The sequence below is a fragment of the Microcaecilia unicolor genome, chromosome 5 (genome assembly GCF_901765095.1).
Source record: "Microcaecilia unicolor chromosome 5, aMicUni1.1, whole genome shotgun sequence".
NCBI lineage: Eukaryota > Metazoa > Chordata > Amphibia > Gymnophiona > Siphonopidae > Microcaecilia > Microcaecilia unicolor.
The window spans coordinates 54,844,199-55,110,199 of record NC_044035.1 but is presented as its reverse complement, the minus strand read 5'-3'; the positions used below and the strand labels follow the sequence as shown (position 1 = coordinate 55,110,199).

General features: G+C 42.7%; 2 protein-coding genes across 4 annotated transcripts; both read left to right on the top strand.

The window, feature by feature from the left end:
• Positions 1-20,699: 20,699 nt before the first annotated feature.
• LOC115471068 (stress-induced-phosphoprotein 1-like) lies at positions 20,700-75,630 on the top strand. The gene is made up of 12 exons (XM_030204737.1): positions 20,700-20,834; positions 21,409-21,537; positions 24,684-24,729; positions 33,789-33,879; positions 34,865-35,006; positions 47,884-47,988; positions 56,427-56,517; positions 61,500-61,575; positions 63,718-63,795; positions 65,474-65,576; positions 72,943-73,055; positions 73,937-75,630. The coding sequence occupies exons 1-12, from the start codon at positions 20,700-20,702 to the stop codon at positions 74,070-74,072; spliced, it is 1,245 nt and encodes a 414-aa protein (XP_030060597.1). The 3' UTR covers positions 74,073-75,630.
• Positions 75,631-140,089: 64,459 nt separating this feature from the next.
• On the top strand, positions 140,090-265,692 carry LOXL4 (lysyl oxidase like 4). Of its 3 annotated transcripts, none has more exons than XM_030202909.1 (15): positions 140,090-140,226; positions 143,306-143,643; positions 151,632-151,810; positions 167,952-168,160; positions 185,971-186,009; positions 186,209-186,422; positions 186,730-186,913; positions 196,849-197,003; positions 203,858-204,025; positions 211,768-211,930; positions 216,830-217,073; positions 240,244-240,359; positions 257,103-257,239; positions 258,296-258,407; positions 261,787-265,692. In XM_030202909.1, the coding sequence occupies exons 2-15, from the start codon at positions 143,355-143,357 to the stop codon at positions 261,852-261,854; spliced, it is 2,277 nt and encodes a 758-aa protein (XP_030058769.1). In that variant the 5' UTR covers positions 140,090-140,226; positions 143,306-143,354; the 3' UTR covers positions 261,855-265,692. The 3 variants fall into 3 exon arrangements, with proteins under 3 accessions (XP_030058769.1, XP_030058768.1, XP_030058770.1); XM_030202908.1 differs by having other exon boundaries at positions 143,293-143,643; XM_030202910.1 differs by lacking the exons at positions 240,244-240,359; positions 257,103-257,239; positions 258,296-258,407; positions 261,787-265,692 and adding an exon at positions 237,087-237,284 and having other exon boundaries at positions 143,293-143,643.
• The last annotated feature ends 309 nt before the right edge of the window (positions 265,693-266,001 follow it).

Here is a 266,001-nt window from a genome sequence, read left to right as displayed (position 1 = left end):
CGTCGTGTCTTCAGTGTCTGGGGGCTGGGCACCGCCCGCAAGCCTGTAGTCTTTGCGCCCTTTTACAGAAAAGGACTCAGGTAGCGAGATTGGCCCAGTGGAACGTGTTGTTCTTGGGCTGTTCGTCGGCAGCAGCACCGGGGGTATCGAGTGCATCGACAGCGTCAAGACCTCCGACCTCGGCATCGACTGCATCGAGGCATCGATCCTCTGCATCGTCGGTACCGAAACATCGGAAGGCTGCGTCGGTGGTACCGGGATCTCCACTAGTGCTGATGTCGTCGGACGGTGGTGCTTCGACCGGAGTGCAGGTGAGGGCTGTCCATTCCCCTGCTGGTGGCGGTGAGCCTTCGGGTGGGTCTCCCCCTACCCTGAGGGCTCCTGCGGTACAGCCCCCCCCCCCCCCCCCCCCCCGAGACCGACCTTCTTCGGCCTCGGCCCCGAGGAAGCGACGGCTGGATTCTACGTCCTCCTCGTCGATACCGGGAAGTTCCGGTGACATGCTTTGTTTGAAAAAGTCAAAGAAGCATCGACACCGGTCTCCTTCCCACATCGGTACCGAGAGCTCTGGGTCGCCGAGGGAGTCGGCACCCAGTAGGCATCGGCACCAGGAGGACTGCTCACCCTCTGTTCAGGAGGTGTCGATGCGCTCCACCTTGGACAGCCCGGAACAGCCTCTGACCTCGACACCTGCATCGGCTTCTATGTCTTTCTCCACAGCCGCCCTGCACGAGAGTCTCCGGGCCGTTCTTCCAGAGATCCTGGGAGAGCTGTTGCGCCCTTCCCCTCCGGTACCAGGGGTGCTTGCGCCACCGGTACCGTTGAGTGAGGCGCCGGCTGGCCCCTTGCCCGGGGTGAGGTCTCCGACATCGGTGCCGCGGTCGCCTCCCAGGAAGGCTCCCCGACGACGTCGGCGGAGGGAGCTTCGCCGGTGCTTGCGAGGGAGTCTACCTCTCGATGCTCACACCGTGGCCATGTTTCCACGGAGTCGAGCCGGGCACGGCTTCAGACACAGGTTCATGAACTTGTGTCTGATACCGATGGTGAGGCCTCGTGGGAGGAGGAGGAGGACATCAGATATTTCTCTGACGAGGAGTCTGATGGCCTTCCTTCTGATCCCACTCCCTCCCCTGAAAGGCAGTTTTCTCCTCCTGAGAGTCTGTCTTTCGCTTCCTTTGTCCGGGAGATGTCTACGGCCATCCCCTTCCCGGTGGTTGTGGAGGACGAGCCCAGGGCTGAAATGTTTGAGCTTCTGGACTATCCTTCTCCACCTAAGGAAGCGTCCACAGTACCCATGCATCATGTCCTAAAAAAGACATTGCTGGCGAACTGGACCAAGCCTCTAAGTAATCCCCACATTCCCAAGAAGATCGAGTCCCAGTACCGGATCCATGGGGACCCAGAGCTGATGCACACTCAGTTGCCTCACGACTCTGGTGTTGTGGATCTGGCCCTAAAGAAGGCTAAGAGTTCTAGGGAGCATGCTTCGGCACCCCCGGGCAAAGACTCTAGAACCTTAGACTCCTTTGGGAGGAAGGCCTACCATTCTTCTATGCTCGTGGCCAAAATCCAGTCTTACCAGCTCTACACGAGCATACACATGCGGAACAATGTGCGGCAGTTGGCGGGCTTGGTGGACAAGCTCCCTCCTGAGCAAGCCAAGCCATTTCAGGAGGTGGTCAGGCAGCTGAAGGCGTGCAGAAAATTCCTGGCCAGAGGGGTGTATGACACCTTTGATGTTGCGTCCAGGGCCGCTGCTCAAGGTGTGGTGATGCGCAGACTCTCATGGCTGCGTGCCTCCGACCTGAAGAATAGACTCCAGCAGCGGATTGCGGACTCGCCTTGCCGAGCGGACAATATTTTTGGAGAGAAAGTCGAACAGGTGGTAGAGCAGCTCCACCAGCGGGATACCGCATTCGACAAGTTCTCCCGCCGGCAGCCTTCAGCTTCTACCTCCACAGGTAGACGTTTTTATGGGGGAAGGAAGACTGTTCCCTACTCTTCTGGTAAGCGTAGGTACAATCCTCCTTCTCGACAGCCTGCGGCCCAGGCTAAGCCCCAGCGCACTCGCTCTCGTCAGCAGCGTGCACCTCAGCAAGGCCCCTCGGCTCCCCAGCAAAAGCAAGGGGCGAGCTTTTGACTGGCTCCAGCAGAGCATAGCCGACATCAACGTGTCAGTGCCTGGCGATCTGCCGGTTGGGGGGAGGTTGAAAGTTTTTCACCAAAGGTGGCCTCTCATAACCTCCGACCAGTGGGTTCTCCAAATAGTCCGGCAAGGATACACCCTCAATTTGGCCTCCAAACCTCCAAATTGCCCACCGGGAGCTCAGTCTTACAGCTTCCAGCACAAGCAGGTACTTGCAGAGGAACTCTCCACCCTTCTCAGCGCCAATGCGGTCGAGCCCATGCCATCCGGGCAAGAAGGGCTGGGATTCTATTCCAGGTACTTCCTTGTGGAAAAGAAAACAGGGGGGATGCGTCCCATCCTAGACCTAAGGGCCCTGAACAAATATCTGGTCAAGGAAAAGTTCAGGATGCTTTCCCTGGGCACCCTTCTTCCCATGATTCAGGAAAACGATTGGCTATGCTCTCTGGACTTGAAGGACGCCTACACGCACATCTCGATACTGCCAGCTCACAGACAGTATCTGCAATTTCAGCTGGGCACACGTCACTTCCAGTACTGTGTGCTACCCTTTGGGCTCGCCTCTGTGCCCAGAGTGTTCATGAAGTGCTTGGCTGTAGTAGCAGCGGCGCTTCGCAGGCTGGGAGTGCACGTGTTCTCCTATCTCGACGATTGGCTGGTAAAGAACACATCCGAGGCGGGAGCTCTGCAGTCCATGCAGATGACTATTCGCCTCCTGGACCTACTAGGGTTTGTGATAAATTATCCAAAGTCCCATCTTCTCCCAGCGCAGAGACTCGAATTCATAGGAGCTCTGCTGGACTCTCGGACGGCTCGGACCTATCTCCCAGAGGCGAGAGCCAACAACTTGTTGTTCCTCGTCTCGCGGGTGCGAGCGTCCCAGCAGATCACAGCTCGGCAGATGTTGAGATTGTTGGGCCACATGGCCTCCACAGTTCATGTGACTCCCATGGCCCGCCTTCACATGCGATCTGCTCAATGGACCCTAGCTTCCCAGTGGTTTCAGGCTGCTGGGGATCTAGAAGACGTGATCCACCTGTCCACGAGTTTTCTCAACTCCCTGTATTGGTGGACGATTTGGTCCAATTTGACTCTGGGACGTCCTTTCCAAATTCCTCAGCCACAAAAAGTGCTGACTACGGATGCGTCTCTCCTGGGGTGGGGAGCTCATGTCGATGGGCTTCACACCCAAGGAAGCTGGTCCCTCCAGGAACGCGATCTGCAGATCAATCTCCTGGAGTTACGAGCGGTCTGGAACGCTCTGAAGGCTTTCAGAGATCGGCTGTCCCACCAAATTATCCAAATTCAGACAGACAACCAGGTTGCCATGTATTACATCAACAAGCAGGGGGGCACCGGATCCGCCCCCTGTGTCAGGAAGCCGTCAGCATGTGGCTCTGGGCTCGCCGTCACGGCATGGTGCTCCAAGCCACATATCTGGCAGGCGTAAACAACAGTCTGGCCGACAGGTTGAGCAGGATTATGCAACCTCACGAGTGGTCGCTCAATTCCCGAGTAGTGCGCCAGATCTTCCAGGTGTGGGGCACCCCCTTGGTAGATCTCTTTGCATCTCGAGCCAACCCCCTCAGTTCTGTTCCAGACTTCAGGCCCCCGGCAGACTGGCATCGGATGCCTTCCTCCTGGACTGGGGGGAAGGTCTGCTGTATGCTTATCCTCCCATACCTCTGGTGGGGAAGACTTTGTTGAAACTCAAGCAAGACCGAGACACCATGATTCTGATTGCTCCTTTTTGGCCGTGTCAGATCTGGTTCCCTCTTCTTCTGGAGTTGTCCTCCGAAGAACCGTGGAGATTGGAGTGTTTCCCGACCCTCATCACACAGGACGAAGGGGCGCTTCTGCATCCCAACCTCCGGTCTCTGGCTCTCACGGCCTGGATGTTGAGAGCGTAGACTTTGCCTCTTTGGGTCTGTCAGAGGGTGTCTCCCGCATCTTGCTTGCTTCCAGGAAAGATTCCACTAAGAGGAGTTACTTCTTTCTATGGAGGAGGTTTGCCGTCTGGTGTGACAGCAAGGCCCTAGATCCTCGCTCTTGTCCTACACAGACCCTGCTTGAATACCTTCTGCACTTGTCTGAGTCTGGTCTCAAGACCAACTCTGTAAGGGTTCACCTTAGCGCAATCAGTGCATACCATTACCATGTGGAAGGTAAGCCGATCTTGGGACAGCCTTTAGTTCGCTTCATGAGAGGTTTGCTTTTGTCAAAGCCCCCCGTCAAACCTCCTATAGTGTCATGGGATCTCAATGTCGTTCTCACCCAGCTGATGAAACCTCCTTTTGAGCCACTGAACTCCTGCCATCTGAAGTACTTGACCTGGAAGGTCATTTTCTTGGTGGCAGTTACTTCAGCTCGTAGAGTCAGTGAGCTTCAGGCCCTGGTAGCCCAGGCCCCTTACACCAAATTTCATCATAACAGAGTAGTCCTCCGCACTCACCCTAAGTTCTTGCCAAAGGTTGTGTCGGAGTTCCATCTGAACCAGTCAATTGTCTTGCCAACATTCTTTCCCCATCCTCATTCCTGCCTGCTGAACGTCAGCTGCACACATTGGACTGCAAAAGAGCATTGGCCTTCTATCTGGAGCGGACACAGCCCAACAGACAGTCCGCCCAATTGTTTGTTTCTTTTGATCCCAACAGGAGGGGAGTGGCTGTGGGGAAACGCACCATATCCAATTGGCTAGCAGATTGCATTTCCTTCACTTACGCCCAGGCTGGGCTGGCTCTTGAGGGTCATGTCACGGCTCACAATGTCAGAGCCATGGCTGCGTCAGTGGCCCACTTGAAGTCAGCCACTATTGAAGAGATCTGCAAAGCTGCGACGTGGTCATCTTTCCACACATTCACATCTCATTACTGCCTGCAACAGGATACCCAATTCGACAGTCGGTTCGGGCAGTCAGTGCTTCAGAATCTGTTCGGGGTTTAGAATCCAACTCCACCCCCCTAGGCCCATGTTTATTCTGTTCCAGGCTACACTCTCAGTTAGTTGGATACATTGTTAGGTCAATCTCAGTTATGTCCTCGCCATTGCGAGGCCCAATTGACCATGGTGGTTGTTTTGAGTGAGCCTGGGGGCTAGGGTTACCCCATCAGTGAGAACAAGCAGCCTGCTTGTCCTCGGAGAAAACGAATGCTACATACCTGTAGAAGGTATTCTCCGAGGACAGCAGGCTGATTGTTCTCACAAACCCGCCCGCCTCCCCTTTGGAGTTGTGTCTTCCCTTGTCTTTGTCTTGCTACTTATGGGACTGACGAACACGAGCCGGTTCGGGCGGGAAGATGGCCGCACATGCGCGGTGCGCATTGGCGCGCGAGGACTAGCAAAGGCCTTTGCTAGTGAAGTTTCCGATTGGAGGGGCTGCCGTGGACGTCACCCATCAGTGAGAACAATCAGCCTGCTGTCCTCGGAGAATACCTTCTACAGGTATGTAGCATTCGCTTTAACAAAGGGAATACTCATTTACAGTATGGGGACTTTTTCCCATGTTGGCATTTACACTCTGAAAGGCATGTATAGGTTTTAAAAAGTGCTTGTTTCGGCCAGGGCTTTTCATAAGAAATTAAGGGAGTCATTCTCAGTAATCCCACATAGTTCATGTCCATCTCCAAAGTGAAACTCAAGTTAAAATTGCAGCATCACTAAATTTGACATGTAGATTTGTATGGAAGTGGTGAAATAGCTACTTACACATGTAGGTACTGAAACCTTCACGTGAAAGCTGCTTTGTCCATGTCATTCACTTTTCTCAACTTGTATTTTTGTGAAATGGCTTCTCTCACTGCATGCGGCAGCATATACGTTTGCATTTTCACTGGTATTTCAGAAAAGGCATTGTGTTTTCAAATCCTTTTGTAAAATACCACCAGAACTACCATCAGCTCTATGGAATTCCCCACTTTTGTGACTGATTTGTCTTGCTTGTCTTGCTTGTGAACAGAGTAAAAAGCTGCTTTTCTGTAATGGGGATTCTCATTAGATAGTAGAATAAATCAGACACATACTCATCACTTCTTGGAGAGTTGACTCTTAAGCACTGCATTAAACTGAAGGGACGCATGAGGTAGTGGTTGCATAGGAAATTCCACACATTCAGACATAGTTTCTTGACTTGTCTGATCTGAGTGAGCTGTGTCAGCACCATCAGAAGACATCACAAAGGAATCCTGTTTAGAAGGAACGGATCTACAGAATCTTAGCTGAGATTGTGTGGGAACTTCGGTAATTGGAGAGTAAAACCAATGCTGGGTGGACTTCTACGGTCTGCGCCCTGATCGTGGCTTAATAGATAAGGATGGGCAGGAATGTAAATTTTAAGGGGCTTTGACATTAGCTTCAGAACTTTTAGTGCAGGAACAGTGCTGGGCAGACGTTTATGGTCTGTGCCCTGAGAAAGGCAGGGACAAATCAAACTCTGGTGTATGTATACATACCATGTAAAATGAGTTTATCTTGTTGGGCAGACTGGATGGGACCATTCAGGTCTTTATCTGCCATCATTTACTATGTTACTTGCAGAGCCAGTGTTTAGATGTGCAGGGACCCAGGGCAAAAACTAGTGAGGGGCCTATGCTTCCTTCAGCTTGAGGCAGGCTTGGGAACCTCTGTAACATGGAGGCCCAGGGCAAATGACCCTGGTTGCCAGCCCTAATGCCGACCCTGTCTACTTGTGTGTATGATCTATCCTACTGTCTGTAGAGAATCCCCATACAGGTAAGCAACTTTGCCAAAATGAGATGGGATTATACTTATACCAAAATGCTGAGGTTCACATTTCAGCTTTCTCTCCAGTATATGGAGGGTAAATAAGACTCTCATGCCCCATCAAAATCTGAAAAAAAGAACATCAACCAGGCTTCTGTCTCCGAAAACGTTGTTACAGGCAAACAAATGATGATGGTTGATTTAAAGAGACTAAGGTGCTAATGCACAGAAGTCCCTGTAAAGCACCGCATACTATTTCCACTTTGGTTAAAATTACCGAGCTAAAAATAGAGGGTGATGCTTTAAAAAAAAATGTAAATGAGCTGTTCGTAAAAACAGCAAGCAGCTCAGTAAAGGGGCAAGGTAGTCGCTAAGGTACACAGGGCAGTTAATTGCTAAACGCGGCTGCTCTGTGCATGTCTGTTCAATATGTGCTACACACGGCTTTTATGCATGCATACAAACTGCGTGTATGAAAGCCTTGTGTAGCTTTCCTCTTCCCCCCCCCCCCCCCCCCCCCCCCCCCCCCTCCAACTTCCTCCCCTCCCAAACACCGCCACAGCTGAAGACAACTGTCCTGGCTGCCCGGTGCACTGCAATAAGGGGAAAGAGCTGGGAAGAAATCCTGCCAAGAGTTCGGAGCTCTAGCAGCTGTAGCTTGGAGTGACAGATCTCCAGACCAGGCGGTGCAGTTCCAGTCAGGGATCCCAGGGCCCAGCGTTGTGACTCTGGAGAAGGGTTCTGAATTTGGGAGGTGCGGCTCCAGTGAGAGATCTTTCCTGATGGTGCAAGCCTGGACTTTTTGGGCAGAAGCTAGACGGGCAAGATTTGTAGCTGCAAAGAAGGCTCACTCTCTTGGGCAATAGCAGGGGTCAGATCTTACTGCCCCGTACCTAGGGAGCCATGTGATTTTTTTTTTTTTTTTTTTTAACTGGAAATCCAGTTCAAAGGTGGAGGAAACCTGTGTGCAAACACAGCAGACTGCTCCGCCAAGAAGCTGTCATGCTACGGCTGCTCCAGACCTCCCATTAATTTTCTGTCGCTAAAGAGAGGTAGTCCTCTCTGTGTATAGCTCGGAATGCACATTTTGAATACTGAAAAACAGTTCATCTACATATATTAGCTTATGATTCCTGGTGTCTGCCGCAGTGAACGGTAAAAAGTCCACAGAGCCCCTTTGTGCATTCATCGTTGGATTACCTGCTCTCTAAACCAGCATGAACTGGTCAAATGCTCACGTTGCTGGCTCAGTAAGTTTTTTTTTGCATCTCTCCCTAAATCAGAAAGCTAACCATCACACTCTGTTATAGAAGTTCTCTGAGGACAAGCAGGCTGCTTGTTCTCACATGTGGGTCGACGTCCGCGTTGGCCCAGGAATTGGCATTTTGCAAGCAAAATATTTAAAAAGTTTTGCCAGAGTCTTCTGGCGCACGTGCAGCGCACACTGTGCATGCGCGGACTGATTTCCCACCTGTCACGTGAGCACTTCTCAGTTTTTCTTTCTCCGCGTTGAGCTGCAGCAGCGTTCGTTTTCTGCTCCTTTCAGGCCCAGGAAGAGTCTTCTTCGTTTGCAATGTTGTTCGCTTCTGTTTTTTGCTTTTTCTTCACAAGATTAAAAAAATAATAAGGTTCCCGTAGTTTTCCCTTTAGTTTTTTTCCCCATTTCAAGTTTTCTTTCTTTTTCATCGTGGCCTGGTTCTCCCCTTTTCTCTTTTGTGCCTTTTTCTGATTTTTTTTAGGCACAATCGCGTCTTTTGATTTCGCCAAAGCCGTTTTTCCTTCCATGTCATGGAAGACTCCCAGCGGCTTCAAGCATTGTACGTGGTGTATCTGGACTATCTTAGGTATCGATACCCACACCTGGTGTATTCAGTGCCTTGGGCCCGTCCATAGCCCAGCTGCTTGCAGTCTGTGTCTTCGTATGAAGAAATGAACCCAAGCGTCTTGAGAGGCCCGACATAAAAAACTGTTTGGGGCTCAGTCCTGTACATCGGTACCGAGGTCAGCGGTGTCTACATCGAAGGGAGCATCAACGTCGGGCAGAGAGGTAATGGCTGCTTTGAGACCAACTCGTGCTGGGAGCAGTGAGGCGTCGAGTGGGTCTCTACCTGCCTTGAGGCCTCCTGTTATGCAGACCCACCCGGGACTGACCTTTGTCGGACCTGGCCCCGAGGAAGCATGAGGATTCTGCTTCTACATACCAACCTCCAGTCTCTGGCTCTCACGGCCTAGATGTTGAGAGCTTAGAATTTGCCTCCTTGGGTCTTTCAGAGGGCGCCTTCCGAATCTTGCTTGCTTCTAGGAAAGATTTCACAAAGAGGTCTTACTCTTTTAAATGGAAGATGTTTGCCGTCTGGTGTGACAGCAAGGCCCTAGATCCTCTTTCTTGCCCTAAACAGACCCTGCTTGAATACCTTGCACTTATCAGTGTCTGGTCTCAAGACCAACTCCATAAGAGTTCACCTTAGTGCGATTAGTGCTTATCATCGCCGTGTAGAAGGTAAGCCTATCTCTGGACAGCCTTTAGTTGTTCGCTTTATGAGAGGTTTGCTTTCGTCAAAGCCCCTGGTCAAACCTCCACCGGTGTCATGGAATCTCAACGTCGTTCTCACCCAGCTGATGAAAGCTCCTTTTGAGCCACTGAATTCCTGCCATCTGAAGTACTTGAACTGGGAGGTCATTTTCTTGGTGGCTGTTACTTCAGGTCGTAGGGTCAGTGAGCTTCAGGCCTTGGTAGTGCATGCACCTTATGTCAAGTTTCATCATAACAGAGTAGTCCTCCGCACGCACCCTAAGTTCCTGCCGAAGGTGGTGTCAGAGTTCCATCTGAACCAGTCAATTGTCTTGCCAACCTTTTTTCCCCGTCCTCATACCCGCCCTGGCGAAAGCAGTTTACATACCTTGCACTGCAAGAGAGCATTGTCCTTCATACAGTCCGCCCAGTTGTTTATTTCTTTCGATCCCAACAGGAGGGGAGTCGCCATCGGAAAACGCACAATTTCCAATTGGCTAGCAGATTGCATTTCCTTCACTTATGCCCAAGCTGGGCTGACTCTAGAGGGCCATGTCACCACGGCTCATAATGTTAGAGCCATGGCTGCGTCAGTGGCTTACTTGAAGTCAGCCTCCATTGAAGAGATTTGCAAGGCTGCAACATGGTCATCAGTCTACATTTTCACATCTCACTACTGCCTTCAGCAGGACACCTGACATGACAGTCGGTTTGGGCAGTCGGTGCTGCAAAATCTGTTCGGGGTTTAGGATCCAACTTCATTTCCCATGACCCATTTTTGTTCTATTCCATGCTGTTATGTCCTCGCCGTTGCGAGGCCCAATTGACCAGTGTTCATTGTTTTGAGTGAGCCTGGGTGCTAGGGATACCCCACATGTGAGAACAAGCAGCATGCTTGTCCTCTGAGAAAGCGAAGATACTTACCTGTAGCAGGTATTCTCCGAGGACAGCAGGCTGATTGTTCTCACAAACCCGCCCACCTCCCCTTTGGAGTTATTTATTTCTCTGTATGCTTTTGGATTTAACTGAGGAGAAGTGCTCACGTGACGGGCGGGAAATCAGTCCGTGCATGCGCATTGCACACTGCACGCGCGCCAGAATACTCTGGCAGAATTTTTTAAATATTTTGCTTGCAAAATGCCAATTCCTGGGCCGATGCGGACGTTGACCCACATGCGAGAACAATCAGCCTGCTGTCCTCGGAGAATAGCTGCTACAGGTAAGTATCTTCGCTTTCCCCCCCCCCCTCAACCCAAAAAAAAAGCACTACCTGCCCATTTTCTGCTTCTGAATGAATGTGCAGTACTTTAAAACAATGGAGTCGGGGTTGCTGTCTAACTTAGGTTGAGCCAGAGAGACTGATCAGTCCTGGTTTTATGTCTGTTCATCTGTGGGCTTGTATATAGTTCTTCATTTCCTAGGAAATCAGAACATGACGCCACAGATAATGAGTCAAAACCAGGACTGAATAAGCCTCTCAAGGTTTATGTGACCCAGATGACTGACTCAGTCTATTCCTTTATGACATGGTGCTTTCTGTCTTGTTAAGCACTGCTCATTGATCCTAATATAATTGTCAGAATAGCTGGATTTTTACATTTAAATGAAAACTTAGTCATGTATTTAAATTACTTCCTTTCCCAAATGGTTTTCCAATCTAAGTTGTACTTGAAGCAGTGAAAGGTTGTTATTTGCCCAAGGTCACAAAGAGCTACAGTGGGAGAAGCAGGATTTGAACTCTAGCTTCTAGTTCTCAACCTGCTGCTGCTTTAACCACTGGCATGTGCCTCTACTGCACCAGTCTTCCAGTTTTCAGCGGGATGTCTAGGAAATAATTTGAAATATCTAATTTGTCTGGTGCAATTTGTTTTTAATTTAAATGTTCATACATTGTAATAATAATGCAATGCAAATGCCAGAAATAACATAATAAAAATCAAATAAGAAAAATAAACTAGCACATTAAGGACCAAATTCTATAAATACTGCCAAAATATAACACTCTAAGTGCTATTCTGTAAATGGCGCTGAAAGGGCTTCTTGTATAAAGTCACGCTAGTGATTCCTGTTCGGCAAATGAGAGGAAGCCCATTCAGTTCCTGTGAATTTCCTCTCATTTGCCACACAGGAATTGCTAGTACGGCTTTGTAGAAGAAGCCCAAAGTTAGGTACCATTTATAGAGTACTCCTTAGCCCCAACTTTAGATTTGAGGATTTACACCAAGTAAACCCTGGTTTAAATCCTCATATATACATTAGGCACAGATCCCCTTATTCTATATCAGCACACATAAATTCTCACAATGCCCCTGATCTGCTAATGACTCTCCCCATGGCTGCGCCCCCTTTTCGGAGCTGCTCGTAAAATTTACGTGTGGATCCATGCGACTAAAAATGTGTGTGTAAATTTAATTTAAGTCCATTAGTGCCAATAATTGATTAGCTCCCAATTATCGGTGCTAGTTGACTCGTTATTCAATTGAATTGCCTGCACAAATTGGGTGCGTGTCCAAATTTTCATGCATAATTTTAAATACCATTTATAGAGGGTCTGTCAGATAAGCCAGATGGTGGGATTAGTAAAGGTTGGATAATCGAGATTGTACTGTGGTACTTTCTCCGAGGACAAGTAGTACATTATCTTCTCACATGTGGATGTCATCTGCAGAGCCCTGGTTCATACGCTGCCCAGCGTTTCATTGTTTCCAGAAGCCTTTGGCAGGCAGTCACCATGCATGCGTGACTACCTTCCCTCCTGCCTGTCTCTTGCCTTACCCACATCTTTTATCCACCGATCAGTTGCAACTGTTTTTATCTTTACGGAGTTTCTCTGCCTTCATGCTCTTTTTGCATAAGTAGCGTTGGAGCACTTTACTCATTAATTTCAGTGCTTCCCTTTTTCTTTCAGTCTTATTGGCTTTATTAAAGTTTCTTTTGGTTTTTCATAGCTAGCTCCTGGCTGGTTCTTGTTTTGATTTTAGATTTTTTTTTTTTTAAACACAACCCAAACCTTTTACAATTGAGCTGATTTTGCTGCAACTATTTTCCCCGTGATATCCCAGAAACCTGCCAGTGCGTTTAATCAGTATACAAACTGTACTAGGACAATGTCTATGACCCATGTGATGTGTGCCTAACCTGTCTGGGCTCTGATCATAAGTCCTCTCATTGTTCTGTTTGTGCTAAAATGCAGAAGAGAACACATTGGAAAAATATGGGGTACAAATGTAAAAATAAATAAAAGTAGAGAGGCCAATGGAAGAGACTTTTTGTCATATTCATAAAATCCAGAGTGTGTGCAAACAGTTTTCGGATATACAATATACAGGTAGAACTTTATACCAAAACCCAACACAAGCCGTGTTTTGGCAATAGTATGCCTTTATCAGGGGCTCTCATTAAAATAAGAATGACAAAAGTAAATGGTACATAATCGCATGTATTAAGCAATATTAATATATAGAAGTAAAGGGAAAGAAAGATATATGAGACCATAAGAGGATATGACGGAACCAAAAACAGGTGAGGTGAAACCATGATAAAAAAACTAAACTAAACAGAACTCCGGAAATGTGCATCAAGTATAAGAGATCAACGTGTGTTCATATGACTACCAAAAAAACATAAGCACATGTGGCTAGGGAGTGTGTGTGTGTGTGTGTGTGTGTGTATATGTGTACGTAAACCTAAAGCAAAAAATCTGTGTGTGTGTGTGTATATGTGTACGTAAACCTAAAGCAAAAAATCTGTGTGCAGTGGAACTCCTAACCGTTGTATCCTAACGAGTGGTGCATTGTTTGCCCACATTGTTAATCACCAGGATATGACGGGTAGCAGGAGTTCCGTTGCGCACAGATGTGTACAGTGCTGCGTAACCCTAGTAGCGCTCTAGAAATTTGAAGTAGTAGTAGTTTTTGCTTTAGGTTTATGTACGCACATGGTTCAGACAGCCGTGATGGATTTGCACATGCACCTAATACTAAACCACAGCTTTCACCCTTTATAACAATCTCATTATACCTTCAAATACTTTGTTAAAAAAAAAAAAAAGCTACATTTTTAAACGATGATGGAACATCACATAATTTGTTATATTTCTCAAATCTCCTGGAAGAGAGTTACATTCCCTTTACCCACCAATTGTCGAACATTTCTCGAAGGCCTATTAGTTTCAAATCATTGATAATTCGTAAGTTTCTGTGAGGGGTGGCCTAGTGGTTAGAGCACCGGTCTTGTAATCCAGAGGTGGCCAGTTCAAATCCGGCTGCTGCTCCTTCTGATCTTGGGTAAGTCACTTAACCCTCCATTGCCTCAGGTGCAAACTTAGATTGTGAGCCTTCCTGGGACAGAGAAATATCCAGTGTACCTGAATGTAACTCACCTTGAGCTACTATTGAAAATGGTGTGAGCAAAATCTAAATAAATATTGCCACAAAAGCATTTAGATAGCTAGAACTTGAACCATAAAGAATTTAAACAAATAAAAATTAGAACTTTTAAATATAATTCTAGCCAGCAGTGGCAACCAGTGAAATTGAATCAGATAAGGGGTCACATGGTCGTATTTCCTTCTCCCCAAAATCAACTTGGGTGCTGCATTCTGAACGTCCTGCAATCTATCAAGTTGCTTTTGAGGAAAACCCATAAAAATTGCGTTGCAATAATGTAGTGTAGTAATCCCCAGCCCGGGCTGACCCCCTGCACCCGATACCTTCGCTCCTGCACCCGATCGGCTGAACGCCTATGGAGGAAATCTCGCACCCATACTGATTTCATTCACTACAAATTCATGCTATCCTCCTTCCAGTCCTCCCTATTCCTCGCCAAACAGGACTATTACACCTAATTGACCAATTCCCTCAGCTCTAACCCTTGTTGTCTTTTCGCCACCCTCAATTCCCTCCTCAAAGTGCCCTCCACCCCACCCCCCCACCCTCACTCTCTCCTCAATCACTGGCTGACTACTTCCATGACAAGGTCCAGAAGATCAACCTTGAATTCACCACTAAACCTTCTCCTCCTCTTCATCCTATAACGCACTCCCTCAACCATCCAACCCAGGCCTCCTTCTCCTCTTTTCCTGATATCACCGAAGAGGAAACCGCCCATCTCCTCCTCAAAATGCACCACCTGTTCCTCAGACCCCGTCCCCACCAACTTACTTAACACCATCTCTCCTACTATCACCCCCCCTATCTGTCATATCCTCAACCTCTCTCTTTCCACTGCAACTGTCCCGGACACCTTCAAGCATGCCGTAGTCACACCTCTCCTCAAAAAACCATCACTTGACCCTACCTGTCCCTCCAACTACCGCCCCATTTCCCTCCTACCTTTCCTCTCCAAGATACTTGAACGCGCGCCGTTCACAGCCGTTGCCTCGATTTTCTCTCCTCTCATGCCATCCTCGATCCGCTTCAAACCGGCTTTCGTCCCCTGCACTCGACAGAAACGGCATTATCTAAAGTCTGCAATGACCTGTTCCTCGCCAAATCCAAAGGTCACTACTCCATCCTCATCCTCCTCGACCTATCCGCCGCATTTGACACTGTCAATCATAACTTACTTCTTGACATACTGTCCTCTATTGGATTCCAGGACTCTGTCCTCTCCTGGTTCTCCTCTTATCTCTCCCATCGTACCTTCAGAGTACACTCTCATGGTTCGTCCTCCACCCCTATCCCGCTCTCTGTTGGAGTCCCTCAGGGATCTGTCCTTGGACCCCTTCTTTTTTCAATCTACACCTCTTCCCTGGGATCCCTGATCTCATCTCATGGCTTCCACTATCATCTTTATGCTGACGACACCCAGCTTTATCTCTCCACACCTGACATCACTGCGGAAATACAGGCCAAAGTATCGGCCTGCTTATCCGACATTGCTGCCTGAATGTCCAACCGCCACCTGAAACTGAACATGGCCAAGACCGAACTTCTTGTCTTCCCACCCAAACCCACTTCTCCTCTCCCTCCACTCTGTATCTCAGTTGATAACACCCTCATCGTCCCCGTCTCATCTGCCTGCAACCTCGGTGTCATCTTCGACTCCTCCCTCTCCTTCTCTGCGCATATCCAGCAGATAGCCAAGACCTGTCGCTTCCTCCTCTATAACATTAGCAAAATTCGCCCTTTCCTCTCTGAGCACACCACCCGAATTCTCATCCACTCTCTCATTACCTCTCGCCTTGACTACTGCAACCTACTCCTCACTGGCCTCCCACTCAGCCATCTATCCCCCCTTCAGTCCATTCAGAACTCTGCTGCACGTCTTATCTTCTGCCTGGACAGATATACTCACATCACTCCTCTCCTCAAGTCACTTCACTGGCTTCCGATCAGGTACCGCATACAGTTCAAGCTTCTCCTACTAACCTACAAATGCACTCGATCCACAGCCCCTCCTTACCTCTCTACCCTCATCTCCCCTTACATTCCTACCCGTAACCTCCGCTCTCAAGACAAATCCCTCCTTTCATACCCTTCTCCACCACCGCCAACTCTAGGCTCCGCCCTTTCTGCCTCGCCTCACCCCATGCGTGGAACAAACTTCCTGAGCCCATACGCCAGGCCCCCTCCCTGCCCATCTTCAAATCATTGCTCAAAGCCCACCTCTTCAATGTCGCCTTCGGCACCTAACCACCACACCTCTACTCAAGAAATCTAGACTGCATCAACTTGACATTTCGTCCTTTAGATTGTAAGCTCCTCTGAGCAGGGACCGTCCTTCTTTGTTGATTTGTACAGCGCTGCGTAACCCTAGTAGCGCTCTAGAAATGTTAAGTAGTAGTAGTAAGAATCAGTGATTGAATTATCAGTTGAAAATTATTCACCCGAGTACCTTCTTATTCTTATCTGAGTCTGGTTTGAAACTCAATTCTGTACAAGTTCACCTTGGTGCAATTAGCTCTTATCGTCACCATATTAATCTACACTTGTAGTTTAACCCCTGACGACACTTAGCAAAATGTGGTGACTGTGTTGGGTTCACGAAGAAGGGAGTGACTGCTTAACGAGGAAATCGGTGTGGAAGGAGTATAGCAAAGACGTTGGGAACAATAAACAGATAAGATCATATTGAGACGATAAGGTTCACTCGAACAAGTGATGGAAGAAGCAGTTTTATGCTATAACAGTGCCTTCGTCAGCTGGATTTTACCAGAAAGCTGTATGGACACGTTGAACTATTGTTTATAAGTGGTTGGTGTTACTGTGGGAGGTCTATTGGCCAGAATCATTGTGTACATAATTAAGGCCTTATATTTTAGGACATACGAGAAGCTGTCTCCTATAACGGGATTTATGGAACGCATAATAAGGCTTTATAAGGAAATATTACAAATACTTACTAAACTCGGATTGTGAAATTCTAGGTGATAGAGGGATAATTGGTAAATTATTTTATTGTTAGGTTGGCATGAATGTGAGGAGTGCCTGTTTGGTATTGTGGGGAGAGATTTTTTTTATGTATGTTTGAGATATTGAGTAAAGAGATTTTGAAGATTAAAATTGAGAATAATAGTTACTATATTGAGGAATATTAGGTGTAAGTAGAGAAATATATAATACACAGACACACACACACACACCTTAAGTGCAAGGGTCTGGGAGCAAAGAAATACATGCAGTTAACCGGAGAGTGCACTTAACTATTGTGGCCCAAAGAATCTTGACATCTCATAAACATATGTACAGTACACAATCTCCATTAACTGATGTTAGGCTTACTTGAAGTAATCAGTCATAGTCCTCTGTACACTATTGTCTGTGAGTTCCATAGACTACGTCTGCCAGATGGTAAAAACTGTCATAGCACTGACATCCAGTGGCCTCCAGATAGGCCCGCATGGTGTTGACTCGCCATCCCTCTTGCAAAAGTGACCGGAGGTTGTTGAATTTCGTCAGCATGTGCCTCGCTGCTCATTTCATCCTCTGTTTCATCATCAGCTGTTGTTGCCTGCGTGTAGGCGCATATCTGGACATCAGTGCTGTCGTCAGCTGTTTGTAGATCGTAATCAACAGCTACATAGTGATGAAACTCCTCTTCAGTAACACTGGCTGGGATGTCAATAACCTATTCATCTGACGCGTTTACAACAGCTGCATCTGTTTCGTCCTTAAAGCTTGCCTGCTTGTAGCAGTTCACAATGGTTGCCTGTGTAACATGATTCGAGGCTTCTTTCTGCCTATGTAGGGAATCCAACAGTGATAGATTATGAGCCAGTTCAACAGCACGTTTATCCTTGCCAATCTGGTAATCCATAATTCTCATCAGACGACGTAGCACAAGAGCCCAATAATGTTGTTTGAAATTGGCTATTATGCCCTGATCCATAGGTTGGTTCAGAGAGGTAGTGTTTGGTGGCAGGAAGACCACCTTGACATTAGACAGCCTGACATCAACCCTGTGTGCAGCACAATTATCACAAAGCAGCAAAGTCTGACGCTTTTATGCCCGCATTCTAGTGTCTAACTTCTTCAGCCACTGCTTCCAAATTTCCCCAGTCATCCATGAATTTGCGTTAGCCTCATATGATACAGGAAGTCGCTTAACTTTCTTGAAGCAACGGGGCTGTTTGCTCTTTCCAATGACGAGAGGTCCAACTTCTCACTCCCATCGATATTGCAGCAAAGGAGGATTGTCAGTCGGTCCTTCGATGTTTTACCTCCAGTAGTTTCGGCATGTTTGAATGCAAGTGTTCCATCAGGAATCGCTCGACAGTAGAGACCATTTTCGTCAGCATTGAAAATGTCCCGAGGTGCAAACTTGTTCAAGATGGTAGGAAGAACTGAAACAACCCAATTTTCAGCACCAAAGTCATCAGCGTCTTGTTTCTCACCATGCTGTTTCTTGAATTTTATACTGTTCCTCGCCTTCCATCTTACCAACCATCCAACAATGGCTTTGAATTCAGTTAGTCCAAGACTTTCAGCTAGCTGGTTAGCTTTCTCCATAAGCAGTGGACCACTGACAAGAAACTGTCTGCTCCTGACTCGAGAAAACCACCGAAGAAGAGCATCTTCTACCTCCTCAGCGTTTCCCACCCGTTTTCGTTTCCGTTGTGGATTTGTATTGTTTTGCCAGTCTTCCAGAAGCTGGTCTTTCTGCTTCAAGACACGTGAAATTTGACTGGGATTGGCACCATATTCTTTAGCAATAGATGCTTGACTTTGTTTTCTAATTTTTTAAGAACTTCTATTCGTTCAGCCAGTGTTAGTCTTACAGTTCCGCCGTGATGACAACGACGATCCCGGTGCACGCGCTTAACAGCATTCTTTCGCTTGTTCTGCCTGTGGCAGTTAAAGAGGCAGTAAATTTGAAATCTTGTTGGATGTCATGCGCAATTGGCTTCCATATTCCATGCACGCGCTTATGCGGAGTCTTTCTTGCATAGGAGCGGTCTTGAACCATGCATATAAGCGAATCTTGCACTTTTCAGTGGTGCGCTAAACCAAAGTTTGGCCCCATAGAAATTGATGGTGTCAAAAACGGGACCAAATTACGGCATACAGTTAAACAGAGCATGCGCTTATCCAACGTGCACTGATATATATCTATATCTATCTATCTATCTATATATATATCTATATATATATATATATATATATATATATATATATATAGATATATGTATATATAAAATAAAAAGCACCTCCAGCATTCTGAAGCTGACTCCGTGAAAGTGAAGCCTTGAAGCATTCATGCTCCTACTGTATCCATCTCCTGAACTGACGTCACGTACTTCCGGGTTCGTCACAAACAGCAGTGATCAATCACTGGAAGGGAACGCTGCAGAGTTGCCAGGCCACGGAACGTGATGTCACACGCATGAGGGTGTCAACGTCCCTCCCTTCCTCCCTCTCTCCCTCCCTCCCCTTCCAGTTCCAGGCCCCCCTCCCTCCAAATTTTAAATCATCTTCACTTACCAAGTCGGGTTTACGGTGGCCAGCAGCAGCGGTAAAAGACGTGCAGGTTCGACCCTTCTCTCTCTCTCTCTCAGCTCTGGTCCCGCTCTTGCGGAAACAGGAAATGAGGGCAGGTCCAGAGCTGAGAGAGAGAAGGGCTGAGCCTGCACGCCTTTTACCGTTGCTGCCAGCCGCCGTAAACCCGACTTGGTAAGTGAAGATGACTTTTAAAATTTGGAGGGAGGGGGCTTGGAACTGGGAGGGAGGGGGAAACCTGAAATTCAGTCCCCTGGAACTCGGCGGGAGGGGACGACCCTGGAACTCAGAGGGAGGGAGGGGACGACCCTGGAACTCGGATGGAGGGGGGAATGACCTTGGAACTCGGAGGGAGGGAGGGTGGGGAGGGGTGACCCTGGAACTCGCAGGGAGGGAGGGGACGACCAACCCTGGAACTCGGAGGGAGGGGGGACCCTGGAGCGGGGGGGGGGGCAATGGCACACACTCTCATTCTCACACACACAGTCTCTCTCTCACATACACACTCACACCCAGTCTCTCTCTGTCACACACACACACTCACACAGTCACTCTCACACACACAACTAGAGCAGGGATGTCCAACCTCAGCCCTCGATGCTATTTGTTAAACAGTCTTGGAGAACACAGCCTGAGTTCCTTCCTAAGGTAGTGGGTGAATTCCATCTTAAGTCAGTTGTTTTCCCAACATTTTTTCCTAAACCTTATGCCCATCCTGGCAAAAGCACACCGTACACCTTAGCTTTCTATCTGTTGTGGACTGAAGCCCATAGATAGCCCAAACAGGATGGGGGCAGCAGACTGCAGTGGGCTAACAAACTGCATCTGTTTCACTTTTTGCCAAAGCTGGATGACCCTGTAGGGTCTTGTCAGAGCCATGGTGGCATTGATTGCTCACGAGCTCAGCCTCACTTGAGAAGATTTGCAGAGCTACAACGTGATCTTCAGTCTATACGTTCATATCACGCTACTGTCTTGAGTAGAATAGCCAACGCGATAGCTGGTTCTGAAGAATTTGTTTGGAGTCTAGAATCCAATGCCACTCTCCTAGGCCCATTCTTTTCTGTTCCAGGCTGTTCTTTCACAACAGGCTTATTTATATTGTTAGTGTTATTGGTTCCTGTTGGCCTTGCCATTGCAAGTCCCTATTAACTGTTGTTTATTGTTTTTGATGAGCCTGGTAGCTAGGGATTTCCACATGTGAGAAAATTAATTTTCTCCTTGTCCTTGGAGAAAACAGTTACTCGTAGCAGGTGTTCACTGAAGACAGCAGAACATACATTTTCTCATACCCTCCCATCTCCCCTAGGAGTTGCATTCTCTGTGCTTATTTTATCTAATTGTGGGGTCCATGCAAGTCAGGTAGGTGGGAAGGCACTCGCATATGCACATTGGGGGTCTGCCGAAGTCTTCTAGAAATGATGGAATGCTGAGCAGCATCCGTACTGGGGCTACATGGATGTTGTTGCCCACATGTGAGAATGTATGTCTTGCTGTCTTCGGAGAGTACTTGCTACAGGTGAGTAACTTTGCTTTTAATATTGGTCCATTGTATTCCTTTGAAAACTATCCTAATTGTATTAGATTTTTTTTTCTCCTCTCCATGGCAAACTAGGCAAAATGAATTGATAGGTCTTTAGGGCAGCAAATTTCATTGTTCCTTCAGATTAGGGGTGTTCAAGCTCAGGCCTAGAGGGTTGCAAACAGGTTGTTTGTTTGTTTGTTTTTTTTTGGATACTCATGATAAATGTATTCATGACTTAGATTTGCATGCATACTACTCCCACAGTATGCAAATCTATCTCATACATTTTCGTTAGGCATATTCTGAAAACCTTACCTGTTTGTGGTCCTTGAGAAATGAACTTGAATATCCCTGTGGGTTTCTGCTTTACCTGCAGAAATCATTTTAAAATTATTCTCTAAACCTGTAACTGATAACCCAAGGAATAGCTTGGGATCAGATGTATGCTCAGAACTGTAGTTTTTAACCGATGTTAGTTAATGGGTAGACTCTAGAAAGTATTTTGTAATGTAATAATTAGAATGCTGTTTTTCTTCTATTCTGTGGGCTCGTCATTCACACTCTGCAGCAGGAACCTGAGTGGGATGTAACTAGTGCATTTGTTGCCAATGCTGCCAGTCACATGAAACCAAAATCTAGAACCAAGTTGGACAAAAACTACAGAGAAAATAAAGAGAATGAGAGAAGGATTCACGAGGTAAGAGGCACAGATTTGGAAGCAGAGGGAAGGGTACATGTGTTAGAGTCCAAATGGTTTAAACTGCACAGTTCATTTCTTGGCAAGAAAAAAAAAATGTAAGCAGGCCCTGAATATGAAAATGCATGAGAACTCTGCTTTTTTTATTTTTCATTTTCTCATTATTTCTCTCCTTTTTCTGTTTCAGCTCTATCCCCCTCTTTTCTTCATCTGCATTAGCTCTACCTCTTTCCTTCTCATTTTCCTCCGCAATGGCACAAGAACAGTGTAATTGATTGCTGTTAGTAGTATATGACCTTCAAAAAGTGAAGGTAAAAGAACAGTGGGAAGTGGATGATGGGTTTCCATGGATAAACCCAAAAGACTTCAAAAGTTCCAAGGAGCAATTGATGAAGGAAGACTCAACACAGCACTTGTGTTTTGGCCAAGAGGCCTGCCTTAGGTGTCTTGATGCTGAATCTGGAGAATCAGTGAGTGAATCTACCAATCAAGCATATAAACGGCGAGTGACCGTACTCACTCACAAATGCGCAGTAGAGACTTCCCTCTTTGTCCCGCCCCCGCGTCAATACGTGATGACGGGGGCGGGACAGAGAGGGAAACTGCGCTCCCCCCCCCCCCCCCCCCGAGGTCGCTGCCACCGGGGGGGGGGGGGCACCGGCAGCGGTGAACTCGGGGGGGGGGGGGGAGGGGACAGCGGCGACCCACCAGCCTGTTTTAACGGGCTCAACGGCTAGTAGGTTAATATATCAAACGATGTTGGAAAAAGTGGTCTTGAGAAAGACCTTTGGATAATCCTATGCGAGCGCAGTGGGGCTCTCCAAGCAGTGGCAAAATACTATTTGATGTACTAACCTATTGGTAGATTCATTCTTCGGATGTTTTGGTTCTCCTGAGGCAGGCCACTTGGCTGAAACATAGTGTTATGTGGAATCTTCTATCACCAATAAACATTACTCAGAACTTTTGAAGTTTTTGGGTTTGTCTGTGGAGAGCCATCGTCTACTTCCCACTGTTCTTTTACCTTCCTGCTTCTTGTAGGATTCCGGTTTCCTCCTCTATGGTGAACCCATCAGTTCTCACCCATATTTTCTGAGAAACACTGAACTAAAGGCCTGTCTTCAGGATGCTAGAGGTCCCTGAGGCAGTTAGCTCATATGACCTCTTTGGTGGAAGATTTCTTTACATTATTATTATTATTTATTTATTGCATTTGTATCCCACCTTATCCCACCTATTTGCAGGCTCAAAGTGGCTTACATAGTATTGTTAACATAGTTATTCCAGTATATCAAGTATAGTTAGTATTGTGTGGAGATTAATTAAGGAAAGAAAGAAGAAGGAAGGAATTTAATAGGGTATTTACTTGCAAATATGTTTTTGCTCAGACTTGCAGCACTGTAGTCTGTGGGTTCCCTTGTGAGCAGATTTTGAGTTTTAGGGAGCCAAAAACTGGTACCTTGTACTCTACCAAGAGGTAAGCCTAGGGAACCTCTTTACTTTATTAAACATTTATAGTTATTCCAGGAAAGTACAATGATGGGCTAGTTTGTAAAATATGTTGAGCAAAGGTTTAAAGAAATCTTCACTGTACTGGGGCTAGGAGCTCTTCTAGTTTCCCTATTCCACTCTCCACAGGCTGTGTGTCTGGGTGACTCAAGTCTCCTTGCTTGCTGGAGGTCAAAGTTCAGTACATTTTTGAACACCAATGGGAAGCACCTCTTATATAGCATCATCCCCTCAGAGCCTGAGCCTTTCATTTTTAGGACATGCGAACTCTGATTTTCAGCATGTAACACTGTGGCTTAACTGACAGGGTTACGAGTACTACTCTTTAACCTTTTTATAGCTCTGCTTGAGATATACAGTGCTGTATAGACATGCAAGAGACAGTAACAGGCTTATTTTCGAAAGAGAAGGGCGCCCATCTTTCGACACAAATTGGGAGATGGGCGTCCTTCTCCCAGGGTCGCCCAAATCGGCATAATCAAAAGCCGATTTTGGGCGTCCTCAACTGCTTTTTGTCGTGGTGACAACCAAAGTTTACGGGGGCTTGTCGGACGATAATGGAAAAAAAGAAGGGCGTCCCTGATGAATACTTAGCCGACTTTACTTGGTCCTTTATTTTTTTACGACCGAACCACAGAAATGTGCCCCAGATGACCACCGAAGGGAATTGGGGATGACCTCCCCCTACTCCCCCAGGGGTCACTAACTCCCTCCCACCCTAAAAAACAAAAAATAATATTTTTGCAGCCTCTGTGCCAGCCTCAAATATCATACCCAGCTCCATGACAGCAGTATGCAGGTCCCTGGAGCAGTTTTAGTGGGTACTGCAGTGCACTTCAGGCGGGCAGACCCAGGCCCGCACCCCCCCCCCCCCCACTGTTAAACTTGTGGTGGTAAATGTGAGCCCTCCAAAACCCATTGTACCCACATGTAGGTGCCCCACTTCATCTCTAAGGGCTATGGTAGTGGTGTACAGTTGTGGGTAGTGGGTTTTGGGGGGGGGGGGGTTGGGGGGCTCAGCGCACAAGGTAAGGGAGCTATGCACCTGGGAGCAATTTCTGAAGTCCACTGCAGTGCCCCCTAGGGTGCCCAGTTGGTGTCCTGGCATGTCAGGGGGACCAGTGCACTACGAATGCTGGCTTATCCCACGACCAAATGGCTTGGATTTAGTCGTTTCTGAGATGGGCATCCTCGGTTTTCATTATCGCCTAAAATTGTGGATGACCATCTCTAGGGGCGACCATCTCTAAGGTCAACCTAAATGTTGAGATTTGGGCGTCCCCAACCGTATATCGAAATGAAAGATGGCCTCCCATCTTGTTTTGATAATACAGGTTTCCCCGCCCCTTCGCGGGGACGTCCTGCGAGGACGCCCTCAGGAAAACTTGGGTGCCCCATTCGATTATGCCCCTCTAAATGTAGGTAAAACTGAAGGGAGAGAAAGTCAGGGTTTAAAATATAAAAGCAGTTTTGATAAGGTCAATATTTAGCAAGGATATAAATATGAGCTAGCCATATACACTCCACTTTTGATAGAATAACATTCTTGGCACCAATAGAAGGTATTTACTTTCTGTCTTAAAAAATCTTTTTTCTGCCTCTGAGAGCAAAAATGCACCTTTTTCCATTGTCTCTAGGAGGATAGCAACAATTCCATTGTCCAGAGAAGCAGACAGCATGCGGGTGAGTCCAGTAGTCTTGCATACTGTCTGATCTGGTTTATGTGTAAAAACAATTGGTGGAAGCTGTACTAGCCCTTTGTAGATGAAAGTACCTTCTTTCCACTTGTGGTCACAGAAGTGCTATAAGGCATGGCCTCTGGGGAACATACTTTTCTCTCAGTCTGGTATTAGTACACTATCTCCAGTATTAATATCCATATTGAGGGAGCAAGAAGGAAGAGGAGTTAACGCAATGAATGTGCAGAGCATCAAACTGCTGCCAAATTTGAGTGGTAAAAAAATCAGCCAGTTACTGTTTTGCTAAACCTAGCACTTTTTCCAAAATAGCCATGTCTTCATGACAAGAATGTTGTTACCCAGATGTTAGTAGAAGAAATATTACTGCTCATGGAATGGTTTTTGCTGGAGCAGGCCCTCTTCCCTATTATTGCACAGCCATCTATGAAAGGGAAGAAAAGGGGGCATGGTTTACATCTTGCACTCAGATTATTTTAAACAGCTTTCCATTTATAGAGCAAACCGCTCCTAGTTGATTTAAACTATATATGTGTAAAATGTCTCCTTTCTAAGAGCTTACAGTCTAAGTACTTGAAGTAATAGGAGATTAGTGACTCACCCAAGTTCACAGGTAGTGCTGGTAGGTGAAGGAAGATTTGAACCTAGTTCTGCAGGATTCTGGCCCAGTACTGTAACTATTAAGCTACATCCTCTCACAAAACTGGGAACATTTACAAACGGAAGTGGATATAAAATGTGTGCAGTCTCCTCCCATGATAATAGAGAACTTAGCAAATTCAATTGAGTTAACACAGAATTCTTCTTGTGAGATACATGTATTCAATGTAATATTCACTGGAATACTTTCACTTCAGGAAAACCAATTCAACAGTTAGTTCAGCTGAAGTGTCCTGAAACTGTGTTGCAGCTAATTGCAGATCTTCATAGCTTAATTCTCAGTATTGCTAAAGGAATCTAAAGCAAGCACAAATCTTCCACAGAGTCTCAAATCTGGGAGCAAGACCAGAATTGATGGAGTCAATTATAACAAAGAACATATTGGTTTTGTACTGGTTCTTAGCATCTGACTGAGTAGCGAAGCTGCCACTAATAGAAAATTCAGGAGGAAGTGACATCACACTCAACTAGATGGCAGCTTGTGTCCTTCGCTCCTGTCTCCTCCATCTACAGTCACCCTCCAGCCAACCTGATCCATTGCTGACTGGGACCTGGACTGTCAAAATACCTTCTACCTGGTTGGTCTCTATGAATAAGTCACAGAATTTGGTGGGCAAGAAGGTGGAGAAATTTTCCATGAAGATGCCTCGGTGGCATGTTGCTTTGGCTCCAGACTCTGACTCGTCCCTACCAGTCGCAGGATTGCTGGGAGACGCGAGAGGCACATCCTGTAGCACTCGGCAGCTAAAGCAATGTTTGTCTGAAATTAAGGCCTCCAGGGAATTTATTTTTATTTATTTTATTTTTGTTACATTTGTACCCCGCGCTTTCCCATTCATGGCAGGCTCAATGCGGCTTACATGGGGCAATGGAGGGTTAAGTGACTTGCCCAGAGTCACAAGGAGCTGCCTGTGCCTGAAGTGGGAATCGAACTCAGTTCCCCAGGACCAAAGTCCACCACCCTAACCACTAGGCCACTCCTCCACGAAGACATCGTGGAGCACATTGATAACTTGAGTGCTGACCTGAGGGATGTGGGGAGCCATGTGGCAGAACTGGAAGCCAAGGTCAAGGATCATGACGAGCAATTGAGCTTGTCTTAGCAGTGTGTTACTCATATTTTGGAACACCAGGAGGAGATGCTATATAAACTGTACGATTTGGAAAACCATGGCAGACAAAAGAACTTATGGTTTAGGGGGAGTTCCCGAGGGGAGGGAGGCACAGAGGATGTCCTGGTGATTTGTGCAGACCTTGTGCCACCAGTTAACTAGCTTCTGAAGGAGACCTGTGCCTTTTGAATGGGTTAATCGTGATTTGGGGAAAGTTTCGAGATAACCTCCCTTGGGACAGTCGCACGTTTTCTGTGAATATTTTGATATTAACCTGGACTTGGGGCCGGCTTTAGGTACAGTACGGTATGCTTTTAAGGCTGTGGCTCGGGGCTTTTTCCTTCAAACAGCTAATATTCGCATTAAACATCAGAGGGCTTACTTGGCTCAATGTTTGTCACAGCTGGGGCTTCTGGAGGCTCAGCATAAGTCCTCTGGGGCTGTGGCCGACCTTCGAGAGCTCCAGTCAGTTAAGCTAGAATTGGCTTCTATTTATGATGAACAATTGCAATTTCTTGCTGCCTGTTTGAAGCACACTCATTATGAATGTAATAATAAACCTGGATGACTTTTAGCTATGAAGCTGAGGCAGATGAGAGCTGATGGGGCATGTCTTGCATGTTAAGGATGCTAAAGGGACTCTTGAGTAAATCTTTCCAAATTCAAGTGCATTTTCAGCTATTTTACGAACTTACATACTGCAGATCCTAACGTTAGTCCCGCTTCTGTAGACGCCTACTTGCAAACAAGGTAGCTCCTTTTTTTTTTGTCCCCAGAGTAGGTTGTGGCTTTGGAAGCTCCCATCACAGTCCAGAATGGTTTGCAAGTGATTAAGAATCTACCAACTGGCAAGGCTCCTGGACTTGATGGTTTCACTGACAAGTTTTACAAGGCAAATATTTGCTGGGAAGCTTGCTCCACTCTTGGCACTGATTTTGAACTTGATTCAGAAGGGGGCTTCTTTGCCTCCCTCTATGATGGAGGCCCGAGTGGTGGTTATCCCAAAGTCTGAGAAGGATAGGACAAATTGTGCTTCTTACCATCCCATTTCCATTTTAAACTATGATGTTAAGATTTTGGCCCATCGGCTGGCTGTGGTCCTTCCTGACTTGGTTCACAAATTGCTTGTATGTGTATTTTCCTTCCAATTGTATCAAAAAGCTAAAAGCGTATTACTTTAAAAATAGAAATTTTTTTTTAAATTTATTTATAATTTTTCATTTTACAAGGGTCACTTGCAAACAGTAATACAGAGATGACTGTACATTAATACAATATTAGAGGAAAACAATCTCAACTAGATAAATGGATTATATACAATCTTTCTCTTTCTTAGACCACAAAATAAATAGGGAGAGTGAAACAAGACAAGGAGATCAATTAAACAACAGTAAACAGAAAACGTGGTATTAACCTGATTATTCCCAGTTATTATTTATCTGAATCATTATTCCACATTGATCGTCTGGTTGGCTTCTTCAAACCCAAGACGGTGTATAGTCAATTAATTTCGTTGGAAACATACTTATTCTCCAGTATTAGTGGAAATAATATACCTGATTTCATTGTTTTCTCTTTTAAAACCAGAAATTATTTAACAATACAAAGACTAATCCAATTCCCACTGATTAAGCTAATCCCAGTTTCACAGGCTTCACTCCTTTTGAATTAATATACTAAGATGAATCATTTCAGAGGAAAAAACTTCAGGAGTCATACCCGGAACTCTGGGAAAACAACAATCTCTATATTAATCATCTGTAATAATATTCATTTTGTTCAAATTTAAACTTTTTGTTTTTTATAACTTAGTTTTAAGGCTAGTTGCAAACATCAGGACCACCATTGTGTTTATCTATACAGATAAAAAGTAGAAGGAAAAAAGATTAAGAAATTCATTGGATACAATGTAATTTTGAAATACTGCACTGAAATATGTCATATTGAAAGTATGTGTGGCGCTGGGTTCTATTTGTTCTGTTAGATGGTTTAAAATTGCCCCTGTCTGGTGAAGTACAACTTAATTTTTATAATTGGCCTTTTCATTTTGATTCTTTGTATAAGTCGTCACAGTCAACCTCAACAAGCTTCAGCATGTAGTTTCCACAGCTGGAGAAAATAGCTTTTATTGTGTTCTAAAAACTGCTTATATTCTCCTATACTTCCCAGACATATTGGATCTATTGTCATAGGCTTGGACAATGCAGAATAGAAAATCTAACTCTTTAATGGCATCAAGATCTCTAGTAGTAGGTTTTTTTTTCCTTTTTTTTTTTTTGGTGAAATTATCAAGCAAAAAGCATTTTTCAGTTAACACTTTTAAACTGTCTGCAGTTTTTAGATAACAAATGAGTAAGGTTGTCTGCTCCTTATGAGAATAATCTGGAGCTGCATCAAGAATAATTGAAAGGTGTTTTGCATTTCATATGTCATTTAGATTTGTTTGTACAAGTGTACCCTGTAAGTCAGTTATAATGTGGGATCTTCATGAATAGAAATTCTGTGTGTGAAGGTAAAGAGAATAATGCTGGGGATATCCTACCATCTGCCTGGCCAGAATGAAGAAATAGATGATGAAATGTTAGCAGAAATTAGGGAAACCAACAAATGTGGCAACACAATAATAATGGGTGATTTCAATGACCATACAGCAAACCACTCCACCCCCCAAAAAAACAAACCTCGTCTAAATAAACAGGAAGAGGGAGTCACAACATAGAATCTCATTATAGTATCCATGTAAAACATATGCTAATAATGGAGAAAAAGACATTTTAAAAAACCTCACACTGTCACTGACCACAAAACTTCTAAGAGTCCACTTTCAATCATAGATCTAAAAACAGGGGACCCCCGTTTTGCTAGGACTGCTTCTTCAGGGGAAGTTGAAATCACAGTGGCAGGCATCCAAGATGAATTACCCCTCCTCACAGAGGGTAATATTTGATTCAATACAAGACAGTGGGAATCCTCAAAATCTTTTCTTACCTTGGAGGACTTCTGCTGTCTTGTATTGGATCATTTGGCAATAGTGCTCATAACTAGGGCAGCACCTTTAATGCACTAACCCGATTAATGCATTAAAGTTTTAACTCGCGTTCAATTTATTTTAAGCGATTAACACCTGGGCTGCCTGCTTCTTTTCCCTCACATCTCTCTCTCCTCTTGCATATGCTCAAGAGTGTGTTTAGCACACAACTCTTGAACACATGCACCAGACACCGTCCTCCCCATAACATCTAAACAACTCCCTAATGCTCAATGCTATGAGTGCACCTATATTTGCAACTCATTAGCGTTGAGCATTAGGTGGTGTTCAGATGCGTTGTTCGGTGCTGTTCAGTACAGCGCCAGAATTTTGATCATCTGGGCCTAAAAGAGAAACAGAGAACACACTGCTAAAGAAATATGTTTTAGAGATTTGTATGTATTTTCATTTAAGAAGTGTTCTGACACAGCTGTGCAAAGTTGAAAGAATATCTTACCTGAAGCTTATCAGTTTCAATAATATTTGTTGCACAGTAAAGAAGGTTGTGGTTGATATTTGTTTATTGTAAAGCTTCTTTCCCCAAGTCTATAAAGAAAATGGTATTTGGGTTAGTTTTCTGCTGTCCTAATACTATTTGTTTACCCACCCACAATCATTCTGAAGCAACATTGCTAACATCAATTCTGGCATCACTTTGGCTTTAATTGGGGAAACTGCAATCTTGCCTAGCAATTTCGTGGCCTGGTACAGGAGGATGGTGAGTGCAGTGGGTAGAAGTGTAGTAATGGGGGAATGGGTGAAAGAGAAGGGAATGGGAAGCTAGGGAAGGAGTGAGACAAGAGAGCTAAAGGGTGAGAGGAGGGGATGGAAAGTTGATAGGTAAGTGAAATATAGGTGTAGGACTGAAGAGTGTGAAGATAAAACTTGAGTTGGCAGACACAAAAAAGAGAGAGGAAATATGTCAGAGGTGGATGAAGTGAGGGAATGGAAGAAGGAAGTAGAAATGTGGAGAACGGACAATTGGCACCCACTCGATAGAGTAGAAGACAGGAAAGCAGAAAAGAAAAACTAGGACTAACATGTTTGGAAAAATAAAATGTCCACACAATAAAGGTAGGAAAAAAGTGTTTTTTATTTTGAATTTCTTAGGTGAAATATTTTAGCTTTGAATGCATCAGATATGTTTGTATTTTGTTCAGTACAAGAGGAATTGCATTTGTTTTTATTTCTCTTTTATGTTGTACCTGCTTAGTTTTACTTCTTAGGGTTCCCAGTTCAATTTTTGTCTCTGTTTCTAATTTGTGATCCCTTGTTCTGTATTTGGTGAGAGTTTGTTTTGCATGTGACTGAGGTGTAGTATTTTGTTTGCATGTAATTTGTGTGGAACTTTGTGGTGAACCCACTTGTTCTGTTTTACAAATTGTTGGTGTATTGTTGTTCTAGGACCCTGTGTAATATTTGTAGTGCTGTGTGTTCTTAGGGTTCATGTTTGAATCATAGGAATTAGTGCTACTGTTGAATAGTAGGTTTGCTACATATATTTTGAGTTAGGATCTTTTCAGAGTTTGTACTTCAATAATGTGCCTACTAGTGGAGAGATTGATGTTGCTATTAGTCAAATGACATAAGAATCAGAATATTTTTTCTATGGTAATTTCCATGGAGAAGATTTGCTAGTTATGATCTGCACCTGTTGTTGAGGGGAGATGAGATAGGGTTTTTGTGGATGTGGCATATGTTTACATTTAATTCATAAGTACTGCTATACTGTATCAGACCGAAGGTCCGTGAGGACCGTGTATGCAGTGTGTCACGTATGCGAACATCCGTCAGGTGAATCCTGACTGAAAAAAGGTTGAGAACCACTGATCTGCCTGTAGGTATTATAGTAGAAAATACAGTGAAATCTTCTGAGTGTCCAGCTGTGCTCAACAAAGCAAACAATGTTAGGAATTATTAGGAAAGAAATGGAGAATAAAACATAAAATATCATTATACCTCTGTATGACTCAGTGATCCTTCTGTGTAACCATACAGGAAACATTCTGCATCAGCTCCTGTTTAAGTCCCTAGCCAAATGACTGCTACCCCCACCCCTTCCCCTCCCCCGCAGCTTGTTATGCTGTTTTACTATGTTACACAGTATTAGTAAACTGATGGAAGGAATTCTCACACAATTACATTTAAAAAAGATCATCATGAAATTAACGTGCACATCATATGGGGGGAAGGGAGAGTTGCTACTCAGTCTGATTTATCCTGTGTTTTTTCCTATTCTCTTCATAAGAGAAGGTCAATGATTAATGTGCTCCACTGTGTGTAAGTACTTGGGTGTCTGGAAGAGATTATTTTTGAAATTGACTGTGTGATTATGTAGTTGGTTGGGGGCATCTCTTTGTGTGAGATGGTGCTGCCAGAGGATCTTGGAATGTGAGACAAATGTAAGGTATTCTGTGCTTTAGAGGTCTCTCAGAGGCAGCATTCTGCCAATTGGAAAGATGTCTTCGTCTTATATTCACTTATTAGGCAATAGAACACTGTGAGTAATGAAAGCATATGTCTTCTAAAATAACTGCATTAATAAAAAGACAAAAGTATTTTCAAAACTTTTACTTTCATGTTTAAACAGATTCCTAAAGTCCATGATTGTATACAGGTGTTGTGCATTTCTTTTGAAAGGACCTTGTATATGTGAGAATTTTTTTCTGTGACCACTTGTGAAAAAGGTATGTTTGATTTCATTTTTAGTGAGTTTTGTAGTTCAGTGGGCTTCTAATCAGTGCATCAGCATCACAAGCATCTCAACTAAAACAGGGCTTCCCAAACCTGTCTTGGTGAATCCACAGACATTTGGGTTTTCAGGTCTCCATTATGAATATTCTGGAGATAAACAATCACTGGATCTCAAATGTATTCATTTATCATATCCTTAAACCCTCAATTACTACTACTACTACTATTTAGCATTTCTATAGCGCTACAAGGCGTACGCAGCGCTGTACAAACATAGAAGAAAGACAGTCCCTGCTCAAAGAGCTTACAATCTAATAGAGAAAAAATAAAGTAATCAAATCAATTAATGTGTACAGGAATTAATCTGTGCTGTGAGGTCCCAAGAAGAGGATGGCAAGCTTTGGTCTGTGTTACTGAACACAAAAGGTGATGGACTATTTTGGATGGTATCAGTGCTGGCATTCTAGACAATAGCCTAGAGTCAACAACTGAAAAGCAGAGATAATACATTTATAAAAGGGAAATGAAACATGTCTGGGATGCTTGGTTCATAATGTGCTCCTAAGCAGCCAATGATTCATTTCACTCTTGGGTTGATGTTCCCCTCTAAAAGAACCAATCAGACACACGATATCTACATATGCAAAGATAGGTGTTTAACGGAGGAAAAAGCCTCAAACGAACCACTAAGGCACTCGTTATATTAACAAATCAACTTTAGGGAGACCTGCGGACTCATCACTGGCAAAAAACCTCATGGCTACTTTTTTTTACAGCTCTTCAAATCACTTTAAACACTTTAATGTAATCACAATAAACTTAGCTTTCCGTGGGTAGTTGAAAGAGCTGCAACGAGTGATTGGACAGCTGGAAAGCTAAGTTTACTGTGATTATATTAAAGTGTTTAAAGTGATTTGAAGAGCTGTAAAAAAAAAAGTAGCCAGGAGGTTTCTTGCCAGTGATGAGTCCGCAGGTCTCCCTAAAGTTGATTTGTTAACATAAGGAGTGCCTTAGCAGTTCGTTTGAGGCTTTTTCCTCCGTTAAACACCTATCTTTGCATATGTAGCTATCGTGTGTCTGGTTATTATAGCAAAACTGATATTCTACAAGCTTCACTAAGATAGTTAGCTTTAACCCCTCTAAAAGAAAACATCTATAAGCATTAGATGATGACTTTTTAATGATAAAACTGTATAAGCTGTCTTTGCTTAAAATATGGGGTGTGTGGAGTTTTTAGACCTGAGGAAAGCTTTGGCAGTCTGCTGTTCTTTCGTAATGTAATTCAAGGATTGTGTTAGAGCTGTCGTATGAGTGTAGGTGAGTCAGATTTGTATTCTTCTCCAAGCCACTACTTAAGATCAACCCCAGAGCTGAAGGAGCATTTTCAGAGAATCTGATCATTCAGACCATGTAAAAGAGGCAATTGCGTAGTAGGAATGGGATGATAAATGGAGACCGGCCTTTGACTTACAGTACAAACCCTATATTTTCTATAGGTGGAGAGATCCCTTTGATCACATCTGAGTAATATGATTCTTTTTTTATTTACAGAAAGAGGGATTGAGCTGGTGGAAAGGGGGAAATACTCCCAGGCTGTTGAATTGTTTAGTGAAGCTATTAAATTAGACCCCGAGGATCACAGGTAAATATCTACTCTCTTGCCGACCTGAACTATGCCTCTTAAAGGTCAGCACAGCAGAGGCTTTGTAGATTTTTCTTGAAAGACTTGATGGGGTCTCCTTGACTTGTAAGCTTAATACAGCAATTGACATATATGAATTACTCATCATTTGGGGGTTCCTTTGCATACTTAATCTTTTTATTTTTTTCCTCAAACCCCCAAGTTAATGTTGCATGTATCCTGATCTATTGTCCACTTCTGGTTTCCCAAGTGAATTCTTCTAGGAGGAAGCTAAGCTTCTCTTCCTTTTAAACCACTGCCCTATTTCACCTTTGTCTGATTTCTTTTGATAAATGCATGCACTTAATATTTCTTTTTCTAATCTTTCATATGTTAGCATTATTGTTAATATAATGTATTTTCTTTTACTCAGAGACTGAAATCTTACCTAGGTAGATGAACAGAAGATAAAGATCAAATTGACCCATCCAGTGTGCCTACATGAGATTTTAGAATTTAATTTAATTGGACACTTATTAGCCACAACATTAACAATATAAATCCAATCCATATAAATCAGACATAATACACTACAGGCAATATTATATCAAATAAAAGAAGCCTAACTCAAAATCCAAGAACAAATATTCCTCAGAAAAAGCAATGAATAATTGAAACAAAATGATATTCTTAATTCCTTCATGCTCCCAGTTCCTAGGCAGTATCCCCCCCCCCCCCAAAAAAAAAAAAAAAAAAATCTTATTTATTGGAATTTATTTATCGTCTTTATGAAGAGATTCATCCAAGGCTTTTACCTGACTTCTCAACCCTTTTCCCACTACTGCCTTCCAAGCAGAGTCCTTGTGTAGATTTGTGAGAATGTGTACACTAAGTTGATTGCGGGGTGGTGGTAGCACTTATGTGTTTTTTTATTTTTATTTGGAACAATCCATCTAGTGACCATACATATTACTTCTCTTGGTTTTTTTTATTTTTTGGCTGGTAGGTATTTTGGAAACCGCTCCTATTGCTATGAGCAGTTGAAGCGCTACCAAGAGGCTCTTTTAGATGCAGAGACAGCCATACTGCTCTCTGCCAACTGGCCCAAAGGCTATTTCCGCAAAGGCAGAGCTTTGCTGGGGATTAAGGTGAGAATTATTCCTGAAGTAATGTATTAAGACTTTTTCAACCTTTTAGTTCATGAGCAGCATTATGAGCCTGATGGAGTGAAGTGTGATTTAAATAAAAATGTGATGAAGTTTAGCACATTATTTCTTTTCCTGATGTTAAGCTCACATATGATGCAGTAAACTCATAGTATGCAAATACAGTGGGAGTTTTCTTTTTTAATATATATAAAATGCAAGAATTTGACTATATAGGTGCATTCAGCTACTAACTTCAACAGTTAGAGATGACTTGCACCTCAGCCATCTAATTTTAAAAAAGGAGGACCGCTATGAAACTCAAACCAAAGGAACCTTGCCTCAGGACTCTCAAGTGAGAGACCACCTCTGCTGAGACCATAGAGCCCCCAACAGCTCAGCTAACTATTCTGTACCTACTGATTAGCTGTTGAGCCCCTCACTAACCCCTCAAGCACAGCTGAGTTAACTAAGCCAAGCAAGGTAAAGTACAAGGAGACCTGTAGGATGGGTATGGGGAGATAAATAGGTTAGTGGTTGGCCAGTCCAGACTGTTGGTTTATGTTCCCCTACCAGCAAATTTAGGCCAAGAACCCGAGCTTTCCAGTGACATCACAGTATAAGGAGTGGTCCATCCTGCCAGTATTTCTCTACTTCTAGCAGATGATACAGATCAGACTGTTGCAGCAGGACTTCCTGTTTGGAGGCCTGATTACCTGGGGCATGTCTGCAGCCTGTTGTCCCATGGTTGAGTTCTTGGCCATTAGGAGCTTTCAGGGTTCTGTCTACAGATCTTTGTCCTGGTTGAGCTTTGGGGGGGGGGGGGGGGGGTTCTCCACAGGCCCATCCTTGGCCCACAGGTTTCAGCTTGGTGTGACTTTGCTGGCAGTAGTCCTACAGGACTGCCTTCAGTAGGGATGAGTAATGGCCTGTCCCTTCCTATCTCCTTGTACTGTTTGCCCCTGCAAGAGAAAAAAAGAGTGGGGTAGATTTATAGGGCTTGAACTGGTCAAAGCAATAAAGTTGTTTACAAAGAGGAAAAAGAAAAGGTGCAGAGATGCAGAAGGCAAGCAAGGGCAGCATGAAAAGGAATTTCCTGAGGCTGGCAGTTCCAGGTTATGTGGGGCACAGTGGTTGAACGTGGACCAAGACAGAGGTGATCATGTCTGGCAGCTGATGCTGCAGGGTCTGCAGGAGCTGGCATATAAGCATCTAGATAGGATTTTAGATAGTGCTAGGGAGGAGCCAGCTGTCTTGGTACATGTGGGTACCAATGACATAGGAAAATGTGGGAGAGAGGTTCTGGAAGCCAAATTTAGTCTCTTAGGTAGAAAACTCAAAACCAGAACCTCTAGGGTACCATTTTTTGAAGTGCTACCCATTGCACGTGCAGGGCCCAAGAGACAGGCAGAGCTCCGGAGTCTCAATGCATGGATTAGACGATGGTGCAGGCAGGAGGTTTTTTTAGATTTGTTAGGAACTGGGCAACATTCTGGGGAAGGGGGGGGGCCTATTCCGAAAGGATGGGGGCTCCACCTTAACCAGGGTGGGACCAGGCTGCTGGCATCGTCATTTAAAAAGGAGATAGAGCAGATTTTAAAGTAGAAACGGGGGGGGGGGGGGGGGGGGGGGGGGGGAAGGCCGATAGTCGCTCAAAAGCGCATGGTTCGGAATAAGGTATCTTTCAAAGATATCACCAAAACAGGGAAGATAGGGTATCCCGATAGTGAGGTTGCAAAAGAGACCATAGTAGATCAGGTGTCCTTAAATAAAAATAAAAATCAGACAAAAGATTGCAAATTAATACTGTCAAGTATGAGCGTGATGTAAATAGGAACAACAAACATAGTTTGAAATGTCTGTATGCAAATGCCAGAAGCCTAAGAAATAAATAAGATGGGAGCATTAGAATATATTGCACTAAATGAAAAATTAGATATAATAAGCATCTCTGAGACCTGGTGGAAGGAGGATAACCAGTCTGACGCTGTCATACCGGGGTACAAATTTTATCGTAGTGGGAAAGAGGAACCCAAACTATAGCTACGTCATGCAGGGTTCAGCGTTAGGAGTCATGGACCAAGAAAGGGATCTAGGTGTCATTGTTGATGATACATTGAAACCTTCTGCTCAATGTGCTGCTGCGGCTAGGAAAGCAAATAGAATGTTGGGTACTATTAGGAAAGGGATGGAAAACAAAAATGAGGATATTATTCTGCCATTGTATCGCTCCATGGTGCGATCGCACCTCGAGTATTGTGTGCAATTCTGGTCACTGCACCTCAAAAAAGATATAGTGGAATTAGAAAAGGTGCAGAGAAGGGCGACAAAGATGATACAGGGAATGGGACGACTTCCCTATGAGGAAAGGCTGAAGAGGCTGGGGCTCTTCAGCTTGGAGAAAGGGCGGCTGAGGGGAGATATGATAGAGGTCTATAAGATAATGAGTGGAATGGAAAGGGTCGATGTGGAGCATCTGTTTACGCTTTCCAAAAATACTAGGACAAGGGGGCATGCGATGAAGCTGCAGTGCAGTAAATTTAGAACGAATCTGAGGAAATTTTTCTTCTCTCAATGCTTAGTTAGACTGTGGAATTCGTTGCTGGAAAAAGTGGTTAAGGCGGTTGACTTAGCAGAATTTAAAAAAGGGTTGGTGGTTTCCTGGAGGAAAAGGCCATAAAATGTTATTGAATGGACGTGGAAAAAATCCACTATTTCTGGGATGAGCGGGACAAATTGTTCTTTTGGCCGCTGTCGGAGACAGGGTGCTGGGCTCGATGGACCCTTGGTCTGTCCCAGCATGGCGATGCTTATGTACTTATGTACATATGAATTGGTAGAGGGGTAGCATTGTATGTTAAGGAGGGCCTTGAATCAAATAGATTGAAAATTCTGCAGTAAACAAAACACATCTTGGAATCCCTATGGATTGAAATTCCATGTGTAATGGGGAAAAGGATAGTGATAGGAGTGTACTACCGTCCGCTTGGCCAGGATGAACAGACGGATGTAGAAATGTTATCGGAAATTAGGGAGGCTAACTAACTGATACAATTACTCTGATATTGACTGGGTAAATGTAATGGCATGCTAGGGAGGTAAAATTCCTTGATGAAATCAAGGCCTGCTTTATGGAGCAGGTGGTACAGGAGCCGACAAAAGAAGGAAAAATTCTAGACCTAGTCCTTAGTGGAGCGCATGATCTGGTGCGGGAAGTAATTGTGAGGGCCGCTTGATAACAGTGATCATAATATGATCAGATTTAATATTAGCTTTGGTGTAAGTATACACAGGAAATCAAATACATTAGCGTTTAACTTTCAAAAAGAAGACTGTGATAAAATGAGGAGAATGGTGAAAAAAACTTAGAAGAGCAGCTGCGAGGGTCAAAAATTTACATCAGGCATGGATGCTGTTCAAAAATACCATCTGGGAAACCTAGGCCAAATATATTCCATGTATTAAAAAAGGAGGTAGGAAGACCAAACAGCCTGCATGGTTAAAAAGCGAGGTGAAAGAAGCTATTAGAGCTAAAAGAAAGTTGTTCAGAAAATGGAAGAAGGAACCGACTGAAAATAAGAAACAGCATAAGAAATGTCAAGTCAAATGCAAAGTGCTGATAAGGAAGGCAAAGAGGGACTTTGGGGGGAAAAAAGATTGCGTTGGAGGCAAAAATGCATAGTAAATTTTTTTTTAGGTATATTAAAAGCAAGAAGCTGGCAAAAGAATCGGTTGAACTGCTAGATGACCGAGGGGTAAAAGGGGTAATCAGGAAAGACAAAGCCATAGCAGAGAGATTAAATGAATTCTTTGCTTCAGTCTTCACTGAGGAAGATTTGGAGAGATACCGGTGTCAGAAATGGTATTCAAAGCTGATGAGTCAGAGAAACTGAATGAAATCTCTATAAACCTAGAGGATGTAATGGGGCAATTTGACAAATTGAAGAGTAGCAAATCTCCTGCACCGGATGGTATTCATCCCAGAGTACTGATAGAATTGAAAAATGTACTTGCTGAACTATTGTTAGTAATATGTAATTTATCTATAAAATCGAGCATGGCTCCGGAAGATCTGGGGGTGGCCAATTGGAGGGGCTCCTGGAAATTATAGACCGGTGAGCCTGACGTCGGTGCTAGGCAAAAAGGTAGAGACTATTATAAAGAACAAAATTACAGAGCATATTCAAAAGCATGGATTAATGAGACAAAGCCAACATGCATTCAGTGAAGGGAAATCTTGCCTTACCAATCTTATTACATTTCTTTGAAGGGGTGAACAAACATGTGGATAAAGATGAGCTGGTTCATATTGTGTATCTGGATTTTCAAAAGGTATTTGACAAAGTACCTCATGAAAGACTCCAGAAGAAATTGGAGAGTCATGGGATAGGAGGTAGTGTCCTATTGTGGACTAAAAACTGGTTAAAGGATAAAAGAGTAAGATTAAATGGTCAGTATTCTCAATGGACAAGGGTAGATAGTAGGGTTCCCCAGGGGTCTGTGCTCGGACTGCTGCTTTTTAACATATTTATAAATGATCTAGAGATGGGAGTAACTAGTGAGGTAATTAAATTTGCTGATGATATAAAGTTATTCAAAGTTGTTAAATCACAAGAGGATTGTGAAAAATTTCAAGAGGACCTTACGAGACTGGGAGACTGGGTGTCTAAATGGCAGATGGCATTTAATATGAGCAAGTGCAAACTGAATGCATGTGGGAAAGGGGAACCCAAACTTATAGCTACATAATGCAAGGTTTCACGGTAGAAGTCACCGTCCAAGAAGGGAATCTCGTTGTCTTCGTTGATGATACGTTGAAATCCTCTACTCAGTGTGCTGCAACGGCTAAGAAAGCAAATAGAATGCTAGGTATTATTAGTAAAGGAATGGAAAACAAAAGTGAGGACATTATAATGCCTTTGTATCGCACCATGGTACGATCGCACCTCAAATACTGTGTTCAATTCTGGTCACCGCATCTCAAAAAAGATATAGTGGAATTAGAAAAAGTACAGAGAAGGGCGACGAAAATGATAAAGGAGATGGGATGACTTCCCTATGAGGAAAGGCTGAAGCGTCTATGGCTCTTAAGCTTGGAAAAAAGATGGCTGAGGGGAGATATGACAGAGGTCTATAAAATAATGTGTGGAGTAGAACGGGTAGGCGTGAATTGTTTTACTCTTTCCAAAAATAGTAGGACTAGGGGACATGCGTTGAAGCTACAAAGCAGTAAATTTAAAAACGAATCGGAGAAAATTAAAAAAAAGGTCTGGACAGCTTCCTAAAGGAAAAGTCCATAGACCATTATTAAATTGACTTGGGAAAATCCACTGCTTATTTCTGGGATAAGCAGCATAAAATGTATTGAACTTTTTCGGGATCTTGTCAGGTATTTGTGATCTGGATTGGCCACTGTTGGAAACAGGATGCTGGGCTTGATGGTCCTTTGGCCTGTTCTAGTGTGGCAATACTTATGTATTTATTAAGCAGTGTGGCTGGCTTTATCTGCCCCTTATTAGTTGTGTGTGGCCTAAGGACTGTTATGAGAGGAGTAGCCTAATGGTTAGTGCAGAGGCCTGAGAACCTGCAGAACTGGGTTAGATTCGTACTGCAGCTCCTTGTGACTCTGGGCAAGTCACTTAACCCTCCATTGCCTCCAGGTACAAAATAAGTACCGTATTTTTCAGACTATAAGACGCACCTAGGTTTTAGAGGAGGGAAATAGGAAAAAAAAATTTTCCTTTTTCCCTCCTCTAAAACCTAGGTGCTCCGGTGCGTCTTGTCCGAGTTTTGGATCGCCCTCCCCTACTTACGTGACGCGATGTTCCCTGGTGGTCTAGTGACGTCGGGGCAGGAAAGAGCCCCCTCTTTCCTGCCCAGCGCGCTGCTCTCCGTGCTCCTGACTGCTTCCTGACGGTCTCGGCGAGATTCAAAATGGCCATTTTGAATCTCGCCGAGACCGTCAGGAAGCAGTCAGGAGCACGGAGAGCAGCGCGCTGGGCAGGAAAGAGGGGGCTCTTTCCTGCTCCGACGTCACTAGACCACCAGGGAACATCGCGTCACGTAAGTAGGGGAGGGTGATCCAAAACTCGCTACCTTCGGACTATAAGACGCACCCCCCATTTTCCTCCCAAATTTTGGGGGGAAAAAGTGCGTCTTATAGTCCGAAAAATACGGTACCTGTGTATAATATGTAAACTGCTTTGATTGTAACCACAGAAAGGTGATATATCAAATCCCATCCCCTTTCCTTTCCTTAGAGGAACAGAGAAAGGGTCCTACTCCATCTACTTTGTAGTTCCAAAAAAAGGGGGAATGTTATTTCCCATTTTGGATATCAAAGGAATCGGGGTACCTCATTTTCACATGGAAACCTTGCAGTCCATGATATCATTGTCAAGGGAGTTTGATCAAGGTTGAGCATAAGAACTTCCTGTGGTTCTGTCTTCTGTGTCCTGGCCATGCATTTTCAATTCAGGGCACTGAAACAGCCCTTAGGACCTTCTCTAAGGTCATGATAGTGGTGGTAGCCTTGCTCAATAGAGAAGGTGTGTAAGGGTTCACCCTTATTTGGTTGATTGGTTGATTTGGTCCTTAGAGGAGTGTTATTCAGCCATATCCTGGAAAATTGGCTTGCTGGTAAACCTCGGCTGGGTTGTCAAATACTAAGTCATCTCACTCCTTCAGTTGTTCGCATACCTGGGCGTTCAGTTAAACAAATACGTAAGCATGGCCTTTGTAACTCCGGAGCGTGTGAGCAATCTACAGGCCAAATGGTTGGCATCTGTACTCACTGGGCCCCAGAAGCTTGGGATTATCTTCAGCTTTTGAGCATGATGGCACAACTTTAGAATTAGGTCTCTGAGTGTAGTCACCTATGCGGCCCCTTCAACATGACCTTTTTTCTTGGTGGTTGCCCTTGTCTCAGAAGATTGAGGTCCATCTTCTGCTGTTGGTATCTCTCAAGAGGCACCTGGAGTGGTGAGGATCCTTATAGAACCTGTATAAAGAGATTTCATTGGATCTGTCCAACTTGGATGATCATGACCGCAAATATCAGACTGATGAACTGGGAGGCCCACTGTGTAGTTCAGATGGTACATGGTCAGTAGTCAAAACTAGGGCTGCAGTTCGATTAAAATGTTTGTGATTAATTGTACAATTAAACATACCTTATTTATTTTCCACTGTAGCTCCATGTGACTCTGGGCAAGTCACTTAACCCTCCATTGCCCCAGGTACAAAATAAGTACCTGTATATAATACGTAAACCACTTTGATTGTAACCATAGAAAGGTGGTAAATCAGATCCTATCCCCCTTCCCTTCCCTAAAGGACTGATAATCTCCCTCCCTCCCATCCCCAGATCCAACATCTCTCCCTTTCTCTTCCTTCCATCCCTTCCTCTTCCCCCAGGTCCATTATCTTTCTTTCTTTTTCTGGGGTCCATTATCTCTCCCTTCCCTTTCTCTCTCCTATTGTCCACCACCTCTCCCTCCCTCCCTTCCACTCCCATGAGGAGCAACACAAACTTGGTGCTGAGCAGCACCCAGTGTTGTATGTATAGTAACTAAGTCAATGTAGCTAGCTACTATATTTAAGTAAAAGTTTTTTGTTATTTTTGCTTGTAAAGAAGTACAGGATAGGTGAAATTATTTCTTCAGTAAAAGTAAAAAAAAAAATGCTATTTTTACTACTTCTATGCAGTTACGTATGATGTTAGCAGTTAAAAGTAAAAGCAGGAGCAAGATATAAATGACGATTCCACAGTAAACCAAATGAAACAGCAAAACAGGGAACAGGATTTTACTATTGCAAATCTTGTTACTTAAACAGTGGATCACTTCATTTTAAATTTTGCTCTACAGTGAATATAACCAATAAGAGCAGTGGAGTTGCCTGTGTGTTTAATTGGTTACTGGTCTCCAGCCAAACAGAACAGTGATGAGTTGGGTCACTTTAAAGTGGAGATGAAGCTGAAGCTTTTAGCAATTCTTAGTGAACAGACACTTGTCTCTAAAACAGACTGCTGGTCATCCCATGGAAAATTTTATATTGGGGTGACTGTCCATTGGATTTATAGAATCATTAGAGAGGACATTCCCACACATTTTGACATTCTTGCATCAGTTCTCAAAGATATTCAAACAGAGTTTGCCATAAGATGAAAAATTTTAAAAGAACAACAATAGATAATGATTCCAACTTTGTGAAAGCCTTCTTTGTAATTGGACAGCATGGCAATGATAACGAAGATGAAGGTGAAGATGCAAATGATGAATTATACAGCACTACTTCTAATGCAAATGATAATGACAATTATGATGATAAAGAATTCTTTGCTATGCGGAAGTCAAGTGTTTCAGAGATTCTGCAGACCCAGTAAGAAGACATTGGTAATATGCAACCTGGCTTGATTTGAAGGAATTTTTTATCAGACTGAATAATCCACTTTCTGCTAGTCCGGTTGTTGAAAGCCTTTTCAACTGTTCTGGATTAATGACTCACAAGCCAAAGCAAAGTTGTAGGGCAATAAAGTTGTTGGGCTAAAATTGTTAACAATAGTTCCATTCATTGTAGTTGCTGTACTTTTACGTTTTTTTTTTTGTTTTTTTTTTAATTATCTTTATTAGCATCAGTGCAGTACAACCATGTGGAACCGGTGCCGTATCGCTGCTGGTTGAACAAAATATTAGAATTGGCACAGCATGAGAATTTATTATATAAACACTCACCACTCACAGATAAGAGGCAATACGCACAATTGTGGCAGAAACTTGAAGAATTGATATTACACAATGCTTCAGGGGGGGACTAATTTCACTTGCAGACGGGTAGGGAGGGAGGAAGGGAAGGGGGGGGTTTGGAGGGGTGGACAGGGGAGAAGGGACATATTTGGATGCTACTTTTACGTTTTACTCAAAAAGTATTATATTATGCAGTAACGCTTTTTTTTCTTTTTACTTTCACTTAAAATACATTTTTAATGTGTTCTTCACTGTATTTTTACTTTTATTTAAGTATTAAAATATACATTTATTTTTGCTCTTAAGTACTTTGACCTAGTATTTTGAACAATACTGGCAGCTCTTTTCGTGGCTGCTGTAGCTCACTGCCTTGGCCATAGCTTCCACCAGGGACCCTTCCAGTTCTGCTCACTGGTCTGCCGCTCACTGCTATCTCTTCCCCCCCCCCCCCCCCACCGATTTACCATAAAGGTGATCTTCTGTAGGTCCCAGGCAAGGGCAGCGTTACACAAGTTTGCTCCAAAGCTTTCCCTCTGAGCCATCCCACCCATGCAAAAACAGGTAGTAATGTCAGAAGAGGTACGATGGGCTAGAGAGAAAGCTTTGGAGCAAACTTGTGTAACAGGTCACAGGTAGCATATGTGCAATGCTGCCGCTGCTAGGGACTGATAGAACATAGTAACATAGTAGATGCATGAGAAAGACCTGTACGGTCCATCCAGTCTGCCCACCAGATAAACTCATATGTGCTACTTTATGTGTATACCTGACCTTGATTTGTATATGCCATTTTCAGGGCACAGACCGTAGAAGTCTGCCCAGCACTAGCCCCGCCTCCCACCACTGGCTCTGCCTTCATCTCCACCACCTCCCACGGGGGGGGGGGGGGGGGGGGAGGCATTCCAAGCATCCACCACTCTCTCCGTGAAAAAATAGTTCCTTCCCATCTACGGAAAAGGTTCGTTTGCGGATTAATACCTTTCAAATATTTGAACGTCTGTATCATATCACCCCTGTTTCTTCTTTCCTCCAGGGTATACATGTTCAGGTCAGCAAGTCTCTCCTCATACGTCTTCTAATGCAAATCCCATACCATTTTTGTAGCTTTTCTTTGCACCGCTTCAATTCTTTTTACATCCTTAGCAAGATATGGCCTCCAAAACTGAACTCAATACTCCAGGTGGGGCCTCACCAACGACTTATACAGGGGCATCAGCACCTCCTTTCTTCTGCTGAACACACCTCTCTCTATACAACCTAGCAACCTTTTTTTTTTTTGTTATATTTGTACCCCGCACTTTCCCATTCATGGCAGGCTTAGTGCGGCTTACATATTATATACAGGTACTTATTTGTACCTGGGGCAATGGAGGGTTAAGTGACTTGCCCAGATCACAAGGAGCTGCCTGTGCCTGAAGTGGAAATGGAACTCAGTTCCTCAGTTCCCCAGGACCAGAGTCCACCACCCTAACCACTAGGCCACTCCTCATTCTAGCTATGGCCACCGCCTTGTCACACTGTTTCGTCGCTCTCAGATACTATCACCCCAAGATCCCTCTCCCCGTCTGTACATATCAGACTCTCACCGCCTAACACATAGTCTCCCGTGGATTTCTACTCCCTAAGTGCATCACTTTGCATTTCTTGAGGGGATTATGTTAAAAGATGCTGGATCACGCCAAGGACTGGGGTTGGGGAAGAGAGCAGAAAAGATGTTTGGAGGAGACTGGAGATGCTGCAACTCAATTCATTAAAAAAAAAAAAATCTTGATTAATAAATAATGTATTAATTGCAGCATTAACTGTAAAGATTAACTTGCAGCCCTGGTCAGAAAAGGTGATGTCTTGGCTCCTCATTCTTTCCCCTGGTGAAAGGAAGAGCAGTTTGAGTGATGTCGCTGTAGTTGCATACATCAACAAGTAAGGGAGCATCAAGAGCATGGCTGTGGTGTAGGAGATCAACTGGCTATGTGCTGAATGAAGTGTTCTCAGCAGCCCATATAGCAGGGGTAGACAATATCTAGGTAGACTTCCTTAGAATATAGTAGATATGAGTGTGTGGGTGCTATGTGCTTCAGTCTTCCAGTTGGAGGTGAGTAAGTGGGGAATCCTATTCTTCGATCTGATAGTGACTCATCTGTGCCCTAAAGCTCCTCAGTTCTTCAGTCACAGGAAAGAAGGCAGCTCAGCAAAGAGTGGCCCTCTGTTGCAACAGTGGCCAGAGGGGGGGGTCTTCTGTATGTCTTTTCCCAGTTGTCCCTAATCAGTCAGTTACTTGGGGGAATTGTCGAGAATCTTGGGTAATTCTGTTGGCCCCAGACTGACCCCACAGGCCATGGTACACAGACCTTATTTGTCTGTTAGATTGCTTCCTGCTGCAATTTATGAGGGGGCTAATTAATATGGAAGATCCGGACCCTTTTTGGCTTACAGCTTGGCCCTTGAGAGGGTTTGCTTGAAGTGCTAGAGGTATTTCTCTTTGGTCATTGCTAAGCAGCTCAGAATTTGAAGGAGTTCTATTGTATGTGTGGGCCTGGTGTGTGTTTTGAGCTATGGTGTGAAGAGCAAGGTTTGTCTGCCTGGTGGGGAAATGTCCCTTCCATCTTGGCCTAAACTACAAGATGGGCTTGGCCCTCAGCTCTCTCAAGTACCAGATGGCAGCCCAGTCTTGTTTTAGAAGTGAGGCGAGAGGTATCTCCCTGACGGCACACACTGATCTCTCGATTTCTACAGTGAGTTCAGGATATCTGTTTCCCTGTGTGTCCATAGTAGGATTTTAATCCAGAACTAAGTGCATTAGTGGAGTCTTCTCTTTAACTGTTGTGACATGATCATTGAAAAACCTAACCTTGAAAATAGTGTTTTTGGTTGTTATATGCTTAGCTTGGCGAATATTGAAATCACAGGGATCCATATTTGTTCACTGTGGGCTTGGCATCTTTTCACTCAGTTCATCTTTCTTGCCTAAAGTGGTTTCACCCTTCTGTCTCATTCAGTCCATCTCTCTGCTTGCCTTTTTTCTAGGACAGAGAAGGTTGGGTCAGTGAAGACTCTGTGTAAGCTGGATATTGCAGGGTTCTCCTTTGCTAATTGGAGGTTAGAAATTTTATTCAGATCAGGCTATTTGTGTTGTTTAGTGGACTGTGCAAGGGTGAGGCAGCTTCAAAATCATCTACAGAGATCTCAGGACCAGGAGGGAGCCTTGTCTTTTCCCAGCATAATGGATAACCCTAGCAATCTGGACTGGTCTAGCAGGTTAATAAGGAAGGTAAAAATTGTTCCCACCTGCTAAATTCCTTTCCCTTATTTTTGCTGCAACAATCCAGGTCCCACCCAGGAGGACTGTAAGTTTCAGGGGCTGTCCCAGTGTTTGCCTTGTGTATGGTCTCTCGCTATACACATTTTAGTTCCCTTTTGCAGAGGGTTTCCTTTGGGGGCTCTTGTGTGTGAGTATAATTTTTAGACCAGCTTTGGCAGCATACTGGAAAGTTCCAGGCTGCACCACGTCTTATATTGGTGATGTTACCTGAAAGCTCAGGTTCTCTATCGCCATCTGCTGGCAGGAGTGCATAAACCTAGCAGTCTGGATTGTTCTTATAGGAATCAAGGAAAGGAAATTAGCAGGTAAGAACAAATTTCAATTTAAGTACTATAAAAGTAAATGGAAGCTAGAACTGTAGTTCATTCTCTGGGGCTTTAGTTTAAAAAAACAGTCAGTGATAAGTGAAGTAAACAAGTAATTTTAGTGCATTTCCCTGCGTCATAAGTAATTCCATATGTAGGTCATTTTCATCTATTAGCATGGAAAGTGCACTAAATTAAAGCACTTTTTTACCATATGGTTTTTGTGCACTAAAATCCTTCCTGCATCAGAGGTGAGTTTAGTGCATAAAATGTGTTAAATTGGTAGTAGTAAAGTACACTAACCTTAGCACTGCTTGCTACATTCATCTTTATGTGAGCAGTCTGTATTTGATGCTGGAGCTGTTTGGGGATAGATATCTATAGACACTATCCATTTATTGCTGAGTTTTCTGAAACCCGGAATCTTATTGCACTTGCTTGGATTATACTGGTGATCTGCAGGATTGGTCATTGTCTTTTTTTTTTTTTTTTTCTTTCCCTTGGTATAGAAATACATAGAAGCTGAGGCAGCCTTTGAAATGGTTCTGCACTTAGACACGCACTGCCAAGAGGCTTTGAAGGAAATCTTGGCCTGCCGAGTGTGTCGGCTGATGGTAGGTTGCCAAGGCTTTCTCTCTTTTAGGATTAGTTCTTAATGTGTTTGAAATGTTCCAGAACTTTCCTTATTAATTCCTGGGTTAGGTCTTTGAAATGGCCTTTCTCAGAGGACAAGCAGGCCTATTTATTCTCAAGCATTGGTAATATGATGTCGTGTTGCATGGTCTGGAGCTTATGACAAGCTTTTAAGAGCTTTGTGGAATGTGAGAAACGCTCTGCTGCTCATAGGAGTACCTTCCCGCCTTTCGTGAGAGCACGGTTACCGCAGTTCTTTTTCTACGTGGGTGAAGAGTGGTTGATTTATTTTTTTTTGTACTGCTCTTCATAACTTGGTCCAAAGAGCTTTTTTGAGTGCCTTTCGGTGTGTTTTTTTTTTATGCTGCCCTTTTTCTGTTTTCCCTGTTTGGGTGACTCCTTTTCCTTCCCTTTTTTTTTTTTTTTGTTACATTTGTACCCCACGCTTTCCCACTCATGGCAGGCTCAATGCGGTTTACAGGTATTTATTTGTACCTGGGGCAATGGAGGGTTAATTGACTTGCCCAGAGTCACAAGGAGCTGCCTGTGCCTGAAGTGGGAATCAAACTCAGTTCCTCAGTTCCCCAGGACCAGAGTCCACCACCCTAACCACTAGACTTTTTTTTTCCCGCTTCTGTTTTATTTTTTTTCCACGTCACTGGACCATTTTTAGGCCTTGATTTCGGCTTTGCTTTCTCTTTCTTTTTCTCTTTTTTACCCCTTTTTGTGGCACCATTGAGTTGCTTGATTTGGCTGTGGAGGTTTTTCCTTCCATTTCCATTCAAGTTTCCAGTGGCTTTAAGCACTGTACCCGGTGCAGTCAGACCATCTCTGTCAAGGACATCCATTCTTGGTGTCTTGGACCTGACCATAGTTCTTCTAGCTGTGTCCTCTGTATGACGAAAAAGACCCAGTTGCTCAGAGATGCTCAGCGGAAGCTGATTTTTGGAGCCAAGTCCGAAGCATCGACATCGGGTCTTGCATTGCCTTTGGGAGCATCAATACATATAGCTGCTAGACCTGTGGACATTGGGAGCAGTTGTGCATCGAATGGGTCTCCACCTGCCTCGATGTCGACTGCTGTGCAGGGTCTCCGGGACCGGCCTGCGTCGGACTCAACCCTAAGGCGACGTGAGGATTCAACGTCATTCTTGTCGGCACCAAGGAACCTCAGTGATCGGCTTCGGACAAAGGCCAAGGAACATTGGCATCAATCCCCCTTGACACATGGTGCCAGGAGCTCCGGTGCATCGGGGATTTGGCACTCGAGAAGCGTCTATACTGGGAGGAAAACTCCCCCTCCATACAAGAGGTGCTGGTGTGGAGGTCTTCAAGCAGCGAGGACGAGCCTCTAGTCTTGACTGTGTAGACAGTCTCTGAGCCAGCGCCACAGCCTTTTCTGGTGTCAGCCCCAAATGAACGCATCCCCAGGCCTTGCTCCCTGAACTGCTGGCTGGCTTCCTGCAAGAGTGCGTCTGCATCGGGGGTGCTTGCGCCTACTATGCCTCTAGTTGTGGCCCCGCTTGGCCCTCAGCCTGCAGTGCAGCCTCCAACTCTGGTGTCACGTGTGATCCCGATGTTGACTGCCACCCAAGCCGGTACCCTTCTCAATGTCAGTGTAGGAAGCTTTGCTAGAGTGGAGGCGAGAACAGAGACTCCTCAGTGCCCCTCTCGAGGACATGGTTCCTCTAAGTCAAGGTGGGTTCAGTCTCAGCCCTCTCATGAGAAGGTTTTGACTGTGAGTCTGAGGAGGATCCACGGTACGGAGGATGAGTCCTATGGCATCTCCTCTGACCCCCACCCCCACCCTTCCACAGGAAAAGAGAAAGTCTCCTTTTGAAAGCCAAGCCTTTCCTTTCCCTCTTTTGTCAAAGAAATGGTGTCTGCTATTACGTTTCCTTTGGAAGTAGAAGACGAGCCCATGGCTAAGATGCTCGAGGTCCTGGACTACGAGTATCCTGCTAGAGAGGCTGTGAGTGTACCACTGAATGAGATCTTGTAGGACCTTCTCATGCAGAACTGGGAACCCCCTCTGTCTGTCCTAGTACTGCCCAGGAAGATGGATGCCATATATCGGATTCACAGTACACAGGAGTTTGATAAGCCTCAGTTGCCTCATCATTCCCTTGTGGTTGAATCCACCGTCAAAAGGGCCAAGAGTTCTAGGGACTAAGTTTTGGTGCCCTAGGCAGAGAAGCTAGAAACTTGGACTCTTTTGAGAGGAAGATGTTTCAGGCCTCTATGCTCGATACAATCATACCAGCTCATCACAAGCATTTGCTTGCGGGACTCGGTGTGCAAATTGCTAGATTTGGCTGACACTCTTTCACCAGAGCAGTCCGAGTCACTTCGCAATTTGGCCACACAGCAGAAGGTGTGTCATAAGGTTTTGTCCAGACGCACCTATGACACTTGATGTGGCATCCAGGATCTCTGCCAAAGTATAGCGATGTGCAGACTCTCATGGCTGCGTGTCTGACTTGGAACCAGCGGTTCAGCAGAGGTTGGTTCATGCCCTATGCCAGGGGATAACCTTTTTGGAGAGGTTGAAGAGGTTACTGACCAGATCAAGAAATACACTGATACCATCTCTTCTGGCAAGTCAAGAAGGGTGCCTACTACTTGCATAGGTGTAGGTTTGCTGCTGCTTCTTCTCATCCACCTTCTCAGGCTCAGCCCCAGCATGCTCGTTCTTGTCAATAGTATGTTCCTAAGGCTCCTGCTGCTCCCCAGTTAAAGCAAGGGGTGAGCTTTTGACTGCTCTAGCAGAGCATAACTGCTGTCCAATTGCCCATGCCAGATGACTTGCCCGTTGGGGGGGAGGCTGAAGAACCGGTGGGTTCTTCAAATAGTCCATCTCTGATACGCTGTCAGTTGGCGTCAGAAACCTCCAAATTGTGAACTGAGAGCTCTCAGCATGAGCAGGTTCTTGCAGAGGAACACTCGACCCTTCTAAAGGCCCATGTGGTCAAGCCCATTCCATCAGGGAAGGAGGGGTGAGGATTCTATTCCAGGTACTACTTGTGCAAAAGAGGACAGGAGGGATGCGTCCCATCCTAGACTTAAGGGCCTTGAATAAATCCCTGGTCAAAGAAAAGTTCAGGATGGTTTCCCAGGGCACCCTTCCACCCATGATTCAGGAAAACGATTTGCTATGTTCTCTGACTTGAAGGATACATAGATGCATACCGATACTTCCAGTCCACCAGAAGTATCTATGATTTCGGCTGGGAACACAGCACTTCCAGTACTTTGTGTTGTCACGTCAGCTCCCAGAATATTTACCAAAAGTCTAGTGGATTCGGCACCCGAGAAGCGTCTGCGCTGGGAGGACTGGGAGTCCATGTGTTCCCTTATCTCGACGATAGGCTGGTGAAGAGCATGTTGGAGGGCAGTGCTCAGGAGTCCATACTGCAGACTATTCGGGTGCTCGAGCTACTAGGGTTAATTTTAAACTACCCTAAGTCCCATCTACACCCTGCCCAGCAATTGGAGTTCATTGGAGCCCAGCTCGATATGCAGACAGTTTGAGCTTTCCTCCTGGGGCCGAGAGTGGACACTCTAGTCGCGCTGGCTTCTTGGGTTTGAGCCTCTCACAGGACATGGCTTGGCAGATGGTGTGTTGGTTGGGACACAAGGTTTCCACAGTTTGTGATGCCCATGACATGTCTTCACATGAGAACTGCCCAGTGGACCCTAGCTTCTCAGTGGTGCCAAGCCACAAGGAACCTGGAAGATGTCATCCGAAGGTTCCAGGAGCTTGCTCACTCGATGTTGCGGTGGACATTCGATCCAATTTGACTCTTTGCAGCTGAGGAATTTGGAATGGAAGGCCCAAAGTGCTGATGACTGATGCAGCTCGCCTTGGTTGGGGAGCCCATGTAGACTGTCTTCACACTTAAGGTGCTTGGTCTGCCCAGGAAACAGATCTTCAGATCAATCTCCTGGAGCTTCCGGCTATATGGAATGCTCTAAAGACGTTTAGAGATCAGCTGCATCATCAAATTATACTCATTCAAATGGACAATCAGGTTGCAATGTATTATACCAACAAGCAGGGGGACACCAAATCACACCCTCTGTTTCAGGAGCCATTCGAATGTGGCATTGGGCTCTCCGGCATGGTATGCTGCTTTTGTGCCACTTATATGGCGGGCAAAAACAACAGCCTGGCCAACAGATTGAGCAGGGTCATGCAACCGCTTAAGTGGTCTCTCAACATGGGCATTGCCTGTGAGATCTTCCAAGCGTGGGGCACCCCCTCTGGATCTCACTTCAATCACAAGGTCCCTCAGTTCTGTTCCAAGCTTCAGGACCATGACAGACTAGCATTGGATGCCTTCCTCCTTCATTGGGGGACAAGTCTTCTGTATGGATATCCTCCTATACCTCTTGTGGGGAAGACTTCGTTGAATATCAAGCAAGACCGTGGGACCATGATACTGATTGCTGCTTACTGGCCTCGACAGATTTGGTTTCCTCTTCTTCTGGAGTTATCTTCTGAAGAACCGTGGAGATGAATGTTTTCTGACCCACTTCACGCAGTACATGTGGTCTCTTCTTCATCCCAATTTCCAATCTCTGGATTTTCTGAGCCTAGAAGTTGCTTCCTTGGGTCTGCCAGAGGGCATCTCCAGGTTCTTGCTGGCTTCCAGTGGAGGACGTTTGCCGTCTGGTGTGAGGGCAAGGCCCTAGATCTCATGTCCTACATACATCCTGCTTGAATACCAACTCCGTAAGGGTTCACCTCTGTGCAATTAGTGCTTATCAATGTATAGAGGGTAAGCCCATCTCTGGACATCCTGTAGTTTGCTTCATGAGAGGTTTGCTGTTGACAGAGCCCCCTGTCAAGCGTCCACCTGTATCATGGGACCTTAACGTCATTCTCACCCAGCTGATGAAAGCTCCTTTCAAGCCACTGAATTCCTGTCATCTGAAGTACTTGACCTGAAAGGTCATTTTCTTGTTGGCTGTCACTTCAGCTTGCAGAGTCAGTGAGCTTTAGACCTTCGTATTGGATGCACCTTACACTGTTTCATCACATCAGAGTAGTCCTCCGCACACACCCTAAGTTCCTGCCTAAGGTGGTGTCAGAGTTCCATCTGAACCAGTCGATTCGCTTGACAACATTCTTTCTCCGATCTCATACCCATCTTGGTGAGAGCACCTTGCACACCTTGAACTGCAAGCAACATTGGCCTATTTGCATGGAGCGGACTAAGCCCACTCTTTATTTCTTTCAATCCCAACAGGATGGGGGGTCACCATTGGGTAATGCATAATCTGTAATTGGCTGGCAGATTGCACTTCTTTCATTTATGCTTAGGCTGGGCTGACCCTGGAGTGTCATGTCAAGGCTTAAAAGGTCAGAGCCATGGCTGTGACGGTAGCCCACTTGCGATCAGCCTCCATTGAAGAAATTTGCAAAGCTGCAACATGGTCTTCAGTCCACACATTCACATCTCACTACTGCCTTGAGCAGGATACCCAAGTCGATAGTCGGTTTGGACAGACAGTACTGCAGAATCTGTTTGAGCCTGCTAGCTAGGGATTCCCCATATATGAGAATAAATAGGCTTGATTGTCCCCGAAGAAAGCAAAGATACTTACCTGTAGCAGGTATTCTCTAAGGACAGCAGGCCGTATATTTTCACAACCCTCCCACTTCCCCCTGAAGTTGTCTCCTTTTTTTTGTTTTATGTTTATGCTGTAGTAGTGTACTACGGTAACCGTGCTCTCGTGGCGGGCAGGAAGGCACGCGTGCATGCAGAATGGACCACGTCTCGTGCTCCACAAAGCTCTTAATAGCTTGTCATAAGCTCCAGACTGGACAGTGCGGGATCACCTTGCGTTACCCATACGTGAGACTATAAGGCCTGCTGTCTTCGGAGAATACCTGCTACAGGTAAGTATCTTCGCTTTTAAAACTGTAGGTTTTCTTAGAGGCTTACAGTCTATTTCTCAGCTGTGCAACCAGAGACACTAATGTGCAGTCTTTGTAGCAGCTCACAGACATGTCTGATTGTTGGAAGGATGGAAGCTGGTTTGTGAAATCTCTTTGCATTTTACAGTATATATTTGTTCCAGCTATATTCAGGCACATTTGTCACAAGTTGTCATTGGTATGTTCCTCTGTCCATATGCATTTGGGAGCAGCAGGATTGGTGTGGCCTGTGCATGTGTGGTGTTCAATTAAAAAAAAAAAAAAACAACAACCTGTAGGTATCAACTACTACTACTTATCCTATATAATAAAACGCACCTCCAACATTCTGAAGCTGACTACATGGCTGAGGCATTCCTGCTCTCTGTATCCATCTCCTGAATTGACATCACGTACTTCCGGGTTCGTCACAAGCAGAAGTGACCAGCCGCACGAGGTTTCTCGGCTTCAGAATGTTGGAGGTGCATTCTATTAAATAGGATTGGTCAGTTGCTTGAAGCACAGCCAGAGCTCAGCGTCCTGCACAGTAACGCTCAGACACCAGAGAGAGAGGGGGGGGGGCCTGACACCAGAGGGAGGGAGGGGGGCCTGACAGCAGAGGGGAGGGGGGAGGTATCTCTGGTCACACACACACACTCTGTCTCACACAGTCAATGTCTTTCTGTCACACACTCTCACACTGTATCACATTCACTCTCTGTCACACAGTCACTCACACACTCTCTTGGTCTCATACACTCAGTCTCACAGAGAGTCTGTGTTTCACTCTCTCTCTCTCTCTCTCTCACAAACACTGTGTGAAATACACTCTCTCTCTCACACTGTGTCTCTCATACGCACTTGCACACACTCTCATTCTCACAGACACACTTGCACCCAGACTCACTCTCTCTCTCTCACACACACACTCGCACATTCATTCTCTCTCACACACACAGTCACTCTCACGTACACTCTCTCAAACATACACACTCCGAGGAAAACCTTGCTTCGCCCGTTTCATTTGTGTCAGAAACGGGCCTTTTTTACTAGTCATTTCTAAAGCACTACTAAACGTACGCAGCGCTGTACACTTGAACATGAAGAGACAGTCCCTGCTCGACAGAGCTTACAATCTAATTAGGACAGACAAACAGGACAAATAAGAGATAAGGGAATATTAAAGTGACGATGGTAAAATAAGGGTTCTGAAAAAGTGAATAAGGGTTAGGAGTTAAAAGCAGCATCAAAAAGGTGGGCTTTTAGCTTAGATTTGAAGACGACCAGAGATATAGCTTGACGTACCGGCTCAGGAAGTCTATTCCTGGCCTATGGTGCAGCAAGATAAAAGGAACTGAGTCTGGAGTTAGCAGTGGAGGAGAAGGGTGCAGATAAGAGATTTACCCAGTGAACGGAGTTCCCAGGGAGGAATGTAGGAAGAGATGAGTGGAGAGGTACTGAGGAGCTGCAGAGTGAATGCACTTATAGGTCAATAAGAGGAGTTTGAACTATATGCGGAAACGGATAGGAAGCCAGTGAAGTGACTTGAGGAGAGGGCTAATATGAGCATAACAACACTGGTGGAATATTAGTCGTGCATCAGAATTTTGAACAGATTGAAGAGGAGAGAGATGGCTAAGTGAGAGATCTGTGAGAAGCAAGTTGCAATAGTCTAAGCGAGAGGTGATAAGAGCGTGGATGAGGGTTCTGGTAGTGTGCTCAGAAAGGAAAGGGCAAATTTTAGTGATATTATAGAGAAAAATGACAGGTTTTAGCAGTCTGCTGAATATGTGCAGAGAAGGAGAGGGAAGAGTCGAAGATGACCCCAAGGTTATGAGCTGATGAGACAGGAAGGATGAAAGTGTTATCCACAGAAATAGAGAATGGGGGAGGAGGAGCGGTTGTGTGGCAGATAGAGAGCTCAGGGTTGGGAATGGAACAGCATGGTTTTAGATCAGTAAGGGAAGAAAGTGGAAGCCTAGGCCCTCTTTGGTGAAGAAGCGGAGGAAACTGTTACAGGTTGTGTTACAAGGAGGGAGAAGGGAAAAGAGTAGGACTGGTTGCAATAAGGGAGTGGAGTAGGAGTGACAGAGGGTAAAGTATCAGGAAGAGACTGGGAAATGAGAGCCAAAGATAATTGCAAATGGGCAATATGACAGGGAAAGTGTGCTCCCCCCCCCCCCCCCCCCCCCCGCCTCATCAGACTATCTGACCACTCACACCTGCATCTTATCCACTCAACTTACAGACACTGACCACAGCAACTCAGGCACATACTGTACCCCAGAGCCCTTACACAGACCTCATGATCTGACCTCCCAGGGGCTGTCAAGGCCTGGAACTGCCTACCCCTGGACTAGGGGGTCCAGAGGGCAGGAGTGATGCCCATTCTAACTGAAAATGCCACGCTGGCAGAGAGAAATTGAGCAAGTTCCAGCTCAGAATGTTCTGGAAATGTCATCTTGCAAGAGCTCACTGCTATTCTTCTCTTTATAGGAACTGGGTTTCACACAGACACAAAGTATAAGTCTCTTAGAAGAATTTAAAACTGTCCCTGCTGTCTTAGAAGCTCCAATCTCTGCTAAAGGTGAGTGGCTATCTTGCAGCCCCCAAATATGCAGGAAAGCATTGCCATTTTTCAGAGGGTGCATGTAAAGAGGCATGAGTGGAAACTGAACAGCTCTTATTCCTTCAGAAGTGTTTGCCCTTCCAAGAAAGTAATATGAGAGCCTCTGATTAACTGTAGTCTGTATCCTCAGAACTGTAAGTGGTGAAATCTAACTAAGCAAAGGATTCCTTCCCTACTAAAGTAGGATCTAAAGATTAACATATAAAGTGTGAGTCAGTAATTCACTTGGAATGGGGCTCTTCTGTATGCCAAACGCTGCAGCAAGTAAGACAAATATATACATTTTATGATAGACTTTAAAGGGCTTTATGCGGGCATGAGAGGCTCCTACCTGCTTAAACCTCTGATAAGCTGTTCGTGCCTGGATATAATATTCAGTGGCACTTAAGTGCACACTTGCACTTAATACCCCTTCTGACTGCCTTGGCACTGTGCAATTAGTGTCAGGAGGGAGCTGGCAGTTACGTGGGCACTGGCAATATTCAATGCTTGTGCCTGCATACAGTAGCAAATTGGTGGGCCAATGTTCAGAACCTAACACTGGCTCTAGAGCCAATTAATGCTGAACCAGTGCCGTCGTTAATCTGCGCAGAATGTTCAGAGGGCTCTTGTGCAGGAAACAACATGCACCAAAGATTAGCACAAATAGTATTTAAATGTAGTCAAAGGGATGTTGATGAGGCCAATGCTCAGTGAACAGTGCACAAAAAAAAAAAAAAGCTTCCCTTATCACTGGAAACCTAACTCCAGCTTGGAACTGGCGTTTGAAGAGAGGATTTCCCATGATTGTTTTTCCTTAAATTCTGACGGTTTTGATTGAATTTGGAAGCACAACGAAGCTCCTGCAAGCTTCTAAGCACTGGGAGTTAAACACAAGTCCAAGTAAAGCTGAAAATGAAAGCACACGTTGGCACCTGTTTTCTGCACTTAAAAAAAAATTGAAAGGCATATATTTAAAGGCACAGGGGAATGGCGCCAATGTATGCTTCACTTCCAAGTTTGCCAGAGGATATGCACAAGAGCTGTGCTAACCTCCCTTTTTTTTCCAATCCAGCCTTACTTTCTGCCTCAGATTTTGCATCCTACTTTCTTTTCTACCTGTCTCCTCTCACCCCCTCCCCCCACTCCAAATCTACATGTTTACTTTCTCACTCTTAGATTCAGTTCATTATGCCGTCCCTGATTTCTTTCGATGAAGCATTACATGCATCAGAGACCACATGTTTTCTGGGTCCGATTTCCCTCTGCATGGATAGAGCTCCACTCCCATGACTGGCTTCTCTTGCCATAGCCATGGTCTTGTCATTGGGTGAGGTACCCCCAGATTGGAAGTCTGCTGCAGTCAAGCCAATTTTGAAGAAGACCACAATTGATCCTAATCTCTCTAACTATAGACCAGTTTCAAATCTGCCTATTCTCTCCAAACTGACTGAGAGATTGGTCCTTCAGCAACTGTCCCAATATATTGAAGCTACACACATTCTCCATCCTTTCCAGGCAGGCTTTTGAGCTGACTATTCTGCTGAAACTCTTATTGCTTCTCTTCAGTAATATGCATTTTGCACTGGATCATGGTGATGCTACCTAGCTTGTTTCTATTGATCTCACTTCAGCATTTGATTTGGTCAGGCTTCTCTTTAGACTTCTTTCTATTGGTATTTCAGGCATGGTGTTTAACTGGTTTTCTTCCTTCCTCAGTGTCTCTCCCTTATCCCATTGTGATCATTATTGTAACCAGGTACCTCTTAGTGCAGCCAAGGATAGAACAATCTCCTCCAGCCACAGGCTCCTGGTACGGTCAAGAAATAAATGTCCACCATCAACTTCACTCTTAAGGACTTTATTCCATGCAGGTTTCTAGTAGACCTGATACACAGTTCCAACAGCAGCATTCACCTTCAATCTTAAGCACATGTAAGCCACCTGAAAGTGTGTGGCAAATAGTCCCCTTTAAGCAGCAGGCTATCAGCACATACCAGGATTCAATACGGGCTCACATTCAGCTCCAGTCTGGGCTCTTTATCCAGTGCACAATAAACAGTAGTTCAATTCCAAATAGAAGCAGTTCATTCAATTCATCACAGTTAAATCACAAAGCAGCAGTTTCTACTTTCTACTCTCTCTACCTTCAGGAGAGTTCAATACTTTAGGGACTCCTCATACCCAAGGGATTTCACCCTGCATCAGCCTCACTGGTAAATTCAATACTTTAGGGACCTCCCTTACCCAAGGTTTTTCAGCCTGCAACTGCTTCTCTCCCCTGGGACTCCTTCCCACCTGCCTAATCAATCCCTGGCTTCTGCTCTCACAACCAATCATTCTCTTTCCATTAGCTTCCCCCACACCCATACCAGCTGAGTGGAGCATTAGGCTAATGATGAGCTCCTGCACACAGGGTTTCCTATCTCTTTCCGCCTAGTGGTAGCCAATCTACACGTCGTGCCAGCTTATACCCATGTCTTCCCCTATTGCAGCTAGGAGTCCAGTCCGGGTTCTTCATCTCACCTCCTGGCTCCTTGCCTGCAATGCCTTCTGGGACTTGTATTTCAGACTGAAACTGCCTTAACCCAACTATCCTGGATGTGACTTTATCACATTATCCACTTGGCTGTGGTGTTCCTCAAGGGTCTGTTCTGTTACAAGTTTCTCTTTAATATATTTCTTATTCTGTTACTAACTTTAATCTAGAGCTTCTGTACGATCAAATTGTATGTTTATGCAGACAATATTTTGTTGGTCTCAGGTAAGATCTTAAAATCCTGATCTTTCCTCCTTGCAAGCCTGTCTAGATTCCATGGATACTTGGTTAACTTCACATTGCCTTTTGTTGAATCCCTCTAAAACTGTACCTTTATGGGTGACAGGGAGGCCTTCTTTTTCTGAAATAGCTCCTTAAATTTGAAACTCTCCTGTGGTTTTAGTAGACATTTAAGTATTTAGATGTGTACAGCGCTGCGTACATCTAGTAGCGCTATAGAAATGATTAGTAGTAGTAGATTTTGGATTCCAAACGTTTTTTAGTTCTCATACCTCTTCTGTAGCGGAGCGGAGGAGTGGCCTAGTGGTTAGGGTGGTGGACTTTGGTCCTGAGGAACTGAGTTCAATTCCCACCTCAGGCACAGGCAGCTCCTTGTGACTCTGGGCAAGTCACTTAACCCTCCATTGCCCCATGTAAGCCGCATTGAGCCTGCCATGAGTGGGAAAGTGCGGGGTACAAATGTAACAAAAAAAAAAAAGTCTTGTTTCCATTTTCTTTAACTTATTCGCTCGTTGTGTCGTTCTCTTGATGAAACCTCTTGTGCTACTCTTTTTTTGTTCCCTTGTATCTTCCCGGCCTGACTACTGTAACATCCTGTTATCTGGTCTTCCTAAGACTTTTGTTAGGCACTTAAAAACAATACAAAACATTTCTGTTCATCTTTTAGGCTCACAGGTCAGATCATGTTACTCCACTCCTAGCTCATCATTGGTTACCTGTTCCTTAATGCATTCACTTCAAGATACTTAGCTCATAAGGTTCTCCACCAGGGGCGTAGCCAGACTTCAACGGTAGGGGGGTCCAGAGCTGAGGTGAGGGGGCACATTCTAGCCCCACCCCCCACCCCCGCCCACCATTGTCAACACCTCCAACAACTTTGACCCCCGCCCGCCGTCGCCTACCACCTTTGCTGGCGGGGGACCCCAACCCCTGCCAGCCGAAGTCTTCTTCCTTCGTTTGGTTTCTGACTGAGTCTGACGTGCAGGACGTCAGACTCAGAAACCAAATGAAGGAAGAAGACTTCGGCTGGCAGGGGTTGGGGTCCCCGCCAGTAAAGGTAGTTGGCGGCGGGAGGGGCGGGTTGAGAGGGTCGCCGGCAGGGGAGTCCAGGGCCAAATCTACGGGGGCACAGGCCCCCATGGCCCCATAGCAGCTACGCCCCTGTTCTCCACACTGGTATCCCTGCTTACCTTTCCACAATTATTAGTCCCTGTACTCCATCCTGTTTGTTATGTTCAGTTTTTGCCCACCATTTTTCGCTTCCTTTAGTCTATTTTTCTTGCCTAGAATCCACCAGTCATTCAGCATTTTTTTATATATTGTTTCCACACTTTGGAATTCCCTTCCCCTTTCACTGTGTTCACAACCTTCCAATGTTCAATTTAAGGCCTTATTAAAATTTGTTCTCTATGGCTTTCCCTGGGGATGGGTCTACAAGCAATGTGCAGTCCTTAGCAGGGGGGTGGGGGGAGGTTGTTTTTAAGATAACTAGGTCTTAGTCTCCTTTCTTTTTCTCTTTCCTGTTGATTTTAATGGAGTTCTTTTTCCCTTGTTTTAGTTTTATTGTGAACCACTTTGATTGTGTGGAATGGTGGTACGTCAAGTTTTGAATAAATTAAACTAAACTACTTTCGGTCTCAAAGACTACATATTATTTGCATGCAATTAGTGTTGAGGATTGGGTAGCTATTTTTCTGTGCTGTTCTGTGCTATTTCCTGGACGCTGTTGCTATAACACTGGAGTTCTGAGCATCGGCCTATGACAAAGTTGGACCGCAAAAAAGGAAGTCCTTTGCCTGGTTAGCTATGTGGGAGACCGTACTAAACATAGGCCAAAACCGATAACTTCCATGTTCACAGCTGACCTGAATATTCAGTGCTGGTGCCCAGATATGGCCTGGCCTCAAATATTTTGGTCATCAGAAAAATGTATGTAATAATCAGCAGTGTATGTATAGGTCAAAACTAAGAGAAGTTGAGGAAGCAGCATTGCAGTTTAAAGATATTTTATTACATAGCAGAGGTTTTAGGAGAGAATGAAATGTGATTTGGGGCAGATTTACCTGCACACACCTTGTTGAAGAAAAAGTTGCAGCTGCCAGCATATGTTCTTTTTACAGACTCTCTCTCCCCTCCCCACCCCACCCCCATTTTTGCTTCTTCTGCACTTCTATTGGAACAGTTCTGCTGAGAAACGCCAGCTCCTGTTTTGAAGAGCCAGTAGAGGATGACTTTGTTTTATTAACGGACCAATCAGAGTACGTATTGACAATTGCTCATAGATTTGCCAAATCCTGTGTAGATCAGAGTGTGTGGTAGAGACACCACATCTGGTATAATCTTGTTTTTCTCCTGATGACTTCCATAAAATCCTAGTACTTCCTGCCCCTGGTGTGTGAGTAATTAGTTGCTCTGAACATTACTGTTTCTGGGATTACAGAGTGGGCCTCAGATTACCTGAAGAGAAAAGGTTCCTGTTGCAACTAGGCATCAGTGCGAGTGCTTTTCTGTAGCATCCATGAAAGGTATATAAAATGGAGGCAGGACCTTTTGGAGGAAAAGTGTAAGCAGTGAAAAACACAATAACTTTATCAGAGATGGTAGAAAACTGGCTGTTACTGGAAGGACAAGATAGGAGAAAGTTTAAAAAGGCACTCAGATATATAGGTTTATGCTTCCCATTTTGAGGTTAAAGTGGGCATCACTTCTTCCCTTAGGATCCCCTAGACCAGGGGTAGGCAGTTCTAGGCCTCGATAGCCCCTGGGAGGTCAGATTTTTAGGATATCCACAATGAACATGCAGGAAAAAGATTTGCATGCACTGCTTTCTTGGTATGCAAATCTAGCTTTTGCATATTCATTGTGGATATCCTGAAAACCTGACCTGTCTAAGGCTCTCAAGGATCAAAATTGCCTACTCCTGCCCTAGATCACCAGAGCTATCAAAGGTAGACCCCGGAGGGGGGGTGGGGGAGCTGCTGTTGTATTCAGGTGGGGGAGGGAGGGAGGGGCTTCAGCAGATATTCAATGCCAGTGCCCAGATAGCTAACCGGGCAAAGATAGTCCTGTCAGTCTGGTTAGCTCTGCATGCACTAGCAGTGAATATTGCCAGCACCTGCATAACTGCCAACTTCACCCCTTTAACAGTCCTCAACTTCCCGGTTTCAGATTGGCTGTGTTTTAGTGCCGAAATTCAGCAGCACTGTCTGGTTAAGTGCCGCTGAATATCAGTGGTTGACCCACTGAGTGCAATCTAAGTGGACAGGAGCCTCTCCTGTGTTTCGGCACTACTGCCTGCAAGAAAGTGAAATTTAAAACAGACATCAAAATACATAGAGAATATACAGCAATGTAAGATAAAAATAATGTAATAAAATAGACATTTATGAAAACAAAAGCAAAAAATTCAGTATATAGCAAAAGCCAAAGTATTGAATGTTCTTAATCACAAAATCAATGTCATATAGAATGCCAGCCAGTAAATTAAATCTAAAATATTAACAACAAATGAACATACCTGAGATGATATAGGAAGCGAAGTGAATAAAGAACTGTACTATTCAAAATCAACAGATTCCCTCAAAATCACTGAGCACTTAAAATACCTATTTACCCAAAGAAACCTGTCAATTCTATCCCCTCGATCATAAAACTATGCTATGCAGTAAAACTGTAACGAAGATTATATATCCCTGGTTTTCCTGTATAGTATCCTTTTCCATTTTCCGAATTACTTTGTCCCTAAAGCGATCATGCAACTTTCATTCCATAGCTGTTTTATCTATCTTCTTCCCCTTTTACGTTTTGATTATTAACATTCCCCAAAAAGAAATTCTGACATGAATTCATGGTTTCACCATCATTTTGCAGGGTATAATGCTCCATGCTTAATGCTGTGTCCTCATTATTCAGACAGGTTTCCAGATAAAAGTAGCCACTAACCAGACAAATGCCCTAGGTGTGACCTATGCATGGCTTTTCAGTAACACTATACAGGCTTGGTACTATCTAGATAGTGCTGGGGCAGCGCGTGGGCATTTTACCCACCTATATTGAGTCCCCTACTTGTATGGCACACTGAATATCACCGCTCTCCGGGTAGTGGAGGCGTTGAACGTTCTATAAGTATATTCAGTGACACTCGCTATTCAGATAGTGGCACTATTAAACTTTGCGGCTGGCGTTTTAAACAAACGTCAACTGTGTTGTTTAAATATTGACCCAACTGTATTTTTGAGTTTTTATAATAACTGAGTTGTAATGTTGTCTTACTGGATAGATAATTTGACCCAAAATGAAATGTCCCAAGGTGAAAAGAGTTTTTGTCCACAAAGAGGAAGTGATTATCTCTTTTTGTTTTGTTTTTTTCCCCTTGATCTTTCTTCCTCCTCCTTGTGAAGGACACTCTGTGCCTCCCTATGGGTAGGAAATATCACCATCCAGATAAAGGAGAAGCAGCTGAGAGACCTCTTTAAGAAGTAAGTTCATATGTCTTTGGCATGTTGGAGTAGCCTAGTGAAAACAGTGGCCTGAGAACCAGGGTAGCCAGTGATTTCAAACCTACTGCTACCACTAGCACTCGTGGTGAATTTAGGCAACTTACTTAACCCTTCATTCCCTCAGGTACACAACTTTATTTATTTATTAGGATTTATTTTCCGCCTTTTTGAAGGAATTCACTCAAGGCGGTGTACAGTAAGAATAGATCAAACATGAGTAATAGGCAATTACAGCAGTAAAAATAAAAACAATACAAAGTATGGCATGGTATACTGCTTACAGTGTCAACGCAATACGTAATAGAGCATTATAATTGATAGTGAAGGGTAAAAAAAGATGTAACATATAGATAAGAAAGTAGGAAGAATTAGAAAGTAAGGTGATTGATTTATAGAAAGTTGCACATGAGGTTGGAGAAATGGTTAAATATTATCTCAGGGTAGGAGTGGATAAACATGTCCTGCTGCAGTATATTGTAAGCCCTCTTGAGCTCTTGTACCTCTCTCTGTACAGCTTGGATTTGGAAAAGTAAACAATCAAATCTAAAATCCAAATCCAACATCACCTGCCCCTGTGGACCTCAGAGCTATGAGAAAGCTGCAGAGGGATCCGGGTTGAGTGGGAGGTGAGAGGGCGGGATGTGGTGGCTGCGACGGGGTTACTTTAGGAGTGGAACTTACTCGCAGCCCTCAGCTATGTTTATACTTGTGGAAGGATGGGGGGAGAACTTGGTACTTCACACTGCCCCTATAAGTCCACCAGTGATTGGATTGAAAGATCCTTCTTAAAGACTTGTTGCCCTGATTTTGCCAGGTATTTGTGACCTGGATTGGCCACTATTGGAAACAGGATGCTGGGCTTGATGGACCTTTGGTCTGTCCCAGTTTGGCAATACTTATGTACTTATGAGATATGGAGGGCCATTACGTGTTGCAACCACTCATACCAGTTAACTGTGTCTCAGTTTGACTGCACACCTCTCTCTGCCTTGGACCTGCACATGTTTTAGTATTTTAAAAATGTACATTAGCGTTTGAATCGCTGAATTGTGAAAGACTGTATGACACCAGTGTAAGTAATACTGGCTAGTGCCATTCCCTCTGCTGTTACGGTTTGTCAGTCCTCATGATTTAGCCCATTAGAGTTGGCACTTATGTATCAGTGTCCAGTAAGTGTAACTTTCTTTTCTGGACAATGAAATAGTTTTCAGAAGGTTCTAGTTGGCTAAGTGAGGAATTAGATAGCTAGATCTATCACAGTAACAATTGTCTCTCACTGGATACCTGACTATAACTACTTAGCTTAACTGCTGTTAAGCAGGTGTTCCAAAGGGTTTGTTGGGATCAGGGAGCAAACTACACACACTGAAGAAAAAAAAAAAGTTTCAAAAATGCATTAAAACCAATATTGACACAGAAATACTGTGTGTCTTGCTCCTAAATAACTTACTGAAATTTTCCCAAGTATCATTTTTGCTGAAGCTTTATTATGTTGGTTTACCCATACCAGTAGTTCTTCTGCCTTACTGATTTTTTTTTCCCCAGACCAGCATCCTTATTTGTATGGGGATATTTTCTGTTCAGCTTTTAAGTGGGTATTAAAATTCTGATCAGTTTTTCCCACATTGGTTAAAAGTTTGTGGCCTTTTCTTTTTAGTTACGGTGAGATCGACAGCATTCGGCTTCTGTGTGAACGATTCTGTGCATTTGTCAACTTTAAATGTCCCTCAGCTGCAGCCAGAGCTTTGGATGAATTGCAGGTAAATTTGCATTGGTGTGGGAGAAAGGAAACGTGATACAGGTCACTGTTTCAACTGTTTGTTTATTTCCTAATGATACATGAGCTCAAAAAGTGAAACTGGTGAAAATTACATGGTAAAATACTGATGGCATCAATTAAGTATTGTTTGGTTCACCCATTCTGACCTGTCTTTGCTATTCAAGTTCAGTGCCCTTTGCTCTTACTACCACTGTCCTGGAGGAACTCTTCCAACACTGTAGCCCTGTAAGTTTGACAGGCGGCAGGAGGTCACTTTTTTATCATTAACCGGGGACTGTAGCCCAGCCTTTTACCACATTGCTGTAGGTCAATGCTTTCATAACCAAAACCTTGATACTGTTCTGTGCTGGTTGACTTGGTCACCTTTTTGCTGAGAGCTTGATACAGCCTTATTACTTGATACAAGTCAGCTTTTTCTGCCTACCGTTCTGGGTTAAATGTTCACTTGTGTTTGTATATTAGGCCCCCATTTTTTACCCTCCTCCCCTTCTGTTGCCCTTACCATCACCATGTGTAGCATGCTTGAATTTTGTTATGGTTTTAGTGATTAGTGAAAGTCTATTCCAGGTATTTGCTACCCTTTCAGTAAAGAGGGCTTTTTTTCTCATTTCTTCTTCCTCCTTGACCTCCCTCTGCCTCCATCCCCCCCCCCCCCCCACCCCCCCCAAACAATGAAAACTGATATAGGTTAATAAAGTGTCTGTGTGTTGTAAGTACAGTAGAAACAGTTAAAACAAGAGATTCCATAGTGGATCAGACTAAAGGTCCATCGAGCCCAGCATCTTGTTCAGGTCACAAGTACCCAGCAGGATCCCAAGGAGTAAGATCATTCCTTAACGTTCACAATGGCTCTCCCAAGTCTACATGGCTAAGAATGGCTTATGAACTTTTTCTATTTAAAGCCTTTGTAAATCGAGCTATGTTAAGTCCCTTGACCACATTCTTAGGCAACAAATTCCACAGTTTAATTTTACATTGAGTGAAATTTTACTTATTTTGATGTGTTTAAAACGTACTACCTCCCTGCTTCACGGATGGTCCCTTTTTATTTTTTTTGAAACAGATAAATAATTGTTCCGTATTTACCCATTCCACTCCTCATGATTTTACAAACCTCTGTCATATCTCTTCTCAGCCGTCTCTTCTCCAGACTGGAGATCTGTACCCTGTTCAGTCTTTTTCTTTGTAGCGTTAAGTGATGAGAAAAGCAAGCTTGTCTACTTGTACTTAAACTCTGGTATTGCACTCAGAATATTATAGCTAATAAATTATTTTTGAAGAAATCATTATTCTCCAAGGGCAATCAGGTCCAGTTGTATTCCTACTTGCAGGTGACATCATCTGGCTGCCATATAGATGTTTCAAGAAAATTCTAGCAGCATTTTATCGTGCATGAGGGAGTGCCTTCCTGCGCAACAATCGTGGGTCTGGGTCTCTGTCTTTGTTTTTCTGCGGAGTAGGGGGATGCATCTTCGCGGTCTCCCCTCGGCACTTTTTTTTTCTGTGCTTTTGCAGTTCCTTCCCATGTGGATATTTTTCCTTCATTTCTTCATTGTTGTCTAATTTTATTTTTAAATTATTTTCCTTCAAGTTTTCTCTCTTTTGTGTGGCTCAATAGGCCCGCTTAGGCCTGAGCACTGACCTTGATTTAGGCTCGAACCATTTTTTTTTTTTGTATTTCAAAATTGATGAATTTAATTTGGCCGCAATCATTTTTTTGATGTTCAAGAGGTGTGCCCAATGTAATCTGGTGATCTCTGTGACGGACCCGCACACTTGGTGCATCAGGTGCCTCAGGCCTAACCATGACCCCTAACTCTTGTACTCTGTTTCAAAATGCAGTTGAGGACACAGAGGGTGCATCAGGTCCAGCTGGAGAGACTTTTTGGCTCATCGAAGGCTGATCCATCGACAATGGCACCAGAAGCATTGACCTCGATGGCTGCTCAAACATCTGCTACCACTGGGATTGCACTGGCATCAAGGAGGTCTCCACCTCCTTTGACATCAGGTGCTAATAGCAGACCCAACACCGAGGATGAGTACTGGTTCAACAACACCCTCATAAGCACCGAAATATAGCAGTGCTAAATGTTGCAGGAATTCCAAGAAGCACAAGCATCGATTCATAGGGCCAGGAACGTCGGGGCATCGGCATTGACAGTACCCGAGGAGCACTCCCCCTCCTTGATGGAGATGCCAGTGTGCCAGTCTCCAGGCAGGCAGGTTCCCACTTCTGGTTTGACATGGCTTTTTTACAGACTGTCCTGGCTCCCCAGCCTTTGCCAATGCCTGCCTTTGATAAGCAGTACTGAGCCATATTCGGGGAAGAACTGGCTGGCCTTTCACAATTAATATGTATCTAGTTTCAGGTAAATTGACCTTGAGACCTCAACGTTTTGAGTCCCTAATGTCCTAGCATTCTTGTTTTCACTGAGCTTGGTAGCGAGGAATTCCCAGATGTGAAAATACGAATGGCCTGCTTGTCAGAGAAAGCGAAGTTGCTTTCCTATAGCAGGTATTCTTCGAGGACTGCAGACCAAGTATTCTCACATACCCTCCCACCTCCCCTAGGAGTTGTATTCCTTAAGCTATACTATCCTGCTGAGGAATCTGCACTCGCATGTCGGGCAGGAATACACCTGAACATGCGTGGTAGGACACTGCTAGAATTTTCTAGTAGCTCTATATGCTAGGCAGTGTCTGCACCAAGGTCCGTTGGATGATGTCACCCACATGTGAGAATATTTGGCCTGCTGTCCTCTGAGAACGCCTGCTACAGGTGAGTAACTTTGTTTTTTCCACTCATGTATCAATGTTAAGATTTGAGACAATTTTAAAGTATACTCTCTCAGCATAGTAACATAATAGAAATGGCCCATCCAGTCTAACTAGTAAGGTGGTTAGGGTTTTAACTGCTGCTCTGTCCAGGTTTTCCTCACCCCCAACCCCCATGCCTCCATTGGAAATAGACCATTTTAGGCTACAGTGAGACAGAATTCAGCCCCTGGTTTAAGAGACCAGTGCTTTTACCCAGAGCTATGTAACTGTTTTTGAGTTCATATCAAGTAAAGAAACCATTTTACTTACACTCAGCCCAAGTGGCCTTCTGGTCTTCTAGGTATGTTGCAGATTGACTTTTAGCAAGGGTTCTAGGTTCATTATGTTAGGAGACTCTGTGTAGTGTCTGAAGTATAAGATTGAACAGACTTGTACTGTCAACTGCACTGTTAATACTCTGCAGAGGGATACAGCTGGAGGAAATGAGGTAATTCATTGACAAACTCAGCTAAATAGAAGCAGCAGAGTTACTAGAACAGTGATTTTATTATTATTATTAACATTTGTATAGCGCTACCAGACGCATGCAGCGCTGAACAACTGACACAGAGAGACAGTCCCTGCTCGATAGAGCTTACAATCTAAAAATGCAGACAGACAAGACAATTAAGGGCGAGGAAAGTACTGGGTGAGAAGGAACAAGGATAGGGGAATTGAGTAGTGGTTAGGAGCCAAAAGCAGTGGTGAAAAGGTGGGTTCTCAGCATAGATTTGAAAACAGGTAGAGATGGAGCTAGGCGTACAGGCTCAGGAAGTCCATTCCAGGCATAAGGTGCCGCGAGAGAAAAGGAACGAAGCCTGGAATTAGCAGTGGAGGAGAAGGGGGATGACAAGAGAGATTTGTCCAGCGAGCGGCGTTTACGGGAAGGAATGTAGGGAGAGATGAGAGGTAATGGGGGGCTGCAGAATGGATGCATTTAAAGGTCAGTAAGAGAAGTTTGAACTGTACGTGGAAGCGGACAGGGAGCCAGTGACGTGACTTGAGGAGTGGGCTAGTGTGGGTAAAACGATTTTGGCGGAAAGTCGTGCTGCAGAATTTTAGACAGACTGGAGAGGAGAGAGATGGCTGAGCGGAAGACCAGTGAGAAGCAAATTGCAATAATCCAAGCGAGAGGTGACAAGGGGGCGCATACCATCAGTTTTTTTAAGTATATATATGTATTCATTTAACAAATGAGTATTAAGATTGTATTAAAGTTCAATAATTGCATTTTTAATCATTGTGTTATCTTTAAGACTATTTTTAGTGAAGACAAGTTGGCAAAAGGGCAACAAAACACTTCAAAGATAATGAAATTAGTCAAAAATAACATACATTCAAAAACATGGAAGGCAGCATTCAAAATATATTCTGATTCTCATGTCTGAGCCATAGCAAAATAAAACTCCACTACTAAGCACATTGTGAAAAAAATACAAAACCTGAAAAACTTCATAGCATACATGTACAAATGTATCATTTAACAGCAGCTCTAATTCCTATGATTCAAATAGCAAGAACCCTACATATGAATAGGCAGCACTACAAATGTTAAACTGGGCCCAAAAACACCAATACACTTTCTCTTACTGATAAAACAGAACAAGTGAGACAGCTACAGATCTCTACACAAAATACCATACCGCAATCACATGCAAAACACAGACAGGCCCTCACCAAATACAGAAGGGTGTCGCAAATTAGAAATAGAGATATAAAGACAAAAATTAAACTAGGAACCCCAAAAAGTCAATCTAGGCATGTACCACAACATGGGAGAAATAAAAACAGAAATGCAAAGACATAAGTATTGCCATAGTGGGAAAGACCAACAGTGGCCAATCCAGGACACACATACCTGGCAAGATCCCAAAAAATTACAAAACATTTTATACTTCTTATCCCAGAAATAGTGGATTTTCCCCAAGTCAGTTTAATAATGGTCTATGGACTTTTTCTTTAGGAAGCCGCCCAAACCTTTTTTAAACTCTGCTAAGCTAACCACCTTTACCACATTCTCTGGCAACGAATTCCAGAGTTTAATTACATGTTGAGTGAAGAAACATTTTCTCTGATTTGTTTTAAATTTACTACATTGTAGCTTCATCGCATGCCCCCTAGTCCTAGTATTTTTGGAAAGCGTAAACAGACGCTTCACATCTACCCATTCAACTCCACACATTATTTTATAGACCTATATCATATCTCCCCTCAGCCGCCTTTTCTCCAAGCTGAAGAGCCCTAGCCGCTTTAGCCTTTCCTCATAGGGAACTCGTCCCATCCCCTTTATCATTTTCATCGCCCTTCTCTGCACCTTTTCTAATTCCACTGTATCTTTTTTGAGATGCGGCAACCAGAATTGAACACAATATTCGAGGTGCGGTTGCACCATGGAGCGATACAAAGGCATTATAACATCCTCATTTTTGTTTTCCATTCCTTTCCTAATAATACCTAACATTCTATTTGCTTTCTTAGCCGCAGCAGCACACTGAGCAGAAGGTTTCAACGTATCATCAACGACGACACCTAGATCCATTTCTTGGTCTGTGACTCCTAATGTGGAACCTTGCATGATGTAGCTATAATTTGGGTTCCTCTTTCCCACATGCATCACTTTGCACTTGCTCACATTAAGCGTCATCTGCCATTTAGATGCCCAGTCTCCCAGTCTCGTAAGGTCCTCTTGTAATTTTTCACAGTCTTCCCGTGATTTAACGACTTTGAATAACTTTGTGTCATCAGCAAATTTAATTACCTCACTAGTTACTCCCATCTCTAGGTCATTTATAAATATGTTAAAAAACAGCGGTCCCAGCACAGAGCCCTGGGGAACCCCACTTACTACCCTTCTCCATTGAGAATACTGACCATTTAACCCTACTCTTTTCTATCTTTTAACCAGTTTTTAATCCACAATAGAACACTACCTCCTATCCCATGACTCTCCAATTTCCTCTGTAGTCTTTCAAGAGGTACTTTGTCAAATGCCATGATGTACATTTCCTGAACTAACAATCTAGTTAATAAATTCAAAATAAAACACTTTTTTTTCTACTTTTGTTGTCTGGACGTTTTTCCTAGCATATTGTTCCTACTTTTTCTTTTTTTCTTTCCTATCTGTCTTCTGCTCTCTTTCCAGGGGCTGCAGTCCATTTCTCTTCTCTCCTCCTGTCTTGTTCTATTCCCTTATTACATGTCTGACATATTGATCTTTCTCTTTTAGCTCTTGCCTCTCTTGTCAACTCAGATTTCAACTGCTTTCTCACCCCGCAGTCCTCTGCTTCTTTTTAATTTTCAACTTCTCATCTCCTTCTCTCACCCCTAGCTCTCCTAGATCCCATCTCATTCCTTCTCCTGCCTCCTAGTCCCTTCTGTCGTTCCTGTACTCCCCATTACTGCATTTCTAACCTCTGTACATATTATCCTTCTTTCACTTATCTCCTTTACAAATCCTCATGATGTCTCTCTCATGGTGTCCCCGTTCCCAATTGCTCTCCTCCCTTCCTCCCTTATAGCCCAGCATCTGCATGTTTTGTCCCTCCCTTTCCCTGTGGTCCATTATCTCTTTCTCTTTCTTCCTTTCCTCCCTGCCCATATGGATCCAAAACCTCTTCTTCTGTCTTCTCTCCCTGCCAAACATCTTTCTCCCTCTCCTCCACCTCCAGGTCTGTCATTTTTCCCCTCCACCTCTTGGATCCAACATTTCTTCCCACCCTCCCTTAAGTCCATCAGTCTTTCTTTCTCGTTCTTCCCTCCTTCCCCTCAGGTCCATAACTTCTGCCCCTCTACCCCTCTCTCCCCCCCCCCCCCCCCCCCCCCCCCGGAACCATGGCTTTTCTCTCTCTCTCTCTTCCCTAAGTCCAGTATTTTTCTCTTTCTTCCCTTCCCTTCCCACAGATCCTGCAAATTTCCTTTTCTTCTCTCCCTTCCCTTCCCTCCACCTCCTCACGGTTTCAGCATTTTTCTTTCTTCCCTTCCCCGTCCACCCCTAGGTGCAACCTCTCTTTCTCTCCAACCCCCCCCCCCCCCCCCCTTTCAAACCTTGTCTTCAAGAACAGCCGCTGCTTGGAGCTTCCCTTCTGAGGCAACTTCCTGTTTATGCATGGGTGGACCAGGGCAGAAGAGATGCTCCAAGCAGGCTGCAGGCAGTGGCTTTCAACTACTGTCACTGCCTTTTAACCTCCTTCGAGAAGTAGTTTAAGGTAGACCGGGTGGGGGTGAGGGAGGAGAATGGAGGAAACAAGGAGAAATGCGAGTTCTCGAAGGGGCAGGCACTGGGGCCCCTGGTGCTCTGTTTGAGCAACTGAGCACTGTCTGAGGACACAGTCAGTCTGCCCTTGCCCACGTCACACCTGGGAAGCAGTCAAGCACACTGGTTGAAAAACGCTGTACTAGACTGTCTTCATAGACTGGTTCAGGATTGGAATAAAGTGGCATAAGGATTAGTCATAAATGTGGATAAAGAATTCTCAAAGCCCATGACAGGAGACTGACTAATATGTACTCTCTTCTGCCAACTGCAGGGTAAAGAACTAGAAAATACAAAGTTAGTAATCAGATATCCTGACCGGTGTTACCGAGCTTTCACTGTGAGCACAGCAGCAGCGCAAACCAAAGCAGTGGCAACCCAGACTGGGTAAGTCTTCCAGAGAAAGACTTCCATTTGAGGTCAAAATAGATTGTACTCTATCCCACAAGATATGGGAGAGAAGATTTCCAGCCCCACACAACTGATGTATGGCCACCCCCCTATATTCCTCCTCTCCAGTGGTTTTCATTTGGTGAGTTGTGACTGGGAATGGAAAATGTACATGCTGAATGTATGGCATTCAGGGTTTTGTCTGCTACCTTTAATTGGGGTTATTCTTGCATGTACTATAGCCGCAGGAGTTGTACACCCTGAATATGTGTTTACCTCCCATGCTTCCTTCAGTATCAAAAGGTTATTGAACTAATAATATTACTATTACATACAGTTAATTGTTTTAACCTTACATTAAAATGTAGTTTTAAAATCTTTCTTTTCCCTGAAATTTCCCAGCTATATAGAGCCTTATCAAGGTGATTGATTACTTTGCTGTCAGTAATCACTCTCACAATATACATTGACACCTAGTATTTGGACACATCTCATAAAATTTCCTTTTTGGGTTGGCTTGAAGGCAAGGTCTTGTTATGGTCATAAATAATATGGGCATACATAATGCAAGATGCCACAGAATAACACAGTAAGTTGCAAATTAAATATTTACCATATACAGTGCTATCGTGTGCTTAAAGCCCACATGAATGATGAGATCCAGGAAGACATTCTATAATGAAAACTATTAAAGTCAAAATGTCTCATATTTGGAAATATGTGCCTTTTCACGTCAGACACTGAACTGTGACCTTGACTTTTTACCTCATTCAGATCCTGTGCTATCAGTTTCAAGACCATTAAGTCAGAAAACACACTGGTAATCAAGGCCTGAGCAATTTCTGTCTGCTAATATTTTGATCCTTCTTACTCTGCAGCTCCAGGCGAAAGGGACCAGTGAGGGGCAACGAATGCTATTTCTGGAGAACTACTGGCTGCCATTTTGGAGAAAAGTGTCGGCATAGGCACATTCCTGAGAATAAAGGTGTAGACAGAAAGCCATGGAAATCGTAAAAAAGCAGACTTGAGCAGTCACTGTCTAGTCGATGTCCATCCATTCCCCCTCCCACCAAGCTCTGGATACCCATCAGATGGATCTTCACTTTGCCATGAAGACAAGGATCAGTACATAGCAGGAGCCAAAAAATGTTTGAAGTGCACTTTGAAAAGAACAAATGACATCACATTCCCTTGTTACCCCCTAATCCAGTACATATGTGAGTGGGTTTGTTCAGATCTCTGTGAAATATCTGAGCAGGTGCACAAGCCGTCCCTTCACTGCTCAGTACTGGTGGGAGCAAGGTGTCCGTTATTGCTCTGTACAGCTGGAAATGAGGGCTAGTGGTGTTGGAGCAACTAGCACTATTGCTGTGTCATAGGGATACCCAAAGCATTCCTGAATCTGGAAGAGGTATAACCTTTAGATGGGCTTTAAGGGCCATTTCCCCATTTTCTGCCTTGTTTTCAAGCATGTATCACACCACTGCTAGTGGGAGCAGGGTATCCTTCAAGATTTCATAGCTCTCTACTGGTGGGAACCGGGGTGTCTTGCAAGCTTTCCACTGGTGAGAATGGGATGATATTTCATCCTTCACAGATTACTCCTAGTTTGAGCAGGGGTGTCATCCTTCAGTACTCAACCATTTTGGGAAGCGGGTGTCCTTTATCCCTCATTCCTCGTGGAACAGGGCAATCTGTGATCATTTAGGTAAAGTGACTGTGTTGAACTGATATTTGCTCCATGTCTGCCATTGTTTTTGGTGTTTCGCCTTTTGCACTTTACAGTACAGTTTCTGTGGGAGAAATCTTTGAGCTGGTCATACTGAAAAAAAAATAAGCAAGTGTATTGTGTGTTGTATTTTATATATTCCTTTTCCTTCTAGATTTAGTCCATACAAGTGGGTGGCATCCCCAACCAGCACATGGAGACACTGAGACTTGTGACATCACTAGTAAGGAGTGCTGCAGCGCTGGAACCTGTCAGTATTTCTGCCTCCAGCAGAAGTTGCAAATGGACAGGTGCCATTTGTGCCCTGTGGTCAAGTCGCTGGCCAGAGGAGCTCTCAGGAATGGGTCTGTGGACCTTTACCTAGATTGAGCATAAGAAGTTTACTCTGAAAGCCCAGGTCTCTGCATCCAGTTGGCAGTTGCTGGTGGTGGTCTTGTGGGGCCCTAGCCAGAACCAAGGTCTGGGATCCCAAAACCTCTGGGTAATGGCCTGGTTTGATAGCAGCTGGCAGTGGTCCTATGGGGCCACAGCCAGCAGGGGGAGTAGGAAAGGGGAAGTACTACTGATCGGTGATTTTAATATGCCAAATGTCGATTGGGGCGTCCCTGCTGCGGGGTCATCTAGAAGCAAAGAGATCCTGGATTCCCTACAGGAAGAATTGTTTCAGCAGTGGGTAATGGAACCGATGTGGGATGGAGCTATTCTGGACCTGGTGCTTGTGAATAGAGAGAATTTTTCTGACGCCAAGGTGGGAGACCATTTGGCATCTAGTGATCACCGAATGGTGTGGTTCAATATTAAGACATGGGAGAGGGCTCATTTGAGGTTGAAGGTCCTGGATTTCAAAAGAACTAACTTTGCCGAGATGGGGGAATTTCTCAGAGATGCGTTAGTAGGATGGGAACAGCTGAAGGAAGTAGAATAGAAATGGACAAGACTGAAAGGCACTATATTAAAGGCAGCAAACCTTTATGTTAGAAAATTACATAAAAGTAAGAGGAAAAGAAGGCTGCTCTAGTTCTCGAACGTAGTAGCTGAAAAGATAAGGGAAAGGAGGTTATCCTTCACACGTTATAAGATGACAGGCGAGAATACCTGAATAAGATAAGGGAAGCTGGAAAAGCTGTCAGGAAAGCAAAGAGGCAAATGGAAGAAAAGGTAACTAATACGGTAAAATTGGGGATAAGACCTTTTTCAGATATGTACGTGACATGAGGAAGTTCCATAATAGCATTGTGAGGTTCAAAGCTCAGGGGGAGGAATACATGGAGGATAAGGATAAAGCTGAACTGCTTAACATTTACTTCTGCTCTGTGGTCATAGATGAAAGACCAGGGGTAGGACTGCAGAAAACAAATGCTAAAGGGGATGAATGTATGGTAGACCAAGACCCGTTCACGGAGGACTGTGTTTCGAGAGGCACTAGCTAAATTAAAAGTAGACAAAGTGATGGGGCCTGATGGAATACACCTGAGGGTACTCAAGGAACTATGAGAAGTTCTGGCTACTCCGCTGACTGACCTCTTCAATGCTTCCTTTAGAGATTGGAGTGGTCCTGGAGGACTGGAGAGGGGTGGATATGGTTCCTTTGCACAAGAGTGGAAGTAAGGAGGAGGTTGGGAATTACAGACCTGTCAGCCTGACCTCTGTGGTGAGTAAGCTAATGGAGATGCTACTAAAGCAAAGGTTTCTCAAATTGAATGGCATGCAGGACCCAAGGCAGCATAGTGACAGGTCATGTCAGACGAATCTGACTGATTTTTTTTTTTGACTGGTTGACCAAACAGGTGGATGTAGGAGGGGCACTAGATGTGGTATACTTAGTTTCAGCAAAGCCTTTGAGACTGTTCCGCACAGGCAACTGATAAATAGAGTGTCCTCGGTATGGGTCCTAGAGTAACTGATTGGGTTAAAAATTGGTTGAATGGAAGGAGACAAAGGATAGTGGTAAGTGGAGCTTGCTCTAAAGAAATGTTATTGGTGGAGTACCGCAGGGATCGGTCCTTGGGCTGGCTCTTAACGTCTTTGAGTGATATTACAGAAGGGCTGTTGGGTAAGGTTTGTCTCTTTGCAGATGATACCAAACTCTGCAACAGGGTGGACACCCTGGAGGGTGTGAATGACATGAGGAAGGACCTAGTGAAGCTGGATCAATGGTCTGATATTTAGCAACTAAGATTTAATGCTAAAAAATGCAGGGTCATGCACTTAGGTCACAAGAATCCGAAGGATCGGTACTATATAGGGGGTGAAGTGCTTCTGTCTACAAAGGAAGAGAGGGACTTGGGGGTGATTTTGTTAAGAGGGAATAGGCTTAGGAAGAATCTAAGAAAGTATTATTTCACAGAAAGCATGGAATGGTGGAAGCATGGAATGGCCTCCCGGTGGAGGTCATGGAGTCTAGGACTGTGTCAGAGTTAAGAAAGCATGGGATAAGCATGTGGGATCTCCTAGGAAGAGGAGGGGTTGGGGGGTTGCAGAGGATGGGCAAACTAGATGGGCCATCCAGCCTTTATCTGCCATCATGATTTCAATGTTTCTTTGTTTCTACACAATTGACAAGCACTTTCAGTTAAGTGTTATGCATGTATTAATTTCAGATACAGATTTTAGTGATGTATTTTTGATAAGCTTATGTTCATTTTTGGAAATTTATAAGATTTTTGTCTACACTTTGATATCTTTATTTAAAAAAAAAAAAATTGTTTAAAGTATTCACGTTACTGTTAAAAAGGGCCTGTGTGGTAGGAAAAAAAATGCATTCTTCACCTTGTATTGGTTTTGGAGAAATAAATTGCATAATTTAATGCTTCTAGAATGTCAAGATGCAAAAGGGATTCAAAAAAGGAAGCAGTCCTTCTTGCTGATTTGGGTTAATTATGTACAATCTTTGTCTGCAAAGCACATAATTTGATATTGAATAGAATAGAGAACGGGGTTGTCATAGGAAGGAGACGTAGAAATGGGTGCATGATAGGTGAAGGTAGGGTTGCAGGACTGGGAATGGGTATTTGTTTAAAAGCTCTAGGGCTTATAAGAACCAAGACTCTTAGAACAATTGGTTCTAGTTTTAAGGTGAAGGGAGGAGGTGTTGGATGGAGGTGAATGGGGAGAAGGGGAATTAGTAATGCTAAACCAATAATTTAGATGAATCTTTAGTTGGAACTGTTGTGTTTCTGTAAAGTTGGTGCTAGAAAAGATTTGTCACAATGTTTGATGAATAAAAAAGATTTCAACCATAAAGTATTCACCATTTTCAAGAAGTAAATGGGCTGAAATTCTTACATCTTTAGTGTGTATTTGATACTTCATTTCATATTGAGTGAATGCTCATTTGACTTGTTAGATTTTTAACATAATCTCCTTCTTTTATTGTTTAGTAATGTAAATAGGTGGTCTTTAATCACCCTTTTATGGGTCCCTCTCTTATACAGTCAGGCATGTTCCCCTTGGGATTAGCCATGGAATTTAGTTATAGGTTGGTCCAGGAATAGTAGATTCAGGTCTCTGACTAATTAGAACTGAGTCAGCTTAATAGAGTTTGGTTGTGGCCAAGGCTCCACAGGTGTATAACTCCTGTACTGATGATAATCCAGTAGTCCTGCCTGGTTGTGGGGTGTAAGGGAGCCTTCTAAGCTTCTAGAGGGGGGCACGGTCTTGTAGTCGTATTATCAACAGTTTTATTCTTTTGTATTGTTATGTTTTGGGATCTTGCCAGGTACTTGTAACCTGGATTGTCCACTGTTGGAAACAGGATGTTGTTCTTGATGGACCTTCAGTCTGTCCCAGTAAGGCCAGGTACTTGTAACCTGGATTGTCCACTGTTGAAAACAGGATGTTGTTCTTGATGGACCTTCAGTCTGTCCTAGTATGGCAACACTTAAGTTTTTATGTTCTTATTTTAATGTCAGGCATAGGAAATGGAGTAGCCCTAGCAGTATGGCAAAGGGCCTGGCTAAGCCTTGGGTAAGTCTTTGTTGTTCCCTGGTTTGTGAGGGATGATTCCTGGCTGGCCAGCGCTTAGGTTTGTCATGGGTGTCCTTGGTCTTATGATTGGGTCCTTGGAATGGTCTGGTCTTTAAGATTCTCAGAAGTGGCTGACTTCTACATTGTACCCGGTCTGAAGTAGGACCTGATGCCTGACTGAGTATGTCAGTTTTGCCAGAGGCTGTAGGCCTTACCATCAGTTGGCCTTCTCAATGATATTCCTGGCTGGGCTCATGTCCAAGGCTTGTGGTTGCCTACACGTGTGCTGATAGGTGGTTGCAAGGGTAGTTTGGGTGGATTTTGCTCACATTCTTCATAGGGCTCTTCCTCTGTTTCTCTTCTCCCTGGTGGCCAGTGGCTGGCTACGGATAGTGCTAGCAGGATCTTCCTTGATAGGTAAAGTTTGCAGCCACTTGGACCATCCTAGGTAGTCATCTGAGTGCCAATTGTCACAGCCCAGTCTTCATTGACTCAAAGCCTTCTCCATAGCATCATAGGCCTGGTTGGCATGCCAGCTTCAGTGTCATTGCATCTGAGTCTGGAATGTGGGCATTAGGTTGTGGCCATGATTTTCAGTGACAGGCTGGTTTTTCCATGACTCCTTATGATTGTGTAGGAGTTACATCAGTTTGCCTTTCTCTTTAGTGAGCAAAAAACAGGCAACCTTGTGCCAATGGTATTGTCTTTGTGATCTAGGGGGATGTGGAGTCATCACTGCCTAACTCTGTCAAATGATTCATTAGTTCTAGGCCCCCTTCCTTCCACCCATTGCTAGCATAGGAGCCAACTTTTTAAAATGATTGAAGGTGCTGAACACAGCCTAATAATTTCCTTCCGCCTGCCACCACAAAAAAAAATAATCTTACATTGCATTCCCCCTCCCCCCCATACAACATCACATCTGTCTGTCTGTCTCTCTGTTTGTTTGTTTGTCTCTCTCTGTCTCGCCTCACCATCCAGCTCTTTCCCCTCCCTCCCCCCAACCATCCAACATTGCTCCCTCTCTCTCTCTCTTCCATCCATCATCACCCCTTTGTCTCTCCTCCCTCACTATCCAGCATGACTCTCGTCTCTCTCGCCCTTCACCTCACTATCCATCTTCACCCCTCTGTCATCACCCACCTCCTATTCCCCACCTCCAGCATCACCCCATCACTCTTTTTCCTCCCCACCTGGACACTCACTCATAGGCAGCTACGCCTGTGAGCTTCCCCACCCCATTGCCTACCACTCTGTCCTTTGCTTACCCATTTGGTTGACTCGCTGCCTCCCTGACTGCAAATAGATACTTGAGCACAATGAAGAAAAAGGGCCATTAGAATGAGAGTACCATTCTATAAGATAGAAACAAATACCTGCAGGAAATGCCACATCTTAATACCTACTGTATCATGAAACCTTTTTTTTTTTTTTTTAAAGAGGGCTCCAGCCTAACCTCCAAGAGGAGAAATTTCCAAGGACTCAGTGTCACACAGTTAAAAACTGCTCATCTAGAATGAGCTAGCCTAAGGTGGCAGAAGGAGGGAATAGTGACAGTTTTGGCTTGTGAGGAGCAGGGGCTCTGACCTAGGGAGTATAGAAGCAAAAGTTAGTGCAGATAACTTTGTGAGTGCCTGTCGAGAAAGCACTATGAATAAGTAGTTTATATTTCATCTGAGCCTTCATTGGCAACCATCCAGTGTTGTTCCTGATGTAAGGGAGTGACCGTCATAAGAGTCTGCATTATAGAGTACTTCTAATAGCAGTTTTTTGGATAAGCTGCAGATGCTAATTCATGATGCTGATCCCTAACCCCCTAATTCTATAAATTTGCACACCCTATTTTACACTTAGCACCCAAAGCTGCCCATGCAAGTTATAGAATAGTGTCAATTTCACACAAAATTTAATAATTAGCTATTAATTGATATGAACAATGATGAGTGCCTGTCCTTTATAACCAATTGGCTATAATTGATTGGTGCTAATTGGCATGAACTAGCTGTTGCGCGTGTAACTGCCATTAGTCGGTATTCAATAAAATGTGCGCACAAAATTTATTGCATGCAATTCCAAGAGGGTGCTTGGACCTGGTTTGGAAGTGCCTAGCAGTAATTGGGCAATTTATAGAACCCCAGGATATTGAAGGAGCTCAGAGAGGTTCTGGCAGTTCCTCTTAAAGATTTGTTTAATAAATCCTTGGAGATGGGAGAGGTTCCGTGGGATTGGAGAATGGCGGATGTGGTCCACAAAAGTGGTGATAGGGAAGAAGCTGGAAACTACAGGCCGGTAAGCCTCACTTCGGTTATTGGAAAAGTAATGGAAGCAATGCTGAAGGAAAGGATAGTGAATTTCCTGGAAGCCAATAAGATGCAAGATCCGAGACAACATGGTTTTACCAAAGGTAAAGCGTGCCAAATGAATCTCATTGAATTCTTTGACTGGGTGACCGGAGAATTGAATCAGGGACATGCTATAGATGTAATCTACTTAGATTTCAGTTCCCCACAGGAAGCTCTTGAATAAACTTGACAGGCTGAAGATAGGACCCGACATGGTGAACTGGATTAGGAACTGGTTCAGACAGACGCCAGAGGGTGGTGGTTAATGGAATTCGCTCGGATGAGGGAAAGGTGAGTAGTGGATTGCCTCAGGGATAAGTCCTGGGGCCGATTCTGTTCAATAGATTTGTGAGTGACATTGCGAAGGGTTAGAAGGTAAAGTTTGCCTTTTTGCGGATGATACTAAGTTGTAACAGAGTGGACACCCGGGAGAGAGTGGAAAACATGAAAAAGGATCTGCAGAAGCAAGAAGAATGGTCTAATGTTTGGCAATTAAAATTCAATGCGAAGAAATGCAAAGTGATGCACTTAGGGAGTAGAAATCCACGGGAGACGTATGTGTTAGGCGGTGAGAGTCTGATATGTACGGACGGGGAGAGGGATCTTGGGGTGATTAGTATCTGAGGATCTGAAGGCAACGAAACAGTGTGATAAGATGGTGGCTGTAACTAGAAGGTTGCTAGGCTGTATAGAGAGAGGTGTGACCAACAGAAGAAGAGGTTTTAATGCCCCTGTATAAGTCGTTGGTGAGGCCCCACCTGGAGTATTGTGTTCAATTTTGGAGGCCGTATCTTGCTAAGGGTGTAAAAAGAATTGAAGCGGTGCAAAGAAAAGCTATGAGAATGGTATGGGATTTGCGTTACAAGACGTATGAGGAGAGGCTTGCTGACCTGAACATGTATACCCTGGAGGAAAGGAGAAACGGGTGATATGAAACAGACGTTCAAATATTTGAAAGGTATTAATCCGTAAACAAACCTTTTCCGGAGATGGGAAGGCGGTAGAACTACAGGACATGAAATGAGATTGAAGGGGGGCAGACTCATGAAAAATGTCAGGAAGTATTTTTTCACGGAGAGAGTGGTGGATACTTGGAATGCCCTCCTGCGGGAGGTGGTGGAGATGAAAACAGTAATGGAATTCAAACATGCGTGGGAGAAACATAAAGTAGTCCTGTTCACAAGGAATGGATCCTCAGAAGCTTAGCAGAGATTGGGTGGCAGAGCCGGTGGGAGGGGGGGGGGGGCTAGTGGTTGGGAGGCGGGGCTAGTGCTGGGCAAGACTTCTAAGGTCTGTGCCCTGAAAATGGCAGATACAAATCAAAGTAAGGTACACACAAAAAGTAGCACATATGAGTTTATCTTGTTGGGCAGACTGGATGGACCGTGCAGGTCTTTTTCTGTGTTCATCTACTATGTTACCAGCATTTACGCACCTGTCTTAACTAGGCACAAGCATTTACACTAGCCGTTAAGCTAACCAAAGTTAGGCATTCACATTCAGACTTATGCTAGTATTCTATAACAGTAATTGCGCATGCAGTTGCCAATATAGAATTTGTTTAATTTAGGTGTCCTTTTAAGAATTACCCCCTGAGGGGATCTGTAAGGTTGATGCATTGTTAATACATTATGTTGATACGTAATGTTTTTCAAGTTCTGTTGATCTGCTTTGTCAAAAGTATGCTTTGTCAGTAGTATACTGGCAGGTTCCAGTGCTGCACTATTCCTTATACTAGTGATAATGTCACTGAAGTCTGCGTTCTCCATCTTCATTTGCTGGTTGAGTGTTAAATCCAGTTGTCTGGACTGGTCTAACAGGACTCGAGGAAAGGAAATTAGCAGGTAAGAACAAATTTCATCTTATTCAAACAAGTGCACCAAATGTTTGAAGTCAAATGAGCAGCTCTATTCCTAAATGTATCTTACCTGTTTTGTTTTAATAGCAAATCTAGTTGTATACATATGGCAATGGTTATAATGGGGATAATTATGTAAAGCATTTTCTGCATTTAGATTTGTGCAGATGAATAAATGCATACAAGTATGCGTCCTGACAGGAGTACACATTTTTATGCGGTCGGGGGGGAGGGGGGGGGTAGGTATTCTAGGGACTCCATTGCAATTACATGCATGTATGCATAGAGTACACCCTCTTGAGGCAGGTTCAACTATGTGTGTGTAAATTCATGGAAGAGCATTTGTGTGCTACTGGTAATAGTTCTTGGTGCCTATTATATAAACGTGCATAGGTGTCTATGCTGCCTTTGTAAATTATACATAAAATAGGCACTTTTTAAAACATTTTTATAGGTATCCTATCATAAAATTAACTGTAGGTGCATAAATCATGTCTTTTTGTTATTCTGAAGACTCCAAAGATGGAAATTCCCTTGTGCCAACTTCTTTATAAAGACTCCGAACTGGAACTCCTTCAAGCATGTGCATTTGTAAAGTATTTCGTACCACCATCTTTAATGAGATTGGTTAAATTGAAGTTCCTTATACCAGCAGATTTCTAGAGACTTGTATGGACTAAGAATCCATTATGGCACTGTTTTTCTAGAGACTTCAAGCACTGAAATTTTCTCAGATTAGCATCTTTGTAGTAAAACGCATAGGATTAAATCCCCTTCTTTCACTACCATTTTAGGCATGCTCTGAAGATTGTTTGCCAGTTCTCTCATGAGAGACAGCACCATTCTAGAGACTTCTCAAAAGATTGAAATGCCAGGTGTGCCAAAACTATTCTAGTCTTTGTATTCATTCCACTCTATGGAGTCTCCAAACCTTGACGGTTTCTTTCGTGTCCATCTAGAAGGTTTTTCTTTCATAAAACATGGCAGAAAATAAAATTGAATCAGCAGTAGCAAATAACAGTACTTAAGAGTGTTTTGGTCTTCGTAATGTCTGGTTGTACAGACCTTGCGCTACCGGAAAGTACGCAGCAAATTAATGTGGGGTGTAAATTTCTTGTTCCCCAAACGTAAGATTCTAAGATTATCCACACTAAACTGTTGTGCAAGTAATCATGTGTAATTAATTGTTGGGGGAAGTATGAATCCTGCTTTTAGCAGACTTAAACTGTGAATTAACAGGGACCAATACAGTGACCCAGTTGATCATCAAGTGACTGTCACCATATGAGGTGGACATCCCTACTGTTCTGCCTGATGTGCCTTTCTTTCTGCATACTTTTCTAGATGTGCATTTTGAATATGCATAATACCTTCACGTACTGTGTAGGTGTGTGTATACATGAGAAAAGATATTCCTAGATTAGATTAGCATAGATTTTTTTTTTCAGATAGGTTTTTTTTTTTTTTTTTAAGTTCAGTCCAAATTTTTATCGGCATTATGGAGGGCTTTTCTTCCATTTCATCTTGTATTCTTCATACTAGGAAAGTATGTTGGTTGCTGTAGATAAGATTAAAAGTTCACACATCACATTCCAATTATTGTATTCTTCGCAGATGTAACAACCCACTGTATGTTTCTTAAAGTCCTATAATCCAGTTTTAGTACAGTGGTTCAGATCTGACAGTAATACATCTCACATTGACAGCGTGATCCCTACTGGGACCCAGCACTTGCCCAAATTATTTTCAACGCAAGGAGGAGGAGTAATGGAAACATAAAGTGCATCTCAATAGAGAATCAGACCTGAAACTGATCCTTCTGTTCATATTGTTTCTTCGTTACTGCCAAAGGAAAAACATCCTTCCAAAACTAAGACCCATGAAGTGCTACCAATAGCTTTCACCAGATGGGGATGGAAACCGCTTTTGTCAACAGGATTCCTCTTTAAATGTGCATCTTTATAACCCAATTCCCCAATTCTGGTTTTGTTTCGGCTCTCTTAAGGGCTCTTTTACTAAGCCGCGTAAGGGTCTACGTGCGCCCAATGTGTGCCCAAATGGAGTTACTGCTTGGCTACCATGTGGTTCTTGTAATTTCAATTTTGGTGTGCACCAAGTGGCGTTTGACATGCATAGGTCATTACCGCATGGTTACTGCATGAGACTACTGCTAGGTCAACGGCTGGCAGTAAGGTCTCAGACCCAAAATGAACGCGCATCAATTTTGATTTTGCTGCACATCCATTTTCGGCAAAAATTTAAAAAAGACCTTTTTTACAGGCACGCTGAAAAATGGACCTGTGTGCGTCCAGAACCCGTGCGTACACTACCGTAGGCTGTTTTTCAGCGCACCTTAGTAAAAGGACCCTTTAGCCTCTTTTCCAAGACTTACACTTAGTTCCCAGACACAGTGTTTCCAAAGCAGATTTGTTTATATTATTTTAGTTGTCAGAATGTTTTTGATGCTCCCCCAGAATGAAAGTGGTCATGAGTTGTCCTAGTGTTTTTAGTACTTGCTGAGACAGTTTGATAGGAATTTTCATAGAATATTATGTATTATACGGACAGATTTTTCTAACTTTAATCATACTCCAATCAGACTTTTCACCAGAAGTGCAGAAACCCCCTTTCCCACAACCAAAATGTGCCCCCTGAGGATATCCTTTCAGTTCAGTTATTAATCTACTGAGCTATTGTGTTTCTACTAACCATTTCTTTATTGCACTGTCTGTTTATATATCAGGGTGCTAATAGTTGATAATGTAGCCTTGTTTTATTTGAAGATATGTTTATTTCTTCCTTTCTGTTATGCATACCATGTGAGAGTTGCACTGTGACAAGTGTCTATGCCAGCTTACTAGGTGGCCTTTCTTTTTTAAGAATAATACGTCAAGCACTGGGGGAGATGCACTTGATTGCTTAATAGATTCACATGGAGTAACATTACTGTTCTCTGAAGGTACATGGACAATCTGTATATAGATAAAATAAGAATCTCTTGGGAGTTTTTAAATCTCAATATAATATCACACTACTAATTTCCATTTACAAGGTTAAGACTACTACAGTGGTTCTCAAACCTGGTCCTGGAGACACCCCTGCCAGTCAGGTTTTCAAGATATCCACAATGAATAGTCATTAGAGCTTAGCATGCAGTGGAGGCAGTGCATGCAAATCTCTTTCATGAATATTCATTGTGGATATCCTGAAAATCTGACTGGCTGGGGTGCCTCCAGGACCAGGTTTGGGAACCATTGGGCTACTGCTTATGTTGAAAATAATAATTAAAAAAATGTGGAGAAAAAATACCTCCAATGTCTAGATCACATCTCAAGCAAAATGTTTCAATACTGGCAGGGCACTCTCAATCATAGGTCAAAAAAAACTCCATACATTAATCATACAAAAAGCAGAGTCTAAACATATAAGTCCTGATAAAAAGATCAACAAACAAGGAAAGCCATGAACTGTGATCACATGTAATCAAAAAATATTCAACTTATCTGCAAAATTTCCATCTCTAAACAATGCCACAGAATTCAATGTTCTACTTCATTGCTTTCCTGTTTGTTTTGATCAGTACTTATGTGGACATATTTTTTTGAGGACTAATATGTTTAGATTCTACTTTTTGCATTATTGAAAATGTATGGAGTTTTTTTGACCTACGATCGATTGAGTATTGAAACATTTTGAGTCTTTTTTTTTCTGCTCCACATTGTTTTGATTTTTATTATAAGCAGTAATCTTAATCTTGAAATTAGTAGCATGGTGATTTTTTAGTATTCTGATTTTTGCTGCTATCTTCTTTTGGTTGTTGGAGATAAATTCCCAATGATCTGACCTGTCATTTCAGTCCTTGTTAGACTATATTTAGGTTTTGGATGCTGACATGCTGGGAGAGTTTCTGTTTAAAGGTGGCTGCTTGGAATCCAAGCCAGTTTCATTACCACATGCCAGTCTTATTTTGTGTTTCAGCAGTGCCTTCTAAAACTTTCTTCCTAAGGGGGAATTTTCAGTAAGACATTGGTTTCTTGCATTGCTGAAGCACAAAACTGATCTTAGGGTCTGCATCACGAACAGATTGTGTATACCACAAACCTGTACATTCTTTATAAGTATAAAGCAGATAATACTACACAGTATCCAGCTTTTTCTTAACTGAAGAAATGGCAGTTACGGGGACACATGCTTTTTCAAGTGCCAGCATGGTCGGCAACCACTAGGTGGCAGCAGTAACTGTGATATTTATTGCATATATTCATTTTAACCTTTGTGGCCTGACATGTACTCTAGAAACTTCATGCTGACAGGACACTGATAACCATGTTTTATAGCAGATCAGATTTTAAAACTGGGTGCAAAAATCACTCTAAAATAGCTGTTTGCAAAACTTTCTTCACAATTATGTTTTGTACTTGGTTTAAATGGACATCTTAAGATTTTTAACCAGTGTGAGCCATTGGCACTTTATATCCAATGTCAAATCAGATTGTTATTTTCTTAAGAGTTCTTCTGTTAGTAAAAGACAAGAAATCTGAACTGTAAATATGAAATTATATTGGAACCAATAACTTTAATGGTATTGGATGCCAAATATTTATGTGTAAAAAGAGTGTTCCCTATTTGTTTGGTTGCTGTTATGAACCACTGTATTATAGATGTACAGTACATTAAAGTGTTTTTGAAATATGTACAGTACTGTTGCACTGTATATTTTGATAGGGAAACTTTTCTCACCACTGTATATAATGATAGTGATACCCCAGGTAATGGCAAGACATTTGAAAACTGTATTAATCAGAGAAATCTTTAATTGCCCTTTGTAAGGTTTAGTGTGAAAGCTCTATAGGTATGTTATTCTCGAAACACAAGTTTTGTATGCTAAATATGGCACATTATTCAAATTCAAAGGACCAAGAAGTTGACATCACAGACCCACCTCTCTCTCTCTCTCACCTCCTCCCCCCACCCCAAATAAAATAATTCTACATTTTAATAAAGTGCATTATTTACACTTAGGTGAGTATATGTTTTATTTGCCTCTCAGTTCTTATAACTGAATTCAATCACATCAATGTTCTCTTCCTAGAAGGCACTTTGATGAGGGCATTGTTGCGGTTGGAGTAACAGTTATTATTCAGCGCTACCCAGAACTTGGAGCTGAATATAAGGAAAAAATCTAAGCTAAGAATTCAGACTTAGTTTCCTCTACATACCACATCTCTCTACTCTAAGTTCCTTGAAAGAAGATCAGTTTTACTCATATTTGACTTTTATTTTTTTAATTGTAGATATTATCACCCTCAAGTCCAACTGCTGGAGAGCTCTCCAAATGCTCTCCAGTGCAACCGCCACAGGAGTCTTAATGCCTGCCTCTACTGCCAGCTACTCTCTAATGCACTCATTCTTTCTGGGAAATCCTGCAACAAACTCGCCCCTGCTTGGAGCCTCCACATAGGCAACTTCTGCTAGGGAAAACCCCACTGCTGCTGCAGGTGGTGGTGCATTGTACTCTAGCTAGGAGAGTGTAACATCCAGTCCTGAGGCCGAGGGTTCTCCTCCCAAGGCTACCACCAGGAAAACTTCTCCGGATTCAGTAGCGGCGGCCTTAAATGCATAGGGCTAGATTCTATCTATGCAAAAAAAAAATACAGCTAGGCGTATTCTATAAACTATGCTTAAAGTTAGGCGTGGTTTATAGAATATGCCTGTGGCCTGTCTGTATGACTAAATCTAGTTGCGGGAATTCATGCCAAGTAAAAGTTGGTGTAAATGGGGGTGATTAAGTTAGGAAGGGAGCGAGTGTTTTCTATAACAGTGTGCATAATTTATAGAAAGGCCCATGATCCGCGCTTATTCCATGCCATGGTCACGCCCCTTTTCAGCAGCACGCATTAGAATTTATGTGCACACTATAGAATATGCTTAGCAAGTTGAGCTAATGAAAACCAATTAGTGTTAATCATTGATTTTATTTTGTTAGCTGTCTTTTATGAAAGGCAGTATATTAAATCAACAATAAACTAAACTTAATTGGCTGTTACCGGCACTGATTCACAAGATAAGTGCCACGCACAATACAGAGTACCACCTGAATTGCGTGTGCAACTCAAGTTGTACTGTCTGGAATCTGGGGGCTAATGCGCAATTGACTGCTGCTGAGGAGAAGTAGTTTTGGTGGTTAAGGGAACCGCTTTAACCAATCCCCTTACATTTCGTATGAGGCATAACAGCACCGCAAGAAAAAGCAGGTAAGAGCAGTCCTCAATGCGGCCAAGCTTCATGTCGCCATCTTGCCCTGCCTGATGTTGGATCCTTGCAAGATATGATTAAGGATAAAATAGCCACAGAAAGATTGAACAGGTAGATAATTAGAATAGAAGGTTAAATCTTTGTCTCTTGAATTTTCATAAGACTCCTGGGCCTTTGTGGATGCTTTTAGGAGATATTTAATTGATGTGCATAAGTTTTCTTTAGATGGTATTCTTCCTTTGGATTCCTTCAAGAAGAGGTAGATAGGAACCTGATAAGCCATCCTAACAACAGTATGTCAAGGTGAGGTGCTGTTTGATGAGGTAGGGGACACTTGAAAGAAGCATTTTACAACCAACTAGATGAGCCACTTGAGGTATGATAACACAATCTAGTGATGGACATCCTCTTGTCCAGTTTTCACTATACTGTTTTGCTCTGATGCAGCTTTTATATTGAACTAAAGTTCACTAAAATAACGCACTTGCCTTTCTTAAAGTTGGCCTTTATCAGATTTAATAATTATGTCCAGCACTGCACTCTACTTCTGTTCCATACATGCCCAAAATCTGTCATGATTTTCTACCACCTCCACAAAAGTTTTTAAGTTGTGTAAATGTGAACCAATGAAGCCTACTGGGGATTGCAGTCTGCAGTCCTCTGCTAAACCTACAGAAGAATATAATTCTCCAGTCACAAGAATGGCAAACAGGCTGACAAATGGGAGAGCCATTTTAAGAAAGACTTCTTAAGTTTGACGTGGTTAGGTTCCCAAGTCAGTGCAGATGTAGTTTACATATCTTCTGAGCCAGGAACGTGGTGAGAATGTGTTAAAAAAAAAAAAATCATGATTTCCTGCTTTTTATGCTTACCCAAACTATGCACAAGTAATACGAGTAAGTAGCATTGAGATGTTTCTGTTTTCTGTTTAATAGTAAAAATTAAGGACGAGCATGATATAGATTCTTACTAAAATAGGGGAATGGAATCCAGACCTTGGTCTACACTGCAGCCATTATACCAGTCTGATGCAGAATCCAGAATTTAAAAAACAAATGCACACATGGATGTTAGTGAATGCGAGGACTATATTCTCTGAAACTTTACGGCAAGAGCACTACATTTCTGAAATTATTTTCTAATATATAAACTTCAATTCATTGTAATATTGTTTCCCTACTAGCACTAGAAGCTGAGCAATACTTGTGCTTGAAAACAATCACTGTAGGTTCCTTTCTCATATAATCTAGCTTCTGCATGCCACAAGTTTGATAAAAATGCTGGAAATAATTTAGAATTATCCAAGTAGCATCTAAGCTAAAAGAGATAGAATAATTTAAATAGTGAAAGACCATATTTTACCTCCAAGAAAAATAGCCTCTGTACACATGGACTTCAGCTAATGAAAATTGAAACTAAAAGCCACAGTGTTTTTACAATGGCTGACCTTGCACCACATTTGGAGTAACAGATGATGTCATATATCCACAGAGTGGTTAATTCCTAAGAAGCTTATCATCCCAAATTTACAGACTTAAATTGCTACTTGTATCAAAAGCATTTATTTGGAACATGGTATTTATCATATAAACTACTATGGAAGATCATGGCTACATACTTGCAATTACATTACACACACACAAAAAGAAAGAATGCAAAGAGAGCTGCCTCTCCCTCAGACTACCTTACCATTCCTAGTGGTGTAGTCGGCAGGAGTGCCACCCAGTTGCTGCTGCCCATGTCAGCTCTATTCTCAAAATGGCTGTTGTGACCTATTGCAGCAGTCCTGTGAGATTGCCACTAGAGGTGATGGCAGTCATTTTAGAGCAGAGCCAGCATGGGCTGAAGTGACTGGGGATCACTCTTGCCTGGCTACACCCCTAGACCAAAAAGGATTTGAAAGAAATCTCGGTGAACATGGGGAAATTTGCAAAGAGTAGTAAATCACCTGGACCAGATGGCATGCATTCAAGCGCTGCGTACGCCTTGTAGCGCTATAGAAATGCTAAATAGTAGTAGTAGTGAGTACTGAAATAACTCAAATATGAAATTACTGATCTGCTTTTAGTAATCTGTCACCTGTCATTAAAATCCGTAATACCTGAAAATTGGAGGGTGGCTAATGTAATGCTGAGTTTTATAAAGGGTGCCAGGGGTGATCCGGGAAATTGCAGAGTGGTTGTTTTATGATTCAGCTTTTTTATGTTTTGCATATGCTTTTCTATATGTCCTTTTTAGGCTCCTGAAGCAGGCGCATAGGCGCCAAAACACGACTGCTGTGTCGAGCTGCTTGATGTTCTTTAATAAAGACTTTGCAGTGTTATATGTCTCCCTGGTTGATTGATAAGGCCAGATCATCCTACTCCTCCTTTGCTTGCAGAGTGGTAAGCCTGTCATCAGTGCTGTGTAAAATAGTGGAAACTATTATAAAAAAAATTATGGAACACATAGATAACCGTGGTTTAATGGGACAGAGTAAACATGGTTTCAACCAATGAAAGTCTTGCCTCATTAATTTACTTCATTTCTTTGAAGGTATGAATTAAACACATGGATAAAGGTGAGCCAGTTGATGTATCTAGATTTTCAGAAAGCTTTTGACAAAGTTCCTCAAGAAACACTTGAGAAAATTAAAAAGTCATGGGATAGGAGGCAATGTTCTGTTGTGGATTAGGAATTGGTTATTGGATAGAAAACAGAGGGGTAGGGTTAAATGACCCTTTCAATAGAGGAGGGTGAATAGTGGAGTGCCATAGGGACTGGTGCTATTTAGCATATTTATAAATTATCTGGAAATTGGAATGACGAGTGAGGTGATTAAATTTACTGATAACAAAACACTATTCAAGATTGTTAAAACACATGTGGACTGTGAAAAATTGCAGGAAAACCTTAGGACACTGGAAGACTAGGCATCCAAATTGCAGATTAAATTTAATGTCGACAGATGCAAAGTGATGCACGTTAGTTACCTGATGCTAGGGTCCACCTTCTGGGTCAGCATCCAAGAAAAAGATCTAGGTTTTGTAAATAATATGCTGAAATCTTCTGCCTAGTGTGTGGCAGTGGCCAATAAAGCTAACAGTATGCTAGGAATTATTGGGAAAGGAATGGAAAATAACACTGAGAATACTATAATCCCTCTGTATCGCTCCATGGTGCAACCTCACCTGGAGTATTGTGTTGTTCTGGTTTATATATTTAAAAAAGATATAGCTGAATTAGAAAAGATTCAAAGAAAAGTGACCAAATGATAAAGGGGATGAAACTCCTCTCATATGAGGAAAGACTAAAGAGGTTAGCGCTCTTTAGTTTGGAAAAGAGATGGCTGAGGTGAGATATAAGTAAGGTGAACAAAATCCTGAGTGGTGTAGAATGGGAACTTTTAAAACAAATAGGAAATATTTTTGCACTCAACGAATAGTTGTGCTGGATCCCTTTTTTGAAAGATTTGGTTACAGCAGTTAGCGTATCTGGGTTTAAATAAGGTTTGGACAAGTTCCTGGAGGGAAAAGTCCATAGTCTGCTATTGAGACAGACATTTTTTTTTGTTACATTTGTACCCCGCGCTTTCCCACTCATGGCAGGCTCAATGCGGCTTACATGGGGCAATGGAGGGTTAAGTGACTTGCCCAGAGTCACAAGGAGCTGCCTGGGCCGGGAATCGAACTCAGTTCCCCAGGACCAAAGTCCACCACCCTAACCACTAGGCCACTCCTCCATGCCAATGCTTGCCCTGGGATTGATAGCTTGGAATGTTCCTACTATTTGGATTTCTGCCTCATACTTGTGACCTAGATTGGCCACTGTTCGAAACAAGATACTGGACTAGATGGATCATTAGTCTGACCCAGTAAGACTATTCTTATGTTCTTAAGGATTGTAAGATTAGGCCGGGGGGGCATCTACAGGTATGTAGTTGGGGGAGGAGAGAGGGGCAACTCCTGTTAGGGAGGGAGGGAGACAAACAGCACAACGTTTTGCCTTCCACTGAAAACATAGTCAGTTTCGTCTGAAACTAAAGCCATGACTGTAGACTTTCGTCCATAACCCAAACCAGACAGAAAATGGGTTTGGCGCCAAACTTCGGTCAGCCTCTAGCGGACAATGGTGTAGGGCATTTTGGGTTTTTTAAGTGAATAGCCTCATTTGAAAATATTGAGAAATAAAACATTGATACTTATAAAATGACTGCTCCTGCCATATGTAACCAGGGTGTACATGTGCATTCCTACATTGTCAGATCCTCATCTAATAGCAACCCAGGAAGTATGAACACCTCTTAAAATCACTGATCAGGAATCTTGGGATACTGCTGAGCTCATCATGATTGATCCTGCAAACTCAAAGAACCTTTAAAAACTTCCTCTTGTGCAGCTTCTAAATTTTTCTCTATACATTAAGCAGATGAGTCTGACCATAGTGATCCATGCTGTGACAATTTCACAACTGGACTATTATAATGCCCTGTACTTTGGTCAAACTAAAGAGTTTATACCAGCTCCAACAAATTCAGAATACTGCCCAAAATGAGCACTTTAGTAAAACCTATGAATCCTGGCGCAGATCATGGTGATCATATGTATGTATTCCCCTTCTGAAATGTAGAATGCATGAGTATTTTGTGATCCCACCTTAGTTCCAGCCAAACCATGCCCTCTTGTCATATGCGCTTATTGCAAATTTACACATGTAAACTCCAGCTTTCTAAAATTGGGTTTTTGATGTTTATTCAATATACGTGTGTAAATGCTGATATTTATGTATGCAAGTCACAATGAATTAGAGCAGATATCACCTCTCAAGAAAGGGGGAGGGCTGCTAAAATGTGTCAGGGCTTCCTGCAGAAAGCCAATTGTCTGCTTACTGCGTTGTCAGAACCATATATATTGGGAATGGCATTTTTCCTACTGTATTATAATTGTTCTTTGTAAAGCAGATTTGATGTCCAGGTCATTTTAGAACTGCACACTGAGGGATGATTTATGGTTTATTTCTGTAGATGAAACGTAAGTTTAGTGTGTGCAGACCAAATTTTGTTTACTTTCCCTTGAAATTTGTGATTTTTTTTTAATTAAGATTTTTTAAAACTTTTTTGTTTTGTTTCAGAGGAAGTGTTATCAATAGTGCACGCAAATGCTCAAATGGTATGCCTAGTGCAATGTGTGGGGGTGGGGGTGGGAACGACCAAAATTTGTATTTCTTTCCTGTCATTTCAGGTCAAAAATATGTTAATTCCCATATCATTTGAAATGAATGTACATTCCTGTATATTTGTCTTGTTGTCTGTGAAAAGTAATAATTATGCTTTGTGTGTCAACTGATCTAGCTACATTATATCCTGTCACCCTAGTTTAGAAGTACTTAGGAGCTCTTTTCCAATGCCACAATACAGCTACTGTGGCATTGTTGTCTGCCAGGTAGTTCCTACCCCCAGCGGACGCCATTTCTGGCGTGACAAAAATATTTATTTTTGTGGTGCTGGGGTTTACCTGGCCAGTTAGCATGGGAACCCTTACCATCACCTAAATAGGTGGCAGTAAAGGCTCCCCCCCCTCCCCCCCCTGGAAATGGCCATGTATCAATCCCTATGACTAGTACAGGACTGTTTCTTTTTTTTTTTTTTTTTTTTTTGGCAAAAAACAACTTTTTACCTACTGTGGTAAAGGGGGTGGGCTTACTGTTTTGAAAATCCATGTGCCTGTGCCACCATAGGCCCCCTTTTACCACAGCTTGGTTAAAGGGGCCCTTTGGTGTACTGATGGGTGCCAAGAGTATTAGGCACCCTAGGCACACCTTCAACCTTCTGCCTCCCTCTACTTTCAGGTTTATCATGTGTGACCCCATCGCCACCACCTACGCTTTTGATTAAGCTTAACTGTCAAGATCTCAGGTACAACACCCCACCAGGACAATAGTCATCCCTGGATTCTATATGACACCTGGATTTGCATTCCCAAATTTGGCATGCTTCTGAGATGCATGCACAAATTAATTGGCTAATGAGCCAGTTAAAGTTAGTAATTATTGATACTGGCCACTATTAGCATGTGCGGGCTGGCTGCACACTATTCTATAAGGTGAGGTACCTATTTATTTGAAACATTTATAGGCCGCACTGTCTTACAATTCTAGGTGGTTTCCAAAATACATACATAAAAAATTTAACACAACACAAAATGCTGAAAAATGAAACCTACTTCAGTCTTTAACTAGTAACAAATGCCTGTGCAAACAATTGAGCCTTTCAAAAACCTCCTAAATTGTACGACAAGTTTGACGCAAGCCCTCAGGAAGAGCATGCCAGAGGATTGGTCTTTCAATATAAAATATGGAAGAACGATTCTTATCCAATCTAATTTGTCAAAAAGAAGGAACATCCAAAAGTAATTTGCCACTAGGTCTCAAAGGTCTAGCTGGTATATGAATCTTCAAAGAACTGGCCAGAATTAATGGACCAATATACAAAGCTTTAAATTTAATTCTCCAAGCAATAGGTAGCCATTGCAGGTCGCAAAAAGAGCTGGGGAAATATGATCAAATCGAGATAGATTTGACAAAATCATGGCAACAGCATTTTGGCAAATCTGTAAGGCATGCAATTTATATGCTGGAAGCCCTAAATAAAGAGCATTACAATAGTCCCATAAGATGCTTGGACAACTATTCAAAAGTTGGAAGGGGATAAGAAATCATTCTACATAATCTAAGTTTATTTTTTTTTTTAACTTTTGTACAGTAGATTTCAATTGATCATAAAAGAATCCTGTTCAGAAGGAATGGATCCTCAGGAGCTTAGCCGAGATTGGGTGGCAGAGCCGGTAGTGGGAGGCGGGGATAGTGCTAGGCAGACTTATACGGTCTGCCAGAGCCAGTGGTGGGAGGCGGGGCTGGTGGTTGGGAGGCGGGGATAGTGCTGGGCAGACTTATACGGTCTGTGCCCTGAAAAAGACAGGTACAAGTCAAGGTAAGGTATACACAAAAAGTGGCACATATGAGTTTATCTTGTTTGGCAGACTGGATGGACCGTGCAGGTCTTTTTCTGCCGTCATCAACTATGTTACTATGTTATTCATTGAAAGGGCAGAATCAATGTAAACACCCAAATATTTCAGACTATTGACAATAGGTATTTTTAAGTCATCAAGTACAAACACCTTGGGCATTACAGAAGGAGTCACCCTACTAGACAAAAACAAAAGCTGAGATTTGGACAAGTTCAACTTGAATCTGTTCGCTGTGAGCCAAGCTCATATTGATTGCAGGCAAATACCTAAAAGTACTACTACTACTACTACTTAACATTTCTAGAGCACTACTAGGGTTACGCAGTGCTGTACAAAATAAACAAACAAAGCTGAAAAGCCGCCTCAATAGCAGAAGTAATTGGAAAAAAAACATGGAAATCATCAGCATAAAGCCAAAACTGAACATCCAAACAAGACAATAAACGACCAATTGGACTAATATAGATGTTAAAAAGAATAGCTGAAAGAGCTGAGGCCTGAGGGACTCCTGAAGAAATTTCAAACCAGTCAGAAAATTGATCTTCAAATTGCACCCTAAATTTCCTTATAATTAAAAAGATTCAAACCACTGCGGGACACTGCCTCTTATACCTAACTCAATTGATCAGTTAATATGCCATGATGGTACACTGTCAAAAGCAGCTGAAATATCTAAGGTAACCAGAAGATATTCCGTGCCCCTGTCAAAACCAGCACGTAAAGAGTCAATCACAGATATCAAAAGTGTCTCGGTAGAATGGCAAGGTCTAAAACGAAATTAATACTTAATCCAGCACAAGAATCTACGAGCATGTAACTCAAAAGGGATGTGGCCATGGGCATTTCAGGGGCATTCTGAAAAATATGTGCACATAGTTACAGAATAATGCCTCCGTACACCTAACTTGGGTGCCAGCATTTATACCAGGTTTCAGCAAAGTGTAAGTCTGGTGCCCAAAGCTAGGCATGGGAATCAGCGCTGTGTGGTTCTATATAGACAAACCATATATCATGAAGGAGATAGGTGGGGACTCAACTGGCTTACTCTCTGATAATAAATTCATTAATTAGAGAGGTGAAGCCTCAAGAAGCCCCTGGCTCTGTGATTAAAGAGCTCTCGGGAGGCTGGACTGCTTCATCATCGGCAAACACCCCAATGGTCTACTGCAATCGTTCTTACTATTAACTGTTTTTTTACTTCATTTTCTTTAAACTTTTATCTTTTAGTCTTAGAAGTCAAAAAAATATAAATTACTTAGCTTTGTATTCAGGCTCTCGAGACGCTAAATATGACCATGACCAACGGTGGCCAGCGTTTCGTCACCTGCCTCAGGGCCAAATGGTCTGCGTCAATCTTAGACATGCACGCACACACAAATGATTAGGTCTGTCCTGCTTGGACATGTAGTTGGAGACAGACATAAAACAGTTCCAGATGTTCACATATAATATATATATATATATATATATATATATATATATATATATATATATATATATATATATATAATTTGTAATCCCCCATAATAACAGGGATTACTGCCCAAGGGGGTGGGTTCCTAGGTAAGTTGCAGAGAGAATGTTTCTGGTTGTTGAATGACAATAGGGGAGGAGTTGGGAGTTAATAAGGTTGTTGGGGTTTGCACGAGGTCTTTGGTTGCCTCTACCCCTGCCTGGACCCTTGAGAAGAGAGGGTTGTGCTGGATGGGTTCAAAAAACTAGGGCTGACCAAATAGGGAGATTTCTGCCAGTAAAGCATTAACGGTGAAGTAGGGGAGTGTTCCAGGTGGGAAGTAGGGGAACAGGAAAAAGCCTGTTCGGAGCCAAGTTGGTAGCCTGGAGAGGTACTCCTCGGGAGGAGAGGAGTGTGGACAAGACAGTGAGGTCTGATCCAAAAGGAATATCTGCTTGCTTCACACTTGCTGCAGGCACAGCCTTAGGTTGTTACACTCAGAAGGGATGGGTATGAACAGGAGGAGCTGTAAATATATGTATACTGTAGGATACACCATATCCCTGAGTTTGGTTCTGGACTTGTTTGCATCTGCTATGGAGTTGGATTACAAATTGATTGATTGTTGAAAAGAGTATTTGAATAGCCGCATTGAGCCTGCCATGAGTGGGAAAGCGTGGGGTACAAATATAATAAAAATAAAACTGCCCATTGCAGAGAGTTACAGTAAAGTTCCTGTTTTTTTTGCATAAAAAATCTAGACTGGAGTCTTTTCTTTGCATGAGAGTGGGAATTTACTTACTTTCTGGACTAACAGAGAAAAGTGTGCAGAGTGTAAAGAAAAATCGGCCCCAGTTCAAAAGCCTGTAGCCTTCTGGGTTTTTGTCTGGCCCCAGCCTGCGTCCGACTGTGACTAGAAAAGCTGCAGTGCTTTTAATGAATGGAGATTGATCTGTGTGACCCTGGACTAGGGGGTGATGACCCGTGATGAAATAGCTTGTGCCCGGACTGTTTTTTTGTGAGACCAGGGCTATATATATATATATATATATATAATTTTTTTTTTTTTTTAGTTGGTTCACCTACACCCATAGCCTTGCTTGATCTGTGAAGGATAAAATAAAAAGCAAGTAGAGTGTTCCAGTGGCTGCCTCTTCAGACTGCATCTGAGTCCATTATATCTGTCGCAGATACTTGAGTACTCCAGTATTATGGATGAAATTATCTTTTCAAGAAGAGCTGGAGAGGCTAGGCTCAGCTGTGGGCCTTGAATTTATATTTAACATTCACACCATTTGAAATGAGATCTGTTCTTTTTAATGCAAAAGAAGATCTAGGAGGATTAAATTGTGAAAGAGTGAGGAATAGACTGGTGGTTTACATGAGTTCCTGGTCTATGCTTTTATTTTCTTGTTAAATATTTTTAAACATTGTCTCTCTACTGTGGCTTCCTCAGTCTAGTAATGCCATGTCATACCTGTAGTTTGATGTGAAAGGCTGTATTCATAGGTTAGCTTCTGAAGGACCTGAAGCTAGGATCACCACCTTTAGCAGACAGTGATGCACAATTCATAATCACAGAAGTTGAACCAGAAGAATCAGTTAACAAAATCATCTTAGCATCCTACTTATCCTATATAATAATTCTCACCTCCAACGTTCTAAAGTAGCTGCCTGTGTCCATGGCTCCTGGAGTTGCTGAGCTAGGCTCCGTAGCCAGGCTGACGTCACTCACAGCTGATTCCCAGGCAGGGGGAGGAGTAGGAAAACACGCAGAGCAAGTTGCTCCGCGTGTTTCCCTACTCCTCCCCCTGCCTTGGAATCAGCTGTGAGCCGCTCAACCCCCCCCCCCCCCCCGAAGCACATCAACCCCCTCGCCACCCGCAGCTGCCACTTGTAACTCGGTCCGGCCGCTGCTGCTTCTCCTGTTGAGCAGCAGCGGCCGCCACATAAAAAAAAGTAATAAATGTTTTTAAACATCAAGCGCAGCACCGCAGACAGCCATCAGGCATTGGCTGTCGGATCTGCAGCCGCTCCTCCTCTCGCCTCCACGTCACTGCCCCTGGAGTAAGACCCCAGAGGAGCGCAGCGACGTGAGAGGCGAGAGGAGGAGTGGCTGCAGATCCGACAGCCAATGCCTGATGGCTGTCTGCGGTGCCGCGCTTGATGTTTAAAAACATTTACTTTTTTTTTCTTTATGTGGCGGCCGCTGCTGCTCAACAGGAGAAGCAGCAGCGGCCGGACCGCGTTACCAGTGGCAGCTGCGGGTGGCGAGGGGGTTTGATGGGGGGGCGAGGGGGCAGGGGGAGGGGAGGGTCGCTGGACATGGATGGCTGGAGGGGGGCAGGGGAGAGGGAGGTGGAGAGGGGGTCCTGAGACCAGAGAGGTGGGGTGGGGAGGGGGGCCCTGCGAGAGGGGGGGTGGAGGCACACACTCACTGTCTCTCACATACACTCAGACACACTCTCTGTCTATCACACTCTGTCTCTCTGTCTCTCACACACAGACTCAATCTCTCACATTCTCTCACACACACACACTCTGTCTCTGTCTCTCTCTCATTCTCTGACACACACACTCCATCTCTCACACACACTCTCTCTCAAACATACACACTCCGAGGGAAACCTTGCTAGCGCCCGTTTCATTTGTGTCAGAAACGGGCCTTTTTTACTAGTAAATAATAAATGGAATGTCTGACAAGGGGTCAGGCAGAGGTAGCTTAGTTTCAGGCCGCAGTTCTTGGCTATGTCTATTTCATTCCACTGTAACAGGATAATACAAACATTATCCCCTTACAGTGGAATGAAATAGACATAGCCAAGAATTGTAGCAAGGTACTGTCCACTTACAATGAGAATAGTGGAGCTTAGGCTTTAATCAGCAGTGAGGAAAAACTGCTGACTCAGTGTCCTTTCAAGAATATTTAGGGTAAGATGATAGAGTGAGCAGAAGTCTGAATGCTTTTATAATATATAATAAGTCTTTACTTCTGGACAAAACACGGCAAACAGAAACTTATTAATCTTTATTTCTACCAATATTTAAAAGAATCCCTTTAATGCTTGTTGAACATGTAGGCAGTTTACTTTCCGCCAGTTCATTAAGGGCAAGGTTGTCATGGACCTGTCACGTTTTCAGGGAATAACTGAATATCTTCCTTAAACATTGGGTAACAAAGATGCCCTGTGATGAAGGGGAAGGAGACTGTATTTTCAGTGGGGTCAGCAAGCGGAGACGCCAAAGTGTGCCAGGAAGAGCTTTGAACTAGCTGCAGCAGTGCTGGTATTTCCACCTTCCAAATCATAATCTGATAATTCCCCCCCAGCTCTCGGATTCAGACACCAGGTGCATAGTTTTTCTTTATTTCTTCAGACTAAACACTCTGGACTGCAGACCTGCAAGTACAGATTCTATTAAACTTAATGTTTCAAGGTACAGACTGATGCCATGAATCAGTAATGTGTATTTAAATTGGCAAGTAAAATGATATATTTCTTGTTTCCTGGAACCAACGTTTCATTCTTTATTATACTGCTTGGTCAGTCTGCTCCTTTTCCTTCACTCTATGCTCTTTTACCATTCTATACAGTACATACTTGTTCCTGTTCTGAGGAAGGCAGGTGTTAAAGCAAATCTAGTAACCACAGCACACAAAAAGTTCATATGCTGTTCATAGCATGAGATATTGAATCTGAATCTCATGAAATCCTATCCATGGGAAGCCAAACAAACTGGAGAAGAGAGAATGCAAGGGAGAGACCATCTAGCCTTTGCAGGACAGGTTCCTTCGATCCTTGTTTTTACCTCGATCGATTTGTAATTCTGATGTTCCTAAATTAAAATGCAGCACTACATATCCCTACATTCAATAGGGTAAAACCAAGATTGGTATCAGCTGATCATCTTGCTTCAGGGAGATAATGTGGCATAATGTAGTCTGGAAAACTGGCACTAGAGAATCATCATGGTGCTATGGAAATCATTGACATAGCAGAAGTCTGATGACATTATGTTTGGAATATAAACATTTGAATCTTACAGAAATCCTAGTGTGCATCGGCAAACATTGAGGGCTATTTTCACCAGCTTGCTTAGTTGCATCAGCTGTGGACACCTTGTATTCATTTTCAAAGAGAAACTTTTTAAACGATTTTGCTGCTTTCACCTGCCAGTGGTGCTGTTCCACATGTAACATCCCATTTTACAAATCTAGATGTATAAATGCCAAGAAATTAGTATGTACACAATTTTTTTTCTTTTCATTTTGGAGGTGGAAATAAACCACAGGGGGTTATTTATTCCCTTAGGGGCATCTTTTACTAAGGTGTGTTAGAAATCAGCTGGCGCGAAACACTGAGACACCCGTTATAGGCATCTCAGCGTTTAGCGTCAGCTAAAAATGCTAGCGCACCTTAGTAAAAGACTCCTAATTCCTTCATGCAAAGCACTGGCTGAAATGAGTACTTAAAAAAAAATTGTGAGTGCCTCTGAGCTGGTGCAAACCCACTGGGGAAATTTGTTTCCCATATACATATATTCCCCCTTGCATATTGGGGAATGCATGTAGAGATTTTTGGATTGTCCAAACCATGCCCAGGCTATACCCCAACAATGCCTCCTTGAAATCTCTGTATGGCAGTTTTCTCAAATCCTGCTCACCACTTGTGTGTTAGACTACACAATTACAATACTGAACAAGTGTATATGTGAAGAGCCTATTATTTTCAAACGTAAGGAGGAATAGACCTCAGATTCTCAACTGTTGCTGTTCATAGCTTGCAGTACTGCAACTGCTTTGTATTTTGTTGAGCTCCTTCGTCATGGCTCTCAAAAACTTCCACCTTTTTCTGCCTTTTTCAATATTGGGCTATTCTTTTTATTTCCTTTTTTTTTTCTTTTAGTTTGTGTATGTTTAACTTATTTTCGTCCTATTTGGTTACAATCTTTGCTTAACTGGCTTGTAAATCCTCTGCCCTGCTCAACAGAGCACTATTGTTTCACAACAGCTTTCTCAAGAGCTACTCCTGTGTCTCTGACATTAAGTCCTTTCTCTATGGGGGAGATGCACTAGAAAATCGTTAAAGCCCTTCCCTTACCGATTCCCTTAGCAAATCGGTAAGGAACGGGCATGCATCAAGGAAAAGGAATGCAAATGAGCTGCTCGTTGTAGCTCACTTGCATTCTCTATTCCATTGGTAAACAGTCGGCCGGTCGAGCATGCACAGAGCAGCCAAACGTTATGCTGGTTGCTTTGCACATGCCAAATACGCCTCTGTGCCGCCTGAAAGGAAGACGCCACGCTGCTGACCCCCTCCACGGCCTGCTGCAGGAAGGCTCCGATGCTGCTCGATCCTAGCAGGACAGTTTAGTTGAGGACGTCCATCCAAAAAGACGTCCTTTTTGGACGTCACCCCCCCCCCCCCCCCCCCCGCAATAATAAAAACGTCCTTTTTGGACGTCCTTCACTCAGCTGAGAGACCTGGAAGTCTCTGAGCCAATCACAGCCCGTTTAGCTCAGCTAAACGCGTTGTGATTGGCTCAGAGACTTCCAGGTCTCTCAGCTGAGTGAAGCATGTCCAAAGTACAAGGGGCTGCGATTGGAGCTGGCCATGGACAAACTCGTCACCTTTATCGGTGTAGGCTGCCCCTGCTGCTCATCTCGCTCGCCTTTGCTCAGGAGATCCTATGGGTGAGTGTGCGGGGCTGCAGAAGTAGAGACACCGCTCCATTCTTTTCTGAAATTAAGCTAATTTCTGATTTATATTTTAAGGGTAATGCTACAGAAAACAAATCTGATACAGTTTGACCTGCAGACTAGTGAATTCCCTTGCGCATGCAAATCTGAGTCTGTTTTTTGAAAGTCAAAACAAGCGGGGCGAGGTTGATGCAAGTAATTGACTTTGATTATTAAAAACAGGGAAATCGATAAAAGTCTCTCGGATATTTTGTAAGTGCAGAGTTGGAACCTTTGTATGACCCAGAGAAAACAGGTGCTTGGTAGAGAATAATTTTTTATTCGCCAAACATGTGAACAGGATATATACATTTGTGTTTTGTTGTGGATTTTTTTGCACTTGCAGAGGGAATACTGCACCAGTGGTAGCGTTGGAGCCAAAGTTGCAAACTTGCACATAATGACAGTTCATACCGCAGAAGGTGTAGTCCTGACGAGCACTTAGACGTTTTTTTCTCCGATTCTTTTTTTTACATTTATTGAAGTTTTTCAATCCCGTGCCACCCCAACGAGAGGTACAGACCTCTTGTTAGATTTTCCACGGTTAGGCAATCGGAAAACGGTAGTGCATGTCATTACAATACGGTTTCTACACTTTATAATACTAATTTGCTCATCTGCATTCCATTTTCGTTAGCTACTACCGTGATCGGAAAATGCCTGGGAGAAGCCTTTAGTGCATGCCAGGGTTTACTACTTGCTCGTTAATGGCTCGTTAAGTTTAGTGCATCTGGCCCTATGTCAGCTGTCTTTACTGTGATAATTCAGTGGCCATGCGGGGGGGGGGGGGGGGGGGCAGTTACCACCACCCATTGAGGCAGTAGCTCCAGATTGGCGCACAGTAAGTCTAAGAGGTATGTTTACTAAGACACACTATCGGCACATTAGTGTTTTTAACACATGTTAGTGGTTGACGCACCTTAACTTTAAAGGAGGGTTAAAAATGCTAACCTGCCTTAGTAAATATACCCCTAAGTACTTTGAAAATGAGCCCCTTCATGTGCAACTCTGTAATTATAGAATACTATATTAACGCAAAGGAATGTTTTTTTTTTTGGTTTGTCTTTATATTTTATGTATGGTTTTCTGCACTCCACCTAGATTTGTGGATAAAGCAGGTAATAAATATTTTAGGTGCATAAATAAATTGGGGTTAACAGTAAAATAACATGTCTAAATGGTAGCCCACATTGATAACTTCACCTCCTAGCCTAAGTCTTGCATTATACTTTTATTCATATACCCCCTACTTCTATAAAAGTTACCCAAAATTGCACTCGCAATAATGAGTTAATTAGTGCCAATAATTGTTTTTAACAAGCAGTTATTGGCACTAGTTAGATTTAATTGGAATTTATCTGTGTAAATTTAGGTGCACAAGTTTAAAAAAAAAGTGCAGGGAGGGTCATGGGCAGAATGGGGGCATTCCTAGCATTTAGGCACATTGTTATAGAATAAGGGCGATACGTGCCCAATTTAGGTGCGTACATTTGCACTATGTTTCAGTTGGTGCAAATGACTGCATCTAAAGTTAGGCCCAACTCCTGGGCCTAAGAGCTAAAGTGTGCCTAACTTTAAGCGTGGCATATAGAATGGTGCTTATTATGGCACCATATATAAAATTCACCCAATATAGGGTAGGTTATTGATCACAATGTCTTTTTATATGTTTCCATGATGTTTCCTCTGATGTAGCCTGCTGTGATCGTAGTTCAAGAAAAACAGGATATTAAAACATAACTGGATATGAACATTACTGTAGGAACTCCATGGGTAATAGTAATGTACTCACAGCTCTGAGGAATGCATTGCATTTTCCAGGAATCTACAGCTTTTTAGAAGCGTGCACTGTGTTTAAGTAGTAACACATGCCACAGAAGTCATCCTGGTTTAATGGTTTCCTAAGGACCAGAATCTATTATGATGTCCAATCAGTTTTCAGCGTCCTGGATCTCTGAATGTGGGGTATCACAAGGATCCCCAATATTACCAATACTATTTGATATCATGATGGCTCCACATGGCTACAGATTGGAAAAAATGGGACTTAATCCATTCATATACACTGATGATATCACTATATATATACCTTTTCACAATAGCATCACAGAAATTTTGGATAATGTTAAAAAAGGGCAGGACCTTATGGAAAAATGGGCTACAACCTTCAAACTCAAACTAAATGGAGATAAAACCAAAGTCCTGGTCCTATCCAGCTCACACAACCCAACCACCTACCAAACCTTCACAATCGACCAACTACCCAATTGAAACAGAACTAAAAATATTAGAAATCATCCTTGATAAACATTTAGCTCTTGAAACCCAGGTCTCTGCAGTCACATCAAAGAGCTTCAAAACCCTGTGGAAATTGAGAAGGATCAGAGATTACTTTCCCAGACAATCATTCTGTCTGATAGGGTAGTATCAGCGGTTGTACTAAGTAGACTATTGCAACGCTGAACATGTAGGATGCAAAGAGAACATTCTAAAATCACTGCAAGCTGTTCAAAACACGGTAGCAAGACTGATATTCAGAAAATCTAAATATGAAAGAATAACCCCATTACTTACTATGCTACACTGGCTCCCAATAAAGGCTAGACTATTTTTCAAATCAAGCACTCTCATCTTCAGAATACTGTTTGGCATGTCTCCTGACTACATGCTAGACCTGATCGAACTGTCTCCATGAAATGCAAGCCCAGAAACCAGAAGCTACTTACTCCTTCATCTACCTAACTGCAAAAACGTAACCTACAAATCCATATAAAAGGCCGGATTTACCTATTTGGGTTCCAAATGGTGGAACTCTATTCCCAAAGCGATAAGAAGTATCACAGACTATCTGTCCTAATTAGATTGTAAGCTCTGTCGAGCAGGGACTGTCTCTTCATGTTCAGGTGTACAGTGCTGCATACGTCTAGTAGCATTATAGAAATGAGTAGTATTTTTTCATTCAAAGAATAATTAAGCTCTGGAACTCTCTGCCGGAGGAAGTGGTAACAGCAGTTAGCGTAGCTGTGTTTAGAAAAAGGTTTGGAAAAAAACTCCTGGAGGAAACGTTTTGTTATTGAGATGGACATGGGGGAAGCCATTGCTTGGCCTGGGATTGGTAGCTTGGAATGTTGCTACCTAATTGGGTTTCTGCCAGGTACTTGTGACCTGGATTGGCCACTGTTGGAAACAGGATACTGGGCCAGATGGAACATTGATCTGAGCCAGTATGGCTACTCTTATGTTCTTATTGTTGAAGTTAACTTGATATCAGTTCATTATTTGTTTCCTCTGCATTAGACATTCTATGCATGGCCACATGATACTGCATGACAAATCAAAAACCTTGAGAATCCTATATAATAATTCTCACCTCCAACAGGATGTGCTTGGGACCGTGCCTGCCGGAAGTGGTCTGCTAGGCAGGCACGCACTGACCTCAGTGACATCAGTGACAGACAATTTGGCAAAGCAAAACAATCTGAGTGCTACTACTACTACTATTTAGCATTTCTATAGCGCTACAAGGCATACGCAGCGCTGCACAAACATAGAAGAAAGACAGTCCCTGCTCAAAGAGCTTACAATCTAATAGAGTGCTGGCCATTAGGACACAGGGTTGATAGGAGAGTTTTAAAAGACTGAAGGAACCAAAAGTGTTAAACTGGAGAGGGGGGGGGGGGGGGGGGGGAGTTGTGAACGACTGAAAGACATGCAAATTTGGGACAGGAAAACAATCTCAATGCTGGCCATTAGCACACAGGGTACATAGGACAGTTTTAAAAGACTGAAGGAACCAAAAGTGTTTGGGGGGGGGGGGGGGGGGAAAGTTCTGAATGAATGAAAGAAATTAAAATTTACGAGAGGAACACAATCTGAATGCCAGGCATTTGTACACAGGGTAGATAGGACACTTTTTTAAAAAAATGAAGGACGTGAAAGTATTATATCTTGGGGGAGGGGTGAGGAGGAAAGCGGTGGGGTATCCGGATACTGGGCGTTAGGGCCACGGGGGTACATAGACTTTTGAAAGCCTTAAGGGGAACCCAAAGTGTGGGAAGGAGGAGGAAAAGGAGGGGAGGGAACGGGGTGAAGGGCATTAGGAACAGGGGAGGGGGCCCTGTCACACACTCTCATTCTCACACACACACTGTCACACAGACAGTCTCACTCTGTCACACACCCGCACATTCACTCTGGCTCTCTCTCAAACATACACACTCCCAGGAAAACCTTGCTAGCGCCCGTTTCATTCATTCCAGAAATGGGCCTTTTTTACTAGTAGGTTAATAATGTTCATTATTGAGGATGCTCTATATATAGCGTCTAAAAAAAATTGGCGCTGAAATCAGTGTCGATTAATCATATTCTATAATCTGCACCTAGATTTATGTGCCAATTATAGAATATGGTTAGTTGATATTTCAGTGCCATCTTCATGCATCCATTTACACCAAGTAAAACATGGCATAAATCCCGGCGTGTAGATTTAGGTACACTGAGCCATATTCTATAACTAGGCGCCTAAATTTCAGAATGCCCATGAAATGCCTATTTCCCTGCCCCCATAACTATGTCCTTTATGCCTGCATATGTTAAAAGTTCAGTGCATGTCATTACAAAATACGCTTAGCGAGTTGTGCACCTAAATCCTAATCAGTGCCAATTAGTGGTCATTATTGCTTGCTAAGTGCCGATATCAGCGCTCATTAGCTTGCTAAGTCAATTAAGTTACGCACAGTGTTATAGAATCCACACTGATTTCAGTGCCTAAATCTAAATGCACTATATAGAATTCAGGGGTATTAGGTTAGAACAAGTTATTTTATGACATCTCTCCTTCCATCCAATGGCACCTAGTTACTAATAACATGCATTAACAGAGTTAATGCATGTTAGTAAGTCTGGCTGTTAGTATTTCTTCAGCTATTTTATAATTTGAAGTTTGAAAGTGCAGTGAATATGTAGGAGTGAAAACCCCTCAATACTAGGGAGGTAAAGTTCTTAGGTGGAATAAATGACTGCTTCATGGAATAGCTGGTTCAGGAACCGACAATAGGGGGAGCTGTTTTAGATCTAGTCCTTAGTGGAATGTAGGACACGGTATAAGGGTAACTGTGTGTGTGTGTGGGGGGGGGGGGGGGGGTACTGCTTGGCAGTGTGGACCCTCTCTCTTATCTTCCATGTACTAATGTCACCATTAGCATATGGCCATTAAAAAATTACCACATTAACAGTTATTGACATCTATTTTGTAGGCAGTAAGGGCTCACTCAGTAATCCTGCACTAATCAGTTAGTGAGTGGTCTGATTAACGCAGGAACATCTGCTCTTCACCCCCAGATATGCCTCCTCTATGCAAAAATAAAAAATAGTTTTTTTGTGTATGGTTAGTGTGCACCAATATCAAAGTTACTGCAGGATGCCTGAGCATGTCCCCCAAGCAAGCCACTTCAAACTGCAGTAAGTGTGTGCTAGCGATTGTAGAAGTTTAGTAAATGGACCCCAAATAGTATTAATGTGTGGTGAAGACCTTTTCAGTGGAGTAATTGCACAGGATATGCTGGGCATGCTCCCAACATTTACCACACAGCCAGTGCTGTAGCTAGTACTGAATGGGTCCTGGGTGTAAAAATAGAGATGGGTCCCCTATAACACCATAGCGTCCAGAGTAGTGGGAACCGGGGGGTGGGGAGAAGAGGATGCACATTTTCCAAACCTGACATATTACAGTTAATACATTCCATAAAAAATACTTTTCTACCTTTGTTGTGTGAGCATTGCTTTGGTCCTTGGGTCTTTCTTTTGCTTCTCTCTGGTTTTTTTTTTTTTCTTAACTCTCTCCAGAGTCTCCTGTCCTTTTCACATTTCTCTGTCCCGTACTCAATACACAGTCATAAAATAAGTGTCTATTGGATAAACACCAGAAAAATATGTTTTTCAAGCACTCCTTCACTTCTTCCCTGGTCTGTTTTGGATTCTTCAGTGTATGTGCCTTATTCCATGTTGACGCCACATCTGTACATATGTCTGTATTTGATTCAACTAAAAAAGGTACATGACAATGATAATTGTACTATGAAAATACCAATGACCAATGATTTTTTTTTATACCCTCAATCAGCTGGAAAATATTTAAATTAAAAATTTATCACATCCTTGCTTCATCTTCTTGGTACTCTGGGGGATAATGAGTCCATGGCGGACTTGAGTTCCTGCTCTCCATTAGGAATAAGGAACCTGAAATACCAAGTTCATGCACAGGTCTTTTATTATGAAAAGAAAGACGGCAGGCTTAGTTAATAATATATGCAAAGTTTCTCAGTAATAGTTTGGGTACAAATACTTATTGTCACACAACTACCAAATTCTGACTGATGAAATAAAACAGTGAGACCAAAGTACCAACTTTGGTTATTTAATCCCCCTCTTTCTAGAAACTTAAATTAAACCCCCATGCAGCCTTTTAGTGGCTAATGATACACTGTTTCCTGATCCAGGCCATTTCCCGGTCCAGGCTGAGATGTCTCTCTCCCACACAGATTACAAGCTGACTAGGTCTGTAGACGGTGCGTCACGTGCAGGCGGTAGCTGGGCAGCTGAGATAAACAACATTGCAGGAGAAAAGCTGAAGTCCAACACAGTCCGTAATTCTTCAGAGTGTTTCCCTGAAGAAGAGCCTGATGTCAGTAAGCTCTCAAGGGCTGGTACCCATGAAGCAATCTGCCAAAGCCAGGCAGCAGGCCAGAACACACAAACAGAGCTAAAGTTCCAACAAATGACAAAGTTGCTCTTTTTGATCTGCAGAGCATCTTGTACTGTTGGTCCACACTCTGTGGATGATTCACTGCATTGACAGTCATTGATGCCAACAGGGCATAAGAATATAAGCATTGCCATATTGGGACAGACTGAAGGTCCATCAAGCCCAGCATCCTGTTTCCAACAGTGGCCAATCCAGATCATAAGTACCTGGCAAGATCCCAGGACAGTAAAACCAATTTTATATTTCTTAGCCTAGAAATAAGCAGTGGATGTTTTCAAGTCCGTTTTAATAATGGCTTATGGATTTTTCTTTGAGAAAATTATCCAAACCTTTTTTAAACCCTGCTAAGCTAACTGCTTTTACCACATTTTTCTGGCAATGCAAGCCAGAGTTTAATTACACATTGAGTGAAGAAATATTTTCTCAGATTTTTTTTAAAATTTACTATTTAGTAGCTTCATTGTATGCCCCTTAGTCCTAGTAATTTTGGAAAGAGTAAACAAGCGATTCACATCTACCCATTCCACCCCACTCAGTATTTTATAGACGTCTATCATATCTCCCTTCAGCCACCTGTTTTCCAGGCAGAAGTGCACTAACTGCTTTAGCCTTTCCTCACAAGGAAGTCGTCCCATCCCCTTTATCATTGTACGTTTTGTAATTTTGCTATATCTTTTTTGAGATGTGGTGATCTGAATCGCACACAGTGTTTGAGGTGCGGTCGCACCATGGAGGCACTACAAAGGTATAACAGTCTCATTTTTGTTTTCCATTTCTTTCCTAATAATTCTTAACATTCTATTTGCTTTCTTAGCCGCCGCCGCAGCAGCAGCACACTGAGCAGAGGGTTTCAAAGTATCATCAATGATAACACCTAGATCCTTTTCCTGAGTGCTAACTCCTAATGTGGAACCTTGCTATAGTTTAGTGTCCTCTTTCCCCACATACATCACTTTGCACTTGCTCACATTAAACGTCATCTACCATTTGCATGTGCAGTCTCCCAGTGCCTACACGTAAAATACAGATGCTATAGCAGAAGGCCATGTTTTGTCCATTCTTTGTAGATAAGGAGTTGCTTCAGACGCTCTATTGCAAGCTGACTTGGGCCATTATACAGTAGTTATATAAACACACCATCCTCGGCCTTTCACATGCTACTGCATGGTGGAAACTGCTTTTTCAAGTTCATACTGCTTTGTAACATTAGCCATTGTAGTTGGTTTGGGCCTTCAGGGGCCCACAAAAGGCTGGAGAGGTGGTACCCTAAATTGCTTCACTATTCCATCCATCAATCCTATTGTGTTGATGGAAAAGTTTGTCTTTCCTGACTTTAAAAAATCTAGAATAGCCTTCTTCTCTCCCTCAAAATAGTTGAAGTATCTAATTATGTCACACTTAAGTGTACACTTTTCAACTTTTTTGTCTTTTTTGTTTTAGGAGAGAAGATATCAAGCTGCATTTGGGCACTAACCAGTGTTTTGGCTCCTTAACGTGTGTTAAAGGACTCTAATGCTGGTTGTGGTGCCCTAATGCAGCGTTAAATAAGTCACCTTACACTGCACAGTAATGAGGTGCAAACCAAATAAATACATTTAGAGCAGCTCATTACTATGTAAATCCTGTACTGCAAGCTGTGGCATAACCTGTAAAATAACCTCAGCTAAAGTCTGGGGTTGTTTAACTGCCCAGGCATATCCGGCTGCCAAACTGCAACTCAATGCTTCTGTGCCATCTCTCTTAAAGGGGACAGAATATTTATATTTTAGATCCCTGGGAGTCCCCCCTTTGTCACAGAAAGTCCATAGCTGGGGGCCCCCTAATCAAACTCCCGAAATTATAACCTACAACCATACTCCACCACCAAAAGGGCCCCCAAATATGTGACCCCCATCTAGTGGAAGCTCCATCCCTTAAACCAAAAACGGCCCTCCAAGGCCCCCTACCCTCCTGAAGGCTCCCTCACACCCTTACCTTTAGAAAAGAACCTTGGGGTCTTATGGGCAGCCATAAATGACCCCAATTTGATCTGTCCTCATGGCACTAGGATTCAAAATGGCACTGGTGACCCCTAGTTGTAGTCTCACTGTACAACTGCTAGGGGTCATCTTTCCATAAAGGCACCCCAAGGTAAAGAAGTCTTTATTTGGAAAGATGACTCTTACTTGTAGTGCCACAAGACTACTGCTAGGGGTCACTGGCATCATTTTGGATCCTAGCACCACCCACTAGACCCCACCCACTAGACCCCAAGGAGTTTTAAAGGTATGGGTGGAGGGAACCTTTGGTAGGGTAGCGGGATTTGAAGGGCTATTCTTGGCTTAGAGTTGGGGCTTCCTGGTGGCGGGGTCTCATCTTGGGGCAGGGGCCCTTTGAATGAAGAAGGATGGTAGTGGGCTAATCTTGGGGGTCTTGATTGGGGAGGGAGCAACTAGGGGCTTTCTGTGGGGGAGGGGGCATGTGGAAGTCCAAAATGTAACATGCTGTTGGCCTCTTTAAGAGATGGTCTGGAAGCACTGGGCAGTGGCTTCATGATCCTATCCAAGGTGGCTTGCAAGCAGTGTTAGTTCTTTACCTCGGGAGTCTGCAAGCTGCGGTACCTTGGTGACTCACGTGGTAAAAGCCTACCTTTAATCCCAGCTTGATAGCTTTCTTCTTTAGTCTCCTTCCTTCAGCAATTTTCTAATTGATCATATTTTTTAAGTCTCCACTGTACCTCCAGCATGGTTTAAAACGTGAAGTGAAGGAAGCTCTTAGAGCTAAAAGAATATCCTTCAGACAGTGGAAAAAGGATGCAAATGAAAATAATAGGAAACAGCATAAGGAATGGAAAGTCAAATGCAAAGCACTGATAAGGAAAGCAAAGAGAGATTTTGAAAAGAAGCTTGATTTAGAGGCAAGGTACATTTAAAGCAAGAAGCTGGTAAGAGAATCAGTTGGGCCACTAGATGACCAAAGGGTAAAGGGCCATTCACGGAGGATAAGACCATAGCAGACAGATAAAGTGAATTATTTGCTTCAGTGTTCACTGAGGATGATGTGGGGGAGATACCCATGCCAGAGATGGGGTTGAAGAAACAAAGCTTTGAAAACCTGGAAGATGTAATTTACAAACGGAAGAGCGAGAAATCACTTAGTCTAAATGGTACACATCGCAGAGTACTGATATATGTAGAACTAAAAAAATGAAATTGCAGATCTATTAGTAGTAATCTATGACTTATCTTTAAAATTAAGCATGGTACCTGAATACTGGAGCATGGCCAATATAATGCCAATTTTTAAAAACAGTTCCAAAGGTATTCCAGAGAATTATAGACCAGTGAGCTTGACATCAATGCTGGGAAAATGGTAGAGACTATTAACAAAGAACAGAATTACTGAACATATACATAAGCATGGATTAATGAGACAAAGCCAGCATGGATTTATTCAAGGGAAATCTCACTTCACCAATCTGCTATATGTTTTTGAAGGTGTGAATACATATGTGGAAAACATGAACCGGTAGATATTGTGTATCTGGATGTTTAGCAAGCATTTGACAAAGTACTTAATGAAAGACTCCTGAGGAAATTATAAAGTCATGAGATAGGAGGCAATGTCCCATTAAGAACTGGTTAAAAGATAGAAAACAGGCAGTTGGCTTAAATAGTCAATATTCTCAATGGAGAAGGGTAGATAGTAGGATTCCCCAGGGGTCTGTGGTGAGTCTGCTACTTTTTAACATATTTATAAATGACCAGAAAATGGGAGCAGTAAGTGGAAGTGATCAAATCTGTTGATCATACAAAGTTATCCAAAGTTGTTAAATCACAAGGATAGTGAGAAATTGCAGGAGAACTTTATGGGACTGGGAGACCAGTCATCTAAATGGTAGATGGAATTTGATGTGAGCAAGTGCAAAGTGCTACACATAGGGAAAAGCAACCCTATCTATAGTTATATAGGGCAAGGATCCTCATTAGGAGTCACCATACAAGAAAATGATCTAGGTGTCGTTATTGATAATACATTGAAATCCTCTGCTCAGTGTGCATCAGTGGCCAAGAAAGCAAATAGAATGTTAAGAATCATTGGGAAAGGAATGGAGAATAAAACATATCTCAAATACTGTGTGCAATTCAATTAGCTACATTTCAAAAAACATATAGCCAAAGTAGAAAAGATACAGCGAAGAGCAAGCAAAATGATAAAGGGATAGAACAACTCCCTTATGAAGAAAGGCTAAAGAGGTCAGGGTTCTCTCAGCTTAGAAAAGACACAGCTGAGGGAAAATGTGAGAGATGACTATAAAATAATAAGTGGAGTGGAATGGGTACACATTAATTGCATTCACACTCTTTCCAAAAGTACGAGAACTAAGGTGCATGCAATGAAGTTACTTAGCAGTCCAGTTAGAAGAAACCAGAGACCATATTTTTTTCACTCAATGTATAATGAAGCTCTGGAATTCATGTCCAGAGAATGTGGTAAAAGTGGTTAGCATAACAGGGTTTAAAAACTTTATGCCCAACTCCCTGGAAGGAATGTCCTTAAACTATTATTAAGATGGACTTGGAACTTCCACTACTTATTCCTGGGATAAGAGCATGAACTCTGTTTTACTCTTTTGGGATGCTGCCAGGTACTGGTCACCTGGATTGGTCACTGTTGGAAACAGAATACTGGGCCTGAGGGACCTTTGGTCTGTCTCGGTATAGCAATGCTTATGTACTTAATATAAACCATATTAGATGTTTTTTACTGAAATCATATTGCATGGTTGCTGTATGTGTCGTGTAATAAGTGCACATAGCTGGAGCTGAAATAGCTCACAAACTTTAGTGGCTTTAGTGAATAGTGAGAACCCAGATTACTGTAGCTCCCTGCATTTCCTCTCTATTTCACTCTGAAGGGAATGTGTGTTCATGAGAGCACTGGCATTCTAACCAGCCTGACTCAGAGTTTCACAAACCTTCATAATCATATTGTCTGTGTGGAGCTCAGGAATTATTGTTATAACATAATAATACACATTTAAAATATATTACTGCAGTGTTATGTAATTTTTAGCTACTTGAAAGATTCCGTGGAATATTGTGTCAGAATTTCAGCTGACAGGGCAATGTTATAACCTATGGAATAAATGCTACCTCACAAATCATGCTTTAAATTCATAGAATTAACAGGCCTTCTTCTCTGGTGGTGTGGGAATTGTGCAACAGGTTCCATTGTCCCAGATCTGCCACAGGTTTGAGTGTCAATTGTTTTTGGACACATTTTTGAGTAGGTTGATATGGAGTGGCCTAGTGGTGGACTTTGGTCCTGGGGAACTGAGTTCGATTCCCACTTCAGGCACAAGGCAGCTCCTTGTGACTCTGGGCAAGTCACTTAACCCTCCATTGCCCCATGTAAGCCGCATTGAACCTGCCATGAGTGGGAAAGTGCGGAGTACAAATGTAATAAAATAAAATATGTTCTCTCTCACATATACATTAAACCAGTCCTGTTATCTAAGCTTAGTTTCTTTTGTTATGACCTTACCACTTCTGGCTTATTCCTTTGGAAATCTTCCAGTTATGTGTTATTCCCAATCAAAGATTGATTAGGGAGTGGTATTTCAGAGATGTTAACAAAAGCAATCTAATTTCAATAATGCTGACCCTAACACTCTACCTCTCATCTTATTTTTCCCTTCACTCCCCTAGCACTTGCCCTTTACCTTGCAGTCCTCTCCATTGACCCCCCACACTCTTCAACTCTTCCACCTCTCCTCCAAGCTCCTGTACATACCAGTGGTGTAGCTACGGGGGGCCTTGGGGGCACAGGCCCCTAATACCAGCCTTGGGCCCCCTAACCCTGGTGGCCAGTCAAGTGCCTGGGTTTTGGGTACTACTAGCTGCCCTCCTGCTCCCTCTGTCATGCCACCCCCTGTCTGTTCTCAATCTAACCGCCTTGGTCAGCTCTCGCCTCTGTTTTGGCTCCCTGCAGCGCTGCCTTCTTCAATTTTCCAGGCTGCCAGCAGCACTAGTAAGGTAAGCACACTGCCTTCTGCTGCCCGGAATCTTTCCCTCTGCTGCAATTTCCTGTCCTGCATAGGTGGGACACTGCAACAGAGGGAGAGATTCCATGGCCGTTGAAGTCATTCCTGATTAAGCACTGGTTGACAACTTGTCATTCCAACCACATATAGGCAGTTAAATATGATACAGTCTTGGGACAATATAACATAACCAAAACATGGTAAAATAGTAGATGACGGCAGATAATGACCAGTCTGGCCAACAAGAGAAACTCATTGTATGTGCTACTTTATATGTATACCTGACCTTGATTTATCCTTGCCATTTTCAGGGCACAGACTTTAGAAGTCTGTCCAGCACTAGCTTTGCTTCCCAAATACCGGTGTTGCCACCCAATCTCCGCTAAGCTTCTGAAGATCCATTCCTTCTGAACAGGATTCCTTGTGTTTATCCCACACATTTTTGAATTCCATTACTATTTTCATCTCCACCAAGTATCCACCACCCTCTCTGTGAAAAAATACTCCCTGACATTTTTCCTAAGTCTGTCCCCCTTCAACCTCAGTTCACGTCCTCTAGTACTAGTTCAAAAGTATTACTAACAATATTTAACTTGCTAATTTCAACATCAAGATGTCTTCCCCTCTCCCTTGAGATGCACAGTCCCTCACTGATATCATATGATAATAAAGTGGTAAACAATCTCTCTTTTGCCATTAGTGGGACACAAACTATAGAAGTCTGTCCAACGTAGGCCTTAATCCCCAAATACTCTTGCACAACATAATTCCTCAACAGCCAAGGTTTGTTTCCATTCTCTTTTGGGCCAATATTCAAAGTGATTTAAATGGGCAGGAGAGGCTCCTCCCCTGCTTAAAACGCCTGTTGCTGCCTAAGTGGGGATATTCAACAGCACTTAACTAGAGAGTGCTGCTGAATATCCCCACTGACCACCCAACCAAAAAGTGGGCAGGTCAGGGATGGCGCTGGGGGCAACACTGGGGAGGAGCCTGTGGTTTTGTGGGTGCTGGCAATATTCAGTGCTGGCATTCACATAGCTAAGCTGCCTAATTTAGGACAGCTCAAAAGCTGTCCTAAATTAGGCCACTTATCTATTTGGGAGCCAGCATCTGCATAGCTACTTTTTAATTGGTAAAACTCCCAATTACCCTCCTGGCTTCTACTACTACTACTACTACTACTACTACTATTAATAGCATTAGCCCCCCTCCTTCCTAACCCCTGGTCATGATGATCTAAGTACCTCCCCTCTGAATGAACCCTCCCATCCCCACCCCACCCCACCCCTATGTCTAGGGTAGGCCCACCAAGGCCTACCTGTCTCCCTGCTGGTCCGGTGTAGTACCGTGAGCTGCCATGAGAGATCACGGCAGCCATTTTGAAATAGAGCCATAAGGGACAAGAGTGTGGGGGCTGCACTCCTGCCCCCAACAACCACCAGTGAGACAGATAGGCCTAGGGAGGTCTACCTAGAAATCAGGGGTGGTGGCGGTGGGGTTCGTTCGGATGGGGAAGGAAGGTACTTAGAACTTTACAGCCTGGGAGGTTAGGAGGGAGGGGGATCAGAAGGGTTTTAGCAATTAAAAATAGTTATGCGGGTGCTGGCCTGATATTCAGCCGGGGCCCACATAACTTTTATGTGGCCCCTCTTCAATATCAGCCAGGCCTGCATAAACTTCAGCATCCTGTCTGCCCATATTTAACACCCAATATTCAGTGCCAGTGCCCAGACATGATCCGGCATTGAATATCGGGGGATAATTTAGCCGGCGACAATCAGCGTTTAAAAACAGGATGACCATCACTGGATGAATATTGGGAGGTTTCTGCTTAGGCATCCCCTGTGTTTATCCCATCCTTTTTTGTATTCCCTCACTATTTTTGACTTCACCACCTTTTCTGGAAGGGCAGACCAAGCATCCACTAGCCTCTTTGTGAAAAAGTATTTCCTGATGTTACTCCTACGTCTACCACCCTGCATGTTTTCTAATTCTACCACCTCCGTATCTCTGAAAAGGTTTTTTTGTATTCAAAAGATCTACCTTAAGTTGCAGTTGGTTAAAGGCTTGAGATCATACCAAGGCTGCACTAATTAGGGTGAATCTTGCCTTAATGATTTCCCATTTAGATTACTGCCGTGCATTGCTGGTAGGGTTCCAGGTAGATTGATTAAAAAAAAAAAACAACATTCAGATGGTGATAGGGAAATCTATGAGGGAGCTCATTAGTCTCATTTTAGAAGCTGTACATTTGTTGCCTGTCTCAGTTTATGTAAAATTTAAGATCTTGATGTTGGACTTTACGGGAGGGCAAACTTGTGTACTAGAGCAAATGGATTATGATGGTATTTGCTAAATAGATGCCTGTGATCAAGTCAGGGAGTATTATTGGTGATTCTTCTGGTAAGGAAGTTGAGGAAAGTGACATAACTGTTATAAGGGGACAATTCAGTATTTCTCTGCCTCTAGCAAATGGTGCAGGTTGGACTGGTGTCATCATGAATACTGAAAAGAGGCTATGGCACAGGACCCTTATGGCAGAGCACCTTTTTTTATATCTGTCTCCTGCTGGTAGATAGACATAACCCGGGACTGAAAGAAAATTATCAGGTAAGAATCATTTTTCTTTTGCTGATATCAAAGTTAATTTTGGAAAATTAAGAAGGATGTAAATTACCCGCCCAATGTTCAAAGTGATTTAACCAGGCAGAGGTTAAATTGCTTCTAACTGTCTAAGTGGTGATATTCAGCAGCACTTAACCAGACAGAGCCACTGAATATCACCACAGACCTGCATTGCCCAGTTAGTGCTGGGACAGTCCATGGACAAAACATCCCTGAACTTCCACATCATCAGCCAACAGATACCCAAACATATCGAGAGGTTCTCCTGCTATCACCCCACACAGTTTGGTTTCAGACCCCACTGAATCCCTTCTGTTAGTGTTAACGTATACTGTCAAAGACTACCTAGCAAGGGGGTAAACAGATTATCCTGCTCCAATACGACATTTCTAAGGTGAAAACTGCTCACTCAGTGTCATGGAACCTCAGCATGGTATTAAACCCAGCTGACAAAGCTCCCTTTCAGCCACTCCATACCTGTGAACTGAAATATCTGACCTGGAAGGTCTTATTTCACTGATAGTGACTTTTATCGTACAGATTGAGTAAGCTCCAGGCTCTAGTAACTGATCCACCTTGCATTAACTTCTTTAACAGGGTGGATTTGTTCATTCATCCCAAGTTTCTTCCTAAGGTCTTCCAACCTACCATACATGTACTTCATCCCACCACAATATCACTTTGTATTATTCACACCATGTATTTGTTCATACCGGAATCGACTATCGCCGTTAACGGTAATATGGAAGCCACATTGAGCCTGCAAATAGGTGGGAAAATGTGGGATACAAATGTAACAAATAATAATAATAAGTATGGATGTTTTCAGTGATGGCACCAAAATCATGGAATGAGATGCCTGCTGGATTAAGGCTGGAATTAGGCTACGATCAGTTCCAAAAGGAGTTAAAACCTAGCATTTTCCAAAAGCAGGAGTGATTTTGTTTTAGGCTGAGAGTCCAGGCAACTGAGATTGATGCTGGTTTGGTATGGGATTTCTCTCCACATAGAGATGATGTTATAAAGTTACTTATGAAATTGCAATTGTATGATTATGTCTCTAGACTAGTAAACTGCACTAATAGAACATTGAATATTATTGTGGTATAGAAGAATTTTAAAATAAGTACATAGATGGAATTCTGACAGCACCAAGTTAGTTCATTTCTGGGGTGTTGTAATGAAGATACAGATCATTAAAGTCATTTTATTGGACTAATCTGATAACATTTATAACTAGCAGATTATTTGTCAAACATTTTCATTTGCATTAACTGGCTAAAGGAGATGTTTGCTAAAACTTAGCTTGAGTTATCTGTAGCTGGACCCATAGGAATAAAATGGTTCCTGCTGCTGATAACTCGAGCTAAGCTTTAGTAAACAGGGAGGTAAATTTGCTTTGCCCTGAGGAAGGAAGCTGGTCAGAAATGTGCTTAATCCAGTAAGAGGGTATCGTCTACAACTTTTCTCTTGATCTTTATTTTCTATGTATTATGCTATGTGAAATGCTGGTGAAAAAAAAAAACTTCTGAAGTCAGAGAAATATTCCTTCAAGGGTAAATTTCACCAAGGTTAGGACTTTAAAAAAAATTGCAGTGGAAAAGTATTCATCAATCTCAACAAATAGAAATAGTCAAAGCATGTGTTTAAGAAGTGTGGTTTAGAGCTGCAGCATGTCACAAGAAAACCAAATAAACTCAATTTATATGAGGTTTCAGACTGTTCCAGCTCAGCATTGCTTTATACAGTGCCTTGTAAAAGTCTTCACAATCTTGTACTGTATATTTTTCATCTTCTGCTGTTTAAAAAATCTAATTCAAAATGCATTTAAAGAGGAGCTTTTATCACTGATTTACAAATATACTCTTTCAATGTGAAAGAAAAATTATAGCAATATTAAAAAGTACTTAAAAATAACAAATCAGTCTTGGTTGTACAAGTCTTCACAGCCCTTGACTCATTTCTTAGTTCTGCAAAAGGTACTTCCACTAACAGCCGTGAGTTGTTTTATAATAAATGTCTACCAACTTTTCACAATGACTCAGGGCCATCTTAACCTACATAAGTATATAAGTATTGCCACACTGGGACAGACCATCAAGCCCAGCATCTGGCTTCCAACAGTGGCCAATCCAGGTCGCAAATACCTGGCAAGATCCCCAAAAAGTTCAATACATTTTATGCTGCTTATCCCAGAAATAAGCAGTGAATTTTCCCCAAGTCATTTTAATAATGGTCTATGGACCAGGTGAGGCTTTGCCTAGGGCACCGGAGATAAAGGGTGCCAAACACCTGAGCCTGTGATGTCACTGCCTGTATAGGTTAAGCTGGCCCAGAACTTACCTGGTGGCGTTGCGTTTGCAGGAAATAAAGGAACCGGCAACCCCCTTCCTCGTTCTGTCTCAGGCCACCTTTCCCCATCTACCTTTAAAGGCAGTTTTCCTCTCCTAAACACAGATGGATTTTCACCTAACACTATCCAAATCAGCACCCCGGCATCTTCCTTTTGCTGTGCCCTGGCCCCTCCTTTGACACAACTTCCTGTTTCCACAGGGGTGTGGCAGATGCATGGGGCTGATGTAGATAGCATTAGATTAAACACTGCCAGTATTCAGGAGGGGGAAACTACCTTTAAAGGTAGGTTGTGGGGATGGATGGCCTGAGGGAGGCGTGCCAATGGGTGGTGGGTGCCAAACCAAAAGTTGTCTCAGGGCACCACAGGCCCTTGAGCTGGTCCTGCAGTGACCAATATAATTTTTGCCCATTCTTTTTGGCAGAATAGCTCAAATTCTTTCAGGTTGACTGGTGATCATCTTCAATTTTGCTACAGATTTTGTGTTGAATGCCCATCCAGGCTTTGACTGGGCCTCCTAAGAACATTCACTATCTTCTTGCTGAGTCACTCCACTGTTGCTTTCGTTTTGTGCTTAGGTCATTTTCCTGCTGAAAGTTGAATCATCTCTCCATTCCCAGGTGTGTGGAAGACTAGAGCAGGTTTTTCTTCAGAATCTGCCTGTGCTTTGTACTACCCATCTTTCCCTTGATTTTTGCAAGCTGTACTGACCCTGCTACTGTAAAGCATCCCTAAAACATAATGCTTCCACTACCATGCTTTACTATAGGGATGATGTTAGTAGGATGATGTGATATGTTTACACCACATGTATCAATTTGCATTGCGACCAAAAAGTTTTACTATGGTCTTATCAGACCACAAAACCTTGTCCCACATGTGTGCAGTGTCCCCTAAGAATCTTTTTCTAATGCTATATGTGTAAGTCATGTTTATTGAAAGAAGAACATTTCCCCCAGTCTCAGCCAGACACCTCTATAGCTATTTTAAAGTAATCTTAGGCATCAGAATGACCTTCCTTAGAAGTTTCCTTAATCTACCACTATTTACTAGAGATGTGCGCTCATTTTCAAATGAATGGCAAGACGCAACAAATGAGGACATTAGTCCTGAATGACCTGAAAATTAATTCATTTTCAGCACCATTGTAGTCAATGGGTCAGTCAGGAAAACAGCACTTGTTTTTGCTTGGCCAGTGTGAGGCTCACTGGGGATCAAACCAAGGATTGTTGGGAGTAGAGACTAGAAACTTGCATCTGAAACCTCAGGAACTGTACACTCAAGTTAGAAGTAGCAAGCCAGCAAGAGAGAGACACATCCCTGCAGGAGCTCTTTGCACCAGAATTGGGTCTCTAAGGAAACACCCATGTTAGCTCAATTCACTGGATTCTACATAGACGGTGGAGCTCTCCCGCAACTTCAGCTTTTAAGTCTTCAAGCTCTTCTCCTGAGGGTCACCTGTTTGATCCCCAGTGAGCCCGACAGCCATATAATAGAGCCATCTTAGGAATAATTAGGAGTCACTTGACCTATGATGAAACTTCTTGACAAGCAGCCAAATAAACCTATCTCAGCCTCACTTCTAAATCCCATGGCTGATAAATATCGTCATGAATCTGAGACCAGCATCATTTTCTTGTAATTTCTCTCATTTTGAAGGGAAGAAAGCCGTGTTTGAAAGGTGTACACATCAGAGGGGAAAGGGATGGCCATCAGGCTTAGAAACAGAAAATAAAAAGGAAAAAGCACACAGGGTAAGGTACATAGGTACTAGGCATTGACTGAGTTTCGGTGTCAGAAAATATTCATTGCATAGTGAGAAGGTTGATAGAAAATAAACTGAAAACACTGCAGAGACAGGGCTGAGACACACAAGTAGGCAGGGCACACACCAATTAAGAGTGTGTGAGAGTCAGTTTACTTTAAAATTCTGGTATATTCTGTGAGTAGCATAGACTACTAAGTGACTGGCTCTGCTGCACCATCCATTTATCTCTCTACTTGAATACTGGGTATGGTGTATGCTGAGAATTTGGAGTCTTCGTAGCAAATGTCAGCGACACTTTACCCCTCTCTTGGTGCTTTGGGCTCTTCTGCTAATGTTAGTGCCGCTTTAGCCATTTTCTCATGCTTTGGTGTCTTCTTGACGATGTTGGTGTTGCTTTGCTCCCTTAGGGTGCCCTGGAGAGTTTCTGCTAATGTTGATGCTGTTTTACTCCTTTCCCAGTGTCCAGGGGCTTTCATAGTAATGGGCTACTTTGCCCCTCCTTGTACCTTGGGGACTTCACGCCAGTTTTGATGGAGTACATAAGTACTGCCGTACTGGGAAAGACCAAAGGTCCATCAAGCCCAGCATCCTGTTTCCAACAGTGGCCAATCCAGGTCACAAATACCGGGTAAGATCCCAAAAATGTACAGAACATTTTATACTGCTTATCCCAGAAATAGTGGATTTTCCCCAAGTCCATTTAATAACGGTCTATGGACTTTTCCTTTAGGAAGCCGTCCAAACCTTTTTAAAACTCCACTAAGCTAACCGCCTTTACCACATTCTCTGGCAACGAATTCCAGAGTTTAATTGCATGTTGAGTGAAGAAAATGTTTCTCCAATTCGTTTTAAATTTACTACATTGTAGCTTCATCGCATGCCCCCTAGTCTTAGTATTTTTGGAAAGCATAAACAGACGCTTCACATCTACCTGTTCAACTCTACTCATTATTTTATAGACCTCTATCATATCTCCCCTCAGCCGCCTTTTCTCCAAGCTGAAGAGCCCTAGCTGCTTTAGCCTTTCCTCATTGCATAGTGGTTAGAGCAGTAGGTTGTAAACCAGAGAGACCAGGATTATAATCTTATTGCAGCATCTTGTGATCTTGGGCAAGTCACTTAGGGACTCTTTTACATTAGCATGTGCAGGAGCCTGGCGGTAGTTCCGATGTGTGCCGCGCACCATTTCTGGCACTGGGGAAATATTTTTTTTAGCACCAGGGGCTTACCTGGTGGCTCCCCCAGGAAATGGCCATGCTTAACTTACTGCACCGCTATTTCCTTCTTTAAAAAAAAAAAAAAAGTCCTTTTACCCACTGTGCTAAAAGGGGACCTCGATGCATGACAAACCTGCGTGCAAATGCCACTGCTGGGGTTCTTTTACTGCAGTTTGGTAAAAGGACCGCTTAAGCCTCCATTGTCTCAGGTACAACGTTAGAGGGGAAAATAAATAAATAAATCTATGGCATATGCCTGTCAGCAGGTTTCTTTGAAAACTGATGGAAAACCTCACTGTTAGTGTGGAAAATTGTTTGTCCCATTGACTAATGGAAATGAATAAAGCCAATTACTTTAAATCTAAAAGTGTTGCCTGTGCATATCCCCATTACTTACGTTGGAGGGATGGTCTGATCGAGGTTGTGTCCAGGTGGTGCGAAATTGCTTCTATTTTACAATGACTGACCTGATAGTGTCCCGAAGGATAGTCAAGCATATTGAGGGATTCCTCCAGAAACATTTCAGTCTGTACTTCTGAATAACTTTATCCCAGAGTTCTTTCAACAACGGCATATTTATATCTTTGCTTCAATCTTTTTTTATATAGCAGAAACAGTTTGAGCCTTCATCCAGGAGCATTTGAATCAGCTCAGCTACTGTGCTTGGTTACAGATGGGCTCTGTTTAACTTATTATGGACCTTATAAAGGCAATTTTTAGAAATGGAGCAAATTGGAGTTTGCTATGACAGAATGAAGACTAGTAGCAACTTACACACATCAGTTATAAATGCCAGTTATTGGCATTTATAATCGCTAGGCACCGTTCTATAAAGTACACACCAAAGTTACTTAGGCACCAGGAAAAATCAGCACTCAACCCTATTATATAAAGGACGATTCAGGATGAGCACCCTTTATTGAATACCACTCAGCTATTCCCTTTTTTTTTTTTACCTCTGTTCTTTTCTGTTAACAGTTGGCATTCTTTTCTGTTTTTAATGTTAGATTTTTATTAATTTTTGTACTCTGCTTTGATGGCTACACTTAAGCGGTTAATCAAATTAAATAAACCTCAACTTGAGAAGTCTGTCATTGCACAGTGCCCATACCTGGTGACAGACTCGTGGTGCATTGATTCTGGTTGCCAGAGAGATCCACAGTGTATGATCTCTAACCAATGACTATCACAAGAGTGACTGGGCTAAGCAGGAAGATACAGTTGTAGAAGCTGTTTATAATGAAGCCCGGTGGAAATGGAGGAAAGTACCCTCCTCCTTCCCTCCCTCCAAACTCACAGCAAAGTGATTTATTTTGCATGATGGACACTTCAAAAAGCAAATCAGTTTGGCAAAGGTCTAAGAAAAGCAACAGTTTAAACGTGCTTTTCCACCTTGTTCCACTTCTTCCCTCTGCTCTCAGTTACACCCCATCAAAAGCGAGCGGATGGATAAACAGGCGAAAACTCGGTCAAGAGAGTGTATATTTCAGAATAATCCCTCCTTTTTTAAGAGCTCAGAGGAGAAGGCTTACTGAAAGGCTGAGTCCTGGCATTCTTCAGTTCCATGGTTTATCTTCCAGGCAAACAAACAGGGCAAAAATAGACTAAATGAGCACCTCCCATGGAAAGCATAGCCATGAGCTCACCTGCTTATTTCTGGGTGTCTGAAAAGCCTGCACACAACCTCACTCTCTTTTCGGTGGATTAAAGTAAACAATTTTTGTCAAATAGGGTGGTATCATGGGCTGTGTCTTTCCAAGAGGTAAATCGGTTCTCAGAAAGAGGAAAAGAGTGCTTCCCTTACATAAATGAATAAACAAGTCACTGGCCAACTGTAAGATTTTGGACAAAATATGCCAGCTTGACAGCTTGTTTTGGAGAACATTTCCCCTGTTTTTGCCACAGGTCCCTGTGGGACGAAGGATGATAGAAGGTCACAGTTTGTATGTATCTTCAGTGCTTCTCTTAGTCCTGGCGTTTAGCTCCTGCTCTTCTGTGCTTTGTAGTTCTGACATGTTACCTGCTTTCTGATTACACTGTCAGCTTCTCAGCCTGTGCTGGACTAAAGAAGTAAGATAATGTTGGACAGTGGAGAGTATGATCCCTTTAACGTGAGTTTTGTTAGTGTAGTATTGTATCCACCTCTCTGTGGGATTCTACTGGGATAGAAGAAAAAAACAGAAGAATAAACCCTCACAGCTCTCAGGTCAGAACAACAAAAAACAGCGGAGGCAAAACAAACCACACCATATGCACTGAAAGTGCCACAAATTTCTTTATTGTAGAATCCCACAAGACTCGATGCAGGCCGTGTTGCGGCCTGTTAGCCTGCATCAGGAGTCATCCATTCTGAGGCTCCTCATAATCAATCAAAAGAGAATCTTCACAAACAACTTACTACTACTAGTAATCATTTCTATAGCGCTCCTAGATGTGTGTAGTGCTGCACACATTATATGCAGGTACTTTCTCTGTCCCTAGAGGACTCACAATCTAAGTGTTTTTTGTACCTGTGGCAATGGAGGGTTAAATGACTTGCCCAAGGTTGCAAGGAGCTGCAGTGGGAATTGAACCCAGGTTGCCAGGATCAAAACCTGCTGCACTAACCATTAGGTGCTCTCCAGTCTGGCACAGGTGCAGACAGTCTCCCAACACCGCATTACAGTGCCTGCACTGAAACACCACCAATTGACTCCTTGGCACAACATTGAATCAAAGCTACTGTTCCTCAGAAGCTCACATGCTTTCCGCACTGGGTTGCTAACCGCCGTAAACTCACAAACATCCTACTACACTTACACATGTAAGTACTAGTTGGTGCACAGATTTCTACATGCAAAATTGCATGTGATCCTGAGATGTGCATGCAACTACATTGGCTGAGCCAATTAACACCAATAATTGGGTGCTAACCATCAATTTTTGGTGCTAATTGGCAACATTGTGGATTTGCATGTGCCTCTTGCTACACATTATTCTGTAGAGATCCATACAGAAATCTTTTAGCGGGCAACTCAAAAGGGGGCGTGGCCATGACAGGAGGTATGGGCTGGTCAGGGCATTCACTAAAGATGCACGCAGAATTACAGAATACCGGGGACCACTCCTAGCCAGGTTTCAGTTGGTGTAAATCCTCATTCCCAAAGTTTGGCCTGGAAATTGGTTTTAAGCGCTTTCTATAAATGTCGCGCAACTCAGAGTGCTATTTATAGAATAGCACTCCATGCGGATTTCTTTGAATACCCTTTTACTGATCTAGTCCTAAGTGCTATTTTATATACAATGCACACAACTTGCTTAGTGCATAAATGCAAGGGGGTGTTGACATGGGTGGAGCATGAGCCTGACATAGGCAAGGTCTACAACTCACATATGTACCTTCCAGTACATTTTAAAGTGGTGTATTTAGGAGCACCCATTTATGCTTGCTATTGACATGTCGTAAGTGGGCAGATCTAAATATAAGCTTGCAGATGCCAACTTCAGTTCTGGTCACCATATCTCAAAAAAGATATAGAGGAATTAGAAATGGTTTAAAGAAGAGTGACCAAAATGATAAAAGGGATGGAACTCCTCTGGTATGAGGAAAGGCTAAAGAGGTTAGGGCTCTTCAGCATGCAAAAGAGACAGATGAGGGGGGATATGACTGAGGTCTACAAAATCCTGAGTGGTGTAGAATGAGTAGAAGTAAATCAATTTTTTTACTTGTTCCAAAAGTACAAAGAGTAGGGCATACACGAAGAAGTTACATGGAAATACTTTTAAAACAGGATGAAATATTTTTTCACTCAACAAATAGTTAAGCTCTGGAACTCTTTGCCAGAGGATGTAGTAACAGCAGTTAGTGTATCTGCGATTAAAAAAGGTTTGGACAAATTTCTGGAGGAAAAGCCCATAGTCTGCTATTGAGACAGACATGGGGAAGCAACTGCTTGCCCTGGGATTGGTAGCATGGAATGTTGTTGCTAATTGGGTTTCTGCCAGGTACTTGTGACCTGGCTTGGCCACTGTTTGGAAAATAGGATACTGGGCTAGATGGACCATTGGTCTGACCCAATATGACTACTCTTATGTTTCAACTTATGCTAGTATTCGATAAAGGGAACCTGGGCACTCAGAAGCCATTATAGAATTGTGCTCAATATGCTGCAACTAGGTGCCTAGCTTGTGGTACCCAGTCAAAGAATTGCCTTCTTTATGCCTCTAGCTGCATTGGAACAAGAACTAAGATCTGGTGCCATGAGATGAGCATCTCTGTGAATTCTTCCCTGTTCTATATATTCTTCCAACATTGACAAAGCCAGTCATAATGACTTTTCTTGGCAAGGACCATGCACCAACCAGGGCTGCTTCAGGAACCTTACAATCATGGGCCCCTTTTGGAGCTTCTTAACTAGCACCTGAGAGAGACTGAGTCAAATTACACTACTTTATGTGTGTATTATTATTATTATTTATTATTTGTTGCATTTGTATCCCACATTTTCCCACCTATTTGCAGGCTCAATGTGGCTTACAATGTATCGTTATGGCATTCGCCATACCAGATTAGGTAACAGTTGGTATCACATAGAGAACATGGATGACATAGTAAGATTAAGCAAACAGATGTGTGTGTAGATGTCATCACGCCAATGGTAGAAGAAAGAGCCAACCAACTTTCTCAGTTTAGCAGCATCAGCATTAATAGCAGCAGGAAAGGTAAGGGACCTTTTTCCAACTTGTGGATCTCCTAGTTTTCTGGGTCTTCGATACTGTGGTTTTACCACCAGTGGGTTTTGTGACTCTTTTGCTCTCACTTTAGAAACTCTTTACAGTGAGAGTATTAATTTACTTGGGTATGGACTGTAATTATATTTCAAATTGTTTTTTTATGGCAAATCCAGAAAAAGGAACACATATAGCTATACTTCCACTACAACAAATCTCCATTCTCAAACATGACAATACTTAGTAAAGTATTGGATTTTTAAAAGAAATGGAGCATGCCTACCCCTCCCCCCCCCCCCCCCCCCCCCCCCCGTCCCTCTAACAGTGCTCCACAGCAGGGTCTCATATTCACACTTCAAATTATTTAGTGATACACTCTAAACACACATTGTCAAAGTTTCCTAAAAAGGGATCCGGTTATTTTATCATTATTCATTTGCATACTGCCATCAACAACAATTAAATGAATTAAACAGCAGATCTATATTTTAAACCCACATCTATAACAAACAATTTTACATTACCTCTGTACTTTTTATTGTAAACATTGTATCTCATCTCCACAAATCTGGATGTGAAAAGAGAGGTTTTCCTTTTCCTTCTAAGTTCAAATACATCTATTTTGACATGAGCAGCAAGTGATAGGGAATTTCAAATACAAGAATCTTTTTGAGCATATTACTTATTTTAACTCATACATACTACCTGCAAATTTGAAAGTAACTGGAGCAGTGTACACTCAGGCACAGTAGGTATTTTTCTGTCCCTGGAGGGCTTACAGTCTATTTTTACCAGAGGCAATAAAGGGTTAAGTGACTTGCCCAAGAGCATGAGGAGTCACAGTGGGATTTGAACCCAGGCTTCCATAGTTCTCAGCCTGCTATTCTAACCATCAAGGTACTCCTTCACAACCTTAAGTATGTCTCTAAAAGGGCAGATAAATACTGCTGGCTAGATCATAACGTCATCAAAGCTCACATCAATCAATCAAAGGAAGACGGTCACAAGCAGAAATTCTCCTTGACATTTCAAAGAAGAGGTCCAGAGTTTAAAGTTTGCCTCACTGGCAATTGATTTTGGAATTATCAGACTCGAAGTACCAATGTGTCAACAACGCAACCAGCAATCAACCAAGCTGCTATATTTGAGTTCATTGTAACACTTTACAGTGGAGAATGTTAAACCCATCAAAACTGAATTACTATAGTCTACAATTTGTAGGATCACAGCTTGGAGTACTGCATGAAAATATGAAACACAACAGACTGCAATCTTCCCAGACTGTGTAGTGTATCCCTGTTGTGAGGCTAAGGGAGAGTTGGGGAATGTACTCAGCTGTATTAATACATAGATTTGACCTGTTCCTGGTTAAAGGGGGAAGTAGATTTGAGTGATTATTAGGGAGTGTTTTGTTTTAATTATTGTATTTAATTATTGTACTTTTGTTGTAAATCACTTTGATGATTCTTCTTCCTTTTTTTTTTTAAAATGTATATAAGTGTAAGGCAGATCCCAGTGTATGCTGTATGGTGGGACTCCTTACATAACAAATTTGGCTGGGACCCATAAATGCTGGAAGGCCATAAGCAGTTAGCCCACACAGCTGCACTCTTCACACAGTCAATAATTCAGACCACTTCTAGATTAGCATTCTGAAATAACAAATTTACTGAAAGTCTGTTTTTGGCAATTAGACATAACAGTAACAGCAGAGGCAGTCACTTAGGTAGAGGCAGTAAACAAACAGCATATACAAAGTCTCTTATGTCCCTTGTATCCTTCTCCTCTGTGTGAGAATATATGAATACCCTCTCTTTAACTCTTTAGCAGTAGTATAGGCAAGTATCAAAGTGATGTCATTTACAGTCTTTGTTTTTTTTGAGATGCAGAGACCATCTCAAGGATTCTGAGGCTCTTGAGCAGTGCTTGAGTTAGCTTGATCTTGGCTGGATGTGTGATGGTCCCCAGGAGACTTGTAATGCTGTAAGCAGATGGTAGCTTACTCTTCAGCCTCTAGAGCTGTTCCAGGAACTTGTGTAGGTAATAGGTGGTCCTGGTCACCCTGCTGAAAATAGATAACTATATCCAGATTCTCCTTTACTCTTTGGTCCTAGGAGTGGGTGTAGCAGGTCCCTGCCCTTGCTAGGCTAGTTTAGGTCTCTCTCTCTCTCTTTCTGGGCTCAGGTGGGCAGGGGTCCACCCAGTTTCGCTTCAGGTCTATCTAGTGGCAGCATACATCATTAGTGTAGCTGATGGGGATACCTAGGCCCCACCAGCTTTAGAGTCCTTTTCTGTATTCCCCCCCCCCCCCCCCCGGCACTCTCATCCCTGGAGCAATCAGCAGCACATTTCCAGCTTACTACGCTGGCACCCCCTCTCCCATGCATGCTCAGTTCAATTGGCACCCCCATGCTGTTTGAATTGAGCATGTGCGGAGTGGGGGGGGGGGAAGTTGATGTCGGCATTGGCAACTGAAAATGTGCTGCTGACTGCCACAAAATTGGGGAGGACTCCAGAGAGGATTCATCTGCTGGCTGGGCCTGGGGTTCCCCACCAGGTCTGCAGGGAGGGGGGGCAGGGAGGGGCAAAATTCCCCAAGCCTCCAAGGGGAGGCCCGGGCCTGGCCGCGGTACCGGCAAGTTTCTTCCTGCCTGCTTCCAGGTCTGTCCTCTCCTGCATGCAGCCCAGGACCCGTATGATTGCATTAATGCAATATTGTGTTAATGCAATCATCTGGGTTCCGACTCCTGGCACTGACAGGATCAGCGCAGGAGAGGACAGAGCGAGGGAGCAGACAAGGAAGGTGTGGGGGCAGTGGCAGTCCAGTCCTGCCCTGGGCCCGGCTGTTTCTCTCAGCGGCCCTACTCACGAACAGCAAAGATATCCATTTTCACTGCTTGGGGGTGGGGGTGGAAGTAGAAGGCAGAGAGGAAATGCATGGGTTGTGCCCACCTAGTTCACCCCCTGGCCTACCAAAAAATTGAGATCTGGCTATGTTCTTGCTTGAATCTCTACTTCAGGAATCAGGTGGAAGCTTGTCTCTTCAATCAGGCCTGTAATGGATGATGTAACTAACTTCTTAGTCACACACACACACACACTCACTCACTCACACTCACTCACTCACACTGGCTGCACATACTATCACAGGACTTGCTTACCCACTCTTAACCTAGCTGAGATTATATTCAAGCACATTTCTGACTTCATGTACACCTTTCTTTAAATTAGTCCCCTTATTTTCTAGCTTCTGGTACTCTATCTTATATTTATATGTTCTGTCTTTGCTTCCACCCTGTTCTGTCTATTAGTGTTTTATTGTGTATTGTGTTGACATTGTAATCTATCATACTATGCCATACTTTGTATTGTTACTTGAATACTTTTACTGCTGCAATTGTCTATTGCCTATGGTTAACTTCTTCTGTATATCACCTTGAATGAATTTCTTCATAAAGGTGGTGCATAAATCCCAATAAATAAAGTCCTATGGAAACCTTTACTCACTTAGCCCAAGCCCTGAAATTAGTGCAAACCAGGCTTGGAGTGGTGGTTCTACTCGGGGGAAGGAGTTTAGGAAGGGGGGGGGGGGGGGAGGGAGGGAACGTTTGCTGTAAAACATGCCAGATGTCGCTGTATTGTATGTTAGAGTTTGTTGATACATCCTTTGGAAAACTTGTGAAACATAAAGTTTAAATTACAGTTTGAGAAAGGAAGGAATGATGTGTGTGTTTTGCCATTTTTTTCAACTGCATAATGTTTAATACTTAGCCTCTGTTCACCTTTAAACTGGAACTGATTGCTTGGAATCTTGCTTTTTGAGCAATTGTCCACAGTTCTTCGAGAAAACAAACTAAAAAAAGAATGAAAAACCCAAAGAAACACAGGAAGCAGCAACCACAGCCAAACCCCTGTTTTTTTGTAAAGTGATCTGATCTCTGCTAACTGCATGCTATAACTGCTTGTACATGATCATTTTGATACACTTAGTTTTACATCCCATTCTTTCATGAATGCTCTATCATCTACTCTTTAAAGTATGGCTGAGTAGTTCTTCCTTCCAGGGGCACCTGAGAACCACAAGTAAGTGCTGGAACTGAAGCGTTATAATGGCTAGTTGCTTATGACATTTGACATTATTTTTGTACTCACTAGCTTCCTCTTGTTCCTTTCAGCTTTCAGTAACTATCTTTATTTTTTTCCAGCCATTTCTAAATCTATCCCTTCTATCATGTAGCTTAACCATCCCAGCAATAATTACTAGCCAAGGGCTCTATGTCCTATAGATCCTGGTCAGTAATGCAGAAGGGAAGGTGCACCTACCATTGGGGTCCTTTTTACTAAGATGCACTAACAGATTTAGCACTCACTAATGATTGACATCGCTAAATGATAAGACACCCATAGGAATATAATGGGCCTCTTATCATTTAGCATACGCTAATCATTAATGCGCGTTAAATCCAATAGCGCACCTTAGTAAAAGGACCTCATTATCTCTAGACTCCTGCAGGTAGACCTGAGGATCAGGAGTCAGGCTTGAGAATCAAACCCAGCTATCCAACAGACAGGGCTGTTAGTAGGCCATCAAGCTAGCCTGATTATTATGCATATCAAGCAGAAAATGGGAGAATTAACTGAGGAAGAGCCTGTCCAGCCATTGATCAATCTTGTTTTTCAGCCCTAATTTATGCAAATGAGGGCCTGTTATGAGTGTGCAGATCACTCTACATCCTTCATTTTCTCCCTTGGGCTGAATGGAGGGATTTCTTCTTCTTTTTTTTTTTTACCACAATGAATTGATAAAGGTGCATCTGGGAGAGAGATTCAAAATAGCAAAAAAAAAAAAAAAAAAAAGGAAATTAATGGATATCCTGAATCAACTAGCTTTGAGAAACTGTATACAAAGATGTTCCTTTTAAACCAGCAACACAGAAAGTAGTTGAAATAACCAGTGTCTTGATCCATTAGATAGAAGTTGTTTCAAGAACAGGAGACGTACCTCAGGATGAATCAAGTAGAATGCTCTTTGACTACTTGATACATAGCATACATTAACACTTCTTGAACAGAGCAGTAACTGTAGGGATTACCAAAACTGGACAGAGTGAAATAAAGAACTGAACTAGACCAATGTACAAAAAAGAGCTGAGCACCTACTGTAGATCACTTAATAGAAGTAGGAAGATTTCTTCCACCAATTATCTGTGATTGTGCTCTATCATTTCCTTTTCATTAAATGCTGTTATCTTTGACCTCACGTATTTAACTGCTATCATCTCGAAGTGGCATCCACTTCTCCAGAGACTTGTGCATGTAACATTTGTTAAATATTCTGAATTCATCAAAGATTTTACACGTTAAAAAATGGAAGGCAATTCTTACTGAGTCTTAGGTTGTATATCAAGGCAACTCTTTAAGGTGTGTTAAGGATTTGCACCTCATACACCTCACACACTTCACACGTATTAACTGCAAGGGTTAAGGTACATTAGGTGCAAAACCTCACACCCATTTTTTAAACCTCCATCTCAGGTTATGTCAAACTATTATCTATTGCTAATATCCCACTGTTTGCAAAAATAGCGGAAGGTTGGGTTTTTGAACAATTATTAGACTGTTTGGAAAACCATAGTCTTCTTTCTGATGCTCGGTTAGCTTTCATAGAGGTTTCAGTACAGATAACACGTTAGGGTCTTTGCTGGCTGAAATTTATGAACTTCTGGATGGCAGGTATTATTGATACAGCTTGACTTTGTTTCTGCCTTTGATTTGGTGGACCATGACTATCTTGTATATAAGATTGGACCAAATAAGAATATCTGGAAAGATTGTTAACTGTCTTTGTGTTTTGTTTTTAATTCTTGTACTTATGTTGGGTGAGATTTCATCTTCATGGAGCGTGAGTTGTGGGGTCCTTCAGGGATTTCAACTCTCTCTGGTTTTGTTGAACCTCATTATGTGCACCTTTGCTTATGTTCTCTCAGAACTGGGGGCAACTTGTGTGGCCAATATAACCTTTCTGCTTCCAGTCTCATTCTCTTTGACTTCTGTGGTGGACTCGATTCACCTCTGTTTTATTTAGCAGTGGAGAACTGGGTGCAGTCGCAGTGTCTTAAGTTAAATCTAGAGAAAACTAAAGTACTCCTGTTAGATCTTCCTTCAATGAGCCCCATGGGAAGTGATCTCATTGTTCAAAATAATATTTTTAAATTTGAACCCTCTTCGTGGGTGTTAGGTATACTATTGGATTCAGGCCTTAGTATGGAGGTACATGTTAAATTACTGTCACAGAAAGTTTTTTTTTAATATTTTAAAGAATCTTCATAGTATTAAGAGGAATTTTTAAAATATAGATTGGTAATTCAGACATTGCTTTTGCCTATTATAGATTATTGTAATCTTGCATTTGCAGGTTGTTCCTTGAAATTAGCCAGACAACTTCAAACCTTGCAAAATAGTGCCGCTCAGTTGATATGTCATGCTAAGATGTTTTATAGTGTTACTTCTGTAATAAAGACACTACACTGGCTTCCAGTGCAAGCATGCATTCATTTTAAAGTTTGTCTCCTAGATATGTTAGTCATTTTGTATTGCCAGGGTGCCAGGTTATTATATGCTATAAGTCAACTGACTTAGCTTTTTCCATCTGTGTCTCATGTAAATTTACAGCAAGTATCTCAAGTAGAAGATAGGATGGAATTTGAACATTTTCCTTGTGGCCACTGTGTGTATTGCAGTTTTGTTTGGCAGTCAGCACAAGTGCCTATACCGTATTCTAATATTATGACTACTTCATGTTCAATTGTGAAGCGCTGCGTACGACTAGTAGCGCTATAGAAATGATTTGTAGTAGTAGTAGTACTTGAGACATCATTCAAACTGCAATACTTCACAAGCTGTTTATTGTGGAAAATGTCCATGTGGAAAATATTACATTGGTCAAACTAAAAGAAAGATCAAGCACTGTATTGCTCAACATTTGAGTAATTTAAGATTAGAGTGCATGGAGGCCTTTCCGGTCCAACACTGACAAGAGAAGGGACATGTGGTGAAAGATTTACAATGTATTGTTTTGCAGGTGGTGCATCTGTCTAGGGTGGTGATCCTGCTTATAATCGAACGAGAATAACGCCCAAGTTCCGACCTAAATCGGGAGATGGGCGTTCTTCTCACAAAAACAAATAAAGCGGCATAATCGAAAGCCGAACTTTGGACGCTTTCAACTGCACTCCGTCGCGGATGCGGACAAAGTTGACGGGGGAGTGTCGGAGGCGTGGTGAAGGCGGAACTGGGGCGTGGTTATCACCCGAACAGAGATGGGCGCCCTTCGCCGATAATGGATGCGTTTGTAGCTAGAATTTAGGGCACTTTTCCTGGACCCTGTTTTTTGACGAATAAGGCCCCAAAAAGTGCCCTAAATGACCAGATGACCCCCAGAGGGAGTCGGGGATGACCTCCCCTGACTCCCCCAGTGGTCACTAACCCCCTCCCACCACAACAAATGATGTTTCACAACTTTTTACTTTCACCCTCAAATGTCATACCCTCCTCCCAAGCAGCAGTATGCAGGTCCCTGGAACAGTTGTTAGGGGGTGCAGTGGACGTCAGGCAGGTGGACCCAGGCCCATCCCCCCCCTACCTGTTACAATTGTGCTGCTTAATGCTACTAGTCGTCCAACCCCCCCCCAAACCCCCTGTACCCACATGTAGGTGCCCCCCTTCACCGCTTAGGGCTATAGTACTGGTGTAGACTTGTGGGCAGTGGGTTTTGAGGGGGATTTGGGGGGCTCAACACCCAAGGGAAGGGTGCTATGCACCTGGGAGCTCTTTTACCTTTTTTTTTGTTTTTGTAAAAGTGCCCCCTAGGGTGCCCGGTTGGTGTCCTGGCATGTGAGGGGGACCAGTGCACTATGAATCCTGGCCCCTCCCACGAACAAATGCCTTGCATTTATTCGTTTTTGAGCTGGGCGATTTCATTTTCCATTATCGGTGAAAAGCAAAAACGCCCAGCTCACACCTTGGCGAATAAAGCATGGGCGTCTATTTTTTTTAAAAAATACGGTTCACTCCGCCCCTTCACGGACCCGTTCTCGGAGATTAACGCCCATGGAGATAGGCGTTTCTGGTCGATTATGCCCCTCGATATTTCCCAAGTTTTGATCAATAAGGAACAAAGACTAATTTTTCAATGGGTGACTGTTCACCGCATGGACTCAACAAAAAGTTTGATTGGTCATCACTGATATAATTTGAATTCAAGTGCAGGCGAAAAGGAGGCTCAGTGTCTATGAGTAGATGCTGTTTTTTGAAGCAGGGGCAGTCCTGTCTCATCCAAAAGACATTTATTTTATTTTTTGTTTTTGGAAGGATTGATGTATTTTTTCAGGAACCCCCTGATGAAGCTGTATTAGGCGAAACCTGGATTCAAATCGAGGAATATTTACAAGTTCGACAGCGCTATTTCTATCTGTTTGCATGACATTCTGTGGCAGCACTGCAGCAGTTGAAATGGAGATATTTGAATGTTGACAAGATAAGTGAATGTTGGCCTTTGAGTCATTTATATATTTCAACCTAATTCACCCCCTTGTTTACTAAGCCGTGCTAGCGGCTGCCATGTGCTTATGCCAACACAGCCCATTCACTTTGAACGGTTTGTGTCAGCACTGGCAACGGTAGCCACTTGTGCTGCTTAGTAAACAGGGGGCTTAGTGCGATGATAGATAACAGTGACTACTTCATTGGTTGAGGTCATATTTTGTTTTCAGAGCACTATTCACTCTGGGCCTCATTTAACTGTTTCTTTAAAACCTCATTTATTATGTAACTGTTTCCTATTGTATGCTACTTGGTCCTGTGCCAAACGCCTGTTGCTCAAAATATTGTTTATTCTCCATCTGGAGTTTAACAGTGATGCAGATTATAAATGCCTAAATTAAATTGAATTAAATTTACTAAACCGTGCTAACGATTCTCGTCGCATATGCTGCATGGGAGTCGCTAGCGCAGTTTAGTAAAAGAGGCCCTTTATATTTTATATATTCTGATATTTATGCTGAACCTGGGTATATAGAAATGATTTACTAAATTTTCATTCAGGATTATTTCAATATATCTTATAGAATTAGTCCCATTATTTCTTGTGGAGATGTAAATTATAGGAGATATGCAAATTTAAGATTCTTACCAAGCTGCATTAATGTGGAATTGGCTTCCTTTGTTTGTTAGATCAGAAAAGAATTATATGTATTTCCATAAGAAAATGAAGACGTATTTATTTGGAAAATTAGAAACTTGTGGTTTATATTTTATTGTATTTCCTAGCAATGGCTAGGCTCTTTTATTGTGATGCAGGTAGAACCAATGCAGTGGCGTTTCTAGGCTGGCTGACACCCAGGGCGGATCGCCGATGCGCCCCCCCCCCCCCCGGGTGCAGCGCGGCCCCCCAGCAAAATTACACCCCTCCCGGGTGCAGCACGACCCCCCCCCGGGTGCATTTTTACCTGCTGGGGGGGGGGGGGTGCCGCATGCCTGTCGGCTCCGAGTCCGCTCGTTCCCTGCTGTTCCCTCTGCCCCGGAACAGGAAGTAACCTGTCCCGCGCAGAGGGAGCAGCAGGGAGGGAACGAGCGGACTCGGCCAACAGGTGCGCGGCACCTCCCCCCCCCAGGCAATGCACCCAGGGCGGACCGCCCCCACCGTCCCCCCTTGGTACGCCACTGAACCAATGTACAATGCATTTTTTCACTCAACGAATAGTTAAGCTCTGGAACTCTTTGTCAGAGGATGTGGTAACAGTGGTTAGCGTATCTGGGTTTAAAAAAGGTTTGGATAAATTCCCGGAGGAAAAGTCCATAGTCTGCCATATAGACAGCCATGGGAAGCAACTTCTTGCCCTGGGATTTGTAGTATGAAGTGTTGCCATGATTTGGGTTTCTGCCAAGTACTTGTGACCTGGCTTGGCCACTGTATGGAAATCAGAATACTGGACTAGATGGACCATTGGTCTGACCCAGTATGGCTACTCTTATGTTCTTATGGTAAATTGCAGAATATAAGAATAGACATTGTATTGTATTGTGAGAGGGAGGAGGTGTATAGGTTGGCCAGCGACACGGTGGGAGGAGTATTGAGTGTTGGTGCTGAGAGGCATGATTACCGAGGAGGAGAGGGAGGGAGAGAGAGGGAGAGGGAGATGGAAAGGGAAAAGAAGCTTTAACTTTTGGTCAGCCACCAGTTGTAAAACTAACTCAGATAAGCATGGGGTCCCCCAGGAGCATAGGGCCCTGTGCAGTTGTCCCTGTTTAAGACCAGCCCTGACCCCTCAGTTCATAACCCTGGACAAAATGCAGGACACACTGAAATACTGTCATTTTAAAATAATGATGTCTTATGTCTACAGCACTTAAGAGATATAAAGGAATTTAAGCAGCTTGCTACAGAGAAAAGGGTCAAGGACTTTTTAAAAGCTCACTGTGAGCTACTTTTAAGATGTCATTTTTACTGTTAACCCCAGTTACTAGTAACTAGGTCTCGTTGCATGAAAAGGTACCTGGGCTTAAATAGCACAAGTTAGTGGTAAAATAACACCTTAACAGTAGCCCATATTGAGAACTAAGCTCCTCAAGCTCTTACATTTTAGAAAACCTTGTCTATAGATTTGTTGTCATTCTAAATAGAGGCTTGCGGGAGCTTCTTTCTTTCTTAAGTTCCCATGTAAGTGCCTAATACATTTTGCTGGTGATTTTTATTTTTTCACTGACCCTGTTCATCTGGAGAAATGTGTTAAAATTGACCATCAACAGTCTGGGACGGAATTACTGACTGGAGACAGAATAATAATAAGAGCACATACCTTGTGAATGGGGTAAAACCCACTTTTCTTTTCTTGATTTATTGTGGGTTTATAGATGTACAAGTATTTCTCTGTAATGTGGGATGATTGGTGTTTGGTACCATTTGCTTCTGTTATGTTGAAATGTCATGTCCTTTCAAAATTTCACTAAAATAGAAAAAAAAAAAACTGTGCTATGTTTTCTGTGGGATTTTGCCCATTCAGTCTCTTTTTCTGCCTGCCAGTTGCTGACTTCTCCAATTAGCCCTGGTGAAGACTGCCCATCTCCCTCCCATTCCCATGATTTTTTCACTGAGAGTCATAATCTAGGGGTAGGCATGGCATGATAAAAAGGATAACACAGCCTTCTGCTGAACTCCTGGCAGTCCTCAGTTACTCTGCCTGGCAGTAAGAGCAGGACTTAGAAGAAACCTATAATTCAGTCAGCATGTGAGAGTGAGGGAGAAACTGGAAATCTGGCACAGAGTGAGAAACTGAGCCTGAAGAACTTCTAACCATACTCTGGTGAGCTCTCACTTTCAAACTTTCACTGTTTTGGATTTATTTGGAAGCTTTGACCAAAGAGCAGGCTTTTAAAATTCATTGGGGTTTGAATGCATTTGTATTATGTGTATCTAGAGTTTGTATGTAAGATAATAACCTAACTTGCACTAGTTTGGAAGGATATATATGATAGTCAATGTACAGTATTCAAAAACAACTAGGTGGATATGGTTATTATAGATAATTGCACTGTGTTTAGACATATGTAAATGTGTACATAGAATATAGAAAGAAACCTAGCAAGAGAGACACTAAAAGATAATCATTTGTGAAACAGAAACATAATGTGACAAAAGTTTTTGCATTGTGTCCCCCACAAAATGCCACTTAACAGTTTTTCTTGTTCAATATTCTTCTGTTTTAAATGTATGTGTGATAATCTCCAGTATACTTTCTATACTGTATGTGATACTGCTGTGTTCTACAATATTGTTAACCATATCAGCATGTTATAAAAAAAACATATTGAACATTAAAATGTACTTGCTTGTTTTCCAAATTTTGCCAGTTTTGAAATGTTCCAACTGGTACATTTGTGCAATGCATTTCTAAAAAGTCCTCTAAAATATTTTTGTCCTTTCTAAATATCAGCTGTGCCATCTGTGATTCACTCTTCAAACAGGACTATTACATCCAGTTGACAAATTTTCTCTGCTCAAACCCTCGATATCTCTGCCACACTGAACTCTCTCCTCAAAGTGCCTTCACCTCCAACTCCCCCTTCACTTTCCCCCCAGACTCTGGCTGAGTACTCTCATGATAAGATTCACAAGATTAAACTTGAATTCTCAACCAGGTCACCTCCACCTCTCCTTCTCTTAGTCCATTCTCTCAACCCTCCAACCCCTGCCTCCTTTTCTTCCTTTTCTGAAATCACTGAAGAGGAAACTACACATCTTCTTTTCTCCTCGAAACTAACTACCTGTTCGTCTGATGCTATTTCCACCCATCTACTTAACACTATCTCTCCTACTGTCATCCCTTTTATCTGTCATATCCTCAATCTTTCACTTTCCACTGCGACTGATCCTGATGCCTTCAAACATACCATAGTCACACCACTCCTTAAAAAACCTTCATTGGACCCTATCTGTCCTATCCAAGATACTTGAACGTGCTGTTCACTGTCATTGCCTTGACTTTCTTTCATCTCAAGCTATTCTTGATCCACTTCAATCTGGCTTTTGCCCCTTCATTCAACCGAAACAGCGCTTGCTAAAGTCCCCAATGACCTGTTCCTGGCCAGATCCAAAGGGCTCTATTCTATCCTCATCCTTCTCGATCTATCTGCTGCTTTTGACACTGTTGATCACAGCCTACTCCTTGATACGCTGTCCTCACTTGGATTTCAGGGCTCTGTTCTTTCCTGGTTTTCTTTTTATCTCTCCCAGCGTACTTTTAGTGTATACTCTGGTGGCTCCTCCTCTACTTCTATCCCACTGTCAGTTGGTGTACCTCAGGGCTCTGTCCAGGTACCTCTTCTTTTCTCCATCTATATTTCTTCCATTGGTACTCTGATCTCATCCCATGGTTTTCAGTATCATCTTTACGCTGATGACTCCCAGATCTACCTCTCTACACCAGAAATCTCAGCAGGAATCCAGGCCAAAGTATCAGCCTGCCTGTCTGACATTGCTGCCTGGATGTCTCACTGCCATCTGAAACTAAACATGACCAAGACTGAGCTTCTTATCTTTCCACCTAAACCAACCTCTCCTCTTCCCCCATTCTCTATTTCTGTGGATAACACTCTCATCCTTCCTATCTCATCAGCTCGTAACCTTGGGGTCATCTTCGACTCCTCCCTCTCCTTCTCTGCACATATTCAGCAGACTGCTAAAATCTGTCGTTTCTTTCTCTGTAATATCACCAAAATGCGCCCTTCCCTTTCTGAGCACACTACTAGAACCCTTATCCACACTCTTATCACCTCTTGCTTAGACTATTGCAACTTGCTTCTCACAGGTCTCCCACTTAGCCATCTCTCTCCTCTTCAATCTGTTCAAAATTTTGCTGCACGACTAATATTCCACCAATGTCACTGTGCTCATATTAGCCAACTCCTCAACTCACTTCACTGGCTCCCTATCTGTTTCCGCATACAGTTGAAACTCCTCTTATTGACTTATAAGTGCATTCACTCTGCAGCTCCTCAGTACCTCTCCACTTTCATTTCTTCCTACACTCCTTCCTGGGAACTCCGTTCACTGGGTAAATCTCTCTTATCTGCACCCTTCTCCTCCACCGCTAACTCCATACTCCGGTCCTTTTATCTTGCTGCACCATATGCCTGGAATAGACTTCCTGAGCCGGTACGTCAAACTCCATCTCTGGCCATCTTCAAATCTAAGCTAAAAGCCCACCTTTTTGATGCTGCTTTTAACTCCTAACCCTTATTCACTTGTTCAGAACTCTTATCATCCTCACTTTAATATTCCCTTATCTCTTATTTGTCCTGTTTGCCTGTTCTAATTAGATTGTAAGCTCTGTTGAGCAGGGACTGTCTCTTTATGTTCAAGTGTACAGTGCTGCGTACGTCTAGTAGCGCTATAGAAATGATAAGTAGTAGTAGTAGTAGCAGTACTCTTAGCCAGTGCCATTCAGGGGCGTAGCTACAAGTGGGCCTGGGTGGTAGCCGGGCAGTAACTTTATTTTGGCGTGCTTTGGGTGCACGTAGATGCTTAAGTGGTTTAGTAAAAGGGCCCCCTAGTGGCCAAGATGCACATTAGGTAAGTTTCAGAGACACCTGTGTTTTATGGCCCTGAACAAGAACCATTGCTGCACTGGCCAGACTGAGAAGGCAATATAAAAAGGAAAAACCCATAATTTGATATACTGCCTTTCTAATTCAAAAGGACAAGATAATGGTGCAATAATAACCCAATAGAAGCTGGTTCTGACTGAACTGGAAGCCCAGGGGACCAGGAGGAAACTGTGGGACTAAACAAACAGTTTAATATTCCTAGATAAATAAATCTTCACTCTAGGGAGAAGGAAATAACAGTATTTATTGCTTTCATTCTGCAGCATATATTTCTAGGTATTCATGTGTACAAAGAGACTCATCTGAGACACCCTGAGAACACACCATGACATTGACATCAGCTACATCCATCTGCACTCTACTGCTTGTCTTTCTCTGCTGGATAGATCGATGCTGGCAACAGCACCAAGTTGGGTCACCACAAATCCAGTTACGACTAGTTGGATCAGGGAGGAATCCTAATGAGGGACGCTTGGAGGTTCTGTACAATGGACTGTGGGGAACAGTGTGTGATGATGACTTCAACATCAACGTGGCAAATGTCATTTGCAAAGAGCTGGGCTTTGAGACAGCAATGACGTGGGCTCACAGTGCTAAATATGGGCAAGGAGATGGTAAGAAGAAAGTCTCATTTCTCATTTTTTTTCAGCTCCAGAAATGTATTGAATAATAAATCACTGGTGAAAATTGTCCAGAGTGGTCATCTTAGCCTTATGCAGGACTATAGTAACCATTAATCAACTATTTTATTAGCTTATAACCCTGTTTTTCAGGCCTTACTGACTTATTCAAAAATGGTGCCACAGTGAGTTTCTGCACGTGTCTCTTCATCCCTCTCAGGCCATCCCTGGCCTCATAAGAAATGTGGTACAAAACCATTATATACTTTCAATATTTATTTTAAATATTTCCTAACAGGCATCACAGCTGTCTGAGTGTGTTTGTCTGGGAGAAAGAAGCATGTTGTTATTCCAAATTCAGTATTTATCACCATGAGGGGCATAATCGAAAGGGACGTCCAAGTTTTGTTGAGGACGTCCTTGCAAAATGTCCCAATGGGGGGGCGGGGAAACCCGTATTATCAAAACAAGATGTACGTTCATTTTTCGTTTTGATAATACGATCAGGGACGTCCAAATCTTGAAATTTAGGTCATCCCTAGAGATGGTCGTCCCTAGACTTGGTTGTTTCTGATTTTCAGCGATAATGGAAACCAAGGACGTCCATCTCAGAAACGACCAAATGCAAGCCCTTTGGTCATGGGAAGAGCCAGCATTTCTAGTACACTGGTCCCCCTGATATGCCAGGACACCAACCGGGCACCCTAGGGGGCACTGCAGTGGACTTCATAAATTGCTCCCAGGTACATAGCTCCCTTACCTTGTATGCTGAGCCCCCCAAAACCCACTACCCATAACTGTACACCACTACCATAGTCCTTACAGGTGAAGGGGGCACCTAGATGTGGGTACAGTGGGTTTGTGGTGGGTTTTGGAGGGCTCACTGTTTTCTCCACAAACATAACAGGTAGGGAGGGAGATAGGCCTGGGTCCGCCTGTCTGAAGTGCACTGCACCCACTAAAGCTGCTCCAGGGACCTGCATACTGCTGTCACAGACCTGAGTATGACATTTGAGGCTGGCAAAAAATATTTTGAAAGCTATTTTTTGAGGGTGGGAGGGGGTTAGTGACCACTGGGGGAGTAAGGGGAGGTCATCTCCGATTCTCTCCGGTGGTCATCTGGTTATTTCGGGCACTTTTTTGTGCCTTGGTCTTAAGAAAAACACGACCAGGTAAAGTCATCCAAGTGCTCGTCAGGGACGCCCTTTTTTTTTTTAATTATTATGGGTCGAGGACGTCCATGTGTTAGGCATGCCCAAGTCCCGCCTTCGCTACGCCTCCGATATGCCCCCTTGAACTTTGGTCGTCCCTGTGATGGAAAGCAGTTGGGGGTGTCTAAAATCGGCTTTCAATTATACCGATTTGGATGACCCTGTGAGAAGGACGCCCATCTTCTGATTTGTGTCGAAAGATGGGCGTCCTTTTCATTCAAAAATGAGCCCGCATGTCTCCCTGAGCTGAATGGTGTAGTGAATAGTGAGTCGAATGGGCATGTGTCTTACAGGAACACATTTACTTCATTCCTATTAGCATTAAGTACACAGATTGCTGTAGGAGTGAAAGAGGTGACTAGAAATGCAGAAGATGAGGGTTCTGGTAGTGTGCGGCAGTTATGCAGTCAATGTTCTTTCTCTACCATAAAACAAGCTGGACACCTAGGAAACTAGCTGCTGCAGGTCTGATTGCAACAGACAAATGTTGGCATTGTTCACAGCAGGTGGGTACTTTCCATCATATGATGTATGATTGTCCACTGGTTCGTAAGTTTTGGACTGAGGTTTGGAGTGTGATCCAAAAGATTCTTCCTATTGATGAAGATTTGTCTTATTCCATCATAATTTTTAAATCTGCCTCTGCGTCTCTTGATTTATCAACACCACAAGCAAAGTTAATGGACATACTCCTCACCATTGCTCAAAGACATATTTTACAAAACTGGAAATCTGTACATTTGTTGAATGTCCATTTTTGGTGGAATACAGTTTTGCAGCATCAGAAATTTGAGTTTGTTATGACAGGGAAGTTTCGAACAGCAATCTCTACGAAAAAAAAGTCTGGGCGCCAGTGGAGAACTACCTTCAAGCTGGTTAGCTTTTATAATGGTATATGAAAGACACTCTTGTCTCAGACACCTAGGCATCCCCCTTTCCCTCTTATTCTTCCTTTGTATCTTACTCCATTTTTTGTTATCCCTTGTTGCTATTATTTATGGAAAACTAATATATTATTTTGAAAAATGAAAACAAAACAAAACATTGCATCTTAGATAATTCAGTGATTAGGACCAAACTATTACAGTTCTCATTATTTTTTGGTTCAGGTTCACCTTTATTTTCTGAAAAGGAAATACTTGAATAAGTTTAAAGGTGTTTGGTAAGAAAAGAGGAGCTTATGCATTCTGCTGTGATGAGCCCAATGAGCTCAATACAGAGCTGCTAAGGGGTCCCGATTTTTGAGAGGATTTTAGTACATGTCCCAGCCCCGCCCCACTCTGCTCTGGCTCTGCCCACTGCACCTCATAGCTCTGCCCCCTGGCGCACCTCAATCCCGCGGCCATTTCAGAAAATATTTTATTTACACCAGTGACAACAGGGATGTGTAAGAAGGAGTTTTTCAGTTCACTCTATGACACTCCCTATCCAGTATCTATTCACCTCAGGGACATAACCATGAACATTTTGAGCTTAAGCCCACTCCAAAATTGTGGCACTGGTTGAATCACTGGTGGAGCTGGCCAAGCCCCTCTAGTTGAAGAGGTCCATTTCATGAGCCTCCTTCTGTACTATTTGAGCAGTGCGGCAGTTGGCAGCATGCTTCAAACACCGATGCCAGCCTTCTCGCTTATGCTCAGTTCAGGCACTTGAAAATAGAAAATAAGATGATACCTTTTTATTGTACTAGCCTAATCCCCTTTTCAACTAAGCTTTCAGAGGTCAAAACCTCCTGCCTCAGGTCAGGACAATGTACTGCTGTTATGGTATCCTCTCCTGACTTGAGGAAGGAAGTGTTGGTCTCTGAAGGCTAATCAAAAATGTATTACAATCAGTCCAATATAAAAGTATTACCTTATTTTCTATTTTTGTTTTATTTGCATTTATTAACCTTTATTAACACAGCTACCACATTACTTTTTCCTAAATTAAAAATAAAATTATTTTCTGTACCTTTGTTGTCTGGCCTTTACTTTTTCTAATTTTGTTGGTCCCAATCTCTTGATTCTGCTTTCCTTTGTCTTCTCTTGCCAGGGTTTCCTGTTCATTTTTCATTTTTCTCTTCTTTCTTTAATTTATTTTTCTGTCTCTCTCGCTCTGTCCAGATTTTATTCATTCTTACTATCCATTCTTTAATTTCCCTCTTTTTACTTCATCTACCTATGGTTTTTCATTTTTTCCTCACCTTTGTTCTCCCCGTGCCCCTTCCTCTTATTCTCCACTCTTTCACTAACTTTATCCTCTCCCCCTTTCCATCTAGCATCTCCCCTCTTTCTCTCCCCATCCTTCCAGTGTCTCCCCCTCTTTCTCTCTGCATCCTTCCATCCAGCGTCTCCTCTTTCTCTCCCTATCCTTCCTTCCAGCATCTTCCCTCATTCTCTCCTACCCTTCCATCAAGTGTCTTCCTTCTGTCTCTCCCCATCCTTCCACCCATCTACCGTCTTCCAATCCTTCCATCCAATGTCTCCCTCTATGCTGCTCTATAACTGCTGTAACTGCAGGCGTGCTAGTATTCTATAATGGAGCCTGGGCACCGAGGTGCTGTTATAGGATAGGCTCCTGCCACTCAGCTTCAGAGCACATAAATCAAAGCACCAAGCTGTAGAATTGCCCCCCGAAAATATATACACAAATTTTTATACCTGTCTTGGAGCAGATGTACATTTGTTTGAGAGCATTTGTGCCCTACCGGGGATGAATATATGGGCCAATTTTATAAAGCCACGTGATAGGCTCCAGTGTTGGTTTTATAAAATATTCTTCAAAAAACACTTCCGATAAATATAACAGATATTTCTACACCCTTTTAAGAAGTTCTTTAATCAATGGAGAGAAGTATCTTTCGAGTTCTGGGATAATCATATATGAGACAAAAGGTTAGCTCCCAATATACAGAAGCTTCCTCTACATAAGTACACAAGTACGACACCTAGATCCCTTTCTTGGTCTGTGACTCCTAACTTGGAACCTTGCATGATGTAGCTATAATTCGGGTTCCTCTTTCCCACATGCATCACTTTGCACTTGCTCATATTAAATGTCATCTGCCATTTAGACACCCAGTCTCTCAGTCTCGTAAGGTCCTCTTGTAATCTTTCACAATCCTCTTGCAATTTAACAACTTTGAATAACTTTGTGCCATCAGTAATTATAATTACCTATCTAGTTACTCCCATCTCTAGATCATTTATAAATATGTTAAAAAGCAGCGGTCCCAGCACAGACCCCTGGGGAACCCCACTATCTACCCTTCTCCATTGAGAATACTGACCATTTAACCCTACTCTCTGTTTTCTATCTTTTAACCAGTTTTTAATCCACAAACGAACACTACCTCCTATCCCATGACTCTCCAATTTCCTCTGGAGTCTTTCATGAGGTACTTTGTCAAACGTACTTTGGAGGGTGGTCAATGTAACGCCAATTTTTTAAAAAGTTCCAGAGGAGATCTGGGAAATTATAGACCAGTGAGTCTGATGTCGGTGCCGGGCAAAATGGTAGAGAACAAAATCACAGAGCATATTCAAAGGCATGGATTAATAAGACAAAGTCAACATGGATTTAGTGAAGGGAAATCTTGCATCACCAATCTACTACATTTCTTTGAAGGGGTAAAAAAACATGGATAAAGGTGAGCTGGTTGATATTGAGGCATATTTTCAAAGCACTTAGCCTTCCAAAGTTACATTGACCACACTCCAATCTTCCGGTACCATGCTCGATTTTAAGGATAAATGACATATTACTAACAATAGCTCTGCAGGTTCATTTTTCTGTTCTATCAGGACTCTGGGATGAATACTATCTGGTCCAGGAGATTTGCTACTCTTCAATTTGTAGAAATGCCCCATTACATCCTCCAGGTTGCCTTTCAAAATTATGATTATCTACCCATGTACATCACCAAATATATCACTTAAGAAACAATTTCTACAATGAGTGAACGAAACTTTATCATATCAGCACTTACCTGATCATGCCAGCTGCTTATATTATATTTCAAAACCAACCAACACAATCACATTTCGAGCCAGTAATAGCTTTGCATCAAGGTTTCAACAAGCATTCATTCTGAAATACATAAAACACTCATTAGAAAAGTACAACTACATTAACAACAAAATAATTCCCAAATCCCGTTAAATAACAACATCCCAAATTCCTTCTATAAATATAAAAAGTTAAAAACACTAATCCCTGAGTGGCCTGTCTATGTAGGTGTGACACTCGCAGATGATTGGATTGTTGCGTGTGGAACGCATAGCAGTATGAGATATTTCTTCCCCTTCTGAATTACAATTCCAAGCATGTTGGGTCCCTTTTTGGAATACAAGGTCTCCAGCTATGCGAAGCCAACTAATCAAGTTCTGAACATTCTTGCCTAATTATGACTAGAGATTGAGTGGGGTGGGAAAGGGAGGGTTAGGTCATGTGGTTCCAAAAATTGTTCTCTGCATTATATTTGTTGTTGCGTGTTATGCTTTAATAAAAATGATTGAAACATAAAAACACTCGCCCATATACCACCCTTGTGTTCTATTAAGGGACTGAAAGAACAAAGATGGCTCCCAGCATTTTATACAAACCTTCAGTTCAAAAGAACCAATCAAATTCAATCACATGACACCAGTCCACCAACCCCCTCGTCTACTATCTATCCAATTACAAGTGCATGCCATTCAATATAATCATTCAAACCTACAGGGGAAGGCATTGTAAGTGATGTATCCAGTATTGTTCTCTATAAATTAAAGATTTACATGATCCCCTCCCAAAGGAGAGAGTTTTACACCATCAATAATATGCCAGTATTGCTTCCTTTTGGATGTTTGATGTGGCTTTATAAAATAAGCGTATATGACTAGATTCTATATATGGTGCCTAAACAATCAGCACCGAACAATACCTGTGTAAGAAGTATTCTATAAGCCATGCCTAAAGTTCAGCGCAGTTTATAGAATAACTACTTAAGCGGAGAGGTTACGTGTAAATTTAGGCACTGCCATTTGCAGCGAATTCCCGCATCTAAATTTACGTGCGGAACACCCATATTCTGTAATTCCATCTATAACTCAAAACCATGCCCCCATTCCATCCCAAAAAATCCATGATACTCCCATTTCCACGCCCTCTTTTTTGGACAGTGCATAAATTTTAGGCGCAGATCCCATGCCTAGCTTTACATACATTAGTCCCAATTAAATCTAATTAGTGTTAATTGCTTGTTAAAAAGCCAATTATTGGCACTAATTGGCTCATTCTATTAAATTACATGCACAAATCAGGAATGCACCTAAATTTGTGTACGCAATTTTTGGTGACCTTTATAGAATTAGGGGGATAGTGGTGAAATTCAGCTGCTATATAAATAAATTTATATGTTTATCATACTTATAGAGAAGGGATAATTATGTTATCTGTATAACCTTAACCATATATTTTCAGTGACCGTGAGAAGTTTGTATATTTATTTATTTTTTGGGCTTTTTGAACCGTCTTTTTGAACAGATTCTTCCAAGGCTTATATATACAAGGACATCTGTTTAAAAATCTGTGTATATATATGTGGTTGCTGAAACTTAATCCCAAAATGACCAAAAACATTTTTCAAAATAAAATAAATTAATAAAATTAATAAAAAAATAAAATGAAAAAATATTTTTCATGCACACCCTATTTAATTTTAGCAAATACTATGAGGGAAACGTATTAATGTGCATTAAGGGAAAAGTGCATGTTTTTGAACAAATAATGTGCCCTTTGCCCTTAGGTAATGATGATTTAGCTGCGTACAAGTTACCTAGGAGATATAAAGCATGCAAAGCAGCACGGTGTCATGAGGAATGAACAACACAGCTTGAGTTTAAGCTTGCAAGCTGTGTTACTCATAGACAGATAATGTCACCTTTGAGATGGCACAATCTTTCTTACTCAGGAGTACTGTGTTGTTAATATGTGTCCTGATTTTCCTGGGGGAGTCTCATAAAAGGGCCACTGCATTAGCAAAGAACCCTCACCCCTGTTTCTGTGACATCTATAAGTACACTCCCACTCCCCATCCCTTAGTACTTACAGGGAGGTCTCCTTGGTGGGTAGTGAGGGGCGATGAGAGCACAAGAGTGATTCTCAAGATGCTCCTGCCTCAGTGGCTCCCAGCGTGCCAATGGCTCTCTCAGCTCCCTAACAGTAGTCTACCTAGGAGGCTGGTGGCCATTCTCAACTGGGAGCTGCCAGAGCAGAAGCATCCCAGGATCATTCCTCTCACCCCAAAACTACCATCCTTTTCTCAGGGAGACCTCTGTAGGTGAAGAGGGGATAGAAGGGGTACTTATTGATGCCAGGGGAATCAGTAAGTGAGGGGTAGTTGTTTTGAGATGGTGATAGGTGTTTGGGAGGGGGTGGGGTTAATTAATTTAAGCTTTGGTCTGGCCCTTTAAAAGACAGAAGGCCCAACTTGGGGCTCACTAGCTTCACACTACTGCGGCCAGGAATGTGCGGTGGTGTTAGCTTCAGGAATGCAAAATAAAATTTACCTTATTAGTCCCTAATCTGTGTACTGAAGTCTGCAGCTTATTGTCTCGTGGGGCCAGTTTTGCCATGTTAAAACAGCATGTTTCACTGCAGTTTAGAAATGACTCCATCATGTATGCAGAGAAAGCTTGAAGGTATTGTGCAGATTAACATGAGGTTTTAAATGATTCCAGAACATATCTGAGACTTTCAGGTGATCACTAGAATTCTGACTATGTATTCTTTTCTGTTTTATATTAGGCCCCATCTGGTTGGATAACGTTCACTGTACCGGCACTGAGAGTTCCATTGCGGAATGTGACTCCAATGGCTGGGGTGTGAGTGACTGCAAACACTCAGAGGATGTGGGTGTGGTCTGCTCTGCAAAACGCTCACCCAAATTCAACCAGGATGGTAAATTACAGCCCCTCAGTGTACAGGTAAGATGCTCTTTTCTTATCAGCATGAGCTGTTAGAAGATCTGTTTATATCTTATTGGGCAATACCCGTCTACCCCTTTAATGCTATGCTTTATATAAGCGAGAGGTGCTTATAGTGAATATAACTTTGCTTGGGGATTAAAGTATGGTTTTATTTAGCTCAAATTAATAGTTACACAGATTCATTATCAAATTTAATTGAAGTCTGATTAATGAAATAGATAGGAACTTACAATCTCTGCGTGTCTCTGTAAGATATTATGTTTTACGTTTCCACACAGAATCAACACCACATATTTACTGTAGCTTACCCATTGTTTAAGAACAGAATTTAACTGTAGCAACATTTCTGATTTTAGCTCAATTTGAATAGAAATTTTCTCAGCTCTGCCCAGGGAGAGATCCTTGCTCTCCCTCTTTGGTGAGACATCTTTCCAGTCCTTCTGCTCATAGGAGCCGACTCTGTGGGTGCTGTGGGTGCTTGAGCACCCCCAATATTGATAAAATTCCTTGTATGTGTCCAGGGAGGGGTTATTTCCACTGGGGTTAGCACCCCCAATAATGTAAAAAAGGTGGCCCCTGTGCTTCTGCTGGGCTGGAGACCACCTTCTTTTCACCTTCTCCAACTCTCACTCACTTTCACTCTTACTCTGTTATTCTCCCACTCTTAATTTCATACTCCCCCTCTCTCACTCTGGCTAATATCCAGAAAATCCCATGTTATGTAGGATTTGTCTCCATAGTCATTAATGGTATCATAAGAAAGATCTATTGAACACTTACTTTTGTTTGGTATTCACACTTAAAGATGAGGGTGACATAGTAACATAGTAAATGACGGCAGAAAAAGACCCGCACGGTCCATCCAGTCTGCCCAACAAGATAAACTCATATGTGCTACTTTTTGTGTATACCTTACCTTGATTTGTATCTGGCCTTTTCAGGGCACAGACCGTATAAGTCTGCCCAGCACTATCCCCGCCTCCCAACCACTAGCCCCGCCTCCCACCACCGGCTCTGGCACTGTTTCCCCACATTAATATGCTGGCTGAGAAAGTGAAAGCTTTGGAAGATACAGTGGCTTCTCATACTGAGGAATTAACTCAAGTGACTGGTAAAATCAATAATATTGAGTTAACTATTGGCTCAGTCAAAGATTTGCAATTATCTATGGTCAAATATGTTTCTGCGATGATAAGATTGAGAGTTTGGAGAATTCCATTTGAAGCTGTAACTTGTGCTTATTGAATTTCCCAAGATTGCCTATGGTATCAGCCAAAGAAATGTTTAAGAAATACTGTATCTTAAGAAGTTTTGAATGTTGCAGAATCTAATTTTCCACCAGTTGTGTGAGCATATTATTTACCTCTTAAGAAGTGGGTTGCACAAGTACAAATTCATGATGAAGCTGACATAGAACTAGATATATTAGACACTACAACTTTACTTCAGATTCTGAGCAGTGTACTTCAGCCACACTAATGGTGACTTTTGCTCTTCTGTTTGATAGAGAATGGCTACTGAAATTGTTCTTTAGGAATTGTGGAAAAGTTGCTTATGAGTCTAAGTGTTGATGTTTCCTGAAGTGGTGAGAGAGATGAAAGCGTTATTGCTGCTTCGCTCAGGTGTCTTGCAAATGGGGAGCAGTGTTCTTTCTTAATTATCCATGTAAATGCATTATTAATTTTCAATCTGTTAACTATATTTTTTGAACCAGCTTTATTGGCCATCTTTTTGGTGGCCAAAAGAACTGGAACTGAAGGCGCACTGGTTTAGAGTGTCCGTCCACCCCTTCTGATTCTAAGAATGCTCTCATTGAATTCTATGAACTCCTGAAGATACAGTAGGTTAATTTGCCATGTCATACGCGTATTTCTTTCCTTTTGTTCTTTGACCCCCCCCCCCCTCTTTGAATCTTGGATCTCTACTTATAATGGTCTTTAGCCATGACCAGCAAAGTGAAATGAAAGAAGGGCAAGAGACAAATGAGTGCAAAATAACATACACAGAGCTGTATGAAAACACAAATTGTTTGAATTCTTTGCCCTGCAGTTCCTTCTCATTGTACTTCCTTTCTCTGTCCTACCATGTAACCACAATACCAATAAGTACCCATTTATGTAAAATCATCTTGAAAGCCAACAAAAAGAAATTAGAACTAAAAACTTAAACAAACTAAACCAGAGGAAAAAAAGGAAGCAAGAAGTGAGGTCTGTTCTGATCTTTCCCAGCAGTATTGCCAAACCCATAGACTGGTGTTTTTTTTTTCCTGGAATATTTCCAGCATCTGTGATGTTAGAGGAGGAAATCCTAAAATGCAAAATGCATTCTACTGCCGCTCTTGTCTCACAACCCTATTACTGCTATTATCATTATTACTATCAGAATGTGTGGAGCTCTGCTGTAAAGTTCCTATACGTAGCCAAGAAAACTGACCATGACTCTCCCCTTCTGCTCAAAAACCACTGCATAAAGGCTAAAGTTCAAGCTTCTGTCTCTGACCTTCAAGGTCAATCAACCTGGAAAGCCACATCTTTTCAATGCTCATATTCACTACTATTAAGCTCATCCCCTCTTATCCCAGAATGACAACCTTTTTGTTGTACCTCCTGCTCATGTGCTTACAATGTATGTACCCTTCAGCCTTCTGTGTTTTTGGTCCTCTCTTTTGGAATTCGGTTCCCTGCTACTTTTGCATGGAAAAGACTTTTCCCAGATTTAAGGTGGGAATCAAGGCCTATTTTTGTACCTTGATCTAGAGTGACCATTGATCTTTGTTGCCACAGGTTCATTTCTTTTGGCTAATTTCTTTTCCAACTGTCTCTCTGCTAAACTGTTATTGCGACTGTTCTGAACAGCTCTGATGCTTCTCAAAAAGATCCTTGGAACTTACAGTCTAATCAAGACAGACAGACAGACATAGATAACAAACAAATAGGAGGTTTGGAAGTATAACAGTAAGACCATGGTTGAGAAGAACAATTAGACTTAGTTATAAGTGAGTTAGTTGAGAGGGGGCAACTTCAGTAGAGTAAATCTCAAAGGATGAGGCTTCTTAGAGTTGGGACTATTAAGTCCTTCTTGAAATGGTTAAAGTTTCAGAAATCAAGCCTCCGTGCCACTAATAATCCATATAATAAAAGCTACACCAGGGCAGTTGGAAGGCATTCGCAGAATTTCATAAATTGCCTAGTCATCATTTTATGCCTGATTCTCGTCCTGTACCAATGGGACTAAATCGTAGTAAATAAAGACCTCTGTCACTTTTCATACTGATTCATCCCCAAACGTTTGGGCTTCCAGATGATGAATAATGACCAAATAATTGTATTTTCATCAATATCTGCCATCATAAAAGGGAACAGTTGACTGTTGTTCATGCCATTTTGGAAAGCTCCAAAAGTTATTAATTGTACTCATTGCCATATTGTGCTCTACTGCAAGGTCTCCGAAGGGTTGTTCACTTCCTGTATACATGTTTTCACTCATTTTTCTGGGGTCTCTACTTGAAAAATAAGTCTGGAAGACTTTATTGGCAGCTGTGTAGCTCTTACTACTGCTTATAGAAAATCCTGAGTCAAGCTGGATCATTCTATTTCCATTTTACTCTATCATATTCAATTAAAACAGAATAGGAAAAAACCTCAGAAAAAAAGATTAGAAAGTGTCTTAGTTTAAAAAAAAAACTATTCCTTCATGCTGTTAAAGAGACAATATTGAGATAACCATAGGAAAATAAGAAAAGCCATACTGGATCAGACCAAGGTCCATCATGCCAGCCTGGATCACAAGTACCCGGCAGATCCCAAAAGTAGATCTATTTTGCATAATTCATTACCTAGTATAAGGAATGGCTCTCCCAAGTCTACCTGGATTATCATTTTTATGTATTTTCCTCTGACTTGACCACATTCTCCAGTGACAGAGTTCGTGCTCTGTGTGAAAAACAAAAGCTTTCTACAATTCGTTTGCATTCTGCTGGTTATTAGTTACATCTTTTTTTCTACATAAAGTTACAGTCCTTCAATCTAAAGAAAAGGTGCAAATAGCTTCTATGTCCTGTAGAAATACAAAAGAAATCAAAAGGGTAGCACAAGATGTAATTTCTTCTGCAGAAGTTTCCAAAATGTTAGTTAGGTTCAAACTATCAGAGGAAAGAACTTCTTAATCAGATTTAGCTAGCAAACTACTGCACTTCGTAGAAGAAATGGGAATAAAATATATTTTATTCAAAGGTGGCAAAGCTGACTCTTCATACTTTAAGACCTCTTTCAAAAATGTATAAAATGTCTCTTTAGGAGTAGTTGTAAGAACTTGGGAAAAATATAATAAACTCAAGTTCAATCCTTTAATACAATTTTCTAAATTTTCAACTCGATGATATAATATCATTTTATCATGCAAGACAAAAGGGGGTTGTTTACTAAAGCTTAGCTTGAGTTATCTGCAGCAGGGCCCATAGGAATAAAATTGGCCCTACTGCAGATAACTTGAGCTAAGCTTTAGTAAACAACCCCCTTTGAGTATATAAGTACTTAAGTAATGCCACACTGGGAAAAGACCAAGGGTCCATCGAGCCCAGCATCCTGTCCACGACAGCGGCCAATCCAGGCCAAGGGCACCTGGCAAGCTTCCCAAACATACAAACATTCTATACATGTTATTCCTGGAATTGTGGATTTTTCCCAAGTCCATTTAGTAGCGGTTTATGGACTTGTCCTTTAGGAAACCGTCTAACCCCTTTTTAAACTCTGCCAAGCTAACCGCCTTCACCACGTTCTCCGGCAACGAATTCCAGAGTTTAATTACGCGTTGGGTGAAGAAACATTTTCTCTGATTTGTTTTAAATTTACTACACTGTAGTTTCATTGCATGCCCCCTAGTCCTAGTATTTTTGGAAAGCGTGAGCAGACCCCTCACATCCACCTGTTCCACTCCACTCATTATTTTATATCTCTATCATGTCTCCCTTCAGCCGTCTCTTCTCCAATTGCCGTCTCTTCACCTATTGCAACTGTAGCTCCAAGATTATCACCTTACCACTGATAGCAGCAGTATTTACCTCCAAAGTCTGAATCCTACCAGTATACTGTGGCAATTCAAGGAGGAATTTAGAAGACAAAGAGTTGTATTTTCAAAGCATTTAAACTCACAAAGTTATGTGAGTGTGTTCAGTTCTGGTTGCCCCATTTCAAAACAGATATAGCACAACTAAGCAAGGTTCAGAGAAGGGTGACAAAAATCAAAATCTGCACTGTGAAGCACCGGGATATATGACGAACCTAATCGACCTGCCAACCAAAAACACATCCTCATCAGCACGACAATACCTAAACCTTAACTACCCAAGCTGCAAAAGACTAAAATACAAATCAACCTACGCATCTAGTTTTTCCTACATCAGTACAGAGCTATGGAACGCACTACCAAAAACCGTGAAAACCACCTATGACCACCTCCAATTCAGAAAAAATCTAAAAACCCACCTGTTCTAAAAGGCTTACCCCCCCCCCCCCGACCTAACCTAAATGCCTGAAATCAGCGACACTACACCACTACAGTTCGTATTGATCACCAAACAATCTCATCTTTTCTTACTATCCTCTATATGGCCCCACCACATGTTCCTTCATGTGGCCCCTACCCTTCCTACCCCAACTTAACCATTATCTGTATTTGCTTTATTCCGGAGTCTATTAACACCTCTCTGGTATCATGTAAGCCACATTGAGCCTGCAAATAGGTGGGAAATGTGGGGTACAAATGTAACAAATAAATAAAATAAAACACCAAGAAAACAAATAGGCAATCGATCTACAAGATCCAGCACAGAAAAAAAGAAGCAGTAGATCTCAAAAAAACTACCAAGATGTGCAAAATGTTCAATTTATTCACTGCTAAAATAATAAATGCATATATAATTAAAAGCCCGACATGGCCATGTCAAAAAACTCTAAGATGGCCATGTCTGAGGAGAGAGTAGTTTAAAACTAGTAGGTGAAGCATTCTGTCAACACCACTGGGTTCTGTTTCAAGCCTCTGACGCAACCCTTTGAGAGGGCGAAACATGCCAAAGCACAGTGAGAAGCTTTCAACTTAGCCTGATGAGGTTCACAGGCAATCACTTGTGCTACTCAGGGTGAACCAGCTGCTCATGGCTTGGGTAGTCTCGCTTAGACTATTGCAACTTCCTTCTCACAGGTCTCCCACTTAGCCATCTCTCTCTTCTTCAATCTGTTCAAAATTCTGCTGCACGACTAATATTCCGCCAGAGTCGTTATGCTCATATTAGCCCTCTCCTCAAGTCATTTCATTGGCTTCCTATCCGTTTCTGCATACAGTTCAAACTCCTCTTATTGAACTACAAGTGCATTCACTCTGCAGCTCCTCAGTACCTCTCCACTCTCATCTCTCCCTACATTCCTCCCCGGGAACTCTGTTCACTGGGTAAATATCTCTTATCTGCACCCTTCTCCTCCACTGTTAACTCCAGACTCCGTTCCTTTTATCTTGCTGCACCATATGCCTGGAATAGACTTCCTGAGCCGGTACGTCAAGCTCCATCTCTGGCCGTCTTCAAATCTAAGCTAAAAGCCCACCTTTTTGATGCTGCTTTTAACTCCTAACCCTTATTCACTTGTTCAGAACCCTTATTTTATCATCCTCACCTTAATATTCCCTTATCTTTTGTTTGTCCTGTTTGTCTGTCCTAATTAGATTGTAAGCTCTGTTGAGCAGGGACTGTCTCTTCATGTTCAAGTGTACAGCGCTGCGTATGTCTAGTAGTGCTATAGAAATGATAAGTAGTAGTAGTAGTAGTCATGGCGGGGAGAAGAGTCCTACAGGTCCCATTACTCCCCCTTCTCCCAGGTCAAAACATCAGCCAGGTCTTACTGAGATATCACAAGTTACATTGCCCCTGGTAGAAGTGAGCAGGTCGAAGGCTGAGATTTTCCCTGGAGTGATATCATCATTAGTAGCGTCTTCAGATGACATGCCGGTTGGGGAAAAGATAGAAAGACAGGCCACGGAGAGAGGAAATATTGCACATAGAGATGAAAGGGAAGAGAAGAGAGGGGAAAATGCTGCAATAAGAAGTTACAGCAGAGAGAAGACCCCCGGGGCTAGTGGCAGTGATAAAGACAGCAGATTTGGAGGACCGTGGGGTAGAGGAGCAGAGGTTGGGAAGGAGATAAATTGATAAGAGCGGAGGGGGGGGAGAGAGAGGAGAAAAAGGAAGGGGTCAAGGGGTCCACTTTACTGGGTGCATCAGATGCATCATTTAGCTTAGTGTGCTTCAATGTAAGGTCTGAACCCTGCATCTAGCATTCTTTTTTTAACCCTGAATGATGGCAGGGGCCATCCTAGTGGTCCTCGGGGGCTGCCACAGTAACACAATAACATAAAGGAAAGGGGAGATATGATAGAGAAGTTTAATTGCTTTAATGGTATAAATATACTAATAAATGTTTTTCAGAGATAGAGAAGTGGTAGAACTAGAGGACATGAATTGAAGTTGTAGGGTGGTAGACTTAGAGGGGCATAATCGAAAGCGAACGCCCATCTCCATGGGCGTCTATCTCCGAGAACGGGTACGTGAAGGTGTGGGACAGACCATATTTTGTAAAAAAAAAAAAAATGGGCGTCCATCTTTTTTCCAATAATACGGTTTGTGCCAGCCAAATGCAACAGATTTGTGCAGATTTGAGCTGGGCGGTTTCGTTTTTCACCGATAATGGAAACCGAAGGCGCCCAGGTCAAAAATGAACAAATCCAAGGCATTGGGTCGTGGGAGGGGCCAGGATTCGTAGTGCACTGGTCCCCCTCCCATGCCAGGACACCAACCGGGCACCCTAGGGGGCACTTGCAACAATTAAAAAAAAAAGTTAACTACCTCTGAAGTCCATAGCTCCCTTCCCTTGAGTGCTGAGCCCCCCATATCCCCCCCAAAACCCACTCCCCACAACTCTACACCATTACCATAGCACTTATGACTGAACGGGGGCACCTAGATGTGGGTACAGTGGGTTTTGGAGGGCGGTTTGGAGGGCTCCCAATTACCACCACAAGTGTAACAGGTGGGGGGGATGGGCCTGGGTCCACCTGGCTGAAGTCCCCTACACCCACTAACAACTGCTCCAGGGACCTGCATACTGCCGTGATGGAGCTGGGTATGACATTTGAGGCTGGCATACAGGCTGGAAAAAAAAGTTTTTTAAGTTGTTTTTTTTTGGGTGGGAGGGGCTTAGTGACCACTGGGGGAGTCAGGGGTGGTCATCCCCGATTCTCTCCGGTGGTCATCTGGTCATTTAGGGAACTTTTTTGGGACTTGTTCGTGAAAAAAAGGGTCCAAAAAAAGTGACCCAAATTCGCGCTAAAAATGCCTTTCTTTTTTCGATTGTCGGCCGAGGACGGCCATCTCTCCTCGGCCGACAAACATGCCCCAGTCCCGCCTTCACCACACCTCCGACACGCCCCCGTCAACTTTGGCCGTTTCCGCGACAGATTGCAGTTGAAGATGCTCAAAATCAGCTTTCGATTATACTGATTTGGGTGCCCACGGGAGAAAGACGCCCATCTCCCGATTTGGGTCGAAATATGGGCGTCTTTCTCTTTCAAAAATAAGGCGGTTAGGGTAACATCAGGAAATAATTTTTCATAGATCGGGTGATGGTTGCCTAGAATACCCTCCTGGGGGAGGTAGTGGGGACAAAAACCATGACAAAATTCAAAAAGGTGTTGATAAACACAGAGGATCCCTATATAGAAAGACAATGCGATTAAAGCAAAACTTAAATGACCTTGGTGCTTTAAGAAGAGCATAGAGGGGTGTAACTGCATGCACTGGCAGGTACCAATCTGGCCACTTTGTTGGGCAGAATGAATGAACCATATGGGTCTTTTATCAGCCATCATTTACTAAGATATACCAGACGTAGACAGCCTTGCGAAATACTTCAAGGAGAAAATGATACAGTTACGACTTAAAATACCTTCCAGCCAAATCGAATACGCCTCATTCCTAGATTGTCTAGACCCAGAAGACGGCATATACCCAGCAGACAGAACCTGGACCGAATTCGAACTACTATCAGAAGACCTCATCTCTGATACACTTAAAAGATATGCCAAATCCTACTGCAAACTAGACATATGCCCAAATAACCTCATGAAATCAGCTCCTCAACAATTCATAACAGACCTAACGAACCACATAAACTTCATGCTACTAAATGGACTTTTCCCAAAAGAAAAAGGAAAATTTTTACTCAAACCCCATTACCCAAAGACACAAAGCGCAAGAGAAATAACCAACTACAGACCAGTAGCATCCATACCCCTAACAACCAAAATAACCGAAGGAATCGTAACTAAACAACTCACCAACTATCTAAATAAATACTCAATACTGCATGATGCCCAATCAGGATTCCGATCGAATCATAGTACAGAAACAGTATTAATTACCCTCATGACTAAATTTAAACAAATGATTGCAACCGGCAACAATATACTCCTCGTACAATTTGACATGTCAAGTGCCTTCGACATGGTTGACCACGGAATCCTATTACACATACTCGAATATTTTGGCATTGGAGGAAACGTCCTAAACTGGTTCAAGGGGTTCCTAACCAAGCGTTCATACCAAGTCACATCAAAGTCAGCCACGTCTGCCGCATGGACACCTGAATGTGGAGTACCACAAGGATCACCTCTCTCACCAACCATCTTCAACCTAATGATGATCCCCTTGGCAAACCTCCTATCAAACCATAACCTCAACCCATATATATACGCCGATGATGTAACAATATACATCCCTTTCAAACAAGACATCAAAGAAATCTCCAATGAAATCAACCAAAGTCTACACATCATGAACACCTGGGCAGATGCATTTCGTCTGAAACTAAATGCAGAAAAAACTCAGTGCCTGATACTTACTTCCCAATACAACACGAAGGAATTTACCGCTATAAATACACCAAAACTAAACCTTCCAATCTCAGAAACACTAAAAATCCTTGGAGTTACTATCGACCGCCACCTAACACTCGAAACCCATGCAAACAACACAACCAAAAAAATGTTCTACTGCATGTGGAAACTGAAAAGAATAAGACCATTCTTCCAAAGATCCGTCTTCCGCAGCCTAGTGCAATCCCTCGTACTCAGCCATCTGGACTACTGCAACTCACTGTACGCAGGCTGCAAAGAGCAAATACTGAGGAAACTTCAAACAGCCCAGAATACAGCAGCCAGACTCATATTCGGAAAACCAAAATATGAAAGTGCAAAACCATTATGAGAGAAGCTACACTGGCTCCCACTCAAGGAACGCATTACTTTTAAAGTATGCACACTAGGGCACAAAATTATTCACGGAGAAGCCCCAGCCTACATGTCTGAGTTAATCGACTTACCACCCAGAAACGCTAAAAAATCATCCAGAACTTTCCTCAACCTCCACTTCCCTAACTTAACTGCAAGGGCCTGAAATACAAGGCGCTGCACGCGTCAACCTTTTCTTACATGAGCATGCAGGTCTGGAACGCGCTGCCGCGTGGCCTGAAAACGATCTGCAAACAAACCAACTTCCGCAAATTATTGAAAACACATCTTTTTGAGAAAATTTACGGAAAGAACCAAAACACATAAAATCCACACTCACTGTTCAGTAATACATCAACACATCCACTTATGAATTTTCTATCCTGAAACCTCACCACACTCATACCTCTACTCACAAAAAAAAAAAAATGTATATCATATGTTTTCTGTTATGATATACTGCCCCTTAGCTCCTCGTTGTTTCCTTCCAATGTTTCAACGTTCTTTTCCATTGATATATTCCTTAACGATACTTTGATTTTGTCTCGTACAACTCTTCACAATGTAATCCATAACCGAATTGTAACAAAATGTATTTCCATCATTCATAATGTATTGTAAGCCACACTGAGCCTGCAAAAAGGTGGGAAAATGTGGGATACAAATGCAATAAAATAAATAAATGTTACTATGCCCACAGTGGACTCCACAACTCATACAAACTTTTGACCCTGACAACACACTTTTTTAGTTTTTTCAAATTCCCTCACTTTATCATAGTCTCCCTTTTATGTTTCAATCATGTTTATTCAAAAAGGAACAGCATATATTCATGTAAAAACATACACCATTATAGAATAGCAAGTATAAACCCCACCCTTCCCCCTCCCACAAAATTCCCTAGGCCATGAGATATGTACATTCACTATAAAGGCATATAGATCATAGGTCAAGCAATATACTCCGTGTAGCTGCAGACAGTGTATGTATTCCAGAAAGGGAATCGGCAGCATTGAAAGTTTTTCTCTGCCGGGGACAAAATGTCTTGAATGTCCAGGCGCTCCATGAACATGAACCCAATCATGTGAGAATGCGAGAATGCCACCATTGTAAAGAAAGGACTCTCGGGGATAGCCATTTGACTAAGATTGTTAGCAATGATAATTGAGCCGGACACAAACACCTTATATCCATGCGGTGCAGAAGGACCCAGACAAGGAAGGCCAAATAGTCTCCCTTTTAGAAATTAATAGTTTATTTTAGCATCTTCCTTCCGGTGATGACAAGTTTGATTGCATTATGATCACTATTGCTCAGTGGCCCCACCATCATTTTCCCTTGAACCAGGTCCCACATGCCAGTAAGAGCTAGATCTAAAGTATTTTTTCTTCTGTTCAATTTATGGACCAATTGCTCCATGAAGCAGTCATTTATAGCATTTAGAAAGTTTTCTTCCCTAGCAAGTCTTGAAGAACTTTTTGTCCTGCTTGACTCTATGCCATCCTTAACAAATAGCGTCATCCTTCCATCAGTTTCATCTACCCTGTCATTTTGATATAATTTGTACCCTGCTATGATAGCATGGCTGTCCTCTTTCCACCAGGTCTCACTGATTCCTATTATGTCTGCTTCTTCATTTACTGCCATACATTCTCCCATCTTATTTTTAGACTTCTGACATTCGCATATAGACAATTAAAGAAGGTTTCTTATTTCTGTTTACAATCTGCATAACAGTTCATGGGAATAATTTGGAATCACTTAATTCTGTCTGTTCTTTATGGCTTTTCAGCATGGAGAAGAGATAGCTGAAGGGAAATATGATAGAGGTCTATAAAATCCTGAATGGAGTGGGATGGGTAAATGCCAATCATTTGTTTACTCTTACAAAAAGTACAAAGTCTAGGGGACACACCATTTCATTACAAAATAGTACTTTTAAAACAAATAAAAGAAAATATTTTTCACTCACTGCATAGTTATGCTCTGGAACTTGTTGCCAGAAAATGCAGTAAAAGCAGTTAGCATAGCTGGGTTTAAAAAAAGATTTGGACAAATTCTTGTAAGTTAAGTTCATAAACTGCTATTAAGGTAGACCTGGGGATACTGGTCCTTCTAAACTGAGCAGGAGTCCTCCACCAACAGTCCTGCCAGTGGAGGGTGCTATTTCACTACCACATTTTCAATAGTGAGGGACAGACGAGCTCTGCAGAACTCTAGGGAACCTGACTGTCCCTAGCGATTGAAAACAAAGAACAGACTATCAAAAAAACTCCAAACAGCCCAGAATACTGCCGCCAGACTCATTTTTGGAAAAACTAAATATGAAAGTGCAAAACCCCTAAGAGAGAAACGTCACTGGCTCCCACTCAAGGAACGCATTGCGTTCAAGATCTGCACAATTGTACACAAAATCATTCACGTAGACGCCCCAATCTACATGCTAAACCTCGTGGATCTGCCTCCCAGAAACGCCATAAGATCATCCGACAAATTTCTCAATCTGCACTTCCCCAGCTGTAAAGGACTAAAATACAGGCTGACACACGCCACCACCTTCTCTTACATGAGCGTGCAGTTGTGGAATGCATTACCTACAGCCCTGAAAACTATTGACAAAATAACTAACTTCTGCAAATCTTTGAAGACACATCTCTTCAACAAGGCCTACAAAGAAAACCCATAGCCTACAAAACTACCTCACCAACCCACCCACTTATTAAAGTCCGCCTTCTATACTATCCTGCCTAACACCTTCCTTCTCTCTTCCCTTACGTAATCTTTCTACATTACTAATTGTATCTGATATCCTGGAATGACTATGTCATAACAAAACTCTTTAAGCCACATTGAGCCTGCAAATAGGTGGGAAAATGTGGGATACAAATGCAATAAATAAATAAAATAAATATTGAAACACCGCCCTCCACTGGAAGCAATTCAGTTGGAGGACTCCCCCTCAGCTTAGACAAACAGTGCCTGGGGAAAGCCACTGCTTATCCCTGGGGTAAGTAGTATGGAATCTTGCTACTTTTGGGGATTCTGTCAGGTGCTTGTGACCTGGATTGGCCACTGTTAGAAAGAGGATACTGGGTTAGATGGACCTTTGGTCTGACCCAGTATAGCAATAAGAGTGGAGGAGTTGGCCTAGTGGTTAGGGTGGTGGACTTTGGTCCTGGGAAACTGAGGAACTGAGTTTGATTCCCACTTCAGGCACAGGCAGCTCCTTGTGACTCTGGGCAAGTCACTTAACCCTCCATTGCCCCATGTGAGCCGCATTGAGCCTGCCATGAGTGGGAAAGCGTGGGGTACAAATGTAACAAAAAAAAAATTGTAGGTTCTTAAATACACCTTGGTTACTTTAGCTTTTATCATAACCTCTCTATCAGGATATTCTAACTTCCACATTTTGCCAGTGTCTCATGAAGATACCTTACTCCAAACCATGTGCTCCTGAGCGACTATGATTTCCCCCATGTTCTAGTTTAAAAGCTGCACACCAGCAGCCAGGCTCCACACTGGTTAAGATGGAATCTATCCTTTTTACAGCTGTACCAAATTGCATATTTTACTATTCAGCAGAATACAAATAATTAAAAATATTATTCGGCCAAATACGAATATTGAATATGAATAATGGGCATTGAGCTTTAACATAACAAGTAATAAAAGAAGCAATGTGAAATCAGAGATCAAGTGTTTATTTCAGTAGGATTTAGCACAGTAGAGCCTTGGATTATTCATATTTAAATTACTATCTGATCAAATACAAATAGTGTATTTGTTGTACTATTTGGGGCCAAATCGAATCAAATACGAATATTCAGTACGGCCCTAATTCTTTTGGAATAGGATCTCCCCTCCCCCACAATGGTACTGAGTTCCTTCCTAACAAATCAAAATTCTTCCTTTCTCCACTATCATCTCATCCATGCATTGGTACACAGAGGACGTGGTCTGTTCAAAAGTGCCTTTTCTTGACTCTACCTACTACACAAGCATCTCCTTACACTATGCACACGTTTTCCTCCATTTCATCCATCTTTCTTACAATCACTTTCACAAGTATAAACTTGCAATCTAGCATGTACACATGCACTCATACTCTTGTACTGAGACCTATCATTCACACATATACATATGTACTACAAAGATATAAAAAACTACAAAAGACACTGAATGTGCCCTGAAAGTAGAATACTTTATTTTTAACAAACATAAAATTTTTGTTTTCAAATACTCATTTTCCACTTTCATAGAATTGGTGGAGGAGGGGTGCAGGGATGGTGGCAAAGTCTCAGTTGTCCTTTAGAGGAAGAAGGGGATTGAGGATTATCTCCCTTCATTACTCAGTTTGAAGAATTCTTTAGAACACAACTTGCAGAAAAAAAGAGGGATTAAAAGTGAATAAATTTTATTTATTTATTAGGATTTATTTACCACCTTTTTGAAGGAGTGTACAGTACGAATAATTCAAACATAGGCAATAGACAATTACAACAGTAAAAGTATTCAAATAGCAATACAAGGTATGGCATTGTAGGCTACATTACAATGTCAACACAATACGCAATAAGGGGCCCTTTTACTAAGGTGTGCCAGAAAATGGACTGCGGTAGTGTAGACGCGTGTTTTGGGTGTGTGCAGAATCATTTTTCAGCGCACCTGTAAAAAAAATGCCTTTTAAAAATTTTTGCCAAAAATGGACGTGCAGCAAAATGAAAATTGCCGCGCGTCCATTTTGGGTCTGAGACCTTACTGCCAGCCATTGACCTAGCGGTAAGGTCTCGCATGGTAATTGTCTGTAATGGTCTACATGCGTAAAATGCCACTTACTGCCCGATTACTGCCCGCATGCTAGAAAATAGAAATATTTTCTGGCACGCGTAGTGGACACGCATTAAAAATGAAGTTACCGCAAGGTCCACGCAGTAACCGGGCAGGAACTCAAAATTGATGTGCGTTGGGCACGTGTAGGCGCCTAGGCGGATTAGTAAAAAGGCCCCTAAAACATGTTAATTGACAGCATAGGGTGTAAGCAAAGATAGGACATATAGATAGACAAGATAGAGTAGAAAGAGTTGGAAAACAAGGGAACTACCATATTTTTCGGACTATAAGACGCACTTTTTCCCCCCCCCCCCCAAATTTGGGAGGAAAATGGGGGGGGGTGTCTTATAGTCTGAAGGTAGACTTCTCCCTACTCACGCGATCTTCCCTGGTGGTCTAGTGACGTCGGGGCAGGAAAGAGCCTCCTCTTTCCTGCCCAGCGCGCTGCTCTCCATCCTCCTGTATGCAGCCTGACGGTCTCGGCGAGATTCAAAATGGCCACCGAGACTTCAATTCTCGGCGGCCATTTTGAATCTCGCCGAGACTGTCAGGCTGCATACAGGAGGATGGAGAGCAGCGCGCTGGGCAAGAAAGAGGGGGCTCTTTCCTGCCTCGACGTCACTAGACCACCAGGGAAGATTGCGTGAGTAGGGAGAAGTGGTGACAGGGCCGGGGGGAGGGCGGGATTCGGACAAGACGCACCGGAGCACCTAGGTTTTAGAGTTGGGAAAAAGGAAAACTTTTTTTTTTCCTATTTCCCTCCTCTAAAACCTAGGTGCGTCTTATGGTCCGGTGCGTCTTATAGTCCGAAAAATACGGTAATTTAAAGAAAGTTGTATGTGAAATCAGAAACGTGCATGAATATAATCTTAGCTAGGGTAGGAGTGGTACCATTCACGTTTTCTTAACGATTTACCCATATTTTTTTCTGACGATTGTAACGCTATTATGGAAACATCTGTGTTTTGTTCTGAAGCGGACTGTTAAAGTTGAGGAAGTTCGAATCAAGCCTGTCCTGGCACGTGCCAAACTAAGCGACCCTATCACTGAGGGGATTGTGGAAATAAAATACAAGGGACGCTGGAGACAGGTGTGTGAAGATGGCTGGACTGCCAACAACAGCAGGGTGTTGTGTGGGATGCTGGGATTCCCTGGAGACGTTCAGCACAATGATAAGTTCTACAGGTAAAATAATTGTGTTACATTCATGGATATATGAAATGAAGAACTTGTTTTAAGTCTAAACATGCATGGGAAGACTATGCTGCCCAAGAAGGCAATGCATCTAAATGCGTAGATCATGTGGTGGGACGGAAGGAGAAAAGATTGTTTTTACAAATTTAAGGCCTCAATAATTAATGTGTGTTAACCAGTTAATGCATAGTAATGCACTTTAAGTTGTGTTAATGCAATTAAATGCATATTCAATAACAAGCCCCATTATTCTTGATGGGACTATTTACTAAACTGCGATAGGTTTTTGCACTTACCATGCTTTGAACAGCAAATAACATGAAGCAGTAATTGTTAGCAATGCGCCCAGCATGTCCTCTTCTTAGAACATGGCAATCCGGAACTACCATCGGCACAACGCGGGCGCCAGCCGTAGTTCTATCCCCAGCACACAGCATTTCCAGCGCTAGCAGGAAATATTTGAAAAATATTTCTGCAGGGGGTTACCCGGTGGTAATTGGACAGCGTTGTGTGTTGGCCGGTTACCGCCAGGATAGCACGGGAGCCCTTACCGCCACCTCAATGGCTATGCAGTAAGTGCAATCTTACTGCAAGGCCATTTCTTTTTTCAGCCTTTTTTCCTGCTGTGGTAAAAAGGGCCTCAGCTGTATGGCAAAAATAGCCACTGATGCTAGCGCAGGGACCCTTTTACCGCAGCTTAGTAAAAGGGTCTCTGAATTGTTCTTGCTTGCATGTCAATACTGCTTGCTGTTAGTGTGGATGTGCTTAATAACTCCTCTTGAGAAGGTGTAGTGCAATCTTGTTATCTACACAAGTGACAGTATGTGATACGTACAGTGCTTTTTTTTATCTAGCAAAAAAGGTGCCACCCTTCATGGGTGGGGTGATCACTGAGGGACCCACCCCATAAAAGCCAGGCCCCCTGCAACCACTCACAGAATCTATGACAAGGCAGAATTGGTGTGTAGGGCCTGAGCTCTTTCATTAAAACACGTGTCAATTTTAGTAGACCGTGGAAAAGGTGCTGGTACTCAGTACCCCCAAGTACCCTACTACTACTACTACTACTACTACTATTAAACATTTCTATAGCGCTACTAGACTTATGCAGCGCTGTACAAATTAACATGAAAAAGACAGTCCCTGCTCAACAGAGCTTACAATCTAAATTGGACAGACGAACAGACAGCTAGGGGTACCCCCTCAAAAAAAGCCCTGGTACCTTGTGCTAACTGTAATGAGCAGTCCATGCCGCTTCCCATCATAACCCACCCCCTAACACAGAATGCAGTTGCGGCCAGATTCAGTAAATGGCATCTGAAATCTAGATGCATCTGATTAACGCAACTAGCGCTATTCTATATAACGTGTGTAAAGTTAGGCACAGTATATAGAATAGCGCATAGGACCGTGGAACATGCCTAATTTAGGTGCAGCCATTTATACCACTGAAAACCTGGTGTAAATACCCACACCTAACTTTAGGCACATTCCCCCAAATTCTATACCAATACGCATAAATTTGAGTAACACCCCTGACACACCCACACTCCTCCCATGGCCACACGTGTTAGAATTTACGCACACCTATTTTTAGAATATGCCTATAAAAAGCACGCATAAATTCCAATTATTGCCAATTAGTGATGATAATTGATTGCTATTGGCCAATTACCCATCACTGGTTGGCTCGCTACTCAATTGAGTAGCACGCTTTAAATATAAAATGCTAACTTCACAGAACTGACTTCGGATGGATCCACAGCAAAAGCAAACCTTGATCCATAAGGTCAAAAAATTAAAGTACTTACACGTTGTTTACTACACTTGAAGTTTAAGTTAAGTAGTTTTTCACTTCTCTATGTGGATCCATCTGAAGCCAGTTCTGTGAAGTTAGCAGTTTATATTCGAAGAAATAAGTTGGGTTTTTTTGGTGCCAGTGATGATAAATAGCCCATAGATTTTCCTCAACCCCCGTTTTTGAAAACGATCATTTGGGTTGGTGGTTGTTTCAGAGGCCTTTCCCCCTTCTTCTTATTCAAAATTCTGTGCACTTCACAGAACCATAGTCTTATGAAAGTACCAATTGCCACTACTTCAGAGAGATTGTTGTGTTGTATTGCATGCACTGCCCCAAATTACCACAGGATGCCTCAGTGGTGCCCTGCGGTGAGCCATTTTTATATTGCGGTAAGCATGCATTAGTGCTTGCTGCAGCTTTGTAAAAAGGCCCCTTAGTAACTAGTTATATCTGTAGCTGTTCTATGTTATACTTAGTTTTTGTTATGAAATTTTGCTCATTGTGTTGTATTTATGAGAACCCCAATAAAGATATGAAAAAAAAAACTATAAGAAAATTAAAAATAGAATTAAGATGATTTCCAAGTAAAGTGTTCATGATTTCATAAACTCCCTTTCATGCTCCCCCCCCCCCCTGCTCGTTGTTTACACCTTTGCACAATCTGTCTTGTACCACCAGGATCTAGTATTAACTGTACAAATAAGAGCTTCATTACCCGTACTGCTGAGCTTGTGCTACAACCTACATAAACAGCCATTAGACTCCCAGAGCAAGTTTCTGCCTGTCAGATACAGCATCACTTGCTTTTAGGATCAGAAGAAAAATCTCCTTAACAGCAAATGGCACTGCGTGAGAGTCGTTATCTTCTCCTGTAAATAACTATTATAGCCACAGCTGTGATTATTTTTATGCAACTGGAGCTCAAATCAGCTGTCAAAATTCTGAGAACCCTAGTAAGAGGTTTCCAAGGTGTTGTAGGAGACCAGATCCATCTGGACACACGTGCACGACAGGGGCGTAGCTAGGTGGGGCCATGGGGGCATGGGCCCCCACAGATTTAGTCATGGGCCCCTCTACTTTTGACCCCCCCAATGACCCTCCCCCGCCACTTTGGACTCCCCAACCCCCGCCAGCCTTACTTTTTCAGATCCGGTCTCCGGCACGTTCGCTGATCTGTGCTGTGAGTCCTGACATCCAGCAAGTCCTACACATTCCGTGCTGAAATTCATGACAGTTGAGTGCTTAAATGGCACTATTCTATAATACTATGTGCAAATTTTCAGAACGCCCTGACACACCCATGCCCATCCCATGTCCACAACCCCTTTTGGGTTGCACGCTATGGAATTTAGACACCCAGGGTTATAGAATAAGACTGCACACGCAAATCCAAATTAGTGCTGATTAACATCAATAATTATTAGCATCCAATTATTGACTGTAATTGGTTCGTTAAACTAATTAAGTTGCGTGTACATCTCAGGATTGTGCCCAAACCTGGGCACCCAACTTTGGATAACCTTTATAGAATCCAGAGGATAAAGAGCATTTCCATAAAAGGGTACCTATCTGGAGTTTAGTATGTAGAGAAAAGTAGGCGCCTATAATTTGCCAATAATTCAGAGCTGGTGTATCTGCTTGCACTCAGATAGTTAAAAAAAAAAAAAAAGGTGCATAAATAATTATTCTACAAGTTGCATGCATAACTATGCAGCCCACCCATGCCCTGCCCAGATTCCACTCCCATGTACGTCTGCCTTCAAACTACACTCCTTTGCATTTTGGCACCATTTCATAGTTGGAATATTGGAAATTTTGTGTGTATGTGCACAATACATGTATACATGGTGTCCGGAAAAAACAGAACCCCTTACATAATTTCAAACATTAATATGACCTTTAAAAATACATTAGTCTGAAAACTTAGTATGGATAAGATCTCAAACAAAAAAGCTATTAGGATACACATACACACATTGATTTAGATTTAGGTCACACCTTTTCAATAGCAACTCAACATGGGTCATATTCAGATACAATAGGTATTTCCCTGTCCCCAGGGTACTTACAAATTAATTTCTGTACCTGAGGATATGGAGGGTTTTTAGTGACTTGCCTACGATCACAATGTAGGAAGTTTATAAGTTTTTGTTTGGAAAATAGGCTAATAAATCAATTTGGTAAGATGAGTTTTGGATGAGGGATAAATGATCACAGAAGGGTAAACAATGTAGGAAGAAAAGTGTTTTTACTAAAGCTGTAGAAGAGTAATCACAAATTCTGCCGCAATCCTTATCATCTGTCTCCTAGACGATGGTGGTACATACTATTTCTCTGTGTGATAACCTGTCCAGTATAATTTTCCGTGCGATCTCAATGATTGTACAGATCTGGAGGTTAGCAGTCAATGGTAACTGCTTCTCATAGCAAACAGATTCACACTGCAAGTTTTGCCCAGTTGGCAATGAGGAGCTGAAGCTGTGGTTGAAATTAAATGCTAGGCAGTGCCAGAATTCTGAGTCCATGCTCTGTCATTAGCAGAGAAGGAAGATCAAGTGTGTCATTTAAGGGAATCAGTTTGGCAAGACTTTAGTATTCTGCCAGATCAATTGTAATTGCAATGTATGTGGCTAGGTGTTTCTCCCACTGTATAATTTTGGTTTTATGGTGTGTGTGTATGTGTATCTATCTATCTATCTATCTATCTATCTATCTATCTATCTATCTATCTATCTATCTATCTATCTATCTATCTATCTATCTATCTATTATACACACACACACATATACTTGAAGCAGGACTTTTCAGCATTTCCGTTTTGCCATTGCCATTTCAGTACCGCCAAAACGACATAGAACTTAAGGCCGCAAGATTTCTGGGCACCAGAATTTTGGACGCAGCACAGGCAAAAGTTCTCTAAGTCTTCTTCAACCCCCCCCCCCCCCCCTCCAAGCACTAGCCTCTGGTATTCATTGGGACCAGTGTTGTGCCTGCTCGCTGCAGCTTGGGGTTTCTTGGACAAAAAGGAGATGTGGGCTACTCTAGGTTGTGCCTGTGAGAGAGGACAGAACAGGCTTCCTGAAGAGCATTCCTTCTTCACAATCACAACCTGCGGTAGCCCACGTCTCCCTTCTGCTCAAGGACCCTCAGCTGCAGCAAGCAGGCACAACCATGATCCTGACAAATACCAGAGGTCAGTGTGTGGGGAGATGGAGGGGTGGGGGAGGAGAAGTAAAGAATTTTGCCTGCTCTGCGTCCTAAATTCCAGCCATCCAAAATTCTTGTGGCCTTAAATTCTATGCTGTTTTGGCAGCGCTGAAATGGTGACGCCAAAGTGGCAATGCCAAAACTTAATGTACCCATATATACACATATATACATAGGACTTTCACACATACAGACCTCCTCATTCTATAACATAGCACCTAAATTTACACAATGATTGTGCATTTAACTTTAGAGACTAGTAGCACTTACACGAGTAGGTGCTAGCTGACTGCTCAACATTAAATGATATGCAGAACTCACTTAGGACTAGACAGTGGCATTCCTAGGGTGGCTGACACCTGGGGCGGATTGCCGATGCGCCCCCCCCCCCCCCCGGGTGCAGCGCGACCCCCCCCCCACCCCCAGTGAAAGGACACCTTCCCCCGGCGAAAGGACCCCCACAGGTGCATTTTTACCTGCTGGGGGGGGGGGGGGGGTGCCGCGTACCTGTCGGTTTCGCTCGTTCCATGCTCCCTCTGCCCCGGAACAGGAAGTAACCTGTTCCTGGGCAGAGGGAGCACGGAACGAGCGGAGCCGACAGGCGCGTGGCACCCCCCCAGCGGTGTGCACCCAGGGCGGACTGCCCCCATCGCCCCCCCCCCCTTGGTACGCCACTGGGACTAGAATCAGTAAATGGTGCTCAAAAAATGGCACTGAAAAAATCCACATAGAGAGCTAGTCTATAAACGGTGCTCCGAGTTGCATGCCATTTATAGAATAGTGTGTAGAGCCGATTTCTGTGCCAAACTGTGCCAACTGAAACCTGGTGCTTAAGTTACGTGCGGCTCTCCAGTATTCAGTAATACTGCTTGCATTCTACTGACCCCCCCCCCCCCCCATGCCTATCCCATGGCCATGCCCCCTTTTGAGCTGCACATTGTAAGATTTACATGCGAATCTTTATAGAATTAGCAAGATGCATGCGCAAATCCAAAATGTTGCCAATGAACACCAATAATTGTTAGCACCCAATTATTAGCACTAATTAGATCGTTAGTCAATTTAGTTGCATGTGCATCTCAGGATAGAGCACAATTTTAAGTGTAAAAATTGATAGAATCCAGCTATTAGTGTATAAATGTAAAGGAGTATTTGCAGGGGAGGACCATGGGTTGGGACCTGGACAGGACAGAATACTGTAAGTTAAGTGCTAAATTGCTGTATTTAGATGTACTCACTTATGCCTGCTATTGACATGACGTAAGTGGGCGCATCTAAATGTAAGCACATTGAGCCAACTTCAGCTATTATTCTATACTGGAATCTTGGTGCCCAGATTCTATTAAAAAATTAGTGCTCAGCACCGGGTATCTACGTGCCTAAATTGTGGTGCCCAGTTACAGAATTGCCCCTAGTGTGTGTTAGTTTCTTTCTATATATCTATGCATACATCTGGTCAATATTCAACCGGCAGTGGTTGTCGTGTTTTTATAAGCTGACCATCGCTGACTAAGTTAGACTCGGATATTCAATGTCAGGCCCTGTCCAGGCACCGGCATTGAATATCCGGATCTGACTGGACTAATGCTAGCCATTCTCATTTATACGAGTCGCAGCTGATATTCAGCCAAGACCCACATAAGATACATTATCAGTTTCTCTCTCCACTGCCCATTCAGACACACCCCTCCTAAATCCCCCCCCCCTTCCAATTCAGACAGCCCCCTCTTGGACCACCTGCTGATTCTGAACCCCCCTCTTGAATCCTCCCTCCAAGATCAAACCCCACTCGGGATTAATCCCCCCCCCCCCCCCCCAGGTCCTACCTATATCTCTGGCAGTCCAGGGGGTGTGTCTGGGCAGGAGCAATCCTCACTCACTGCTGCCACTAGTGGCTCCGTGTGCTAAAATGGCTGCTCTGCGCTCTAGCAGTAGTCTCAAGCAGTGGCGTTCCGACCCTAGCTGACACCCGGGGCGGATCGCAGATGCGTCCCCCCCTGGGTGCAGCGCGACCCCCCCCCCCCCCCCCGGTAAAATGACACCTCTTTCCCCCCCCCCCCCGGCGAAATGACACCCCCCCGGTGCACGCCGCTGGAGGGGTGCCACGGCGCGCCTGTTGCCCTGTCTCCGAGTTCGCAATTCGCATGTGTTCACTGCTCCCTCTGAGTCTGCACCGGAACAGGAAGTAACCTCGGAGACAGGGCAACAGGCGCACGCCGCTGCACCCCCCCAGCGGTGTGCACCTATGGCAGACCGCCCCCACCACCCCCCCTTGGTACGCCACTGGTCTCACGGAACTATTGCTAGAGGTCAGTCTTCCATGGAAGGTTGACCGCTAGTAGAAAACTTGTCATTATTGAAAGAACCATGAATTCTGCACTGTACCAGAAAATTCTTAAGGATAATGACTGGTCATCTGTCCATGAGCTGAACCAGAGGCATAATTGAGTTATGCAGGAAGACAGTGATCCAAAATGCATAAGCAAGTCTACATCTGAATGGCTGAGGAGAAATAAAATTACAGATTTGGTTTGGCCTAGTCAAAGTCCTGATGTATCCCACAGAGATGCTGTGGCAGGACCTGAAATGAGCAGTTCATGCATGAAAACCTAGAGACGACTATGAATTAAAGTAGTTCCTCAACAGCCGTGTGAAAGATTGATATCACATTTTAGACAGCCTTTGGTTGCAATTGTTGCTTCTAAAGGTGGTGCACTCAGTTATCATGTTTAGGGGGCAGTTACTTTTTCAAGGTTGGATAGCTTTGTTCCTTAAATAAGTTAAGTATAATTTAAAAGATAAGCTATGGGGATCATTTTCAAAAGAGAAAAAAACATCCAAAAAGTGTCATAAAGCAACATTTGGATGGACTTATTCTAAAAATGTCCAAATTGTTATTTTCGAAACCTATTATGCATTTTGTCTGCAATGCAAAGTGGAGTGAAGGAGTGGCCTAGTGTTTAGGGTGGTGGACTTTGGTCCTGAGGAACTGAGTTCAATTCCCACTTCAGGCACAGGCAGCTCCTTGTGACTCTGGGCAAGTCACTTAACCCTCCATTGCCCCATGTAAGCCACATTGAGCCTGCCATGAGTGGGAAAGCACGGGGTACAAATGTAACAAAAATATAAAAGAAATGCATCCAAATCGCAACGGGGCATGTCTGGGCATTTGAAAGGCAGGATTAGACGGGCTTAGGGCCTACCTTTTTGTCCCTTATTTGTTATAAAACCTTCAACATTTTGGTATTTTTATAACAAATAAGGGACAAAAAGGTGCCCTAAATGACCACTGGAGGGAATCGGAGATGACTCCCCCTCACGCCCCCAGTGGTGACTGACCCCCTCCCTCTCCCAAAAAATGTGAATAAAAATAGTACCCACCAGCCTCTGACAGCTTCAGGTGTTATAGTTGGGTTCATTATAACAGCATGCAGGTCCCTGGAGTACTCAGTGCACTGTGGAGAGGTGGACCCAGGGCCATACCTCCCCCTACCTGTTATACTTGTGCTGGAAACTGTGAGCCCTCCAAAACTCACCAGAAACCCACTGTACCCACATATAAGTGCCCCCTTCACAGATAAGGGCTATTGTAGTTTTGTACAGTTGGAGGTGGTGGGTTTTGGAGGGCTCAGCAGACAAGATAAGGGAGCAATGGTGAGATGTGTACCTGGGAGTATTTATATGACATCCACAGCAATGCCCCCTAGGGGCAAGTCTGCTAAAAATGCTGGTCCCTCCTACATCCCAATGGCTTGATTTTCTACATTTTTCACTTGTACAGGTGTTTTTTTGAAAATGGCCTGAAAAAATAAATGAACAGAGCACAAAACCTTGCCACAAACACTATTTAAAAAAAAAAAAGATAGATGTTTTTGGGTTTTGAAAATGGCCATATTTCCTCTTGGGATTTTGGACATTTACCAGCTTATAATCGAAAGTAATCGCCGGCTATTTCCCGACACAAATCGGGATATGGCCGGCGATTTCGCAAAAGCGGCGAAAAGCATATAATTGAAAGCTACATTTGTGATAGCTTCGCAGCTTTCCCTTCACCTCGCCGGCGAAAGTTCAAAGGGGCGTGTTGGCGGCGAAGTGAAGGCGGGACATGGGCAGGCTTGGGCGTGGCTACCAGATGGCCAGCTTTCGCGGATAATGGAAAAATAAAACCCGGCGATAAGCAGTATTTCGCCGGGTTTACTTGGTCCTTTTATTTTCACGACCAAGCCTCAAAAAGGTGCCCCAACTGACCAGATGACCACCGGAGGGAATGGGGGATGACCTCCCCTTACTCCCCCAGTGGTCGCCACCCCCCTCCCACACTAAAATTATTAAAATACAAACCTTTTTTGCCAGCCTGTATGCCAGCCTCAAATGTCATACCCAGCACCCTGACAGCAGTATGCAGGTCCCTGGAACAGTTGTTGGTTGCAGTGGACTGCAGAAAGGCAGAGCCAGGCCCATCCCCCCCACCTGTTCCACTTGTGGTGGGTAATGTTGAGCCCTCCCAACCCCCCAAAACCCACTGTACCCACATGTAGGTGTCCCCCTTCAGCCCTTAGGGCTAGGGTAATGGTGCACACTTGTGGGCAGTGGGTTTTGGGGGAGATTTGGGGGACTCAGCACACAAGGTATGCACCTGGAAGCTAATTTGGTTGTTTATAAAAGATGTTTGAAGTGTCCCCTAGGGTGCCCGGTTGGTGTACTGGCGTGTGAGGGGGACCATTGCACTACAAATGCTGGCTCCTCCCACGGCCAAATGCCTTCGATTTCACCGGGTTTGAGATCGCCGGCAGTTTTTTCCATTATCGCGGAAAAACAAAACTGGCGATCTCAAACCTGGCGAAATCCAAGGCATTTCGCCGGCCTACACCATATTATCGAAAAAAAAGATGGCCGGCCATCTTTTTTGAAAATACGGTTCTGGCCAGCTGTTGCACCGCCACCAAAATAGATCGCCAGCGACCTATTTCGCCGGCGACGTTCGATTATTCCCCTCTTAGCGTAAAACATTCAAAGTCCAATTTAGACGTCATATCGAAAATGCCCCTCTATATGTTCACTTAGTTTTGCTTTGTCTACATTTTGTTTACCATTTAGTGTGGCAGATATGCAATAATAGGGGGCATCAGGAAGTGAGAAAAACTTATTCACATCACAATAGGAGTTCTCAAAGTTAGGAGTGTAAATCCTTTGAATATCAAGCTCTGTGTTTATGTTCACACATTTATTTTATTTATTTATTTATTCATACTTGCATCCCACAATTATCCAAAAATGAGTTTGTTCAATGTGGCTTACATTTAGCAATTGTTAGAAGTTACATTGATTCAATTACATTTACAAGGTTGTATAAAAACATAAGAACATAAATAATGCCATCCTGGGAAAAGACCAAAGGCCCATCAAGCCCAGCATCCTGTCCCCAACAGCGGCCAATCCAGGTCAAGGGCACCTGGCAAGCTTCCCAAACGTACAAACATTCTATACATGTTATTCCCGAAATTGTGGATTTTTCCAAGTCCATTTAGTAGCGGTCTATGGACTTGTCCTTTAGGAAACCGTCCAAACCCTTTTAAAACTCTGCCAAGCTAATCGCCTTCACCATGTTCTCCGGCAACGAATTCCAGAGTTTAATTACGCGTTGGGTGAAGAAAAAGTTTCTCCTATTTGTTTTACATGTACTACACTGTAGTTTCATCACATGCCCCCTAGTGCTACTATTTTTGGAAAGTGTGAACAGATGCTTCACATCCACCTGTTCCACTCCTCTCATTATTTTATATACCTCTATCATGTCTCCCCTCAGCTGTCTCTTCTCCAAGCTGAAAAACCCTAGCCGCCTTAGTCTTTCTTCATAGGGAAGTCATCCCATCCCTGCTATCATTTTCGTCACCCTTTGCTGCACCTTTTCCAATTCCACTGTATCTTTGGATGATGTTGTGTTTTATAGTGGTTGGCAAGATAACTATTAGTGCATATTGAATAGTCATTGAATTTCTTGAGAAGATATGTCTTAGTTCATTTCTTAAATGAAAAGATGTGTAGAGTTGTGTATTGTTGTTCCAGAATGATTAGTGTATATTACATAGTCATTTCAATCCATTTTTTCCTAGTAAAAACTGTAGGAAAAAAAAAATCCTGGGACGTTCCCGGTTGTTCTCATCTATTGGTCTGTCTTAGCAGGGGCCACATCTATTCTAGCGCTTTTTCTCCTAAGCTGGAGATAGGATGCTGTGAGTTATAATTGCGCAGAATAACTTCTCTTTTGCCAAGAGGGAAGGAATGCTTTCGACTGACTATATTATTTGCAAGTATTTTTGAAAAGATTTATGACTTGTTCACGTGTAGTACAAACTTATTTAAGGGACTGTCCAAAGATTACTTTGGATTTGTTGTAGTGTAGTCAGGAAGGGGAAAGCTGTTCCTTTCATGGAGATGAAGCTTCAGAAATGAATGACTGGAAAATCTGCTTTTTTTATTTATTCTAGTGTGATGCAAATTGCTGCTCTTAGAATGCAAATGGAATTCAACCCTGAATTATGGTGTTACGGAATGGAGTGGATAAACCACAGAAATTATGCTTAAAATAATAAAGGGGGTTTGTCCATTTCCACGCTCATTCATTAACTTTGATGGCTTTAAACAGACTTAATTAAACCACCATGTATTTTATTTAACAAGAGGTTTGCCACTGACCAAGGAAGGGCATCACTTTTGGTTCTGACACTAATCTGGTTGATTCGAGTAAGAGTATACTTTTGCTGACATCTACTGCTATGTCTGATGGGTCATGGTAACTCCAAGAAAGACCTTTAATATTCATTAGGAATGAATCCTTGGAAAAGAAAGAAGCTTATTATGAGAGTCGCTGGAGCAAAAAACTGTATTTATCCAGTTGTAGTTGTAAGTGTCACTTAGAATGGCAGGTAGAAAGATCTGAGAGGGGATGGAGTAAGAACAAACATCTTTCCCAATTTATTTACTGTAGTCAGAAAGTGTCTGGAACCCCCCCCCCCCCCCCCCCCCCAAAATAGCTTACTTATAGATGTAAACCTCCATAGCAGAGAGATGAGTATCCTCTGAGGTAGCCCAAATATCAGTTTTGCATCATGAAAAAAAAAATCTGTAAACTGGTTATCTCCAGGTGGTTGGCTAGTTAGAAAACTCAAGTATTTTGCAGAGCAGTGGCCTTTAATTATTTAATTTTTTATTGTGTAGAATTTATTTATGTTAGGTTTGGTCATACTTTCTGGCTAACCTATGCACCGCGGTGTGTGTTAATTAGCAGAGATACAGTTGGTATGATAATTATTCCATTGTATAATTGGCTCTGAGACCAAAACAAGATGTTCAGACTACTCTTATTCTTAACCATCACCCCAGTCCATTTAAGGCTCATACTCATCTTGCTTATTATATTGAGTAGGTCATTTTAGGAGGGTTAGGCACCATTTGCATGTGTAAAACGTTGATTTATATGTGTAAATGAACACACACTTGAAAGTAGCAATTTTAGCAAAGCTTCTACTTACATGTTTATATCCACAGCATCCATGATTTGAAGGGGGAGAGTTTCTGGGGCATGATTTAGGTATAAGCATTTTCCTATTTTACAGTGCAAATACATATCTGCATTGAAAAATGCAAAGGCTAGCATTTACACCTTCTGTCAGGCATGCATAAATGTCTCTAAAATTATGTTCTAGAGCTCGTAGATAGTCTAGTTTCAAAACAATTAAATCATGGCCAAATGACTTCTACTAATCATGTGATGTCTAATAAAGCATTGTTTTACAGTGTTTTTCTTATAAAGAGGAAAAAGCCTCAAACCCAGGCAAATGCTCCTACTGTTGAGCCCAACTTTAGGGAGTATTGCCTGATCATCACTGGCTAGAAAAACCTCTTATATAGTTCTATGACCCTCACAACACTTTCAATACTTTGTAACAGAGTCTGAGGGTTACTTATCTTTCTGTCGTTAAGCTACTGTGCAGTCTGATACGCAGTCGTAGTCTTCTTAATCCCGTCCACGGCCCAACTTCGGCCCAAGTTTTGCCTCCTTCATCAGGGTCCGTGGGATTGCCTAGACTGGTTCATGACTGTGGATTCTTTTACAGAAAGAGTCCACAGTCACGAACCAGTCTAGGCAATCCCACAGAGAGAGAGAGGAAGTGAAGTCTGCTTTTATAATTTCTTGTTGGGCTATGAGAACTGAGGTCACTTAGTGAGCAGTAATCCAATCACAATTCATGGACAGTTGAAACTGGTTCTTTCTGGGTTTGGAGATGGGGCTTATTTGAGTGGAGCTGGGGTGGATTTGTAATGTTTGTGCATATTTTATAAACTACATGACCACATGCACAGATTACACTCGTACATTTATACCTTTTTCAGAGCAGATGCAAATTTGTGCATGTGAATTTACCTGCTATTAGAGCTGCTTCTTGGTGGCTATTTTATAAAGGCATATAGACACCTATGTTATCTTTATAAAATAGGGATAAAATAGGCACCTTGTTGGACTTTCTACATAGGTATCCTGTTATAAAATTATCCTGAGTTTTAGAAATAGTCTTAGATCCAGAGACAGCCATAGAAGAGGCTGATCTGGATTTATTGGCCATCACGTAGATGTTGTATACAGAAACCCACGGCTGAGACATAGTTATAATAGGCCTAAAGTCTTGTTAGGAAGGACAGGGTAAGAACAAAGGAAGTGGCACTATATATAAAAGCTAATATTAAAGTGACAGAATTGCAGGGCTGATGTGGTAAGAAGGAGGCACTGTGGTTTGAACTGGCAAGAGAAAATGGAACATTGTCTATATTGGTGTGATATACAGACTTCTTTTGCAGGCAGAAAAACTAGATAGAGATATAACAGAAGACAAATATTTAACAGAAGACATTCACAAAATTGCCATGAAAGGTGAAATGCTATTGCTAAGTGTTCCAGATTTGATCCAGCAATGAAGTTGTCCAGTGTAGTGAATTTATTTTTGGACCAAAGACTACAGTAATGTGCCTGATGTTAAAGAAGGTGGAATTACTGCTATCCAAGTCAGCGGATTATCATCTAATATCTGATTTCTCATTTTTAAGGACGGTGCTGCAGCAATAGGTTCTCTAACAGTTATAAGCTTTTCCTGAAAAATCTTCTGTTGTGCATCTTTTCCAGTACTGAGACCTTATTGGTCCCACCATTGGTCTTGTAGTGGGAAGCAATTTGTAGTCATTTGTGTAGACATTACTTCTGCCTTTGATACTTTGGAGTTTTGAGATTTTGTTGTACAGCCTGGAGATTATTTATTTTATTTATTTATTGCATTTGTATCCCACATTTTCCCACCTATTTGCAGGCTCAATGTGGCTTACAGAGTTTTGTTATGACATAGTCATTACAGGATGTCAGTTACAATTCGTAATGTACAAAGATTATGAAAGGGTAGTGAGAAGGAGGGTGTTAGGCAGGATAGTATAGAGGTGGACTTTAATAGCTGGGTGTGCTGGTAGGTAGTTTTGTAAAGTTATGGGTTCTCTTTGTAGGCCTTGTTGAAGAGCTGTGTCTTCAAAGATTTCCGAAAGTTAGTTATTTCGTCAATAGTTTTCAGGGCTGTAGGTAATGCATTCCACAACTGCGTGCTCATGTAAGAGAAGGTGGTGGCGTGTACCAGCTTGTATTTTAGTCCTTTACAGCTGGGAAAGTGCAGATTGAGAAATTTGCAAGCTGATTTTATGGCGTTTCTGGGAGGCAGGTCCACAAGGTTTAGCATGTATATTGGGGTGTCTGCGTGAATGATTTTATGTACAATTGTGCAGATCTTGTACATAATGCGTTCCTTGAGTGGGAGCCAGTGAAGCTTCTCTCTTAGGGGTTTTGCACTTTCATATTTAGTTTTTCCAAATATGAGTCTTTATGAATGAATGAATTGGTAATAGAGTGGTTTGTGTCATTTTTAGTCTGATCTTTTCCAAAGTAGTGAGGTGGCTGGGAATGTTTTTGAAGGGTTGTTGGATTATAGCAGGGGTTCTTCAGGCATCAGCTTTGTCCCCAGCTTTATTTAATATATATATGTAACCTTTGGTAACTTGATTAACTAGGGAGGCAACAGCTTTTAAAATGTATGGAGACGAGATCTGCAGTTCTTCCAATGCGGGATACTGTGGAGAGCATAAAAGTGCTGATTGAAAATTGTAATATCTTTGTCGAATGGTTTCCGTTTGTCTGGTGTTCCATGGAACCTGCAGTTTGCCAGACGAGGCTCATTTTCTGAGCAGCTCTTGGAAAATCATCCCATGGTCCAGGAAATCAAATCTTTCGTGTCAATACCATCTAGGGTCATTATCAGTGGGGGTAACTGTATCTGATGATTGTAAAGTAGTCAAATAGCTATGATAAAAGGAACAGCCAGAAGGCTGATTTGGTAAATAGGATGTGGAATAGCAATAGGAAAAAGGAAGATGATCTTGCCTTTGTAGAAGTCTTTGGTGAGACCTCATTTGGAATATTGTGTGCAATTTCTGGAAGCTACACCTTCAAAAGAATATAAATCAGTCCAGAGGGCGGCTACTAAAATGATTTTCTTTGTCATTAAGCATATAGGGACAGACATAAAGGTCTAAACATCTATATCCTAAAGGTGGGCCTTTTTCAATGGAAAAGAAGCTCTGGAATGGGGGGGGGGGTCATAAGATCAGGATGAAAGATGTAGATTCAGGAATAATCTAAGGAAATATTTCTTTAGCGAGAGGTTGGTAGATGCATGGAACAGTATCTTACTGGCGGTGGTGGTGACAAGGACGGGGTCTGAATTTGAGAAAGCATGGGACAAGCACAGAGGATCCCTGACGGAGAGAAAGAGTTTGTGGAACTGAGCAGTTGGTGTGGATGGAAAAAGTAGACAGAAACCAAGAAAACGATGGCAGATTAAGGTAATGTAGCCTGTGGTTGAAAGTAACCAAATATGAAAAATAAACTGGTTCGTAGACCAATATGACTGATGAATGTATATTATGGATAGTCCCATATGATCATAACCATTTCGTTCTCCATAATTCTGACACATCCCCAACTGTTACCACACAGCCTTTGCACTTACCATGCATTAATATTTTGCTGTTAAAGAAGAACATGAGAGCTCAGTTCCTTTCCTCCTGATGTAGCAGCAATTGTGAAACAAGCGACCCTTGTCGAAGTGTAAAAGGATATGTGGTACATATCTGTGTTATTCCTTTGGATTACAAGCGTCAATTGAAGGATGTTTTTTGAACTGTGGACTGCTTATTTTTCAGATAAGTGATGATTTTTTGAGAGGTGTGCACATTTTTGAATGTTCTATGCATTCTGGTGCTGTTTGCTGTTTTGTTCTTCTGTCTGTTGTTTTGGATGGGAACTTTTCTCTGGGTGCTTTTGGAGAATTTTTCTTCCCCTTCTTTTTTCAGATAGTTGTGAATTTATCTGCTAATTGTATGCAGTATCCAATAGTTTTGAGGCCACATTTATTTATAAAATATTTATATATATATATAGATCACCAAATGCATTGGACATACAGACTGTTTGTATAATCTGCTGTAAAGAAGACCATACACCAACTTTTTGAATTATGTTTAAATCTTTTTTTTATTGACGGAGTTTCACGAGAAAAAAAATACATTTTTAAATTTCAACATCACCTCACTACTATACAGCGAACAGCTGCCTAATGTCTTATTACCGTCAGTTGTTTTGTCTTATTCCCCCCCCAAAACAACCCATCTCTGCTCCCCTCCACCCTCCCTTTCCACCTAACCCCTCCCTCCCCCCTCCCCCTCCCCTGATATAGAGGCATAGCATATCAGAGTATGGCAAAGTGTCCAAGAAGGTTTTAGCAGTTTGAATTATATAAACTAGCATTTAATTTTTAGATTGTTTTGTTACATCTCCCATGAACAGTCCTAAAACATCTCCCATGAACAGTCCTTTTCAGATCTATATAGAGCTAGCACTGGAGAGAGAATACCCCCCACCCCCCCCCTTAGTGATCATGACTCATTGAGAATATATTACTACTTCTCTAATAGAGTAAATGTATTTTTTTCTAGTTTTTTTTATCCAATTTGACTTACTTTACTTTTTATCTTGTTTTCTCTCAATCCTGTTAAAGTCCAGTCATTACAATGACAGTGCATTGACCAGGGGCAACAAACCATACCTCCTTTTGGAACTTGGTATCCCCTGAATTCTATATACGGCGCCTAACGTTTTGCATGCTAATTTGGCTGCACAGCCAAATTGTGCGCACAATTTCACTGAACAACAAGCTAATCGGCACCAATAATTGGCAATTAACAACCAATTATCAGCATTAACTGGCAATAATTAGGATTTACTTGTATATCTGTTTCTATAATAGAATGCACCTAAATCCCATTGCACGTAATAATTTTGGGGGGGGGGGGGTGTTTAGGGGGCATTCTCAGGGGTGTTCCCAGATTTCATGCACATTGATGCAGAATCACGCCTAAGTGCACCTAACTTAGTTGCCCGTACTTAAGCCCGCTTATAGCAGGCCTAATTGTAGCCACGTACAGTTAGCGCAGCTTATTGCTAAGTGCGATTCTATGAAGGACGTATACTCTTTAAAGAATCACGCTAAGCACGTTTTATTTTTTGGCTCAACTTATAGAATTTACCCCTATGTGTGCACTGAGTCTGACCAATAGATCTGCAATGACTGGGACTCTCTACATGCTGGAGGCACGGTTGCCGCTACACTGTACTGTTCTAATATTTTTGTATATTTGTTACAGGAAACTTTGGAATTTGAAAATGAAAGACCCTCAATCCAGGTGATTATTTCGGTTTGCCTTAACTGTGTTTCTCAGTTTTAAAGGTGAAAAACATATAGTTAAATTTAAATATTTTATTTCTGGTGCTCGTCTTGTTTTCCTTTTGAAAATATTACTTCTCCATTTTCACATTGTTATCCATTTTCCACACTCATCTGCTTTACTTCTTTTTATAATCATTTTTTTCCTTATTTGACAGGCTCAAAATTGCCACCAAGAAAAAAATGTTTTGGATTCACAAGGTGAGCTGCTCAGGAAATGAGCCTCATCTGGCAAACTGCAAGATCCAAGTACCGCCAGGCAAACTGAAGCCGTGCAGCAGCAATGGGATGCATGCTATCGTGCGCTGCGTGGCAGGGCCTCAGTTCATCAATGGGCATAGAAGTAACTTTCGCAAAGCTTTCAGATCGGAGGTACAGTATGGCATCTCTCAGAAATAAGAGCAGTTTCTAACTATTGAGAATTTAGCAGTAAGGATAGATCTGACTCTGGCCCCCTACCTTTTCCAGAAGAATTTACTATAGCTGTAATGTCGGAAAGTGTGCATAAGCTACCCTAGTCCCTCAGCAAGATATTAGTGAGGTACAGGGCATGATCTTTTCTGACATTATGCTTATTTTTGAATTTTTCATGGTCTGATATTATAGAAATTTGGTGAGTGAAAAACTGGGCTTACCACTTAACGCAACTGCCATACTTGTTCCCTTTCTGTTGCTGTAGGAGCCTCTGGTGAGACTCAGGGCTGGTGCACATTCTGGAGAGGGCAGGGTGGAGGTGCTGAAGAATGGTAAATGGGGCACAATTTGCGATGATAAATGGAACCTCCTCTCAGCCAGCGTAGTATGCCGTGAGCTTGGTTATGGAACTGCTAAGGAGGCCATATTTGGTGCTCAGTTGGGCCAAGGTGAGTGAGCATAATAGCAGTAGGTTGGTCGGACTTGAATGTGTAGCACTATGAGGTGATTATGTGCCTAAATGTTTAGAATGCCTAAGTGTTATTCTATAAATATGAACATATCTTGCATAGTATGTATTTTACAGATAGGTGCACACATATGCAGATTCTGGGTGGCAAATGGGTGGGTTTTATACTTACACGTATAACTATAGAATACAATATGTTATGCAAGTATCTTTGGCAGTTAAGTGCGAGTTTTTATACCAGCTCCATGGCTATCATAAGTGCTTGTGCCTAACCGCATGCATGTATATATACTTGGTTCTATATAGTCTATAAAGCAAAGTAGGTACCCCCTACTTTCCTTTATAGAATACGCTCTTACCAGGTGCCCTCTGGGTGCCTATATTTAGGCAACCTATTATTGAATTACCCTCTATGGCCCAGATTCTCTGTATGGTGCCAAAAAAATTGGCGCTGAAAAAAACCACACTTAATGGTATTCCATAAACCTTGCCTAAAGTTAGGCACGGTTTAGTCCCATGACTGAAATTTAGGTGCAGCCATTTATATCATCTATAACCTGGTGTAAATGCCCAACATCTTATTTAGGCACGGATCGGGCATATTCTGTAACAGTGTGTATAATTTTCAGTAATGCCTATGACCTGCCCATGCCCCTCCCAGGGCCACGCCCCCTTTTGTGATCCACGCATTAGAATTTACACACACCACTTTACAGAATACATTTAGAAAGTTGTGCACATAGATTCTAATTAATGCCAAGTAGTGCCAGTAATTGCTTGCTATTGACCAATTATTACCACTAATTAGCTTGTTAAACAATTAAGTTGCGTGCGCAAATTGGCTATGTGTCATATTTGTGCATGCAACTTTAGTCGCCAGGGACAATTCTGTAAAGGTTGCCCAAATTTGGGAGCCAAAACACAGGGCACTGAGACAAATTCTATAATGGCATCTGGGCACCCAGATTCCATTATAGAATAGAGTATAAATCTGCATTTTTGTGCCATTTAGGCTGAGGTGAAGGAAAGGATACTGGGAAAGAGGCCTGGATGGTTTGCCGTGGCCCTGCATCTATCATTTGTTGAACGGAGATATGAAATTCCTCTAGTGTTGAACACAGACCATGGGAAGTGATGAAAGCCATACAGAGAAGCTGACTTGTCTTACCCAAAATACCTGCCAAAGCTGCTAGAAACATCTAGAGTTGTAAAAATGTTGTCTCCTGACATTTCTCTTACATTTCAATTCAGTTTGGCCTAGGTGAATGCTCTATTCTAATGCATTTATACAGGCCCTTATCTTTCTGTTGCACTATTAGTATGGGACTCACCCAGTCTGTGAATTCCTCCACATGTTGTATGAGTTCTTTGGTTTCCATTTTCCTCACTTCTTCAGGTAGCTTGTTTTTGATGGCTACTGGAATATTCCATCTTAAAAGCCCTTCAGGTTTTGTGCTTTCAACAAGTTTTATAGTATGTTTCACTGGCAGTGTGCCAATACTTTCAAAAAATCTGTAGCTTGGGTGTGTAACTTTTGCAAGGTATTTGCATCTGATTTACAGGATTCTGTACTAGTTTGTTCTTCTTCTATTCTCTTCACTAATCTATCTTCTCACAAGCTGGTAAACACAGCTATTGAATGGTAAGGATCTGGAACAACTACTATATCTAGTAGAAATAGTTGCCCTGCATATTGGAGAGGAAGGGATAGTAGTTGGGTATGGATGGGCAGACTGGATAGGCCATATGGTCTTTATCTGCCTTCATTTTCTATGTTTCCATGTAAGTCATCTGCAAATATAGCAGGCCTAAGATATCTGGAGAACCTTTACCAGCTATATTTAACAGTGATAACTTATCAAAACATCTTTTTGAATATTTGGTGAAAGTTATTAGCATAACTTGCTCCAGATATCTAATTGGACATCATTCAACTAAATACCAGTTTCTAGCTAATTTAATCAGACTGAGAGTTTTCCCTGTTACATAAGAATATGATGTATCCTTGGTCTCCCCACTCAAAGTTACGGGCACTAGCTAGCTCTTTGGGTCAGCACCCGAAACCAGGGTCACAGCAAAAGTTTTACCCCCCCTTGTTTACTAACTCGCACGGCAATGCCAACACAGCCCATTCAAGTGAATAGGTTTGTCGGCATTAGTGCACTGCCATCGCTAGCGCGACTTAGTAAACAGGGGGGGTTAGTTTTGTTACTTGAACTGGATACAGGCCTGGGCCGGATTAAATCCAGTAGCCCATAGGTTGTTAACCAGGCTTTATTTACTTTCTTTGTTAGTCCAGAAGTAAATAAACTTCACTCTCATGCAAAGAAATGCTCCCTGTCTGGATTTTATAAACCAAACACAAACTTTACTCGAACTCTGCACAGGCAGTTTATCCAAACTTCATATCACTGTAACAGTAGTTCTTTCACTAAAAACAGTTCAACTTATATCCAAAGGTTTTATAGTTGAAAAAAAGGTTAAGTGCCAGTTCAAGACTTTGATGTAATTCAATAGACCATTTATAATCCTAATGTATTTACATATTTACAAGCTCCTCCAATCCAATACCCATCCTTTTTGGGCAGAATAATCCAAGGCTGTGCCTGCAGCACTTTGCAGCAAGCTGTGTCCACTTAGGACCAGACTTCTCCGTCTGTCCTCACTCTCCCAAATGTACACCTCTCAGGGCTACTGCTTTTGGTACCAAACAGGCTCATCCCTGTTCCTGCTCCCAGGCTGGGTTACCTCTGGTTCCCACCCAGAGCACTCCTCCAAGCCATGGTTAATACTTTTACTGGCAGAAACCTCCACATAGTCAGCCTTAGTTTATTGGAGCTATCCAGGACACCCCTTCTCCACACGGGTCTTTGGGGTGGTAGAGGTAACCAAAGACGCTGAGCTCTACAGAACAACAGATTGTATTAACTTCAAACTCACCCCAGCTGTCATTCAATAAAACATTTCCCTCAGCAACTTTCCCATAAACACTTCTTTGGGGATGGGCTTCCTCACTCTCTTAGCTCATTCCCTCTGTTTGTAGGGCACTCCCTTCTTGCCTCTAAAAGGAAGCTGAACAGAAGAGACTAGAAAAAAAACAAGCCCTTCTAGCAAAGGAAAAACATTTTAGAGTTCAGTGTTTTCTCTCTTAATAATGCTAAAAATTTATTAGGGTAAATAAATGGTTACAATAACAATTCTTTTATCCCAGTATTACAAAAAAATGAATTCTTATTATATCAGTCCCCAAATTCAGTATAAGGAAAATAAAATCTCTCTCTCTCTCTCTCTCCTCTCTCTCTCTCTCTCTCTGTTTCCCTTTTGGAATCTGTCAGATTCTGACCTAGTACAAAAGGTACCCAGGCTGAAACTGAGCTTAATTTTGTCCAATCACTTAATGCCTTATATTTCTCTCTTGCTTATCTGGTATTCTTCAACTCTGACCTCTAAGATCACCTTCTCTTAATTCTGTTTCTTTGTATTTTTCTCAAATATTCATCATTTGCTCTTTGTAACCTCTGTCCCTTGAATACCTATCACTCATTGTGGTCATTCATTGAAAATGTCCCTGTGTTATGTTCAAAGCCTGTTTGAAACAAACAAACAGACACTTGGTTTATAGCCCATCACTAGGGTTAAACAAGCTTGCCTATGGTCTGTGAGAAAACCAAGACGCAAGCTAGCTAATTGTCCTACTAGATCTGAAAAAGGAATATCATACAAAGCTGACTGATTTGAAAAACCAAACAGCTCTATACACCTCCCCACAGTGACTCTGAAGGAGGGGTTGCTCATCAGGTTAGTAATCCCCATTATAATGGGGAATTACAATAAGAATTGCCATACTGGGTCAGACCAAGGTCCACCTGGCCCAGTATTTATTTTTATTTTTGATACATTTGTACCCCGCGCTTTCCCACTCATGGCAGGCTCAATGCAGCTTACATGGGGCAATGGAGGGTTAAGTGACTTGCCCAGAGTCACAAGGAGCTACCTGTATCCTGCTTCCAATAATGGCCAACAGGTCACAAGTACCTGGCAGAATCCCTAGGAGTAACAAGATTCCATACTACTGACTCTTAAGTAGTAGCTTTCCCCATATCTATCTTAATAGCAGTTTATGGACTTTTCCAACAGGAACTTCTTCAAACATTTTTTTAATCCAGATATGTTAACTACTTTTATCAAATTCTGTGGCAACGAGTTCCAGAGTAAAATATTTGTTGAGTGAAAAAATATTTCCTCCTATTTGTTCTAAAAGTATTTCCATGTAATTTTATTGAGTGTCCCCTAGCCATTGTACTTTTGAAAGAGTAAACAATCAAATCATGTTTACCCATTCTACTCCACATTTTGTAGATCTTCATCATATCTCCCCTCAGCTGTCTTTTCTCCAAACTGAAAAGCCCTAACCTCTTAAGCCTTTTCTCTTATGAGAGGAGTTCCATTCTCTTAATCATTTTGGTCTACTTTCTTTGAACCCTTGCTAATTCTGCTACATCTTTTTTTGAGAATGTGACAACCAGAATTGCACACAGTACTCAAGGTGAGGTCACACCATGGAGTGATACAGAGGCATTATAACATTCTCTGTCTTATTTTCTATTTGTTTCATAATAATTCCACCACTGCATACTGAGCAGAAGGCTTCAGCATATTGTCCATGATGACACCTAGAACTTTTCTTGGGTGGTGACTTCTCATGTGGAGCCTAGCATCAAGTAGCTATAATTTGGATTATACTTCCCAATATGCATCACTTTGCACTGGTCCGCATTAAGGGGGAGGGGGGAATTATCAACACGGACTACTGTTAAGACAGGTTATTTTATGTTAACCTTGGTTGTAAATAAGTCTCATTGCATAAAATGAGACCTGTGCTAAAATAGCATGAGTCAATGGTAAAATAACTGATCTTAACAGTAGTCTGCATTGATAACTTTCCCACCTAAATTTCATCTGCCATTTGGATACTCAGTCTTCCAATTTCGTAAGGACCTCCTGCAATTTCTCACAGTCTACATGCAATTTAATAACTTTGAATAATTGTGTGACACCTGCAGATTTAATTACCTCACTCTTCATTCCCATTTTGAGATCATTTGTAAATATTTTAAAAGCACCAGTCCAAGTATAGACCCCCATTATCCATTGAGATAATTGTCCATTTAATCCTAGCCTCTGTTTAATATCTTTCAACCAGTTCCACCAACCCACAACAGAACCTTCTATCCCATGGCTTTTTAATTTTCTCACAAGTCTCTCCTGAAGGGCTTTGTCAAAAGCTTTCTGAAAATCTAGATATATATGAGGCTCATTTTCAAAACAGCAAAACATTCAGAAAGTGGCACAACGTGGCAGATGGATGTTATTTTTTTGCCAAAACATCCAAATTGCTATTTTCGAAACCCATTTTTAAAATGGTTTTGTATGCAGTTCATCTAAAATCTCAAGGGAGTTTACTAGAGGTGTGTTTTGGGCGGGATTAGGGCAGACTTATGATTTAGATGTTTATCAGTGATAATGGAACATTGTAAATACATCCAGGGCAAACAAATATGACATTTTAGGCTGGACCTGTTTCAATAACAACTAACTGCCAAAAAGGTGCCCAAACTGACCAAATGACCATTGGACAGACATGACACCCCCCCTTAATCCCCCAGTAGTCACTGACCCCCTCCCACTCCCCTAAGAGGTGAAAGTGAAAGTAAATACCAGGGACTATGACAGGTTCACATATAATGGCCATTTCTCTTACAGCAGCAAGCAGGTCCCTGGAGTAGTCTAGTGGTCGGTGCAGTGGATTGCAGAGAAGGGGAATCAGACCCATATCTCACTCTAACTGGTACACTTGTGGTGGAAAGTGTGAGCCCTCCAAAACCCATAAAATATCTATTGTACCTACATATAGGTGACACCTGCAGGCTTAGGGCTATTGTGGTGGTGTACAGTTGGGTACAGTATATTTTTTTGCTGTTCCTGGAGAGCTCACCATACAATATAAGGGGGTTATGGTGAGAAGTGTACCTGGGACCTTGTATATGAAGTCTACTGCTAGGCTGCCCCACTGCTCTGCTGGGATGTCTGGGTGGCCGTTCTACTAAGAATCCTGGCCCCCCAGATATCCCAAAGGCTTATTTTTGTGTGTTTATTCCTAGGATGGTTTGTTTTCGAAAATGGTATAAAAACATAGATGCACTAAGCACAAAAATATCTAGAAAACAGCTATTTTTGAAACAAAAAGATAAACATTTTTCTGGTTCAAAAATCGCTATGTTCATCACTCTATTTTTGAATGACTCCTGAGAAAATTAAAGAGTCATGGGATAGGAGGCAAGGTTCTGGTGTGGATTAGGAATTGTTTATTGGAAAGAAAAGAGGGTGGGGTTAAATGGTCACTTCTCTCAATGGAGGAGGGTGAATAGTGGAATGCTGAAGGAATCTGTCATGGGACCATTGCTATTTAACATATTTATAAATGATATGGAAATCGGAACAACAGGTGATTAAGTTTGCAGATGACACAAAACTATTGAGGGTTGTTAAAACACATGTGGACTGTGAAAAATTGCAGGAAGACCTTAGGAAATTGGAAGACTGGGAATCCAAATGGCAGATGAAATTTAATGTGAACAAATGCAAAGTGATGCACATTGGTAAGAATAACCTGAATCATAGTTACCTGGGGGTCACCACCCAAGAAAAAAGATCTAGGTGTCATAGATAATATGCAGAAATCTTCTGCTCAGTGTGTGGTGGCAGCCAAAAAAGCAAACAGAATGCTAGGAATTATTAGGAAAGGGATGGTGGATAAGACCGAGAATACTATCATGCCTATCACTCCAAGGTGCGACCTCACCTTGAGTATTGTGTTGTCTTCTGGTTGCTGTATCTCAAGAAAGATATAGTGGAATTAGAAAAAGTTCAAAGAAGAGCAACCAAAATGATAAAGGAGATGGAACTCTTCTCGTATGAGGGAAGGCTAAAGAGGTTAAGGCTCTTTAGTTTAGAAAAGAGATGGATGAGGGGAGATATGATTGAGGTCTACAAAATCCTGAGTGGTGTAGAATGAGAAGAAGTAAATCAATTTTTTACTCATTCCAAAAGTACAAAGACTAGGGGGTTCTTGAGGAAGTTACATTTAAATTCTTTTAAAACAAATAGGAGGAAATATTTTTTCACTCAACAAATTGTTAAGCTCTGGAACTCTTTGCTGGAGGATGTAGCAACAGCGGTTAGCATATCTGAGTTTAAAAAAGGTTTGGACAAGTTCCTGGAGGAAAAGTCCATAATCTACAATTAGGACAAGCATTGGGAAGTTACTGCTTGCCCTTGGATTGGTAGCATGGAATGTTGCCACTTTTGGGGTTTCTGCCAGATGCTTGTGACCTGGATTGGCCACTGTTGGAAACAGAATACTGAGCTAGATGGACCACTGGTCTGACCCAGTATGGCTGTTCTTATTTTCTTATGCCCTAACCGAACAGGGGCCTTTGTTTCATATATCACTGTATCAGGGGAATGAACATCTCATAACTGAACTAACATGACTTCCAAAAAAGGGTAACTGAAATCACTCTTTATTATACTGTTGCCAAATTTCCTAGCTTCCCTAATTTTTGTTAGCATTTCATTATCTGTGTATTCATTCTGGCCTGGCAGATGGTAGAATAGTCCTACCAGTATTCTTTCCCTTCACATGTGGATCAGTCAATATTCAGCATGCCATGGTCAGCATTTTTAATAACCTGACCACTGTGCTCAGAATTAACTCTGAATATTAAATGCTGGGCCATGTCTGGGCATCTGCACTGAATATCCGGGGCTAATTTCAAAAGTGCTGCCTGTTGGATCTTATGCAGATCCTCTTGGTCAATATTCAGCCGGGACACGCATAAGGCTGTAGGTGTTCTATTCTCCCTTCCCCCAGTCCCAATTCTATCTCCTCCTTCACCCTCACCCTGAAGACAGAAGCCTGAGTTCCCTACTCCACCCACCCTAGTAGGTCCCATCCTGGGCCTATCTTGAATGTCCCTGGTGGTCTTGGGGGGGGGGGGGTGCAGGTAGGAGAGATGTCCATTTGTTCCTACTTGATGCAGGTTTGACCTCAAAATTGTTGCCATGACCCTTAGCAGCAGTCGTCAGAGTGCCTCTAGAGGTCATAGCAGCCATTTTGAGACTGGACCCGCAACATGGGCATCACTCCTGCCCGTACAGTTTCCCTAGACCACCAGGGATATTCAAGGTAAGTCCACGGGGCCTACGGGGGTAGGGGATCAGACCCAGGTTTGCTTTGACTTCAGGGGAAGGGAAGGGAAGGAGGAGTGTGACTGACACTAACCAGACAGTACGGGGTGGTTTTTAGTGCTAATTAGCAGCGCCTGTGTGGTTTAAGTGCTGGTGCTGTGCCAATGATGGGTACGATGGATAATGATGCAAACATGAGCAAGTGAGCTGCTGAGATGGCTTGTAAGCTTACGTTGCTGGGCTGGCTACACATGCAGAAGGAGGTTTGGCATGTTACGCACAGCCAACTAGCTTTGTGAAAGAATGCTATCTGCAGATCTCCTAGCTGGAGTGACGGTTGAGGATTTTGATTGCTATGTGGCAGTTGATGATGACCTTAAAACAGCTGATGATATAGCCGATGCAGAGATTTGCTCAGTCCTGCAGTTTGCAATTGAAGATGCTGGTGAGTCAACGGGGCAGGAAGCTGGCAACAAGTGTAATGCAAGACCCCCTTTGACATTTGCTGTAGCATTATAGAACTTGAACAATGTAAGGGCTTATCTTGAAGGTAATAGGTGCCATTATTCTGACCTGTTTGACCTGGTTTTACAGGAGAAAGACCACACCAAGTGTGGAGGTGCCCTTAATCCCCATGAAAAAAGTCCAGTGCGAGGTACAGAAGGAGTGGGGGAGGTAGGCTCTTTCCAACCAGAGAGAAAGACGTATGCTTAAAAGAAGTTTATTGGTAACATCAAAACCAGAACTCAACACATCCGTGTTTCGGCGCCGAAGCTCCTTCTTCAGGAGTCACTATCGACATCAAAAGACTTCTGTGAACAAGAAATGCAGTCTCAGAGAAGTATTAAAAAAAAACCTTCTTTTAAACATACGTCTTTCTCTCTGGTTGGAAAGAGCCTACCTTCCCCACTCCTTCTCTACCTTGCAACTGACCTGTTTTTACAACATGAATAGACAGAACACTGTACAGAAAACTAATACTGATTTATTTTCTCCCAGTTACTAATGATGTGACAACAGTTGCATGGGACAAATTTTATAGATGTTTTTAGAAAATTGTGTATGCCTTACATCTATAACTACCCTGGGCACTGTAAGAAAAATAATGACTGTTCTACAGCAGTAACAAACAAGCTGCACTACACTGGCTCTGTGTGGTTACTGAAATTATGCTATGAAGGGGTAACATTGGTTATGTGCATGCTTCAGTTATATGCAAGTTAAACTTCAAGGCCTTGCACTAACCAGAATGCACTGTACCTTGAAGAATAACTCTGGAAATGAATGTACTCTCTGTTTTTCCCCAGTCCATTTAGCTGGTCAATCTTGTTGTAATCAGCATTGAACCATTTCAGTGATATTATGCAGTATTGTAGTTATCTTTGGATAATATTTAAGCCAGTTTGGGCAATGAGTCTAAACAAATGCATTGAAAAAAAGGAAGCTTTTAGAAGAAGCAAGGTGGGAAAGTGATGCACTGGAGTCTCCCTTCTACAAGAAAAGGGCTGGAATCTCGTCTTTTGTTTTCTTGGAAAGTGATTCCAGGAGTATCAAGACTTACATTGGTTAGATCACCTGGTGTAAAGAAGTAAATTGCAATTGCAAAGCCAGAGCTTAGGTTGATTTGAAGAGAATGGTTCTGATGATTTTTTTCCTTGGCTTCAGGTTTTGGCCCTGTTCATATGAATGAAGTACTGTGCAGAGGCAATGAGAAATCCATCACTGAGTGTAAATTCCAGGAGGCAAGCCGTAAAGGCTGTTTACACGAGGAGGATGCAGCTGTGCGGTGTAATATCCCACAAATGAGCTATAGCAGTCAGGTAAGTCCTTTCTGAGCATACACTAACAACCGTATAGCTTGCCATGTAAGTTCACAAAAGCCAGAGTCTATTTTTAGGGTTGCCTTGAAATCTTTACCTCAGGACTATTGTTCGTGTCTTTTTTCACTGCTTTATAGACCATGCCCACTTTGGATTTGTTATATAAGTTTTCATCTGCATGTATTTTATATAAAAAGGTAAATAGAAAATTCTAGTCCTATTATAGAAACATAGAAATATGTAGGCAGATAAAGACCATATGAATATGATCTATCCGGTCTGTCCATCCATGTCATCTTCTCTCCCTATCACTCCCTTAGAGATCCTATGTACTTGTCCCAAGCTCTCTTGAATTCAGATACTGTTTTTGTTTCCACCATTTCCACAGGGAGGCCATTTCATGAATTCACCATTCTTTCTGTATTTCTTCAGGTTATTTCCGAGTCTGTCCTCTTTCATCATCCATGGCCCCATGTTCCAGAGCTCCCTTTCAATTGAAAGAGACTCGCATCTGGTGCAGTTGTAGGTATTTAAATGTCTATATCATATCTCCCCTCTCCCTCCTGTCTTCCAAAGTATATATATTGAGATCTTTACATCCGCCGCATACGTTTTATAATGAAGACCACTGACCATTATAGTAGTCACTCTCTGGACCAACTCTATCCTGTTTATATCTTTTTGAAGGTGTGGTCTCCAGAATTGTCCACAGTATTCTAAATGAGGTCTTACCAGAGTCTTTCGCAAGGGCATCATCACCTCCTTAATCCTACTGGTCATTCCTGTCCCTATGTACCCAAGCATCCTTCTAGCTTCATCATCGCCTTTTCTACCAATTTGGCGACCTTAAGATCATCACATATGATCACACTCAAGTGCTGTTCTTCTTTCATGCACAAAAGTTCTTCAGCCCCTAAACTGTACTGTTCCCTCAACTTTTTGCAGCCCATATGCATGACCCTGCATTTTTTTAGTGTTATATCTTAGCTGCCAAATTCCAGACGATTCCTCTAGCTTCTAGCTTAAGAACATAAGAGTAGCCATGCTGGGTCAGACCAATGGTCCATCTAGCACAGTATCCTGTTTTCAAACAGTGGCCAAGCCAGGTCACAAGTACCTGGCAAAAACCCAAATCGTGACAACATTCCATACTACAAATCCCAGAGCAAGCAGTTGCTTCCCCATGTCTGTCTCAATAGCGGACTTTTCCTCCAGGAATTTGTCCAAACCTTTTTTAAACCCAAATATGCTAACTGCTGTTACCATATCCTCTGGCAAAGAGTTCCAGAGCTTAACTATTCATTGAGTGAAAAAATATTTCCTCCTATTTGTTTTAAAAGTATTTCCAGGTAACTTTCTTGAGTGTCCCCCAGTCTTTGTACTTTTGGAATGAGTAAAATTTTGATTACTTCTATTCATTCTACACCACTCAGGATTTTGTAGACCTCAATCATATCTCCCCTCATCCATCTTTTTTCCAAGCTGAAGAGCCCTAACCTCTTTAGCCTTTCCTCATACGAGAAGAGTTTCATCCCCTTTATCATTTTGGTTGCTCTTCTTTGAACCTTTTCTAATTCCGCTATATCTTTTTTGAGATACAGCGACCAGAACTGAACGCAATTCTCAAGGTGTGGACGCACCACGGATCGCTATAAAGGCATTATAATATTTTTGGTCTTATTCACCATCCCTTTCCTAATAATTCCTAGCATTCTCTTTGCTTTTTTGGCTGCTGCACCACACTGAATAGAAGATTTCAGGATATTATCTACAACAACACCTAGATCTTTTTCTTGAGCGCTGACCCCCAAGGTGGACAGTAGCATACGTTAACTATGATTTGGATTATTCTTTCCAAAGTGCATCACCTTGCATTTGTCCACATTAAATTTTGTCTGCCATTTGGATGCACAGTCTTTTGTGATGTTTTACCTCACGGTGATGTTCCAAACCTGGCAGTGATTCCCATATGCTTCCCTGCCATCGGCACCCGCCTCTTCCATCTACTGTGGCTGCCTGAGCTTCTGACGAAACAGGAAGTTACATAAGAGAGGTGGCTGCAGTAAAGGGAAGAAGCAGGTGCCTGCAGCAGCAGGGTAGCATATGGGAATCGCTGCCAGGTTTGGAACATAACCATGAGTTAAAATGCCACGAAGGGGGAGATGCCACCCCCCGAGGTGCCTCTCCTGAAGAGTGCTGCCTGAGTGAGGCCCCAACCTCAGGCGGCCTAATGATCGGGCCGTCCCTGGCAATTCCACCTTTATCTTTATCAGCTTCTACTTATTCCTCCCTATATTCCTCAATCAACTTTATTTCTGTGTCTATGGGATTTCCAATGAAGAATTCAGGTTTCCTGTTCTGTGACAGCTTTATCTGTGCAACATAATTCTTATGACAGACATAGAGAGTCTGTTATTAATGATTAGTGCATGTTATCTGCAGCAGGGCACCATAATAATTCTAAGTAAAATGATATAATTTGAGAAATTCAAAATCCTATAAAATGGAAAAACAAGTAACATTCATGATATATAAACTTGCTCTACAGATATGTCAATGGAGTTTACATTCACAAAAAACACAATGAAATGTACCACGTTGGGAGGTCAGTCATCCATGTGGTAGTTATACATTTTATTAGCCTTGCTATCTTGTTACAGAGACCAAAATCTCCTGGGGCATGTAGTCAAAACAACAAGCTGCAAAGAGAGATGGATCTTTCCAGTGTAATCTATATTTGTTTCCTTATGGGAATATAGTCTTTAAGGTCCATCAATCAATGCATTACTTAAATGCATCATGGTTAATTATACATAGTAACATAGTAGGTGACAGCTGAAAATGAATGGTCTATCCAGTTGGCCCTGCTATTCCTGTCTACACTACATGGATACATCTTAGCTGCCAACTGTAGATGCCTGACTGCTTATAGGATACTAGTAAAAAAGGCCCGTTTCGGTAGGCAATGAAACGGGCGCTAGCAAGGCAATCCCCCACTCTCCCTCGCTGTGTCGCTCTGTCCCCTCCAAAAGCCATGCCCCCTCCCTCTCTTCCTTCCGTGTTCCGGCTCCCCTTCCTTCCTCCCTCCCTTCCTTCCAGTTCCAGACTCTCCACCTTCCTCCGATTTCAACACCCTCCCCTCCGCGTTGCTGACCCCTGGTCCCCCCTGCCGGGACCCTCTCGCCCTCCCCTTTCCGTCGAAAGCCCTCCCCCGCTGCCGTTCCCCACTCCCCTTCCCTCCCCCTCTGTTGTTTCATGACCCCCCTCGTTTTTACCTCCTGCACGCAGGGACGTCATCCACTTCACACAGCCTCTTCTTTCGCTTCTGTTTCTGCTGTTCCTGTGGTCCCGCCCTGTCGTTTCAGGACCCCCCTCCCCACCTCTCTGTCCCTAAGAGCCGTCTTTTGTTGTAAAGGTTTTACAAGTAAACTTTGTACCAATCTGAATAATTACCAAAACTAGGTAAGCAGTTCCTAAAATATCTGGCCTTCTAGGTTTACTAGGTAACCACCCATAACTAACCAGCTGGCATTAACACAATAGGTTTCTAGTTCATTGTAATCAATATAAACCATCCTAATTCTAGACTCAAACCACCCTTAAGTAATGGAAGGTCTTTGATGCCCACTACAAACTACATTACTGTGTAATAGCTGTGAAGGCCCATGTTACATAGAATGTTGAGACTGGAATTGAGACATTCAGCTTAGAATGTGCTCAATTCCGGCACTATTTTACAAAGGCTCTGCTGAATGTGGAGCATTTTGTAAAATATGTATAAGGACATGCAGGAGTGCATGAACTGTGGGAACAGCCATTTTATACAGGTTGAAAAAAAGAGCAGTAAGAACCTGAGAGCTTCCACGTGGAAGCAGTGATTTCACAACTTTCATGTGTGACAAAGCTTCCCTGTGTAGCCTGCTCAGTTTACAAACCTATCCTTGTAAGCGGTGCTAATTAAGTACAAAACTACAATTTTTATTGTTTTATATTTTAAACACGAATATAAACAATCAAGGATTAACCCTCATGTAAAACCCTGGCCGCAAGGAGCAGTTTTTTAATCTGCGTTTGTGCAAAAGGGGGCTTTTTTTTTCTTCAATAAATGTGGATTCCCATTGGAAAATGAAAAATACTCCTGTTCTGTTTCTCTGTGTGTGTTGTTCTCCTTTAAACTTGTATGGATTATTAGCCTGTTAACTTTGCATCCAAGCAAAGCCCTGTTCTGTTTTTCTGTGTGTGTGTGGTTCTGGTTTGAGACTGAATAGATTCCTTCCTTGTTATCTAGGCTCTCCAGCATAAGCATGTTCTGTTTCCTTCCTTGTTACCTTTCAGGTCTGTGCCCTGAAGAGCACAGGTACAAATCAAAGTAGGGTATACACAAAAAGCAGCAAATATGAGTTATCTTGTTGGGCAGACTGGATGGACCATGCAGGTCTTTTTCTGCCGTCATCTACTATGTATGTTCACTGTTCAGAGAGCTGGTTGTTGCCAGCCCAGCTGCTTTCCTTGCTTACTTTGCTTCCCTAGCCTAGCTGATTTCCTTGATTACCTTGCTTCCATGCAGCTGGGTGTGCTCTGTCTCTGCCTGCCTTTCCTTTCCCTACCCAGCTGTATGCTGGCTGAGTTCTGGTAAGAACATTGTTTTTCCCTTTGTTTGCTTTAAACCTTTGACTGCAGTGTAAGCCCTGCTTGTTGCTGATTTGTGTTTTAGAAGCAGCCTTTCCCTTTAGCCTGCTTTAACTCTTTGTCTGCTGTGTCTGTCTCCTGATTCTTGTGAGCATTGCTCCTTATCTGATTTGTGTATGTAAAGGCAGCTTTCCCTGTTTGCTTGCTTTTCCCTTTGTCTCTAGTGTCTGTTATTTGACTGTGGCACAGCCTTGTGTATTCTTATGAGTGGTTTCCCTTTAACCTTCTTTCCTGTATGGCCAGACTTGTGTATTCTTATGAGTGGCTTCCCTTTACCCTTGAGAGCTGTGTGGCACAGCCTTGTGTATTCTTATGAGTGGCTTCCCTTTTCCCTTGAGTGCTGTGTGACATAGCCTTGTGTATTCCTATAGGTGGCTTCCCTTTACCCTTGAGTGCTTTATGGTACAGCCTAGAGTCTTCCTATGAATGGCCTCCATTTTCCCTTGAGTGCTGTATGGTACAGCCTAGAGTGTTCCTATGAGTGGCTTCCCTTTTCCCTTGAGTGCTGTGTGGCACAGCCTTGTGTATTCCTATACATGGCTTCCCTTTACCCTTGAGTGCTGTATGGTACCGCCTAGAGTGTTCCTATGAATGGCTTCCCTTTTTCCTTGAGTGCCTGGTGGCACACCCTTGAGTATTCCTTTGAGTGGCTTCCCTCTTCCCTGAGTGCTGTATGGTACAGCTTAGAGTGTTCTTTCATGAGTGGCTTCCCTTATCCTTGAGTGCTGTGTGGCATAGCCGTGAGTATTCCTTTGTGTGGCCTTGTCTTGAGTTTTTCCTGTGTACTTTCTGTTTGAGTTCTCTCTGTGTGGTTTCTGGTTTGAGTGGGTAGGTTTTTTTTTTTGTTTAGCTGTGACTACTAGTGCAGCCTTGAGCGGTCTCTTGGTGTGGCACGAGTGGGCCGTTCTTCTGTTTAGCTGTGTCTACTAGCACAGTCCTGTGCATCCCCTCTGTTTGATTCTGTTTGAGTGGGGTGGTTCTTCTGTTTAGCTGGGATTACTAGTCCAGCCCTGTGCTACCTCTCTGTGTGATGTCTGTTTAACTTGGTTAGTACTATTCATTTATAGCTAGGGTTCTAAGCCCAGTCCTGTGCTGCCTTCCTGTGTGGTTTTCTTATCTTTTACTTGTGGTTTCTACCATGTGAATCTAAGTGGGGTTGTCTTTTCCACCTTCAGTTTCTTTGTGCCTGTGGGTAGGGTCTTTTGACCCCTTGTTTGTGGCTCTGTTTAGTGCAGTGTGTGCGCACTGCTTGAGTAGTACTTGCTCAAGAGATTCCGTTCTATTTCTTTCCCCTTCCCTCTGGTATGATTCGGTTCCAGTTCGGCCATGAGGCCAGTACGCTTGGACTCTGTACGAGTGGGTTCCGGATCAGCCTTGCGGCCTGCCTGAGTGATCTATCTCACTTCTCTGGTGGTGCTTGTTGCTTGTCTTGAGTGTACTCTATTTGCCATATCTGGTATCTTGTTTGTATTCAGTGCCTGGTTTGCCTCTGCTCTTCGCCTCCCCAGAGGACTTGTCTGCTACAGCCTGGCTGCAGCCCAAGGGCTCACCATCCTGGGTTCCGTGACACTTGTTCTGTTTCGCAGAAGCAGTCTGGGTTGCTATGGAGGCTGTAGCACGCGGAGGTTGTAGCACATGCACACAGAGGCTGTAGCATACAGAGGCTATAGCACATGGAAGCTGTAGCATATGGAGGCTGTAACACAAGATCAGCAGAGTAGCTTTTTCCACTAACTCGTCCTGCTTTGCTGCCTAACTTGTTAATTTTCTCATAGCTACTGATTTTGACCATTAGGCTTGTTTTATATAGGATATGAGCTTAGGTTGTTCTACAGAAAGGTGTTATCTCAAATGCATAACTCTTGCCCTCATCATTTCCATCATTTAGAAAATTAGCATGCACTTATTTTGGTTTTGAGCCATGTGACAGCTGGTGCACCACCATCATAAGCAGTCATCCTACACCCATATTGTGATCTAGTTCAGAAACACAATGTAACCACTGGAAATTATATTCCCCAAAAGGTTCCAAAAGACATCTATACACAGATTCATCAGATTCCACACCTGTGAACCTTGCTGCATTCTGCTTTTTCTCCCTGTCTATATGACTAGGAGTTAGATAATGCCAAACATTGCTCAGGTCATCTTTCTCTTGAGTACAGGTGCGTCTGAGTGGTGGACGAACCAGTGATGAGGGCATTGTGGAGGTGCTGACAGATGTAAATGGAGTACTGAAATGGGGCGCTGTGTGTAGTGATTTCTGGGGCATAAATGAAGCCATGGTGGTGTGCAGACAGATGGGACTAGGATTTGCCAGTCATGCCATGAAGGTAAGTGCATTATATAAACAGTTGCTTTCAATCATTTTATATATAGAACAGAGACATAGGAATGCAGCAGAGTGTATTATTCCTCGTACATTACGCAGTCTTCTTTCCTATGCCATTTCCTTGATACATATACAAGCAGTGTATGCACGTGTGAGTCAGTCACTCATGTACTGTATGCAATAATTGTTGACACTCCAGCAGCAGGTATGCATTTCTGAATCATGTACCTCATTTAATCAGTGTGGGTATAGCACTGATTCATTCTGCTTTTCCTGAGCTTGCAGGCAATTGTTCTAAACTGTTATTTAAGGATTTTCCACGTGTAAACCCTGTTTTACATGTCTAAAAGGCCTCTTAGAAAATTACCCCATGGCATACATGTGTAAAAGTATGTATGGGGAACAAGAAGATGCTAATTTTATGCAACCTGTAAGTAGGCATGTTTGGGAGTGTACTTTAGCTGGTGCACAGGCAGAGTGACAAAGGGCCAGATTAAGTAAACGGTGCTGAAAATTAGGCACTGGGAAAAACTGGCACTGAACTCTCTTTATAGAATCGCACGTAGCGCCAATTCCTGTGCCCAACTTTGGGCGTGAGGATTTATGCCAGCTGAAACCTGGCATAAATCCTGGCACGCAAGTTGGACATGCATCCCTGGAATTCTGTAATATTGTGTGCAACTCTTTAGAACTCCCATGACCTGCCCATAGCCATGCCCTCTTTTGGGTTATGTGCCAAGGGATTTGGGTGCCCTAGGTTGTAGAATAGTGAGTAGCCAGATACATGTGCAAATCCTAATTGGTGCCAATTAACATCAATAACTGATCATTAGCACCTGTGGCATAGCCAGACACCCAATTTTTGGGTTAGCCTGGGCCCAAGGTGGGTGGGCAGAAGAACCCTGCAGCTTCTCCCCCCCCTTTGGTAATTTGGTCTCTTCCTCTCCTCAACAGGCGATCCAGTCTCTTCCTCGCCTGCAGGCAGATGATTCAGTCTCTCTAATCAACCTTTCCCCTCCCCTCTGCCCTGTACTTTTTAAACAGCATATCTTCAATGGCAGCAGGCAGTGACTGATACAAACTGGTTATGCTGGCCCCCACAGGTATTTCTTATCTGTTGCTGCTCACTGTCAGTGAAGATCTGTTTAAAAGGGGGAGAGGTGTTGGGAGGTTTCAGCTGGTGGGGCTAGGGCCCTGATGGCGAACCTATGACACGCGTGTCAGTACTGACACGCGTAGCCATTTTCGGTGACACGTGGCCGCATACAGAGAAGTAGCGGCGTTCCTTGCTGACACCTGGGGTGGATCGCCGATGCGCCCCCCCCCCCAGGTGCAGCATGACCTCCCCCCCCCAGGTGCAGCTTGACCTCCCCCCGGCGAAATCACCCCCCCCCCCCCGGTGCATGTTTATCCGCTGGGGGGGGGGGGGGGGGGGTGCCGTGTGCGCTCCTATTGGCTCCCTCCGAGTCCTCCGCTTGTTCCCTCCCTGCTGTTCCCTCTGCCCCGGCTCCTGCATGGCCGTTAGGGGATCTTTGACCTCACTTCCGGCCGGCGGAGCAGAAAGCAGCGGAATGCCGTGGGAGACGCATCTCTGGGGGCCCTGTGATCGCCATTACCAGCAACCACATAACCACAGCAACCATCATCCAATCTACTGTTCTGGGGTGTCGTGGATTTCTAATTGACCATCATTACTGAGATAGGTGAGGGGGAGGCTGGGAGAGGCGAGGGAATGTGCTATGGGTGCCGTTTCCCGCCATTAGAAATAGTGGCAGCCATCTTAATTTACATAAGGTGGTCAGTTAGGCTAGTTAACCCCTAATTGCCTACAGGGCTAACAGGCTATCTATAATTCTATCTTCTATCACTGCCCCCCTGATGGAGAACCCAAAAAATAAAAAACCAAGGTTAAGTAAAGGAAGTGGTAGTAGCAGTAGCCGACCCTTTCAAGAGACATGGACCGAGATGTATGGCATTATAGAAAAAAATGGCAGATCATTTTGCGTTCTATGTACTGAAACGGTAGTAAGCAGAACGTGGAATATAAATAGACATTTTGAAACTAATCATTCCAGCTCTTGAAAAAAAGTGAGGATGAAAGGAAGGAACACATTTCCAGGCAGCTACACTTTTATAAGAGCCAATCTAATTCCATCCTTAAATTTGTAAAAGGTTCTACAAATTTAACATCTGCAAGTTTGAGCATTGCTCACTCCATAGCTCAGCATGGAAAAGCACTCAGTGAGGGAGAATTTATTAAAGAAACTCTCCTAAGATGCGCACCAGTTCTATTTCACGATATGCAGAATAAAGATGCAGTTATTAAGAGAATATCTGAGTTACCACTCAGTAGAAATATCATAAAAGACCGAATAATGAGACTGAACACAAACGTACAACATCAATTAAAGAGAGACATAAGTAATTGTAAATATTTTTCGATCTCTCTTGATGAAACTACTGAGCCAAGGCAAAGTTCTTGAGCGCTTTGTGGAGTGCTTTGAAGAAATTAAGGTATTTCTTGAGGATAAGGATCTGGGAAACTTTCCTCAGCTCAATGATGATAAGTGGGTCAACACCCTGATGTTTTTTTACAGATCTCTCTGTTCATATTAATGAACTGAACTTAAAGTTACAAGGTTTTGGCAAAAGTATTGACGTTATGTTTGGATAAATAAAAGCTTTGAAAGTAAACTTAAAATTTTCAAGCGAGATGTAGAAACTAAAACTTATAAGTATTTTCCTCGAGTAACAAAGTATTTGAGAAGGCCAGTGCAGCTATACAAAATGAAATGGAACCCTGCATATAAAGTACCAGCATGTTCAGGGCCGTGCCGATGCGGTAAGCGAGGTAAGCGCCGCAGGGGGGTGCCCACCTCTGGAGGGCGCCGCCGCGGTGCTTACCCTCGCCCCGCCGAGGACTTTAAATCTTTTGGCACCAGAGAGGGGGTGCCGCCGCTCCCGCTGCTCTTCATCCTGGCACCCCCCCCCCCTCCCGCACCAGCCCTTTAAATTTATTTGCCGAGCGAGCGCAGCACCTCGTGTGCAAGTAAAAGAAGCGGATCCGATCATCTCATTGGGCCTTCCCTCACTGTCCTGCCCTCCTCTGACGCAACTTCCTATTTCCTCTAGGGCGGGACAGTGAAGGAAGGCCCAATGAGATGATCAGATTCGCTTCTTTTACTTGCACACGAGGTGCTGCACTCGCTATCGCGTCGGCAATTTCTTTTTAAAGACGTGTGGCAGGGAGAAGACGAGGCAGGGTGAGGGTGGGGGACAGATGGGGTGACCGTGAAGGTGGGGGGGGGACTCGGATGGGCAGAAGGGACTGGGTGGGAGACAGATGGGGTGAGGGTGGGGGGGCACTTGGATAGCAGAAGGGACTGGGTGGGAGACAGATGGGAGAAGGGGCATGGAGCTGGAACTGGGGTCTGAAAAGTGAGCAGGAGGGAGAATGGGGTCATGCCTGGGGCAGGGGTGGATGGGAGAATCAATGGATCTGGAACTAGGGGCAGCCGCAGGTGGGAACTGGGAGCCGAAAAGAGGGGGCAGTGAGAGAGGGGGATAGATCCTGGATGGAATGGGGAGTGAGAGGGAGGGCAGCCCTGAATGGATGGGAGGGCGAGAGGCATGGATGGGAGGGCAGGGCCCAGGGAGAGGACAAATTGCTGGAAATGGAGGGGAGGGAGAGAGGAGGCAAGGATTGCTGGCTATGGATGGAGGAGGGAAGGGCAGAGAGGGACAATGATGGACATGGGGGCCCAGGGAGAGGACAAATTGCTGGAAATGGAGGGGAGGGGAGAGAGGAGGATTGCTGGCTATGGATGGAGGAGCGAAGGGCAGAGAGGGACAAGAATGGACATGGATGGGAGGGCAGGACCCAGGGAGAGAGGATAAATTGCTGGAAATGGATATAGAGCAAGAAATGAAGAAGAAAGGAGAAAAGTAAAGAAATAAATGGAAAGGAAACCCTGGAAATGGAGTTAAGAGGACAGATAGCAGCAGAATCAGATACTGGGCCAGCATGATCAGAAAAAGAAAGTCACCAGACAACAAAGGTAGAAAAAAATAATTTTATTTTCATTTTAGTGTTTGGAATATGTCCACTTTGAGAATTTACATCTGCTATCTTATTTTGCAATGTATAGGAATTTGTTTCTAAGAATATTGCTGACAATTCCTTTCAGTGTGGCAAGTGGTGAGCGATCATTTTCATGGGGGGGGGGGGCACCAACTGATAGTCTGCAGGGGGGCGCCAGAGACCCTAGGCATGGCCCTGAGCATGTTTTAGACTCGTTACTTGACCAGTTCAGTGATAGATTTAATCAATTTAGAAACCTAGAACAGACCATGAAAATAATTAACTATCCTGATGTAGTAGTCTACAGTAGTTTGGAATTAAATGGTTTCCAATGGATGCAAATTGATGATTTGGAGATGCAACTTGTAGAATTTCAAGACAGCATCTGGGCTCAGGTGTTTGTCGACTTGAGGTCAAAGCTTGAGAATCTGGAAAGGTGCCGCTTGGAGAATCAAGAGGAGTGCCACTACGAACAGGAAATTTGGAGTGCCTGGAACCGATTACCAGACACTTTTAGCACCCTGAAAAATATAGCAATGGCTTTACTCACAATTTTTCCCTCTATGTACTTTTTTGAAACCTTATTCTCAGCGTTAAATAATATCAAAACCAACAAAAGAAACAGATTGACAGATGAAGTTAGTAGCGCTTGCTTGGGCTTGAAGTGTACAAAATACCAACCTTCAATTGAAGATTTAGCCAATGAAATTCAGCAACAAAAAAGTCACTAATAGGCAGATTAGTTAAAGAATTCCCCCTCCCCCTCACTTATCTTAGTTCATGGCACCCCACACAAGTTAAATAATATCAACCAACAAAAGAACCGACTGACAGATGAACAAAGAAGTCACTAAGCAGGTAAGTTAAATAATTAGTTTTTGGTTTATTAAATACAGTTATATTACAATTATACATTATTGTTATTTAAACTATAAATATCGCGAAATTATGGTTTTTTCTCGAACTGACACACCACCCGAGTTATGCTCGTTTTTTTGGCGAATTTTGACACACCAAGCTCAAAAGGTTGCCCATCTCTGGGCTAGGGGATCCCCACCTGACACAAAATTGACTAGATTCTATATATGGCGCCTGAAAATTTTGCACAGAAAACATTTATGCTTAAGCGATTCTATAAGCGGCACCTAGATTTAGACATGGTATAGAATACACTTAGAGGGGCATTTTCGAAAGAAATGTCTAAGTCGGAATTTGGACGTTTTACAAAGACATCCAAATTCGGAGGCGGGGAGAAGGTCATTTTCAAAAAAAGATGGACGTCCATCTTTCATTTTGAAAATACCAAGGACGTCCTGTGATTTGGAGTCCTTGTTTTTGGTCCATTTTTGAACAAAAAACTTCCAAATGCAAGATGTCCAAAACAGAGGAGGAGTAACTTAATGATTAGTACAGCGGGCTTTGATCCTGGTAACATGGGTTCAATTTCCACTGTTGCTCCTTGAGACTTTGGGCAAGTCAAATACAGAAAGGGCATTATTGGATATGACATCTAAGTCCGAATTTGGATGTTTTTTGTAAAACTTCCAAAATCAGAATAGGAACGGTCATTTTCTATAAAAAAAAAGTCTATCTTTGTTTTGTTCCATTATCGCTGAAAGACGTCCATGTCTTAGGAACGCCCAAGTCCCACCTTGAACACACCCCTGGCACGCTCCCTTGTGATTTGGATGTCCTTCTGACGGACTGCAGTTGGAGACCTCCAAAATTGGATTTTGATTTATACCGATTCGGATGTCCCTGGGAGATGGAAGTCCATGTTCTGATTTATGTTGAAAGATGGACATCCATCTCTTTCGAAAATGAGCCTGTTAGTATCCTAGTATCTAAAACTACGCACCTCCATTTACACCAATGAAAACATGGCATAAATACTGAATAGATTTAGGCGCAGACAGTCATATTCTATAACAGTGCACATAAATTTTGGATAACCCATGAAATGCCTATTTACCCGTCCATAACTGTGCCCCTTTTTGCCTGCATGCATTAAAATTTAGGCACAGTGAGTTACAGAATACGCTTAGGGAGTTGTGTACGTAAATTCTAATTATTGTCAATTAGAACTCATTATTGCTTGTTAAGTACTGTTAACAATGCTGATTGGCTTGTTAAGCCAATTAAGTTATGCGTGCTTTTATAGAATACGCCTGTATTTTGGTGCGGAACACTAGGTGCGCTATATGGAATCCAGGGGTAAAGGTGTGCTGCTGCTACTGGGTGGGCCTCAGTCCAACTTGGGTGGCACCCAGTCATTGACTACTAATGGGTCATTAACCTAATAAGTTGCGTGTGCATCTCAGGATTGCACCCAAAGCAAATTTGGGTGACCATTATGGAAATCCGGGGAAAAAGTGTATGTATAGCTGATAATATATGTACCTATGCGCATACTTCAGCTGCATACATAACACTCATCTCCTGAGCAGGAGTATTATGCATGTGGCTTCCATTATAGCTGTGATTGTGAGACTATTTTCTAAACCACAGAATGGCCTATTGTGTTTTTTTAAAGGGTATTCTAAAATTACTTCCATTGAGCAAAGGGCTGAAGTTTTGTTAATCTGAACGACTTTCATACTTCTGCATGGAATTAACACAGGTTTGCAAAAAGGGAAAGGAAAATGGGACTTGATATACCACCTATCTGTGGTATTTTGCAACTACATTCAAAGCAGTTTACATATATACAGGTACTTATTTTGTACCTGGGGGCAATGGAGGGTTAAGTGACTTGCCCACAGTCACAAGGAGCTGCAGTGGGAATTGAACCCAGTTCCCCAGGATCAAAGTCCGCTGCACTAACCACTAGGCTACTCCTCAGAAACAAGGCATAATAGCAGTATAGTTACCAGTCAGATTTTCAGCCACTCTTCCAAACCCAGTTAGATTTTCAGGTTATCCCTAATAAATATGTATGATATATTTGTATATAGTGGAAACAATGTATGCAAATATTTTTTTTATTTATATCCATTTACCGAAAACCAAACCAATTTAGGGGAAGGGGAAATCCCAAGAGCAAATCTGAGGATTCTTGTTCTGTACAAATTGAACAGAAGCACTGCATATACAAAGGGATTGTCATCAAAAGGTTCCTAATCCAGTTCCAAGAGACTTGTACAACCAATCTGGTTCCTAGGATACCTACAATGCTTATGCATGAGATTAATCAGTGTATATTAGGTCTTCAATGTACGTAAATATTTCTGATGCATATTCATTGCAGATATCCTGTAAAACAGTTTGTGTGCATCTAGGACAAGGTTCAGAATCACAGATCAAAGAGAATGCATGGAGTGATGAACCAGACTTATATGTTGCTTTGTGCTAAATGAAATAATGACTTCTTGGCTATAAAGCAGCAGAATCCTATGTGATGGGATTTGAAAGTGATCTAGAGATAGAGTGAGAATGTTGAGTTCCAGGTGTTCTCTGACTGCATGGGCAAAGTCATGAAGCACAGACATTGGAAGTGCATGAGAGGCGGAGCCCTAAACATAAACTGGGAAAATATTAGGAGGGAAGAGGTGACATGCTGTAAGGAAATGAAGAACTAAGAGGGGGAGAAGAAGAATGGAGTGCTCCAGTAGCCATATTGCTAGAGTTATGTGATTTGCACTGAAGTAATTTGCTTCTTTCAGGAGACATGGTACTGGCAAGGAACACCCGGTGCCGGTGATGTGGTGATGAGTGGAGTACGATGTTCTGGAACTGAACTTTCCCTCCAGCAGTGCCAAAAGCATAGTGTGGTGCATTGTCCTCGAGGAGGTGGACGCCTCTCTGTTGGAGTCACCTGTGTAGACAGTAAGTGAGCTGCTGAAATTTAGTGCCTTCTCAACACCAGGGCCACCGAGAGACAAAGCAAAAACATAGCCAGTTAAGTGTGAAATTTGGCATAAAGATATGACTGCATTTTTATGGGGTTATCGTAGCTGGCTACGTGCTGACTCCAGTCCTAGAACAGCCCCAAAATACCCAGGTTTGGCTTGAACACTATTCTAAGCCCCCCTTGGAGGCCGGGCCCAGGAAATCTTGCCCTCCTGCCCTTATCCCTTTTGGCAGGTCTTCTCAAGTCCCATGCCCTTTTATACTTTTAGAATATCTACAATTCCTAAACATCTCAGTTAAATTCCTAGCTTCTAAAATTGCTCTTATTTTATTTAATTAGTAGGAATGTGCATTCATTTTTGAATGAATGGTAAGATGCAACAAACAGGGCATTTTCAGTTCATATATTTTCAATAAACTGAAAGGCTGTAAGGGCAGAATAAGCCAAATCCTCATTTGTTCCATTCATTCTTGGCAGCAAGCATGGTTTGGAGAAGAGGGGGTCAGATAAAAAGGACCCGCTTTGGGAGCAGGAGAAGATAGAAGCATTAGACAGTTCATCAATCATGTTGAATTTTTTTCACTAGCAGCCAAACAAATCTATTCCTGCTACGCAGGGGGAGTTCATTTGGATAAGAGACAAATATACATGCCCAGAAATTACCTGAATCAACTAGTGATGTATACAGGAAGAATTGTAGGTTTTTTGGCTCATTTTCAAATTTCACCCCCCCCCCCCCCCCCCCCCCCCGTCGATTTTTTCAGTTTGTTTCACATATTTGAGTTAATGAAATTAACATGATTTAAGGGGCCATTTTACTAACAATTGCCATGTTTTGGGGGTAATAGCACACGATACCATGCTAGCATTACAGAATGTACTCATTTGTGCATTATATCCATAGCCCTGTTAGAGGGCAGGAATGGGGTGGAGAGTGGGCAGGTATTGTACAGACCAGCTGGCGCAGAGGACTTTAACTTGCGCTCTCACTTGTGCATTAGTGCCTTGTATGGGCTGTTGGGGATGGCAGGGAAAGAGTCAGTTGTACAGGCTGCAACCTGCTATCGGCAATGCATTTTTAACATGTGTTAAGGGGCAATACTACAACCAGGTGCCTCTGGTTAGGCACGCCAAGGCCGAGGGTAGCGTGCTAATTCTATAACAGCATCAGAGTGCCACGATGGCATTATGGAATACTAGTATGATGGCATTGGTGCACCTAACGTTAGGCATGAACATTTACATAAGGTCTATGCTGATGTACATGTTACAGCCTAACGGTATGAAGAAATCCGTCAGAAGACGGAGAACTCAAACCGCCCCCACAGTAGATATAACAGTACAACAAAAAAAGTGGGAGAGCGACCAAGGATACCAAAGACAGGAAGATGTACATTAAATGAGAAAGTTCCTAGCCCATTATAACCATAAAGCTGTATGTCTCTGTTGATCACCCTCCCCTCACCTATCCACACCCATCCTGTTAGAATATCAATGATATGCTTTGATGTCCCCATGCATACTTCCTACCCACCCCCCTCCTCCCACCCTGTCAGACTGTCATAGTAATGCTTGAATGTTTTCACTTATATACACTGTCAGCTAGCACATTTGCTATTTCCGATCTGAGGAAGAAGGGCAACCTTCGAAAGCTAATCAAGAAATGTATTAAGTTATGTCCAATAAAAAAGGTATCATCTTATTTTCTTTTCCATGTTTTATTTTGTTTGATTTCTATTGATAACCTTAAGAGTGGACTAACACGGCTACCACACTCCTCTCCTGTATGAAGAAAGGCTCAGCAGGTTAGGGCTCTTGGCTTTGAGAAGAGATAAATGAGAGTAGATATGATAGAAGTATACAGTGTGTTTTTTCTAGCAAAAAAGGTGACAGTACACAAATGCTAAGCCACCCTTCAGGAATGGGGTGATCACTAAGGGACCCACCCCATAACAGCCAGGCCCCCTGCAACCAGTCATAGAATTGATGACAAGACAGAATTGGTTTGTAGAGCCTGAGCTCTATCATTAGAACTTGGGTTCTGTGGGTCAATTTTAGCAGACAATGGAAAAGGTGCCGGTACTCAGTACCCCCAAGTACCCCTCAAAAAAAAGCCCTGGAAGTATATAAAATCTCTGAGTGGTGTGGCACAAATGTACAGATTAACTGTACATTTGTCTTTTAGATTGTAAGCTCTTCGAGCAGGGACTATCCTTCCATGTTAAATTGTACAGCGCTGCGTAACCCTAGTAGCACTTTAGAAATGTTAAGTAGTAGTAGTAGTAGTAGTAGTAGTAGTAGTAGTAGAGATTGGTTATGTACTCTTTCCACACGCCATGAAGCTTACTAGTAGTCAGTTTAAAACATATTTTAGAAAGTATGATTTAGTCAGTGGATAATAATATGATAGATGTTAGTGTCAGAGACTATTTCATTACATTTCAAATAGAAGAGAGGTCCATTAACCATTTAGCTCAATAGCCCAAGGTATCTCCACCTCTCATTTCTGAGAGGGAGAAACATGGAACAGGCTTTCCTACAGTCCAAGTGACCTGAACTGGCCACTGTCAAAGAAAGGATGCTGGGATCGATGGTCCATTGCCATTGGTCTAGCTTAGAACTTACTACTACTATTTAGCATTTCTATAGCGCTACAAGGCATACGCAGCGCTGTACAAACATAGAAGAAAGACAGTCCCTGCTCAAAGAGCTTACAATCTAATAGACAAAAAATAAATAAAGTAAGCAAATCAAATCAATTAATGTGAACGGGAAGGGAGGAGGGTAGGTGGAGGCGAATGGTTAGAAGTGGTTACGAGTCAAAAGCAATGTTAAAGAGGTGGGTTTTCAGTCTAGATTTAAAGGTGGCCAAGGATGGGGCAAGACGTAGGGGCTCAGGAAGTTTATTCCAGGCGTAGGGTGCAGCGAGACAGAAGGCGCGAAGTCTGGAGTTGGCAGTAGTGGAGAAGGGAACAGATAAGAAGGATTTATCCATGGAGCGGATGTGCATATACTGTATCTTTGTTACTAGGCCACTAGTTTGATTGCATTGCACTGCTGCCCCTCCTTTGATTACAGAGAAAAATGTAGACAGATAAAGACCACACGGCCTATCCAGTCTACCCATCCATTGCATCTCCTCTCCCTATCACTCCCTTAGATAATCCTATGAACTTGTCCCTAGCTCTCTTGAATTCAGATATGTAGATCAACACTGACCAAAAACTCAACTAACTATCTGATGGAATCTCCCACTGATAACATCACCGGAGTTTGCAATAACAATTTATGTGTTCATTGAAGGACCTGCAAATGAGACTGCAGGTGGCACATCTGAACCGGAGATGAGAAATGGCATTTATTTCCTTTTTCTCTTTTTTCCTTTTGTGCTTTTAGGGGCCCTTTTACTAAGCCGCGTAAGCGTCTGCGCTCGCCCAATGCGTGCCAAAATAGAGTTACTGCATGGCTACCATGTGGCTTTTGCGGTAATTTCATTTTTGGTGCACGTCTGATATGGACAGCTGAAGAATAATTTTTTTTTCTGCTGCATGTATCGGACGCGTGCCAAGTAGCATTTGGCGCGCCTAGGTCATTACCACCCGGTTACTGCGTGAGACTTTACCGCTAGGTCAATGGTTGGCAGTAATGTCTCAGAACCAAAATGGACATGCAACAATTTTGATTTTGCCGCACATCCATTATCGGCAAAAATGTAAAAAAAAAAAAAGCCCTTTTTTACAGGTGCACTGAAAAATGATTCTGCGTGCACCCAAATCTGCGCCTACATTACAGGAGGCCATTTTTCAGCACACCTTAGTAAAAGGACCCTCTTATTTATTTATTTCCAAGCTTTGGACATTCAAGTAATAGAGATGTCTCCATCTGACCATGCCATCATGATGTTGTAAATGTGCTTAGCCACCTGATGTTACTGAGTAGGCTGCAAAGGAGAAGATTATAGTGAAAGAGTTATGGTCCACTCAGGAAAGATGATGTATACACAGAAGAAACAAATCTCCGCAGAATACACAGTGTGCAGCAAGAACAGCAAAGACGACTCATGAATGAGTGGACAACGCTCCAATATATAAAAGAGTTAATTAAAAGTTAATTAAAAGATGATCGAGACTCAACACAGCTGCACCCGGATTCTAAACCACAAGTTCACTCTTGGAGTTTCACTGTTTACAAGAGCTTTTGCACCATTCGGGCGCCTAGAGCGCACGATCTATATTCTTTATATTATTGCGACGACCAATCTGTCAAGTGTTGGACCTTATTTGATATGAGACTCCTGATGCAGGCCTAGTCGGCCAAAACAACAACAACAACAACAACCATTTCTAAAGCGCTACTAGGGTTACGCAGCGCTGTACAATTCAAACATAGAAGGACAGTCCCTGCTCAAAGAGCTTACAATCTAAAAGACAAGAGAACAATCTAAAGCTGTGTTGAGTCTCGATCATCTTTTAATAAACTTTTTATTAACTCTTTTATAGATTGGAGCGTTGTCCACTCATTCCTGAGTCGACTTGGTTGTTCTTGCTGCCCACTCAGGAAAGAAACAGGACCTATCTACAATTAGTTTACAGCAATAAAAAGCCAGAGAGAACATATTCAAGACATAAATCTTAGAATGCTGAGTAACTAATGCTACATCCATTTTAATTATTTTATTTGAAATTGGTATTAATGCACTGAACTGCCGGTTTATAAGAAAATCCGATCTGTAAAATCTTTGTAACAGAACAGCATTAACAGAAAAGAAGACTATATGTGTATCAACTTATAATAAAAGGAAAAAAAGTGATCGAAGATATCTTTGCAGAAAAATTTTTTTTAATGCATTTTTAAAAAAATCTTTCTTCTTGCAGGTGCTCCAGACCTGGTAATGAATGCTCATCTGGTTCAGGAGTCTGCCTACCTTGAAGATCGACCCCTCAATATGCTGTACTGTGCACATGAAGAGAATTGTCTTTCTAAGTCAGCAGATCATATGACCTGGCCCTATGGGTACCGTAGACTACTGCGATTCTCTTCCCAAATCCTCAATATTGGCAGGGCAGACTTCAGACCCAGGAACGGACGCCACAGCTGGATCTGGCATGAGTGTCACAGGTAAATGCTATACAGTTTCTCTTTAGGAAGATTACTACTGGTACCACACTTTCTATATGCTTTTTCCATAATTTTTATGTGCACTAATTCCACTCGGACCCATACTTTTATTTTCAAATAGGTCTGGGCAAAAGCTGTCATCCAATTACTTTTGCCCTTATACAGTACCAGGGTCTGAATGACATGGTATCTGTTGAGCATGATGAAAATACTAGGTATGCAGATTAGGAAAGAATTGAATGGAGAGAGAGAGAGAGAGAAATCATATCTCTCTTAATGATCCTAAACCTTAAGGTTAAACTTTCCTTTCCTTTTCTTTAAGAACTTATTCATTGCCATTACAAAAGCTAATTATAACCATATTCAATTGCATTACTAGTAATAGGGTGAGTTTGGTCAAAGATAAAGGAAGTGACTTTATTAGCTGAACTTAAGGGCCCTTTTATTAAGTTGTGGTAAAGGGGGTCCCGTGCTAGTGGCGGCGGCCATTTTTGCCGTATACCAGGTCCCCTTTTACCACAGTGGGTGAAAATATCCAAAAATGAAATGGTCATGCAGTAAGTTCACACTTGCCAGGCAACCATTTCAGGGGGGAGCAATTACTGCCACCCATTGAGGTTGGTGACAAGGGCTCCTGCGCTAACCCAGCAGTAGCTGGGCAGCATGTTAGGTTCCCCTCTAGATACAGCCTTTTCTAAAATGCATGTGAAATGGACATCCGTCTACTGAAAACATCCAGCATGAACATCCATTTTACAAACTGAAACGTCCAAACTGTCGACAAGGCACATGGATGTCTGTGGCAGCATAGGAACATCTATCGTATAAAATGGTCACGCAGGTGTCTATGCAGAACAGAAGGGTAGCTTGATGATTAGAGCAGTGGGTTGAGAATCAGGGGACTGAAGTTCAAATCCCACTTCAGCTGTTTATGATTTTTTTTTTATTGTGAATCCTCTAAGAACAGAAAAATACTACTACTACTACTACTACTATTTAGCATTTGTATAGCGCTACAAGGCATACGCAGCGCTGCACAAACATAGAAGAAAGACAGTCCCTGCTCAAAGAGCTTACAATCTAATAGACAAAAATAAATAAAGTAAGCAAAGCAAATCAATTAATGTGAACGGGAAGGAAGAGAGGAGGGTAGGTGGAGGCGAGTGGTTACAAGTGGTTACGAGTCAAAAGCAATGTTAAAGAGGTGGGCTTTCAGTCTAGATTTAAAGGTGGCCAAGGATGGGGCAAGACGTAGGGGCTCAGGAAATTTATTCCAGGCGTAGGGTGCAGCGAGACAGAAGGCGCGAAGTCTGGAGTTGGCAGTAGTGGAGAAGGGAACAGATAAGAAGGATTTATCCATGGAGCGGAGTGCACGGGAAGGGGTGTAGGGAAGGACGAGTGTGGAGAGATACTGGGGAGCAGCAGAGTGAGTACATTTATAGGTTAGTAGAAGAAGTTTGAACAGGATGCGAAAACGGATAGGGAGCCAGTGAAGGGTCTTGAGGAGAGGGGTAGTATGAGTAAAGCGACCCTGGCGGAAGATGAGACGGGCAGCAGAGTTTAAACCGACTGGAGAGGGGAGAGGTGACTACTGGATGTACACCACTTCAATAGCCTTCAGGCTTGCAGGTGTCTTATATATTCAGGTACAGTATGTATTTTTCTGACCCTAGAGGGCTCACAATTTAAAAATAAAAGAGCTGAAGTGGAATTTAAATCTGGGTCCCTTTGTTCCTAGTCCACTGCACTGAGTTAGGCTACTTCTCAGACCTGTGTCGTTGCTCTGGTAAATGTCCATAATACCTGAAGCTGTCATAGGGCAGAGTGTCCCTTGCCGGTTTAACATTCAAGGGGAGCGGGAGGGAGACAGCAACCACTGGAGAATTAGGAGGTGTCATGCCTTAATCCCTCTAGTGGACAGCTGCTCAATCAGAGCACATTTCTGTAACCTTGATGTGACAAGTTTCTCTGATCAGAATTAGATGTCCATATTTTGGTCTCTCCCTACTCCAGCCCAAAACACACCCAGACCACACCCCTTTGCCATATGGACATACTGCAATGTTAGACGTCCATATCCTGCCTTTGTAGAATTGAGATTTGGACATTCATGCAGTATGGATGCCTAAATGCCAGTTTTCAGACATCCAAATTAAGAATTTAGCTTCTAAATAACCACCATTGATTATGAGAAAGGCATTGCTCCTGATCCAGACAAGACAGAAGTTGCCATCATTTAGGATTTACCTACTGATTTAAATAATACAAGCGAAGAAGGACAAATCTCCACGAAAAAAAGCAGCAACCAAACAATGGAGATTACCAAGGACCAAGGTGTAGCCAAGCTTATTTTTTAAAATCCTTTAATGAACAAGTTGACTTTCTTGAAGGTCATGTATTTTATTGAATGTTTTTATGTCAACTTGTTCATTGATGGCTTTTAAAAAATAATCTTGGCTACACCCTTGTCCTTGGTCATCTCCACTGTTTGGTTGCTGCTCCCATTGATTTGAAGACACTACATTTTTGCATTTTCTGAATACTACCTGAGATTTACCAAAACTGTTCCTCAAAAGCAGACCTCTTAACTGATCTTACCAATGGCTGTGCCCCTGTATGGAAAGGAAAAGTCAAACTGGCTAAACTGTTTGGAACTAGGTAGAAAGACAAATGTGAAAAGGTTTTGCAGAAGATCGTTTTCTGCTTGCGTCATGTCCAGTATTAGACTTTGCAGTATTCTGCCATAGAGACTGCATAATGATGCTAGCCTAGATTAGGGATGTGCATTCATTTGAAGAAACATGGGAAATGTCATTGACATTTTACATGTTATTTCATGTAGTTTTTAACCCCAAATGATGAGAAAACACCCAAATTTCAGGTTTTATCCTGTGTCCTCTGTAGTGCTCGCTATTGCTGAAATAGTGCACCTTATGACTCAATAGTATATCTTATTGATCAATAGCACATACCAATTTTCAATAGGCACACTATAGAGCAGTGGGGTGCACTATTATGAAACAGTGTGCACTGATGCACAATTTTGTGCACTTTGATGACATTACTCTTCAAAATAGAACCCCTCCCCCAGAATGCTAGGAATTATTGGTAAAGGGATAGAAAATAAGACAAAGAATATCATAATGCCTCTGTATCACTCCATGGTGCAACCACACCTTGAGTATTGTGTGCAATTCTGGTCGCCATATCTGTAAAAAGATATAGCAGAATTAGAAAAGGTTCAAAGGAGGGCAACCAAAATGACAATGGGGATAGAACAACACTCATGAGGAAAGGCTTAAGAGGTTAGAACTCTTCAGCTTGGAATAGAGATGGCTGATGGGGGATATGATAGAGGTCTACAAAATCCTGAGTGGTGTAGAATGGGTAAACGTAAATTGATTTTTTACTCTTTCAAAATGTACAAGAGGTAGGGGACACTCAATAAACTTACAATGGAAATACTAAAAATGAACAGGAGGAAATATTTTTTCACTCAATGAATAGTTAATATCTGGAGCTCATTGCCAGAGGATGTGGTATCAGCAGTTAGTGTATCTAGGTTTAAAAAAGGTTTTGGACATGTTCCTGAAGGAAAGGTCCATAGTCTGCTTTTGAGATAGACACAAGGAAAACCATTGCTTGTCCCTGGGATCACTAGCATGAATCTTGCTACTTTTTGGGATTCTTTCAGTTACTTGTGACCCGAATTAGCCACTGCTGGAAGCAGGATACTGGGCCAGATAGACCATTGGTCTGACCTAGTATGGCTATTCTTATGTTCTGCTGCATGTAACCGGCATGTAAACATCCATTTGTCCATGTATTTTAGGACAGCTTCTATGCTGACAGTTCCTGTTCCAAAACTTGAGACATCCTGACCTGTACGTCTCAATTCCATTTTCTATGTCTTTTCTAAAATGCCGCTTCACACATTGAAACAGTCACAACCTTTATCTCCAGAGTAGTTGAATAACGAGCAGCAGGATCAGCTTAATATTGGCAAGTTCCTTCATTTTGTAGATGGGTTGCTGAGACAATACCACAGATTGCCCTACTATTGGACACAAAGGGCCTTATTCTATAAAGATTATGCTCTTAAATGTATGCTCCTAAATTTATGAGCATAATTTCTGCTCCTAAATCATGAGCATATTCTATGCTCCAAAATAGATTATGCTTGTAAATTAGGAGCATACATTTTAGGAGTGTAAATTTAGGAGCATGACCTTTATGGCATAAGTCCCAAAGGGGGCAATTCTGTACTGGTCACCTAAAGTTAGGCACCTAAAGTGTGTGTGCTAAGTTCAAATTCTATAAGGTATTTCCCCGATGGAACTCTTAAAGAAATATTTTCATGATATCCTGGGATTTACAAAAGACAATTTTCCACCGGTTGCAAAAGCATATTATATAAAAAGAAATATGAGAACAAATGTCCAAATGCTTAGAGAAGATTTAAATGTTACCGAAATTCTAGAGACATCAGTGGAATCTGAAAGAGCAACTCTGCTTGTTTCTTTTGTTTTTGAATTAGACAAAATTAATGTTTTGAAATTATATTTTCAACATATGAAAGATGTTTTCATGGGTGCTATGATGAATATATTTCCAGATTTGTCCAAAGAAACCCAAGTGAGAAGGAAGGAGCTCTTGGTGTTTAAACCAAGAGTGGTAGCCCTAGGGGCAACCTTCTTTGTTAAATTTCCTAGTAAATGTTTGATAAATTATGAAAATAATAATTACCTATTCACCGACCCCAAGAAACTTCAAGAATTTGTAATAAGTAAAGAAAGGATGAGAGACCCCCCGGTAGAAGCTAACCAGAATAATGCTGCTGTCTGATTGTATTGTTGGTATGCTCTCTGCTCTAATAATAGAATGTAATTGCTGAATTTTATTTTACTTTCATCTTGGATCCATATGTTGTGGTCAAAAAGTTTTTGTAGAATTTCCTGGCGATTTGCTATATTATTATTTTTTTTTTCTTTTACATGTTAAATTCAGATATTTCTGATAACTAATTCATGTTTGAATGTTATAAGAAAACTAATAAAGAAATTAAAATACAAATTCTATAAGGCAATTAAGCGCTTAATTGCTGTTATAGAATGCTAGCATAAGTCTGTAGTTAAGCGCACAAGTTTAGACATGAGCACTTATGCTATCTGTACGGCACAGAATTGACAATATTCCTAAAGCTGCTAAGTATGCCCTTGCCCCACCCATGCCCCTTCCACATCCAGGCCCTTCTCACATTTACAAGCTATAGACTTTAGGCGCTAATATTATAGAATAGTCGCATACGTAACTGCAAATTAGGGCCGATTAATGCCAATTAACTCGCAAAAATTGCCAATTATTGGTTGTTAGTGTCAATTTCACCAAATTAGTCAGTTAACTTATATATAACTGGCACTATTCTATAACCTACATGCACAATTTGATATGCTAAGCATGAAAATGCGCATGCATGATCATAGAATGAAGGGAGAAATGGTTTCACTTAGTAGCACTGGTTTTTATTGGCAACATTCTTCTGTTTTAACTAGTCTCTTGCCAAATAGCCAGTATCTCCTGCCTGGTCATTGGAGATGCCAGTTAGTATGTTATAAACGTTTCCTTTATATTCCTTCTGTTTCTGAAAAGAAAAGAGACAGAGAGAAATTATTTGATGATAGTTTCAGACATTGATGTGTGGAACTGCACTAAGACGAGAGACAAAAACTACACACTTGATATAAATAGCCCAACTTTAGTGGAAAATAAGAACACTGGGTTATTGAGCTAAAAATGATTTTCTATAGGAAGGAGGATGTGAACAAGAAGGTTTTGAGAACTAAAGATCTTCAAAAGCAGAGCGTACCGTCTTATTACTGACAGACTGTCAGACATGCACAACAACCTGTCATAGTTCTGAAACCACAAGCCTGGCAGCTTGCTTTAACTTAAAGCTAAGTTTCCGTGGCAGTCATGTACTTTACTTGCTCTGTTTTATGCACTTTTGGAATTTTCAGGAATCTGAAAACCTGAAAAAGAAATACAAGCTCACAGGACTGATTAACCCCCCCCCCCCCCCCCCCCCCCCCCCAAAACAAAACATACAAGCCATGATCTGCACACTTCCAAGGGAAAGAACCAGATATTAAAAAGGCTGGCACAACTATTCCTTCTGCACCCAATTCCTCTTATGTTTAATTTACTTAACCGTTAACCCCATATTTTGTGTTCATTACAACTGTATATTCTTCTTACAAATTTGTAATTCTTTAGCTTGTTACTATGTAAGCCGCATTGAGCCTGCCATGAGTGGGAAAGCGCGGGGTACAAATGTTATAATAATAATAATAATTTTTTTTTTTGTTTGTTTCATTTGTACCCCACGCTTTCCCACTCATGGCAGGCTCAATGCGGCTTACATAGGGCAATGGAGGGTTAAGTGACTGGACTTGGGTAGCTGGTGAAAAAAAAAAAGCCAAAATTAAATTATGAACAACCAGAGACCAGGAATTACACAGCCTTCATTATTAGATGCCTCTGACCTTTCTGCTATGCTCTCCTTTCCTAAAATTGCTGTTTTCCTGCTCAGCGACTTTTGATAGCCAGGCCATTGCTGATCAAAGCTATTATATCACAAATATATTGCACACTAATATTTCCTTCTCATTTTCTCTTTCATTTCTTCTTTCTTTATTCCCAGATCTTCCCTTCATAGAGTTAGTTTTTGTTCCATGCTCCTGAGCACAGTAAGGGTCCATTAAAAAGTATTCTGCACTTCTGTTGCCAAGAAGTGTCTCCTCATGTATATCTGACCACATCAAGCAGCCCTGGATGTCTTAGACTTTCTTCTCACTAGCATTGGGTTCTCAGAGTATATTTCAATGAGCCACATTTCAAATATGAGACCTTGTGGCACTCAAACACCTTTCTTGTGATTGCAGTGTACCGAAAAATGCAAATTACTTGTTAAGGGAAGGGCTGGAAAATATTTTCACAGAGACGCATGTGAGGAAATAAATCTTACATCAATATTTTTATTCCATTTATTTTATACACAAAGATGAAGTGGTACTCACCCCATCTCGTCTGACACCCCACCCACAGAAGTCTGAATGGGAGTTCAGTGAGGCGGAAAATTCCGTGAATGGATGTGGGAGAGTGGTGAGGAGAAAGAGGGTTATGGAGTTTGATGAATGCTTTCCAGAAGCTTCTGGCTCAGTGCATCAATAGTACTGGGATCTGAGGCAAATAGCACAAAGACTGGAAAAATGAGTTGAAAAATTCAAGAGTATGCCAGAGATCAAGAATGAGATCAGATGTATATATTTTGTTAGGACATTTCAGACAAACTGATAGATTAGAGCAAAAAAGAAGAATAAAGAAATGACAGTTGCCATGACTTCAGATGTGTAAGTGTCCTCATAGCTTATATCTCTGACAGTGTCATCTAGGATCCCATAAGAAAATAAGAATAGCCATACTGTGTCAGATTAATGGTCCATCTAGCCCAGTATCCTGTTTCCAGCAGTGGCCAATCCAGGTCCACAAGTACCTGGCAGAAACCCGATTAGTAGTAACATTCCATGCTACCAATCCCAGGGCAAGTAATGGCTTCCCCATGTCCATCTCAACTTCCTGACACCACTGCTCCATCAGTGCCAAATAGGACCTCCTCACTGTGAGATGTTTTACTGCAGTGCTCGTAACACCTAAGTGGACCCTGTCACTGACTGGGGGTTGATCAGAAGCAAATGCTGGCGCTAGAGGCAGTTAGCACCATACTAGCGCCTGCATTTGCTAATGCCCCATGATCAAAGTCCCCGAGCGCGTGTAACAACGTGCTTGTGGGCTCTGAATGCAACTAGTATGCAAATGTATGCTAAACCTATTCATCCCCGATGATCAGCAACCAGCGCGCCAAAGATTGAGTCGCTGGCTGTGGCAAACCCTACGCCAGCTCCGAGCTGACATTAGGGTTTGCAGACCATTGGGGAGGAATGGTGGGCCCTGTCCAGCATGGATTTGCATGCTAGCAGGTTCCCACCCCCCCCCAACAAAGCAAACCCCCCCTAGGAGGCGATGACCCCCACCTCAGTGACAGGGGGCTGGAGGTGCAGCGGACCTCCGGTTCCCCCCGACGACTCCCCCCAGGTTCAAGTAGGGCTGGAGATCCGGTGGGTCTCCAGCCCCCCCAACTCCCCTCAGCATTCTAAAACGTCCCTGGTGACCCAGTGGGTGACCTCCCCCCTCTCCCTCAGCGACAGGGGGGCTGGAGGTCCGCCCGACACCCCCCTGACACTGTTCAGGGAGGTCTGGAGATCTGGTGGGTCTCCAACCCCCCCCAACCCCCTAGCATTAACAAGGGGTCCCTGGTTGTCCAGTTTCAATTCCCCTACCCCTTATATGGTGTGAAGCCCCGCCCAGCGCATTCAATGATACACTGGGCAGGGCTGGGCGCTGCCATTTTGCAGGCGGCAGCATTGAAGGAAGAGGAGAGAGGCAGGCTACCTCCCTCCTCCAACTCAAGGTAGGGGGAGGTGGGGGTAGGGGGATTGAGACTGGACCACCAGGGACCCCTTGTTAATGCTAGGGGGTTAGGGTAGGCTGGAGACCCACCGGATCTCCAGCCCTCCCTGAACTGTGTTGGGGGGGGACAGAGGTCCGGCGGACTTCCAGCCCCCTTGTCGCTGGGGAGGGTGGTCGCCCACTGGGCCACCAGGGACTTTTTAGAAATGTGAGGGGACTTAGGGGGGCTGGAGACCCACCAGATCTCCAGCCCTCCTTGAACCTGGAGGGGTCATCGGGGGGGGACCAGAGGTCCGCCAGACCTGCAGCCCCCATTTTGCCTTGCTCGGGCAGGGGTAATTGGGGTCTGGTGATCCCATGGACTTCCAGCCCCTGTGTTTGAGAGGTCTGGGCTTTTGACAGCCCAGACCTGTCAAACAAGTGCAGGAGGATTGTGTGAGCGCATGCTCAGACACAATTCTTCCGCACTTCTACCCCATGATCAGAGATAATTGCGTGCTTAAATTTGCATGTCATTATCTCTGCTCATAGGTCTAATAAAGCCCCCGCGCTGTTCCAGCGCTATTTTTAGAGCGCTGTTTGGAACACCGCGGGGCTGTTGATCATCTGCCTGTGGCTACCTCACAGCATGGTCCCATTAGTCCATTAGGCTGCGTTACTGTGAGCTGGTTTACCAGTAACAACTGGATTGGATTAAGTGGAATATAAGTTTTTAAAAAATAAATAAAAATGAATACCAGTTTGTATTTCCTCATAGCTGTGCTTTTTATTTTAATTTTTTATTAGTTTATTCTACACATATGTGACCATCTCTGGGGAAAGGTGACTAAAGTCACCAGACAGAAAAAAAAATAGGTTAATTTTGTTAGAGCAAACAATTTGTAATACAGCAGTCCAAACCCTATCCTTTTATGTGAAAAATACAAATAGTTCAAACATGTTATTTCAGACTGCTTAAGGACCTATAACATGAAAAACTGACTATTCTCAACATTTTGGATCTGCTACTTTAATCACTTTTTCCAGAGAGATCTCCAGACATGCCAGTACAATGGTATAGCCAGTCTTTGACAACATTCAGAAAAACTACTGACATTTTGTGTCCCCCCCCACCAGCCTACTCCCAACCCCCACCCTTCAAAATGATCTTTATAACACATATCAAGTTGCCCACAAACTATTCACAGGTCTGAACCCTGACATAGGGTAAACATATTAAAGGGTATGTTTACTAAGGTGCGTTAGCGTTTCTAAAACACCTTTAAATTTAAGGCATGTTAAACGCTAACGCACCTATACATTCCTATGGGTGCGTTAGTGTTTAGCACGCATAAACCATTTACATGTGTTAAAAACGCTAATGCGCCCATAGCGCACCTTAGTAAACTTAGGCATAAGAGACAATTTTGTGTCCTTTCCCACGGAGCATATGTTAACTTCTTTATTACATATATAAGTACATAAGTAATGCCACACTGGGAAAAGACCAAGGGTCCATCGAACCCAGCATCCTGTCCATGACAGTGGCCAATCCAGGGCCAAGGGCACCTGGCAAGATTCCCAAACGTACAAACATTCTATACATGTTATTCCTGGAATTGTGGATTTTTCCCAAGTCCGTTTAGTAGTGGTTTATGGACTTGTCCTTTAGGAAACCGTCTAACCCCTTTTTAAACTCTGCCAAGCTAACCACCTTCACCACGTTCTCCGGCAACAAATTCCAGAGTTTAATTATGCATTGGGTGAAGAAAGATTTTCTCCGATTTATTTTAAATTTACTACACTGTAGTTTCATCGCATGCCCCCTTGTCCTAGTATTTTGGAAAGCGTGAACAGACGCTTCACATCCACCTGTTCCACTCCACTCAATTTTATATACCTCTATCATGTTCTGTTCTCCAAGCTGAATAGCCCTAGCCTCCTTAGTCTTTCTTTATAGGAAAGTCATCCCATCCCCGTTATCATTTTAGTCGCCCTTCGCTGCACCTTTTCCAATTGTACTATATCTTTCTTGAGATGCGGTGACCAGAATTGAACACAATACTCAAGGTGCGGTCGCACCATGGAGCGATACAACGGCATTATTACTTCCTCACACCTGTTTTCCATACCTTTCCTAATAATACCCAACATTCTATTCGCTTTCTTAGCCGCAGCAGCAAACTGAGCAGAAGGTTTCAGTGTATTATCGACGACGACACCCAGATCCCTTTCTTGGTCCGTAACTCCTAATGTGGAACCTTGCATGACGTAGCTATAATTCGGGTTCTTTTTTCCCACATGCATCACCTTGCACTTGCTCAACTCTATTTTGTCACTCTAGGCAAGTGGGAGGAGTACTGTCCTTCCAATGTTTAGCTGGTAAACAGCAAGCTGTACTAGTAAACACCGAATGAGCTTGGCTATGTGCTTGGATGGTTGTATTGACCCCTCCTTGCAAGTTTTCATCTGCACAGCAATCAGATTCAAGGTTGTCGGTTTTTTTTTCTTTTTTTAAAGAAATGGCTGTGCGGCAAGTGAACCATTTGTCACGTAGTCATTTCAGGGGAAGCACTTACTGCCACCCATTGAGGTGGCAGTAACAGCTCTCACGCTAACCCAGCCAAGTAAACACTGGTGCTACAAAAATAAAAAGTTTTGTTGTGCCAGAAGTGGCACATGCTGGGGATGGGAGCTACAGCTGAGCTGCTCCAGTAGCCCGGTGGTAGTTCCGGATTAGCAAGCGGTAAGCCTAGGCTTACTGTCGCTTCATAAAAGACCCCATCAGTGTTCCTCTCCCCCTCCCCCATGCCCCTGGGTATAGACAGTTTTTGAAATGAGATTCTCACTCTTTTCCCTTGCCATGTATATTGAAGGCTTTCCTGACTTCATTATCTATCTATCTATCTATCTATCTATCTATCTATCTATCTATCGGAGATGCGAAGGCAGTAGAACGAGAAGACATGAAATGAGATTGAAGGGGAGCAGACTCAAGAAAAATGTCAGGAAGTATTTTTTCACGGCGAGAGTAGTGGATGCTTGGAATGCCCTCCCGCGGGAGGTGGTGGAGATGAAAACGGTAACAGAATTCAAACATGCGTGGGATAAACATAAAGGAATCCTGTTCAGAAGGAATGGATCCTAGGGAGCTTAGCCGAGATTGGGTGGCAGAGTCGGTAGTGGGAGGCGGGGATAGTGCTGGGTAGACTTATACGGTGTGTGCCAGAGCAGGTGGTGGGAGGCGGGATTGGTGGTTGGGGGGCAGGGTTAGTGCTGGGCAGGCTTATACGGTCTGTGCCCTGAAAAAGACAGGTACAAATCAAGGTAAGGTATACACAAAAAGTGGCACATACGAGTTTATCTTGTTGGGCAGACTGGATGGACCATGCAGGTCTTTTTCTGCCATCATCTACTATGTTACCACGTTACTATGTATCTATCTATCTATGATGCACCCAAATGGGTAGTGTATAAACAGTTGGCGATGGTAAAATAACACTTTAATAACATGAATTCATTCACCCAACCAAGAATCCTCCATATCCTGCCATAATTGCAAATCATTCCAAATTTTACATACTAGTGTAACATAGTTCAGTTCATAAAGAAGGGATAGGTCATTAGATATCATTAATCCAAAATATCTGAATTTGTGTACCATTTGGAATTTTTAAATTATTATTATTTTATATACTGCCTACAAGCCTGATAGCTATCAAAGTGGTGTACATTCAGGTACAACAGGTATTTTTCTGTCCTTGTAGTGCTCACAGTCTAAGTTAATTCCTGAGGCAATACAGGGATAAGGGGTCCTTTCACAAAGGCGCACTGAAAAATGACCTGCGGAATTGTAGACGCTGGTTTTGGGCACACGCAGAATAATTTTTCAGCGCACATATAAAAATGCCTTTTAAAAATTTTTGCCAAAAATGGATGTGCGGCAAAATGAAAATTGCCATGCGTCCATTTTGGGTCTGAGACCTTACTACCAGCCATTGACCTAGTGATAAAGTTTCACGCAGTAACTGGGCTGTAATGACCTACATGCATCCAAAAATAAAAATTATTTTCCAGACACGCATATCGGACACGTGCCAAAAATGAAATTACTGCAAGAGTCACACGGTAGCCAGGCGATAACTCCATTTTGGCATGCGTTGGGCACACAGACACTTACGTGGGTTGGTAAAAGAGCCGTTTAAGTGACTTGCCCAAGATCACAAGGACCTGCAGTGGAATTTCAGCTGGGCTCCCCTTGTTCTCAGCCTACTGCTCTAATCATTAGACTATTCCTCCACTCCAAATTAATGGGAATGACTGTTTTGGTGAGGTCCACTGTGTTACAGAGAAGTAGTCTGGAATTTTGCAAATTAACTGTACCCTGAAAACCTGTCAATGCTTGGATCAGACTCATAGGATGGAAGGGAGACTGGAGTCTCTGACATGGGTTAGGTTACTTCAGACTCTGTAGTACTAGGGCTCAATTCAGTAAGTTGCTGAAGACATATTTGTTTGAACGTGCATGGGATTGATCTTGTCTGTTACTTTTTTGAATATTGTGTACTCTAGTGCCTGTTATTGTCTTTTTGTTTTTTATTATGTATGTTTATTTATGATCCGCTTAGTTATAGGTGGCCTAGAAATTTTTAAATAAATAAAAAATCAACATACAGAGATACCATGTGTCTCTCCTCCCACCTTATTCCATAATCCATACATTCCTCTCTCAATAAACTTGCAAAAAGGCTCATTGGCCAAGCCAAAGAGCAGTGGTGGCAGGGGACAGCCTGGCCAAAGGGTTATGACAGGCAGACATTTACTAAAACTATTGCTTTTGGAGCACTGTATATTGCCTCAATCCAAGCACAGAACTGCTGCCCAAAAGCCACCCTATGGAGAATTACAAACAGGTAATGCACTTAAGTTTGTCAAAGGTTTTCTCAGCATCTAGTGCCACAACAGCATAACAGGCATCTTCCCCCTTAACTTCATGGATGATGTTAACTAGCTGCTGCATATTGTCCCTTCCATACTGGTTTCTAATAAAACCCAAGTGGTCTGGGTGAATTGAGTTATCCATGACCTCTTCCATTCTAAAACTCAGGATTTTAATCTGGATCTTATAATCATTATTTAACATGGAAAAGGGGTCTGTTGCTGCTAGCAAGTTTTGGGTCCTTACCCTCCTTAGGGATTGCTGCAATTGTTGCATCATAGAAGGATTTGGGGAGGGATTGTGTGTCCCAATATTGTTAAAAACTGTTGTCAGTATGGGCATAAATTCATCTTTATAAAATCCTGCTGATAGCTGGTCTGGCTTTACAGGGTTGCAATAACTCTGTATATTTTTCTCTGCTACATGGGTTTTCTAGATACTCACTAACTGCTTTGTCGAAGCTGGGAAGCTCTTTCGAGCCCAACCAATACCAATACATCACTTATAGTCCACATATACCATTTAGCGTTCAATGCCGATAATAATATTAAAAATAGCTTAGCTATGTCTAGGGAAGATACAATGAATCACTTGTGTTCCATAGGCCGAGTCATAGCAAGTATTTTTGAAATAGCCAAGATTTAAGATGTTTACAAAACTATAAATAATTTGTTGTTAATTTAATACCTAAAGGAAGTTCATTCCACATCTTGGCAGCTACCAAGGGAAAATTAAGCTCAAGAATATGCTTATGTTTAACCTTGTTGATTGAAGGAAAACCTAATTTAAACCACTTTGATTGTAACCACAGAAAAGAGGTATATCAAGTCCCATCCCCTTTCCCTTCTCCTCCCCCCTTTAGAAAATCTCTAGATTTTCTAACCTTATTAGAAGACAATAAAGACATCAAAAGAGTCATATATTGTGAGGCTTGAACATATAAAATCCTAAAGACTGTAATATGTACTTCATGGGCTTACATTGGCAACTAATGCTCTAGATCACTGGTGTACCCAAACAGTAGGACAAATATAACTGCTTATGGAGCTCATTTTCGAAAGAGAAAAACTTCCAAAAGTGGCATAGACTGGCAGATGGAAGTTTTTCTCACAAAATCATCCAAATCGCTATTTTTGAAACCCATTTTTTTAGACATTTTTCTATGCTGTTCATCTGCAGTGCATCCAAATCACAAGGGACATGTTAGGGGCAGGATCTGGGCATTCCTAACACTTGGACATTTTTCTGCCATAATGGAACACAACAAATATGTCCAGGCTATAAAAACATAGTAACATAGTAGATGACGGCAGAAAAAGACCTGCACGGTCCATCCAGTCTGCCCAACAAGATAAACTCACATGTGCTACTTTTTGTGTATACCTTAACTTGATTTGTACCTGTCCTTTTCAGGGCACAGACCGTATAAGTCTGCCCAGCACTATCCCCGCCTCCCAACCACCAGCCCCGCCTCCCACCACCGGTTCGGGCACAGACTGTATAAGTCTGCCCAGCACTATCCCCGCCTCCCAACCACCAGTCCCGCCTCCCACCACCGACTCTGGCACAGACCGTATAAGTCTTCCCAGCACCATCTCCACCTTCCGCCACCGGCTCTGCCACCCAATCTCGGCTAATTTAGACCTGTTTTAATAATGATTAAGCCACAAAAAAGTGCCCTAAATGACCAGATGACCACTACAGGAATAAAGGAATGACACCCCCTTACTCCCCCAATGGTCACTGATCCCCTCCCACCCGCAAAGATGGGACTGAAATGGTACATACCAGCCTCTATGACAGCTTCAAATGTTATGACCCAGTCCTATTAGAGAAGCAAGCAGATTCCTAGTGATCAGTTCAGTGCACTGTGGAGAAGGGAACCCAGGTTCATAATCCACTCTAACTGTTACACTTTATGTGGAGAGTGTCAGCCCTCCCACCCAAAACCCACCAAAAACCTACTACACCCACATATGACACCTGCAGCCACAAGGGTTATCAACTATGTGACTTAGAATATAGGTGCACCATGTTACAGAATATGCTTAGCAAGTTGTGTGTATAAATCTCAATGCCAATTAGTGCTGATAATTGTTTGTTAACATTCAGTTAATAACACTGATTAGCTTGTTAATTAAGTTATACATATTGTTATGGAATACGCTTTGATTTCCATTCAGAAATCTCAGCACGATATATAGAATCTGGGGGTCAATGTCTATAAAACATCTAGAAAATGGCCATGTTTGAAACAAAGAAATAGACATTTTTCAGGTTCAAAAATGGCCATGTTCACCACTTGATTTTTGGACATTTTCAGCAAAATGTCCAAAGTTGGATTTAGATGTCATATTGAAAAAGTCTCACTACATCTAACTACGCAGTCTGCCATCTGTTTCAATTTGTAGAAACATGCATCCTTTTCATCTTTAATTTTTTGTATCCGCCTCTTAATTCTCACCTTATTCAGCTGCTGTACAGGAGCTTATTCACCTTATTTGCAGACTCATAAAAATGCTTGTTTGAAAATTGTAGGGGTTTCACTGTGTTTGAGATGCATAGAGTATTAATTTTCTCCTGCACTTTTATTAACTGTTTTAGCATCCATTCATCCTCCATTCCCTTTTGCAGCCCTTCAAAGCGTACTAGCTCAGAATATAGCACCTCGTACTGGGTCTGCAGCAATGGAGGTAATATGCCCCTGTAATATTGCTTTAGCTGATTCCTAAAGACGATATGGGGTTGTTTCCAGGGTATCATTAAAATGGATGAACTCCTCCCATGATTTCACCAATTGATCCTTACAGGATTGGTCCTTAAGAAGAGATCACCTTGATGGGCCCCCTATCCAGGCCTATCTCCTTTCACTCCATGTCCACTTTGGTATGTTCAGAGACTAATATAGGGCCAGTGGTACAAGTCTGAACTCCAGCTCTTACTTATTGAGAGATGAGCCAGAAATATATTCTAGAATATGTCTGGTGGATGGCTGAATAGCAGGGATAATCTCTCTCCCCAGATGTAAGTAATGCCATGGGTCCATCAGACCTAGCTGGGTCATGGAAGAGCACAGCACTCAAGTATGCTCTTTGTTGGAGAGCTTACTCTCTGACCTGTATGAAGGCAACAGTGTACAGTACAACTCCCTCACTAAGTAAACTGGTACTATAGTACATTAAAAATATCTGAGAAAATACAGCTATATTAGTATTAAGATCATATACACTACAAGCATATATCTCCCATGCTTATCCTCTATTTGCATTTCTCTGAGATAAGTATAGCTACTCCTCATTTATAAGGCATATAGGATTCAATATAAATATAGTCAATTCCTTTCGAATGCTCATCCAAGGACAGATGCGTCTCTTGGAGGAGTATTAGCTCAGCTTTGGATTTCCTCAGGTATGTCAACTCCCCTTTTTTCTTTTTAAATAGGAGAATTTAGCCCCTGGACATTCCAAGATACTAATCTAATCATTTAATTTTCCTTCTCATTATGCAATATAGGCCTTCTAGAGTTCCACATAACATGGTCTCCATCTGTCTGACATACACAGCTCTGTTGTTAGGCCTGGGCGATTGCCCCTTCAGAACCTGAACCCACCCATGCCATCCCCCTCTCCCTACTAAAGAAAACAACACAACTCAAAAAGGGACAAGAAAACCTCATCAGTTCCAACAACTTGAGAGTAAACTAGCTCACATCTGTATGGGAACACTGATGGTATACCTGTTGCTGGTCCCCTTCCTCGATAGGGGATCACAAAAAAACTCCTGGTCTCCCTAAGTGTGTGGAATTACACTTAATAGAGAAAAAAAGGGGCAGTCTAGAAAATGTTAGGTACGTGAGAGATGAAGTGAGATTCTCCACATTACTCATCACACAGGAAGTCATGTGAGGAGAAGAGGGAGGAAACTAAATTGTGTGAAGCAATAATATGGGTCATCATGCCAGGCTGCAGTTCTTTGAGCCGTACCACTACTACTCACTGACATCCACATTTTATAGAACGTATGTTTGTTCTATTGAAGGTCATGAATTAATGAATGTTGATGATAACATAGAAAGCAGTTGGATTATTTGACTGTTGATGCAGGCACTCCCGCTAAAACATGGCCATGTCAAGTCCAGGGCTACCGAGATACTGAGCTGGATCCGAGGTAGGGCTGCTGCCACTGGGACCGGGGCAAGGCCACCACTGTCGAGCCCGGGGCTGGGCCACCCCCCCCCCCCCCCCCCCCCCCCCCAGGATCACTTCCGCTGCCAGCCCCCTCCAGGATTTCCGCCGCTGCTGCTGCTCCCACCCACCCACCACAACTGCAAATACCTTGGCTAGTGGGGATCCCGAGGCCCCGCCAGCAGAAGAGGTCTTCCTCCAGTGCTGCTCTTTCCTCTGCCACATTGCCTGCTTTTTCTCTCACGTTGCGCATGCTCGGTTTTGAAACCGAGCATGTGCGGCCTGTGGGGAAATGCAGCCGTTTGGCAGGTAATGCGGCAGAGCGCAGTGCTGGAGGAAGATCTCTTCTGCTGGCGGGGCCTGGGGGGGGGGGGACCCCGTCAGCCAAACCAGAGGTCCTGTTGTTTCTTCTTCTCCGGGTCCTCCCCAGCTTCCAAGGGGGACCAGGCGCTGGAATTTTCTCTCTCCTGCTCCTGTCAGGATACAGTTACCTGGGTCCCGTCAAGAGCAGGAGAAAGAGAGAGACCCCAGCGCTGGACACCCCTTGGAGGCCCGGGCCTGGGGAATTTTGCCCCACCCACCCACCCCCTCTTCTCAGCAGCCTTGGTTCTCTTCACTCTCCAGCTGTGTTTTCATATTGATAAATGTATGAGCTCTTTCTGCATTGTATAGATGAATAACTTTCATATGAATTATCACTTTATAATGGGTTGTTTATTATCTAGTAGTATTTTTAGCCAATTAAGCATCCTATTGGCCTTTGTTTTTTGTTTTCTTTTTTACTCTCACTGCATTTCCATAGTAGACCAAGTCATATCAGTGTCTCATGCATATTTGTCTATCCTTTCAGTTTTTATTAACAAGCTTGCGCATCATAGTGCCTCAGATATGCTAAGAATTCATCATAATTAGTGGTAGAAGAAGTTAAGAAACCTTATATTAGGTTAAGTATCTCATGACATGGAGCTTTCTGGGCTAGTTTGTTAATTGGGTTGGTTATTCTGCTGGTAGGCTCTGGGTCAGATTTCTTTGATTGTGTGTATTACTTCAATCAAGAGAGTACAGGTAGCTATATATATTTGATACACCTATTCTTAAGTGATACATTTATTTTTCATAATATTTGCATTTCCCAAGCTGTGGCCAATGACTCTTCGACTGTTGGACCAATTTTTGCAGTACAATTCTGGCTGCCTGTAATTTAAGTATGAGGCCAGTTTTCTGTGTGGTCCTAAGTCTGCATTCACTTTTCCGAATCACAGTAGAAATGTCTTGGATCCAGCATCAGTTTCTCACTTGAGATTTTACTTATCTAGTTTCTAATTCATGAATAAATTCATCTTATGGTTGGACATTCCCATCACATATGGAAGACAGTGTCATTGTCATGTCAACCTCTTTGTCATTATGTCAAATAAGAACATCAGAACATAAGAATAGCCATACTGGGTCAGACCAATGGTCCATCAAACCCAGTATCCTGTTTCCAACAGTGGGCCAAGCCAGGTCACAAGTACCTGGCAGAAACCCAAATAGTGGCAACATTCCATGCTACCAATCCCAGGGCAAGCAGTAGCTTCCCCATGTCTGTCTCAATAGCAGACCCCGGGTGCACGCCGCTGGGGGGGGGGGTGCTGCGCGCCTGCCGGCTCTTTGTTTTCATGCTCCCTCTGCCCCGGAACAGGAAGTAACCTGTTCCGGGGCAGAGGGAGCATGAAAACGAAGAGCTGACAGGCGCGCGGAACCCCCCCAGTGGCGTGCATCCGGGGCGGACCGCCCCCACCGCCCCCCCCCCCCCCCTTGGTACGCCACTGCCTTCTCTACATCTTTCTGCTACTGATCTCTCTTTTCATGTTTTCTTTCCAATTTTCCCTTCTCTGCATTTATATCACCTTTCTCCCACCCTCTTTTTAGTCTCTTCCTTTTCAGCAGTCATATATCTACCAACTTTTTCCATCTCCCTTTCATCTCCTTTCCAGTACTCCCATTACCCCCTCTGTCCCTCTCCTTCCCTAGTTTCCTATTCCCCTCCCCATCTTTCACCCACTCCCTAGTCCTCTATTTCCATCCTCCATACTCACCCTCTCAAACATAACATAACCTCCACTCCATGCACATAGGTAATGCATTTACACTCTGGTAAGATGAGTTCAGATAAGAATTTTGTAATGAGATTTCTTAACAGTTGACCACAATCTGCAAAGCTTTCTTTATTGATCATTTGGCATTGTTGTGGGTCCAGTGGCTTTTGGACTCACTCATTTCAGGGTGCAAGGGTTCTTCTTTAGTTCTTGAAAGATTTTGTATTGTTTGAGCATTAGGTCTTGTGTTGGAGCTTTTCTGTACAAAATTTGTTGATTATGATGACTTTATAATTCATTTCAGGTGACCTCATAATTTGTTTCTTCATTATAAAAGTATTGAAGTTGGAATTATTGAAAGAATGGCATCCTTACGCATGATTTTTCTTCAGTCTGACATAAGGACATGAATAACTTGTCTGCAGTATAGTCAGCATTCCGCTGGAGTAAGGCCTACGTGCTGCCTTTTTAAAGTCACGAATAAGACACCAGGCAGACAGTTTCCTGGCAACCCTGTAGCTCCAAGCAAAATTACAAGCATGCATCCAAATAAAACTTTAATGACAGCCTTCTTGACTGAACACAAGGCATCATTCTTCTAATTACCCAGGGTGGTGCTGGGGACCCAGCGGACCTCAAACTTGGGCTGTGCATTCTATAATTAAACCCATTAAGAATCCACAGGAAGTAAAATCATAATTCTTACTCCCTTAAAAAGACCCTTCTCTCCTTCATGTGAAATCTGTTTATGTCTTATAAAAAAAAAAAAAATCCTGAGTTTGCAATTTAAATTTATGATAATGCAAATTGATAGACTATCACTGCCAGCAGTTTTTGACTTGGACACTGATATGTGTCAGATGAGAGGAAGCCTCAGGTCTTGCAATGTATTTGCAGACCCTACTGAAGCTCCAGTGCTAGAAATGGGGCATGAATGTGAACCTGGAGGAAATCAAAAAGGGCCTGAAAAAAAAATGCTTTAAGAGGACTCCAGGAAGGAAGGGAAGGAATTTTGGAGTTTGCTTATGCTTATGCTTTTTTTTTCAGTTATAGCTCAAGGCGAATTATGTTAAGGTACAGTAGGAAATAATATTCCAGTCCAGAGTGCAACAACTGGGCCTTGGACTCATCCTTAAGATACATCAGCCAAGACAGATGAAGAGATATACAAGAGAGCTGGAAGATCCCTGCAGCATTTTGCAATTCTGACTCAATATATCATCTTGTCGTATCTGGACTACTGCAACTCATTGTGGGGCCCTTTTACTAAAGGGTTGGCGCATGGCAAAGGCTTGCTGCATGCCAATCTGGAAGCCTGGCGGTAGTTCCCACCCCCAGCATGTGGCATTTCCGGTGCTGCAGAAATATTTCTATTTTTGTAGTGTTGGTGCTTACCCGGCGGTGATCGGGCAGTGTTGTCACCAGGGTTGCGTGGGAGCCATTGCTGCAACCTCAATGGGTGGCAGTGCTTGCTTCCCCCCCCCCCCCCCCCCCCCGAAATGGCTGCGCGGTGAGTAGTTCACTTGCCGCTCTGTCATTTCTTTTCCAGCAAAAAAGAGGCCTGGAGCACAGATACTGCGGGAAGGAAGCCCAGTACCATAACTAAGGTAGGGATTGAGGTCATGTGACGTTGAGTTTTAAAATGGGATCACATAAATGAAATGTTTGGGAAGCGCTGTCCTATAAAAAGCAAGACTACAGTTCTCTGCTTGTCATGGGGTAAGCCCAGGAGTGGATCAACCCCGTTAGGCGAATCTGGAACCAGTTAGCAACCCTAGCTAGAGTTCAGACATCATGCGACTCAAATTGACTGACAGCTGCAAAGTGCAAAAAGAAAGTAGAACGTCTGTTCTGAAGGCAGTGCTGACAGTAATTGTCCTTCATTTTATGCTCATATCTATCCATATGGCCTGTTTCCCTCTTACTTTAAAAGTACCTTTTCTCATAGAGATAATTATTAATAGAGATCTCTATTATTTGGTTTAGTTCTTGGGAGGTTGGCTGACTGATTGAGTGCAAGACCTATGCTGCTTCTCCCTGGACCATCCTGAGTTTGGGATACTGCAGAGATGCTGTTCACGGATGAGAGTGGGGGACAGAACTATTGCACCATGGTGACAGCTACTGGCCTAATTAAAGTGCAAACATACTAGAAGGGCAAGCCTGCAACCTAGGTGTCCACATTTACATGTGCATTGCCTGGGTAAATCTTTAGAATACTGGCACTTACATGTGTTTGTGTCGATGTGTAAGTAGTAGTCTGCAAATCCCACGTAACTTACATAGTGCATACTTGCAAGGGGACGTACACAGAGGAGGAGCATGGGTGAGACATAGGCAGGGCTTCCATAAGAACGTAAGAATAGCCATACTGGGTCAGGTCAATGGTCCATCTAGCCCAGTATCCTGCTTCCAACAGTGGCCAATCTAGATCATAAGTACCTGGCAGAAACCCAATTAGTAACATTTCATACTACCAATACCAGGGCAAGCAGTGGCTTGCACATGTCTGTCTCAATAGCAGACTATGGACTTTTCTTCCAGGAAATTGTCCAAACCCTTTTTTAAACCCAGATATGCTAGCCACCATTACCACATTCTCCAGCAATGAGTTCCAGAGCTTAACTACGAGCTATAGCTACGTAATGCAAGGTTCCACATTAGGAGTCACCGACCAGGAAAGGGAACTAGGTGTCATTATGGACGATACGTTGAAACCCTCTGCTCAGTGTGCGGCGGTGGCTAAGAAAGCAAATAGAATGTTAGCTATTATTAGGAAAGGAATGAAAAAAAAAATGAGGACGTTATAATGCTTTTGTATCTCTTCAATGTGTGACCACACTAAGCAGGGGAGGGGTCAAATATTTAAAAAATAAGGAAAAATCCCTCATAGTTGGGATGAAGGGCTCTTGTAGTCTAATAGAGGCCAGGTCAGAAAAATAATCAGAAAATAATGCAAATGTTATATTTAAAATAAAAAATATTTATCAGGAAGAGGCAGGATGACTTGGTTACACTCCCTAGCTACGGATAAAAGGCTAAGCAGAGACCAACAGGCAGTAAATCTTACAGCGGACAGTGGTAAGGACAAGGACAGATAATTATCAGAGCTATAGTACAGCGGCAACTGGTTTGACAGAATGGGCCACTAACATAACATATATCAGCTGATATCTATACTGTCATGTTATTAAGATCTGTAATAATTTCTGCTTCACGTATTTAATCCTGTACTACTAGGAGTCATAAGCAAAAGATTGTCTGCTTACCAGTTTTTAATGCTTGTCTTGCTTTTGTGATGCTTAAAAAGTTAACATAGAATTAGACTTTCTTCTTGGATTCTAATTATGCCTTCCACCTTTCTAGACTCAATTTAGATATGTCTATTACCTCATGAGATTCCCTAGTCGGCGAGCAAAACAACGTTTAGTGTCCCATTTTCTTTCTCTCTGCTTCTACAGACACTACCACAGCATTGAAGTTTTCACTCACTATGACCTGCTGACATTAAACGGTTCCAAGGTTGCAGAAGGCCACAAAGCCAGCTTTTGTCTAGAAGATACAAATTGTGGGAAAGGTATGTTATAAATGAAGCTATGTTATCTCCCAGGAACACCTTCACAGGGCAGATTTGTAAGCTGAAACTTTAAATCATGCCTTATTATCCAAGAGTTTGCAGTAACAGATGAAACACTCTCAAGGCAGTATTTTTCTTTTGGTTATATTCAGCTCTCATCTTTGACATGGTAGTTCAAGATGAATTATGTCAGAGGTTCCCAAACTTTTTCGGTTTGCGGCAACCCCTCCCCCCCCCCAAGTCACATGGGTCTCCCTTTCCCTGCAGCCCCCTTCTCTCACACCAGCACACCTCTGCCTCCCTACAGCCCCCCCTCCACATCGGTCTCCCTTTCCCTGCAGCCCCCCCCCCCCCCCCCCCCCCCCCACTCAACTTAGTCCCCACAGTGCCTGTGTGAATCGCGGACAGCACGAAAATGTAAGCTGCAAGCGCTGCAAGCACTGCAGCGGCAGTGGGGGAAGAAGCAGGAAGCGGCAGATGCCAGAACTGCAGGAGGGGAAAGTAGGGAGCGATGCACCGTAGCACCCCTGAGAGTTTGCTGCGGTGCACCAGAGTGCTGCGGTGCACAGTTTGGGAACCGCTGAATTATATTAATTTAAAACAGGTTTTTGCCTGTCCCCAGTAGGCTTACAATCTAATGGCTACATACATTGTGTTATTAACATGTATTAATGTAATTTAATGTACAATATTAGTGCAAACCTTACTATTCTCAGTGGGGCCTATTTACTAAGGGGCCCTTTTACCAAACTGTGGTAAAAAGTGGTCTTACCATGTCTTTATGCAGGTCATTCTTGTGCACTAAGGCCATTTTTACAACATGGATAAAATGGCCATTTTTTCTATTTTTTAAATTAATGGCCATGTGTAATTTTCCTATTAGTATTTGATCCCTACCACCACCTATTTGGTTAGCGTGTGGCAATGTAGCTGTACTAACCGATTAGCATAGAACATGCTACTCTCCACTCCCAACCCATCCCAACACTAAAAGATAAAATCTGTTTTTTAGTGCATGAGAAGCACCCGCTGATCCAAAATTACCACAGGATGCCTGAACACGCCCTGCGGTAAGGCCTTATTTGCTGCGGTAAGCATGCATTAGTGCTTACTGCAGCTTAGTAAAAAAACCCCTGAAGGTTTAATTAATTGAGGGGCCCTTTTACAAAGGTGCGTAGGCGCCTACAAGCTTCCAATGCATGTCAAATTGGAACTACTGCCTGCCTACTGTGTGCCCCGGACAGTAATTCCATTTTTGTTGCGTGCCCAAAACATGCGGTAGAAAATATTTTCTATTTTTTACTGCGTGGCGCTTACCCGGTGGTAACTGGCAGTTTACACGCACTGGCCGCTTACCGCCCAGTTAGCGTTTGAGACCTTACCACTAAGTCAAAGGATGGCGGTAAGGTCTCAGGCCAAAAATGGATGCCAGAGATGTAGCCAGACCTTGTGGTGGGAGGGGGCCAGAGACCGAGGTGGGGGGGGGCACATTTTGGTCTGGCACCCCGCCGCCGCCTCCCCACCCTGCCGCTTCCACAATTGCTAACTGCAAGCTGAAGCAAATACCTTGGCTGGCGGGGATCCCCAACCCTCGCCATCTGAAGCCTTCTCCAGCGCTGCAGCGTTGCCTGCCCTGCTCTCTCTTCCCCCTCACGTCCTGCACGTTCCTTTTAGTGAAACTTCAATTTCACTAAAAGAAGCGTGCAGAACGTGAGGGGGAAGAGAGAGCAGGGCAAGCAACTCAGCAGCGTCGGAGACCGGCGCTGGAGAAGGCTTCAGCTGGCGGGGGTTGAGGACCCCTGCCAGCAAAACCAGGGGCTTGGAGGAAATTGGGGGGGGGGCAGGCCCCCGTGGCCCCACGTAGCTACGCCACTGATGGACGCATGCTGGTTTTAAATTTGCCACATGTCCATTTTCAGCCACAAAATAAAAAATGTCTTTTTTTTGTAGACGCGCTGAAAAATGGACCTACGCACATCCAAAACACACGCCTACATCAGCGCAGGCCACTTTTAGGTGCACCTTAGTAAAAGGGCCCCTAAGTTTTTTTTCTCCTATTCTGAAACTAGGAATAAAGTTGTGTAAATCAGGCCCTAAGGAGGGAGTTCTATAAAGTAGGTGCTAGTATGTGTATAAACGTTTAGACTATTTGCACAAATTCATGTACATGACAGAATGTGCCTACAGCGTTATGTTATAACCATTCATATATCTGATAGCATGTACCTTGCAGGTGGGTTTAATAAACAAAGAAGTAGGGGTGGACCAACCAGCATATATTAAAAAAACTAAAGAGAATCACCAATGGTGTGTAAAAAAAAAAAAAAAAGCCAAGGTTTATAAGCCTATGAGTACCAAAAATAGCTCCCAAATAGGCACTCTTCAAAAAAAAAAAAAGAGAGACTTTTAGATGTTTGGGAGAAGGACTCCTCGACACGGTCAGTGTGAGATTGTTTGTTGGAAAAGGGATTCCAGCTGAAACCTGTTTTTTTTTTTTTTTTGTTACATTTGTACCCCGCGCTTTCCCACTCATGGCAGGCTCAGTGCGGCTTACATGGGGCAATGGAGGGTTAAGTGACTTGCCCAGAGTCACAAGGAGCTGCCCGTGCCTGGCCCTTGCAGATCATCAATGTGGCCACGCAGGCTTCTGCTTCTGTGAGTCTGACGTCCTGCAGACTCACAGAAACAGAAGCCTGCGCAGCCTTCTACATGGAATGTTGCTAGTGGAATAGCAACATTCCATGTAGAATCTCCAATAGTAGCAACATTCCATGTTGTTGTTAGATTTGTACCCCGCGCTTTCCCACTCATGGCAGGCTCAATGCGGCTTACATGGGGCAATGGAAGGTTAAGTGACTTGCCCAGAGTACCTTCGGAATGATGATTTGTTGTTAATCATTTAGATGTCTGTGACTCCAGATGCAGGTAATCATGCCAAAACCCAGCACAATGTGGAGTCCTTCTCCTGAACAACTATCTATAACTCTCTCTCTCTTTTTTTTTTTTTTTTTTAATAGGGTGTCTATTTGGGACCCATGGCCCGTTGGACTTTTTTTGTTTTTGTATCAATAAACCTTGGCCTTTTTTTTAACACATCTTTGGTGATTCTGTTTAGTTTTTGAATATGTGCTGGTTGCTTATTATTCTTTGATTTGTAGGGGAACCTCTCTCCTTCTTTTTTGCGGTTTCTTGTTTTGCAGATGGGCAGACAGAGCACAACGTTTAGCTTATAGTAAGTTATGCATGTATCTCTGGAGCATGGCTCTATGGTTGGCTTGCACCAAAACACATAAGTAGATTTGCTCACACCTTTTTCAGTACTAGCTCAAGGTGAGTTACATTCATGTACACTGGGTATTTCCCTGTCCCTAGAGGGCTCACAATCTAAGTTTGTACCTGAGGCAATGGAGGATTAAGGGCACTTTTTATCAAGCTGCAGCAAAAGGGGGCTAGCACTGGCGTCGGTGTGTGTTTTACACATGCGTCGAGGCCCCCTTTTACCGCAGCTGGTAAAAGGGAAGTTTCACTTTCCTACAGGAAATGACCGGGCGGCAAGTAAAGCGCTTGCCTCGCAGCCATTTCATGGACGGGGGGGGGGGGGGAGCCCTTACTGCCACCCACTGAGGTGGCGGTAAGGGCTCCTGCATTAACCCGGTAGTAACCGGGCAGCCCGATTACCACCAGGTACGCTCTGGCGCTACAAAACTAAATAAGTTTTTGTTTGTTTGTGACATTAATATATCCCACATTATCCCAAATAAAGTTTTGTAGCGCCAGACATGACGGTGCACTAGGGGTGGGAAGTGCCGCCGGGCTGCTGCAGTAGCCCAGCAGTACTTCCTGTATAGCAAGTGGTAAGCCCGCTTGGACTTACCACCACTTAGTAAAAGGAGCCTATAGTGAGTCGCCCAAGATCACAAGGAGCAGCAGTGGGATTTGAAATGGCCATCTCTGCGCTATCAAGACCAGTGCTCTAACCACTAGGCCATTCCTCTCCACATATCTGTGTATTTACCCAGTTATGCTAGTATTTTATAAAGGAGAATAGGCACTTACTTTCCTGTATAGAACAGGCGCCAAATAGGCATGCTCTAAGAATCCCCCCCCCCCCCCCCACATGTGTACTGCATTAACATACATTACTAAATGTAGCCCTAAGTTTGTACCTGAGGCAATGGAGGGTGACGTGACTTGCTTAAGTGTCTGCAGGACCTAGATCTGTGCCCTGCATCAAAGCAACTCTTGCAAGGAAAATAGTAGATGTGTTATTTGGAAAAATAATATTTGTAATGTATTGTAGACTCAATATAACATGGATATTGGGCTCCAAGTTATTTTACTGCATTATAAATGAATCCACATTACATTGGGCCTACAGTAATATGTAATAATAAAACAAGCTGAAAAGTGCACTCCTACAGTGTGAAACAATGGTACTTTTCTCCTTTCTTCCATTCAAACTCAGTCATGTCTTTACGGGGGAGGGTGACAGGGTTGAAACAGCCAGGTAATGTGTGGGTTGGTGAGGATATGAAATATGATGTGTAAGTAGAAGTGTCAAAGCCATTTGTAGGTCCAGGTGGGCACAGGCCCACCCACTTTGAATTCAGGCCCACCCAGCAGTGGCCCAGCTGTGATGTGGCTGATGGGGATCCCCTTCCCCACCAGCAGAAGACTCCCGGCAGCTCTCTCCTCCCTCAGGCAATCAGGGATCTCTTAACTCCACTCCCCCAACCCCCCAGTCACTTTAAATCCTTCAGTTCTTTGTCAGCAGCAAGCTGTGACTCATACCTGCTTCTCATGCCAGCCCCAAGCCTTCCTTCTGATGCAACTTCCTGTTCACAGAAGTTGTGTCAAAGGGAAGGCTCAGGGCCAATGTGAGCAGCAGGTATGAGTCACTGCTCACTGTTGGCAAAGAACTAAAGGACTTAAAAAGTACCAGGGGGTTGGGGGAGTGAAGAGACCCCTGATCACCTGGGAGGGAGAGATACCGAGTTGGGGGGGAGTAGGGTTCTCATGCTCATTCATTTTGGGCTCAGACCCACCCAAAATTAGGTGTCTGGCTACGCCCCTGGTGAGTAATGACTAATATATCTCAAGTGCATATGTGTATGTATTTGAGTCTTTTACTCATAACATGCCCCTCTCTTCCCTTCCATTCTCCCCAATCCCTACTCTGTGCTACCCTCCCTGTTGTACTTCCCCTCCCTGTCTAGACTCCTACCTTCATTCCTTTTCCCCTTTTCTCCCCTTCCTCCTTCCCATAGCTTCTCCTTACCTTCTGTCTCCATTTTTTCCCTTTCTGTAGCTGCAGCTGAGCTCCTTTTCCTGCACCTGTCAGGCACTGTTTTTTTTTTAACACTCTGGCATGGCTTAGCTCTGTTTCTCATATTTTGGAAGGCAGGGTCTAGTCTTCCAACCACCCACAGCATACCCAGAGCTTGGGCTTCTTTCCACCCGCAGCTCCTTAATCTTTTCTTCTGCTGACTCTGCTTCTTTGGGAGGTGGGATGAAGCTTTCTTTATTCCCCCTCTGGTGGTGAGGCTGGACTCCTCACCATCCAGAACATGTAGGTGTTCTTTAAATTCTTGAAGTGGAACAGTCTGCATCTGTTTATTTGCACAAGTGCAAACAGATGCATGCAGATGGGACACAAGGACAAATAAAAGGAGAGATCCAGGGCTGCTGAGGGGAGAGGCGGGGGTGGGGGGGGGTCAAAATTCCCCTGGCCCGGGCCTCCAAGGCCTTCCAGCACTGCTCTTCTGCCCAGCTGAGAGGTTGCTTTTCCTCTCAGGTGCATATGCCCTGAGAGAAAAAGCAGCCGCAGGGGCAGGCAATCGGCAGAAGAGCAGCGGTGGAGGAAGACATTTTCTGCTGGCGGGGCCTCGCCAGCCAACAAGGTATTTCAATTGCAGCAGCGATCGGGGGAGGATGGCCACAGTGATCCGAGAGGGGGGGGGGGACCCGGGCCCGGTTCACTCTCTTGGCGGCCCTGGAGAGATCCTCCCCAAACAGGGTCCAATCCTTGACCGCGTAATAACCAATCCCATATCTATCAAACTGCACTATATGGGATCTACAGTGTAACAATGTACTTAGTTATCACATTTCTTATCATTATGTGGTGGTGACCTTTCTTTGAATAAAGGTCATGTGATTTTTATTTTTTCTATAGTCTGCAAAGAATATTAGGAGATCATCATTCTGCAAGCTTGGTAAATGTTCCGAAACAGAATCCTGTAATCAAAATTAGCTTTCTAGAAAGGACTTACAAATATACGTATTAAGAACTCATATATTCTGTAGCTACTGAAAAATGTAAGGCTTGATAGTTGTAAAAGTACCTTCAGAACAAATTCTCCACCACCATTCATTCCAGTAATTCCTGTTGGGACTCTCTCTGCTTATATCTCAGTTTGTGGATACTGTGTTCCTCCATAGGGCAGCTTCAACTATAATCAGCCTTCTGTTTACAGTAGGTCTGACCCCACTGACTATAATTATCATGAAATGGCATCTGTACCCTATGCTTGAGAGCAGAAACAAGACAGTGTTGTATAGAAATCCATCCTGTTTCCCTTACGCTCCTGCTGACAACTGTCTGGAGCATGTTGGAACTGCTATTCATATACTGTATACCCTGGAGACCAGAATATGCCAGACTAATGACCCAAGTCCCCACATTTCGAAAATTGTCCCAGCTGGTTGCTGGCATTTCTAAATTGACCACACACCTATAGACTTAAACTCCAGCACCATTGAACAATTTCTGAAATAATTTAGTCAGAAGTCAAAACAAACAGCATCAAAATCTTGGGGAGCTGAATGTTTTGGGGGCTTTGGAACATTCTGTGCACTTTGCCACCAATTGTATCTTTAATTTGTTGTCAACGAGAAAAATAACGTTCATGACATTCCCAGATTCAAGTGCTAGTATATTACCTATTCCATAGTAATGTTTAATAGTAACTGGTACAGTCAATCCATATTGAACCCAATGTATCATTTCCCAATTTTCCATTTTCTCCCTTCCCTTGGGGTTCCTTACCCTTATACTCCACCCTTCCCCCCAAAACTGCAACCCCGGGTATATTATAAACATTCACAGATCATCTGCCTCTAGAGTAAGATGGTCCTTACACCTTTCAGGTCCAACAAGTCTTACCAACTTAAGACCAAAGGACATTTATCTTTGTTACAGACTCTCCTCCACCCCAATTGCCATCCCATCCAACCTCAACCTACCCGCCCCAGAGCAACAATCCACTCTCACACCTTCTTTGCATACTCTGCACACTTTTATCACCATTCATCAAATATTCAGCACTTGACCTCATGCTCGGCGTAGCACAGAACTGCAATACAATTCCCATACTGCTTGAAACACTTTCCACAGCTCTGATTTCTGCTTTCCTACATTAACCTTTCCATCATCATCGATATCATCATTGTTGCAGTTGTTCGGGTTTTGCTGCGTCTGAGTAAGTGGAACCTATGTTTCAGCCATCGTGCTTTGCCTTTCTTCAGGGTATGCTGTGAGGTCTTCAGTTTGTCTTTTTATAAAATGGGTTCTCAAACCTGATTGGCTGGGGTTTGAGGTGGTGATTTCCTCAGGAAGGAAGGAGATTTTGGTGGGAACATTCATTGGTCACAAATTTGAATTTTGGCAGGGAAGATCGTTGATCACAATTTTAATTCTAGTGGAAATGAGGCTGGAAATTCATTGGGACAGCTCTGCCTCTGGAGAGGGGAGGAATTTCTGTAGGTCATATTCTAGAACTTTGGGGGGGGGGGGGGGGGGAGGAAGAAGATGTTTGTCCTCGGCACCAGTCCTTTTTGTGCTAAATTTCTTTTGAATGAGTAGTTGCCATGCTTTGTTTAGTCTGAGCCCTTTGTCTCCATTGAAGTTATTAGGATGTCTTCCTATCTTTATTGCCTCTTTGATTCTTCTAGGCCACCAGTGATCTTCTTTCTCCAAGATTTTTCTGTCCTCAAATCTAACCGTATGACCAGTTACCTTAGGATGAAGGGCTACAGCTGATTTTTCTGTGTTCCAATGAATTTCTAGCATCATTCATGCCAGAATTTAAAATTGTGACCAACTGACTTTCCTGCCTCAATTTCCTGCCCAAATCTCCTTCCTTTCTGAGGAAACCACCCACTTCAAATCCTAGTCAATCTGGTTTGAGAACCTACTATAACTACAACAATCATGATGCCAGCCACAGAAGCCTAAAAGAGCACCATCATCATCAATTGTCTTACAGTTGCAGGGTCATGGCCCCTCCATACTACCAAGATACACTTTCAAGCAAGCAGCCATACTTTTCTTAGAAAGGACTTCCCCCTTTCTTCTGTGCTGGGAGCACTGAAAAATCATCAAATAACAGCTCTGCTTTTTCTGTTATCTTCTCCTTTAATGCTCCTGCCATATACTACACTATGAACTTCCGGAGACCCTGCATGGACAGGCAGCTTCAAAAGAGTGGCCTACAAGGCCTCTGGCTCCCTGCATTTCAGACATCTCCCATCTGTGGTAATTTTGGTTTGCACTGATCATTTTGGGTATATATAGGCTCTAAACAAAAATGTATACTATTGCTCTTGCAGGATGTATGTTCTTGTAGCCCAATATCAAATATGGGATTCCCCCTTATACAGCTAGTGAAATATCCTTCCAGTGACTGAACCCCTAGTTCTGTATTCCATTTCAACTCCCATGGAGCCAAATCAAGCTCTTGCTCACTTGACCACAAGAATTTATAGTAATCTGTGAGTCTTGGATTCACTTCTAAATGGACGCGTAGAGTAAATTGACTCTCTGTCAGTAACTCAGGAATGGGTAAACCACAACACACTGTGAACCCAAGTAAAACAGAGATTCTGTGGGTTCCTAACTCAAGCAGACAGGTATCTGACCTCAAGCTACCTGTCACGTATGTGAATGTTTCCTTGTTTGTGCTCACCTCGCCCTCTGGTGGTCAGAACCGGTGGCTGCTATGGACTGTCACCCGTTCCAGACTTCAGCCCAGTCCGGTCCAGATCTTCCGGGTTGCTAGACTTGCTTTTTTTTGTTTGTGCCTGAACAGCACCCGTAGCTGCCTTGTGATTCCTGCAGCTGAGCATCAGCAGCTGATGGGCTTTATTAATCACATGGAAACTTCTGTGTTTGCCTTTGCATCATCTAAGGTCGCTGGTTTGTTGGTGCTTGTTGCACTTCTGCCTAGCCTGGTTTCTTGTATAGTTCCTAGTCTGATTCTAGTTAGTCTGTGTGTAGTTTAGCTTAAGTTTATTGCCTATTTCTTAGTCTTGTTTCTGGTTTGTATTCTTGGTCTAGTTTCTGTTTGTCTGTGTCTCTTGCTTAGTGGCTGCTCTGCAGCTTTCAGTCCTGTCTCTTTTCTGTCAGTGTTTGTACCCTGTTTCAGTGGCTGCTTGTCAGCTTTCAGTTCCTGTCCTTTAGCTTGTCCATTTTCTTCTTTGTGTAGTATTGTCTGTCTGTGAGTCCTAGCCCAGTTTCCTGCCTTGCTACCCATGTATATTCCTTTCCCCTCTGACCCTCAGTCTCTGTTCAGCCTAGTTGGTATTCAGTCCCTGCCCTGTCTGGTAAGTCCTGCTGGCCGCCTGCACCCAGGGGCTCAACTCCTGAGGAACGGCGGTCAAGTGCAGGTGAAGTCTAACTGTTCGTGTCAGAATGCTGCCTTGTCTCTGGTGTGGGGTGGTTTAGCCTGCCACTGCTGCTCTACAGCAGTGGCCCAAGGGCTCACGAACCTAGTTTCTGCCTTGAAAACGTGACACTACCATTGGAGTGGAGGAGTAGCCTAGTGGTTAGTGCAGCAGACTTTTATCCTAGGGAACTGGGCACAATTCGCACTACATCTCCTTGAGACTCTGGGCAAGTCACTTAACCCTCAATTGCCCCAGGTACCAACAATACCTGTATATACTATGTAAACCACTTTGAATGTAGTTGTAAAAAACAAACAAACAAACACAGAAAGGCAGTATATCAAGTTCCATTCCCTTTCCCTCTAAAATCACAGGTCAGAAATCTTGGGATACTACTAGACATATCATTTATTTTGATTCCACAAACTCAAATTTTAAGAACTGCTTCTATCACCTGTGGTAGCTACAAAATCACTTTACATATATGAGAAGGTGAATCTGACCACAGTGGTTCATGCCGTGATAATGTCATAGCTAGACTACAGTAATTCCCTGCATATTGATAAAAAGAGTTTAGACCAGCTCCAAATAATTCAAAAAGCTGCAGCATAACTGATAGTGTTGCAAGTAGTGTGACCACATCACACCCTTCCTACAAAAAACTGTAATGGCTACCAGTACCCTACAGGACCAGATTTAAAACTCTTTCTTTCATTTTCAGAGCCCTCAGATAAAATGGGTTAGACTACTAAAAGAATAAGTTAGCCCTGTATATACCTTTGAGGCCTCTAAGGTCTCTCAAGGAGCACTACTAACTGTACCTTTGTCAAACGAAACAACATAATGTTACACCCGCCAGCAAGCCTCTCAGAAGTAGCCCCAGCACTCTTAGAACTCACTCCTTGAACAGTTAGGCCTGACTCAAGACTACCTCTACTTTAGGAAGCAGATGAAAACCTGCCTCTTCTCCCAAGCCTTTAATACACCTGGTGGCTGACTATTCACTCTACACCTGGACTAGCTTACTACACACCTTGTAACTAGTTAAGTTCAGCTTTATTTGATATATTGACTATGAAAAAAAATCAAACCAGTTCACAATTCTTTAAAAGAGGATAAAAATAAGGGTAATAAATGAGACAACCATACCTGATCAAACATTAAGAAAGAAGAAGAGGAAAAGATTCAGCTATCCAAAAAAAAAAAAAAGGGGGGGGGGGGGTTGTTCGCTGGAAGAAAGCCACAATAAGTAAACTAAGTGGCTCATTTTCAAAGCCCTTAGACTGGCAAAGTTCCATAGGTTACTATGGGGCTCATTTTCGAAAGAGAAAAGCATCCAAAAAGTGTCATAAAGCATCATTTGGACGGATTTCTTCTCAAAACTTCCAAATCAGTATTTTTGAAACTTGTTTTGCAGATATCTATCTATGCATTTCATCTGCAGTGCGTCCAAATAACAAGGGGGCATGTTGGGGGCATTTCGAAGGTGAGATTAGGGCGAGTTTAACACTTGGATGTTTTATAGCCATAATGGAACAAAATCAAAATGTCTAGGGTGAAAACTTCAACATTTTGGTATACATCTGTTTTTCTACCAAATAAGACACTAAAATATACCCTTAATGACCAGATAATCAATGGAGAGATTCAGGGATGACCCCCTCCCACCCCCCAAAAAATGTGAATAAAAACAGTACTCACCAACCTCTATGACAGCCTCAGATGTTACATCAAGGTCTATTAGAGCAGCATGTAGCTCCCTGGAGTAACATAACATAACATAGTAATATAGTAGATGACGACAGAAAAAGACCTGCACGGTCCATCCAGTCTGCCCAACAAGATAAACTCATATGTGCCACTTTTTGTGTATACCTTACCTTGACTTGTACCTGTCTTTTTCAGGGCACAGACCGTATAAGTAATCTAGTGTTGGTTGCAGTGTACTGTAGACAGGTAGACTCAGACCTATATCTCCTACTACCTCTTACATTTCTGGTGGAAACTGTGAGCCCTCCAAAACTGACCAGAAACCCACTGTACCCACATTTAGGTACCCCCTTCACCCATAAGGGCTATTATAGTGGTATACACAAGGGTAGTGGCTTTTGGGTGGGTTTCGGAGAGCTCAGCAGACAAAACAATGGAGCGATGATGAGATGTGTACCTGGGGGCTTTTATATAAAGTCTGCAGCAGTGCTCCCTAGGGTGCCCCATTGCTCTCATGGGATGTCTGGGGGCAGTCTACTAAAAATGCTGGCCCCTTTTACATCCCAATAGCTTGATGTTGTGCATGTTTAACTTGTGCATTTATTTTGAAAATGGTCTAAAAAGATAAATATACAAAACACAAAACCTTGTTTGAAATGGTATTTTTGAAAAAAGATAGACATTTTTCTTTTTTTCAAAAATGGAATTCGGATTTGGTATGATTAGCACAAAATGTTCAAAGTCCGACTTAAAAACAATATTAAAAATGCCCCTTCGTGTAACTTTGTAAGTCTAAGTGCTTTGAAAATACATTTCATAAAGTCTGGGCTCTGTTATCCTAGACCCCAAACTACGGAGAGAATATGAAAGGGGGAAGAAGCTAGGATATCTCATGAACACTATAAGGATTCCATAAAAGTGGTTAAAAAGTGAGGGGAAGGAATCTATTAGAGCTAAAAGAAAATCCTTAAGAAAATGGAAGAAGGATCCGACTGAAAATAATAAGAAACAGCATAAGAAATGGCAAGTCAAATGCAAAGTGCTGATAAGGAAGGCAAAGAGGGACTTTTGAAAACGGATTGCGTTGGAGGCAAAAACACATAGTAAAATTTTTTTTAGGTATATTAAAAGCAAGAAGCTGGCAAAAGAATCAGTTGGACCGCTAGATGACCGAGGAGTAAAAGGAGCAGTCAGGGAAGACAAAGTCATAGCGGAGAGAATAAATGAATTCTTTGCTTTGGTCTTCACTGAGGAAGATTTGGGAGAGATACCAGTGCCAGAAAAGATATTCAAAGCTAACGAGTCAGAAAAACAATGAAATCTCCAGAAATCTGAAAGATGTAATGGCGCAATTTGACAAATTGAAGAGTAGGAAATCGCCTGGACCGAATGGTATTCATCCCAGAATACTGATAGAATTGAAAAATGAACTTGCAGAACTATTGCTAGAAATATGTAATTTATCTTTAAAATCAAGCATGGTACCCCCAATGTAACGCTGATTTTTTAAAATGGTTCCAGACATCTGTGCTGGGCAAAATGGTAGAGACTATTATAAAGAGCATATTCAAAGGCATGGATTAATAAAACAAAGCTAACATGGATTTAGTGAAGGGAAATCTTGCCTCACCAATCTATTTCATTTCTTTGAAGGGTTGAACAAACAGGTGGATAAAGGCGAGCCGGTTGATATTGAGGGGCATAATTGAACAGGGCGCCCAAGTTTTCCTGGGGCCATCCTCACAGGATGGGTCCGTGAAGGGGTGGGGAAACCTGTATTATCGAAACAAGACGCTGCGTAACCCTGGCAGCGCTATAGAAATGCTAAGTAGTAATAGTAGTAAGATGGGCGTCCATCTTAGAAATGCTAAGTAGTAGTAGTAGTAAGATGGGCGTCCATCTTTCGTTTCGATAATACAGTCAGGGACGCCCAAATCTCAACATTTAGGTCGACCTTAGATATGGTCATCCTTAAAGATGGTTGTCCCCGGTTTTCGTCAATAATGGAAACCCAGGACGCCCATCTCAGAAACAACCAAATCCAAGCCATTTGGTCATGGGAGGAGCCAGCATTCATAGTGCATTGGTCCCCCTCACATGTGGACATCAACAGGCACCCTAGGGGGCACTGCAGTGGACTTCAGAAATTGCTCCCAGGTGCATAGCTTCCTTACCTTGTGTGTTGAACCCCCCAACCCCCCCCCCCCAAAAAAAAAAACACTACTGTACACCACTACCATAGCTCTAAGGGGTGAAGGGGGCACCTACATGTGGGTACAGTGGGCTTTTGGTGGGTTTTGAAGGGCTCACATTTACCACCACAAGTGTAACAGGTAGGGGGGATGGGCCTGGATCCGCCTGCCTGAAGAGCACTGCACCCACTAAAACTGCTCCAGGGACCTGCATACTGCTGTCATGGAGCTGGGTATGACATTTGAGGCTGGCAAAAAAAAAAATTTAAGCTTTTTTTTAGGGTGGGAGGGGGTTGGTCATCACTGGGGGAGTAAGGGGAGGTCATCCCCGATTCCCTCCGGTGGTCATCTGGTCAGTTCAGGCACCTTTTTGAGGCTTGGTCACAAGAAAAAATGGACCAAGTCGGCCAAGTGCCCATCAGGGACGCCCTTCCTTTTTCTATTATCAGCTGAGGATGCCCATCTCTTAAGCACACCCCAGTCCCGCCTTCGCTAAGCTGCCGAAACACCCCCATGAACTTTGGTCATCCCCGTGATGGAAAGCAGTTGAGGGCACCCAAAATCGGCTTTCGATTATGCTGATTTGGGCGACCCTGAGAGAAGGACGCCCATCTCCCGATTTGTGTCAGAAGATGGGCGCCCTTCTCTTTCAAAAATAAGCCTGATTGTGTATCTGGATTTTCAAAAGGCATTGAAAAAGTACCTCATGAAAGACTCCAGAAGAAATTGGAGAGTCATGGGTTAGGAGGTAGTGTCCTATTGTGGATAAAAAACTGTATAAAAGAAAACAGAGAGTAGGGTTAAATGGTTAGTATTCTCAATGGAGAAGGGTAGTAGGAGTCTGTATGAGCAGAAACTTCTGAGAAGATGATGATATACAGTATAAGATTATATCATTTGTATATAGAGATTATTCAATCCTTTGGTAAAACGGGTTGAAATGATGGTCTTTAAAAAGACCCTTGGTTAAGCAGACGTACTTGCCAGTGAAGTAAATCTTGAGCGTAAGTACGTCTGCTTAACCAAGGGTCTTTTTAAAGACCATCATTTCAACCCGTTTTACCAAAGGATTGAATAATCTCTATATACAAATGGTATAATCTTATACTGTATATCATCATCATCTCAGAAGTTTCTGCTCATACAGACTCCTGATGCAGGCCTAGCGGCCGAAAAACACAACGTTGTGTTGAGTCTCTTCTATCTAATAAACATTTGACTTTAAGTATACACCTCTCCAGTCTTTGGCATCCGTAGTCAATCTCCCACTTTTTTCCTACCTCAATACTATGCTAAATCCTATTGAAATGAACACTTGATCTCTGATTTCACGTTGCTTCTTTTATTATTTGCTATGTTTAAGCTCAATGCCCATTGTTCGTATTCAGTATTCATATTTGGTCAAATAATATTTTTATTAATTGTATTTGGCCAAAACCCCAAAAAGCAGAAAGCTTTTGATGAATTTAAGGATAAGGATTTTAAGATGTACATGGGTAAACTTTGTGAATGAGAGGTTGAGTGCTTGTTCTTGTGATGTACGTGCTTTCCTATCTTTTAATGGCGTTCTTTTCTTTTATCTTTTTATAGAATTTTATTGTAAACCACCTTGATTATTTAGAAAGGTGGTATAGCAAATTTTATAACCTATTAAACTATTGATAGTAAAATGTGCTTTTTGGTACAGTTCTAATCTTAAGTATTATATCTGTTATATGAATGTTCTTCCATGTGCCTTTTACAGTATCATTCATATTCTGGTGACATTTATCAAATTTATGTTTTATGAATATTCTAGTCTACTGTTTTAATATCTATCTATATTTCTGATGCTCGTTGATTATATTTTATGCTTACATTTAGTCATTTTACTATTGTTATGCTGTAAACATAATATAAGCATTATATGTCAAGCTATGCTATTGTACACTGCCTTGGGTAAATCTCTTCATAAAGGTGGTTATTATATCTCAATACATAAAACATTTCTCTCTTCTCCTCCCTCAGATTAGCCACCGATATCAATTTGCATATAATGGTGATTATAGATACACATAAAAATCTTTATTAGAATGCCTCACTTATCGCCTAAAATTGCCTTTATTTAGCCCCCACTATACAATGCATCTGCTAAACTTTTCAATTCCCTTGCGGCCTATTCTTTACTACTAATTAAGCTCACTGAGAATGTCAAATTTCCTCTTAAAGTTTAAAATGATATTACTGTTGGATCACACTCGCCTCCACGTAAGCTTCAATAACCTAACCAGCACACTCATGTTTACTGCCTGAGAAAATTGCATAAGCTGTGCATGTAAAATAAAACTAGACTTCATGAAGGACCATACTAGGTATTTGTGACCTGGATCGGCCACTGTTTGGACATAGAATGTTTCGCTTGATGGACTTTTGGCCTGACCCAGTAGAACAATTTTTGTATTCATGCTGCTGCCTTCTCCTATCTCGGTTTTCCTGAGAAATCAGAAATAGGTATGCCTAGCATATCTCAGGAGACTAAGGGCCTTGTGTGATTCTGATTTCAGAGGGAAACTGGGTGAGGAAGAAACAGCAGTGGATAAGTCTGCTGACTCCTCCTGCTGGTGGGAGGAGACTGTGCAGGATGCAGGAAGTAAAGATGTTTCTGCAGGTAGCAGTGGTTCTGGCCTGTGTCAACTCTCCTCTCTGTAAACATATACTGGTATACCTGTGCTTTGGCCAAGAAACCCAAATGATTGAGTTAGAGACTCTTGGGGAATCACCGAGGGCCCCTTTTACCAAGCTGCGGCAAAAGGGGGCCTGTGCTGGCGTCAGTATGTGTTTTTCACGTGTGCCGAGGCCCCTTTTTACTGCAGCAGGTAAAAGGGAAGTATCTCTTTCCTGCAGGAAATGGCTGTGCGGCAAGTAAATAAATATATTTGTGTAGTGCCAGCTATGACGGCATGCCAGGGGTGGGAAGTACTGCCGGGCTGCTGCGGTACTTCCTATTTAGCGAACAGTAAGCCCAAGTTGGGCTTACCGCCACTTAGTCAAAGGGACCCTTAATCTCTAAAAGGCCTTGGCCATATATCACTGTTAAATAACACTTGGAAATTTTATTTTTATTTATTAAAAAAAAAAAAGAGTAATGGCTTTACTAGTGCTCTGTAATAGCTGTTGCTTCTGAATTTTCATCCAGGTGTGCAGAGACGCTACGCTTGTGCTAACTTTGGAGAGCAAGGTGTAACAGTGGGATGCTGGGATACGTATCGGCATGACATTGATTGCCAATGGATAGACATCACAGATGTAGAACCTGGTGATTATATATTCCAAGTAAGCGTTGCTTCTATAGTACCTCACAAGTTTCTATTTATAAACTGCTGTACCATGACAGTCATGGATTTCTAATGGTCACTGCTCATACCATGAATAGACATCATGGGTTGAACCCTATAAAGAGAGATGCCTTTCTTTAAACCTCCCAAGGTAGAGCTCTTTATTCCATAGTTTTCCATGTATGTAGAATGTGTCTAGTGGAACCCCAGGTAGCATCCTGAAGAACCAGTTCAGTTCCATCACACTCATAGGCTCCTGTTGTGGGAAGATAAAAGGACACCTTTATAGTCCAGCATTATAACTCTTATAAAGACCATCCATCATTGTGGGTTACTTACATAATCTCTAAAGTTTCGAAATACCTCACTCCTAGTCTTACACTATATTTAATAATTGTCCTCTCCTTGAGGTCACGTGCCTTCTTCTCAGAATTTAACTGAAGCAATGTACTGTAACTGTTTCTTCATGATGAAGTGATCTGATAGCAGCCTAGTAAGAAAAACCAAACATGTCAGGAAACGAGACCCCTTACATAGTTTCAAAATACTTTGCAATTGTTTAAACATTTAGTATGACCTTTGAAAATACGTTCGTCCAACCTTTATTAAGAAAATCCCTTAGCAAATTCTTTGTACCATATGGCTTATTTTGTCGCAAAAATTTAATTGCAACTTTATCTTCTTCATATTTTGCAAAACAGATATTAATGGTCACTTCTTGAATGACATCATTTTGAAAACAGGGATCATCCAGTTTTTACTGCATTTTGCAGTAACACCTGTCAATAATAATGCTTTTTTTTAATAATAGTACATTTGTTGTTGAGTTATCTGGAAAAATGTTGAGGGTCCCATTTTTTCCAGACACCGTGTACACTAAAATGAAGGTGCATCATGGTTTACAACTAACTCCTAGCTCTCCTAAACATCTTTTCGAACACTGTGGAAACCTCGTCAAAACTTTCCATTTTTTTAACATTGACCTTTTTGAATCTTCTTCTTTCTTGGTCTCTTTTCTTGTACTACATTTCTGCCTCTCTGTGCCCTCACATAGGTGGTTGTGAACCCTACATTTGAAATGGGTGAGTCCGATTTCTCCAACAATGTGATGAAGTGTCAGTGTAAATACGATGGTCATCATGTTTGGATGCACAACTGCCACACAGGTAATGGGTAATGTATACACATGAACTGAATGTGGATATGCTAGTGCAACCTTGAGACATCCCATCGTATGGATGTATAGTGAAATATGTTTGTAGAGTTGTTGGTATGAAGTATTGGATTATTCGCTCTGCTCAGAATTGAATTTTGCAAGTATTACAGTGAATTATCACAGGCATAATACATGAGATCATATGCCTGAGCGAGAGGGTGCACACATCTGGTAACATAAATATAGGAGGGATAATAATTAACACTTGGTGGTTAGTGGTTTTTTTTTTAATACTCAGTCGGATATGTAGTGCCAGGCTGTATTCAGATACTGGCACTGGATATCTGGGTATTTGGTGACTATCAGAAGTTATTCGTGTACCTCTGGTATTCCATGCTGGTACCTGGGTTGCTATCCAGACAAGTTAGGACAGCTAAGCTGAGAGAGAACTTGTGGGGTGGGGGAGGGGAGGCAGTGGTTGAGTGTGAATAGGATATGTAATTGGCTGTCGTAACTTACCTGGGCAATTATCCAGATACTAGTGCTGAATGCCAGCGGTACAATGCAGTGGCATTCCTAGGGGCGCTGACACCCGGGGTGGTCGCCGATGCGCCCCGCCCCCCGTGCAGCACGAACCCCCTCGTCACTCCCCCACCCCGGCGAAAGAACCCCCCACCGGGGGCACGCCGCTGGGGGGGGGGGGGGTGCCACACGCCGGTCAGCTTCGTTGTTTCCATGCTCCCTCTGCCCCGGAACAGGAAGTAACCTGTTCCGGGGCGGAGGGAGCATGGAAACGACGAAGCTGACCGGCGCGTCACCTCCCCAGCGGCGTGCACCCGGGGCGGGCCGCACCCACCGCCCCCCCCCCTTAGTACGCCACTGGTACAATGTTTGCTCTAAGATGAGCAGGAGTCGTCCACCTACATTCCTGCCAGTAGGAGGTGCTCTTTCACTATCATAGTTTCAATAGTGAGGGACAGGCAAGCTCTGCAGGACTCCAGCAAACATGCCTGCCTGTTGTGATTGAAAACACAATATTGAAGCACCATTCCCCACTGGTATCAATGCAGCTAGAAGACTCCCGCTCAGCTTAGAGAGAACAATGCAGCAGTAACTGGAGAACTTCCAGCCTCACCTTAACTTTGCCCGTAGACAACCCTGGCACTATCTGAGGTGATCAGATCTGATATTCAGCAGCATTGTCCAATAAATGCTGCTCAATATCACTGACTGGGCCTGGTGAACACTAGTTACTGTATCTGGATAGCAGGCATGAATAAACATGTGGATAAAGGTGAGCCGGTTGATGTAGTGAATCTAGATTTTCAGAATGCTTTTGACAAAGTTCCTCATGAGAGACTCCTGAGAAAATTCAGAAGTCCTGGGTTAGGAGGCAATGTCCTTCTGTGGACTAGGAATTGGTTATTGAACAGAAAATTGTCCAGTTTTCTCAATGAAGGAGGGTGAATAGTGGAGTGCTGTACGGATCTGCACTGGGACCAGTGCTAGTTAAGATATTTATAAATGATTTGGAAATCGGAACAACAAGTAAGGTGATTAAATTTGCAGATGACACAAAACTATTCAAATTTGTCAAAACACATGTGGACTATGAAAAATTGTAGGAAGATCTTAGAAAACTGCAGCAAAAGGGGGTCAGCGCTGGCGTCGGTGTGTGTGTTACACCTGCGCCAAGGCCCCCTTTTACCACAGCTCGTAAAAGGGAAATCTCGCCTTCCTACAGGAAATGGCCATGTGGCAAGTAAAGCACTTGCTGTGTGGCCGTTTTGGGGGGAGCACTTACCGCCACCCATTGAGCTGGCAGTTAGGGCTCCTACGTTAACCCTACGGTAACCAGGCAGTGCACAGCACTGCTCGATTACCGCTGGGTACACTCCGGCGCTACAAAAATGCTGGAAATAACTGTGCGCTAGAGGTGGGAAGTACCGCCGGGCTATTGTGGGCTTACCGCTGCTTAGTAAAAGGAGCCCTGGAAGACTGGGCATCCAAATGGCAGATGAAATTGAACATGGACAAATGCAAAGTGGTGCACATTGGTAAGAATAATCCAAATCATAGTTACCTGATGCTAGGGTCCATCTTAGGAGTCAGCCCCCGAGAAAAAGATCTAGGTGTCATTGTAGACAACAAGCTGAAATTTTCTGCCCAGTGTGCAGCTGCGGCCAAAAAAGCAAACAAGATGCTAGGAATTATTAAGAAAGGGATGGTAAATAAGACCTAGAATATTATAATGCCTCAATCTCAGAGCATGATGCAACTTCACCTTGCGTACTGCATTCAGTTCTGGTCGCCATATCTCAAAAAAGATAGAGCGGAATTAGTAAAGGTCCGAAGAAGAGAGACCAAAATGATAAAGGGGCTGGAACTCCTCTCATATGGGGAAAGACTAAAGAGGTAGGGCTCTTCAGCTTGGAAAAGAGACGACTGAGGGGGGTATATGATTGAGGGCTACAAAATCACCAAGATGCGGTAAAAGATCACCTTGTACTACACCTTGATTCATTGCCAGATTCAGCAACCTGTGGGATCTCAGTACCAAAGTTTGGTTAATCTCATTTTTAAAGAATAATGCTGCTTGTGAGCCATCTCACAAAACAGCATTACTCACATGGCTCAGGAGCATTGTGCTGGCAAAGCAGGGTTTCCCTCCCTGGCACAAGACCCCTCTTTGCTGAGGCCTGTCCAACCCCCAGCCCTCTCCACCCAATTCCAGGCCCCCCAATCTCCCAGCCCCCCACAGGGGCTACCTTTGAAAGGATTATTGGTCCGGGGAGGGAGTCTTCAGGCAAGAGCAAGGCCAGTCGCTTCTGCCCAGTCTGGCACCTTCAGTAAAATGGCACCCCTAGTGCCGGAGGGAAGGGCGGGAATCCTGCTCCATTGCCCAGGCGGTGAAATAACCCCAGTACAAAACTGGAATTATTTTACCGTGATGTTAGGGCCTTAACATGCCAGACTGCTCAAGAGAGTTGTACTTACGAAAACAACTACTTCCTGAGATATATCATTCATGTTGCACTAATGTCATAAGGCTTTTCATTTTAAAATAACACTCTTTGTGCTGTTTTCCTGGTATTACCCCAAAGGAAGATTATACATTTTTTCAGCATTCAAGGATTCCTGATGCAGGTATTAGTACCAAAACATAGCCTGTATTGAGTCCGCATATACTTGATCATCACATATCTATGTGAGTTATCACAATAGAGAACATTTTTTGTGCTGGATCACCTTCTGTTGTTTGGTCATTCCCATTGTATTTTGCTTTGATGTTTTGTGAGATCTTGCTGGTTCTTCTGTTTTTAGGGGGACTATATACCACATCTCCAGATCAGCATCTTTCCAGTTGACTCTTGTATTTCTTCTTTCAGATGATGCACACAGAACTGACTTAGATTCCTTTGAACATCAACAAAGACTCTTCAACAACCTTGTCTGAACCACATAAAGATCTAGGGAAGACGCCAGTACCACCTATTTTCAAACTCAGTCTCCCAGTTCCTTCTCTCTGTATTGCTATTTTTAACAAAAACAAGGATTTAATTCAAGGAACTGCAGGCTCAGGAACTGTAATGCTACACCAAAGTGTCAGTGTTTGAAGGAACTGCATTCAAATCTACGCCCTGAACAAGAAGGCGAATGTGGGAAATATTTTAGGGAAATGAGTTGTGTGCGACTTGTTATTCAGTGATGAGCCGAGGGAGAGAAGTACATGTTTTATTTGGTTTCCCTGGATTTTGTGGATAATTTGAGACATAATAATATATTTTTTGACTGCTCACATCTCATTAGGATTCAGTCAACCTTTTATCTGTCTTCTCCCTGTGAAAAGCCTTCCAATTTGCAGAACCTCAGAAATGGCACTTCTGTACTGGAATGATGCTTGACACTTATTTTTATTGGCAGTGGGCTTACTCAGGGATCTTCTCCTTGCTATTTGTTTAGCAGTTTCTGACAGCTTTTACCATCTCAGGCACATGTCATCATGTACACGTTAACTTGCTGCTCTTGAGCTTTTTCTCATGTGACATCGGAAATAAATCTTCATAGCCTGGATTTCTCAGTTTCACAGAAGCACTGGGTTCACAGGTCAAGGTCTCAGCAGATGGAACAAGTTTTCTTAGTTCTGCTGTCATAGCATACCTTTTATTTTCATGTATTGGATTCTGAACCTTTAAAAAAAACTCTTTGGTTAGCTAGTCAAATTCACTCAGGAGATGATGCTAGCACACTTGCTCCAGATATATAGAATTGAAAAATGTGGATTTTGGAAAAGATTTGGTCATATTTTTCTTTGTATTTATTATGGGATAAACGTGTTTCTTTTAAAATATATACATTTCTGTGCTCTAGATTTACTATAAGAGATGGCTATAATGTGCTGTCAGAACAAATTTGTACTGTTTAGTTCTTTCCATGTGTAGTTCTCTCTGATGTACACTTGCACAGTTTTCCTCTGTAAATTTTCTTAACAACCCTCACCCTAAAAAATACCCATATCCCTATCTTTATAAAAAAAAACATAAAAGTAACATTTTTCCTATTGAGTTTACCCAGGAATTCATCCTTGACCTCCAAAGATTTCTAGACTTGAGGGGCAGTGGCCAAAGTTCAAATTTTGGGCTCCCGAGTGACAATTTGAAATGGTCCACAGAGTGGAAGAAAATCCAGGAGCTGTTGCAAGTGGGTTCCCTTTTCCTTTCAGGTCCTCCTGCAGTGCAAGGACCACTTAGACAGAATTACCCCACTGCTGGGGTATTTCCCCTTTGGTCATCTGCAGGATTTGGGAAGTACTCACTGATCTATGCCAGGTCATCTGTGTAGAACCTTTTTGAACTTGCTCCCTTTTCCTCACTGCAGCTGAGTGATACATGAAGGCTGTAATTGGCCCCAACCTGGTACCTCTTTTTTTTTTTTTAATTTAAAGAACATTACCACTGGTAATAGTGTTTGATGTTTTTGTATATGTATGAGCTCTAAAGATGCATATCAGTCTCACACAGGTTATAATCCTCAGGAATGCCATTGGTGCTAAGACTCCCGCTGATGACAATGTGATGTCATTGGAAAATTCAGCCATACATTGTTATATCCTAGGTTGAAGAGCAGAGATGGAGTTTATTCAACCCTGGGAGAAGCAGTGAGCAGCGCACGCAGCTCAATTGACTTCATGTTATGTCAAGGGCGTGTAGAGGAATGAAGAGTGAGTTGAAAAAGCCATGACTAGATGAACATACAGAGTGAATTGTTTTATCACATCAATAAAGTATTATAGATAGGCAAGGGTGGAGATGGAAGTTGAGAAAATAGGACTGAATTCTCTCTCTCATCAATGCAATCCTTCCAAGTCAGTATTTTTGGAGCAGTATAGGCTTAAGTAAGCATCACAACTTTACTAAATTTATTTTCAATTTGTAAGAGAAATACATTTGAAAAATAGTATGATTCCATATTTTGTATGTAAATATAAATAAACTGGGTTTTAAAGTTGAAAGAATCTTGTTTTAAAATAGGTACTGCCTTTATTAAACAGACTATCTGCCTACTAACTAGAAGTTAGTTTTAGATTACCGTACGTTGAGGGGTTTAAATATCACTCAATAAAACTGCAGTTTCAAATGGTGTTGAACTTCAGCAAATTTATACTATGATAACTCCCAAACACCAATCAATTACTCATGCTCCATTGTCATGAGATTTAAATCTTTTAACTACTTTTTTGAAAATAATTTTTTAGGGGAGAAAAAGAGATCCCAGAAATCTTTAGGGAAAACACTAGGATATAACTAGCCTTATTTTCTGTTAGTGTTCGATTTCTTTCATCATTTAAACAAAAACTCCCTTTTTTTACATGTGAAATTCCTAAATGTGCATCAACTTCTTCATTTAACTTTCTTAAACCAATACAGTAATCTTAAGATGATAGAAGCGCCAAAATAACGCCCAGCAAAACAGCACTTAGCTTATGTCCAACCGGGCTTCCGTTTCAGCCATTATGGCTTCATCAGGAACCTGTGCTGTATTCAATCAGTCTTCTACAAATCACCAGATTCTAAAAGATGAAAAAAGCTCATTAACTTAGGAAACATCCTGTGAGAGTTTTAAACCTTTTACACTTCGGTTTACATACTTCAAGTTGCAAAGTTTCCTATTCAAAAATGGCGCTTGTGCATCACCCACTGATTTCTACTTATTTAAATACCCCGTGATGTCACTTCCCATTCTGACATTCTAGAGAGCCTTGGGAATGGATTTTGGAAATTCAATACATTCTTAATAGAACACATGCCAACCTAATGTATTATTTAAGTCTGTTGGTTCAAGGGTTTTCATCCTGAAAATTCATCTTGCTTCACTTCGCTGCAACTTTAATTTACAGTCATCTCCCCGTTTCATAGCTTATATTTTATGCAAACAACAACATCTTAATTCTTCAAATGTATGTTTCTGCTAAATATGATGTTCTACTAGTGGTTTTTTTCTGTTCTGTCTGTTAATGTTAGATCTATGCTCCATCATTTGTACTTTTAAGGATCTTGTTATCGTGCTCAGATATAGTTTATTGCTTTGACACCTAATCACATACACAATGTAACTTGCGTATGTGATGTGATTATAAATTGCTTCAAATAATATTGCTTTCTTTATCTGTAAAGTGATTTTACAAATTTGACATGTCCCACATTTAAAGTGACCTTTTTTCTCAGTTCCTTGTTCTCCAATGCTCCTGGTAAATCAGCCGGACTTAATCTTTCTTTTAAATTGTTGCCTCTAGCAAATGAAATCCATAAGTTTTTATTCTGAAACATCGGATGTGATTGAATAATTTCCCATCTGTTACGTATGATTCTCGCTATATATGGACTCGCTACAGTGTTCTTCATCACCATTGTGCATATGTTGTCCTGCTTTTGATATTGCCTTTCTTGTCCTTTCTTAAATTGCCAGTCTTTATATCTTTTATTTTTATTACCTTAGCAGACAGTTTAATCATCCTGCTTTGGTAATGACTGCAACATTAATATGTCTCCAGTGGGGTCTGATGCCAGGGCACCCTCAGTTCATAATTCAGACCCTGCATTTGAATTTAACCAGAAGAGGCCAAGAAATGTTTGATAATTTATTGTTGTCGATCTTTGGCCCTTGCAGCTCTACATCTATCTACTAGGTACCATATGAGGGTATGGTCTTTAATGACTTCTTTAATTGATGCATCTACTATGAACATTCTGGGGGGAATATTCAGCCCACTGCAGTAAGCCACTTCCAGCCACATAAGAACATAAGAGTAGGCATACTGGGTCCATCTAGCTTAGTATCCTGTTTCCAATAGTGGCCAACCCAAATCATGGCAAGATTCCATGCTACCCAATCCCAGGGTTTCCCCATATCTGTCTCAATAGCAGACTACGAACTTTTCCTCAGGAACTTGTCTAAACCTTTTTTAAACCCAGAAACAGTAACCACTGTTACCACATCCTCCGACAATGAGTTCTGGAGCTTAACTATTTGTTGAGTGAAAAAAATGTTTCCTTCTATTTGTTTTAAAAGTATTTCCATGTAACTTCCTTGAGTGTCCCCTAGTC

Excerpts from the sequence above, each read along its gene's own strand:
- LOC115471068 (XM_030204737.1), top strand. The coding sequence starts at position 20,700 with ATGCACATTGGGGGTCTGCCGAAGTCTTCTAGAAATGATGGAATGCTG. Across the intron at positions 47,989-56,426 it reads GCCGAGTGTGTCGGCTGATG|GAACTGGGTTTCACACAGAC; the intron begins GTAGGTTGCCAA and ends TTCTCTTTATAG. Across the intron at positions 61,576-63,717 it reads TTATTAACGGACCAATCAGA|GACACTCTGTGCCTCCCTAT; the intron begins GTACGTATTGAC and ends CTCCTTGTGAAG.
- LOXL4 (XM_030202909.1), top strand. The coding sequence starts at position 143,355 with ATGACATTGACATCAGCTACATCCATCTGCACTCTACTGCTTGTCTTT. Across the intron at positions 168,161-185,970 it reads CACAATGATAAGTTCTACAG|GAAACTTTGGAATTTGAAAA; the intron begins GTAAAATAATTG and ends TATTTGTTACAG. Across the intron at positions 197,004-203,857 it reads AAATGAGCTATAGCAGTCAG|GTGCGTCTGAGTGGTGGACG; the intron begins GTAAGTCCTTTC and ends TCTTGAGTACAG.